Raw genomic sequence first — 245,244 nt, 5'->3', positions numbered from 1 at the left:
TCCTTTCTCTATGTCCCTCCTCTCTCTCTCTCCCTCCTTTCTCTATGTCCCCTCCTCTCTCTCTCTATGTCCCTCCTCTCTCTCTCTATGTCCCTCCTCTCTCTCTCTGTCCCTCCTCTCTCTCTCTATGTCTCTCCCTCCTCTCTCTCTCTATTCTCTCCCTCCTCTCTCTCACTCTGTCTCTCCCTCCTCTCTCTCTATGTCTCTCCCTCCTCTCTCTCTCTGTGGGCTCTATTCATAAAACCTTACCGCAAGTTTTCCGCTCAAAAAAGCGGATTTTCCCGTCCATTTAGCAAAGTGGGCATTCATAAAAGCTGTTCCCGCATGAAAATCTACAATCCCCCCAGCAGAGCGAGAAATTTCCGCCTTCTCCAGTGTTTTTCTAGATTTATCTAGAAAAATGTAACAAAATGGCCATTCATAAAGATTAGAGGAAGCGGTATGTGGACGGGAAATACCGCTTCCTCTGATTTTGCGGATTACATACAAGTGAATGGGACAGACCTCCCAGAGAGAGCAGTGCACAGAGGGACTCTGCCGGCTGAAGTGTTTCCGCATGCCTTCCGACAGCTTACCGCCAGCTTTCAGCGGGAGATCTCCGCACTTGCATCGCAGCTTTCAAGATTTTTTTGAATGACCACCCAGAAGTGTAAAATACCGCTGCGGTATTTTACCTCTAGGAGTATTTACGCCACAAGTTTTTTATGAATAGAGCCCTGTCTGTCTCTCCCTCCTCTCTCTCTATGTCTCTCCCTCCTCTCTCTCTCTCTATGTCCAAATCCAAATCCAAATCCAAAAAAGCTTTATTGGCAGGACCAAATACATTTAGCATTGCCAAAGCAAAATAGAACATTAATGTGGGGGGGGGGGGGGGGATTGTGGGAATAAGGGAAGGACATGGGTATACAGTCCATAGGAGGATGTACGGGATGGTATGGGGGGATGGGGTATATAGTCCATAGGGGAGGGGGGTATAGGCATACAGTCCATAGGGGAGGGGAGTATGGGGTTATACAGTCCATGTGTTATCATGTTCCTCTCAGTTGGTGGCAGGCCGTGACATATCGGGCAGCTATTTGCACAGTTTCTTCCTCTTCCCCCAGTATGATGTAGAGTTTCCTCTCCTCATCTGTGGAGGTGAAATCTGCAATGTGGGCGGAGAGTCTTTGGAAATGGGCGGTCCTCAACGGTGTATATTTGCTGCAGTGTAGCAGGAAGTGGGCCTCATCCTCCAGGACCCCCTGGTCACATTGCCTGCACAGTCTCTCCTCCCGGGGCTTCCATGTCTGTTTGTGTCGTCCTGTCTCTATCTCCAGGTTGTGGGCACTCAGACGGTACAGGCTCAAGGCCTGTCTATCTTTGTGGTGGTGTAGCCTCTCCAGATATGGGGCCATTGTGTACTCCCTCTGTAGTGATTGGTAGATAGTGAGTTTCTGGAGTTCTTTATGTCACTTCTCCATTCCTCTATGTATCGGTCCTTGCAGCTTTCTATCATTCCTTTTATTTGGGCTTTTGTCAGCCTGTGTTGGTGGTCTTGGCTGGGCTGGCTCTTGACGTTTTGTTTCAGAGAGCGTGGTATGGCCTCCCCACCCTGGGCTCAGTGAGGCTTTATGGTGGTAAGTGCTGGGGTTGCTGCTCTGTATATGCGCCCAATATGAGAGCGCCCTCTGCTGGATAGTCAGCCATAGTGGGAATCTGCCTAGCTCTGCCCGGCAAGCTGAGTTTGAAGTGCTGCGATGGACTTGGAGAAGATACTTGCAGAACTCTAGATGGAAGATTTCTGTTGGGCTGGAGTCCCATTTTGATTGGTCAGGGTAGGTGACCGGGCCCCATACCTCACTGCTATAGAGCAGGATTGGGGTGATGATGCTGTTGAATATCTTTACCCAGACTCTCACCGGTGGTTTTAGGTGGTAAAGTTGCCTTCTGATGGCATAAAACGTTCTGCAGGCTTTTTCCTTCAGGGCCTCTACTGCTGGTTTAAAGCTCCCAGTTTGGTTAATTTCCAGCCCCAGGTAGGTGTAACTGTTTGTGGTCTCCAGTGGGCAGCCATTTAATATAAATGAGGAGGTGGGCATTTTTAGATTTTTTCTCTGGAACACCATCACTTTTGTCTTCTTTGGGTTGATGGGCAGTGCCCATGTGGTGCAGAAACTCTCCAGTAATGCCAGGCTGTCCTGTAGGCCCCTTTCTGTTGGGGAGAGCAGCAGGAGATCATCTGCATACAGCAGGAACTTCACCTCGTGGTCATGCAAGAGGAGGCCTGGTGCTGGGGAGGATTCCAGGGCTACAGCCAGTTGGTTAATAAATATGTTAAAGAGCGTTGGGCTCAAACTGCAGCCCTGCCTGACTCCTCGACCCTGCTTGAAGAACGCGCTTCTCTTCCCGTCCACTTTCACACTGCATTGGTTCCCAGTATATGAACTCTTGATGACATCATAGATTCTACCTCCTATTCCGCTCTCTAGGAGTTTTAGGAAAAGGCCTGGGTGCCACACCGAGTCAAACGCCTTCTTAAAATCCACAAAGCAAGCGTGTATTTTGCCACGTGAGCTGTGGACATGAGTCTTGATAAGGCTGTGCAGTGTGTAGATGTGGTCGGTTGTGCGGTGGTTTGGCATGAACCCAGCTTGGCTTTTGCTGAGTACGTCCTGCTGTGTGAGGAAGGAGAGGATCCTTTTATTGATGATGCTGTTAAACAGTTTCCCCAGTGTACTGCTGACACAGATTCCTCTGTAGTTTGCTGGATCATATCTGTCCCCATTCTTGTAGATGGGTGTTATGAGGCCTTCACTCCAGGCCTGAGGAAAGGAGCCCGCACTCAGGATAAGGTTGAAAAGTCTTGCGAGTGCCTCATGTATGTCCGGGGGGCTGTATTTGATCATCTCTGGCAGGATGCCATCGGTACCGCTAGCCTTCTTACATTTTATCAGCTTTGTTCTTTCTCTTATTTCCTCCATCGTGATTGGTGTATCCAGGGGGTTTTGAAAGTCCTTGATTGTCTCCTCCATGTCCTTCAGCTTTGCGGCTATTTGTTTCTGTTCCGGGGTTTGGGCATTTTCTGGGATGACTTTGTAGAGGTCCCTGAAGTAGTGGAGCCAGATGTGGCCATTTTGGATGTGGAGAGGGCTTTTCTTGGGCTTTGTCCCAATGTGGTTCCAGGTCTCCCAGAATGAGTTGTCTTGGAGGGAGTCCTCCAGCTGTTGGAGTTTGTGGGAGATGTGGCTCTGTTTTTTCCGCCTGAGGGTGTCTTTGTATTGTCTCTGTAGGTGGTCATGGGCTTCCCTTATGTCCTGGTTGTTGGGGTCTCTGTGCTTTTGGTTAGAGGCTGCCCTTAGAGAATTACGTAGAGCCTTGCACTCACTGTCAAACCATTTTTGGGACTGTTTATTTGTGGATCTCTTAAAGTTGGTCTGCTTGAGGCCGGCGAGTACTGCCATGTTATATAAGATGTTGCTGAAGTCCTTCACTGCATGGTTGACACCTTGTTTGTTCAGTTCATATAGGTTGGTATGAAAGTTTGTCAGCAGTTCTTGGATTTTGGCAGTGTTGGTCATGTTGGTGAATTTGATGGCAGACTCTTTGGGCCATTTGAAGGATGGTGGCAGCTTGTAGAGACCGTTCTGGTGAGGTTGCTGTGTGGTTGGTTTATCGGTGGATTTCAGGTACAGCAGGATTTGGTTGTGGTCTGACAGGTGTGTTTCAGGGGTGACTATGAGGGCATTGATGTTTATGGGGTCTGTGTCTGTGACAGCATAATCTACCACACTGCTGCCTACATGTGAGTTCATAGTAAATCTCCCAAGAGAGTCACCCCTGGTTCGCCCATTCATTATGTATAGGCCGAGGCTCCGGCACAGGTTCAACAGGGATTTCCCACTTTTGTTTACTGTCTTGTCATAGCTGTTTCTTGCTGTCTGCATTGGTTCCTGGTAGTAGCTCTCTCCTCCAAGTATGTATGTGTTTCCCTCAGAGGTCAGATAGTCCTTCTCTGTGCCTGTTCTAGCGTTGAGGTCTCCATAGATGAGCACTCTGCCCTGAGACTGGAAGTGGCTGGCTTCTCTTTGTAGGACCTCATAGATGTCAGGTTTGTAGTAAGGGGACTCTGTTGGGGGGATGTATGCTGCACACAGGTACATGTCAGACTGAGAGGTGAGGATGGAGCTGTTTATTTTGATCCAGATGTGGCTGTCTCCTCGTTTGATTGCTTTGATGTGCTCTGTGAGCTCCTCCTTATACCAGATTAGTATGCCTCCTGAACGGCGGCCCTGTTTAATGTTCCTGTTTTTCTGGGCAGATATGGAGAATTCCCGGTACCCCATGGGTACGAAAGATTCATCCTCTGCCCGGGTCCATGTCTCCAGGAGGATTTGGATATCAATGTTTTCAAGTCTCTTTTTAAAGTCTGGATCATTTGTTTTGGATCCAAAAGCTGAGGCGTTCAGCCCTTGGATGTTCCAGCTACTGATGATAAGGGATGTCATTTTGAGTCGGTTTACCTTGTAATGAGCAGAAATTTTCATAGGACTCAGTATTTTCAGGGGGAGGGTGGACACTGTTGTGGGTGTCACCTCAATCTGCTTTGTATATTGATAAGCAAAGTTCTGATTTCCGCCATGATGCTACCCTCTGTCGCTTTGTGTTGCCATTGTGGGGCAGGCGGTTTCCTACATGTTTTCCATGCTTGTGGGCTCTCTCTCTGGTGTTGGGACATTGTGGTTTGCTGTCTGATTGTTGAGTTGGGGCTTTCTTGGAGTCTCTGGGGTCTACTTAGCACCATGTCCTTTAGTTCCTTTGCTAGGCGGCTGACTCCTTGTTTGTCAAGGTGCTTGTTGTTGTACAGATGGTCGGTTGTGATTGTGGTGTGCTGTGCCAGTTGTATGTCTGGTGAGGATCTGAGACTGGAGGCCAGCTCTGCATTGATCTGTGTAATTGTCTGGTGAGGAATGTCTCTTCTTGGGAGCAGGGAAGAGAGGATAATCTTTGTGCTGGGGAATTTCTGCTGTGCCCTTTTAACCAGTTGTGACAGTTTGTATGTGATGGTTTCTTGGTCTGTGGTGTTTTCTTGTATAATGTCATTGGTGCCGGTGTGCAGGATGAGATGTTTTGGGTCGGTGAAATAAGGCTCATTAATGACCTGTGTTACTTGTTCAATAGTTGAAGTGATGATTTTGATGGCATGCATCCCTGGAAAGAGTCTTCTTATGTCCAGGTATTTTCCATTAGAGTCTATAACCAGCACAATGTCAGGACTGCGATGTTTATAGGAGCGATTTGCTTGGTGTTTAGGCTTGGGCTGTGGGTTGTTGGATGAGGCTGTGTTGGCAGTATTTGGAGAGGGGGCTGGATGGCTGTGATTGTCACTAGTCTCTTGGGTGATTATTGTATCCTGTGTGATGTGCGGAGCACTGTCTTTGGTCGGCATAGGTTTTGTGGGGGCCTTTGTGCTTTTTGTTGTCTCCTCTAACTTTTGTGGCTGTTTTAATATTTTTAATTTCCTGATCTCCTCTTTAAGTTGTGAGCTTTCCTCCTGTAGTTTTTGTAGGGAAATGTTCATATCATGCAAGGCTGCAGTGTGCTCAGCTTTCATCCTGGCTATTTCTTCTCTCAGTTGATCATTTGCATTTTTCACACCTTGGCTGCTTTTCCTTTCTTCCCTGAAAAGGGTGAAGTCCCTTTCTAATTGGGACAGACTTTCTCTGAGAGTCTCCAGGGAGGGGTGTGAGAAGCCTGGTGTCTGGTCTCTGGAGAGGGGCTGTTGTTTTGGAGATTGGTCTTCAGCCTTCTCTCTAGGAGCAGTCCTTGCAGATGATTTACGACCATTGTTTGTGTTGACAGAGTTTGTCTGGTTTTCTTTAAAGTTAATTGCAAGTCTTTCAATATCAGGATAACTCTTTTCGAAAATATTTAAGTAACGTTCTGCCCCCTGGATCAAGACACTGCCATTGTGGTATACAGTTACTGTAAGTGTAGTAACCTCTGGGTCCTCCTTGTCTTTTATTCTGATTTGTCTCCCATTCGTGATGCCATTTTTTTTAATGCTTTTTTCAAATGTTTCACAGATGGCAGTATGCCAAGCTTGGGTGTCATGTGTAAAAAATATCAGGTTTGTTCTTACTCTAGGGTTAGAGGAATAGTCAGCAAACAGGGTCTCTGGCATGCTTTTAGTTAGCTTCAGTCTTTCTTCTTTCTTTGCATCATTGCTTTTATTGCCAGGAGAGTAAACAATCTCCCGAGTGCCAGACCTCCTGCTGCTAGATGTGCTGGGCTTATCTGCATCCTGGCTTGCCTTTTGATCTGCTGGCTCTAATATGGTTTCCATTGTGAATCCCTTGATAAACTTTTTCCTATTTCTATAAGTAATATTCAGCAGAAATGCCCTTACCTTGTTTTCTGCAGGTTTGGTCAGTTCTGGGGTTACTCTCTGCTGGTGTTAGGATCTGTTGGTTGGCTGGAGCTGGCTGCTGCTGCTTGTTGCTTTTCCTCTGAGTGACACAGCTTGTTTATCCTTTTATAGGTGGTTATCTTCTCCATTCAGAGCATTTGCTTTTTAATCTTTAGTCTTTTTATTCTTTAGACTTCCATAGGCTCCTCTGGTTTCCATGTTATGTCTTGGTCTTGGCTGTGTCTTGGTTGTGTCCTTTGTGTCCATTCAGTTGCCCATTACAAGGTAAAATTGGTAAAGTTTCAGGAGCTCATGTTCAGTGCTGCCATTGTCTCTGGCTGCTTGCTTCTCCCTCCTCTCTCTCTCTCTATGTCTCTCCCTCCTCTCTCTCTCTCTCTCTATGTCTCTCCCTCCTCTCTCTCTCTCTCTCTCTATGTCTCTCCCTCCTCTCTCCCTCTCTCTCTATGTCTCTCCCTCCTCTCTTCCTCTCTCTCTATGTCTCTCCCTCCTCTCTCTCTCTCTCTCTCTCTATGTCTCTCCCTCCTCTCTCTCTCTCTCTCTATGTCTCTCCCTCCTCTCTCTCTCTCTCTCTCTCTATGTCTCTCCCTCCTCTCTCTCTCTCTCTCTATGTCTCTCCCTCCTCTCTCTCTCTCTCTCTATGTCTCTCCCTCCTCTCTCTCTCTCTCTCTATGTCTCTCTATGTCTCTCCCTCCTCTCTCTCTCTCTCTCTATGTCTCTCCCTCCTCTCTCTCTCTCTCTCTATGTCTCTCCCTCCTCTCTCTCTCTCTATGTCTCTCCCTCCTCTCTCTCTCTCTCTCTCTCTCTATGTCTCTCCCTCCTCTCTCTCTCTCTCTCTATGTCTCTCCCTCCTCTCTCTCTCTGTCTCTCCCTCTCCATGTCTCTATGGTTTGTGTGTGTGTGTGTGTGATGAAGGGGGGGGGGGGGGCACCATAATCAGGCTTCGCTCAGGGCGCTGTGAAACCTAAGGCCGGCCCTGGTCTATTGCTATTTTCACATTTATGTGGTGCATCATTCCCCCATGCATATTACCATGTGGCTGAGTGCGCCGACAGGGTAAGGCCCATTTAACATCTGTGTTAAAAAACGGTCCGTTCCCAGATCGGAACGGATACTGTACAAAAGGAATGGATGCGAACTGATCCAATGTTAACCTATGGAACCGTTCACATGCGTATGTTTGAATGTATCCGTTCTGCACGATCCCCTGAACAAGCAAGTTTACTGCAGCATCTATTTTTCCGAACCGCTGAGCCCAGCGGACCGGAAACAGAACATGAAGCCCTGCATTGGGGGAATGAGAGAACAGAACATTTCTTCACACTAGTGAAGAAACGGACTGTTAAGAGCAAAATCCACTGGGTTGGGAGGGAGATGAGGGGACGCGAATGGGGCCATACTTGAGTGGGTGGGTGAGGGAGGGTGCAGCTGCAGGGCGGGTGGGTGAGGGAGGGTTAAAACTTCTCCGGGCGTCTTCTTCATTGCAGCCGGGCAGTAGAAAGGTTTCTTTCAGGCTTCTATCTTCTTCTGCCTTGTATTGCGTTGCACGTCGCATCACGTGACTACCACACTTCCTCCTTTAACCCGGAAGGAGGAAGCGTAGTCACATGGCGCGATGTGGGATACAAGACGGAAGAAGATGGAAGCCTGGAAGAAACCCTCCCTACCGCCCGGCTGCAATGAAGACGACCAAAGCCTGGGTAAATGTTATTTCCTCCCCCACTCGCCCAGCTACGGCACCCACCCTCGCCCGACCGGCTGCTGTGGCAACGGAGTAAAAATGGATCCGATCGGATCCATTTGCTAGTGTGAACCAAGCCTTACGAATCCGGTGAAGTGGAAACCTAATCCGTTTTACCAGATCCATTTGGCTGCAAATGGCAGTGTGAAATGGCCCTAATACGCATAGCACCCCCCCCCCCCCCCCTCCCTCAGTGACATACTCCATGCTGGACAGTGTGTCACAGGATTACTGCTGCTCTGCGCATGCATGCCACACTGCTACTGCAATTGATTTTGCTACTTCCGTCGCACTACATCGTGTTGCCATACTGTGTAAGTCTCCATAGACTTGCATTGCCCTTGCGACAGGCTGCGGTGGGGGAGAGTACCGCGACGCTACAAAATGCGGGGGAGGGGGAAAGTAGCCTCAAGGTGGCGTCTAACTATCGAGTTTCTAGCAAAAAAATCGTTCGAGCGATCAGATAATTCTGATCGGAAGTGAAATATCGGAATACATCATTTACTACACTATGAATATATGTAAGTAGAAAAAAACAATGTTTTGTAAAGGTGATTCGTTTTTGTACTACACCATCAACAAACCAATCTTTGCTTCTTATCTATGAAAACTGTCAAGAAAATCTAAATTTTGGTTTGCCGAAAATCCAACCAGAAGACTGTTTTTATAATCCTTCATAATCGATTGTGCTCATCTACGTAGATTATTTACAACCAATCCAATCGCATACAATCAGAATGATATGATCATTCAAATGATTTTTTCACAAGAAATTGGACCGTTAGTGGCCACCCAAGCTCAACACACACCATACAATCTTGGTTGTACAGCTTTACCAAATCTATGGCCTCAATTCACTAAGCAGTTTACAGATGGTTTTCAGTGTACTGATGGTTTGGTGTGATGTTTTAGACCTGTTTTTAGACCTGGTCTAACATTCAGTAATTACACAATTCACAAAGGCAAACAAGGAGTAACCACGCCCACTTTTTCTGACAGAGATTAGACCAGCTGATTTCTATCGGTAAAGTAATTCTGTGAGGTATTTTAGATGTGAGGATGGAACCTTTTGAATTAATTATACAGATTAATTCTATGCAGAGGAGAGCTCAGCAAAGGAGAAGGATGTCAGTCATAGCTACTTGTTTATGAATTGTATATTTTGACCATTTATCATCAGTAGACTAGTCTAAACTGCTTAGTGAATTGAGGCCAATAGATTGAAAATAACTTGAATGATTGATTGGATAAGCTCTTTACTACATGAAAGTGGTAAGATTGTATAGTGTGTATTGAGCCTAAGGCCTTGTTCACATTGCGTTCCGATAGCGTGTCCGTTTGCGTTGGCAGATCTTTTTAGGCATTTTTTTTCCTTTACTGGCGCTTGGGTGGGTGATGCATTTTTTTTGTTAAAAGCATTTTCTAAGTGCTTTTCCAGAGCGTTTTTTTATTCACTCCCTGACACAAGTCAGGAGGTGAACTCTTTGATCCAGAAAATAATAAATACGATGTATTTATTCTTTAAAATGCGAACACAATCGCTGCACAAAGCGATTTTGTGAACGTTTTGCGTTTTTTCTATACCTTCCATTCAGGCCAAATCGCCCTGAAAATGGTTTATGCATCGCTTACGTCAACTGACAGCGCACTGAACGCCCCAATCTGAATGACACCATAGGAAAGCATGGTGTGGCCACTTTTAGTACGCTTTTGAAAATTCGTCAGCGCCTAAAAGAGTCCAAAAGCGCCTCTAGTGTGAAAAAGCCCTAAAGCTTAAAGCAACCAGAAAGCGCGCTTATCCGGCAGCACAGCCAATCCCTGTCTGTATCAGGTAACCGAGACTGTACTAAATACAGGGCCGGAGCTACCATAGAGGCAAAGGGGGCAATTGCCCCAGGGCCCCAGAGCTTGTAGGGGTCCCCAGTGGCTACAAGAGGAAAAACATTTTTTCAAATCGACCTTATAGTTTTTGAGGAAATCGATTTTAACGTTTCAAAGGAAAAAAAAATACACATTTAAAAACCCGCTGACTTTAATGGTTAATAGCAAATCCACCTTAAATGCTAGAAACCCTACATTTGCAGGATATGTTAGGGAGATCATTGGGAATAAGAGGAAAAAACAATTTTTCAAAACGACCTTAGTTTTTGAGAAAATCGATTTTAAAGATTCGAAGGAAAAAAGTATACTTTTAAATGCGGTAAATGTCACTTTTAGTAGTAAACCTAACGGTAGTGTAATTTTACAGGCATCAAAAGAAAGAGCAATACATTTCCTGACGGGGTTTCCAGGGGGTCCATACGCAGCCGCAGCGCTTTGGTCAGGGATTGCGATACAGCCGCAATATGGCTGTATGAAGGCATTTTTTCCTATTTTCCCAATTTGTTTTTAATGTTTAGAGTGTGGGAATTTTTTTTTTAATTATGTGGGGTCCCCCTTCCTGAAACTTTTTAACCCCTTGTCCCCCATGCAGGCTGGGGTAGCCAGAATGTGGAGCTCCGACCGATTGGGGCTTCACACCCTGACTATACCAGCTGCAAAAAATGTCCCTTAATGCCGATTTTTGTTTCGTGGTATCTGTTGTGGGGGGGGGGGGGGATAGGTTTATTTTGCCCTGGGGCCCCAGTGTTGCTTAAACCGGCCCTGACTATATAATAAAAATGTAAATATATATAAAATATTTGTTTTTAACATGTTTATTTCTACACTTATGTTCAGTTTACTTGTTTATGCTGTGTAATGTAAAGCGCAAATGTTTTGCCAGGCACAAAGTTTCAGGCAGGGGTCACACTTACCGGCTTTCGTACGCGTTTTCTGCACAGAAAAACTGACTTCAACTGAGAACTCATGTTAATCAATAAGCAAGGTCACACTTTAATGCAGATTTCGCATGCAGAAAAAAAACTGACATCTTGCGCAATTTGTCAGTTTTCTCTATAAATTACATTAGCTGCTGTAAGTCAGGGGTCACACTTGTCTTTCAGTTTTCTGCAAAGTGTAGAAACTGAAAGACAAGTGTGACCCCTGCCTCAGCCATCACAAAACGAATCCATGTAGTGTGTGATGCTGGCTGCATGCCCGTGCTCTCTATTGCCCCAAGTGGTGTAATGATGAATTGCACAATTTTGGGCGGATTTGCTTCCTGTGCCGGAGTCTAGGGGGGAGTCAGGGTCACAGGGATGGAGTCTGCGGGACAAGTACAGAGCAGTGCTGTTGGTAAGCCTGGAAACCCATGACTGCGACCTACTTCAACATCACATCTGCAGTTCTCTGTTTCTCATAGATGTGTCTAACCTTTCTCTTCCACTACTTTGCATTGGTATAATCAGCTTCCACTTAGATAAATAATGATGCTTTTTTTATTTTGCTGCAGTCTGATGGCCCAGTTCCCTTATATTCATTCAGTAATTAGCCTATTTGATTATTTTATAGTCCTTGTTTTATATTTTCTTCTAAAAGGTGCAAGTGAATCCAGAGCAGATCAAGCAGAGATGCCCAATTTGGAACAATCACAGTACAGGCATGCCAAAGCAGCCTGTGTACTTTTTGTATAGAGGGCTACAGTCTGAGACATCTAAATAAGGACAAAAGCAGTAGGGTGAGAGTGACTGCAGCAGATTACTGCAGGGGAAGCCAATGAGGGCAGGGAACACCTGTACTCTCTCTAGGCTTTTACCTGAGACTATCACGGTTGTATTGTGAAAGACATGTATGCATGACTGTGTTACAGTGGCGTAGCTTAGGAGCTGTGGGCCCCGATGCAAGTTTTACAATGGGGCCCCCCCAAGCACTCTATACATAACAATTGATACGGCGCGCAATAACCTGCCAATGGCAACTACAGTGTCAGAGGTGCAAGAAGGGGATGGGGAACAGTTTGTTAATGATTTCCACAATTTAAAGAGGAACTGTAACGACAAAACGGCCCCTGGGGGGTACTCACCTCGGGTGGGGGAAGCCTCAGGATCCTAATGAGGCTTCCCACGCCGTCCTGCGTCCCTCGGGGGTCTCGCTGCAGCCCTCCGTACAGCGGTGACGCAATATTTACCTTCCTGGCTCCTGCGCAGGTGCTCTGATGCCTCTCGGCGCCGAAGTAGGCGGAAATACCCGATCGCCGTCGGGTCTGCTCTACTGCGCAGGCGCAAGTTTCCGGCGCCTGCGCAGTAGAGCGGACCCGACGGAGATCGGGTATTTCCGTCTATTTCCGTGCCGAAAGTCGCCACAGCGCCCCCGCTGGAGCCAGCAAAGGTAAATATTGAACTGACAGTCGGCACAGTCGCCGGCTGTTCGGAGGGCTGCGGCGAGACCCCCGTGGGACAGAGGATGGCGTGGGAAGCCTCATTAGGATCCCGAGGCTTCCCCCACCCGAGGTGAGTACCCCCCAGGGGATGTTTTTCATGTTACAGAGTCTCTTTAAAGTATATATAGAAGTGATTACTACGAGCACAGGACCATTAAAGAGCTAATACTGTAGTTGAGGGAGGACCCTTCAGGGCCCCTCTGGCCCAAGGGCCCTGATGCGGTTGCTACCTCTGCACCCCTTATTGCTATGCCCCTGACTGTGTACATGTATTTACTGACTCTGCACTGATAAGAACCAAACTTCATGTAAAATTGCTATGGTAACAGTTGTATGCTGTAATATGTTTTTGTGCTGCACACTGTGACTACAGTTACCTGTTGCCTGAAACGATCTTCTCTGGTCACTTTGGATGACAGTATATGCAGTTCAGATGTGCTTGCCTGTCCTCCAATCAGCATGTTCTGTCCTCCAATCAGCATGTTCTGTCCTCCAATCAGCATGTTCTGTCCTCAGGGGGGAGGGCCAGAGGGTAGGAACTACTGGATGAAAATGTAGTATAAGGGCCTGTACACACTGAAAAACGCAAGCAAAATCAGAAGCGTTTTTAAAATCGCAAGTGCGTGTAGTTATAAAAACGCATGCGCTTTTGCCTGCGTTTTTGATGCGTTTGCATTTTTCTTGTAATTGCTGATTGGCTAAAGAATCCTTTGTTTTTTTTCTAGTTTACATTTTAACAGGAATCAGGAAATTGCAGAGTCTTCTGGGATACTGACTTCTGAAAAACGCAGGCAAAAACGCAAGCGCATGCGTTTTTAAAGCACTGCGCTTACAGCGCAGCAGGCACTGCGATTTTTCTAAAAACGCATCGCACCAGTGTGTACAAGTCATCATGATTTTCATTCTTTTTCAAAAGACCTTGCGATTTTTAAAAACTCATGCGTTTTTAAAAATCGCAAGGTCTTTGCGTACAGGCCCTAATGCTTCTTTTCCACGCACTGTTGATAGGCAGTGAAATGCCTCTCAAACTCTCACAACTTCTCACTGCTGCCTGGTAACTGCTCACTGCTGCCTGATAACTGCTCATTGCAGACTGGTAACTGCTTGCTGAGCATACAGTTCAACAGCAGTGGCATAGCTAAGGCGCTATGGGCCCCGGTGCAAGTTTTACAGTGGGGCCCCCCAAGCACTCTATACATAACAATTGATACGGCACACCAAAACTTGCCAAGGACAACCACAGTATAAGGCTCCGTTCACACTGCACACGTTTCCAGCCGTGTTTTGGAAACGCGTGCAGGAGGCTGACACGCACGACATCAGACATTGCATAGAGTGCAATGTCTGATGTTCACACTGCATGCGTTCTGGACCTGTGCGGTCCGGGAACGCATGCTGCACACATTTTTTGTAAAAACGCGTGGCTGTCCCATTCACTTTTCAGTGATGGGATCAGCCACGCAACGCACACAAACGCGGATGGCGTGCGTTCGCATGCGTTGCGTTCCGTTCCGCATGCGTGGCCATCTGCGTTTGTGATGTGAACGGGGCCTTAGATGTGCAAGAAGGGGATAGGTAACAGTTTGTTAATGATTACTGCTATTTAGAGCATCTATAGATGTGATTATTACCAGCACAGGACCAATAAAGAGCTGTGGTTGAGGGAGAGCCCTTTGGGGCCCCTCTGGCCCAAGGGCCCCGATGCGGTCGCAACCTCTGCACCCCCTATTGCTACGCCACTGTTCAACAGTGCATATGAACTGTGTGCTCAGCAAGCACTTACCAGGAAGCAGTGAGCAGTTGTGAGAGTTTGGCCTGGTGCACACCAGAGGAGTTTTTCTGAGCGTTTTGAGTTTTTAAATCTGCTGCTAATGTTATCCTATGTGTCTGTGCACACTGGAGCAATGAGGTTTTGTAAAAAAACCCCATAGCATTACATTGGGAAGAGCTTTTAGAGGTTTCAAAAGCTCTTCCCAATGTAATGCTATGTTTTTTTTTTTTTTACAAAACCTCATTGCTCCAGTGTGCACAGACACATAGGATAACATTAGCAGCAGATTTAAAAACTCAAAACGCTCAGAAAAACTTCTCTGGTGTGCACCAGGCCATAGAGAGGCATTTTACTGCCTATCAACAGTCCGTGGAAAAGAGGCCTCAATCTAGCATGATTGATTGCTGATGAGGCAATAGCTGAAGACTGGGGACACCTGTGCAAGGACTGGGCTGTCACCTGAAACAATCATGAGCAGTTTTTCAGATTATGTTATCCACAATGGGCTCTAGTCTCAATGGCCTCAATTCACTAAACTTATCTCCTGTCTTCAATAACTCTTCTAGAGTTGTTACCATGGTGATAAGGCATGTAGTATTCAGGAAACATTTTACCTCAGGCAAGCCTAAAGTTAACTCTTCTGTCTTTAAATTAACTCTCCAATCCTTAAAATAACTCCAGAGTTAAAGACAGGCTGTTAATTAGCTGCATGTGAAAATAACTACAGAGGAGGTAAATTAACTACAGAGGAGGTAAATTAACTACAGAGGAGGTAAATTAACTACAGAAGGAATGAAGAGGTAAGATAACTCTCTCACGTGTGGAGGTAAGTTTTCTCTTGCCTTATTATCTCTAGCATGACCTTAGTGAATCGAGGCCAATGAGTTACCGCATGAGTTAAATTAGGTACTGATAAACACCAACCAAAATATCTCCATTTTCAAATTCCAATTTTTTTTTCCTCCCCAAATTACCTCATGCAGTAAAAGTGAGGTAAAAGTGTGGTAATTGCCTCCAAAATTTTTCTCAATTGAAAAGTTGGTGTTAATTAAAAGGAAGGTTCAGGAAGTGGGAAAAAAAATTAAAATCCATATCCACTTACCTGGATACTGTACACGCCCGTGGCAGGCAGGAGGTGGCCGACCCGACCTGGCCAGGCCGGCTGCCAGGTCGGGCTCTTCTGCGCTCCAACGACAGGCTCTTCTGCGTTTCACGCGGGCGCGCTGACATCATCGGATGTCCTCCGGGCTGTACTGCGCAGGCGCAGAACAGCCTGGAGGACGTCCGACGTCAGCGCGCCCCCGTGAGGCGCAGATTGGAGCGCAGAAGATCCCGACCTGGCAGCCGGGCCTGGCCAGATCGGGTCGGCCACCGGAGACGACCGGGAGCCTCCGGAGCGGCAGCGAGGGCACCTCCTGCCTGCCACGGGCTGGAGGAAGCCCCAGGTAAGTGGATATGGATTTTAATTTTTTTTACCCACTCCCTGATCCTTCCCTTTAAAGGGAAGGTTCAGGGAGGGTGGGCAAAAAATAAAAATCAAATTCCACTTACCTGGGGCTTCCTCCAGCCCGTGGCAGGCAGGAGGTGCCCTCGCCGCCGCTCCGCAGGCTCCCGGTGGTCTCCGGTGGCGCGCCCGACCTGGCCAGGCCGGCTGCCAGGTCGGGCTCTTCTGCGCTCCAGGGCCCGGAACTTCTGCGTCCCACGCCGGCGCTCTGACGTCATCGGACGTCCTCCGTGCTCTACTGCGCATGCGCAGTAGTTCTGCGCATGCGCAGTAGAGCCCGGAGGACGTCCGATGACGTCAGAGCGCCGGCGTGGGACGCAGAAGTTCCGGGCCTTGGAGCGCAGAAGAGCCCGACCTGGCAGCCGGCCTGGCCAGGTCGGGCGCGCCACCGGAGACCACCGGGAGCCTGCGGAGCGGCGGCGAGGGCACCTCCTGCCTGCCACGGGCTGGAGGAAGCCCCAGGTAAGTGGAATTTGATTTTTATTTTTTGCCCACCCTCCCTGAACCTTCCCTTTAAGGATTTTTTTATCACCTACAAATGGTAGGTGATAATTATCACTTCTCTGCTTTTGGCCTTCAGGATGGAGCCTTTTGAGCTTTGTTTGCTCGAGTTTGTCAATTTTACATAGAAGGCAGAAAAGACGAGTGTGTCTAATCTCAAGGCGTACTTTCAGACCTTGTACAGTGTTTTAGATGATTTATACATGCCGAGGAGGAAATTCCTCTCTGCTGTAAAAGATAAGCAACAGCATAATTACGTTTAAAGAAATTTTTCTTTGTTACAGCTGATACAATCCAGCAAAAAATCTCCAGTGTATGTACTTCCTGCTTTCATGAAAGCAGACATAGGGTTAACATGCTGTGTTTACACATTAGCTGCTCTGCTGAGGCAGCCAGCTGGCACAGCTGAGAGCTAAAATTACAGTTGTGATTATTCACAGATGAAAGGGAATTAGACAGGCTAAATTATATACATACAGGGTGCATTTCTATTTGTTTTCCTTTTGTCCTGTGCAAGAGTTGAGGTCCCACTTTAAGGCTGGTTTCACAGTGGGACGTTTAAGTCACAGTGCCCACGTTGCGTTACATAGTAACGCAGCACGTTTAAACAAAGTGCTGCATGCTGTACGTTATACTGGGCTAAGCCACATTAGACTGTTTGCACATGCTCAGTAATGCTGGAGGAGGAGGTCTCCCCTCCTCCTCTGTGGCCAGCTACATGGCTAATTAATATTCACTGCACTGCAGAGACTCGTGGTAGGACTGTAGTGTTGTCCGGATCATGAACGAATTGTTCATTTGATCCGGAGCTTTTTTGTGAGTCGAATCATCCGGATCATCAAAATGAAAGATTCGGTTCACAGTGGATGTCTGTCTGGAAGAACCAGGAACATACAGAATGTACAGTGCAGGGAAAGTCCTGTCCTGCTAATCATTTCATCCAGTCTGCTTCCCTAGTAAAATGATTCAAATGATTCGGTTCAAAGATCTGGATCTTTTCAATGATCCGATTCAAATGATCTGAATCCTTAAAAAGATCCGGACTTCCTATCACTAACCTGAAGCGGCTGCTTTGAGAGCTGCATAACGCAGCTCAATCTGACGTCCAACTTCAACACCACCATACGTTGCATTAGGGGCACGTTATGCGACCATAACGTCCCCTAAATTGCAACGTCTTGGTGTGTAAGTAGCCTAAATGTAACAGGCTTTCCTGGGTCGTCTCTGTGTAATGGGTGGCAAGTATATGGGCTGCCCTCCAGTGGTCAAAAGCTTTATTTCCGTACATATTACTGACAGTGCTTTCTCACCTGTTTTATCACCTGTTTATCACCTGGTTTATCACTTTTTTTTTTTTTTTTTGTTATACTTTTTTTTTGTTATTTTTAACATCAGAATTTTCACAAAATTTCAAACAAGTTTCAGTTTACAGCATTCAAAATACAAGTAATGGGCAAAGATGGTCTGATATTGAGCAAGTACTTATGAAATAAAGATCTTAAGATATTATCTAAAGTATTCGAAGTCACTTATTTTTAAGCATACAGAATAACATAAGAATATATTAGATGTAATAGAATCCAGTTTGGCAGTGCTCAAATTGTTGTAGATAACAGGTGAGTTTCTTTTAACCTGAGTCATATTAACTATCAACAAAGCCGAGTAATCTAACCCATCGTACTTGTTATAAAGGTTGAGTTGAAGTATTTAGTAATGTGAAATTACAGGTTTGCTTCATCGGCATAAACCTAAGCCAATAGAATTGGAGAACTATATTTGAATCAACAACAATATGGAGATAGATAAGGTTAGGTTAGATTGAGAGAAATAGAAAGAAAAAGTAGTCGAGAGAAGAAGTATGGTATAGAGCAGTATTCTTAGCTTCTATGATATGTGGTGTGTTAGTGGTTAGCCAATTTTTTGAAAGATGATGTTAGTTTAGATATAGGTATATAAAGGCCCAATGTTATATTGGGAGGTAGGAGAGATGTCTATATGGTGTCACAGTATCTTCTCGAGCCTACATCAATGGTAACAATTAAGGATCTATAGCTCATGGGGGCAGATAGTCAGGTGATGTGTAGGGCCATGAATCCCATATTTTATGGAAATTGTTTTCTTGGTCCCTTAGTGAAGCCGTGAGTTGTTCCATAGACCTGGTCCAGTTAACTTTTTAAGGATCACCTCAGAGATATCTGGTGGAGCTAGGTTTTTCCATGCTGAGGATATGGCTAGTCTAGTGGCTGTTAAGATGTGTGTAATTAGACAATTTAAATGTCTATTTATGTCTGGTAGTGGTTTACCTAGTACCATATGGAGGGGGTCAAGAGGAACCGTGACACCAGTGACGGAGGTAATGAGTTCTCGGACCTTGTTCCATAGGGGGGAAAGGAGAGGACATAACCAGAAAATATGTTCCAGTGTGCCCTTATCATTACAGCCTCTCCAACATAGATCTGGTGTCTGGATACATTTTTGACAGAACTTCTGGTGTAAGGTACCAGCGAAAAATAATTTTATAGATGTTCTCTCTGATTTGTACACACAATGACGAGTGTTTAGCATTTTCCCAGATTTCACACCAATCATCCATGGATATGGTTTTGGAGAGGGAGGTTGACCATTTAGACATGTAGGGGTGACTCGGAGCCCAGGAGCCCGATTTGGTGAGAAGGAGTATATAGATTTGTGAAATTAGGCCTTTCTGAGATCCTGCATGTAGGCACAATCGCTCAAATGGAGAGATGGAGAGAGTTGTGATAGGTTTACGTATGATTGAGTGTATAAAATGAGCAATTTGGTTATATCCCATAATTAGTTGGGGGGTTAAAGAAATTTTTTCTTCCAGTTGTGATCTGGTGAAAATTCTGCCTGTAAGAGGGTGGACCCAGTTGTGGCCAACTGGCCATGAAGGATTCAGAAAGGCCTGGTTTGAAGCCAGGGTTGCCCAATATTGGAAGGAGAGGAGAGGGAGAGGACCTCAACTTGGCCATGTCGACTGTAGTACGCCATATCTGCATAGTGAATTTAATTGTAGGGAGTATATGTTGTTGGGGAAGCTTTGGTGGAGGTTGGGACCATAGTAAGGATGCTAATGAGACTGGCAGGATACTATTTGGTTCCAAGAGGCCCCATTTTGCATAGACTCTTAGACTAGACCACTCAGGCAGCTGTCTTAGATGTGTAGCGTAGTAATAGTAGCGTATATGTGGAAGCCCGAGACCTCCTTGTTCTCTGGGTGAGAGTAGTACATGTTTATGCACTCTTGGTCTTTTATGGCTCCAGACAAATTTAGAGAATTCAGATTGTAAGGCCTTTAAAGAGACTCTGTAACAAATTTTTCAGCCTTAGTTCTTCTATCCTATAAGTTCCTATGCCTGTTCTAATGTGCTCTGGCTTACTGCAGCCTTTCCTAATTGCACTGTCTCTGTAATAAATCTTATCTCCTTTCCTCTGTCGTGTCTGTCGGGCTAAGGCTTGAATGTGTGGAATGTGCAGGGCTGCTTGTGATTGGATAGAAGCGATACACACCCTCTGCAGGCCCCCTGCACACTCTGTATGACTCACACACTCTGTTTATGTGAGCCTATCACAAGCTGGTTAGTTTGTTTGTAAACACTGCCTAAAACTGTTAATTACAAGCCAGGATTGAAGCAGAGAGTGGCAGAAACAGCACAGAGGGGCACAGGAGAAAATAAGGAATAGAATGGTATGCTTTTTAGTGTAAGAATATTAGAGTACAGATTCTCTTTAAGTTGAGAAGATGGAACTGAAATTGGGAGGGTTTCGAATAGATATAGTAGACGGGGTAAAACATTCATCTTTAATGCATAGATTCGGCCTAACCAGGAAATCTTGTAAGCTGTCCATTTGTGTAGGTCTTGAAGGATTTTCTGGATGAGGGATGGGAAGTTAAATTTGTATAGGGTATTGTAGTGGGGGGTGAGGTGGATTCCTAAGTATTTAATGGATTGATGCTGCCATTTATAGGGGTAGCTTGATTTTAAAGAGGAACTGTAAGGAAGAAATAAATATTCCTTAAAAAACAGTATAAGACAGTGATTTAAGTATATAGATAAGATATATAGATAAGAAGGATTGACTAATAAATCTCGTAACCCTGTCAGCAAGGTGCTGTAAAAATGCCATGGGCAGCCTGGGAGGATTCCTGTTTACTACTGGCAGGAGTAGCAAGTTTTTTTTTTTCTTCATCCCAGCAGTTGAAAACACGCCCACAGTGAAGGTTGTTACACCCTCCTTCCCCAACTTTTTTTTTTTCCTAACTGACATAATTTGCAGAAGCCCAGGAAGTATAATATGCACATGTGTAAACAGACGCAGACAGGAAGCTGGAGATGCTGATTAGTGTATTGTAATATAGCTGAATAGCAGAGGCGTTTCAAACCACTGGCATTACAGCATAAGGGCCACTAGCTGCGTTTTTGCCAGAAACGCAAAACGCATGCGTTTGCTGATTCTGAAGTGCAGCTTGTTTAAAATAAGAATCTTGGGTGGCCTTTTCCACTGCTGCATTCCGGTTTTTAAAAACGCAAACCCATGTCTGTGCGATTATGATGCGTTTTGTGTTTCAATGTAAAGTATAGGAATGCATGAAAAACGCATAGAAATGTGTTTTGCGTTATGTATTGATTTAACCACCAGTATCTATTTTCAAGACAACACTTGCCATTTGCCAATCAGAAAAACGGAGACTGCAAACGCATAAAAAACGCACAAAACGAACATCAAAATTGGGAAAACGCAAATGCATTTGCAGTTGCGTTTTGCAGTGGAAAAGGGCCCTGAAGCACAGAGCTGTCTACAAAGGCATTGTAAATTTTCTGGCAGTCCAGGAAAAAAAAGCTTCTTTTCCATGTCTTGAGAGACTGAAAACTAAAGCTAGCCATACATCAGGCAATGATGGGCAGATTCGACCAAGAGACAAATCTCTCTCTCTAATCGAATCTGATTAGAGAGAGATCTGTCAGCTGCTCATACACCACAGGCCGATTGCCGATCAATTTCAGCATGAAATCTCCTGGAAATCGGCAGAGCCCGCCGCTGTTCCTCTGTGTATAAATGTATGTACATGTATGTGTATTTATACATTACCTGTCCTGTATCTGTCTTCCACCGCTCCTCCCTATAAATGCCGGCCAGCGTACCGTCGCACACGCACGCCAGCGAGATATGTGCCGGCAGCAAGTATGGGAAGTGTAGCAGCGGATTCAGAAGAGGGCGGTCACTGGGACACAGGACAGGTAATGTGTAAATACACATACACACATAGCGCCAGGAGTTTCGTCACTCACCCCGATATCGCTTGCCTTTTACCGCCATGCACCCGACCAACCACGATAGCCAATTTGCAGCATTTCCGATTGACTCATGTGCCCAAATATCAGCCTGAAATTGGTTGCATTGTCAATCAGGCATGCACTTGGCGGCGTGATTTTAATCTGATTTGATTATAAGCTTTCTCCCCCCTGCACAATTGTGCTAATGACTGCATCTGCTCGTCCACTGATAAGAAATACAAAGATTTGTAGACAGTCCCTATTAAGTATTCTGTAGGGTCTTGAGTACAGCACCCTGCCTCCAGCCTTTTCACCCCAAATCCCCAAGAGCTTTGTACTGTAGTGATGCTGGAGCAGTCTGCAGAGCCAGCCATCAGAGTAGGACAGATTGGGCCCATTCACACTGGGGATCACAAAATGCTGGCAATTAGCGCTAGCGTTTTGCGGCTGTGATTTTTTTTTTTGCAGCAAACGCATATTTTTGACTACATTTTCATGATTTTTGAGCGATTGGGATTACACAAGCACTTTAATCTGCAGAAACCGCCTACGAATCGCCCCAGTGTGAAAGGGCCCTTAAGAGCACACTCATCTGACATCATCTGCAGCACTGTACAGAGTACATATTAATGTCGCTGACTGTCCTCAGAGGAGCTCACAATCTAATCCTACCATAGTCATAGTCTAATGTCCTACCATATTATTATTATTATGTATTTATATGGCACTGACATCTTCTGCAGCACATTACAGAGTACATAGTCATGCCACTGACTGTCCTCAGAGTAGCTCACAATCTAATCCTACCATAGTCATAGTCTAATGTCCTACCATATTATTATTATGTGTTTATATAGCACTGACACCTTCTGCAGCACATTACAGGGTGCATAGTCATGTCTCTGACTGTCCTCAGAGGAGCTCACAGTCTAATCCTACCATAGTCATAATGTAATGATCTACCATATTATTATGTAGTTATATAGCACTAACATCTTCTGCTGAACTTTACAGAGTACATAGTCATGTCACTGACTATCCTTAGAGGAGCTCACAGTCTAATCCTGTGTCAAAATAAACACATGACGTAGCTGCAAATGAATATTACATACTAACCTCACCGTCAGTTCCTCTCAGAAGCTCACCATTTTCTTCTTACAGTGATCCCTTCCAGTTCTGACAATATTTTGTCAGAACTGAAATATACCAGTTGCTGTCAGTTATATATCAGCAGTTGTCAGTTACAACTGAATGTGCAAGGTAATGTCCATGTTTCCCTATGGCTCAAGTGGTGTGATATTACAGTTTAACAGTGTGCTGACCAGGAAGCTGTTAAGGGGTAATGGCCGTTTTTAAAATGGAGGATGGAGAATTTAGTTGATCACAGTGGACAAACAGGACGCAGGAGAGGAGAAAGAGATTGAGGAGTATACAGGAGGTAAGTATGATTATTTTTACTTTTTATTTTCAGTTCAGGTTCTCTTTAAAGAAGTCATCAAGGGATATGAGGAAAATAAGTGCCACTTACCCGGGGCTTCGTCCAGGCTGACCAGGACGAAGGCTGACCAGGAGGCCAGCCTGTACTGCACCTGCGTGAGCGTCGCTATCACTGCCACATGGACCGGAGCATACTGCGCAGGCGTAGTAGTTCTGCGCCTCTGCAGTATGCTCCGGTCCACGTGGCGGTGATTGACAGCACCCCTCACGCAGGTGCAGTACCTCCTGGTCGGCCTGACGTCATCGCCGGGGACCGGAAAGCTTCACAAGCGAACGGCTCACCGCAGAGCTGCACCAAGGGACATGCTGGGAGCTTGTGGCTGGACGAAGCCCCGGGTAAGTAACACTTATTTTCTTTCAATTCCCTTGAGGACTCCTTTAAGGCATAAATAAGGGACAGCTGGAGAGGTCTGACTTCTAGCTCTGCACTTTTACTACTTTCTAAGCAAAGCACAGGAGACACAGCAGTGTAAAGCATGCTGGCAGCCTGTCACTGAGTCTGCACTGCTCTCTGCTTTGTTTCTGAACTCAAAGTAAAAAAAGTTCAGGCTAAGAAGTCAGACCTCTCTCCCCCTCCCCCAGATGCATCAGACAGGCAGCGTTTTCACACTGTATACATTTTATCAGATGCTGGAGATTACCTGTTGCCTGTCATGCCTGTGGGAGAGAAACAGTCAAGAGGACAGTGGTAGTGATGGGTCGTTCGCGAACGAGCCGGCTCTAAGAGCCGGCTCTTTGCTGCGAACGACAAGAGCCGGCTCTCAGTTTTGAAAGAGCCGATGCCTCAGCCGCCCCACACAGCTATGGTTTGCTGTGTAATAAAGGGCACTGAGGCATGCTGGGAGATGTAGTCCTCCTCGTGCAGCTTGTAGGAGTGTATGGGGCAGAGCAGAGCAGTAGCAGGAGGGATTGCCCGAGCGAGAGAAGCAGTCTGGAGTTGTCATGGAGATGGGGGCGGGGCTTTTACTCCGATTCAGAGTGGCGTCTAGTGATATTTAATGAAGAGCCGATTGAGAGCCGTAAGAGCCGGCTCTCTAATGGGAGCCGATTCAGAAGAGCCGATTCTCCAAGAAGAGCCGGAATTCCCATCACTAGACAGTGGATGAGTGAGCAGGCTGCTAGATACACACTGCTCACTCTCCTGAAAGCTGCTGGCACTGGAGGAGATTTGGGGGCGTGGCCGGCTCACTCTGCTGCCTGTCTCTTGCTGAAGGAGACTTTTTTTTTTTTCCAAACACCAGGAGAGAGCTTGTGACGTTTCTAAACGTCACTACCCAGAAGGCACTGAGAGTAGGCTAATTATTATACATCCGCGGAGGCAGCTAGTGTGGTGGGCTTACTGGTTAAAGCTACAGAAACTAAGTAAATTTATATTATTTTACTAGGAGATACTTGTTTTTCCCCTATAAAGTGGGCATGATGTACACACTGGTGCTGAGTACAATAGGAGGTTACAGTTCCTCTTTAAGGAAATAAGGTCAGTAGAAATTTTTATGGGTAGGGCTTCGGTTTTGTCTTGGTTTAATTTAAATCCCGATAGTGATTCGTATAGTTTTATAGTGTCATGTAGGACTGGGAGAGATGTGAGTGGATCCGTTATGGTTAGTAGGATGTCGTCCGCGAATAAGGATATTTTGAATTCGTGTTTGCCCTGTGTGACCCCTTTTATGTTGATATTTTGCCTAATGGCTGTGGCTAGTGGTTCTATGCTGAGTGCAAAGGGGAGAGGGGGCACCCTTGTCTTGTACCATTATGTATTTGGAACGCGGTGGTGGGGGCAAATGGGAGTTTGAGTGAAGCTGATGAAGCGGAATATAAAAATCTAATTAAGTTGATTTAGGGTCCTGTGAATCCTTGGTGGTCTAGGACTTTAAATAGGAATGGCCAGTGAAGTCGATCAAAGACCTTCTCTGCATCCAAACTTAGGAGCAGAGAAGGCCTTTCAGATCTACCCATTAGTGATATTAGGTCAATAGCTCTGCGGGTATTATCTCCTGCTTGGCGGCCTATTATGAAGCCCACTTGGTCGTTATTACTTGGTCTAACCAAGGTTTATCACCTTTTTTATCAAACATTTATCACACTTGGTACATTTTTAATGTGAATACTCACTATTTTCACTATTTTTAGTGAATTATCACTGGAGGTAATTTTTCACCCAAAAAAAGAGTTACCCCACATGGTTTTGTGAATAGAGCTCAATCTGCATGTAGCTTAGCTTTAGCATGGCATAGATCTCCATAGCAGAAGTGCCTTAGGCCTCTTTTCCACGGGCAGTTGAACTGTGTGCTCAGCAAGCAGTTACCAGGCAGCAGGCAGCAGTTACCAGGGAGCAGGCAGCAGTTACCAGGCAGCAGGCAGCAGTTACCAGGCAGCAGTTACCAGGCAGCAGTTACCAAGCAGCAGGCAGCAGGCAGCAGTTACCAGGCAGCAGGCAGCAGTTACCAGGCAGCAGGCAGCAGTTACCAGGCAGCAGGCAGCAGTTACCAGGCAGCAGGCAGCAGTTACCAGGCAGCAGGCAGCAGTTACCAGGCAGCAGGCAGCAGTTACCAGGCAGCAGGCAGCAGTTACCAGGCAGCAGGCAGCAGTTACCAGGCAGCAGGCAGCAGTTACCAGGCAGCAGGCAGCAGTTACCAGGCAGCAGGCAGCAGTTACCAGGCAGCAGGCAGCAGTTACCAGGCAGCAGGCAGCAGTTACCAGGCAGCAGGCAGCAGTTACCAGGCAGCAGGCAGCAGTTACCAGGCAGCAGGCAGCAGTTACCAGGCAGCAGTTACCAGGCAGCAGGCAGCAGTTACCAGGCAGCAGGCAGCAGTTACCAGGCAGCAGGCAGCAGTTACCAGGCAGCAGGCAGCAGTTACAGGACTTACGAGGCCAAGTCCATAAAAAAATAAAATAAAAAAAGTTAGCTACCTTGCTCAGCTTGTAAGGCACGGAGGACGCCGTCCGCGCCCTCCGTGCCGTTCCGCCTGGTCCCCGCCGCTGCACAGCCCCCCGAACGGTCCCCGACCGCGCGGCCCGGGTCGGGCTCCCCAGCCTGTACCAAGATGGCCGGCGGAGCTGGCCGCGGCTGCGCAGTCCGCATAGCCGCGAGTGCGGCTGTGCAGCTCTAAGGCCAACCCCCCGATCCACGCAACAGTAGCGTGACCTTAGAGCTGGCTGCGCAGCCGCGGCCAGCTCCGCCGGCCATCTTGGTACAGGCTGGGGAGCCCGACCCGGGCCGCGCGGTCGGGGACCTTTCGGGGGGCTGTGCAGCGGCGGGGACCAGGCGGAACGGCACGGAGGGCGCGGACGGCGTCCTCCGTGCCTAACAAGCTGAGCAAGGTAGCTAACTTTTTTCATTTTTTTTTATGGACTTGGCCTCGTAAGTCCTTTAACAGGCAGCAGCGAGCAGTTACCAGGCAGCAGTGGTGAGAGTTTGAGAGGCATTTTACTGCCTATCAACTGCTCGAGGGAAAAAAGGCCTTAAAGGATACCACAACTGAAAGGAAGATTGCGGCAGTGTGTGGGGAGAGTACAAGTAATTACCTTCAGTTCCTCCTGCCCCCCTCCGTGTGCCGCCGTTACTCTATATTTCTCCCGGTGTCTGCCGACTCTCTTAACCCCCCCACCCGGACATACTGCGCCCTGTGTGCGCAGTATGTCATCCCCTCTTCACTTCTGGCCGGCGCATAACGATCGGCTCAGAAGCATGCTGATTTTTCTGCCTCCCCTGGGCTGCGCGTGCGCTCCATTACACTAAGCGTCACATGATTAGCATGAGGGGATGACATACTGCGCGCACAGGGCGCAGTATGTCTGGGTGGAGGGTCAAGAGAGTTGGCAGACACTGGGAGAAATATTAGAGGAACGGCGGCACACGGAGGGGGGCAGGAGGAACTGAAGGTAATTACTTGTACTCCCCCCACACACTGCCGCTATCTTTGTTTCAGTTGTGGTATCCTTTAAAGTGAACCTGAACTGAAAATTAAAAGTCAGAATAAACATACACTTCTGGCATAGTCTACTCATCAATCTCTTTCTCCTCTCTTGTTTGTCCATTGATGGAATTCTCCATCCTCCATTTTGAAAATTGCCATTACCCCTTAACAGCTTCCTGGTCAGCACACTGTTAAACTGCAATATCGCCCACTGGAGCCATAGTAAAAACAGACATTGGGCCCTATTCACAATCATTTTCCGCATGCGGAAATGCACTTGCAGTAAATTCCTGACTGAAATTAAACCATCTTGACATTCACAAAATTGCACGCATGAACATTTACCGCATACGTAAAATTTTACGCATTAATTATCCGCATGCGTAAAAAATGTGGTAAAAGTCCGCAAAAGTCGGTAGTTCCCGCAAAAAAATCAAAATTCACAAAAAAAAGGGGCGCCTTATTTCTGACTTTAAAAAAAAAAAAAAAAAAAATTAGTTAGTGATCGCCTACTAGTACTTAGTAATATGTTTTGCTTCCCATTGACTTAAATGGAGTCTGGAGCCTTGAGGCAGGGAACACACTTGTCTTTCAGTTTTCTGCACGCGTTTTCCTGCATACTTTTTCTGCACACCAAGTGTGTTTCTATGCAGGAAAACGCACACATTTTTTTCACAGCAGCTGATGTAGTTGATAGAGAAAACTAACAAAATGTGCAGAATAAGGATGCAGAATGTCAGTTTTTTTTCTGCGCGTGAACAACATATTAAGTGTGTACTAGCCCATTGATTAACATGAGTTCTCAGTTTTTCTGTGCAGAAAACGCGCACGAAAACAGACAAGTGTGTTCCCTGCCGGAGTGCTGTGTTTGCTGGACTTTAATTTTTTTGGTACTCATCCGTTAGCCGGGCGCATCTGGCAGGTGGCGACAAAACTCCACCAGAGTTACATCTTTCCCTACTATCCATGTCGGCCTGGAGGGGAAATAGTAATTAGCGCCACCTGCCGGATGCGCCCGGCTAACGGATAAGTACCATTTTTTTTTATTTTTTTTTATGGGCAAGTTTTTTTTGTTGGGAAGCTTGTGGGAAACATGCTGAACATTTTTAGTGAATGTGGAAAAAATGCGGAAATTATCACTGGCGGTAATATAGCGGTAAAAAATCTCTTACCGCATGTGTGATTGTGAATAGAGCCCATTATCTTGCACATCAGTTGTCCTTTCAGCTATAACTGACAGCAACTGATATATTTCAGTTCTGACAAAATCTTGTCAGAACTGGAAGGAATCATTGTAAGAAGAAAATGATAAACTTCTGAGAGGAACTGATGGCGAGGTAAGTAATATTTATTTGCAGGTACATCGTGTATATTTTAAATAATTTTACTAGCTTCAGGTTCACTTGAAAGGACAACTGAAGTGAGAGGGATATGGAGGCTGCCATATTTATTACCTTCTACAGAGACTCTGTAATTAAAAAAAAAAAAAAAAAAAAAAAGTCCCCTGGGGAATACTTACCTCGGGAGGGGGAAGCCTCAGGGTCCCACCACTGCAGGCAATCCAGCAATAGCTCCCCTGAAGCATCCAGCAATCATTGCTCGACAAGCCGGACAAGGCTGGATACATTTACCTTCCTAGCTCCAGCTGGGGCGCTATTGTGGCTCTCAGCACGGAGATAAGCGGAAATAGCCGATCTCTGTCGGGTCCGCTCTACAACGCAGGCACAGGAGACTTGCGCCTGCGCAGTAGAGCGGACCGACTGCGATCGGCTATTTCCGCCTATCTCCGAGCGGAGAGCCGATACTGGAGCTGGGAAGGTAAAGATTTATATCCCCGCTGTTCGGAGGGGCGCAGCAAGACCACTGTGGGACACAGGAGGACGGCAGAAGCCTCGATAGGATCCGGAGGCTTCCCCCATGAGTACCCCCCAGGGGAACTTTTTTTAGTTACAGGTTTTCTTCAAGCAATACCAGTTGCCTGGCAACCTTGCTGATCCTCTAATACTTTTAGCCATAGCCCCTGAACAAGCATGCAGCAGATCAGGTGTTTCTGACATCACTGACAGATCTGACAGTATTAGCTGCATGCTGGTATTATTCAGTCACTACTGCAGCAAAATAGATCAGTGGAGCTGGCAGGCAACTGGTATTGTATAAAAGGAAATATAAATATGGCAGCCTCCATATTCTTTTCACTTCAGTTGCCCTTTAAGACTGAAGTAAAAGTGTCAGGTGGTCTTTCATTATGAGGCCCCTGCATTTATTAACCCTTCACTAAACCCTGCTCTTTTCTCATCAGTTCGGACGGATTTTGGGGCTTATTCTCCCCCTGGATCTACTCGGAAACGGCACATTCGCTTTGCAGCCCATCATGACATCATCCTGCTGCGTGAGGTCATCCACCACAATCCGTTCTGGGTGCGGGAGTTTGGCCAGGTGTGGGCAGCAGTGGCGGAGAGGATGACTTGTGCCCTGCAGGGAGAAGGCTTTGAGGTGGATGGCCGGCGGTGCAGAGAAAGGACATCACTTCTTCTGGACTACTACAAAAGGCAGAACTTTGCAATGTTGCGTAGGTGGGTCTCTCTCTGCTATACCTCTATCCTCTGCTTCCAGACTAGTGTTCTCTCCTGTCTTTGTATCGCCACTGCAATTTGTTCACCTTTTTTTTTTCTCCTTCCTGATTTGATTGTCTGCATAATTTAGGGCTCGTACACACGGCCAGCTGATGTCACTTGTCGGGGATCAGGAGCTGTTCCCTTTGGGCCACATCGCTGGGCGGCCTGCACACACGCGTGTCAGCTGTGTAGCTGACAACGTGCTGTGTTGCTATGTGGGGGTAGTGGGGGGGCGGGAGGACAACGAGCGGCGCAATCGTGATGTCACACAGTGGGCGGGGGAGTGGCGTGAACAATGGAATTGGCGTTGCTGGGGATGAGTAGATCCGTCTGGCGCATCGATCACAGGTTGGGCGTCGGAGGTCGTCGGGTTCCATACACACACCTGATTGTCAGCTCAGGCGTTCGTTATCACCCGCCTCAGCCGATTTCAATCAGGCGTATGTACAAGGCTTTACTTGTGTTTCTTTATGTCGGTACTGTATATACATGCAGTCCAGAAAGACACACAGTAATAGTCTGCTTTTTTTCTGCCATTACCGTCCACTAATTCACACTACTGGCAATACCCAAATATGGCTAAAGCAGATGTTTCCCCATAAAGCGCACAAGGGTGAGCCAGAACATTTTATTACCCGCTGTAAGTAACAATTCATGCACGGTTGCAAGGGAGCGCTTTGTAAGGGCACAGCCATGTCTGCACTATAGCTTTACCAGACACTTGCACATCTCCCGACTCGTGTTGAGGTTTTACTGAAATGAGGGAGTGGAAGGATTATGCGCTCCCTGCACTCTGAGGCTGGCCATAAACTGGTCGATGTGGTCAAAAGATAGATTCCTCCTAGACCATATTCTGATCAGAGAGGGACCTACCTGATCCAATCTCCCCACACATTGCACATAGATTTTTATAGCGGACCTGAACCTCTCTGCTCTAAAAGATATAAAACTGCATAATAACCTTTACAGAAAAACATTTATTTGTTGCATCTGATAGAAATCCTGCAATAAATCTGCAGCGTTTCTACTTCCTGCTTTCATAAAAGCAGACAGAGGGTTAACATCCTGTGTTTACAAATTAGCTGCTCTGATGAGGCAGCCAGCTGACACAGCTAAGAGATCAAGTTACACTGTGATTAGTCACAAATAGAGCAAAGAGGAAGTTCTTAATTCAGGCTGGCTTCCTCTTTTCCACGGACTGTTGAGCTGTGTGCTCAGCAAGCAGTTGCCAGGCAGCAGCAAACAGTTGCCAGGCAGCAGCAAGCAGTTGTGAGAGTTTGAGAGGCATTTCACTGCCTATCAACTGTCCGTGGAAAAAGAGGCCTGAAGCTTCCCCCACCTATTACCGCCTTTCAGACCACCTTGCCTTATGAATCCAACACATATGCTCCTCTAACCTTCTACCTCTCCCATCACCTCGGCCATCTTCGCTTTCTGTATGAGCTTTTTGTAAAGACTTTTTGTATTTGCCTCCTTTTTGCTGGGATCAGAGGCCTCCCTGCACAGACACAGTGAGCTGAGATTTAGCAATGTAAGGCCTCTTTTCCACGAACTGTTGAGCTGTGTGCTCAGCAAGCAGTTGCCAGGCAGCAGTGAGCAGTTACCAGGCAGTGACAAGCAGTTACCAGGCAGCAGTGAGCAGTTGTGAGAGTTTGAGAGGCATTTCACTGCCTAGAAACAGTTGGTGGAAAAGAGGCCTAACCCATACAGCATGTCATTATATAACTGACAGCCATAGCAAATGTGGTTTGTTATTCTACAAACACTGTTTTTATATCATGAAAAAGATACCAGACTAGACATCAAATAAAGCTGTCACCAGACATGGACATAAATGAAGTCCTCTGTGTGCTGCAGAATGCACCAGAAATGGCAAATGTTTATGCTGGGCTGAGAGTTTCCAGGACTGCCTTGTCTGTGGTGAGATAGACATTTAATAGACCCTGTTAGCACATGAACAGAAGTCCAGCGAACAATATTGTATGCATAGGAAGCAGTTGCCTGCTGGAGAGTATCCTGTGTGCTGACATACAATAATGTATGTCTCCAATAGGAGGCCCCCTGCTGTCTTCTGAACTCCTTTCTTAGGAATTAACTTGGGCAATCAAAACTTTTGTAATAACAAAATATTACCCTAACCATGTCCCTTATCAAAAAGCTTCTTCCTAGCTCTATTAACAACCCCCTTTTCCCCAAATGAATGCCTTCCTAGTGCCAAACCCTATCCTTCCTCCATAGTTTTCCCCTTCTTTGTACCTAACCCTAATTTTCCAGCCAGCATTAACATTTCTTTCATTACCTTCAGACCTAACACTTGCCAAACACAAACATAGGAGTCCAAATCCTAATGCCTGGTACACACCATGCAATTTCCCACCAGATAGATGGGTTGAATCGATTATTTCCGACAGGTCCGATATGATTTCTGATAATTTTCTGATTGATTTTCTCATCGCTCCGATACAAATTCGATCAGACAAGTGATCAGAAATCAGATCGGACCTGTCGGAGATAATTAATTCGACCCATCTATCTGATGGGAAATTGTGTGGTGTGTACCAGACATAAGAGTTGGATTTATTCAATATGCGTCATCCAGATTAAGGTGTATCTGAGATGGGCACTCGCTGTCCTCTTCTGCCTCTTAGTAGCTTCTGCAATTGGCCCCAGAAAGTCCTCCGGTCTGGATGCTCCCCCGCCCTGCTCCTGTCACAGGGAGCGTTCTGCGCCTGTGCAGTACTGCGGCACAAAATGCTCCCGAAGGTTGGGGGGCGTGGAGAACATGCGGCTGGACTGCGCCAGCGCCTGGAGGATTTTCTGGGGCCGGTTGCGTACTAACCAGGCAGCGGTAGAGGACAGCGAGGAAGCGATCAGCCTGGAGGGAGCAGGAAGAAGACCCAGGAATGTATATTCTTTTCTTATTGCCCATCTTGGACTTTAACCCCTTACTGTCACACCGCCTTGGTTGCTGGTATCAGGTAGTTTGTTGTCCAGCACTGATGCCCAAACAGGTGGCCTTGCAGTGACGTGCTTCAATTCGGCCCTGTGCAAAAATAGTTTTGAGTGTCATTTCCCAAACACAGGTAGTCCCTGACTTATGAACGGCCCACCGATATGAATTACCTGAAAATGCAAAATTCTGTGGGTACAAGTCAAGAACATATTTTTCTAAAAGATTTTGTGGGTTTTTTTTTTTTTTTTTTTTTAAGAAAATCAGTTGTAAAAATAAAAAAAAGTTTTGTTTTTTTTAAACTCTGTAAAATTATATTTTGCTGCAGTAGATTATACTATATAGCAAGTTCTCAGTCCTGTATACACATTTTAAAGTAAACCTGTGATCCAGCCCTGGGGCCCTCTGGAAGTTTGCGTGGATTACGTGAAATCAGATTCTGTTTCAAAATTGTAATTATGTATAGTCGTAATTGCAAAATTGTATGTGAAATAGCACATTAGGATCATCACTAGGACAGAAAGAGGCATAAAGGGGGGGACAGGGGGGCAAAGCTGGTACAGAGGGGCACTGTAGAGGCAGAGGTAGCACAGAGGGGACACGACACTCGGGAACAGGGACAGAGGTAACACAGTGGGGGAACAGCGGTGGCACAGTGGAGGACACTAAAGGCACAGACGGGAACAGAGGAGGACACTGAAGGAATGGGAACAGAAGTGACACACAGGGGACAGAGATGGGACAGTATTTTGACTTAACCTCCCTGGCGGTATGATTAATTCTGGATTTTAGGGTTTAAAAGCAGTACAATTTTTTTTTTTCACACGCTTTTAGACCCTAAAAGCAGAAAAAAAAAATTAATGCGGCTGGAGAGATCTACAGCAGCCCAGCACATTACTGACCCCCCTGGATCGAGTGCTGCAATTCTCTCTCTGTCCACCAGGTGGTGCTCTACCCATATAGTGAGATACCCGTCTGTCGTCATGACAACAGACAGAGAGCTCACCAGAGGAATTGAGAGCCTCTGAAGACTGGAAGAAAAATGGCTGGATCTCGGGGGAGGTCAGTTAAATCGCCGCCACGCTGTACTGTCTCTCAATACCTCCTGGCGGCTACCATAAGTCAAGCTCGGTGTTGCCACTCTGTGGATTTCTTGCCTAAGCCTGACTCTGGGGTTACCGCTAAGGAGGGCAAGAATGGATTCCTGTTAGGAAAGAACCTACAGTCCCTATCTCGTTCCTTAACCAGGGACTACCCGTAGTGTACTAAAGCCTAGTCATATTTGTAATCTTATTCCATATCTGGAAAAATCATAGCTGGCTGCAGACTGAAGTGTAAGGTTCATTTTAATAATTTTAAATGATAAATAGCCAAATGTAGCACTGATATGTAACATTCACCTTTTCAGTACCAGTTTAGGTGTCTTTTATATCATTGCAATTTTCAGAAACCGTTTAATTTGACAAGGCTACAAATGAGCACGTTGTTGACTGCAGGTTTTCTGCATTTTGCTTCACATTGCTGCTGTTCGTTTGTATTATCATGTCATGGCTCTGTCCATTCTGCTCATGTGATCTCATTCTACACCTCTTTCATTGCTGTTCAGCACAGTGCTTTGTCTGTTATATAATGTCCTGTCTGTCATGGAATCCTCTACACAGGGGTGGCACAGAGGCCATGTATATGGAAAAAGAGGAACTGCTGCAGAAAATTCTGGAACTGGAGTCTGAGAAGCGAGAAGTTGGTTCTGATCCACGCCAGCGGGAACCTCTTAGAGACACCCTTTCTGTACATATTATTGAGGAGGCGCTGGGCAGGACACACGAAGAAGCTCCAGCTCCACTTGGTCTGTACACCTTGCTATTTTTTCCATACAATAATCGTATTCACCATTATCAAAGTAAAGCTTGTACTTATGGATTGCCATATAACCTAGCAAAGTATGGGCAGATTGACCAAGACACAGATCTCTCTGTGATTGAATCTGAACGGAGAGAGATCTGTTGGTTGCCATATACTGCAGGCTTATTCCCGATCGATCTCTGCTTGAAATCTTTCAGGAATTGGCCTTGGGACGCCGCCTCCGACGCTGTCCTCCTAAATGTTATTGTGCTCCCCTAGCTGCCCATGCATTAAAATCTCACCTGTTCCAGATTTGACGTGTCACGCGTGCCATTGCTATAAGCGTCAGCCATGTGGGATGCCAACGCAGGAGCGGTTGGAAACCAAGGGCAGCTGGAACAGGTGAGATTTTAGTGAATGGGGGGCATATTTTACATTTGGGAGGACATTGGCCAGGGGTTCCACTGGGTTTGTTGTTCATCCCGATATCACACGCTATTACTGCTGCTTACCCGATTGACCATGTCTGCCCGAGATTTTCCAGCTTGCTCAATCGATACATTTGACTGATTTCGGCCATGCTTGTTGCGGCACCGATTTTCATCTGATTTTATAAAATTATCAAATTGGATGATTTATCGGGTCGAAAAAACACTAGATGTATGGCCACCAATAAGGTGCTTATACATCTATTGGTTTTCCTGTTTGACGCCTTGCAGATTTAAAGATCTGCAGGGATTTGATTTCTCCAAATTGCCAGATTGGAAAGTGTTTATCGGACAGGATGGAAGCTGTAAGTCAATTTGGGGCATGGCAGGAGCAGGGCTAGATTAAAGGCCCATAGCATTTGTATTGAACAGTGAAATGCAGTAGTTTGATCCACTTTCAATAAAATGTGCCGTGTGTGGTAGGAATTGATTCCTTCCTGAATCTATTTCTTTCAGAGAGGAATATATTGTTTTGCCATATCAGGTGGCAATCTACATCTTTTATTTTAATTTTATTTTACTAGAACATCTGTTTTCATCTTTTTGATACCTATTTCAGAGAATTTTTTATAAAACATTTTTTACGTGGCGTTCGCCCAGCTTCCAAAAACAATGGTATGGCTGGAATGAAATAAGAATGGCCATCTTTTGATTTTGCGACCAGATCAACCATCCATTGTGATACATTTATTGAATCGGATAAAATCAGTGCTGCAACAGGCATGCCCGGATCGTTGATTTCAGGATGAAATCGGTGAAATGTATCGATCAAGCATACTGGGAAATCTCGGGCCAACAAAGTCGATTGGGTGAGTGGCAATAACAGCATGCGATATTGCGACGACTTACAACTGAACCCCTGGCTGCGATCTATCCAAATGTTAATGTGCCGGGGAGGGGCATATTAATATTTGGGGAAAAGTGGCGAGGAGTATCTGTAGACGATAGAACACTGAGAGTCACATCCCTCAATTGGTACTAACACACTATCTAAAGGTGAGTACACACCTGTGACTGATGTCGCCTGTCGGGTATCGGGACATAATCCCTTGGGCAATATCGCTGGGCCAACAGACACAAAGTTAGCTGTAGAGCTGACGATTTGTTCTGTTCCTATGCAGAGAGCAGATGGAGCAGCACTTGGCAGCGCCAACACAAAGGAATTACCTGTTGATTGGCCAAGTTCTGTTCCCTGCATGCAGGGTGGGGTCAGGGCTACTTTTCATTCAATTAAAAGAACCGCACACCTGAAGCAGAGTGAGGCTGGTGCAAGGAACCCATAGCAGAGGTAATCCTACAAATGAAAAGAGGGGTCTGCACACAGACTTTTTTGTCCCAATGCACACATACACAACATCTACCTGTAATCGTCCAAGCTGACGATCATTTCGGGCCTATCCGATCACCTTTATCAAGGCATAAGCAGACAAAACATGTCCATGGCTCCCTCTGTTTTTTTTTTTTTTTTTTTTTTAAAGCTATCCATTGACAGATGTGTGTGCTGGTTTGGTTAGTGACTGAAATTAGCAGCAAAGGTCAGTATAATAGTAGCTTAAAGAGAACCCGAGGTGGGTTTGAAGAATATTATCTGCATACAGAGGCTGGATCTGCCTATACAGCCCAGCCTCTGTTGCTATCCCAAACCCCACTAAGGTCCCCCTGCACTCTGCAATCCCTCATAAATCACAGCCACGCTGCTGACAAACAGCTTGTCAGAGCTGGCTGTGTTTATCTCTATAGTGTCAGTCTGCTGCTCTCCCCGCCTCCTGCAGAACTCTGCTCCCCGCCTGCATCCCTTCCCTCCCTGCTGATTGGAGAGAAGGGACAGGGGCAGGGACCGGAGCTATGCAGGAGGCGGGGGAGCAGCTGAGACTGACACTACAGATGTAAACACAGCCTCAGAGCACGGCTGTGATTTATGAGGGATTGCAGAGTGCAGGGGGACCTTAGTGGGGTTTGGGATAGCAACAGAGGCTGGGTTGTATAGGCAGATCCAGCCTCTGTATGCAGATAACATTCTTTAACCACCCTGGCGTTCTGATTAAATCGCCAGGACGGCTGCGGGAGGGTTTTTTTTAAATAAAAAAAAAAACTATTCCATGCAGCCAACTAAAAGTTGGCTGCATGAAAGCCCACTAGAGGGCGCTCCGGAGGCGTTCTTCCGATCGCCTCCGGCGGCCAGAAGTAACACGGAAGGCCGCAATGAGCGGCCTTCCGTGTTTCGCTTACCTCGTCGCCATGGCGACGAGCGGAGTGACGTCATGGACGTCAGCCGCCTCCGATCCAGCCCTTAGCGCTGGCCGGAACTGTTTGTTCCGGCTACGCTGGGCTCGGGCGGCTGGGGGGACCCTCTTTCGCCGCTGCACGCGGCGGATCGCCGCGCTGCAGCGGCGATCAGGCAGCACACGCGGCTGGCAAAGTGCCGGCTGCGTGTGCTGCTTTTTATTTCATTAAAATCGGCCCAGCAGGGCCTGAGCGGCAGCCTCCGGCGGTGTTGGACGAGCTGAGCTCGTCCAGACCGCTCAGGTGGTTAAACACACCTCGGGCTCTCTTTAAAAGAAATAAAAAGATGGCAGCCTCCTTATACCTTTCAGAACAATTTCAGGGAACAAAGTGAAAAAAACATGATTCAGCCTATTGGAAAGTTACGGTGGTCTTACAGTTTGTAAATGAAACATTGTTTGGGCAGGTTTTGTTGTCTTATGACCTAAGCCTCGTTCAGACTATACGTGCTGCCGTGCTCATTTTATTAATTATTTATTTATTTATTTATTTATATAGCGCCATCTTCAGTAGCGCTGTACATAGCACAAACAAATAATGGGGAACAAATATACATAAGAAATACAAGACACTGTACAGTCATGACATTGAATAAATACAAATACATACATAGTTGATGTGTAGTTGGTACATGTGCATATGTTAAAAATACAGCAGTATGAGAAACACTAGGAGGAGGTCCCTGCCCTTGCGAGCTTACAATCTAGAGGGTATCATCTATAATAATCTCCTTGTGTCGCTGCGTCCAGCTGTCCCTGTTTTTTGCTTCTGCGCATGTGCGCAATACGAACAGCTGGTCGGGACCAGGGAGCGAGGCGGGCACGCGCATGTGAGATGGGTGCATGCGCACTGACTGGCGGCGGCAGTAGAAAAAAGACCTAGGGCCCGTTTTTGAACGGGCTTAGGTCTGCTAGTTTATCTATACAACTGTAATGTCCGTCACAATTGCCTATGCAGATATGAAAGTTCATGGGAATGCATGAAAACATGCAGCCCACAGTCTTGAACACAGAACTCCTATTCACTGTATTTTCATGAATCTTTTTTTTGGTGAGAGATCTGCACATGCAAACCATACTGACAGGTATACACAATATATACACTTCATTTCAATAGATTTTTTGCAGCACATTTGAAAGGGAAGATTACACAGAGAATTAGGTCTGTTAAACAAGAAGGCAAAAAGGGTGTGCTCTGTACACATTCCTAACACACCTTGTGCACTCCCTGTATATAAATCTATAGAAGAGAGCGTTCTCCAGTTCTGACACTGAGCTACGTGGCTCTGAGTTTTTAAAGGACCACTACCGCAAAAAAAAAATGTAAAAGTTGAAATACTAACATTTAAGATGCACATTTGTCCCCAGAGTAAAGTAACCTATAAATTACTTTTTACCTACGTTGCCGTCTCTTACAGTAAGCAGTGAAAGTCTGACAGATTTTGGATTAGACTATCTCCTCATGGGAGATTCTCAGTATTTCCTTTATTCTTTACAATAAACACTCTGGAAAGGACCTATAAAAAATATGCCAGCTGGTTTCCTAAATCACTGCACATTATTTTGGCAGTTGGATTGAGCAACTGCAATTCAAGAAGTGTTTTTGAAAACAAAAAAACCCTGAGAATCCCCCAGGAGCAGATGGACTAATACGAAATCTGTCAGACTTTTATGGATTACTATAAGCGACAGGAACATATGAGACAGGTAATGTATTTTACTCTAGGGCAAATGTACATCTTATACATATTCATACACATGTATTTTAAATTTTACTTTTTGTCGCCACAGTGAGGCCTGAAGTGAGAGAACAATGGAGGCTGCCATCTCCATTCTCCAATAAACAATGAAAGATTCCTGACTTCTATAATGACATTTTGCCTCTAATACTTTGTCACTAGCCCAGAATGAGCATGCAGATCCAGATACTTTGACTCTGGCCTGACTCCACTGGCTACATGCTTGTTGCAGGTATCACTTAAGAACAACCAAAGCCAAAAGCTCAGCAGGACAGCCATGCAACTGGCATTGTTTATAAGGGAACAAAGATGGCAGCCGCCATATCCTTCTCAGTTCTGGTTCCCTTTAAACAATACATAATACAAAAGTAGGTATAAGTTGGTTAATATCAATGGGTCTTTGCTACGTCTATGATGAAATTTAGCAAAGATTGTATTATGTTTCTTGAAAGCGATTGAGGAATTTAGACCAATTTCAAAGAATTACATATAAAAAAAACTCTTGCATATTCTTAAAGAGAATCCGAGGTGAGATTGATATGAAGGCTGCCATATTTATTTCCTTATAAACCATGCCAGTTGCCAATCCCAGACCTCTCCTTTCCTGATGGTGCAGGGAAGGAGAGGAGAGAAAACGGGGCAGAAGAGGGCAGAAGAGGACACCATAATTAGGGAGAACCTCTACAAAAGGCTTATGGACCATGGGCGCACCAGGTTTAGTATATATTTTTGTTCCCTGGTTTTTGCCCTCTAAACCTAGGTGCATCTTATATACTGGAGCGTCTTGTACACCGAAAAATACGATAATTCATTTTTAATAGATTTCCTGCTAAAATCAATCTGCTTTATGTGGCAATGATAGATGTTAATCAGAGAAGGCTCTATCTCGTCTGGAGAAAGTCTTCTAGTGTCTGCAAGCTTTAGACATTTACTAGGCATCGGCATAAACATTAGCATGCCGAAATACAAGAATGGTAAGAAGTAAAGCCTTGTACACATGCTAGACAGTTCTCAATAGAGGCAGCCAATGTGTACAGTGGCACCTGGCCCACCCTCCCCTCCCCAAGACATTGTTCTCCTACTCACCCAACCTACTTTGCCGTATGCCATGACGTTTGCTCTCCTCCACCCTGCATAGCAACAGAATGTGTTGCAAGCCTGCAGGCCAGCTATGTGTCTCTACAGCCTCATCCCCAAACTGTTGCCTGAGAGGATTCCAAAGATTGGTGATGCTTGTGAGAAGTCATGGATTAGGGAGTGAGAGGAGGTGACTAGGCTAGAGGGCAAGAGGGTCTCCTGGGAGGTGCAAAGGTTTCGGGTGGGATGGCCTCTGCAGATTAATGAGGAAATGTAAAGAGGTGGCAACTTATGTAGAGCTTTGTGTGATAGGGTGAAGAGTTTAAAGTGGATCCTTTGGGTAAAAGGGTGCCAATGAAGAGATTGGCAGAGATAGGGGCTGCTTCAGAGGAGAGGTGGATGAGGACGGCAGTAGGGCTCAGTAGGGACTGGAGAGGTGTCAGTCTAGTTTTTGTTAGTAGTGAAGATGGTATATGATTAGAGCATGTAAAAGCATTTTAGTAGCTTCCTGTGAAAGGAAGTGACAAATTCTAGAAATGTTTTTGTAAAATTACACGGATTAAGTACCGAACACACTGAGAGATTTATTTGATACTTGGCAGAACAGCCTTTGCTGGCAATGACAGCTTCAAGATGCCTCCTGTATGGAGTAATTAGTTACATGAGTCGCTGAGGTGTGATTTTGGCCCATGCTTCCACAAAAGCTTCCTTCAAATCTTGAGGCCCTGGCCTCCTGGGAGGCTCTTTGACAAACTCAGATCTTCAGTTCTTTCCACAGATTTTCTATTGAATTTAAAGAGGAGCTCTTAGGTATAAGATCTCAGAGAAAAAAAACACATTTATCAGTAGCTAAATATTGGCTGTACTTACATTACATATGCATTTCCCTGTCCACGTTTGGATTTCACAGAATTTTTATATAGTATTTGCAGAGAATGATGCTCCTGACAGCTCATGGCAGGTTCCATGTTTGTCTGTCTCCTATGAAGCCAATTGTGTCGTCATGTCCTCCCTGCTTCCTGATGATTCGACTCACAAAAAAGATCCTAATGGACAACACTACTGTGCAGTGAATATTAATTAGCCATGTGGCTAGGAACAATAGCGGACTCATGCAGTATACTCTGCCCTGTGATTTTTCAGTGCTGTGAGCTGGACTGCATTACAAGCTGCTGTAACATGAGCCTGTAACTTCTCACTAGCAACCGAGGGGAGGACCCAAGGTGGGGAGAAGCAGCCCCAGAATGCTTTGCAGTATGTTATGCGGCCTCTTGTCCTTTTAAGAGCTTGGAAATAACAGCCTTCAGGGCCGGGCCGAGGCATAGGCTGGAGAGGCTCCAGCCTCAGGGCGCAGTGTAAGAGGGGGCGCAGAATTCATACAACTGTCATTCCTAATTGTGTTTGAAGCAGAAAGAAATAAGAAAAGGGGATACATGGCAGTGACTGCAAGCCAGATAACTAGATATTGGGGAGGTTATTAGTGTTGGGGAGGTTGTGGGCCCTGTGGTGCCTCTTAGTCTAATAGCAATCAGTGTGCAACGGCTGGGGAGGCAGGGATGGAGGGGCGCACTTTGGTGTCTCAGCCTTGGGTGCTGGAGGACCTTGTCCCGGCTCTGACAGCCTTGCTGTTCAGCACACATCAAAAGTAAGAGGATTTTTAACTTCAGTATTGCCTTTTTGGCTTCCTTCTAAACTGTTTAACACAGGAGAATAGAGGTTTAAATTAGCTTTTGCAGCCTGACAGTTACTCTTTAATGCAAGTGATCGACAAGGCTATTCTAGCAGCTTTATTTTCTTTCTCTAATACCGATTGAGAGATTTATATTTATATTCTTATTGATGCGCTCAAAAACTAAAGTTTTTATGAAACTAACTCAGTCCTCTCCTTCTATCTAGTCGTTAGGGTAAGTGTAAAGCCCCATCTGCACGATACGATTCAATTACGATTGTATTTACGATCCGATTAAATCCGACATGTCCAATCGGGATTCGATTCAAATCGATTTGCCATTGTTTTGCAATGGCAAATCAAATTGAATCAAATCCCGATCGGACATGTCGGATTTAATCTGATTGGAAATAAAATCATAATCGAATCGCACAAAGAATCGTATCATGTACATTGAGCTTAATGATTGCAAACAGTGATGGTCACAAGACCTCTACAACACTTATCTTTTCCCCTGAGTCCACTGGAACTGCCCGGGGCCAGTGCTTCCATTGAGGCAAAGGGGGCAATTGCCCCAGGGCCTGACCACTCCAGGGGCCCCACACCACTGGACAACCAGGTGATCTGATTGTTACCGTGGCCCCTGGGCCCGCATTTTTGTAGCTGGGCCTGAGCTGCATTGTGACAACTCGCCTGTCCCGGCTGCAGCTTTGCTTCGATGCCTGTGTCCAGCCACGCTGCCTGGGTCTTCTGTATGCCTGGTGCATGTTCTTTACACATAACATGTGCTGGAAGAAGAAAACACAGGCAGCGCGGCTGGAGATGGAGATCAGAACGGAGCAGCCACTGAATCAGGTGAGTCGTTACAAGGCAGCTCAGGCCCAGCAACAAACATGCGTGGACAGGGGCCGCGGGAGCAGACAGCTGGGAGGTCTGGTGGTGAGGGGGGCACACTGGGGACAGACTGTGCTTGCTTGGGGGTAAGGGGGCCCTAAGTTACTTTTTCCCTAGGGCCACTATGTGGTTTACACCGGCCCTGAAGCTGCTGTGGGAGTGTACATGATTGAGCTACCTGCCTCTCATCCGCTTGGTTTTGGTCAGGAAAGTAGCGGGCAGGGGGTTTGTTTGGAGAGTAATCTGCAAATAATTTTGATCAAAATGAAGGTATTTAGGGGCATTTATATTTTTCCGACTTAGTGTTACCCTAATAAAAGCGTAGACTGGACAGTTGATTTTGCTAACCCTGTAAATTAATTTTATTTCAGTAAAGGATTCCAAACAAGAAGACAACCTGGGAGAGAGAGTGGTCAGGAAACAAGAATGTGAAGGCTGCTGCAGTGCTTATGCGCGAATCCTGCAGCACTTGGAGCGAAGAGCAGAGGCGGAACAGCGGCTTCGAGAAGAGGAACTGGCTCTGCGGCGGGAGGAACTACAGCTGCAGAGGGAGAGAGCAGCACTGGAACGAGAGCGGCAAGAGGCCGAGCGGAAGGAGAGGGAGAGGAGGTTTGAACTGGAGAGAGAGGAAAGAAAAGTCATATTAGAAATCCTAAGAGAAAAGATGATGAAATGACAGTTAAGCTGCAAGGACCATTACCACAAATGTACAAAAGGGAAAGTGACAGTGAGGCATAAAGCAGCTAGTGACAGAAAGCACAGGTGTGTGTGAGAGAACGCTGAGGTCACACAAAGTGAAGGCCGGAAACATTGCACTTAGTGAAAGAAAAGATGGTGCTGAAAGGGGAGAGTGGAGCATGAATAATGACTGAGACAAATGACAGACAGCCGCAGAGGCCACAGCACAGAAACGACACTGAACCCACTGGTGTGAGTGTAACTAAAAGCCCATACCCACTACGCAATTTGTGTAACGATTTTTCTGACGACTGGTGATTATTTGAGCGATGAGTGATCGTTTCCGCAATCTCACGACATGGGTACAGGTGCACGATTACGCAAACAACATTTGGCGACGTGAGGCGAATGTCCTTGACGACTCTTGCACAATACACCTTGAATGCTGGTACTCTCGTTTGCGCCTGTCGTGTATACCCGCCGGCTGGAAGATGGACCCAGGAATGCTCGTCGTCGTGGGTCATCGCTGGGAACGATCTTCCTGCCTTGTGAGGTGAGTATTCAGCCTAAGGGGGACACTCGGGTGCTACATGTTTATGTGAACATGTAAGGCTGCCTACAGAAATTGGGGGTTGTTACCAAATCCAACCCATTAAAGAGAATCTGTATTGTTAAAATCGCACAAAAGTAAACATACCAGTGTGTTAGGGGACATCTCCTATTACACTCTGTCACAATTTCGCCGCTCCCCGCCGCATTAAAAGTGGTTAAAAACTGTTTTAAAAAGTTTGTTTATAAACAAACAAAATGGCCACCAAAACAGGAAGTAGGTTGATGTACAGTATGTCCACACATAGAAAATACATCCATACACAATCAGGCTGTATACACCCTTCCTTTTGAATCTCAAGAGATCATTTGTGTGTCTCTTTCCCCCTGCAGCTATCTTCCACTGAAGTGTCAGGTTGTTTCTTACTGCAGAGTGCAGACAGCTCTGCCTGTATGTAATTCATCAGTATGTGAAAGCCCAGCCAGCTCAAAGGACGATTTATCCAGCTTGTAAAAGATAATAGAGCAGAGAGAAGCTGCCCTAATCTAAATAACACACAGGCAGTGTGCAGAGAGGGGCCTGGAGAGGGGAGATGCATCACAGAACCACAACACTGAAGAACTTGGCAGCCTTCCAGACACAGGCTGACAAGTCTGACAAGAGAGAGATAAGTTGATTTATTACAGAGATGGTGATAGTAAAACGTGCTGCAGTAAGCCAGAACACATTAGAATAGCTTTTGGAACTTGTAGGATGATAAAAAACAGGATGCAATTTTTGTTACGGAGTCTCTTTAAGGTACCCATACATGTTTAGATTGCTACATAATGTTGCAAACAGATCAATCCTTCTCTGATCTGAATCTCAGCAGAGGAGGCTTGAATCTCCCCATACTCCACACACAGATTTTCCATAGATTTTCAATTCGACACAGTGCACCATGATGGGACCTACCATCGATCCCCCGCTTCATCTGCTCAATTTTCCATCTGGTTGATCATAGTTTTGATTGATTTTTAGCACTAATTGATCAGAATTCAGATCTATTTGGCTCATTGCACTTTTTCTGGCAGAGTCGATCACAGTGATCAAATCTGCTGTAAAGAATGGATGTGTGTGGCCTGCCATAGTAAGTTGCAGTTGAGGACATCGGATTTGAGGAACTTGAGAATGGTGGTTGATAATCAACTGCATTCAATTCCAAGCAGCAGCTACAGAAAATAAGATTGCATGCATATAACAGATATAAATACACAAGATGCTAGTATTCTACCGCCAGGGGCATAACTACAAATCATGCAGCCCCCCAGCAGCAAAACCTTCATGAGGCCCCCTTAATGCTCACAACCCTTCCCTTGCCTCCCCTTAGTGTCCTGCACAACATGAGGGCCCATCATACTGGGCAAGAGGATCTTCACACCCATAACATACAGCCACAAAAACACCTGATCTGGAGTGTCAGAGGGAGGAAAGGTTAGTAGTTGAGTTCCCCCACTCCTCTGCCCTCTGCAGTTCAGGGGCTACTCCCCACTAGTTACCTGCCTGTCTACCGCCGGTCACATCCGGTATATGCGATACAGGTTAATGTACCAAATATCAAGGGCAAATTTTACAACAGGTACAAAAACGGCCTACTAAATTGCAGGAGGGAGGGGACAGCGGAGGCACGACGAGCAGCGCGTGCCGGGCATCACACAGTGGGTGGGGGAGAGGCGCGAACAATGGGATCAGTGGGAGGATCGGCGTCATTGGGGGGTGGGTAGATCTACCCGGTGGAATGTTTGCGGGTTGGGGGTCAGCTGAGGTGGTTTATTATTGGCTGAGACGGTCGTTAGTGGCTGCCTCAGCCTACTTAAGTCAGGCGTGTGTACCGGCCCGAAAGAAAGCTTGCCAAAGTCATTTGTTCTGGGCTGTCCTGGTGATAATCTAGCATGTGTACAGCTTCCCCACAACTTTTACTAATTTCTCATGAGCAAACACAGGCTTTTTTTTTTTTTTATAATCGATCCAGGGATCAGTCCATGATGATTGCTAAATGACAAATCAGTGCATTTTTTTCAGTGTATTAGTGTAGCCACACATCATATTTGTACAGTGCTTGATCCCTGAAATGTGTCAGGCCCCTTTCACACTGGGACGTTTTAATTTGCGGTGTGTTACGGTTTTCTACTACAGGATGACGTTACGGCACTGAAGGTCTATGGGGCCTTTCACACTGGATGTGATGCGCTGGAAGCATCGCTTTGCATCTGATGCTAGAGCATCCGTGCGTTGTTGGGTAACATGCGCAGCGATGTGAGGCGGACTGGAAGTCATGTAAGTCTATGGTGACACATGCGCAGGAATGTATTTTTTTTCAATGCACTTTGCGCAATTTGTATTTCTGCCACAGGAAGCGAGTGCTAGAGAGCCTCACTTACTGTTTGGCTTTTAGCCAGAAGGGGATTACCTTGTATTAATCGCATCACACCGCTACCACCGGTTTACAGTGTGAAACCGGCCGAACTTATCTTTTACAGTTTAATTTTCTATTTATCTCTGCCAACCTGATCTATGGTAACTGTAATATTTAACACCAGTAAACAGATCTTCATAGAAGTAAAGGATTACAGGACATATTTGATAATTTAATTTTAAATCTAGACACAAGCTCGGGTGATCAAGCCACTCTGTAAAATGTAATTATTGCAAACAATGTAGATAATGACCGTTAGTGTACAGTACTGAGTATGTAGGATATTCAAATTTTTATAATAAAAAACCTGATATGATCGAGCCTAAGATGAATTAAACTTTTTTTTTTTTTTTTCAAGAATTTGGACTGCTGTTTTCTTATTTTTGATTGATCCACTGTTTGATCTTCCAAAACTCTTTTCTATGGTGCTGCAGAGACCACTTGCTGATTACAGATGCAAATAGGTTGACAGAAATTCATGTTGACATGGCAATGAGAGATCACAACATCAGATGCTAAGCTTGGTACTCGCCACCCGACGGGTCCAGCGATGTCCCCTTGATAACGTTCGTTAAGCGACGCCTCTTCCTGCTTGCAATTTAACACGACGGGAGCGAACGGGAAGTAAGTGATCACGGTACTTTGCGTGTTATTGTCGGTTCTTAAAGATCCGATCCTCCGTGTCTGTCGCTTAACAATGCGCGATCGCCGGGGGGTGGGTGATTGCTACATCGTTTAACATGCCTATGTTGAATGATGTTGCCCTACGTCGGGTAGCATTGCCGCAAGAATCGCCAGATGAGTATCAGGCTTAAAGGGACTCCGAGGAGTGCCCGAATTTAAAAGAATACACTTACCTGGGGCTTCTTCCAGCTCACCTTAGGCGGCGAGGTCCCCCGGCGTCCTGGCTCCTCTCCTTCAGGCTCCGCCGGCCCCCGTTACCGGCGTCACCCAGGCCGGCTCTTCCTGGTTAAGAACTCAATGCGTCATCATGCCGGCTGGCGTGATGACGCATTGCGTCCTTAACCAGGAAGAGCTGGCCCGACACCGGGTGTTGCCGGGTGACGCCGGTAACGGGGGCTGGCGGAGCCTGAAGGAGAGGAGCCAGGAGGATGCCGCGGGACATCGCTGCCTACGATGAGCTGGAAGAAGCCCCATGTAAGTATATTCTTTTAAATTCGGGCACTCCTCGGAGTCCCTTTAAGACCAAGGGTTCAGCAGCAGCTAGAGATGACACTCAGAAGAGATGTCCTGTTCTGCAACAGCAATAAGTTTGCAATAATTGTGTCGACTAAAAGAAACGGACTTGGAGGGATGACCAAAATACCCAAAACTGATATTTCTGTTTAGTATGGCTGCTAGCCAGCCGAATGACAGTAACATGACTGTCTGTTTATACTTAAAGCCCAATCTACACGATACGATTCTTTGTGTGATTCAATTACAATTCTCTTTACGATCCGATTAAATCCGACATGTCCGAAAGGGATTTGATTCAATTTGATTTGCCATTGCAAAACATTGGCAAATTGAATCGAATCGAATCCCGATCGGACATGTCAGATTTAATCGGTTCGTAAATAGAATCGTAATCGAATCACACAAAGAATCGTATCGTGTAGATGGGGCTTAAGAATTCCAGCACTTTCTAGATAACACTGGACCATTCACATCACTCACTGTCTACCACCGAACCTCATAACTGAGTGTAATATTTTTATATTATAATGTTAAATGATGATTTCACAGTCCCCTAAGAATGCTGAGCAATGTAGAAATAAATAAGTCTGGAGAATCTACCTGTGAAAGAATGAAATGTTCATTATGAACAAGAGAGCACAGCTATGGAGAATGTCAAGAGTTCTTGTGATAAAGGGTTCTGAAATAAAGGGCCTGATGTACTAAAATATGGTAACGTTTCTGTGCACATGGAGTGCATAGCAATCACACTAGTGGCGTAGCAATAGGGGATGCAGAGGTTGTGACCGCACTGGGGCTTCTGGACCAGAGGGGCCTACTAAGAGCCCTCCTTCATTCATCTTATTAGCTTTTCATCGGCGATATGAGAGGTGTTCATTACCAGCATAGCACTAATGCAAAACTAATAAGATGGATGGAGGAGGGCCCCTAGTAGGCCCCTCTGATCCAGGGGCCCCGGTGAGGTTGCAACCTCTGTAACTCATATTGCTACGCCACAGTGTGTACCCAAGTACTTTTGTAGACTAGCAAATCTGTACTGTGCACATGCAAGTCCAGGCTTGTGCATGTGCGGTATGGATGGCCCGTCTTCAGAAGCACTCTGCGACAGGAGTGCTTTTGAAGCCTTCCAAGGGGTCCCAAACGCACAAAATTTCCACAGGAGACAGCTGTGGACCAAGGGCACTGGGAGTGGACTGGGAAGGCACTATGGCATAGGTGCCCAAAAAGTTGATTGCGATCTACCGGCCGCGTCCCATTACATTTTGCAGACGGCAGCTGTATAACGAGGCTGCTTGGCCTCGTCCCATCAAATTCTGCTGCTGGGCCGCTGGCCAATAGGAAGCAGGGGAGGAGAGAGGCGGCGGGGCTGAAGAGGGGCCAGCGACGGTTCTGCCATGATGCAACATCATGGCTGGGGGCGGCACCGGGCTCAACCCATGCATGCATGCACGCACGCATGCATGCATGCACGCACGCACGCACGCACCACTCAGTCACTAGCAGTCCATCGGAGTGCTCCAGCCCTGCAGCTGAAAGAGGGGAGACCAGGCACTGGAGCAGGAGGGAGGTAAGTGATTATTAAGCACCTATCCCTAGCTACCTATACTGAAGGGACCTATCTATACCCAGCTGCCAATACTGAAGAGAGACCTATCTATACCCAGCTACCTATAGTGAAAGGAACTTATTTATACCCTGCTACCTATACTGAAGGGACCTATCTATACCCAGCTACCTATACTGAAAGGAACTTATTTATACCCTGCTACCTATACTGAAAGGAACCTATCTATACCCAGCTACCTATACTGTAGAGACCTATCTATACCCAGCTACCCATACTAAAGCTACCTTTACCCAGCTACCGATACTGAAGGCACCTACACCCTGCTACCGATACTGAAGGCACCTATACCCAGCTAACTATACTGAAGGCACCTATACCCTGCTACCGATACTGAAGGCACCTATATCCTTCTACCGATACTGAAGGGACCTATACCCTGCTACCTATACTGAAGGGACATATACCTTGCTACCTATACTAAAGGTACCTATATCTAGCCAAGGCACCTATACGTATCTACCTATACTGGAGGCACCTATGCCTAGCCACCTATACTGGAGACACTTGTACCTGGGGCTGTTCATAACGGGGATTCTGCAACACTTGAAATGTTGGTAGATCTCCCGGGCTCTGAAAATTTTAAAGTAGCTTGCGAGCCGAAAAAGTGTGGGCACCCCTGCTCTATGGGATCCAAAGGATTCTTTCTCCATAGGTGAGTATCTTTTTTTTTTTTTTTTTTCAGCTTAGGTTCAGTTTTGCTTTAACGTTACTCTGAACTAGTGTTGGGCGAACAGTGTTCGCCACTGTTCGGGTTCTGCAGAACATCACCCTGTTCGGGTGATGTTCGGCCGAACACCTGATGGTGTTCGGCCAAACCGTTCGGCCATATGGCCGAACTAAGAGCGCATGGCCGAACGTTCGGCTAGCGCTGTGATTGGCCGAACGGGTCACGTGGTTCGGGTAAATAAATACCCGATCCACGTCATTTCTCCGCCATTTGTCTGTGGGTTTAGCTTTTGGGTAGGCAGGCAGGGTAGTTCTCTCTCCAGCCAGGCTAGCCAGGGTCCCCCCAGTCATTGTGTCGCTGCTGGGAACAGTAGTACACCGCTCACCCACACTATATAGAAAACAGTAGGGAAGCAGTTGGCACATGCAGTGTTTACAGCATAAAAAAGCTTTATTCCATTAGGCTTCATGCAAAGTGCTAGGCATACATGTCCATATAAAATTGATCCTACCCGATACTTAGATGGCTCCCACCTCACCCCACAGCCATCTAAGTATCGGGTAGGATCAATTTTATATGGACATGTATGCCTAGCACTTTGCATGAAGCCTAATGGAATAAAGCTTTTTTATGCTGTAAACACTGCATGTGCCAACTGCTTCCCTACTGTTTGCTACATTAAAAATTGCTGTCGTTTCTCAGTTTGAGCACGCAACTAACAGCAGTACCCGATATTAATTCCTCAGCACCTCATACTTATCTCTATGTATGCTTCCTGACTATCTGCAGTGCCGGTTTCTTTACTCTACTTGCTACACCACACTATATAGCATTGTGTTTACTGCCACTCTGTGTCTCTGCTGGGAACAGTAGTACACCGCTCACCCGCCACTGTATAGCATTGTGCTCTGTGTCGCTGCTGGGAATAGTAGTACACCGCTCACCCACCACTGTATAGCATTGTGTTTACTGCCACTCTGTGTCTCTGCTGGGAACAGTAGTACACCGCTCACCCACCACTGTATAGCATTGTGCTCTGTGTCGCTGCTGGGAATAGTAGTACACCGCTCACCCGCCACTGTATAGCATTGTGCTCTGTGTCGCTGCTGGGAATAGTAGTACACCGCTCACCCATCACTGTATAGCATTGTGTTTACTGCCACTCTGTGTCTCTGCTGGGAACAGTTGTACACCGCTCACCCACCACTGTATAGCATTGTGCTCTGTGTCGCTGCTGGGAACAGTAGTACACCGCTCACCCACCACTGTATAGCATTGTGCTCTGTGTCGCTGCTGGGAATAGTAGTACACCGCTCACCCACCACTGTATAGCATTGTGCTCTGTGTCGCTGCTGGGAACAGTAGTACACCGCTCACCCACTACTGTATAGCATTGTGCTCTGTGTCGCTGCTGGGAACAGTAGTACACCGCTCACCCACACTATATAGCATTGTGTTTACTGCCACTCTGTGTACACCGCTCACCCACCACTGTATAGCATTGTGTTTACTGCCACTCTGTGTCTCTGCTGGGAACAGTAGTACACCGCTCACCCGCCACTGTATAGCATTTCTGTACTGCCACTGTACTGCTGCCAGTCAGCGTGTACTTTAAGGATAAGTGAAATGAAGAAGAAATCCTGTGAAAGAGGGAGGGGCAAGGGGAGAGGCGTTTCCCCTGACGGTTCACGTACAGGCCACAGTGGAGCACCGAAGAAAACCCACTCAATACCGCCCATGTTGTCCAGGAAATCAACCCTCACAAATCCAAAAGAACAGGACCAGATAATTAATTGGATCGCCTGGAGAAGATGGTCAAGGACTACATGTCAGATGGCGTAGCTGTGTTGAACAATCCATCTGCACCCTTCAACTATTGGGTATCGAAGCTAGACACCTGGCACGAACTGGCAATGTACGCAATAGAAGTGCTGGCTTGCCCGGCAGCCAGCGTTATGTCGGAACGCTGTTTCAGTGCTGCCGGAGGCATCGTCACAGATTGGCGTATCCGCCTCTCCACAGAAAATGCAGACCGTCTGACTCAAATTAAAATGAATCAATCCTGGATTGGAAACGACTACGCAACACTCCCGGACCCCAACCAAGTAACATGAACAATGAACATCTGTGATGGGTTAGCGTTACCGGTCCCTTTTCCTGGAACCACTCATCTGTATTACATTTATGACTGCATGCCGACAAAAAGCAAATTGCTATCCGCACGCTTCTTGTCCTCATGCAAGGCCTGGGTTGTTGTGTCTCAAAGCGTGGCCTTCTCCTCCTGCGCCACCCTCCTCCTGTTCCATCACGTGTGCTGCTGCTGGGTTAGCGTTACCGGTCCCTTTTCCTGGAACCTCTCATCTGTGTTACATTGTTACATTTATGACTGCATGCCGACAAAAAGCAAATTGCTATCCGCACGCTTCTTGTCCGCATGCAAGGCCTGGGTTGTTGTGTCTCAAAGCGTGGCCTTCTCCTCCTGCGCCGTCCTCCTCCTGTTCCATCACGTGTGCTGCTGCTGGGTTAGCGTTACCGGTCCCTTTTCCTGGAACCTCTCATCTGTATTACATTTATGACTGCATGCCGACAAAAAGCAAATTGCTATCCGCACGCTTCTTGTCCTCATGCAAGGCCTGGGTTGTTGTGTCTCAAAGCGTGGCCTTCTCCTCCTGCGCCGCCCTCCTCCTGTTCCATCACGTGTGCTGCTGCTGGGTTAGCGTTACCGGTCCCTTTTCCTGGAACCTCTCATCTGTATTACATTTATGACTGCATGCCAACAAAAAGCAAATTGCTATCCGCACGCTTCTTGTCCTCATGCAAGGCCTGGGTTGTTGTGTTTCAAAGCGTGGCCTTCTCCTCCTGCGCCACCCTCCTCCTGTTCCATCACGTGTGCTGCTGCTGGGTTAGCGTTACCGGTCCCTTTTCCTGGAACCTCTCCTCTGTATTACTTTTATGACTGCATGCCGACAAAAAGCATGTTACCTGTGCAAAGAAAACAGACATTTCCCGCATTTAAAAGACGGTTTCCCTTTGAAACTTTAAAATCGATTTTCTCAAAAACTATAAGCTCTTTTTGCTAAAATTTTTCCCCTCTTGTACCCACTCCCAAGGTGCACATACCGTGTAAATTTGGGGTATGTAGCATGTAAGGAGGCTTTACAAAGCACGAAAGTTCGGGTCCCCATTGACTTCCATTATGTTCGGAGTTCGGCTCGAACACCCGAACATCGTGGCCATGTTCGGCCCGAACCCGAACATCTAGATGTTCGCCCAACACTACTCTGAACACAAAAAAAAATGCCACACTGAACTTACCTTGGGCTTTGGTTGCAGTAGTGTCTGAATCACACCAGAAACAAGCAAAGAAAAAGGAAATAAACATGGCAGTCTCCATATCCCTCTCACTACAGTTGTCCTTTAAAGGGATCCCCTGCTGGATCCCCTGTTAGCAGTCTCCAACCGATGGGTTGGAGAATGCTCATTTCCGCCACTGCTGGAGACTTTGGCAATCTTCAGGAGCCCAAGTGCACCCAAACACGGGCTGCTCCATACTGCACATGCGCGAGAATACATGCTCGTGCATGCGCAGTACAGAGCTGCACGTCTCTTTTTGCCGAAGATTGCCGAACCCTCCAGCAGCAGTGGAAGTCAGCAGTCTACTAACGGAGAATCCAGCGCTGGAACGCGGGGACCGTAGGAGGAACGAGAGGGCTCTATAGGGCCCAGAGCCTTCCCTTTCCTTAGCTGAGAATGTTTTTCTTTAAAGGAATACTGTAGGAGGGTAGGGGGAAAATGAGTTGAACATACCCAGAGCTTCTAATGGTCCCCCGCAGGTATCCTGTGCCTGCGCAGCCACCCACCCATGCTCTGGCCCCGCCACTGGTTCACTTCTGGAATTTCAGACTTTAAAATCTGAAAACCACTGCGCCTGCGTTGCCGTGTCCTCGCTCCTGCTGACGTCACCAGGAGCGTACTGCTCAGGCACAGACCATACTGGGCCTGCGCAGTACGCTCCTGGTGACATCAGGGAGAGCGAGGATACAACAACGCAGGCGTAGTGGTTTTCAGACTTTAAAGTCTGAAATTCCAAAAGTGAACCGGAGGCGGGGTCTGAGCATCGTGAGTGGTTGTGCGGGCACAGGATGTCTGCGGGGACCATTAGAAGCCCTGGGTAAGTTCAACTCATTTTCCCGCGACTTCCTACAGTGTTCCTTTAACTTTGCTTCAGACTAGCTTTAAAAAAGCAATGCAATAAAGGTTGCATGAAAATTATAAGCACTTGAAAATATTCAATCAATGAGAGACAGAGAAATGTGGGTTGACCCTCCAAAAGAAAAGCTGAAGTACATGTGCATACAAACATAATTGCTGGACAGAGCAGAACTGCAAACCATTGTTTTCTCCGCCCCTTCTGTAATTTAGTCAGCACAACAAACTTAGACAAGTCCTGATTGGCTGATGCCCCCTCCCCTCCTAAGTAAGTGCACCTGTGCAGAGATTCAAGCTGTTATTAAGCTAGAATCTTAGAATATTACTTCCTGTAGGCAAGAAACACGAATGATTGATCAGACAGATAATATGGCCGAACTGATATACAGAGTAAAATATCTCCCATTATCAGAATGTTTTTCCCTGTAGGTCACGTGGTCCTACTGTGACGTGTGGAACCCCCGTTTGCCAACCCGAGCAATGGCCGCCGGGGCTCACTGTGTCTCACGCGCATGCGTGGAAGCAGCTGAGTCACGCGCGTCACCCCCCTGACGTGCACGCGAGTTGCAGGGTAGAGTGAAGTTTGCAGGGCTCCAGACCTCCAGAATAACAAGGCAGCCCCGCGCTCAGGACTGTGGTATGTAGAGAGGTGCGTCTCCCGGCAGGCTGAGCTCCGTGTAGTCCTGTCTGTGCCCGGCTTCCCTTGTGCCTCCTGTGTGTGTGCGGAGACTGCTGTATCCTTTCTTCCCTGCATTCTCTCTCCTCCCCTCCTAGCTGTTGTCTTCTGATCCTCATTGCTGCTCTGGGCTCCAGACCTCTCTCTTATTACAGCTCCCTGCATCGTGTTTCCAGGTCATCAGCAGCCACTGCTCTATTTGTATTTGTGTGTCTCCTTCCCCTGGGGTGGTTTGTGATGGTGCAGCTGTTCATCTCTGGTTTCCCTTATATGTTATATACATCCAGTAATAGCCAGGTATATAGGGCTCTCAATCATACGTACATCCAACAAAATGCACGACTAACCACACAACATGTTGTTTACGCGACAAGTATGTACACACACGCCAACCGACTCAACAACCAAATCACTTTAAGGATACATCTGGGATTATTTAAAAAAATAAGATTTACTTACCTGGGGCTTCCGCCAGCCTCTGAAAGCCTATACGATCCCCTCTGCAGCTTCGCTCCAAGCCGGGATTCTTACGTAGCAGCTGCCCACATGACCAGCGGCAACTCTGGAGGGGGACCGGCTTAGAGTGGAGCTGCTGTGAGGGACACATAGGCTTTTAGAGGCCGGAGGAAGCCCCAGGTATGTAAATCTTATTTTTAAAATAGTCCCAGATGTATCCTTTAAGAACTATGCACGCAAGCTAAACGACAAACTGCACAACATGTCCGCATTCAAAAACAACAAAGTTGATCAAAAGACTTGTACGCATGTGGCCAACCTGCATGATAGTTGGGCAGATTGATCCACCAGGTTGGATCTGGCAAACAACCTGATATCAGTTGGTCGTCTTGTTGTTTGCCAGCTGTACGCACGCCCACCTATCTTCCAACAGACCAAGTTTAGAAGATAGTTGTGCAGGTTGTTTGGATGTATGGGCTTTAACATAGATCCACTCTTCTCAGTCGCTCAACACTCAGCCTACAGTGCCTGTCATAGTATTCTGCAATTTCAGATTCCCAGAGAATTCGAGCACTGAGAGAAAAACCTGTGTAAACAACTGTAGGACCTCAGGCTGCAAGCTGAATGGGGGTTTCTGGTGCCTCTGCTCTGGACGCAGTGGTCTCAGTGCAGAGTCCCTGTGGTGCTACACTAAACTTTTGGGAAATCTAACTTTTAGCCCAATCCTTATGCTTGGTACAGGCAATGCAACCTCCTGTCAGATCCACAGAATATCTGACAGGAAATTGCATTGTGTGCACATGTCTAAACTGCTCCCGATCGATAACTGGATTGATTTTCAGATCTGACCATTATCATTCGGAATGTTGGAAATAATCGGTTTGACCCGCTGATTTGAGAGGAAGTTTTATTATTTAGTGTTTATATAGCACCGACTTCTTCCGCAATGCTGTACAATGTAGATAGTCTTGTCACTTAGCTGTCCCTCAGAGGGGTTCACAGTCTCATCCCCACCACAGACTAGGGCCAATTTAGGGGGAAGCCACTTAACTAATCTGTATGTTTTGAGGATGTGGGAGGAAACCGGAGTGCCTGGAGAACATACCACAATGTGTCTTTCATTGCAAGACGAGTGCTATCCACTACACCATCGTATGTTTTTCACTGGATGTCAGTTATACTTATTCTTAGGGTTTTAGGTCAACAGTTCAATCATGTCAACCTTGATATTATTATTCTTATTCAGTATTTATATAGCATCAGCAGCGCTGTACAGAGTATACTGTCTTGTCACTTAAATATCCCTCAGAGGGGCTCACAATCTATTCCCTACCATAGTCATATGTATATATGATGTTGTTGATGTATTGTAGTCTATATCCAATTGTAGCGGAAAGCAAATTAATTGGCTTTCGAAGGAAACCAAAGTGCCCAGAGGAAACCCACACAGACACGGGGAAGAACATTTAAACTCCGCGCAGATAGTGACCTGGCTGGGATTTGAATCTGGGACCCAGCGCTGCAAGGCGAGAGCGCTAACTACTACACCACTGTGCTCATACTGATATGCTTTGCATAACCCTTTGTCCTGTTCATTTCCCCAACTGTAATTTCACCCTTGGCCTTCTGCCCCAACTGAGCTTAAATAACACTTGCCTTGAAGAATGCTAGAGCTAAAAACAATTCGATAAACTATTTACCATTTTTATCTTTTTCCTGCTCTCAGAAGCCATTTTCTGTCAGGAAAATGTTTTTTGGCTGTAATTCCTTATCAGTAAAGGTTACCCTCTGCAGTAAAGCCTCATCTACACGGGTAGATGAGGCTGCGATCCGGCAGCTCGATTAGCCGCCGGATCGCCTCTTCCGCGTCCCCTGGATTCGATTTCCCCGCTCGTCCCCGCCGGCGCCGCTTATCTTCCGCTCAATTCCCTGCCATTGTCCCCTCACGGGGAAGGAGCAGGGAATCGGCGGTGGGGAGATCCGTCCTGTCGGATCTTATCAATCAAGTCGCATTAGTGGCTCGATTGATAAGCCACATCGCCGCCGCATCTACGCGTGTAGATGCGGCTTTAGACCCAGATAGAAACTGTCACTTGCATACCTGATTTAACTTTCAGGCAGAGGAAGAAAAAAAAAAAAAGGAACACTGCATAGTTATTTGTGTTATTGGCACTGTACATGCACGTGTATCTCATCATGTCACTTTGTGTATTCTTTCACTTATTTATCATACACAGAGGCTGGCATGATCCATTAATATAAAAGATATTTCATTCAGCATTATAAATGAAATAGTTAACAAATAATGACAGCATTACAAATAACACCCAATGCTGAATTATATTACATAGATTTTACGACACTACGTGTAACAGTCATGCTTAAAGGAAACATCCAAGAAAAAAAAAAAGATCCACTTACCTGGGGCTTCCTCCAGGCCGTGGCAGCCGTCCTGTGCCCTCGCTGCAGCTCCAGAGGCTCCTGGTCTTCTCCGCTGCAGAACCCGACCTCGCCAGGTCGGGTTCCGGGTCGGCGTCTTGTGCACGCCACCGCGTGGGTCACGTGGTCCGGCCGACGTCATCAGGACGGTACTGCGCAGGTGCAGTAGTTCTGCGAGGGCACAGGACGGCTGCCACGGGCTGGACACTTACTTTAACTAATATCATAATTTCTAAGATATCAATAAGACAAATTGGCATTATATTTAAAAAACAAAGAAAAACTTTACTCTTGCAGTAGAAAAGAGAGGCATTTCATGAAAATAACACCACACGTATGACAGGTACACTAGCACGGCAAAGTAAGCCATAAGTGGACAATAACTTAGTGTCAATGCCAGCCTAAATTGCACACATTAATATCTTACTTAACCTATCTGCAAAGGTGGCCATTAACGATACAGTTTGCCAAACGATCGTTGACAAACGATTATTGATATGAACGATCGGAAACAATCACCAACAGAAGAAAATCTAACCAATCCAAACAGATTAATTAAATCGATCCAAACTTTGTATTGATCCTGTCAATCTGATTGCATTGGTTAGGAGATTTTCGTCCATTAGTGGTCTCAGTTGATTTCCAATCGTTCATACGAATAATCATTTGTATACAGTCGTTTGGCACATTGTATCGTTAGTGGCCACCTTAAGGCCCAGTAGCATTCCAAACTTCTTCTGTACTCTGTCCAATCAGAGAGGGGGAGAGAGAGAGGTGCACAAAACCAATATTAATCCCTTGCGGAGTACTTTTTCTGAATCAGTATGTCTTCGGTACAGATTCAGTGGAAGAGCAGAGGTGCCCGTCCAGTGAAGTCTTCATACAGTCTATATAATCAGTAAAGCTATGTACACACACCGGATTGAACTGGGTCGATAAAGACCAACTTGACTGAGAATCTAGAGTGACTCCAGCGTGTGTACAGTGGCTGTCAATGTCTTCCGAGATCCGGCATGCTGGATTTTTAGTGATGTCCAATTGACCCCCAAGCACATTGTTCCACTCACCCTGCCTGCAGTATGCTGCTCTGTCGTGTGCCGCTTATTGCCCCTCATAGCAACAGATGCATCGCTAGCCCAGAGTACTGTGTCCGCTCTGCACTGTAGCCTGGGGGGTCGAGTCCCGATCCCTGCCAGGCAACTTGCCTTGTGTGTACGAGGTTTAATACAGAGTGCACTGGCTCTCTGTCCATCTCAGCGAGTTGTATGTCTAAATTACATGTAATCTAGACTTGTTTTACTTGCTATTTTGAATAAAGTATGACAATCTCAGTAGATGTGTACCTCTGCTCTACACTTTGAACTGTAGTCTTCTCTACTCTGTTGTGGTAAAATAAACGACAGTAAAGACCACTTTCACTTACCGTTTGCAGCATGATCTTAGCACTCTCTACAATGGCAAACCCCATCACATCCCCAGAGTTTCCTTCCACTCTAATCCACATATCTTGAATAAAGATGTTTACAAACTGGCCACTCAGTGCGCTCCAAACCCGGCTACCAGCCATATCCTAGCTATACTGTATATTACAATACGTTTCCGGCCTGCTGCTATCTCCTAAGTGTCGTGCCTGAACGCTCATAGACTATGAAGGTTCTGTTTTTGTAGGTTTGCTTCATTTATGGACCGGAATATTGCACGCAGTCGCTCCACAGTCCTTTATCTTTTAGGCCCCGTTCACATCTGAGTGTTTTGCCGGCGATTTTAACAAAGCGCGCTAGCGCCATAATACCCTATGGGCTCGTTCTCAGTTGGACGATTTGCGTTAATCGCCAGCGATTAATGCAAATCACCAAACGCAAATTTGTGTCCTGCACCATTTTTAGATGATTTACAGGCAATCACGTTTTAGTGCTATAGAAGCGCTAATTGCAATTGATCGTGAAAAATTGCCAAGTATGAATGGCGTTTTTTTTTTGTTTAATCGCCAGAGCAAAACGCTAGCAAATGCCCTAGTGTTTTGCAAGTGTGAATGGGTCCTTAAAGTGAACCCGAGATGAAAATAAACTGAGATAAACAATTGGATCTGTTCTCCTACTTTTTTTTTTTTTTTTCTTTAGATATCTCAAGGTTTTATTCTATGTGTAAGCAGATTTAATGTTTTATACTCTCTGCTTAATTGCAGTGTCTGAAGAGAGTGAAAATACATGAACTATTGGCCTTTTTATCTTTTCTCTTGCAGTCAGGAGCCCAGTTATCTGCTTAGGAAAGGGTCATTTTGGGGTGTTTTTTTTTAATTTTTTTATTTTCATAGCTGTAATTTTCAGTGAGCCAACTGGGTCCCGACTGGAGAAAAACTGTCAGTTCCATAGCTGAATTTTAACTCTTCTAGAAAGGGAGAAAAGAAAAAAGTCTGTATGCATGCAACTGTATATACACATGTCATCTCGGGTACACTTAAAACCAGCAGCTCTTGAAGATGATCCAGTCCTCCAGATCACAACAGTAGACTTTTCAATGATCCCCCCCCCCCCCCCCCAAAAAAAAAGCATCATAGGGCAACAACTGTTTTCAAGGCCAGAATACAACTCCCACCATTGGTTGGCTAATGGAATCACATCAGTGTCACACACGCTCTCCACAAACAGAATGCTTGCCCTGTGCGACTGCTGCCCATGCCAACAGACAGACGTCTGCTTTTATTAAAGTGGAAAAAACTGGTCCACTGGCTACAGCGTGATCCTCCCAAGCACCACACTGGCCCTCAAGCTATGACAGCACTCACCCTCTTTGTACACAGTTTTTGTTACAGATCAGCAGTATGCGTGTAGGACTGATTTTCCCTTCGATCTCTGGCTCCCCAGACTCCTCTACTTAGCTTGTATCTCCTTCACTTCCTACCAACTGACAAGAATCCCATAACATAAAAATTGGTTAAATTAAAAAGGTGTAAAAATTTCTTACAAGGGTCCTATCTAAAATCCGCTTATTAGCTATTATTACTGCCTTCCTATTATTACTACTTCCTATATCTATATATTTCTGTTTCTTGGTATGTAACTCCACCCTTCCAAGTTCCAGTGATGTTTATCCGTGCCGATTTCTCCTCATTCAATAAAGTTCCTCTTTAACCACTTAAAGAGAATCTGTATTGTTAAAATCGCACAAAAGTAAACATACCAGTGTGTTAGGGGACATCTCCTATTACCCTCTGTCACAATTTCGCCGCTCCCCGCCGCATTAAAAGTAGTCAAAAACTGTTTTAAAAAGTTTGTTTATAAACAAACAAAATGGCCACCAAAACAGGAAGTAGGTTGATGTACAGTATGTCCACACATAGAAAATACATCCATACACAAGCAGGCTGTATACAGCCTTACTTCTGAATCTCAAGAGATCACTTGTGTGTGTTTACCTTCTGTCCCCAGCTTCTCTCATGCACTGAACATTACAGGCTTCCTGCAGACAGCTCTGCCTATGTCGTTAATTCCTCAGTATGTGACAGACCAGCTCCTTTCACAGCCTCCAGAGGAGGATTTTTATCCAGCTCTCTTCTATCACTGATAAGATAGCAGAGAAGCTGCTGGCTTGTGTAAATAAAACACACACTGGAGTGTGCATAGAGGAACAGTTCAACACTGAAGAACTTGGCAGCCTTCCAGACACAGGCCGACAAGTCTGACAGGGGAAAGATACATTGATTTATTACAGAGATGGTTATAGTAGAAATAGCTGCAGTAAGCCACAACACATTAGAATAGGTTTAGGAACGTGTAGGATGGTAGAAAAAACATTGTAATTTTTGTTACAGAGTCACTTTAAAGGGAAGGTTCAGGGAGGGGTTGAAAAAAATAAAAATACATATCCACTTACCTGGGGCTTCCTCCAGCCCGTGGCAGGCAGGAGGTGCCCTCGCTGCCGCTCCGCAGGCTCCCGGTGGCCGACCTGGCCAGGCTGGCTGCCAGGTCGGGCTCTTTTGCGTCCCACGCGGGCGCGCTGACTTCATCTGACGTCCTTCGGGCTGTACTGTGCAGTACAGCCCGGATGATGTCAGCGCGCCCCCGTGAGGCGCAGATTGGAGCGCAGAAGAGCCCGACCTGGCAGCCGGGCCTGGTCGGGTCGGCCACCGGAGATGACCGGAAGCCTCTGGAGTGGCGGCGAGGGCACCTCCTGCCTGCCACGGGCTGAAGGAAGCCCCAGGTAAGTGGAGATGTATTTTTATTTTTTTCAACCCCCTCCCTAAACCTTCCCTTTAAAGTGAACCTGAGGTGAGAGGGATATGGAGCCTGCCATAATTTCCTTTTAAACTATACCAGTTGCCTGGCAGCCTTGCTGATCTATTTGGCTGCAGTAGTGTCTGAATAACATCAGAAACAAGCATGCAGCTAATCTTGTCAGATCTGACAATGTCAGAAACACCTGATCTGCTGTATGCTTGTTCAGGGTGTATGGCTGAGAATATTAGAGGCAGAGGATCAGCAGGACTGAAAGGCAACTGGTGTTGTTTAAAAGGAAATAATTATGGCAGCTTCCACGATCACTCTCATTAGGACTGGGAGGTCTCAGGCCCCTTAAAGACTACCCGAGGTGGATCTTCAGGAAGCAGATGGGACAATAACAGAGCTCTGTGTCCCCCAACCGCCACGCTATTGTCTTAGCCCCCCCCCCCCCCCCCCCCCCCGAGGTTAACAGGCAGCTCTCTCCCTGGCCGCGCCTCCTGCCGCTCCCCCGCCTCCCTGCACGCTATGAGAGACACACAGTGCAGCCATTGCGGCCCGCGGGAGCAACGTTTTTTTTGCGGCTACCTGATCCGCTCAGCCCTGCAGATCAGGTAGCCTACTTTTTACTTTTTTTTTTTTCATTTTTTGAGCCTCTTTAATGACAAGTTTTTGTGGCTAACAATGGAGCTGTGATCACTATGATTGGCTCACAGTGATCACTGGGTCATGAGGCAATGACCAGCATATGAAGATCAACTGTCCATCAGACGGCTAGGCAAGCGGGATGCAGGGGTGCCAGAGCGACGGGACCGCACGGCATGAGTAATTCAATCTACTCCCTGGAAAACGGGAAGTAAACATGGCGTATATTTTAATTAACCTAATTAATAAAATTACATTTTTGATGATATTACGTTATAAATGATTTACTTAGTTTGCCCATTGTAAAATCTTTCCTCACCATGATTTACATCCTGAAATGTATCACAGGTGGCGACACTTTTACTGCTGGTAAACCGCACTGTGGAATTGGTGTGTTTACTCTGTGTTCCAAAACCCCTAAAACAGCAATGGCTAACCTTGGCACTCTAGCTGTGACAAAACTACAAATCCCATCATGCCTCTGCCTCTCTGAGTTATGCTTAGAGCTGTCAGAGTATTGCAATGCCTCATGGGACTTGTAGTTCCACCACAGCTGGAGTGCCAAGGTTAGCCATCACTGCCCTAGGACTAGTACCTGGTTTCCCAGAATGCTCTGGGAGGATAATTTTGCATAAACAACTTTGTCTGCAGCATCCCTGAGAAGGCAGGGCTACATACATATAGGAAGTATTTCTGATGCTGAAACGTAAAAGTGGGCATCCTCAATAATTTACTATGGCCTTCTACAGTATATGTCACCACTGTGCATCTGTAAACCTGTTGATTAGTATGTTAACTTTAATGTGTTAACATCTTATTAGTATGGTAGGTTATGTTGCTGACTACTTTTTTAAAAACAAAAAAAAACAACTTTTTGCCTGGCTGTATTGATTCTTTGCTGTTTAAAGAACAAGCGACACCCATGCTAACCTAGAAATAAAAACACATATATAAGTAGATAAATACTACCTCTACTTACATAACAGATGTATTGTGCTATCCACGTAATGATTCCTGTGAATATTACAAAGGAAAAGCAGAAAATCCTTGTCTAGGCAGTGGCCATCTTGCCAAGCTAATGCTGACATCATATCCTTCCTGACTCTTGTTTTCCCCCCTTCCTTCTCTTGCTCATTGTGTATTCATTAGCTGCCCTCCTCCCAGAGTCTTTTTTTTTTTTATTTACACATCCAATCACTGAGTCACCTCAGCCTTGCTTGTAAACACAAGTGATCAGCTAGGCAGGGAAATAAATGGAAGAGGAGGAATATATTATAGATACAAAGAACTCCCAGCATTCAAAAGAACTCCCAGCATTAAACTTTTTGGCACTAGGGCCAGTGCTCCTATAGTATGTAATAACTCCAAACCATAACAGCAGAAAAGTTTTGAATGCAGGATTAGCATCTTTATCACTTAATACACTCAGACCAGTTGCTGTTGAAATTTGATTTTTATGGTGACAATACCGCTTTAAAGATTCCGAATTCTGATTGATGGTGAATTAAACTTCAGGAATGAAATTTCAGCTGTGGCGAAATATTCCTTCTTTCACCTAAGGAATATTGCAAAAATTTAAGCACCTCATTCCTTCATAGGATCTTCCAACCCTAGTTCACGCCTTCATCACATCACAGCTGGACTACTTCAATGCCCTCTATGCAGGCCTTCCAGATAAAGACCTACACCGCCTACAGCTGTGAGAGAATGCTGCCACAAGGCTGTTAACAAACCAACCCCGCCATTGCCCCATAACACCAATACTTTGCTCACTACACTTGCTACCCATAAAATGGAGAACCCTTTTTAAAATTGGCATGCTAACATTCAAATGCCTACACAATTGCAACTACATCGCACCTCTCACAATCTCAGATCAACAGAATCTAATAACATAACCATCCCCACCCAGAGTCCAACCACAAAGCTTTGGAGCAAGAGCTTTCTGTCATGCTGCCCCTACCGTTTGGAATGCATTGCCAGACCTAATCAAGACAGCTCCAACCCTGGACAGGTTTAAATCAAAACTGAAAAGCCACCTGTGTAGTCTGGCATTTATGATCACATAACTTTTTTCCCCTGTACACATCACTATGTACTGATCTGAGACAAGTTTATGTGCTTTGGGTCCTACGGGAGAAAAGCACTTTACAAATGTTTTTTTTGTAGTTGAGTGATTGACTTAGAACAATTGTGCCAATTTCTATGTTTTATGATATTTTCTGTTGCAGATGTCTTGATCTATGTTTGAACAAAGCTGCTGCTTCTGCTTTACTCCAGTCTGCTAGTCTTTAAAGCAGGATTGTCACCATAAAAATCAAATTTCAACAGCAGCTGGTCTGAGTGTATTAAAGAGAACCCGAGGTGGGGTTCTGGGAATGAAATCCCCATACAGAGGCTGGGTCTGTCTATAGAGACCAGCCTCTGTTGCTATATAGATCGCTCCTAAGCCCCCCCCCCCCCCCTGCACTCTGTAATCCCCCCATAACTCACAGCCGCGCTGTGCGGCTGTATTTACCTCTCCTCTGTCAGTCTCTGCTGCTCCCCCGCCTCCTGCATTGCTCCGGTCCCGCCCGCGTCCCTTCCCTCCAATCAGCGGCGAGGGAAGGGACGTGGGCGGGGACCGGAGCGATGCAGGAGGCGGGGAGCGGCGAGACTGACAGAGGAGAGGTAAACACAGCGCGCTCTGACAAGCTACGTGTCAGCAGCACGACTGTGTTTTATGGGGGGGATTGCAGAGCGCAGGGGGGCTTAGGGGCGATCTATATCACAACAGAGGCTGTGCTCTATAGACAGACCCAGCCTCTGTATGGGGATTTTAATCTCAGAACCGCGCCTTGGGTTCTCTTTAAGTGATAAAGATGCTAATCCTGCATTCAAAACTTTCAAAACTCTTTCTGCTGTTAGGGTTTGGAGTTATCACATACCTTAGGAGCACTGGCCCTTTAATAGCCATTGCCGAACAGTTGCATGCTGGGGGTTCTTTTTATATATAATCCTCCTCTTCCCTTTATTTCCCTGCCTAGCTGAAACATGATCCTCTGCTCACTTGTGTTTACAAGCAAGGCTGAGGTGACTCAGCGATTTGGAGGAGAAAAGAAAAAAAAAGTTAAGGGAAGAAATGACATTAGTATTTAGCCTCAAACTGTGGGCAAAGACATGGTTCCCACCAGGAACAGAATTCTCTTAATTTACTATGTAAAATTCACTCAAACCAAACCTTGGACAGTACAATACATGTGTTATGTAAGTAGATCAAGTATTTATCTACTTATATATGTGATTTATGCCCCCCAGGCATAGTATGGCTAATCCTACTGCTTTAAAGTGAAAATCCATTTTTGTTGCTGTCTGCTGGTCAACAGTATGCAAGACAAGGATTATTGGCAAACATTACTTAAAAAGCTTGGAAATCTTGTAATTTTCGTTTCTTGTGCATCCAAAACAGAGCCATTAGTGTTCCATGTAGAGACTGCTAGATGGGAGTGCAGAGGTATCTTGTTACTCGTTCATTTAGTCCAGGTGTTGAAAATTAATCCTGTACTGTATCCTGAGATAAGTGTTTTCTAAGTACTGTTGGCGATTCCCAGGGCCTGAATACACTTGCCTGCTTCTGTCTACTTCTGAGCTGATTTCCGCAACTCGTAAGTCTGTAATATTAATGTGTTGCTGAAATCGGCACAGAACCTGCTGGAAGCACGCAGGTGTTTTCATTCCCTTAAAGGACAACCGAAGTGACAGTTATGAGCACACAGGGCGTCCGCACCCTTGCAAATAAAAGTTGAGTGTGTTAGGATCAGTACCAATATATGCCCACACCCAGAAAAGAAACCCTATATCAAGCACCACTCCATAATGAGTACAATATACAAAGAGATCTTTATTAAACAATGATCCACCAATTGGCTGTTTGCACAAAAGAGGGGGGAGAACCCCAACAATTAAAAGCGATTAAAACATCCCATAAAATGTCTCCATCTTAATATACCTGTCGTTATGTATAATACCGTGTCGGTCTCTCCTCTCCTTGATAAAGTGGGATTGCGCCCGCGTAACTAGTGGGGTTGCCAGAGGGGATCTTCCGTCTCTCCATCACGCCTGTCGTCTACCTCAATACTCCTGGCTAAGTATGCACTCATTCTTTTCATGCACTCTATTTGTTACTGTCACTCATAGCCTGTTACCACTATATGCTCTTTGCCTCCTTAGGAATAAATGGTTTGCACCTATTGGCACATATTCCACATCAGTGGAAATGTTAGATGAAGTGAATAGTTAATAATATGTTTCTTGACATGTTTTTATTTTGGTACTTTGCTTGTATCCTTGATATTTATTTTTGCACAATGGTTATTCATTACTAATGATATTCTTATGAGACACTAGTACTGTACCTATAGGTATATACTGAACCCGGGTTCATACAGACTGGGAGCTCTATATAGAGCTCTCAGTGCTGCTTAGCTATTTGGAATTGCATATGTGTATTATACATAACGACAGGTATATTAAGATGGAGACATTTTATGGGATGTTTTAATCACTTTTAATTTTGTTGGGGTTCTCCCCCCTCTTTTGTACAAACAACCAATTGGTGGATCATTGTTTAATAAAGATCTCTTTGTATATTGTACTCATCATGGAGTGGTGCTTGATATAGGGTTTCTTTTCTGGGTTTGGGCATGAAGTGAAAGTTATATGAAGGCTGCCATATGTATTTCCTTTTAAACAATACCAGTTGCCTGGCAGTCCTGCCAATCCTCTGCCTCCTTTACTTTTAGCCATACAACCTGAACAAGCATGCAGATCAGATGTTTCTTAAAGGGAACCTTAACGGAGGGAAATGGATGTTTCCTTTTAAACAATACCAGTTACTTTGGCTGCAGTAGTGGGTGAATCACACACCTGAAACAAGCATGCAGCTAATCCAGTCTGACTTCAGTCAGAGCGCCTGATCTGCATGCTTGTTCAGGGGCTGTGGCTGAAAGTATTATGCCGGGATTACACAGTACGTTTTTTGCATTCGATTCGGTGCGCGATGTATTAGCCATTCAATTTTCTGCTCGATTCTCTTATCTTCCACTCGTTTTTCTTATCTTTTTTTCCCATTGGCTTCTATAAGAAATCGAGCAGAAACGAATCGAGCGGAACATCGGACATGTCAGAATTTTATCATAAAAGGCATCTATCGGAACGATTCTTACAAAAAAACATACCATGTAATCCCAGTATTAGAGATACAGGATCAGCAGGAGAATCAGGCAACTGGTATTATTTTAAAAGGAAAAATACATGTCCTTCTCAGTTTAGGTTCCCTTTTAAAGAGAAGGTCCGAGGGAAAAAAACAATTTACTTACCTGGGGCTTCCTCCAGCCCCTGGCAGCCATCCTGTACCCTCACTGCAGCTCTGCTCCCAGCCAGTGTCCCCTCCATTGCAGATGCCAACCCCGCCATGTCGGCATCTGCTGTACCTGTGCGAGTACGGCTCGTGATTGTGCAGACGTGGGCTGGAGTGTTCTGCGCACTCCTGACCACGTGAGGGCGATCATGAGTGCCACTCGCGCAGGCGCAGTAGATGTCTGTTGGCATTTGTAACGGAGGGGACCCCGGGCCACTGGCTGGAAGCGGAGCTGTGGCGAGGGACATATCGGCTGCCAGGGGCTGAAGGAAGCCCCAGGTAAGTAGATCTTCTCGCATCTTTGTCCTTTTTTTTAAGGTGTTTGATTCAGACACTACTGCAGCCAAAGAGACCAGCAGGGCTGCCAGGCAACTGGCATGGTTTAAAAAGAAATATGGCAGTCTCCCTATATCTCTAGCTTTCGGTGCCTTTGAGCTTGATACACACAATGCCATTTTCGCATCAGGTATACTGATCGTTCAATGATTTTCAGCATGTCCAATCTGCTTCTGATCAAGAAAGTGATCGATTTTGAGATCAGTACTGCACAAAATTGATCACTTTCTTGATCAGATGCAGATAAGACCATGCTGGAAACTATCAAACAACCAAAAATGACATACCACGTATCCACCATCTACAGGATAGATGCTTGTAGTGCAGCAGACTCTACTTGCCTGAGCAAGTAGGTTTCGTCTACCCCCGAGCGTGGCCTGTGGATAGGCACATCCATGCACTTGTAAGGTCCATGCATACCTGATAGAACTAAGCTTTTATGCACAGAGGTTAAGGGCCCTTTTCCACTAGCGCGTTTGCGCTAGCTGAATCGCAAAACCGCAAACCGCTAGAGATTTTACAATCGCTACGGTTTGCTTTTTAACATAGGAATCGCGGTAGGTCATTTCCACTACCGCGATTCGTTTTTTACTTGATCGCGATCGCGCCACGGAGCGACTTTTGCCGCGATTTTGCTATGCAGTGCAAAATCGCGGCCGCAATCGTCGGGAAAACGGCGGAATTGCGATTCAGCAATCGCTAGCGTTCAGCGAGAACGCTAGCGACTGCTAGTGGAAAAGGGCCCTAAAAGCAGCTTCATTCTACCTTATTTGCACATGTCCAGTCATGATGTGCTCTTCCAAAGCTGGGAGTGCGGCCAGAAGATGAAGATACATTATGCTGGAACGATGAGTCTATGAGGATCCAGCGACCTCTGGACTATCTGGAGGCTTCTAAGGCCCAGTACACACCAAAACCACTAGCAGATCCTCAAAACACTAGTGGTTTTTGGAGCAGATTTCAGAGCGATTATAGACATGTTTAGGGAAGTTTTCTAAAATGCCTAGCGTTTTTTGGAGCGTTTTTGTGTAGCAGATTACAAATACTGTTACAGTATAAAAGTTGTTACTGAACAGCTTTTGTAACAAAAACGCCTGGAAAACCGCTCTGATCTAGCGTTTTCCACAGCGGTTTGCGGTTTTCCTATACTTTACATTGTTTCAGAAACGCTTCTGCAAACCGCAAACGTGCAGCAGGAGGCACGTTTGCGGTTAGCTAAAAACCTCAAACCGCTGGTGTTCCCCATCCCATTGAAATACATTAGCCAAGCGTTTTCACAGGCAGATGCGGTTGGCGGATCGCTCCTAAAACCGCTCGGGGTGCACTGGGCCTAACTACTAAGGTAAGTATCTCACTCCCCACAACCCCCTCCCCACCTCAGATTTGCATTAGCCTTCCCTTAAAGGAGTCATCAGGGGATATTTAGGAAAATGAGTGCTACTTACCGGGGGCTTCCTCCAGCTCCAAGATCCCAGGACGTCCCTCGCTCTGCCTTCAGCCGTTCGCCGCAGGTCCGTCCCGGTCCCGGCGATGACGTCAGAGCGACCTCCAGGTCTCTCTGTACTGCGCCTGCGCGAGCGGCGCTGTCAATCACCGCCACGTGGGCCGGAGCGGACTGCGCAGGCACAGTACAGAGCGACCTGGAGGTCGCTCTGACGTCATCGCCGGGGACCGGGACGGACCTGCGGCGAACGGCTGAAGGCAGAGTGCGGCGAGGGACGTCCTGGGAGCTTGGGGCTGGAGGAAGCCCCCAGTAAGTAGCACTAATTTTCTTAAATATTCCCTGATGGCTCCTTTAACTCTGCATAATAGTCTAGTGAGGATTATCTCTGCTGAGAATCTAGTGTGAGTACAGCCGCTGCTATGAGTTGCTGGAAGATCTGGAGTGCCAGATCAACTTGGCTGAGTGCTTTGTTCCCCTCCCTACTCTGTCCACTGGAAGCTGCACTGTTGTGCGCCACACCATATTACCTGCCTCTAATAGGAACAGAACACATGCCTCGGCTGTTCCTAGTGACCCGTCTGTACAGCTCTCGGTCCTGAATGGCCACCCAAGGAATAGTGTTGATCCCTACGGAGTACATGTGTCCGCACCTATACCTTGAAAAAGTTAAATTTGACCATAGCCTGCTCAAATCTGCAGCTTTCACCAGCCTTCCTATCATCCCCTTTCTCGCCCTTTTCATATGATGAGTCAGCTGTGGCAGAGACCAGACCGCTATTCTGTGTGTTCGTTGCTGTATTGATACAGCTCCAGAAAAGCCTAAATGGGCCTCCTCTTCAGTAGAGGGGATCCAGCTCTGGGACCCCCAACCATCTCCTTGTCAGGCTGCATATATGCGCAGTAGCGTCTCGGGCTCCAGCGGTAATAGCCAAGCGTGATCTGGTCTGCTCTCCTGCTCAGGTGCAAGCCGTATGAGCCTGTGCTAATTACTTCTCTTTTAGGCGATATCAGTGTATTCATTTGCTTGGATTCACCATAGTAAATATCCAGGAACAGAAATGACTGTACAGCTTTCAGTACAGCCAAGCTGAGTTCCAGCAGTCTATTGTATGTAATTATTTAAACTTTATAGTGCAGTTCTTGACAGACAGGTGCTGGAGACACCAACTATAGCTGATGAAAAAGCAGATCAGAAAATCTCTCCTCCCCTCTGTAGATTTATCTGTAGCAGAGGGATGGGCCTAAGCTGGTTTTATCTCACCTGACCCACCCTAGAAAGCACAGATAGGTGGAGTAATAGAGCCGCCCACAATATAAGACAATCCCAATATTCTGAATGTAAGGTCTTTTGGAATCGGACACGCCACGCGACCAGCATTTTGGGATCTGCTAAAAGGTAATTATTGGGCTCTATTTCTGAAGATGTGGGCTTTTTCATGTGTGTGGGTGGTAAGGGAGCTCATGTGCATAAAAACTATGCTCTTTAGTTAGTAATAGTTACATGCCTTACATGTCTTATGCTTTAGGCCCCATCCACACTGAGAATTGCATAACGCTAGCAAAATCACTAGTGTTTTGCAGAGCGATTTCCCTGTAATTTTTACAGGAAAGCAATTTTGGAGTGATTGCGTTTTGTGATTCTTTAACATTGAAATGCAATTGCTCCAAAATCGCTAAAAACATGCTACATGCACCACGTTTCAGCAAATTGCTGGCTATTATTAGTGTGGACACTACCTTTTTGATTTGCATTATCATAGTTCTTTTTCAAGTACTAGCGATTTACAGACGAGCTGAAATCGCTAGTAAAATGATCCAGACACCTGAACTGAGAGGGATATGGTGGCTGCCATATTTATTTCCTTTTAAACAATACTGGTTACCTGGCATCATGTTGATCTCTTTAGCTGCAGTAGTGTCTCAGGCTGGGTGCACACATAGCAGAGACACTAGCGTAGTGGGAAACGCTGCGTTTTATGCAGCAATGTTAGTCTATGGGACGCAGAAGAAGCTCACTGCATTTGTACAGTATGTGTTCCGTAAATGCTGGTAGTGTTGCATAATATGCAGGCTGGCTGCCATAACGCACATAATGAAAGTCTATGGTAACGCATATGCATTGCGTTTTTCATGCGGTTTTAATTTAAAAGTGAAGATCTGTGATGTGTTTCTGTTTCCTGTTGTCTTCCTAGTGATTTGCATAATATTTTTTAAAAAACGCATACAAATGCATATGCGTTTTCTATTAGCGAACTGCAAACGCATGTGCCCAAAATGCACCAAAAATGCGGTAAAAACGCAATAGAAAATCGCAAAGCACCATCCTAAAACGCTACTTTTTCACGCTGTCATATGTGAACCCAGCCTCAGTCACACCTGAAGCAAGCATGCAGCTTATCCAGTAAGACTAATTCTAGTCAGGTACATCTGATTGTATGCAAGTTCAGGATCTATGGCTAAAAGTATTAAGGTGCGTACACACATGCGACTATAGTCGTTTGAAACGATCGTTCCCCGATCATTTCAAACGACGATCGTTTGAAAAAAAGCTGCCAACGACCATGAAGTCTAACGACGGACGAGCTAGATCGTTCAAAACGAATGATCTAGCTTGGCGGATTTTTCCCAACGACGATCGTTTGCAAAAGTATTACATCATTGGAAACGATCGTTCGTACCAGACTGGACATGCGCATTTCGCTATTTCTCCATGGAACTTTTCATTTTTATGCGCAAGCACAATCGTTGCTTTGTGATGTAACGTTCGTTTTAACGATCAGATCGTTACACACGTTTTACAACTAACTTTACTTAGGTCGTTCTTTCTTCAATTAAAAGTTTGTTCGTTGTTCATAACGAACGATTGTTGTCGCATGTGTGTACGTAGCATAAGAGGTAGAGGATCAGCAGATCAGCCAGGCAACTGTTAGGACATGTTCACACTATGGCCTAGTGCACACCAGATCGGTTCGGCTGCGTTTTGCGATCCGCTTGCGGCTGCGGATACGCTTGGGTAATGTATTTCAATGGGCTGGTGCACACCAGTGCAGTAGGCGTTTTGCAGAAACTCATACTCCCGGGGTGATGCATTTTTTGGATTGTGAATGCGTTTCTGCCTCAATGTTAAATATAGGAAAAACGCAAACCGCTCTGAAAAACGCCTGTTCAGAGCGGTTTTGCTGGCGTTTTTGTTACAGAAGCTGTTCAGTAACAGCTCTACTGTAAAAATATATGAAATCTACTACACCAAAACCGCAAAACGCTAGCTGAAATGCTACAGAAAAAGAAGAAAAAGCGTTTCAAAATCTGCTAGCATTTTGCAGATCTGCTAGCGGTTTTTGGTGTGCACCAGGCCTACAAGAGCTTTTTAAGCACTAAAGATTTTAAAAGCTCTTGCTAATGCAATGCTATGGAAGATTTTTACAAAATCACATCGTGCCAGTGAGAACACACACACACTCATAGGATAACATTAGCAAGAGCTTTTAAAATCTTAAAAAAGCTCTTGTAGTGTGAACAAGCCCTTATTGTTTAAAAGGAAATAAATGTAGCGGTGTCCTTTAGGGCTGGTTCACACGGACAGCAGGCGGCATTGGGGCAGCCGGGAAGCAGCGTCATCCTGTGACGTCTAGTTTGGGGGCAGTGGTATGGTGATCGCCGGCTTCCCATCTCGACCAGCGTTTCTTGTCCCTGCAAGGGGACATGAAGCCGCGGTGGCTAGCCAACCCTGGACGTCGCATGCGGCTTGTAGAGGCGGGCAAAACGATGTGTTAAATTGGGATTGGAACGCCACGTTTGCGCAATCGCCGGTAACCGCGCAATGCTAAACACTCTCATTCACTTGAATGGGAGAGTTTAGCCGAAAGAGTCCCGAATGCTTGGTGGTAAACCAGCCCTACATTTTTTTTTTTTTTTCCCAGCCTAGATGACTTTTAACTGGTCTGTACTAAATTGAGTGTGCAGATGCTTTTTTTGCAAAGAAGTGCATTTCGTCAGTTTAGGAAGTTCTTACCTGGCTGCAAATATAAACTGTTTGTTTTTATTCCAAATTATAAAACAACTTGTGTATTGCTGTTACATTTGCAGCAGTGTTTTTAGTAAAAGTGTGGTTTCCCTTTAAAATTATACATAATCTTTTAATAATGACAGATCTTAGCACACTGAGGATTCATGAGGGCTCGTTTCCACTATCGCGAATCCGCATGCGTCCAACGGATTCGCACATCTAATGCAAGTGGATGGGCCTGTTTCCACTGTAGCGTTGTTGAGGTGCGTTTTTTTCAGCGGTGAAAGAACGCACAAAAGAGCCGCAGAATTCGCCTGCGAGTGGAATGCATGCGAATCGCCACTAATGTATTTAATAAGAAATTCGCATGCTGTTTTGGTATGCGAATTTTCATGCGAATTCGCATGAAATCAATGGAAAAGCACACTGGCATTGCCATGGTTAAATTCGCATACATCGTCATCCATGCAAATTTTCATGCGAATTTGCACGAAAATTTGCATGCACATGCATGCGAAATTCGCATCCGCATGCGAATTTTGCCGCAGCGATTTCGCAACGCAATAGTGGAAACGAGCCCTGAATGTACTTATTTAAACTTTGTCTGATTTGGTATTGAACTATACCAGCTTTGAACCATTTGTAAATGTGGCAATCCATGTGGATACAGTAACCCACGACCGACACCCCACAAGCGATCTGCCATGCAGATCAACTTGGCTGAGTGATGGCCTTGCTGGAACTTGTTTTGGATCTAAAGGTCAGATGGAATACCTTGGTGCATGCATTTTGGCACTTCCGTCCAATAAGTTATTGATTAAGGTTGGCTGAGGATCTTCCTGTGTGCACTAGGCCTTTTTATAAGCTTGTAATGCTATACACAGGTAGCATTCGTGTCAATGCAGAGAAGGAAGGGACATAGCACATAATGGGCCTGATTCACAAAGCGGTGATAACTCAGTTATCACGCCTAAAAGACTTTAGGCATGATAACCTTTGCACTAGCAAAGTTATCACAGCTTTGTGCTGTAACTCGCGCAAAGCCCCATAGGGCTTAATGGGCGCTGCGCGCACCTGCGAGATTGCGCGCGCAAAACTTTGCGCGAGTTACTTTAGATCACGCCTAAACGAAGTGCAACAGGCGTGCAAAGTGTTTGTACAGCTTTGTGAATCAGGCCCAATGTATTGGGTTCTAGCAGGTTGGGTGGGGAGGGGAACAGTGCACTGGTAGTCGCCGTCCAGCATGCTGAACATTAAAATGAGCTCGGGACACTTGTACACATGCTCAATTCTTAGGCGAGACTGCCTCAGATGGCCTCCTCAGCTGAATTTAGTATAGCGTCAACGTGTACGCAGACTTTAGCATGTGGCCCAGTAGGGATCGGCACTTGATCCCTCAGGTGAAATTGCAGAGCTGTGGTTGCTAAGCCTCCTGACTTATGTCGCCTGAGACGGCCAATAACGTCTGCTTCAGCCAATAATCAGACGTGTATACAGCAGCCCCCAACCCACAAGCAATCTGCTGAGCGGATCTGCTCACCCCTAACGACAGCTGATCCCATTGTTTGTGCCGGTCCCCCGCCTGCAGTGTGACGTCACGCACGTGCTGCTCCTCCCTCTGTCGTTTCCCCGCTTAGCAACCCAGCACATTGTTTGCTACACAGCTGGCACGCGTCTGTGCAACCCGGCCCAGCGATGTCACCCAAGGGAGTCAGGTCCTGATCCCCCAACAGGAGGGTGGCGTAAATCAAGAGGTATTACAGATACGTATCCTGCTCCTATACGGGGGAAGGTGGCACAATGGGCGCATTAAGCGGGGAGAGCAATTCTCTTGTCCATCACCAGCCGTGAGGGGTCAGGGTCTTCTGTACACACACTGGCTACTTGGAAGAAGTGGTCGTTATCGCCTCAGACAAATTTCATCCAGTGTGTGTACAGAGCTTTTGCTTTGCACAGTATCTACTGATAATCGTCTATGAGTCTATCATGTGCAAGATGAATGATATCTTGGCTTGCTATTGTTGGACATAAATGTGGTTAACTTTATTGACTCCTGATTTATAATCCGTTTAATCTACATGTTGTCTGCGCTCAGCATGCAGACATTAGATTGTAGCCATGTACACTGATTAGTGTACACTGATATTAGCTATCAATGGTCTGTCATGTATTATGGCAAACCTCTATTGAATGCAAGATGTCCTGAGGAATCTTGCAGCTTGCCATTGTTGGTAATGGGCACGCTGCCTCCAGACAGCTTCAGCTACATGCTGTTTGCTCTCTGTTTGTCTGTTTAGCAGCATACACACAATGAATAGTATCCATCTACCTTGTGATCAGCTGACAATGACCTCTGATGTTTAGAGCAATGTCTGTTTTATGCAAGATCATTTGTATAATCTCTTGAGCTGCCATTGGCAGGCTTTCTTTGTTTGTTCCTTTTTTTTATCGGTATGCTGATTTGATTAGGCTATTTTATCTACTTGTTTGTTTGCTCCTTTGTAATACTTTACTATCATCTTTTTTGTTACTTTTACAACTCTAAACAAATGCTAGGCCAGTGTAATTGCCTTGTTCTCAGTGACTGTAGTTTGCAAGAACTTGACAAATGCTGACTAGCTTATGCTAGGTATCTATCTGGCAGGTAAATCTTGGGCCCATTCACACTTGTGCGGTTGTATAGCGATTTCAGCATTGCTGAAAATCGCTAGCGTTTTGAAAAACGTTTGTACAATGAAAACTATATGGAAGTGTTCTCATCTAAGCGATTTGCTGAAACGCAAATGCGATTGCATGCCGCATTTTCTGAGCGATTAGCATTTCAATATTAAGTATAGGAACGCTGGTAAATCGCTCTGAAATCGCTGGCCTGTTCACAATCAACAGTTTTTCCCCATCAAACCTTACAGTGTAACCACAAAACTAGAAATCGCAAACCGCTAATAGCTGAAAAACACTTTTTATACAGTGAAAAATCTCTAGGGAACACCGCTGGAAAACGCCAGAAAATTGCTCAGCGTTTGCGTTTAGCGATTTCTAGTGTGAATGGGTCCTAACAGAAAAATGTATTGTGTGCACCTAGCATTACAGTAAACTTGAGGTGAGGAAGAACTAAAGTTATCTACACCAGCTTAAAGTGGACCTGAACTCTTGCACAGGACAGAAGGAAAACAGAGAAAAGCACTCTGTATGTATTTAGAGAGTTTAGCTTGTCTAATTTCTCAAACCTTTCCTCGTGGCTCCCAAACGGTGCATGTTTTGTAGGCAACCTCACCTATGCACAGGTGGAGCAATTAGTGCCTCAGCTAGGTGGATTCCATGTAGCTGAGACACTAAGGGCCCTTTTCCACCAGCGCGTTTGCGCTGGCTGAATCGCAAAAACGCAAACCGCTAGCGATTTTACAATCGATACGGTTTGCTTTTTAACATGGGAATCGCGGTAGGTCATTTCCACTACCGCGATTCGTTTTTGCCGGGAACGCGAACGCGCGGCGGAGCGATAATTGCCACGATTTTGCTATGCAGTGCATAGCAAAATCGCGGCCGCGAACGTCGGGGAATCGCCGGTAATTGCGATTCAGCAATCGCTAGCGTTCAGCGTGAACGCTAGCGATTGCTAGTGGAAAAGGGCCCTAATTACCCCACCTGTGCATAGGTGAGGTCGCCTGCAAAACATGCACCATTGGGGAGACATGAGGACAGGTGTGAGAAACACTGCTATAAGGTCCTCAAAACGTAGTGCCCTCTTATTGTGCCATCCTTCCCTAAGTGCTGCCCCATTTCCGTTCACTGTGTGTGTGGGTGTAGCAGCTGCTGATGGTAGTGTACTGGGCTTGCACGGTTGCTAATGGTTTTTACCAGTGCTCTGCAGAGTTGTACAGCAGCACGATCCACAGGGAAAGGGGGGCACGGAGTGAACAGCGCATGCATCCAGCTCTGACTGAAACCAGTCAGAGCGGTGATTGGTGGCTACAGTGAGGGCATGGAGGGCGGCTGGGCACAATAAGAGGCGCCAGGTATGCACAACCTTTTTACTTTTTCTTTCTCACTTTAGGTACACTTTAAAGGGGAACTGAAGTAAGAGGTATACGGAGGCTGCCATATTTATTTCCTTTTAATCAATACCAGTTGCCTGGCAGACCTGCTGGTCTATTTCTCTGCAGTAGTATCTGAATAACACCAGAAACAAGCATGCAGCTAGTCTTGTCAGATCTGACTTTAAGGCTTCTTTCCCACCAGGACATTGCGTTTTAGGGGACGTTATAGGTCGCAAAACGTGCCCCTAACGCAACGCCTGGTGGTGCTGGAGGAGGACGCTACCAAGAGCTGCGTTATTCAGCTCTTGGTGCTCCTTTTGTGTGCTGTGCAATGCGGAGACCACGTGATCCGCATCACGTGGTCCCGCCAGCCAATCGCCGCACAGAGCAGCCGCTCCAGGAAGTAAACACTGCACGTCACAGTGCAGTGAATATTAATTAGCCATGTGGCTGGCCGTGGAGGAGGAGGGGAGACCTCCTCCTCCAACATCACTGAGCATGTGCAAACAGCCTAACGCGGCTTAGCCGCGTATAGCGTACAGCATGCAGCACTTTCTTTTAACCTGCTGCGTTACAATGTAACGCAACGTGGACACCGTGAACAGCCCATTGATTTTTCATTGCTGTGCAGTGGGCTGCGTTACAGGCTGCACTAACGTGCGCCTGTAACGTCTCACTGTGAAAGCAGCCTTAAGTCTGAAGCACCTGATCTGCTGCCTGCTTGTTCAGGGGCTATGGCTAATGGTATTAGAGGCAGAGGATCAGCAGGGCTGCCAGGCAACTGGTATTGCTTAAAAGGAAATAAACATGGCAGCCTCCATATACCTCTCTCTTCAGTTCCCCTTTAAAATTACCCTCTAGAAAAAGGGATATGAAGATATGCCTATGTATTTCCTTGTAAACGTTACCAGGTTACTCATTTTCTGGCTGTCCTACGGATCTTTAGGCACCAGTCATGTCTGAATCAGTAGCCTGAAGCGAGCGTGGGTAAAGTTGTCAGACTTTAGACTAATGCCTAGTCCACACAATGCAATTTTCCATCAGATTGATGGTTGAATCTATTATTTCTGACGGGTCAGATCGATTTTCTGATCACTTCTATATACAAACGATTGGAAATCAGATCTTTAAAGGAAAGAGGTATATGGAGGCTGCCTCATTTATTTCTTTTAAACTATACCAGTTGCTTGGCAGCCCTGCTGATCATTTTGGCATCAGTAGTGTCTGAATCACCCACCTGAAACAAGAGTTGAGCTAATCTTGTCAGAAAGATCTAATCTTTTTATAAATTAAATTTTAATATTGTAGTCTTCATATCCCTCTCACTTCAGGTTCCCTTTAAGGTAGTAGAAGCTCAGGAGCTGGGCAACTAGCATTGTTTAAAAGGAAGCAAATGTGGCAGATCTAGTTCTTAGTAAATCTGTTGCCGGACCGCTTTCCATAGCAGACCAACAAATTGGAGTAACTGGACTCCTTCACACACATCTGTCTCCATTCTGTCCGTGTTTATCCTTTGTTTCCACAGTGTACAGGGGGGTGGGGCATCTTACACTTGAGGGGCACACTTAATCAAGATTTTCCAGCATGTCCGATCGATGCATGAATCATTGATTGGGTGGACATGTTGTGGCACCGATTTGCATCTGTTTTGCTAAAATTATCAAATCGGGTGGTTGATTGGCCCACAACATCGCTAGATGTATGGCCACCTATAGTGTGTGTGGGGGGGGGGGGGATACTTGTAGTGCTTTCGGTGCTAGGGTTTATTTGGGCTTTAATCCCACGCCTCCATGGGTTTTAAGCAGATTTCAGGAAATTTTTTCCTGTTGTTTTTATAACCTTAATCATGTGTTTGACAGTCTTTTCAAAGTCAGGTGGGAAAAAGTAAGACCCAGCTTGAAGCATCCTTATAGAAATGCCTGTCTGAAGCCTGACAAAGCATAATTGCAGTTAGTACTCTGATTGTGCTGCATGCTATGACACTGGGAAACAGAGCAACCGCCACTGATCGCAAAGCTAAGCTGAAGCACATGTGGAGATTGACTTTTTGAATGTAAAGATTGGGCAGTATGTTTCAAGGACCATCAAATGTTTGTGAAATGCTTTAGAATGACACCCCTGGGGGGGGGGGGGGGCGCGTGGCCAGCGGCCGAGCAAGATGGAAGCACATTGAGCTTGCTCCGCACCCTTCAGCCGCATTAGCCCACAGCATTGTCACCGCGGACAGCGAACAGCAGCCAAACCCTGCCGGTACTAACCCCCGTTAACCCAGGGACCCCGGTGAACATCCCCCGACAGCGGAATCCGAGCGCAACAGCTCTCCCCGGCCAGCTTCTCCGCACACAACAAGGCCTAAGATGGCGTCCGGGCAGAGTCAGCGTGGCAGCTCCCCTACGCAGAGGTCTGAAGACAGCTCTATCTCCTCAGGCACACCAGCTACCAGAAGCAGGCAACAACCAAAGACCACAGCTAAAGGTACTCAAAAAAACACCCATGACCAAGCGCTCTTAGAGCAGTTTGAAGCTATACTGCAGCGCAGGCTAGAGGAGGCTTCTACCCATATAACAACCCAGCTTAAGCTGGAGATCAGAGATCTCAGGGCCCGCATTAACCACTTAGAGAGCAGAATGGATAAAACTAATGTGGTCCTAGATGCGCATGAAAAGGACATTACGATAGTGCAAGCAGATGTCAGTTCTTCCCAGCTCAAGATGGAAGACTTTGAAAACAGAGCTAGGAGGGGGAACCTGAGAATCCGGGGTGTCCCAGAGACAGTTACTGACCTAAATTCCACCATCACTGCCATGTTTCAGGAACTTGACCACACCTTGCCTATTGATAGGCTAGAGTTCGACCGGATCCACAGAGCTCTCACCCCGATCAAACCGAACGGCCCCCCACGAGACATCATTGTGAAACTTACCTTTTATAACACAAAAGAGGCTTTGTTGCGGGCAGCTAGGGAGAAAGGAGATTTAAAATATCAAGGCTATGACTACCAACTTTTTACAGACTTAGCGCCTGCCACGGTTCAGCGTCGCCGTGCAATGAAGCGTTTTCTTCAGATTCTTAATTCCCATGGCGTGAGATACAAATGGGGGTTCCCTTTTAAACTGATCTTTACCTATAATGGCAAACAAGTAGCGGTCTCCACACCAGAGGAAGCTCAAAAGAAGTTCGAACTGCTCAAACTGAGTACCCTGCCAGGCTTTCCAGCTCGCAGTCAACATTCCGCAAGCTCTGCACCTGGATGGGAGACAGTCAAACCCCGACGCACCTCCTCAAGAAGAAATGGAAACTCACAATCTCCGTCACGCTTCTCTGACCCAGGCTGAATTTCCAATGAGCTCCTTCTCGCTGAAGCACATTCTTCCTCCATATTTAGATATGGAGCAGATGGAGCTCTGCTAGACACTCCATTCATAAGCCCTGACTTTTCCTGTTAAAGTTCTTTTACTTTAATCTACAGATTTATTATAGTATTATAGTTGCTCCATGTTTTTGCTGGGGCTAATCAGCAATAGAATTAAGAATTCAGGGGTTGCCTTAACATACTTACCAAGCACCTGATGGGCTATGAGCTCCAAATTGCTTATTCTACTCTGGGCCTAGATTTATATTATCTAACGTCACTTCACTTTACTGGATATATAAATCTAGCCCCTGACACTAAATGTTTTATAAGGTTGGCCTAAATACTGTGATGTCAACAGGTTTTTGGTTTATTAAGTTTGATCGTAACTTTGATTGGTTGTTACCGGCCCTCTGTGGTCTATTTTTGAGGGTTTGTTTGCTTTTTTTATTATTATTATTTTCTCTGAAATGTGTGACAATTATTGGTAATCAAAATGTTAAATGCAAACTATGCGGCTGAGGGGGACCATTTGTTCCCCCCCCCCCCCCCCCGCCATGATGATGGTGTTGCTCCTGGCTGTAACCAGGAGAATTTTTGGTCCCTCCCATGCTCATCGAATATGGGATGAACCAAGTTCCGAATGTGAATGGCCTCCCTCTGTTTGGCCTCCTTCCAGAGGGACGCATCCTCTCGTAATCTTCACAACTCTTCTTCTTTCTCTACTTTCACTCTTCCTCTCTTTTTTTCTCCCCTCAGTACCTCGAACTAACCCCTGGAGATTCCAAGTCATTTCCAAAATCCGAGTCGCAAATATCTTTGATCTTAAAACTTTCCAATGGCTACAGTATCTAACCATGATGGCTTAACCATCATTTCCCATAATGTACAAGGCTTTAATGTTGCACAAAAAAGATCTAAGGCATTCCGCTATTACAAATCCTGCAAAGCTGACATTGTCTGTTTACAGGAAACGAGATTCTCTGTGTCCTCTCGCCCCTCCTACTTGAGCGGCCATTACCCATTAACCTTTCACTCTGCGGCACGTGAGAAGGTGAGGGGGGTGACTATTGCTTTTCGCAGAGGCCTTGCCTTTAAATGCCTAAAGCAAATTTTAGACCCAACGGGCAGATACGTACTACTAGTGGGCTTATTACACGATACTAAGATTACACTGGTTTCCTATTATGCTCCCAACACCTTCCAGGAGAGGTTTTTATCGCACCTACTTCAGGTAATTAATTGTCACTGTGAAGGCACTCTGATATTATGCGGTGACACTAATGCAGTACTTAATGAAAGCTTAGATAGGTCCCGTCCACTAGCCCAGGCATCTACATCACCACCAGGGGCACCACAACCCTCATCCATCCAGACCTTATTTCGAACCCAGAGTCTATGCGATGCATGGCGAGAATTAAACCCTTCTACAAAAGATTATACATTCTATTCGAACCCACACGGCAGCTTTTGTCGTATTGACCACCTATTTCTCCATCAGCACCTTTTATCAAATGTATCCAGAGCTAAGATCCTAACGGTTCCATGGTCAGACCATAGCCCACTACTTGTTCATTTTACCTCTCTAATCCCAAGGAAATCAAGCTTCAAATGGAGACTGAACGATTCTCTTTTATCAGATACTCCCACCCTAGAACAAATACATGCATATATAACTGAATATATTGATATAAATGGAGATTCTGTTTCGTCCCCAATATCGATATGGGAAGCATTGAAGGTCACCATACGAGGGCGCATAATAGGCCTGGCCTCACATAAGAAAAAACAAAAACAAAAAGATATCACAGAATTAACCACTAAGCTTAAGCTGGCAGAAGCCAAGTGGAAAGCCAACCCCACAGCATCTCTCAAAAAAGCGAGGGACTTACTGCGCACACAACTTGATCTAAAATTAACAGACCAGGCAGAAAAACATTTACGTTGGCAAAAGAATAAATTCTATAGATGGGGCAATAAACCCCATACCCTATTAGCAAATAAGCTGAAAAACCGACTATATAAACCCCCCACCCTGGCGGTTAGGTCCCCACAGGGCAGGATCTCTTCAGATCCAGCCAAAATAGTCTCTAACTTGCATGATTTTCTAGTAAAGTTATACAGTAAACCCACGACAGTCAGTGGTCCTGATATAGATGATTTTCTAAGTACTATTCCTCTCCCGCAGATACCCCCTGACTTGGTGACATCGTTGAATAGAGACATTACCTTAGAGGAAGTGTTGCTAGCTATTAAGGCTCTCAAAATCTCTAAAACCCCAGGACCAGATGGGTTCTCTGGCCTATTTTATAAAAAATACGCACCCATTCTGTCCCCTCTTTTAGTGTCTCTATTTAATGCCTATAAAACAGGTAACACCCCTCATGGCAGCTCTCTTCAAGCAGATATTGCCATGCTCCCTAAGACAGAACTGGAACCTCTCGACCCATATCAGTTTAGACCAATATCTTCGCTGAATATAGATAATAAACTCTTAAGTAAAATTATGACCGCCAGGCTAAATCTCTTCCTGGCGGAAATAATACATAAAGATCAGGTGGGCTTTGTCCCAGGTAGACAGGCTTCGGATGCCACCTTAAGAGCAATCCAAATTATAGATCTACTTAACAAGAGGAAAATCCCGGGTCTGTGCCTATCCTTGGACATTTACAAGGCCTTTGACACAATCTCATGGGAATATTTATTCAAAGTGTTGGGCAAGTGGGGAATGGGGGACTCCTTTATTACATGGATAAAAACATTATATTCTAATCCAACAGCCAGTGTTCATTACGCTGGATTCTCTTCCCTTAGATTTAAGATCTATAGAGGCACCCGTCAGGGATGTCCCCTTTCTCCCATTTTATTCATTCTGGCCATGGAGCCATTGGCAATAGCTATTCAACAAGAAAGCAAGATACAGGGTGTAGAATTAGCAGGGGTGCACCACAAATTAAATTTATTCGCAGATGACCTGCTACTTTTTCTTTCACAACCTGAATCCTCTATCCCGGAGCTATTTAACCTACTAACTAAGTTCTCTCGGCTGTCAGGACTACAAATTAATACTAGTAAATCAAAAGCTCTTAATATAAACTTATCTCGAGAAACCTGTCAAAATATTCAAACTCAGTTCTCATTCTCCTGGACAGACCCCACACTAGAATATCTGGGCATTAAATTAACCTCTTCATATCAAACGCTTTTCCGCAATAATTATTCTCTAAATAAAGGGATCACGCAAACACTAACCCAGTGGGCTACATATAACCTCTCCTGGTTGGGTCGAATAAACTCCATCAAAATGACGCTTTTGCCCAAAATCTTGTACCAATTCAGGATGCTACCAGTCCGCATACCCCCTCACTTTCTCAGGATGCTTCAGAGTAAACTTTTAAAATTTATTTGGAAAGATACCCGCCCTAGGATCCCTAAATCTACAATGTACGCTCACAAAAGGAGTGGGGGCCTAGGAGTACCAAATGTAATACATTATTATCAAGCGGCACAACTGGTCCATTTAATAGACTTATATAAAGGCCCTAAAATGCCTGCATGGTCCCTGTTCGATATCCCAGCAGCCGCCCCTCAATCGGTCCAAACCCCCATATGGATATCAAAAGCTCTCCGTCCACAGGATCTGAGTGTAGTCCTGCAGCACTGCCTATACACATGGGACTCGATAAGATATTCCAAAAAATTACTCTCCCCCACTTTGCCTCTATTATCCTTTATCAACAACCCTTTGTTTAAACCTGGCTATGACAACTCATACAGCTTTAAATGGTGGAGAGATAGAGGCATTGAACAAATTAAGTTTCTCTTGGGTAACTCAGGCGTTCTAACATGGAATGAACTACAGGAAAAATATCAGATCCCACCATCTGAAAAATTTCGCTACTTACAAATTAAGCACTGGCTGTCTTCCCTAATACCCCTACAAACGCAATTTCCTGTGGTTCTAACACGATTTGAACGCTTTTGCTCCAACGAGCCCTTTGCCAAGGGTATAATCTCTGACCTCTATGCACTTTTAAACGACCCGCCTCTTTCTTTTCACCATAAATATAGGACCAGATGGGAGCTAGATTTGAAAAGCAGCAAATCGCAGGAAGAATGGGAAGAAACATGGGGAGTGATTCCTAGACTCTCCCTTAACCTGGCAGTGATTGAATCGGCCTACAAAGTCCTAATGAGATGGTACTGGGTTCCTGCCAGGTTAGCTCACCTACCTGGAGCAAATGCAGGATTATGTTTTCGCGGTTGTGACTCTAAAGGGGACATGCTCCATACCTTCAGGACATGCCCGATGCTCTCTAGATTTTGGAATAGAATCTATAGGCTGATTCACTCGCTGACAGGCAGAAGAGCTACAAGGGACCCTTGGTCAGCTCTACTCCACTTTAAAATCCCATCCCTCACAAAAACTCAAAACTCCCTTGTCCATTATATTTTTATTGCAGCAAACCAGACAATAGCTAAAGCTTGGAAAACACAATTTGTATCTTTTGAGGAGGTGAAACAGAGAGTTACAACCTTTATGGTACAAGAACAAATGGCGAGTATACTTGAGGTTAGGGAGGTAAGATTCCATAAAATATGGGATCCATGGATATCTTACATTGGTCCACAATGAGAAGTGACTCGGAATTTATAATCCACGTCTCCTGGGGAATTCCTCTCCTTCTTTCTCTCTTTTCCTTCCTTTTCTACAACTCCTTTCTCTTTTCATGCTCCTCTCTTTCTCTTCCTCCTCTTCCTTTTTCCCTTCCTTTCCTTTTATTGTACTGCTAATATAGTACTTTTCTCTGATGATGACCCCTATCAGGGTCGATATGTAATCATATCCAAGACTCTTTCAGGCCCCGGCCTATTGAATACACATGAGACGACTTATATACAATGATAGAGAAGCCTGTTAGAATACAAATACATTATCTTGGTGTGAAACGCCTCTGGCTCAGTATAACCAGGCTCTAATATACGCTTGTTTGTGGAAACCACATGTCTTCCATGTTCACTTTAATGCACATCGTGTTCAGTCTGTTAAAACTTGAAAATTTGAAAATTTTCAATAAAAATTTTGAAACAGAATGACACCCCTGGGGTCTACAGATATATATATGCACTTTACAATTCTGTCACCCAAAACAACCATCTGTGATTGTATTGGATGGCATCTTAAGGCCCATACACACGTCGGACTTTTGCAAACGACGGTTCGCTCAAACTCAGTCTTATCACCCGAACGACAGTCTGTACACACGCCCGATTTCGCGTGCGGACGACTGAAGGACGGGACGTTCAAACGACCCGTCGTTCGCAAAAGTCTGCCGTGTGCCTGGGTCTTTATGCTGGGAATACACGGCTCGATTCTGATCCGTTTAGATGGCAAGATAGATAATTCCCGACATGTCCGATCTCCCGCCCGATCGATTCCACATTGAGGAAAATGGAAAAAGATAAGAACAAGCGAAAGATAAGAGGATCGAGCAGGAGAATCGAGTGGCAAAATCGACCTGTGTATGCCCAGCATTAGGAACAATAATTGTACAGACTTGCAGGCTTCCTGGCAAGCAGCTTACTACCGTATGCTCTGTACAAAGGGATGGGGGGGGGGGGGAAGACGCAAGCCAGAGCTTGCATTTTTCCAGGACTTCCAGTGTGAAACAGGCACAGACATAAGATATGTTTTGTGGGGGGGGCAACATAATGACGACATGGATAGCACTCTTGCAGCCAGGCCTGTGGAGTCGGTACAAAGTTAATTTGACTCCTCCGTTTATGAAAACTCCAACTCCAGATACTCAGAAATTGATCTGACTCCATAGCCCTGTTTGCAGCAATAAAGCCCCAGGTTGAAATCTCTGCAAGAACACCAAGTGACTGGAGTTTACATGTCTCCTCATGTCTGGGTTTTTATTCATGTACTCTGGATTCCTACCATATCCCCAAAACTTAGCACTGAGCTGATTACCTCTCAAAAATTGAGCTTGGACTAAAGAACAGATCTAGCTTTCAAGATGTCCACGCGAAAACTGGTAACGCCTCTGAACAGTATGGTAAATGATCGGAACGTTAAGCCGAGTGTCTACATTCACCATAGACACATTGGCCTCAATTCACTAAGATTATGCTGGAGATGAGGCAAGAGAAAACTTACCTCCACACAGTAAGAGAGTTATCTTATCTCTTCATTCCTTCCGTTACCTCTTCTGTAGTTAATTTTCCTCCTCTGTAGTTTATTTCCCTCCTCTGTAGTTAACTACTTTGGCTTCCTGGACGTACTCGCTACGCCCAGGAGGCCATGTGCGCCGCCGCACGCCCCCGCGGCCGATCGCGCGTGTGCACGCCCACTCCCGCCCCGCGGTTCGCTAGCCAGGCAATCAGTGAATCGGGCTATGGTGCCCAATCACTGATTGCTCTCCCCCCGCGAAAAACCGTCAGCTTCGCGCGGAAGCTGAGGTTTTTCTGTTCCTATTTCCCCCGACGTCACTCTAAGCGTACGTCATTGTAAACAAACTCATGGCTGCCATCTAGTGGCCAAAAAGCTAACTGCATGAAAATGCAAAAAAAAAAATAAAAAAATAGACCAATATGTCCCCAAAAAATTGATTTGCATCCCACCCTCCCAAAAATACCCACATAAAATGTTTAATAATAAAGAAAAAAAAACATTACAATTAACCTCCCCGGCGTTCTATTGAGATCGCCAGGGAGGCTGCGGGAGGGTTTTTTTTTTCAATTAAAAAAAAACTATTTCATGCAGCCAACTGAAAGTTGGCTGCATGAAAGCCCACTAGAGGGCGCTCCGGAGGCGTTCTTCCGTCGCCTCCGGCGCCCAGAACAAACAAGGAAGGCCGCAATGAGCAGCCTTCCTTGTTTGGCTTTCCTCGTCGCCATGGCGACGAGCGGAGTGACGTCATGGACGTCAGCCGACGTCCTGACGTCAGCCACCTCCGATCCAGCCCTTAGCGCTGGCCGGAACTGATTGGTCCGGCTGCGCAGGGCTCGGGCGGCTGGGGGGACCCTCAGAGCGGCGGCGATCAGGCAGCACACGCGGCTGGCAAAGTGCCGGCTGCGTGTGCTGCTTTTTATTTGAAGCAAATCGGCCCAGCAGGGCCTGAGCGGCAGCCTCCGGCGGTGATGGACGAGCTGAGCTCGTCCATACCGCTCAGGAGGTTAAAAAAACAACACATAAATATTTACCTAAGGGTCTAAACTTTTTTAAATATCTATGTAAACATGAAATATTTATATATATTTTTTTAATTATAAGCTTGTAAATAGTGATGGATGCAAAACGGAAAAAATGCACTTTTATTTCCAAGTAAAATATTGTCGCCATACATTGTGGTAGGGACATAATTCAAACGGTGTAATAACCGGGAGAAATGGGCACATACAATATGTGTGTTTTAAATGTGGAGGCATGTATTATTTTAAAACTATAAAGGCTGAAAACTGAGAAATAATGCATTTTTTCAGTTTTTTTCTTATTCTTCCTGTTAAAATGCATTTACAGTAAAGTGGCTCTTAGCAAAATGTACCCCCCAAAGAAAGCCTAATTGGTGGCGGAAAAAACGAGACATAGATCAGTTCATTGTGATAAGTAGTGATAAAGTTATAGGCTAATGAATGGGAGGTGAACATTGCTCGGATGCATCAAAGTGAAAACGACTGAAGGCTGAAGTGGTTAAAATTACCTCCTCTGTAGTTATCTTTCACACGCAGTTAATGAACAGCCGGGGCCATATGCAATTCACTTTTTCACCTGAGTTTTCTCCTGGGTGATATTTTTAAATTTGTTAATAAAATGCATTTTAAGCCATTAGAAAGCAAGAAAATGCTCAAAATAATTTTTATAGTACTTTTTCATTTACTTTTTGGTACTTTTTTAGTTGAAAATGCTGGAAAGTCATTTTAAATCAAAGATGAAAAATTATCTCCTAGGAGAAAACTTGGGTGAAAAAGTGAATTGCATATTGGCCCCTGTCTTTAACTCTGGAGTTATTTTAAGGATTAAAGAGTTAACTTAAAGACAGAAGAGTTAACTTTAGGTTTGCCTGAGGTAAAATGTTTCCTGAATACTACATGCCTTATCACCATGGTAACAACTCTAAAAGAGTTATTAAAGACAGGAGATAAGCTTAGTGAATTGAGGCCATTGTGTTTTATTTTTTTTTTTAGAAAACAGTTTTTGTGGATTTTCACAAATTTACAATTAACATTAATCCCAATGGTCTCCCCATGAGTCACCCCACCCGCTAGCAGAATCCATATGACAATAATACATTTGTACCTGGAAACTGCGAGAAAATATCACCTAGAAGACTCAGGAGAAAAGGCTAACTGCATATGAGCCTGAGCGTCCCTGTAAACTAATCCCATAACTTCTGCTTGCCTGCTGAAAGCGGTAAAATGCAGCGTACATGATGGGTAAAGATTCCTGGGATGGTATTCGAACTGACCATTGAGAAAGCAGCTGTCGCTGTGTCATTCTCTCTTGCATTCAGCAGCTTGTGTGCTGGACCACTAGAAGAATGACACAATATTTCTGAACCAGTTTCCCACCCAGGCCCTGCCATAGCATCATCCTTCCTTTACTCCATTGTCTTTGTGTTTTGTGTGCTTTGGTGTGCCATGTTTTTGTTGATCAGGGAGTCGTCTTAGTGTATTTCAGGTGTCACCATCATGCCCAGACGGATGTTAATGCCTCACAAGTCTGTTTTCTCTCACTCCCGGCCCCCAAAGTGGCTGAATGGTCCCTGTATCATGAACTCAGCCAGAAGTGGTTACCGAGTGTTCTCTGCAAATTCCAGCGCTGCCTGTGTAGAGCTGGCCAAGAGGATTACAGAGTAAGTAGGAGCCTTTCATCTCTGCATGTCTGAGAGGAGTCTATGCAAGTTCTAATGGGTGTTGCATGAATTCAATGGAAAACTAAAAGCAGTATTGTGGTTATATGTACAGTGCAAAGTATTCAGTGTATCACATTTTGTTATGTTGCCGCCTTATTCCAAAGTGGATCAAAGGAGAGGGAAGGCTCTGGGTCCTGTAGAGCTTTCCTGCTCCTCTCACAGTCCCCGCATTCCATCAATGTCCCCCTCATTTGAACCCTCTGCCACAGGAGGCTTCATAAGTCTAACATGGGCAGCTCTGTACTGCACATGTGCGAGAGAGGGCGCAGTAGGGTGCGGCCCGTCTTTAGGAGCACTCGGGATCCCGAAGCCTTCTGCAGCGGCAGAGAGCAGTATTCAACCGGCCGAATACTGCTACCAGGGTTGACAGCGCTGGAACGCAGAGACCGTTAGAGGAGCAGGGCAGCCCTATAGGACCCAGAGCCTTCCCTCTCCTTGGGTAAGTATCTGTTTGTTTTTGTTTTTTTAAATTCCCATTAGCTTTATAGTGGACCTGAACGCCAGAGAAATCCACCCTGCATGTAGAGCGTTTAGCCTGTCTAATTCCCTCTCATCTGTGACTAATCACAAGTTGTAATTTTATCTCTCAGCTGTGTCAGCACAGGAATCTCTGCAGAGCTGCTAGCTTGTAAACACAGAATGTTAACCCTATGTCTGCTTCCATGATAGCAGGAAGTAGACACACTGCAGATTTATCATTATATTTGTATCAGCTGTAATAAAGAAATCCTTTTTTCTTTAAAGGTTATTCAGAATCAGAATCCTTTATTTCGGCAAATACAAAGGGCAGCTGTACCCGGGATTGGTTTGGCTCATACATATTATGCTGGTATTATGCATACTATTATGCTGTTGTTATGCATACTATTATGCTGTTGCTTATCTTTTAGAGCAGAGAGGAAGTTCTGAGTTCAGGTCCGCTTTTAAAAGACAGCTGAAGTGAGAGGGAAATGGAGGCTGCACTATATTTCCATTTAAGCAATACCAGTTACCTGGCTCTCCTGCTGATCCTCTGCCTCTAATACTTTTAGCCATAGCCCCTGAACAAGCATGCAGCAGATCTGGTGTTTTGACATTGTCAGATCTGACAAGATTAGCTGCATGCTTGTTTCCGATGTTATTCAGACACTACTGCAGCGAAAGAGACCAGCAGGGCTGCCAGGCAACTGGTATTGTTCAAAAGTAAATATGGCAGCCTCCATATACCTCTCACTTCAGTTATCCTTTAAAGGAAATGTTATGATCAGACTGTAAAAATCTCAATTGCTGTCTTGTTTGCACAGTTAAGCTTGAAACAGGGAGGTCAGAGAATAATGCCTGGATGGTCATAAGGTTTTTTTGTTTTTTTTTTGTTTTTTTAAGATATACTGAAATATTTTGCTCTTTTGTAGGCGATTGGACATAGAACTGGGAAAAGCAGTTGTCTACCAGGAAACCAATGGAGGTGAGATTTTTCTCTTCTTTATCTGTTCTGTGTCTTTTGCTGCTGTCTACCTTTTTACTAGCTGTGGCTTTGTCTCTGCAGAAACTAGAGTGGAGATCAAGGAATCTGTTCGTGGACAGGATATTTTCATCATACAGACAATCCCAAGGTGAGACATTCCTACTTCCATATGAAAGGGAATCTGAAGTGAAAATAAATGATATGATATATGCCTTGTATGTGTAGTACAGCTCAGAAATAGAACAGTAGCAGCGCAGATATGAGTCTCATATTGTTTCCAGTACTGAAAGTGTTAGAGACACTGAAGTGAAAAAAAATATGAGGAATTGGATGTGTAGTTGAGATAATTACTAGAACAGGCATGGGCAAACTTGGCCCTCCAGCCGTTAAGAAACTACAAGTCCCACAATGCTGCAATGCACAGCCACAGTCAGGACTCATAAAGGCAAATGCATTGTGGGACTTGTAGTTCCGTAACAGCTGGAGGGTCGAGTTGTACTAGAACATTGGTAGCAAAGAAAATATTCTCATATTTTTATTTTCAGTTTTACATAGTTTTTTTTTTTTTTTTTAATAACGTTGCATCATTCTCTAATATTTGCAATTTACACACTTCTCAGCATTTAAATAAATTTATAGAGCAGTCTAGTGAACTTTTGAGCCCTTCTCTGCAGAGAAAAAGAAAATAATATGACAGTTGAGATAACAAGCTTCAGAAGACAGAGCTCTCGACAACTTTAAAAGTCGTGGAGCTCAATGGCTGTTTTGCATAGATAACTAGAGTTTCTTAACTCTTCCTGTACTGGAAACAATATTAGACTTCTGTCTCTGCTCCTAATGTTTTATTTCTTAGCTGTACTACACATACAAATCATTATATCGTAATTTCTTTTTTTGCTTCGGTGTCTCTTTAAGGAACGTCAGTTGTCATCTATGTAAACGAGCTGCTCTGAGCTCTCCAACCTAACTTGGGTCGGAGACTGTCCTATTTTCTGAAGCACTTAAAAAGCAAAGAAAGCGTGAGACACAGCTTCAGATAAGGTTTTATTCAAGGGGAGTTTAAAGGGTCATTAGCTCTGCTCTGTTTGTTAGTGTGTGATTTGTAATAAAGTGTTATATATAAAAAAAAAACTATAGGAGACTTTGCTTTGTACTAATGTTCTATTCATTATCTGTAATACACATACAATTCATTATATCATGCGTGTGTTTTTTTTTTTTTTGTTTGTTTTGTTTTTGTTTTTTTTGCTTCAGTGTCGCTTTAAAGCTAAACTCCGCTCAAACAGAGGAGAATTCCATTCAACCTAATTATGTATTAACCTATTTGCAGCAGTACATTATATACATAATTGTTCTCTAGTCAGGTTATAATTCAGGGAGTCTTATTTTCTTTGCTCCACACTTTCCCTGGTTGCCATCTCCCTGACAGTGCTGGAATTTGGCCTCTTTAGCAGACAGAGCCCCAGAACTTTGGCAAAGAGCCAATCAGAATACCTTCATGAAAAGCCCTCTCTGGCTGTTGATCATGTGACTGGCATGTATGAATGCTGGCTTGTCACTGTGCGTCTATGCCTTTATGTGTGCTCTGTCAGCTGAAAGGGACAGTGTTAAAGGTAAAATTAAACGTGGTTCAGAAACTTAAAAACATGTTTATGTGAGTAGAGTCCCCTATTTACAAACAACTCAAGTTACAACGTTCCATACATACAAACCAATTTGTCTTCATGTACAAAATATACAGTACAGTGTGTTTTTGTTAAACAATGTTTTTGATGTTACAGCATTGTATAAAGTGTTGTAAGTGGTTTAACCTTTTGGGGACCGACGTAGTTTGAATCTACGTCCAGCAGGTGGTGCTGCCGCCCTGACTGGACGTAGATTCAATGTCCACGCTATCGAACTGTCCCGGCCCGATCGTGCGCACCGGAGAGGGTAGATTAAGCTGTCATATGACAGCTGACCTCTCCCCTCAGTGATCAGAAGCCATCGCGTATGGCTTCTGATCACTATGATCGCTGGCGGATCATAGTGGTCACTTACAGAACTGCGGCGGTAAGGGGAAAGGAAGAGGATCCACTCACCTTCCTGCCGGTCCCCCGACGATTGGCGTTCCCCCTCCGCTCTGCACGGCATCCCTGCTGTATTGACACTAAATGCCGGGTCCCGGCTTGATGACAACATCAAGCCGCGACCCGAAACTTAGCGTCAGCAGAGCGGGGAAGCAAGCGAGAGCGGAGGTGTCCACAGCTGCTCATCGCTGGAGCCTGGGAGGTGAGTAAAGGCATCTGCCAAAAGGGGGGACATCTGGAGGCAGGGGGACACACAGCCCAGCAAACCCCAGCAGGGATCTGGCTGCCTGACCCCCCCACCCCTCCCCCCATGTAAAATGATTGGTCCTTAAGGGGGGTATGCAGCTGGTCTCGAAGAGCTTTGAGAACAATCATTTATCCACCCTTTACTATGTAGAACACATGACTCAACTTACAAAGAAATTCAACTTACAAACAACCTTCCCCCGGAACTGAGCCTGCTTGTGAGTAGGGAAAACGTGATTGTATATACATTTTTCCAGACACTACATCTTTGACAAACCTTGCAAAGCTTTGGAGAATGTGCGCGCTACCTAACATACAGTTGCACATGTTGTCTTTAAAAATGCACATGAAAAGATGGGCCGGAGGGTACATTTCCACTAGAAACATCAAGGGGCAAGTGGAAATTTAGCCTTAGTGAAATATTACGCAAACAATACCTCTGTATAGTGCTTGCAAACAACGCTAGAAAAGTTTTTCTTTGTGCTATGTTATGAATAATAAATACAGCTAAAAAGAAGCTGTTAAAAGAAACACATGAAGGCTGAGTTAATTTTATTCTGCAGGTATATTCTGTCCCCTTTATAAGGTGATTAAACCTACACGACACTCAGCGTAAGCCTGGCTTCTTTACTATCAGCAGCTGCCAGTGATCGGGGATTAGCACAAGTGTTATTATCTCTAGCCTAGAGCATTCTTCATATGGTTTAGTCTTCAAGGTCATAATATTATCACAGCATGTGTGCCACTGTCATACTGTTACTGTTACACAATCCTGGTGCACTGAGTTTTGTCAAATATTATTAAAGCGGACCTGAACTCAGAACATCCTCTCTGCTCTAAAAGATAAGCAACAGCATAATAACCTTGAAAGAAAAAACATTTCTTTGTTACAGCTGATACAAATCCTGCAATAAATCTGCAGTGTATCCATTTCCTGCTTTCATGGAAGCAGACATAGGGTTAACATTCTGTGTTTACGAATTAGCTGCTTTGCCAAGGCAGCCAGGTGACACAGTTGAGAGATCAAATAACAACTTGTGGGCTGAGGGGGAATTAGACGGTCTAAACGCTCTAAATACATACAGGATGCAATTATCTCTGGTCTCCTTATGTCCCGGGCAACAGTTCAGGTCTACATTAAAATGCATGGATGAAAAATAGAACTACTGCAGCTGGCTTGTTGGCTGACACAGCTTTCACTCGCATCTTGTTGTTAACTTGCTATAACTAGCAGTTTCACTAGGCGAAACTCTAAATACATACAGGGTGCATTTCTCTCGGTTTTCCTTCTGTCCTGTGCTAGAGTTCAGGTCCACTTTGAAATGTAGGCAGAAGCTGTATATTGCAGATTATAAAGCAGTCTAGTTCTCCAGATTAATAATGTCATCCTGTATTTTCACAGGGATGTGAACACAGCAGTGATGGAGCTCCTGATCATGACGTACGCTCTGAGGACCTCCTGCGCCAAGAACATCATTGGAGTCATTCCATATTTTCCATACAGCAAGCAGAGCAAGATGCGCAAGAGGGGATCCATTGTCTGCAAGCTACTGGCTTCCATGTTATCCAATGCTGGTATGAAGCTGTCAGTCAAGTTTTATTTGTAATTGCAATACTGTGTATTTACTAGACTTTGTAGGCAAAAAAGAAATATCTCAGTGCTACTCGCATCTTCTCAAGATGTTCCTGTCTGGACTGAGATCCATGGGATGGAGTGGCTAACTGACTGTGTACTCGAGACCTATCCAGACGCATTACATCTTAGATTAGGTCAAATGTTACTTTATTCCATAGATAGTAAAATCCATACATAATAGCTCCAGATTCAAAGGACAGCACAATGCCCTGCAGGCTGCAAGCTTGTGCCATAGGCTGAGCAGGATCATCCACCAGGCAACCTAGGCAAATGCCTGGGGCCTAGTTAGTGTCAAGGGGCCCACCTGCCACCTTCCGCTGATCTTTCTCCACTTCAGCTTATCAAGAGGACCTCAAGTGGGTGCCAAATCTATCCCCTTGCCTTGGGCCCCATTACATCTTAATCCTTCTCTGGCCATAGGGGATTGTCAGGAGGTACGGAGGAGGGCGGAGATTGACCCTACTATTGGAACTTTCTCAAGACCATAGCACCAGTATTGAGCTACAGTCTTGAGAAAGCCCCAATAGAGGGGTGAAACGTTGACCTCCTCTGCATCTCCTGGCAATCCTCTATGACATAATCTTGCAGGCTGCAGGGCTGTCCTTTGGATCTGACCTTTTATGTATAGATTTTAATATCTATGGAATATTATATATATGTCTATGGAATAAAGTAACATTTTACCTGAATTGGGATGTGATGCGCCTGGATATCTCTTGGGTACACAGTATGTACCAGACTGCCCAATAGTTTAAATATAGGCCCTCTTTATGTCCGCTTAAGCCTGCCAAGGTGTAGATTTCAACTTCCGCCCTCTCACTGTTTCAGAGCTCCATGATCCAGTCAGGAGTTTTTCATTGGCTCCTGACCCTGTGAGCCAATCAGTCATCAGAGGGTGTTTATAAATACAGCTGGCCTAGGGCAGTGAACAGTATAAATCCAGGCCTGGAGTGAGCTGCAGTGGCTGGAGAGCGGCGAAATCGGCGGTAGTGGCTGTTCCTTACGGCGTGACTGCTGGTAAGCCCAGGTTTTGTACCAGTAGTCTCTGGTCCTTAAGGGGGCAGAAACTGCTAGTACTGAAGTGGTTAAAAAAGAAAAAAGTTTTAGATAATTACCTAGGTAGAGGGAAGCTTCTGGATAGTGCAGAGGTTTCCCATTTCCTCCTCGACCCCCACCATTGCCATGCACGGACCTTAAAGGATACCCGAAGTGGCATGTGACATGAGATAGACGTGTATGTACAGTGCCTAGCACACAAATAACTATGCTGTGTTCCTTTTTTTTCTTTCTCTGCCTGAAAGAGTTAAATATCAGGTATGTAAGTGGCGGACTCAGTCCTGACTCAGACAGGAAGTGACTACAGTGTGACCCTCACTGATGAGACATTCCCATTTTATCTCTTTCTTGCTCTCAGAAGCCATTATCTGCTAGAAAAGTGTTTTATAGTTGGAATTTATCAGTGAGGGTCACACTGTACTCCCTTCCTGTCTGAGTCAGGACTGAGTCAGCAACGTTCAGAACGGGATTTCCTGCAAGGCTTCCCCTGTCGCCATGGCGTCGTGGACGTCAGCGGGAGTCCCGATCCACCCCTCAGCGCTGCCTGGCACTGATTGGCCAGGCTGCACAGGGGGTGGGGGGCGATGCGGCGCGACGGGTAGCGGCGAATCGGCGGCGAGCGTCGGCGATCGAGTTATGCACACAGCTAGCAAAGTGCTAGCTGTGTGCAATAAAAAACAAATTGTGAACATCGGCCCAGCGGGGCCTGAACAATCCTCCTGCGCAGGTTACCCCGAGCTCAGCTCGGGATAACCGGCAAGGAGGTTAATATAGCCAGCAGGAGTGTGTTGGATATGTCCTCGTGCAACATTGGTTTTGAGGAAGGCATGGGAAGCCCCTAGAGGATCCAGAGCCTTTCCCTCTTCTTCTTAGGCAAGTATGCAACCTATACATTTTAAAAACTGAGTTTGCTATTGTATTTTTATAGCTATTGTATTCTTATTTGCTGTAACTGACTTTTTTTTGTCCATTTTCTTGTACATGCTAGGACTAACTCACATCATCACAATGGACTTGCATCAAAAAGAGATTCAGGGATTTTTTAATTTTCCTGTGGACAATCTCCGAGCTTCCCCTTTCCTGCTACAGTACATCCAGGAAGAGGTGAGTCTCCAAATGACTGAATGAATTAAAGCAGAACTGAAGTTATAACAAAGTGTTTCACTTACCTGAGGTTTCTGCAAGCCCCCAGCAGCCGTTCTGTCCCATGCCGGAACACCACGAGCCTATGTTCTCCCGCCGCCAGCTACTTTCGGTTTTGCTGCCGGACCACTGCGCCTGCGTGGCTCTGGCCACGCGTGTCCTTCATCGCGTTCCAGTCCACAACAGCGCTATTGCCGATGGGAATGCGTTAAAAGGTTACGCTAGGCAGAGCTGCACTGGCAACGACTTACAAGTTGAGGAACAGATCAACTGCGGGAGAACGGAGGCTCGTGGAGGACCGGCACGGGACAGGACAGCTGTTCGGGGCTTGCAGAAGCCCCGGATAAGTGAAACAGTTTGTTTTAAATCTAACTTCAGTTCTATTTTAAAGGCTGTTTCCCCTGTGCAAGTATGTTTCTTTTTAGTCCTGCAAGAGGTAGAAAGTATTTATCTGGTCAGCTACTCATCTGTACGCTTTTCCTCCTTTTCAGATTCAGGATTACAGAAATGCAGTGATAGTTGCTAAGTCTCCAGATGCAGCAAAGAGGTAATTTAAAGTGCAGATAGATAAAGGGAGAAGAAACTGTTTATCCTCTTTAGAGAGTCACAATTATAACTGAAGATGGGCTATAAGTGTGATGTCTGTGGTTCTGTACATATTGAGCAATGTTTAAAATGGCCTAACTCAAGAACTCTTTTGCAAATGAGCTAAGGGTGAGATCCTTTAACAAACATATTAGTTACACCTTTTATTTTTATTCACCGCCAAAACTTCAAATTCTCCTTTCTCCATTTAAAAGTCAAGCTGAGGCTTTTATTGCTCTACTTCAGTGGACGGCAGGGCCATCCCGACCAGGGAAATTTCAGGCAGATAATGATTTTATTGCACACATTGGCAGGGAGCAAACAAAAGCTTTCACCAGTGGGAGGGGGGTAGATCCACTGTGCTTTAAAGCATTTAGAGAGGTCACAGATGTTATTTGTACACCTTCCACCTGGATAAGTGATGGCTACGGGGGGGGGGGGGGGGGGGGCATCAGCTTTAAATGAATGTAAATACTAGAAGTAGAAAATAAGCAATATGGCAGTACTCTTGAAACAGAAATGGCAGAATATTCAGCTCTTGCCCCAATGGTAAAATTGCCTTTTAGTATTTCTGAAAAACACATTTGGAAGGTTCACACTGGGTGTTGGAGAGCTGCATTTACTGCTCCTCAAGTTGGGTTTGTTTGGACAGTCTCTGCTGCAAGGCACTCTATCCAAGGATCCATATTTTAAAATTGAGACCTATAATTTTACTTATGAACTCCTCTGACCAAGACTACAGCAACATTCTTCTCTCAGGCCATCCTGTTACTATACTCACCTTTACATTCCTTTCTTCAAGGCTGCTGCACCACTCCCTATCTCAGGCCCAGTCTGCTCACTAGAAGGAAAATTGATACTACTATGCTTTGCCTTTACATTTCTTTTATGACTCATGTCTTGTCTATATCTTTTGGTTCTGATTACCTTGTCAAATGCTTCCAAAAAAAGCCCTTTCTTTGCTCCTCCAGTGATGTAGTAAACCGTTCTCCTGAGTATGCTCACAGGAGAGATTCTTATACCTTCTCAATAGAATACCTTTCAGACCCCAGCAAGCCAAGATGTACTTGGAATAAACTCCTGTCTTGAGCTTGAAATTACTCTTGTTACTTTTTACTGCTTGTTCATTTGCTAAGTGATAAAAACATATTTTGTGGATAAGATGAAAAAAAAAATCAGGGCTATCATCTCCTCTCATACACACCTATACATTTTCCCTTTTGGCCGCATTCTTTCAGTAGACTTCTTGTCCTTGTCCTTCAAGACTTTTCCCCACCTTAAGCAGTACCTCAAACGTACCTGTTTATAGCTGCCTACCTATCTTCATCTGTGCTCTAACCATTCACTCTGTAACAACCAACTATCTACCGCTTCAACACTGGTTTCCTCTTTTACCTACGGTTTCCTGTCGTTCCTTCTCCTCTTAGATTGTAATCCTGCTGGTAATTGCAGTAGAACTTTAACCTTCAACTTTGTGAGTGTTTAAAGCAGCTACACTGCTTTTCATGCTCAAATAATATGCCCTTTCTTGTACAGTAGAATCTCGTTATAGTAAACTCTGATATAGTAAACCTGGATATAGTAAACTCTGTCCTCAGGTCCCAGCATATGCGTCTGTATAAATATACAACGTATGACCAATTCGGATGTGGTAACCTGCTTTTCTTGGTCTTTCTGAGTTTACTATAAAGGGATTCTTCTGTAGTTGTGTGTGTATATATAAAATAATGTCCCTCAAAAAAGCTCTTGCAAATGACTTTTTACAATGTATTAATGGCTTTAATTTTATAACCCAAGAGCGCAATCTTATGCAGAACGACTGCGTCTTGGACTTGCAGTGATCCATGGGGAAGCGCAGTGTGCAGAACATGACATGGCAGATGGACGCCACTCTCCACCCACTGTTAAGAACACAACGCTCCACCCAGGACTGGAGATTCCTTGTAAGTCTTCCCACTTATCTCTGATTACAATAATCACCTAAAGGCCCGTACACACGCCGTATTCAGGGCCGGAGCTACCATAGGAAAAAATGGGCAATCGCCCCAGAGACTGTAGGGGCCCACAAGGTGTCCCTCCCCCATCTTAATTGTTGCTCCCCAGGGACTCTGCAAAGTCTTTGGCAGAATAGCGTCTCATCTGTGCTGGCGGGTAGGTGAGACACTACAATGGCATAGACACTGCAGAGGTCCTAGGGAGCACAGTTCAGTTGGGAGGTGATTTGGGGAGGGTCAGCAGCCAGCTCAGGGGCCCAGGAGGGAAATTTGACTGCAACAAAGGGCCCCTAATAATGCTTTTTGGCCGGGTGGTCGCTGTTGGGGGGGGGGGGGGGGGGCCGGCCCAGGCTAATTTTGCCCTAGGGCCCAATTGTTACTTGAACTGGCCCTGGCCGTATTTTAGCAAACGATGGGTCCGTCAGACCCTCCTGCGGGGCGGTCATTCTGCCGACAGTAGGACGTGAGTACAGGCTGTCAGCAGACCAATAAGACTGTTGTTGACTGATCTGCTCCTACTGTCGGCAGAAGGACCGCCCTGCGGGAGGGTCTGACTGACCCATCGTTTGCAAAAATATGGCGTTTGTACGCGCCTTAACATGCTTTGTACTGCCATTGTATCATTTGTGGTGTGGGTGACTAGGAGAGAGTTCTACCTCAACACCTGGGTCTCAACCTGCTATTCTTGTCAGCTTAACTGAACTCCTTAGATTAAAAAAAAAAATGTTGAACAAACCTCCCCTTAAAGGAGCTTCATAAATGGTGTGTTGTGGTGGTGGGGCAGGGGGTCAGCTACTTGTTGCCTAGCCACCGCGTATCTGTGCTGTCCTCCATGCTGTGTATCCTTGGCACAGCTTATATTGTTTATAAGTGGTCACGGTGGTATTGCTGCAGTTCATGCTGGGAGTTGTAACCTATATGTAATTTACATCTCTTGGCCTAGGGACATTGTGGCTTGGTTTCTGCACTAGGAAGTCCAGCCAAACACCAGGACTAATCAAGGCTCAGTAGAGTTCAGTCAGTGCTGCAGAGGCGTGTTGTGAATTATACATCTATAAAACTTTCTGTATTTCTGCCTTTGTTCCACCTTCCTTACTAGTAGAATACACTTTTTCCACAAGTTGAAGTTCCATCTCCTCAGTGTTTTAAGTCCATTCCCGAGTGCAAGATTACTCGCTTTTTGTGTAAGCCTTTTTACGTGAGTTTTCACTTATGTCAATAGAGACAAAGAAAAGAGAAAAATGTGCATGCAAAAAAACGGAAACGCATGTGAATTCACATACACATGCAAATTAGTCTCCAGAAAATAACATGTGATTTTGCACGCTTATAGTGGAAACTGGCCCTTAACTGTACTAATCCAGTGAATTCTCTATAAAAATACAGTACAGGTCCTTCTAAAAAAAATAGCATATTGTGATAAAGTTCATTATTTTCTGTAATGTACTGATACACATTAGACTTTCATATATTTTAGATTCATTACACACAATTGAAGTAGTTCAAGCCTTTTATTGTTTTAATATTGATGATTTTGGCAGACAGCTCATGAAAACACAAAATTCCTATCTCAAAAAATTAGCATATCATGAAAAGGTTCTCTAAACGAGCTATTAACCTTATCTGAATCAACTAATTAACTCTAAACACCTGCAAAAGATTCCTGAGGCTTTTAAAAACTCCCAGCCTGGTTCATTACTCAAAACCACAATCATGGGAAAGACTGCCAACCTGACTGCTGTCCAGAAGGCCATCATTGACGCCCTCAAACAAGAGGGTAAGACACAGAAAGAAATTTCTGAACGAATAGGCTGTTCCCAGAGTGCTGTATCAATGCACCTCAGTAGGAAGTCTGTGGGAAGGAAAAAGTGTGGCAGAAAACGCTGCACAACTAGAAGAGGTGACCGGACCCTGAGGAAGATTGTGGAGAAGGACCGATTCCAGACCTTGGGGGACCTGCAGAAGCAGTGGACTGAGTCTGGAGTAGAAACATCCAGAGCCACAGTGTACAGGTGTGTGCAGGAAATGGGCTTCAGGTGCCACATTCCTCAGGTCAAGCCACTTTTGAACCAGAAACAGCGGCAGAAGCGACTAAACTTGGCTACAGAGAAGCAGCAGTGGACTGTTGCTCAGTGGTCCAAAGTACTTTTTCGGATCATCAATATTAAAACAAAAGGCTTAAACTACTTCAGTTGTGTGTAATGAATCTAAAATATATGAAAGTCTAATGTTTATCAATACATTACAGAAAATAATGAACTTTATCACAATATGCAAATTTTTTGAGAAGGACCTGTATATGCTAAGCTATGATGAAAAGCTGGGCCCAGCCTATCTGCTGTTGCAGCTAAGGAACCGACATATCTACAACGCATCCGTAATATATTCACGGCGCATCACTTTTTCCACATGTTATGTTACAGCCTTATTCCAAAATGGATTAAATTCATGTTTTTCCTCAGAATTCTACACACAACACCTCATAATGACAATGTGAAAAAAGTTTGCTTGAGGTTTTGGCAAATGTGTTAAAAATTACAGCATTGAGATGCCCGGTCCTAGAGGAATGGTCAGCAGTACCTGAGATGAGCTACCTCACAGTGGTATATAGGGGAGATAGCTTTGCATATTCTAGTCCCTAGTCCAATCCCACTGTATTTTGGGGAACCAGTAGGGAAGATAGTGAATGGTGCAGACCTGTGCGCTGCACATTACCAAAACGCACAAGCCAGAAGCTGCATGAGCAATGGAAGGGAAAAGAGAACCACAGTGGTGACAGGACTGGTTAGTTGAAAAGTAACAGTGGGATTGCTGAGGGGGATGAAGGTCCCCTTCATTTATTATAGTTATTATTACCTAGACCCTGTCTCCTTAAAGGAGAACTGTAGTGAGAGGGATATGGAGGCTGCCATATTGATTTCCTTTTAAGCAATACCAGTTGCCTGGCTATCCTGCTGATCCTCTGCCTCTAATACGTTTAGCCATAGCCCCTGAACAAGCATGCAGCAGATCAGGTGTTTCTGACATTATTGTCAGATCTGACAAGATTAGCTGCATGCTTGTTTCTGGTGTGATTCTGCAGGCAGATAGCTCAGCCGGGCTGCCAGGTAACTGGTATTGCTTAAAAGGAAATCAATATGGCAGCCTCCATATCCCTCTCACTACAGTTGTCCTTTAAATCTTTATTCTCAGCCTGGATTACAGTCTAGCATATACTGTATGACGTATATGTCTATGTGTATATATAAAGAGTTGTGACAGGAAACTGTCAGGTCCATAGTCCTGAAATCACACTGTGGGGGAGGGGTTTCACCACAATATTAGCCATACAGACCCACCTGATGATCCGTTTTGAGAAAAGGTAAAGATTTCTAATGGGAAAGGGGGTATTGGCTACTGATTGGGATGAAGTTCAATTTTTGGTTACGGTTTCTCTTTAAAGGATACCCGAAGTGACATGTGACATGATGAGATAGATATGTGTATGTACAGTGCCTAGCACACAAATAACTATGATGTGTTCCTTTTTTTCTTTCTCTGCCTGAAAGAGTTAAATATCAGATAGGTCAGTGGCTGACTCAGACTGGAAGTGACTACAGTGTGACCCTCACTGATAAGAAATTCCCCTTTTTATCTCTTTCTTGCTCTCAGAAGTCATTTTCTGCTAGGAAATTTGTTTTATAGTTGGAATTTCTTATCAGTGAGGGTCACACTGTAGTCACTTCTTGTCTGAGTCAGGACTGAGTCAGCCACTTACAGACCTGATATTTAACTCTTTCAGGCAGAGAAAGGGAAAAAAAGGAACACAGCCTAGTTATTTGTGTGCTAGGCACTGTACAAACACGTCTATCTCATCATGTCACTCGTCAGTTTGGGTATACTTTAAGTGTAATGGTGTCTGGGAAGTTGAATACATTAAGTGGATTCTGTTCTGGAGGTTTGGCAAGAGAACTAACAGGGTTCTGTTAACTAATGAGAGAAGACGAGTTTTGTTTGCTTGGCCTCTTTGGAAAGCTTTTTTTATAACAGCCGTGGTATGCATCCATACATTTCTGTATTAACCAGAGAATGTCAATGGCTAGATTAACCTTGAGTACTTCCTCCAGAGGGAGGGCTTGACCTGTGCCTACAGAGAGCCACTGCTTATATGCTTCCTATGCTTTTGATATTAGGCAAACGCCAGCCCCCGTATCCAGGCATTGAGCTGCCAAGTATGGAAAGTGTCGTGCTATTTGCTGTGTGCCTGCTAGGAGTGCATTGTGCGTGTCTTGCAGTGCTGCATCCTGTGCTCTGATCCAACCCACATAAATCTTTAGCCTATCGATGAGCTGCAGAGAACTCCTCCATAAGGGCAGCTCAGACAGTGCTGGCCAGTTTCTTACTATAGTCTTTGCTCTTCTGTCTTTCACTGCAGCACCTCTGAGCAGCCCTTGCTTTCTGAGGAGAAACAACCATTGCATTTTGTGCTTTCCTCACATGCATTCAGTGAAATGCATGCAGTCTTAGCAGAGTCTCTGGATTGATGCTGCCCTCCCTTTCTGTAGCGTCTGGCACACGTCAATGTGGTTATCAGTAAGCAATGCAGAGACTCTGCTCAGGATGAGTTTATGCCAGTAAACCAACCACACCGTTCCATTACACATGCATATACAGGAATGCTGTCACCTATTATATCTGTAGGTTCGTTACAGAAATGCTATTCTTTTATGTTATGAAAATATAACATTTGGATGATTCTTGTGAACTACGGTATTTAAAACAAAATTCCAACATTAAAAGAGAAAAAATCTCAGGACAGTTTTTGTTCAGCAACCAAATGATAGAATCTGTATAAATAAGATTTGCTGTAAATACTTACATTTCTGTCCAGTCTTTGCAGTCATGTTATACTACTTTGTCCCTCTCAGCACTAGAAGTGGAGCAGTTTGTCTCAGCTTATTGGCCAAGTCTTCTTTAAAGAGAACCCGAGGTGGGTTTGAAGAATGTGATCTGCATAGTGAGGCTGGATCTGCCTATACAGCCCAGCCTCTGTTGGTATCCCAAACCCCCCTAATGTCTCCCTGCACTCTGCAATCCCTCATAAATCACAGCCGTGCTGTCGACACACACTGTGTGTCTGTGTTTTTCTCTTTTTCTCTAAAGTGTCAGTCTGCTGCTCTCCACGCCTCTTGCAGAACTCCGGTCCCCACCTGCCTCCCTTCCCTCCCCGCTGATTAGAGGGAAGGGACGGGGGCAGGGACCGGAGCTCTGCAGGAGGTTTGGGCAGCCGAGACTGACACTACAGATGTAAATACAGCAACACAGCACGGCTGTGATTTATGTCTGATTGCAGAGTGCAGAAGGACATTAGGGGGGTTTGGAATACCAACAGAGGCTGGGCTGTATAGGCAGATCCAGCCTCTGTATTCAGATCACATTCTTCAAACACACCTCGGGTTCTCTTTAAAGGACAACTGAAGTGAGAATAATATGGAGGCTGCCATATTTATTTCCTTTTAAAGTGAACTGAGCAGAATATTTATTCCCCAAGGCATCCCAATAACGCATCAAAAATGCATTCTAACAAAGTGGCACGTTGCTAGAAGAAAAAATTGACCTTCTTTTACATTTACCGGTAAATGTTAAGAGCTTCTTATTACCCTATTTCCGAGGGCTGCCACCCCAGAAATAGCAGGCAGATAAGGACTGCGCTGTAATTGGCAGTAGCGATGAGCAAATTAAAGCTTTCATTAGTGTGTGTGTGTGTGTGTGTGTGTGTGTGTGTGTGTGGGGGGGGGGGGGGGGGGCAGCATGCTTCAAACAGTTTAGAGAAGTGACACTTATTTATCCAGGGGAAGGTGTGAATGTAATCAAGGGCAGATGGAAGGGGAGGGGGGATGGCAGCTTCTACAGCTATTAGAAACCAGGACAAACTGCAGAAAAAAAGCTGATTGGATCCCTTTAAGCAATACCAGTTGCCTGGCAGCCCTGCTGATCTATTTGGCTGCAGTAGTGTTTGAATAACACAAGAAATAAGCATGCAGAGCTAATTTTGTCAGATCTGACAATGTCAAAAACACCTGATCTGCTGCATGCTTGTTCAGGGGCTATGGCTAAAAGCATTAGAGGCAGAGAATCTGCAGGGTAGATAGGCAACTAGTATTAAAAGGAAATGATTATGGCAGCCTCCATATCCCTCTCACTTCAGTTGCCCTTTAAGTATACCTCTGAGCAACAGATTGAAGCCTTGTTCACACTTACAAGAACTGTCACCCACTGGGATCTGGGGTTCAGTCTCTCAGACAATAATTTGGAACCCAATGCCCTACCAAACCTTGCTTGCCTTTTGCTGCTATGCAGAGGGGAGGAGGGCTGATGGAGCTGGCGGAATGAGTAAGAGAACAATGGCCTCCGCCTACATTTGGCTGAGACAATCCAGCAGACTAATCCCTGATGCACAGAAGGGGATCGGCTACCGTGCATGCTTGATTCTTGGCAGGGGCAGCTCCGATCAATAAAGACCCATCTAGTGTGTTGTCAAGGCTTACAACCATACAGCAGACAGTATTTATGTATATGATGCATGATATAGATATTCTTGTCTGTGCAATCTAGCAAGGAGAGAGACCGTTCACATCTTTGATTCCTGCGTATCTGATTTGCAACGGTTCAGTGACAAATGGCTTTCAGCTTCCCGAGAACATTGATCAGGGTGAGGAAGGGGAGGGAGAGTAGTGGTGCGAATGAGGGAGGAGGAAAGCCTGCTGCTCCATGCAAGTTTTCACTCAAGGGCAGGGGGAATAAAAGCATAGAAGTGCAGCTTTCAGGTATAGCTGGATTGCCTTTATACACTTTGTTCTGGCTTCATATGCCATTTATATGTTGTTCATTATCCCCCCCACCACCACCACCACCACCACCACCAAAAATGATCATTAGGAATCCTATTGGACAGCAGTTCTGGAAGGAAAGCTGGGCAAACATTAGGCCAAGCAGTATATACTATTGTTTGGGTGTAGGGGATGGGGGGGGGGGGGGGGGGGGGAGAGGGAATGCATGAGCAGGACTTTGAGGTGTGGACTTCCTCTGGGGTTTCTGCTGGCACAGGGGTACCATGATCAATCCTAGCATCCATTACTGTGGGGAAGCCAACGATGCTAGAAGACACCTGCACGTACTGCAGAGGATGACATGGATGTGACTACAAAGAATCGGCTGAAATCAACCGATTTGCAGCAAATTTTATTCATGCCAGTTTTTTGGACAAAAATAAATATTCCATTATACCAAACACTTGACTGACTGACAAAACACAGTTCCAATATTAAGGTTTCTCTAGGGCATCCTATGTCTTTGGACATTTCATTTTTGGCATTGGATGCATTACTGAAAATAGAATTTGATGAGATTTTACACATGTATATTTCATAATAGACACAATTCTTACAGTTAGCGGTTGACAAGCTCCAAGCAAGCTGTCCATAAAACTGACCTGTAAAGAAGGGTAGATCGGATACCACACACTCACACATGAGGGACAAACCCCCTTCTTTTCTATTCTAGTTAAATAAACCGAGGGAGTCCTTTGACATAAGAAACCTCTTTACTTGCAGGCAGTGCTGAGCTTTCATGTTAAAAAGTCCATCAGGCTTTGCAAACAGAGTATCATGGATTCAACCTGCTAAAACATTTTTCTTAGAGACACGGTCACTGTGCCCCTATGGGGGTAGTTGCCTCTGTACTGTAGGGGAAAGCCAGAATGAGGTTGTCCTCTTCATCCTAGGTAATCCAGCGCTCTTGTTGGCGGGCAGCACAGATACATCAAGGGCTTCAGCGCGCTGTAATATTTACCTATCCGCGCTCCTGTGCAGCGACAGTGCAAGCTCGATAAGGTCCACTGTACTGCGCAGGCAACTTACGCCTGCTCAGTAGGGCAGACCCGATCAGGCTCAGCTATTTCTGCAAGAGCCCAGGGGGAAGCTTGTACTGCGCCTGTACAAGAGCGCGGATAGGTAAATACTGCTGCATGCTGTTTGGGGGCTGCCACCACTGGATCCCCGAGGCTGGAGAGGACGGGGGAAGCATCATTATGATCCAGAGGCTTCCCCTTCCCAAGGTCAGGACCTCCAGGGGCACTTTTTTCCTTACAGGATCTCCTTAATAAAGACTATTGAAAATAATATCAACCTGGCCATATGTGATCCAGTCCAATCATTCAATAAAACCATTCGATAAAATGATTGAATTGTTAGTGGAAGCTAGTGCACATCTTTTCATTGTCTCTTACTAAAATCATTCAGAACTGACGGAATAATGCAGTTGTGCCAACAGACCAGGTCAGCACTCCCTTATACAGCAGTAATTGTGTCACGTGTTATAAACACTAGCCAGTAATTCAAAGAAACCCTTCATAAGGGCCCATACACCTAACGATTTTCCCGCCGATATACAGCAGATTCGATCACTGTTATCGAATCAGCTGTGAGATAGTTGCGCAAACGCTGACAGAACGATCGATTTCCGTCCGAAATCAATAGTTCCCATTGATCCGTCTGTGCGGAAGATTTTGCTCGATCGCCAGCGGGTTGGGAGTGCGTCGATAGCGGCGTTCGAAAGCCCGACGACCGACTCTAGCGCCAATACATTACCTGCTCCGCCGGTGCCTTTTCCCGGCTCTCTCCGCTGTCTTTTTCTCCACTGGGCTCCGAGTCCGGCTGGCTTCACTGAATTTCCTGTCCCGGCAGGAAGTTTAAACAGTAGAGCACCCTCTACTGTTCCCCGGACAGGAAGTTCAGTGAAGCCGGCCGGACTCAGAGCCGAGCGCGGAGAAAAAGACAGCGGAGAGAGCAGGGACACGCGCTGGTGGAGCAGGTAATGTATAGGGGGGGGGGGGGGGGCGGCGTCAACGGCAGCTTCACAGATGGTGATCTGTTTCATGCTGAAATCGATTCAAAATCTGTTTGCAGTAAAGGCAGCCATACGATCCCTCTCTGATCAGATTCGATCAGAGAGGGATCCATCTGTTGGTCGATCTGATGGCAAATCGACCAGTGTATGGCTACCTATAGAAATGCAACCATGTAGTTTGTCTGACTGCTGTGATGCTTTGATAAAGGGGTGTCATTTGAGGCTGTGAAATACTGGCCAGTAAATGACACACACACTGCCATGTCAGCTCAAGAATCCCGGGGCAGAGCAGATAATTTGTAAACACATGATTTTAACGATATGTATGCTTCCGTGAAAGCAGGAAGTAGACACACTGCACTCTTTAAAGGTTATTATGCAGTTGCTTATCTATTAGAGCAGAGAGGAAGTTCTGAGTTCAAGTCCGTTTTAAAACTATTTTACTTTACCTACAAAAAATAAAATAAAAAAAAACAAATTAACATATTTTAAGAGTTCTGATTAAATTCTGGTGGTCCTGATCTTTATCAGCATGCTTGGATGAAAAATAACACTACTGCAACTGGTTTGATGGCTGACACAGCTTGCACTTGCATCTTGTTGATAACTTGCTGTAACTAGCTGTTTGTGCATGTATAGCGACTGGTTTGCATCATTGAAATAGCACAACAATTAACTTTAATATCCCTGTTATTCTCTCAAGTGATGATAGCCAAGGAGAAACCACCCATCAGCGTAGTGGGAGACGTGGGGGGAAGAATTGCCATCATAGTGGTAAGTATAGTCTCCATGAACTGGATTAAGTATTCTTACCATTGTATCCATGTTTTCCTAACCTTCCAATACCTGTTGTTTTTTTCACTGTCATCAGGATGACATCATTGATGAGGTAGAGAGTTTTGTGGCGGCAGCAGATATTCTGAAGGAGCGTGGAGCTTACAAGATTTACGTGATGGCTACTCATGGCATTTTATCTGCGGATGCGCCTAATCTGTTGGAGGATTCTAACATAGATGAGGTCAGTTATATTACAGTCCATGTGTAGCTGTACAATGTGAGATTTGACATGACTAACCACTACAGGGGGTGCAGAATTATTAGGCAAATTAGTATTTTGACTACATCATCCTCTTTATGCATGTTGTCTTACGCCAAGCTGTATAGGCTCGAAAGCCTACTACCAAATAATCATATTAGGTGATGTGCATCTCTGTAATGAGAAGGGGTGTGGTCTAATGACATCAACACCCTATATCAGGTGTGCACAATTATTAGGCAACTTCCTTTCCTTTGGCAAAATGGGTCAAAAGAAGGACTTGACAGGCTCAGAAAAGTCAAAAATAGTGAGATATCTTGCGGAGGGATACAGCACTCTTAAAATTGCAAAGCTTCTGAAGCGTGATCATCGAACAATCAAGCGTTTCATTCAAAATAGTCAACAGGGTCGCAAGAAGCGTGTGGAAAAACCAAGGCACAAAATAACTGCCCATGAACTAAGAAAAGTCAAGCGTGCAGCTGCCAAGATGCCACTTGCCACCAGTTTGGCCATATTTCAGAGCTGCAACATCACTGGAGTGCCCAAAAGCACAAGGTGTGCAATACTCAGAGACATGGCCAAGGTAAGAAAGGCTGAAAGACGACCACCACTGAACAAGACACACAAGCTGAAACGTCAAGACTGGGCCAAGAAATATCTCAAGACTGATTTTTCTAAGGTTTTATGGACTGATGAAATGAGAGTGAGTCTTGATGGGCCAGATGGATGGGCCCGTGGCTGGATTGGTAAAGGGCAGAGAGCTCCAGTCCGACTCAGATGCCAGCAAGGTGGAGGTGGAGTACTGGTTTGGGCTGGTATCATCAAAGTTGAGCTTGTGGGGCCTTTTCGGGTTGAGGATGGAGTCAAGCTCAACTCCCAGTCCTACTGCCAGTTTCTAGAAGACACCTTCTTCAAGCAGTGGTACAGGAAGAAGTCTGCATCCTTCAAGAAAATCATGATTTTCATGCAGGACAATGCTCCATCACACGCGCCCAAGTGCTCCACAGCGTGGCTGGCAAGAAAGGGTATAAAAGAAGAAAAACTAATGACATGGCCTCATTGTTCACCTGATCTGAACCCCATTGAGAACCTGTGGTCCATCATAAAATGTGAGATTTAAAAGGAGGGAAACCAGTACACCTCTCTGAACAGTGTCTGGGAGGCTGTGGTTGCTGCTGCACGCAATGTTGATGGTGAACAGATCAAAACACTGACCGAATCCATGGATGGCAGGCTTTTGAGTGTCCTTGCAAAGAAAGGTGGCTATATTGGTCACTGTTTTGTTTTTGAATGTCAGAAATGTATATTTGTGAATGTTGAGATGTTATATTGGTTTAACTGGTAAAAATAAATAAATTTAAATGGGTATATATTTGTTTTTTTGTTAAGTTGCCTAATAATTATGCACAGTAATAGTCACCTGCACACACAGATATCCCCCTAAAATAGCTAAAACTAAAAACAAACTAAAACTACTTTCAAAAATATTCAGCTTTGATATTGAGTTTTTTTTGGGTTCATTGAGAACATGGTGGTTGTTCAATAAAAAAATTATTCCTCAAAAATACAACTTGCCTAATAATTCTGCACCCCCTGTATTGTTCTGTGCCTCTAGCTCATCTACTGTTGTTCCTCTACTGTAGAACAACAGAGGCTCTAGCTGAGCATGGTGTCTGTACAGCGATTTCTCCTAAAGGTGGCCATACATCTATCTGCTTGGCAACCGATCGACCATCCGATTCAATAATTATTGAATCTGGTGAAAATCGGTGCCGCCAAGTGCATGCCCGATTGATGATATTGGGCCATCATTGTCAAAACGAGCGATATCGGGATGAATGCAACGAAACCCCCGATGCAGTCTCCCCTAATGTCCAATGTGCTCCCCCTGCAGTATACATTTTCTGTCCGTTTCCACCACTGGCTCCGTCCTCCATCCATACACACGCCCCATGTGGTTGCCGGCGTACATGTCGGTACCGTCAGGAGGCTGGTTCCGGATTGATTTCAGCATGAAGTTGATCGGGAATCAGCCTGCGGTGTATGGGCGGCCGACAGATCTCTCTCTAATCAGTTTCAATTATTGAGAGATATATCTCTTGGTCGAATATGCTCATCATCGCTAGCTGTATGGCTACCTCAAAGCTACCACTGGAAACTATTACCAGTGATTGTTCCAGGAGACAGTAAATTAAATGTTTGTATTGGCCTTTACTGATCCATCTGACTGAAAATATGCAAGTGCTGGAGTAGTTTTACAGGGTGGAAATATTTAACTGATGGCTACTGTTCCCCCTGACGACCCAGCAACCGTAGTATATGCATTTCATCTCTGTAGAAGCAAACAAATCTGTAGTTGTACCAAGCAGTTGTAACCATATGGCTGCCAGCTGAACGCTTGGTGCAAAGGAAGAACCACTAAGTTGCTGTTTCTTCTGTGTTAAGCTTTGACATAAACAAAATTAAAGTCTAATTAGATTTTTTTTTAAACCAAGAAAGCAGGGCCGGTGCTACCATAGGGGCGACCTGGGCAATAGCCCCAGAGCGCTGCCGGGTGCCCCCAGATCTCCCTCCGACTTGTGCTCCCTGCTAAGTCATAGTAGCATAGTAATTCACCTGTCACGGTGGGCGCGCTGCTCCATTAGACCATGCTCACACGGTTTCATCCTCGCCTTGCGGCATCTTCTCAGGGACCTAGTGGCTGGATAGTGTAATGGTTAAGGACTCTGCCTCTGACGTAGGAGACCTGGGTTCAAATCTTGGCTTTTCCTACTCAGTAAGCCAGAACCTATTCAGTAAGGAGTTCTATGGGCAAGAGGACAAAATAAAGTTGGTGGCAGCCCTGGTTGGGGGGGTAGGGGGAGGAGGTGAATTTGTTGCCGGGGGGGTCCTTTGGGTTTGGTTTGGTTGTAGCTAGAACCGGGCCTGCTTGGATCGTATATATTAGAATACATTATGCACTGAAGTCATAGGAAATAATGTATGTGGCTGGTATTTTGATGAAGAGGTTTTCTGTCCCATTAGATGCTTGTCCAGCTCGCTTACAGCTGACCTGTATATGTATTTTAAAATTAACGCTTACTTTTATCTGAAGTATTTGTGTCTGAAGGATACTGGACTGTAGAGACGGAAGTGCCAGGCTTTCAAACCATGGCACGCCAGGTTAGCCTGTGCGTGTGGCTGCTAGAGATGTCGCAAACATAGAATTTTTCATTCGTGAATGCGAGCTTCCGCATATGTTCGCAAACATGTGAATCGCTATAGACTTCAATGGACAGGCGAATTTTAAAACCTACAAAGACTATTTCTGGCCATAAAAGGGATGGAAAAGTTGTTTCAAGGGGTCCAACACCTGGACTGGCATGCCAGAGGGGAATCCCACCTAAAATTACATAGTTGAAACAAAGTCAGGTTTTTATCCCTAAAGGGCAGAAATCACATTAGGCACAGCGCTGGGTGTCAGTGGGCTGTGGAGTGTCTCACACAGAGAAATGCAATAGTACTATCAGAATACAGTGAAATAATAATGCACTGGAGTGGTTCTGTGCCTGCAACTTAGTGAGGCAACAACAATAGTAGTAGTGTGCACACAGCTCTGGATGTCAGTGGGCTGTGGAGTGTCACATACACAAAAAAAAATGAACACAGGAGACCGATGTACTAGCCATCAAAAGTGCTTTTTGGGATGCTTTCACAGCAAGTGAGGAACAAGAACACAGGCCTAGCTAATGCTTTCCCTACCTATCTGCAGCAAGTCTGACTCTGCTCTCACTAACAGTCAGCAGAGAATGAATCCAATATGTCCAACGCAACTGCTTTTTGATAGGTGGTGGGTGTTCCAGGAGGGGGTGCTAGCTGATTGGCTGCCATGTGTCTGCTGACTGTGAGGTAAGGGGTCAAACTTTGGCTTCATGATGATGTATAGGGGGTGGGTCGAACACACCATATGTGCGCAGTTTGCGGGGAACAGCGGAAGTTCACCGTATACTGTCCGCTGGCAAACTGTTCGGGCAATCTCTAGTGGCTGCCATTAGAAAGTGGTGAACACAGAAATGGGAACAGACCATGTACTGTATTCATACAGCTATGTGCACTTCTCTGAGCAGCACGAGCTGAAATGCCAACTGATAAAGCACTGGGGCCAGCTGATCTTTCCTCACAGGTGTGCCATTGATTATTCTTCTGTTTGCATTGTGAGGTAACTGATTTATTTTTATTTCACTGAATGAAAGTAAACTTTTACATAGCTTATGACAAATGACCATGAATCAATAATACATTAGCCCCAGCAGTGGTTCCTTAACCGTTACCTGGATGATGAATCATCTGCAGAGTACATGTACATATAGTAGTGGCTAGATAGTGTACTGGTTAAGGGAAACACAGGAGACACGAGGGCTTAGCACTTCCTGTTCAGTAAGCCAGCACCTACAGTATTCAGTAAGGAGACCTTGGACTTCTTAACACTACTACGGCCTACTGAGCACACCCTATTGGTATCTCTGGTGCTTTGAGTCCGCCAGGGGGAAATTGTAATGTAAGTGTTCTGTGTCTTGATTACATGTATATAGTAGATTTTTATGGCACCAGGCAATCATTCATTCAGTTACAGGTGAGTGTACTTATTATTCTGGTATCATTCACTTCCTGACCTATTGAGCTCCTAGGGCCTTAGTGTGATCCCAGGGGTCACTGAGACAGCAAGTGAGGCTTAAGGACATTTTAACGTTTGTTCAATCTGCAAAGTTAAAGTGGGATAGAACTCTGACATAAAGGTAGCCATGCATCTAGCAATGTATGGGCAGATTTGACCAAGAGACAAATCTCTCTTATTGAATCTGATCGCCGCTCTGTGTGCCTAATGAAGAATGTCCCCCCGGTGCGCAGTGTAAGTATGCATTACCTGTCTGCAGCCTGCGCTTGTCCCCTGCAGCTTCCGGGATATCTCCTCTGCATACACGAGTGCCCCCCATGGTTTCCTAGTAAGGGCATGCGTGTGTGATGTCATATGCATGCCCTTACTTGGAAATTACGTGAGGCGTGCATGTATGGAGAGGGGATTGCGCAGGCCACGGACAGGTAATGTATACTTTACACTGTGCACTTGGGGGACATTCTTCATCAGGGGGACAGCGCCGGTGGTTTAGTCGCGAAATTGCATGCCATTCCTGCTGCGCACCTGATCAAGCAAGTCGGCCCGACACCTTGCAGCATGCGTGATCAAGAATGCGACCAATTTTCGTCCCGAAATTGGTCACATCGTCGGTTGGGCATGCGCTTGGCGGCACTGATTTTCATCCAATTCGATATAATAATCAAAACGGATGGGCGAATATACTTGCCAAGTCGCCTGATGTATGGCTACCTTAACCCATTCTCGTTCCGTGGTTTTCACTTGAGCAATGTTCACCTCCCATTCATTAGCCTATAACTTTATCACTACTTATCACAATGAACTGATCTATATCTTGTTTTTTCTGCCACCAATTAGGCTTTCTTGGGGGGGGGGGGGGTACATTTTGCTATTAGCCACTTTACTGTAATTGCATTTTAACAGGAAGAATAAGAAAAAAAACTGAAAAAATTAATTATTAGTTTTCAGTCATTATAGATTTAAAATAATACATGCCTCCATAATTAAAACTCACATATTTTATTTGCCCATATGTCCCGGTTATTACGCCGTTAAAATTATGTCCCTATCACAATGTATGGCGACAATATTTTATTTGGAAATAAAGGTGCATTTTTTTCGTTTTGCATCTATTACTATTTACAAGTTTAAAATAAAAAAAAATATAGAAATATTTAATCTTTACATTGATATTTAAAAAGTTTAGACCCTTAGGTAAATATTTACTTGTTTTTTTTTTCATTGTAATGTTTTTTGTTTTTTTTATATTAAACATTTTATTTGGGTAGTTTTGGGAGGGTGGGATGTAAACAATAGGTTTATAATGTAAATGTGTGTTGATTTTTATTTATTTTTTTACTTTTAGTTGTAGTATTACTTTTTGGCCACAAGATGGCGGCCTTGAGTTTGTTTACATGACGTCACTCTAAGCGTAACATACGCTTAGAGAGACGAATGGGGGACGCTACAGCCGAAGCTTCTGAGAGAAGCTGTCGCTTTTTCAGCGGGGGAGAGGAATCATCGATCGGGCACCATAGCCCAATTCACTGATTACCTGGCTAACGATCTGCGGGCCGGGAGCGCGCATGGTTCCTGGACGTAGTTTCTACGTCCAGGAACTAAAATGGGTTAACAGTCAATAAAAAATGTTTTCCTACTTTTTATTACCCATACAGTTACCCTATTTGCTCTTGTGCACAAGTAATAGTGTCTCTTTACAAATTACAAGGTCCCAAAGTACAGTATATCTGAAAGCTGCCATTGCATTTTATTGCTTAGCTGCTGTATTTATATATTAAAATATATATTTATATATTAAAATCGTATCTAGTGATCACTTCTCAGCTGCACACATACTAGAAGCAGAGAGAGCTCAGTTTTAGCACTTTGATTATGTTTACTAAATGTATCCGTCAAAGGAATGAAAACAAAACGTCATCACCTCTTTCCGAAGCGACCAAAAGCTGCCCACTGTTCTTCAGTGAACAGCTCCTTGCTTCAAAGTGCTGTTTTTAAAGCGGACCTGAACTCTCTGCTCTAAAATATATGTAACAGCATAATAACCTTTAAAGAAAACAATTCTTTGTTACAGCTTATACAACTCCTGAAATAAATCTGCAGTGTTTCTACTTCCTGCTTTCATGGAAGCAGGCATATTGTTAACATCCTGTGCTTTCAAATGAGCTTATCTGCCATGGCAGTCATGTGACACAGGGGAGAGATCAAATTACAACTTGTGATTAGACACAAGTGAGGGGGAATTAGACAGGCTAAACTCTCTAAATACATACAGGGTGCATTTCCTTCTGTCCTGTGCAAGAGTTCTGGTCCACTTTAACTGTTTGAATGCTGTTTTGCTACAATGTTTTTGTTTTTTTATCTTTAGTAATCAAAAACACAACCCTGTAACTTGATTGTATATTGTCTTCTGTTTCTTTGAAGATTGTGGTAACCAACACCGTTCCTCACGAGGTGCAGAAGCTGCAGTGTGCAAAGATAAAGACTGTGGACATCAGCCTGATCCTGTCAGAGGCTATCCGCCGAATCCACAACGGAGAGTCCATGTCTTACCTGTTCCGCAACATTGCTATGGATGACTGAAGGAGCCTGTCTGTGTCCTCACAGGTGCTATGGACATGTGGCAATGTTAAGATGGTGGATCTGCATGTGCAGCATTGGCTAGAGGCAGCTTGGGGCATCCTGTGCCTAATTACATTCAATCTTGCTGCCATTAGACTGTGTGGGCTGAGGGTAGTACCAATTGAGATGTCAGACCTGCATTAGCAGGATTTTCTCTCCCAACCCTCCCAATCGCAAATCTTATTGATTCTGCATGACCATTCGATATCATCTACTACAGCAGAAAGGATTACCGACTCTCGATATACCATGTATATAAACAAATATCCAGTATGTGGCAACATTGTGATCATCCTACATGTACAAAGATGTCATTACATCTCATACATTGACATGCATCTATAACACCTATACATGAAACATACACTTAGGCCTAGTTCACAGTGGTCCATTGCATGATGCATGCGTTATGAGTGTGAACTGGAATGGAGACTGGACATAGACTATAAATCCGCTTCCAGACCTTGTTAATTGAAATCTATGCCCTGTTTGGGAGCTGTTATCCCTGCCAGGGCGTCGATTTCAATCATCTCTGCCGTGCACTCTGCTCACTCCCGCCGCTGTCGTGTTCAGCAGGACTGCAGTATAGCGAGCTCCTGACCTGTGAGCCAAATACAGCAATCGCTGCATTTAAAGGGGCACATACGGCTCTGGTCTTAAAGCGGTTAATGCGAAACCTGCATGCAGTGAGTTAGAATAACGCGATCATTTACAATGCAGTGCTGTGAACAGGGTCACAGGATTGTATATGTACTGAGTTATGTAAAACTATTCTGCAATTCAACCGAGCACTGTGAACTAGGCCTTAAACATGTATGGAAGCATGCCCTTAAGACAGATAGGCATATTTTTTACATGAGCGCACACAGGTGTGTCTGCTTCTTGCATATAAAATCATTAAAAACGTATGCAGTTCTTATCTTACTTGCGAATAACAGCATGTACTAACAACTGAAAAAAAAAATGATACGTGTATCATTAAGCGGCTGTTTTAGGGCTGTAAAGACTAGCAGTGTTAACTGGCTAAAAGTTCTGGGTGTAGAAAGTAGTAAAAACTGCTAGCTTATTCTACAGCAATCCTCCTGCACCCTTGTCTCTGATCCCTATCTCAATGCTTGGGGGGTCCTTGCTGCAAGGGCTAGGTGTGCAGAAGAGCTGACACTATGTTGTTACTATGTATTATATGTATGTATGTGTATATACTGGTATATATACTATGTATATATACACAACTACATAAATATGTATGTATATAATTTCACCCTTTTATGCTTTTGCGTGTGTATTTATATTTACAAATATACACACTTGTGTTTTAACCGACTGACGGTCATGCTTTGGGGTATTTGGTGTTTGGGGGCGGGGACAGGCTCTTGGCAAGGGTCCTACTCCCAATCACCACTCCTTCTCCTTCTTCCAGGCAAGAACCTTCAGTGCTATGCTAGTCAGAGTTGTTTCTTGAGCATATATTGTTTACATTATTTTGTACTTAACCTGAAGCCTTAAAGGGGACCTTTACCTTTTCAAATATATCATTTTTTTCTGCAGATTAGTGTTTTATGACCTTGTTTTATCTCTGCTGCCTCTTTTTCATTTAAACTTCTGGTCTTCTGTCAGACTTTCAGGCCTGCAGTGTCTCTGCTTCTTGATATTGTGCTTTTCTTCTGCCAGTTCAATGAACAAGTTAAATTGAAATTCAGGAAGAGCGTTAAATGCAGAATTGACGTACATATTGCACAAGCTGTCTTGTCTGCCAAACGGCCTGGAATGCTGCCCAGCCTGTTTAGTGACCGCTCTGGTAGACAGCACTACCTGTTTATTTAAAGCACAGGTGTCAAACACAAGTCCCCTGGGCCGAATGCGGCCCTCTTTGGTATTGTATGTGGCCCTTGAGAGCTTCCAATGTCCATCGTTGTAAGCAACACTGTCTTCCAGTCCAAAGGAGCATACCGGTGACTGTTTCATACCGGTGACTGATTAAAACATTGTCAGTTTGAGCCGAGCACCTTACACCCCACCATCTCCCTACATTGCAAAGGAGTGCAGCAGGACAGTGTAATCTTTACCTGCACCAGCGCTGCATATCTCTTCCGTTCTTCCTAGTAGCAGCAAGGTTAAGCATACCCCTCCCCCCTGGGTCGGTCGCTATAGTCACTGTGCTAAACACTATATATGTCGTACAGATACATCCCTATAGACCAAACGCTTTACAAGGACAATGAGACTCTACATAAACCGACCTCATGGCTCATTATTTGTGACGTATTCGTACCAAAACACCTCAGTGTCTATTCTCTATGGTAGCCTGAGAATTGCACCTAACTGGAAAGGTGCCCATAGATCTAGCGATGATGGGCAGATTGTCGCCCACTGGGCGGTGCCCATCTGTCTTTAGAATCCCGCTCCTGCATTTGCGCTATACACACCAGCGACACATGCTATATGGCAGCGGCAAATGGAAGAGCGCAGCGTAAGGTGTGAGTGCTTGATTTACCAGTTACTGGGGGGTGGGCATTGGGTTTGTACCCAAGTAGGGAGTCCCATGTTAATTTCTTTGGAGGGTGCCCTGTGGGTTATTGCTGCTTCCCAGCTTACACTGACAATGTTTCTATTAGAAACTGTCACTGGTGTGTTCCTTTGGACAGGAAGGCAGTGGGCTGCCTTTCTTTTGCTGCTTACAATGATGGACATTGGAAGCTCTTGAGGGCCACAAAAAATGGAAAGGAGGGTCACCTTTGGCCTGCAGGCCTTGCGTTTGTCACCTGTGATCAAATGTCTAATTGTGGCTGTATAGTCTCTAATCTTCTGCTCCTAGGAGTAATCTTTACTGCACCAAACTACTGGGGACCATTACAGGGAAGCCAGGGGCCTAATGATGGTACTGTGAGTACATTTACACTTCAACAAAGGCAGACAAACTAGTAAACTACTATAATGACAGGTTCTAAGTGCTCCACTCATCTCATTCCATCCTTCCTGGGTTTAGGACTATCCAGCAGTCATAGTGGAGCACATGCACATCCTTTTTGCATCCATAACGTGAGCCTGAAGGATTATTGCACTTTCAGAAGGCCTGCTTATAAGCTGTGATGATGAACCCATGTTCTGCACAGTAGCTACTTGTGGACGCCGTGCCGGCTAATGGGCTCTAAGTTCAACTGAATCAGCAGCCCATCTCTAAGTTGACAAGAACCGCTTCTACATTTGAGGCAAAGACAGTACATACTGCAGGGGAAAGTTTGCCTGTAGCTTACTGAAAGGGAATTTATTGGTGGCAGATGAAAGTTAACCTTTGTCAGGAGAGATGAGGGAGCTGAAGGACTTCATATAGAAGAGAACCCTGTCATCTACATCAAATGTCTATATTTTTCTAAACCGATATGGATATTCGGAATTCCATATCTGTAAGTCCTGATTGCAGTTTCAGTTGGAACCAGAACTTCATAATGTTGCATTAAAGTGATCGCTGCACCAAATATTTCAAAAGACGTCATTTTTAAAGTAAACCTGTCAACAGGTCATACAGTATGCGAGCACAAGTTCTCATTACCAGACAATGAAAATTTCTGCTGTTCAGAGACCATTATGCACTAACCTCTCATCTGGATTTTGCATTTTTTCACACTGGACTTTATCATATCTATAGGTTTGGTTAGATATTAGCCAATTATTTAGCACACTTTTAGTAGCATAAATACTTGTTTGGTTCTGATCGGATTTTCCATACATTTGCTGTTCTCAAATCAATACTTTTTTTTTTTCCCCACCTTGATTTTTTTGGTTATGATAAACTCTAAAAATAAACAGTTGCCTAGAGTGATAGCAATGAATGTACAGAATGCTAGTATGAACATTTTGACCTGTTTAGATTCATGGTTTGGTTGTATATGTGAGTTACGGTTGGCAATTTTGGGCTGTAAGAACTTTTACATTTTTGACCAATCAGAAATTGTCTTTGGGGTATGAAATGGAGAATATGGTTGTTACAGGAAATTTAGACACTTCTTCTTCACACCACTTAGAGTATTTGAGCTGAAAATCTCAGAGCCTGTCAATGACGGATGGGGAGGGGTCGCGGAGATAAATACATGCCTGTCCTGACCACTCCAGCCATCAGTGGCCATGTTTCTGAAGCTCTTAGGAAACCTCTGCCTGCTTGGCTGTGGCCCACTTGCCTGGCTGTGGCTTGGGGGTGGGCCTCGGCCACATGGGGATTGTGGCCAGAATCTTGGTGGCCAGTTTGAAAAAAAATTGCCAGGGCTCAACTTAGAGGGGAGACCTGCCTGAAGTGATGACACCTGGACAGACGAGTCCCAGCGAAAGTGGAACTCGACAAGAAAGTTAATCCCTTCAGTTCAGCGGTTTTAACATTAATTCATAATGCCAAACCATATTTTAACTTTCTTACATGTAAGCATGTAAATTAGCTATTCCACAGGCTCTCTTGAAGATGCTATGATATGGAAGTGTTCAACAAAGCTGAGAGATCAAATTACACTTGTAATTACTTTGTCACCACAATCCTTATTATAAGGTTGTTACACGTGTTGAGTGGCTCCTGATCTTGTGTTCCGCAATACACTCCCAATCCTCTGTCACGACATTCAACGACCATAAATAGGATAGTGGTAACAACAATATCGGTGTAGCTCTCCCCTGGGGACACTGGTGTGAGAGACCGGTGGGGTTGGAGTTTGCATGGTGCCATGCTCTTTTAGAGTATGGATTTACTGCGGAGTACCCTATCATTTGGTTCCTTGACTAATGAGTCTAACTTTTTAATCTGTTTTAGCCTACCTGGTACGATTTATATCAGAATAAAAGTTTGCACTTAGATCCTTCTATTTTTATTTAATTCATTACTCTCGCCCCCCGCCCCCTCATGAGATACCGTGGTCGGGAGAGCTACACCAATATTGTGGTCACCACTATCCTATCTATGGCCGTTGATGATCGTGATAGAGAATTGGGAGTGGATTGTCTTGGGAATGTGGGACAGAAGCCAGTGCTGGAATATACTGTATATGTTTATCTGGACACTGGAATTTATCTTATTTCCGGCTGTAGCTTATCAATAGTGTTTTTGACTTTGGCGCTGATTCATTGTCCATGTAGCTAATCTAGCCAGACTATAATCACAGCACCTGATTTTCTGGGTCTGCAGCTGAAAGTATTAGAGATACAGGATCAGCAGATCAACTGGGAAACTGCTTTTTTTTTTCTTTTTTTTTTTTTTTACTTTAGAAAGTGTGCCAGCCTTCACATCCCTCTCACTACAGTGTCCCTTTAAAGCAAGTCCAGGCCGTCAGACTCCTATAAAAAAAATTACCTTACCTGTGGAGTTAGCCAGGTCAGGTAGAGTCACTGCCCCTCCCCACTGCTCCTGTGTCATTTTATTGAAGAGGTTTTTTTTGTGTTTTCTGCCCCTAGATCAAGTATGTTGGAGCTCCACATGTACAGCAGCACCCCTCTCCTTCCATGTAGAGCGCCCTTTTCCATGTGTATCATACTTCAGCACCACTCTTTAATGAACAGCTCCCTTGGGCATCAACTTCCCTTTTTCATGTGGTGTTCTTCATTTGCACCATTCGGTTTCATATGTAGGAAACCCTACTTCCCATCCAGGTCCGCCCGCCCCCAGGCTGCAGCCGCCCAAGGCACGGGCCTGTGTGGCCTTTCCTGAAATCTGGCGCTGACCACACCCACTCCAAGGCATAGCAGAGTACATACCCTTATACTCTTATGTTTACTAATGTCTTCAGTGACAACAGTGTTGCTTCGATTTCTTCCCCCTCAAGTTTTAGATATAAGATATCCTTGCTTGACTACATGATTGTATGTTTACATAAAAACACTTTCAATACAAGCTTCAGCTTTATTCACCCATACCTATTATCCTGTTCTACAAACATTACAATTGTTTTTAACGTTTAGAATGTTATAGTTTAAACTGGGAGTATTCTAATTTTTTTTATTTTTTAAATTCAGAGTAAATATCTTATTTAATTACATTTGGTAGTTTGAGCTTTTCCTCTCAACCATTTTTGTTATTCTTTTGATGGTGTTTTGCCTATAAAATACATTTGCAATATCTGAATAGCAGTGCTTCACTCCATCGGTCAGTGTCCCAAGTTTCTGAGACTGTTGCGAAATGACTGCGATAATCCTGCCTAGTAATGTTAGTTACAAGTAGCTATGAGTAAATAGGTACTGGTAAGCAAAATTTAAATCGCATAGCGCTGCCCGCGGCAGAGGGTGGGTTAAAACTGATCCGAGATGAAGAACCAACTATAACAACTAACTTGTCTAGCTTATCTAAAGTTTAGATAGTTTGCACAGCAAATCTGGCTGCTTACAGCTTCAACTGTATAGGTAGTCCCCAACTTGCAAACGCCTGACTTGCGAACGACCCGCCGATACGAACGGCATGGATTCTGTGTTTCCATGGGAACAAGTCAAAAATTTTTTTCCAAATTGGGCTTGTTCATTCACAGAAAAAAATGGCTTTTAAACTTGTATAAGCAGTTACACAGGGCAGAGGTGACACAGAGGGGGACACTGGAGGCACAGGAGGGCACAGAGGAGGTACAGGGGACAGAGATGGAACAATGTTCCAACTTAAAGAGACTCAGTAACAAAAATTTTAGCAGTATTTCTCCTATCCTACAAGTTCCTAAGGCTGTTCCATTGTGCTCTGGCTTACTGCAGCACTTTCTACTTGCACGGGCTCTGTAATAAATCAACTTATCTTTCCCCTGTCGGATTTGTCGGCTGTGTCTGGAAGGCTGCCAACTCTTCAGTAATGTGAACAAGTTAACTCCTTCCAAGCCCCTCCAGTGCTCCTGTGATGATTATTCCTCACAGACAATGTCCCTGCTCTCACTGTCAGCTTGTCTGCTATCTGTGAGGCTGATAAACACAGACTGATAAACTGAACAAAGAATAGCTGGCTGAGGAGGAAGCTGCCTGTCATGCTTCATTGACACAGCTCTTTCAAAACTTGCACATAACCTCTGGAGACTGAATTCAATGTGTAACTCACTGAATTCTCTGTATACTCACTGTGTATTAACTGAGTTCACTGCTCTGCTGATGTACTTCCTGTTTTAGTGGCCATCTTTTCTGTTTACAAAACAGTTTATAAAACAGTTTTTTTACCCTCTTTATTGCAGCGGAGAGCAGCACAAATATTACAGAAGGGGCTAGGAGATGACCTCAAACAGGCAGGGATGTTTGTTTATACTTCATTTTGTGAATACAGATTCTCTTTAAGCTCATTCTTAACTGGAATTTGTTCTTACAGTCCTTATCTTGTTTGTTAACCGGGGACTACCTGTATATGATTGTTTCTTCCTGTGATACGAGAGCAGACATATTCTGCTTGCAGATCTGCTTGCCTGTGTGTAACGATCACATCTCCAGCCCTCAGCCTGTGAAAACTTCACTCCCCTCTCCTCCTTCCTCCCTTCTGCCTCTGAAATCTCTGGCTAGTAACAACTCCTTCTCCTCCTGCCCAGACTGAGCTCCCATAAGCCCTTGCTACATAGGTCTGAGTGCCAAGGCACTGGAGAAGCTGTGGCCGAGGCTTATTTAGTTTATAGGGAATTAGAGTATTAAAACAAACCAAGTATTTGGCTTTAGGAATGTCCTATAAACTATATGAAAGGAACACAATTATGCAATGAGTAAACATTTCTCGGATCCACTTTAACTTGCCTATGCTGCCACTTACAGCCAATGCGTTCCACTTGCGGCCTGTGTAACTCCCACTACTTTCTTATTCAAACCCGGAAGGAGAAAGTAGTGGCCTTACACGGACCGCGAGTGGAACGCGTTGGCTGTAGGCGGCGGCATAGGTAAGTTAACCCACCCTCTGCTGTGGGCAGCATTGTCTGATGTCCATTACAGGTAGCTACATACTCATGGCTAACATTACTAATCCTGCCATTGCGTTTTTCAGAGCAGTCTTTAGAGTATAGGGACAGATACACTTTCACTACATGACATATGAAAAGATTATTCTTGGAACGTTCTTGTACAGACACACTGCTTGGCAACCTTCTCTGTTGCCAGAGGGGAGGATGAGTGAGGTGCGCACTACTGTGCGGATTACAGAAAAGTGGTCTGACTTTAGTGATCCAGCATGTTGAATCGTAAACGTCTTCATTGGTGGGGTTAAGGGACACATGCTAGATTTCTGTATGGTCAATCATATAAATGGCCAATGAAAATCTAGTGTGTGTACTAGCATAACTTATTAATCTGAGATGTTAAAGGTGGGGTTTCAACTGTATCTTAAAAGTGATTACTGGAATTGACTGGATCTCTGAAGCATATTTCTATGATATGTATCTTATTCAGCTTGCAAATTTGATACTGTTCTATCTATAATAGCTACCCGAGCACACAGACACTTAAAGTGAACCAGAGACGAAGCACCCTCATGTATTTTACCATATATATCAGTGGGAACATTAGAGAAAACACCTACTCAGCTCTCTGTTTCATTCTGCACTGCACAGCTTGTTTCTTATCATCCCTGATAAAATCCTCGACTGAGCATTCAGTCTGCATTTGCTATCATGACTCCGCTATGATGATTCCTGAGCAGAGCAAGCAGAGGGCAGGCTTGGGCTTGAAAAGACACCAGAAAACACAGACTCCGCTATAAAGATTCCTGAGCAAAGCCTAACTGAATGCTTAGTCAGAGATTTTACCAGGGCTGATAGGAAGCAGGCTGTGCAGTGCAGAATGAAACCGAAAGCAGGGTAGGTATTTTCTCTAATGTTCCCACTGATCTATAGGGTAAAATACATGAGGGTGCTATGTCTCTGGTTCCCTTTAAGGTGGCCATACATCAGGCAAATTGGCGACCGATCAACCATCCCATCCGATTCGATTATAATCGAATCGGATGAAAATTGGTGCCACCATGAGCATGCCCAATCGACGATGTGACCAATTTTGTGCTGAAATTGATCACATGTATTGATCGAACGTGCTTCAAGGTTTAGGGCCGCCGTGCTCTATTGTGTGCGTGGCTGTAACAGTGTGCGTTATCGGGACGAACGCGACACACGTGCCCCATGTGGCTGCCGACGTAACGCTGGCCTGTGTGTGACATCATGGATTTTTGGGCAGGCAACAGATCGCTTTCCGATCAGAGAGAGATCGGTCTCTTGATCGATCTGCCCATGCATTGCCTGATGTATGGGCACCTTCATAGTCCAATGTCTTGTCACGCTATGTTTGATGGGTGTCTGTCACTACACAAAGTATAACAAATACTGTCACCCAAAGAATGTGCTATTTTCTTTTTTTGTGTGAAAGTTGTGTGGTGGAGGAAATGTGTAAAAACTGTGACTCAGAAATGTTGCTTTCACCCTCTGTGGCACTTCTTTTGTAGAAGTCAAGTATTGCCCAGAACAATGTTTCACCAGCTCTGGGCTCTCCACACCTCGGGAAACACTGCTTGGTAGAATTACTAGATAACAACATGCTGCACGGCAAGAACAAGTCCTCTCTTGACCAGTTTCCAGACCCAGTGGTGTTTCAGAACTTGAATTTGCACATTGTTCTGTGATATATGAATGACCGTTTACAAAAAGTGAAATTTACTACTTGCTCACAGATGAGTGGTCAGCGGTAACGTTCAGCTCAGAGGTTTGCTCCATGGCTGCACATTGCTGAACATATCTGTGTGAAGTTACCAAAAGCGTTTACTTTTCTTCTATACAGTAAGGCTGCATTTCATTTAGATTGTTCCGGAAGTTGAATCTGTTAATGCTGAACAACTTGTTGCAGTTTTAATAAATGCTTTTTTTTTTCTTTTCTCCCTCTGAACAAATGACAATGTGAAACTTATTTTATTAAAGTGTGTGACTCATTAAATGTGTGTTATGGCTTCATTTGTACAGGTCATAGTATGCATGGATGTATGGTATTTGCCTATCAAAATTACTCTCACCTCATGGCAGGCCTGAGGTGTTTTAAATTTACTATTTGAGTCTACTTGGGGAGGTGGTGGACTTGCCTCCCTAAGTAGACTAATAGTAAATTTTCAGTAGAAAAATTATTTCTCGGGCATACTCCCACTTCATCAGACTATAACAGGAGTAACTGGAAGGATTAAAAGCACAGGCTAAGAATGTTTACACTGATTAATGACAGAATTCATGTATTAATATATTAGAACAAAATGATCATTCAATAGTAAACACAAACATTCAATAAAAAAATATTTTTTTTTTTATCAACACAGCCCATAAGGAGGGCATAATTACAAAAAAGATACTTTTTTTTTTACATCAATCACCATCTCAAAACACCATTTTTTGTTTATTACATACCGAAAATATGTAAAAACATAGATAATATACCAGGTAGACAGATCATAGCACGTATTAATTTAGTCACGGCAATCTTTCCCGATTTTTTTTTTTTTTTTTTTTTTAGATCCACAATTGCAAAAGTATGTCCATCAATTAAATTCCTTTTTGAAGGTTTCCAAACACCTTATCAACCTCTTCAAAAATATTCCCTGGCGGTCAAAATATATATGGCTGTCCTGTGACATTACCGCTCTAAACACTAATATTTCCCACTCATTAGGTCGAGGCGTTACAATTTTATCCCTCTTCTAATGATGTGATGCCTAAAAACAAAATGTTTGGGTTCAATTTGACCAAATCATAATGTTTTTGCTTTTAAGAACATTTATCCAGCAGTGGCTGGATAGTGTAATGGTTAAGGATAAATGTTCTTAAAAGTAAAAACATTATGATTTGGTCCTCTGACACAGGAGACCAAGGTTCGAATCTCGACTCTGCCTGTTCAGTAAGCCAGCACCTATTTAGCAGGAGACCTTAGGTAAGTTTCCCTAAACACTGCTACTGCCTATAGAGCGCGTCCTAGTGGCTGCAGCTCTGGCGCTTTGAGTCCGCCAGGAGAAAAGCGCAATATGTGTTTGTTTTTTTGTCTTTATCATCAGACGTCTGAGACGGCGATGGGTAGCAGTTTTTCACCAAGCTACGCAAACTTGGCAATGGGTTACTTAGAATATATCACATCCTCTATCACTAAGACAATATTCCAGATTTCCTAGCATTTCATCTGCAATACGAGTTAAATTATTTACGCCATCTCATACCCCTGAAATGTTCAATATGTTGGCCGTGCTATAAAACTACAGAGTAGGGGCCCCCAACATAAGTGTAACATCCTGAAAGGCTACCCTCTGCACAATGTACCTCGGCATTTTAAGGCACATCACAACCAGGATCCCACAGTGTTTAATATCACCCTAATCAAAATTGTCCGCCGCTCACAAAGTGATGCTTTTGAGATTAAAAAACAAAAAAGTGTTCTGGATACAGACACTAAAATCTTTAAATGCAGAAGGAGTAAATGAAGACCTTGAAAAGAGTCTGAGACATGCATTGGAATGGTAAAATCTACTCTTTCTCTCAGGATGAATAGATGTCCATTTTTAAATTGATCATACGATTTACCATATTTTTCAAAATATAAGACACTGAGGGATATAAGACACACCTAGGTTTAGAGGGCAAAAAACGGGACAAAAAAAAAAAAAAAATATATATATATATATATATATATATATATATATATATATATATATATATATATATATATATATATATATATATATATATATATATATATATATATATATATATATATATATATATATATATATATATATATATATATATATATTTGTATGTATGTGTATATTCCAATGGTTGCAGCAAACAAGCTCTTTATTGAGCAACTTAACCAGTTAGGCCTTTCTGGACGAGCTTTCTCGTCCAGAAAGGCACTGCTGCTTTCAATGCGTGGTGCACGCGATTGGGCCCGCACCCGCCGCTAGCCCCCCGATCAGTGAATGGGAATATAATTCCCATTCACCGATCTAACTTCCCCGCAGAAATACCGACGCTTTCTCTCCAGAGAGCGTGGTATTTCTGCCCCCAGGAAACAACTCCTCTGAATTTTGGTTCCTGGATGCGAGATCGTTCGCATCCAGGACTTTTCTCACTGTGGCCATCTTGTGGCCAAATAGTAAACTGCACCCACATACATTTTTAATTAAAGAATTTGCTTATTTTACATGTAAAATAAGCAGTTTCCCTCCCACACCAAAAATTACCCACATACATTTTTTATTAAAAAAATAAATAAAAAAGATAAGATAAAAAAAACAAAAAACAACATAGTTACCTAAGGGTCTAAACTTTTTAAATATACATGTCAAGAGAGTATGTTATTATATTATATTAAAATTATAAGCTTATAAATAGTGATGGACGCAAATTGAAAAAATGCACCTTTATTTCTATATGAAATATCGGCACCATAAATTGTGATAGGGACATCGTTTAAATGGTGTAATTAACGGGACAGATGGGCAAATAAAATACATGGGTTTTAATTACGGTAGCGTATATTAATTTCAAACTATAATGGCCAAAAACTGAGAAATGATTTTTTTTTTCATTTCTTAATTTTCCTGTTAAAATGGATTTAGAAAAAAAATAATTCTTAGCAAAATGTAGTACCCAAAGAAAGCCTAATTAGTGGCGGAAAAAACAAGATATAGATCAATTCATTGTGATAAGTAGCAATAAAGTTATAGGCGAATGAATGGGGAGGTGAATGTTGCTCGGATGCATGAGATTTTCGGCACTGCGGCGCTGAACCGGTTAAACCACTTACCGACCGCCCACTACCTATGGGCGTCTGGCAAAGTGGCACCCCCAGAACTGCGTAACGCTGATCAGTGGCGGCACCTGGGGTGCTAATTAGCTGGGGATCGCAGGCAGGGATGCGCACGCATCCGCCGGCATTAGGCTCTAAACTGCCCCCTGGGGGCTCCTGATCACCCACACCCTCAGATCCTCCCCAGACCCCCCCCCCCCCCCCCCCGTGTACTGTATACATCTATTCTCCCCTGTAATCACCCACTGATCACCTGTCAATCACCCATCAATCGCCCCGTCACCACCTGTTACTGCCACCCATCAGATCAGATCCTAACCTGCCCCTTGCGGGCACCTGATCACCCACCCACACCCTCAGATCACCTCCCAAGTGCATTGTTTACATCTCTTCTCCCCTCTAATCACCCACTGATCACCCCCTGCCACCACCTGTCACTGCTACCCATCAGATCAGACCCTAATCTGCTCCTTGCGGGCACCCACACACCCGCCCACACCCTCAGATTGCCCTCAGACCCCCCCCCCCCCCTTATCACCTCCCCAGTGCATTATTTACATCTGTTCTCCCCTCTAATCACCCACTGATCACCCATCAATCATCCCTGTCACCACCTGTCATTGCTACCCATCAGATCAGACCGTCATCTGTCCCTTGCGGGCACCCAATCACCCGCCCATACCCTCAGACCGCCCCTAATCACCTTCCCAGTGCATTGATTGCATCTATTCCCCCCTCTAATCACACCCTGAGACACCCATCAATCACCTGTCACCCCCTAGCACACCTACCCATCAGATCTGGCCCTAATTTGTCCCCTGTGGGCTTCTGATCACCCAGCCAAACCTTCACCCGCCCCACCGCAGTGACAGAATTTTTTTTTCCTGATCACTGCAAAAAACACTGTACAATAACTGTGGCGCTGTAAAGATCAGTTTTGATTTTTTTTTTTTTAATCAAAACTCAGTGACCTCAACTTTCTACTTCACAAGTACTCCCTTTTGCTAGGTAGGTGCTCTTTTTCCTGGGTAGTCTCAGAGGAATACCCCCTAAATTTAGCAGTCCACCATGGCAAAAAAGGGGTATTCCGCTGAAGAGGCCGCCGAGATTCTGGCCCAGTGAGGTGCGTGCGATTGGGAAGCCTCATTTGACGAATCATCCGGGTCAGAATACGAACCGGTGAACAGCAGTGGCTCTCTGACCGATAGCAATGACGAGGTTGAGGTCCTGGCTAGAGCCAGGCGTACCACACCCCATGTCACTGGACCGCAGGTGGCGTAGGATCATACTCAAGGGCAGCAGAGTGGTGCTAGCGCTGATCCAAGTTTTCTTGGTGAGGCATGCACCAGCAGCGTAGCATCTCCTGGACCTAGCACCAGTATTACTGTAGACCCTGGTGAAGTGGCGAGCACCAGCATGGTAATAGAAACTGGTTCGGTGGCACGTGCATTAAGACCCGAGTCGCAGCCACCAGCAAAACGGGCCCATACTACCCATAGTTTCCCAGAGGTGCTGGCAAAATCCAATTGGCAATCCCCTGGTTCTGCCGTACCCGTACTGCCCCCTTTCACCGCCCAGATGGAGACAGATAATCTAAGATTGGCCCTAGACTTTTTTTTCATCTGTTCTGCACCGTGGATCTCTACGACTTAATTGTGGCTGAGACCAACCGTTACGCCACACAATATGCAACCGCCAATCTGAGAAGCTACCATGCCCAGCCTTTTCGGTGGAAACCACTCCAAGTTTCCAAACGTAACATTTTTTTGGGCCTTCTCCTTAAAATGGGTCTAGTCAAAAAGAATGTATTGTGGTCTTATTGGTCTACGCACCCAATACATCACATGACCATGTTCTCTGCTGCCATGTCCAGGTCACGATTTGAGAACTTCCTGCACTTCAGTGCCAATACAACCTGTCATCTAAGCGACCACACTGCTTATGACCGGTTCCACAAAATTCGGCCCCTCATAGACCACCTGTCATCAAAATTTGCAGATGCTTATACCCCTGAACAGTCATTTTGAGACATTTGGTTTCCAGACTACTCCTCACGTTTTTGGGCCCCTAAAATGCCAGGGCAGTATAGGAACCCCTCAAGGGACACCATTTTAGAAGACACCCCAAGGAATTCCGTTAGGTGTATGATGACTTCATAGAAGATTTTATTTTTTTGTCACAAGTTAGTGGAAAATTACACTTTGTGAAAAAAAAAACAATAAAAATCAATTTCCGGTAACTTGTGACAAAAAATAGGAGTATGGTGAGTTCATAGAAGATTTTATTTTTTGTGGGGAAACAACTTTTGAGGGCACCAAGATTGGAAAGAGGAAATGACAATACCCCCACATTTGTCACCACTTACTGTGTGGAGTATAATAGGGTTGTGAACATTGTTCAGAAGTACCTTCCAATCTTGGAAGCCAACGAAGGTTTGCGTCCAGTTTTAAGACGGGGTACGTTTTGCAAGTAGAAGGGTCCCTACTTTGGGCTGTACACTCTCCCCAAGTCTATTTCAATCTGGGTCTAGTGCTTCAACATGGCTCAGTCTGGTGGGCTCAGTCAGCTGTAAGGCCAACCCCCCGATCCACGCTACTGTTGCGTGGATCGGGGGGTTGGCCTTAAAGTTGCGCAGCCGCACTGGCGGCTATGCGGACTGCGCAGCCGCGGCCAGCTCCGCCGGCCATCTTGGTAAGGGCTGGGGAGCCCGACCCGGGCCGCGTGGTCGGGGACCGTTCGGGGGGCTGTGCAGCGGCGGGGACCAGGCGGAACGGCACGGAGGGCGCGGACGGCGTCCTCCGTGCCTTACAAGCTGAGCAAGGTAGCTAACTTTTTTTTATTTTTTTTGATGGACTTGGCCTCGTAAGTCCTTTAAGTGTGGGGTTACTACATGTAATTACTGTATGGTCCACAAATAAACTCGGTCTGCGGTGTCAGCCTTGAACGATCGCACATTCCCCATTAAGCAGTTTATTAGCTGCAATACCACTTATGTGGTTTATTTGATAACCTGTGAGGAATGTGCACTCTAGTACATTGGCTGCACCACAAGAGCGCTTAAGGCCAGGATTAGTGAACACAGGGGGCCCTCTTGGCTAAGCCATAATATATCGAACGTGGCAAAATATTTCAGGGAAGTCCACCATGGGAATATGTCCTCTTTCTCGTACCATGGGTTGGAGCGTGTACCCCCTTCCTTGAGAAGAGGGGATCAATATAAATGGTTACTCAGCTTGGAAGCTCAGTGGATCTTCAAGCTGGGCACCTGGATCCCACAGGGTTTAAACTCCTGGTTGGACCTAGCACTAATTACCCAGTAGTAATTCTGGTTCCTACGTGTTTTCCCTGTCTAATAGTATGAGAGGATCACTTCTCTATAGTACTGTCAGAGTTCTTTTCATGATGTGCTAGTAGTTGATCTTACTAGATACTTAACATTTGTTTTTTATGATGTGCACACACTAGGTTTTTCTTATTTATTTTAATGTTATTTTCCTATGCTTGTAGAGGAGGGATTTCTGTGATGTGGATATGGGTGGTGTAGAGGGAGTCTCCCTTGATTTCCCCGCCCTTCCTGTTTAGGGGGATATATATGTGGTGTTTTAGTGTCTCAATGTTAGCTATGATTAAGGGCGCGAGCCCGAAATATGTCAGCTTTGATGTAATGCTGGATACGTCCTGAATAAAAGTGGAAACAGTTTGGACAAGTGCAGAATTCAATTGTTTTCTTCTGCTTGAGTTTGGAGTTCCGTTTCAGGTTCCAGCACTGTCCTTGGGTGACCTGGGGTGAGCGGTATTTTACCGTATCTTTGAGCAGCAAAGAAGCACATGCAGCCATCATTGCGTTGCATAAAAATGGCTTCACAGGCAAGGATATTGTGGCTATGAAGATTGCACCTAAATCAACAATTTATAGGATCATCAAGAACTTCAAGGAAAGAAGTTCAATTTTTGTTAAGAAGGCTTCAGGGCATCCAAGATAGTCCAGCAAGCGCCAGGATCGTCTCCTAAAGAGGATTCAGCTGCGGGGTCGGAGTGCAACCAGTGCAGAGGTTGCTCAGGAATGGCAGCAGGCAGGTGTGAGCACATCTGCAAGCACAGTGAGGTGAAGACTTTTGGAAGATGGCCTGGTGTAAAGAAGGGCAGCAAAGAAGCCACTTCTCTCCCAAAAAACATCAGGGACATATTGATCTTCTGCAGAAAGTATGGTGAATGGACTGCTGAGGACTGGGGCAAAGTCATATTCTTTGATAAAGCCCCTTTCCGATTGTTTAGGACATCTGGAAAAAGGCTTGCCAGGAGAAGAAAAGGTGAGCACTACCATCAGTCCTGTGTCATGCCAACAGTAAAGCATCCTGATACCATTCATGTGTGGGGTTGCTTCTCATCCAAGGTAGTGGGCTTACTCACAATTTTGACAAAAAACACAGCCATGAATAAAGAATGGTACCAAAACACCCTCCAACAGCAACTTCTTCCAACAATCCAACAACAGTTTGGTGAAGAATAATGCATTTTCCAGCACGATGGAGCACCGTGTCATAAGGCAAAAGTGATACCTAAGTGGCTCAGGGACCAAAACGTTGACATTTTGGGTCCATGGCCTGGAAACTCCCCAGATCTTAATCCCATTGAGAACATGTGGTCATTCCTCAAGAGGCTGGTGGACAAACAAAAACCAACTAATTCTGAGAAACTCAAAGAAGTGATTATGAAAGAATGAGTTGCTCTCAGTCAGGATTTGGCCCAGAAGTTGATTGAGAGCATGCCCAGTCGAATTGAAGAGGTCCTGAAAAAGAAGGGCCAACACTGCAAATACTGACTGCATAAATCTCATGTAATTGTCAATAAAAGCCTTTGAAACGTATGAAGTGCTTGTAGTTATATTTCAGTACATCACATAAACAACTGAAACAAAGATCTAAAAGCCATTTAGCAGCAAACTTTGTGAAAACTAATATTTTTGACAGTCTCAAAACTTTTGTCCAGGACTGCATGTATATGTATATATACACATACACCATGGTCAGGGGTGTCTTGTAAATGCCCCCCCCCCCCCCCCCAATCATTGTCCCCCTGTGTCCTCCTTTGTTTCCTCTGTGTGTCTGCTTCTGTCCTCCTTTGCTCCTTCTGTGAGTCTCACTGTGTCCTCCTTTGCTCCTCCTGTGTTTCCTCCTTTGCCCTGTGTCTTCTTGTGTGTCCCACTGTGTCCTCAATTGCCCCCTTATGTCCCCCTGTGTCCTCCTCTGGTCCCCCTGTATCCAGCTTGTTCCCTTGTGTGGTCCTCCGGTCCCCCTGTGTGTTCCTTCCTGTCCCCTGTGTGGCCCCCTGTGTCTCCTTCTGTTTCCCTGTGTAGTCCTCATGTCCCCCTATGTTATCCTCCACAGTGGTGTATCTAGAGGGCTGCAGGCATGGCTCGTGCCATGGGTGCCACCGCACCATGGGCGACATGCCTGCCCCCATGCCACTACATCACTGCTCCGCTTTCTGCCGCCCCTCACCAATGCAGCAGCATCTCCACCGGCGTCATAGTAACAGAACTCAGATCAGCGCGACAAAGACAGAGGGCAATCAAGCTACCCGCACCCACTGTACTCCAAATGTGGAAGTGATGTCATTGGTCACTTCCTGCGTTGGAAGTTCGCTGGGCGCGGGTAGCGTGTGCACCCTCTCTGTCGTGCTGATCTGAGGTCTGTTACTATGACGCCGACAGATCAGCGGCTCAGGCAGCGGTCGGGGGCCTGCACCAGGATACAGCACAGGCATGGCAGTGATGAGGACAGGTCGCTGTTGATCTGAGGTCTGTAATGGCACCCAACCACAGCCTACACCCAGCCACCCTGCCCCAGCCTGCACCCTGCATTCTGCCCCAAGCAACCAACTTGAACCCAGCCAGCAATTGGTGGACAGCTATTGGCTACCTAATATCTAGGGGCACATCTTGATACCGAATACTGATATATATGGGCACATGGCTACTTTATTCTTTTATCTAGGACACATGGCTACTTAATTTATGTATACATGGCTGGCTTTGCTACTTAATTGTTTTATCTTGATGCATCTGCCTATTTAATTTGTTTTATTGTGAGGCACCTGGCTACTTAATCATTTTCTCTGGATGATTGTGACTGCTTAATCATTTTATCTGGAGGTGTGTGACTGCTTAATTATTTTATCTGGATGATTGTGACTTTTGAATTGAATTTTTTTGGGTGGCATGTAAACACTTAATGAATAATCTGATGGCACAAGTCTACTTGATTCTTTTATCTGGAGGCATGGAACGATTTGATTCTTTCATCTGGAAGCAGGTGACTACTTTATGATTTTATCTGGAAGACTATGCCCAGAGCTGGATCATCCACAAGGCAACTTAGGTGGTTGGCAAGGGCTGGAAAGACATTAGGGGCCTAGTTGACTCTAATCTCCCTTCAAATCATATTAAAAAAGCCAGGTGTCAATCAAAAGTGGGCCCATAGATGATACTTGCCTAGGCCCCATTTAACCTTAATCCCTCTTTCAGAATCAGAATCTTTATTCTCGCCAAGCACGACTGGGTCGTGCCCGGAATTGGGCTTGGCACGTACAGGGGACTGATACAGATACAAATACAGATACAGGATGGAACATGCAGTCAGAAGGAACCAAAAAACAAAAACGGATGCAGGGGAACACAATGAAGCATTATTTACAAATCAAAAATCAGAAATCAAAAATGTGACTTTATGACTTTGCATGTGACTTTAATTTTGAAGCACATGACAAATCAATTCTAATACCTAGGGGATCATAGCATCTGAATTTATGTATTCAGGGGCATTTTAAACCGGTATTTGGGCAACCCAGCCCGAGGCAAAACAGCATTTTAGGCAGTGTTGAATTGTAGTCTCAACTTGCGTAAGTGATCTTTCAACCAATAAACAGGGAGGGCGGGGGGAAAGTAGTGGGAGAAGGGGTGCAATTTTAGTGTCCTCTCCCCATTTTTGGGGAGCAAAAGTGTGTTTTATATTCCGAAAAATATGGTACTATCCTATGATTGGTTGCTCTTTTTATTTTTGTATCCCCTTTTTTTTCTTTTTTTTTCTATCCTATTTAACACATTCTGGCAATTTCTTGTTAAATTGTATCTTATTTTAAACTGTATTGTCATGTTTATTGCCCTTATGTTTGTTTAGGCCGGTTCACATTAGTGCTAAAAAATGGTCCGTTGTAACGGATCCAATGTTAACCTATGTATCTGTTCACATTCGTCTGTTATGCTGGGGATACACGGTACATTTCTGTACCGTGTATCGAGCAGCTGATGCCGGGAGCTGATAATATTCAGCAGGTCCGATGACCCCGCTCGATCCCCGCTGGCGGACAATGGCAGGGAATCGAGCGGCTGATAAGGAGCGCTGGCGGGGATTAGCAGGGATCGATCCGCGCGCGGGGACGCGCCGGCATCGAGCCGCGGGCTCGATACCGGCGCATTATTGCGCCGTGTATGCCCAGCATAAGAGTGGATCCGTTCAGCACGATCTGCTGAATGGACCAGGAGTTTGCTGCTGGACCGATTTTTCTAGACTGCTAAACCCAGCGGAATGGAAATGAATCCTGAAGCCCTGCATTGGGGGCAATGAGAAAACTGAACCTTTCTTCTTACTAGTGAAGAAACGGACTGCTCTAGACAGTAAAATCCACTTTGGTGGTGGGGTCTGGAGGGGGATGTGGGGAAACAGAACGGAAGCAGCTGAACACCAACAAAGTAAAAACGCATCCGATCGACCGGTAATCAGATACGTTTTCACGGATCCGTTTGCCACTTAATTGCCAGTGTGAACCGGCCCTAATTGCATGTTCTCTTTCATATTTCTGATCGCACAGGGGATTGAGGTGACTTCTTTTTATTAGATATCTAAAAATGACCACTAGATGGCAACCTTCCTTGCTAATGAGACCCTGGGTTCCTATGTCCCCATACGGGACATGGGCATTTTTTATGATTTTTAAATGGCCTTTACTGTATTTATTTTTCATTGTATTTATATTGTCTGTACACACATTTTATATATTGATCATAATGTTTCCCATTTTAGAATACAGCTATGTCTCCCCAGAGTCCCTAGTAAAGGCAGCCCTGACGCGTACGTACGAAAAGGGCGTCGGGAAAAAAGGGCGCGTGGTATAAACGATAAATGGAAATATCGTTTATAGAAATTATTGTGTAGAATTTCGTTTATAAATAGTGTTTTAAGAATTTATAAATCACTAAATAATGTGTATGAGATCGGCAATTCTTAAAACGTTAATCTTCCCTGTTTGTAAAGTGAAACTTATATTTTCGTTTATTAAAAACCCTCCCTGTACCTATCCCTAACCCCTAGACCCCCTGTTGGTGCCTAAACCTAAGACCCCCCTGTTGGTGCCTAAACCTAAGACCCCCCTGTTGGTGCCTAAACCTAAGACCCCCCTGTTGGTGCCTAAACCTAAGTCCCCCCTGTTGGTGCCTAAACCTAAGACCCCCCTGTTGGTGCCTAAACCTAAGACCCCCCTGTTGGTGCCTAAACCTAAGACCCCCCTGTTGGTGCCTAAACCTAAGACCCCCCTGTTGGTGCCTAAACCTAAAACCCCCTATGGATAATAATGTTTTACAGACATTAATAAATAAAAAATGTAAAGAAAAAAAATGTAAATTATTTTTTTGGGTGGATAATAATGTGTTAGAAATGTTTTAGAAATAGTGATTTATTATCTTCATAAACGTTATTCGTCACGGGCTCATTTTGTAAACTTAAATCATCACAAACATAGTTATAAATCCTTAAAAATCTCCGGGCGCCGTTATAAATCCTTAAAAATCTCCGGCGCCTTATTTTCCCCGTTCAGCGCCCATTAAACGATATTTATAATGGAAGTGAATTTTGTCCACTTGTCTCATGCGCCCAAATCTACTGCTTCCGCCCTGACCCCCTTGCTCGTGTGTCTCCTTCATTGCCATATACCCCCAGTATCCCCACTGTGTTTTGGCCAAGATTAGAACATAGGAATCTATTGCTGCAAGGCTAGAATGCGGCCTTCTGTCCCGTCGCTCTCTATCCCTCTCTTCTCTTGCTGTGTCTCCCCATTACCTCCTCCTCTCCGCCTTCCCTCCCAGGCCCATCTCCAATTCACTTTTAGTTCTTAGTTTTCTCCTAGGTGAAATTTTCAAACTTGTCAATAAAATGCCTTTTTAACCACCAGCAAGCAAACAAATGCTTGAAATAATTTTGATAGCACTTATCGGTACTTTTTTTTGCACACCATTGCAAAGTGCTAAAAGGTTATTAGAAATCGAAGATGAAAAAATATCTTCTAGGAGAAAACTCCAGTGAAAAACTGAAATTGCATATGGGCCCATGTCATAAAATATTTATATAGCATAATAATAGTCTAATTCCCTACCAAATCATGTATTTATATAGCACTGACATCTTCTGCAGCACTTACACAGTAAATAGTCATGTCACTGACTGTGATTTAGAAGAACTCTGAATGTAATCCCTTCCATAGATCGTCATAGTCTAATGTCCTACCATATTATTAGTATCATGTAGTTATATAGCACTGACATTGTGCTTCTTTTATGGGAAAACACTGCTTTTTTTTAGTTGGGGGGGCAGTCAGTTTGCCCGGGATGGAGCCCACAAATTTCGGAAGGCGGCCCTGACTGAATATGCCACTTAGCAGAAAGCCACGCACCACATCTGTACACTGACTGCTGATAAACTGTTGGCCAAAGCCCTCACAAAAGGTAGCTTCAGACAAAATGTATCTAGCATGTGTCAGTGAATACAGCTGGGATAAACAGCAGAAAGAACAATTAAAAAAAATAGAGAGAACTCATTTCACTCTTGAGGTAGCTGACTTGTCCTGAGTGTTTAAGGATCACAAAGTGAGGATTCTGAGCTACAGACAATCTTTGCTTAAATTAAATTTACATTTTAGATTTTTTTTCATCAGATAGGTTCTATTTATTGTACATGCACTTTATTAAATCACTCATGTCCTCATATTATAGCTGACATATCACTTTTGGATGCATAAAGTATTGAAATGCATAAGCGTCTGTAGTCGTACATTCAGCATAACACGTATTCGATGTTTTAGTTGTTTGTCCTTCTGACTGGAGTTCTGAAGATAAACGTCCGTCTTGTAAATTCCTTTATTGTGGAATTACCTGAACGGTCTCCTAGAGGACAATGGAAAGATATTTAGTCACGAAGCCATGAAGATCATTGTAAAAAAAAAGCTACAAACATTCAGCTATGACCATTGTATAAAAAGTGTTCAAAATGTTAATGTTATGTGAGGGTCTCGGCGTCCAGGGTCACTTCATGCCAACAAAAACTTTTTTCAATCATAGATGATGCTGTCACTAGGAATGTAATAGAGGACAACACAGCACAGTTTTTGAAGGTGGTGAGCCCCATTTGTCCCACTTTCTATGCGCTTCCTAAGGTGCACAAGAGGTTGGATAAACCTCCTGGTCGCCCAATTGTTTCTGGGCGGGGTTCATTGACCGAAAAAGTCAGTGTTTATGTAGACCGTTTTTTGCAGCCGCATGTACAGACATTGCCTTCGTACATCCGAGATACATCTCACCTTCTGCGTGTTTTAGAGGGATTACAATTACCTACGGAGACGCTATTGGTGACCTTGGACGTGGAGGCCCTCTATTCAAGTATTCCGCATGAACTCGGAATACGGGCTGTGGGCATATTTTTGAGTGAGCTGGGTATACAGTGCACTGCGCACAGTGAATTCCTATTAACCTTGCTGGAGTTTTTGTTGACTAACAATATTTTTATTTTTGAGGGCTCCCACTACCTCCAGGTACAGGGGGCAGCGATGGGGACGACTTGTGCCCCTTAGTATGCAAACCTGTACCTGGGGGAGTGGGAGCGTCGGCTTTTTGCCAGTGATGGTCTCTCGATGTACCTGTGCCACATTTTGGCGTGGCACAGGTACATTGATGACATCATCATGTTTTGGACGGGAGGTGAGATTTTATTAGAAAAATTTGCAAGGATGTTGAATGAAAATTCCAGCAACCTTAGGTTTACCATGGAGTACAGCCCCTCGGAGGTCTCCTTCCTTGATATCTCCATCCGAATAGATAAGGATGGCCAATTGGCAACACGTCTATATAGAAAAGACACTGCAACGAATTCACTCCTCAGGGCGGATAGTTTTCACCCCTCACATACTGTGAGAGGTATTCCCACTGGCCAATATCTGCGAGTGAGACGCAACTGTTCCGAAGATGCGTCTTTTAAAGAGGAGGCCGGTAATTTGAGGAGGAGATTCAGGGAGAGGGGGTACCCGAAAGGCACCCTGAAAAAAGCCTTTAGAAGAGCGGATACTAGTGTGCGGGCTTCTTTACTCGCCACTGGCCCCCGATTGAAAAACGATACTGGACAAACTGTGCGCTTTTGCACTAGATATTCGTCTCAACACTCCAAGATTGCCCACATAATTGAGAAACATTGGCACATTTTGGTCAATGATTCTAGATTGAATAAGATTGTCCCCACCAAGCCTCTATTTTCATTTAGACGGGCCCCTTCTCTGAGAGACAGGATAGTCAACAGCCACTTTTCTGACCCCTCTAGTGGTTTCAAACATTGCAAAGTGATGGGTACCTACACCTGTGGTGGTTGCACCATGTGCAGGTACATACAGGTGGGGAAATTTGTCAGGCTACCGGATGGTAGAAACTGGGAGTTGGCACATTATGTCAATTGCAACACCACTTTAGTGGTATATCTTCTTTTGTGCCCTTGTGGTGCATTTTACATAGGTAAAACTAAACGTGAGCTACGCTCGCGTATTTCTGATCATGTGACTAATATTAAAAGTAAAAGCCTTTCCAGTTTCACCCCTGTAGCCAGACACTTCAAAACCGCACATGGTGGCAATCCCACTATGATGTGGTTTGTGGGTCTTGATCGGATCCATGCCTCTATCAGAGGTGGGGACATGGACCGTCTATTATTACAAAAGGAGTCACGCTGGATTTTTGAACTGGGGGCCACAAAGCCCCCAGGTCTGAACGAGCATACCAGTTATGCTTCGTTTCTACCGCTTTGATGGATTTGCTGGGGTCCGTTGCTGACCCTGGGAACCTGTGTATTGCTTCGCCGACCTCGTGGATGAGGGGCCCCATGCCGTGCGTTGCCGGACACATATAAGCGATATTGCTTTATGGGTACTTTGCCATATTACGGGGTGTTTTCATAAACCCCCTTTACCAGGGATGCCTGGACACGCTACCTGTTATGATACAGGTCATGATCTATATGAAGTCCCTGGATGTTTGAACGTATAGTGATAAGATGTTTTCTATTGCCGGCATGATATACAACAATAATTTTTGTGGTTATCAGAGAGATAAACTAAATATTTTTGATACATTCTGTATTGATAGGTTTGATTGAGGATCTGTTTACCTGTTGTTGCCACTCTTTCTTCTCTCCCCGGCCTGGCGTGGGCTGTTGTGATGCTTGTCCTCGCCCGCCCCCCCCCCCCGGCGGCGGGTCCAGGCGGGGCTTGGCGGACTCACCGGGTTGGTTGCTTTGCGGCCTCCGCGTGGCATCTGCCTGCCCCGCCCCGCCGCCCAGCGGGTGTTCGGGTGGGTGGGCGGGGCTGTGCTGACGCACCGGGCAGGTGACGCTTGCGCCTGCCCGCGGTGTCGGCTGGTTCCACCCTCCTGCCCGGCATTGGCCACTGGTGGGGGTGGGCGGGGATGGCCTCCCTGCTCTCGGCGCGCTGGGGGGAATAAATAGGAGGCGACACAGGAAGCCATGTACCTTCAGAGGAAGCCGGAAGTCCGGCGAAACTGGTCAAGGGCGGGCGCATGTGCTGCGTCCTGGCCCCCCCGCACCAACGCACCTGTGGCTTGCCTGGCCTTTGGCTACACATCTAGGCACTGGGCCCGCCTGACAGCCTCACCCAGTACCCAGCCCACCAGCTCCAACTGGAGACCAGCCTACAGCAGGCATCAACCCACAGGAAACGTAAGCAGCCCGGAGGGCATCCTTTGTCTGATCTCGATGAGCAACTGCATTGCGTGCAAGGACTATCCATACTGCTGATGCAAAAGAGGGCTTTTTTGCTACACTGCTTATGCTATCACTAATCCTGATGAACTGCAATAAGGTTGTGCGATACTTATGCATCACCCTATGAGGGGAATTACAAAGTGGGCTGTGCCACACAACTGTCTGTATGGATGTTTTCTGATGGAGCACAAATCAGATTCTGCTGCACGGAAGGCTTGCTTGCTAAATGCTGCTTATGCTACTAATATAGAACCGTGGTGAGGCTGTTTGCTATGGATGCACTACCCTTTGGAACTGCATAGTGGGCTATGCCACACAACTGAATGTATGGATGCTTTCCACTGCTGTACAAATTTGAGGCTAATGTTGTTTGGACTGGCTGTACCTACTGGATGGTCCCTGCCTGCTATGTTGATCAAGAGGCTAACATGATCTTGGCTTAAGGCTTCTGCCAAAATCTGGAAATATGCAGCAACCCGTGCTATTTCGTGAAGATATTGCATACCATTGAACTGATTTGGTGCCTTTTCTATCCCATGACCAAGCATCATTAGGTGGAGTAAGGGACCCACTGGACTTTTGGAGTCCAGGTGTAGAAAGCGCTTGCAGCGATTATCTTGTGTAGTGGGGCAGGTGCACATGCTCCACTGTTATCATTGTTATTGGTATATAGGGCATTAGGGGCAGAGGTTGGGTCTGGGCAACTTAGGGCCAGTAGGGAGGGGTCCACCAGGTCGGGTTGGCATGTCGGGGGGTTCGGGAGGCACACATTTTTAATGGGATATTGTATGACATAATGATTAATAAAGTTTTTTGTACATATTTTCTTAAATAGATTGCAGAGCTTTTTTGTTCAGTTGGATCATACCCGCTTATATATATTTCACACTGTTTGGTTAATATTTAACAGGGCTGTGGATTTTGTACAAAAATCATCCGACTCCTCAGTTTATGAAGCCACGACTCCAACTCCGGGTGCCCAAAATCGCCCCGACTCCGACTTCACAGCCCTGCCAAGATCATTCCTCCCTTTCTCTCCAGGGGCTTGACTGACTAAAACAAATAGCATGCCTTATCCAAGTTAACATGCCTTATTAGAGATAACACGCCTTATCAAAGTTAACATGCCTTATCAGAGTAGCATAGCGAGCGCTACGAACTTATGAACAATATGATCTTATGAACAATGACAAGAGCTCCACTCGCCCTGCCCTGAGTCCCTGCGGGTTCGTAGCGCTCTCAATGCTACTCTGATAAGGCATGTTATCTCTGATAAGGCGTGTTAAAGGAAACCAGAAGTGAGAGGAATATGGAGGCTGCCATATTTATTTCCTTTTAAACAATACCAGTTGCTTGGCAGCCCTGCTGATCCTATGTCTCTAATACTTTTAGCCATAGACCCTGAACAAGCATGCAGCAGTTCAGGTATTTTGACTCAGCTGACTATGCTTGTTCCAGGGTTTTGACTCAAACACTTTATTATACCAGAAGATCAACAGGACTGCCAGGCAACTGGCATTGTTTACAAGGAAATAAATATGGCAGCCTCCATGTCACTCTTACCTCGGGTTCCCTTTAACTCGGATAAGGCATGCTATTTGTCTTTTGTGAATCAAGCCCCATGTGTCCCCTTGCAGAGCCGGCGCAGTGGTGCGTTTTTGTAAATCTCTCACCTGTTCACGCTATGCGTCCATGCTTCTCGGCAGCCGGCTCTTCTCTACTTCCTGTTACCTTGCATGAAGCGCAGGGAAACAGGAAGTAGAGAGGAGCCGGCTTCCGAAAAGCACAGACGCAGGTGAGAAATTTACAAAAATGCACTTATCTAATACTTTAGATTCCAAAAGATGCCAGAACAAGAAGCATGGAAGAGCCAAATGTGTGGATTTAAAGGTATCATCAAAAGGCTTTCAGTACACTTTTAATATACTGCCTCTCTCTTTTTTTACAGCTCTTTGTTTTTTTTCTACACGTAGCAATTGTTTTAGTATATGCTCATATCAAAGAAATCTGTTTCTGTTGTTCAAATTTGTGTGAGGTATCAGGCACTGATAAATTGTAAAGCTGGCCATCCACTGGCCCGATTTGCCGCCGTTTCGACAGCAGATTCGATCACTTGGATCGAATCTGCTGCCAATTGTTCGCGCTACACGCCGAATTTCGATCCATTTCGTCCGATCCCGTTGATCGCTCCGTGCGGAAAATTACCGTCGATCGCTCGCGGATAGGGAGCGCGTCGCTAGTGGCGTTCGAGTGCCAGACGACCGACGCAATAGAGCGGCAATACATTACCTGCTCCGCCGGCGCGACTCCAGTCCCCTGGTCACCGCTGCTCCGTCTCCGCTCTGGTCTCCGGCATGCTCCAGTTCCTCCTGCCCGGCAGGAAGTTTAAACAGTAGAGGGCGCTCTACTGTTTAAACTTCCTACCGGGCAGGAAGAAGTAAAGCATGCCGGACCTGGAGACCAGAGCGGAGATGGAGCAGCGGTGACCTGGGGACTGGAGTCGCGCCGGCGGAGCAGGTAATGTATGCGGGCGGGGGGGTTGAGCGGCGGCAGCGCCACTACCACCACAACAGATTGTGAACGCTTTCAGGCTGAAATCGGTTCACAATCTGTTTGCAGTAAAGGTAGCCATACGATCCCTCTCTGATCAGATTCGATCAGAGAGGGATCTATCTGTTCAGGCGCGGAGCTAGGGGGGGTCGGGGTAGGTCAAGTGCCCCCGGGCGCCGGGTCCCTAAGAGTGCCCAGCTGAGCTGATTTTTTTTTTCTCTGCGGAGGGGAGCAGCGCAGAGAAGAGAAGAGGGAGAGCTATGTGGACGGTGGAGAAGGGGGCCATCTCCCCCCCTTCTCTCACCTTAGGGCTTTACCTCCCTCCCTCGCTGTCCCCTCCGTTATTGTCCGGGTGTCTGGCGCAGCGGGCGGGACTTACCTCCATCTCGCTCCAGCGCCGGCCGGAAGTTCGGGTCCCGCAGCCGCTGCTCTGGTCTGAACTAGACCAGAGTAGCGGCAGATCCATCCGCGCTGCGACGAGACAGAGGTAAGTTCCGCCCGCCACTGCCAGCACCTGGACATTAATGGAGGGGACAGCGAGGGAGGGAGAGCAGCCCTCCCTCTTCTCTGCGCTGCTCCCCTCCTGCTGGGGAGCTAGGGAGGGGGACACCTGGCTACCTACTCTGGGCATATATACCCCTGGCTACATATACTGGGCATATATACCCCTGGCTACATATACTGGGCATATATACCCCCTGGCTACATATACTGGGCATATATACCCCCTGGCTACATATACTGGGCATATATACCCCCTGGCTACATATACTGGGCATATATACCCCCTGGCTACATGGACTGGGCATATATACCCCCTGGCTACATGGACTGGGCATATATACCCCTGGCTACATATACTGGGCATATATACCCCCTGGCTACATATACTGGGCATATATACCCCCTGGCTACATATACTGGGCATATATACCCCCTGGCTACATATACTGGGCATATATACCCCCTGGCTACATATACTGGGCATATATACCCCCTGGCTACATATACTGGGCATATATACCCCCTGGCTACATGGACTGGGCATATATCCCCCTGGCTACATATACTGGGCATATATACCCCTGGCTACATATACTGGGCATATATACCCCTGGCTACATATACTGGGTATATATACCCCCTGACTACATATACTGGGCATATATACCCCTGGCTACATATACTGGGCATATATACCCCCTGGCTACATATACTGGGCATATATACCCCCTGGCTACATATACTGGGCATATATACCCCCTGGCTACATATACTGGGCATATATACCCCTGGCTACATATACTGGGCATATATACCCCTGGCTTCAGATACTGGGCATATATACCCCTGGCTACATATACTGGGCATATATACCCCTGGCTACATATACTGGGCATATATACCCCCTGGCTACATATACTGGGCATATATACCCCCTGGCTACATATACTGGGCATATATACCCCTGGCTACATATACTGGGCATATATACCCCTGTCTACATATACTGGGCATATATACCCCCTGACTACATATACTGGGCATATATACCCCTGGCTACATATACTGGGCATATATACCCCTGGCTACATATACTGGGCATATATACCCCCTGGCTACATATACTGGGCATATATACCCCCTGGCTACATATACTGGGCATATATACCACTGCCTACATATACTGGGCATATATACCCCCTGACTACATATACTGGGCATATATACCCCTGGCTACATATACTGGGCACATATACGCCTGACTATATATACTGGGCACATATTATTCTCCTGGCTACATATACTGGGCATATATACCCCTGGCTACATATACTGGGCACATATACCTCTGGCTACATATACTGGGCACATATACCTCTGGCTACATATACTGGGCACACATACCCCTGCCTACATATACTGGGCACATATACCCCTGGATACCTGTTCTGTGGACATCTCTACCCCTGGCTACCTGTTCTGGGGACATCTATACCGCTGGCCACCTATTCTGGGGACATCTATACTGCTGGCCACCTATTCTGGGGACAACTATAGACCTGGGGCTACCTATTTTTGGGGAACCACATCAGATTGAGTGTATTTTGGAGAACTGCTGCCAGGTGAGAGGTGTCTACCATATTAAGGGGGCATTCTACCTATTTATGTGACATGCTGTCTATTTATGTGACTCATGACTGCTGAATTTGTCTTGTTGGGGGCCTCATGGTTACTGAATTTGTCTTGTTGGGGGCCTCATGATTTGTTGGGGGCCTCAAGATTGCTGAATTTGTCTTGTTGGGGGCCTCATGATTGCTGAATTTGTCTTGTTGGGGGCCTCATGATTGCTAAATTTGTCTTGTTGGGGGCCTCATGATTGCTGAGTTGGTTATGTTGGGGGCCTCATGATTGCTGAATTTGTCTTGATGGGGGGGGGGGGGGGGCTCATGATTGCTGAATTTGTCTTGGAACATGCTGGAAGGTACATACTGAGGGAGGGTGGGTGAGCGTGAGCCTGCTAACCTCCATATACATTTGGCTGCACCCATAACCACGCCCACATTTATTATGTGACCACGCCCCTTCTTGGTGCGGCGCGCTGCGCGCGCCGCAACCTTGACTTTGGGGGCGCATTAATAGTCTTTCTCCCCGGGCGCTGAAAACCCTAGCTACGCCTCTGTATCTGTTGGTCGAATCTGATGGCAAATCGACCAGTGTATGGCTACCTTTAGTGTATTGAAAGCTGGGATTCCTCACAAAATCTACTTTTAGCAGTTTAGAACAAAGCAGGTACTGTAATTTGAGCCATGCATGGCCTCTGGTGATTTGGGATCCGCCATAGACTGCTGATCACATCAAGAATGGATAGGTAGTGTTAAGGTGCCCACACACTCGTCAGATTAGCAGCAGATAGATAAGAAATGCATCTGATGATCTATCTGATGTGTTTTTAGAACATTTTTTACCAGGATAGAATTCCAATAGATTTCAGTTTGGCATTTTTTTCCCATCAGATTTCCATTAGGGCCAATGCAAAATGATAAGCAATCTCATCAGATCGACCTAGATTTTCCACCCTGCCAGTTCAATGGAAATCGATCGAAATCGGCCGTCGATCGGTCGATTGGCCAACCGATTTGCGATCGATCGATTTTGATCGATCAGTCGGCCAGAAAATCGGCTGAGTGTATGGGCCCCTTTAGGCATAGGGTTTACAGTAGGGACTAGATAAGAAAGTAGTTAAGGGCAGAATTATTATAGGAGCAGGTAAAAGCCTTAGTTGAATATGGACAGTATTGCTGATATTCTACTAGAGAGGCTCCATTAGACGCCCAAATTACCTGGTGCCTTTTTCCGACATACGCCTTTACAGAGCCCTTCCCCAGCTCACCTACCTAACCGGACCCTTATCTCATTGCACACACAACATCATTGACAACACAACATCATTGTTTTAGAGCCAAGTTGGCAACATTGTGCAGTTTGGTGTTACTGCCCTCACTATGGTCCTAATCTTATGTAAATACTATTCCTCTCCATGATTTAGCCATAATGGTCTCCCACCAAAGTGGCAGTGTCATTCTATTACATTAATTCAGGCACAGTCACGCATACCTCTGGCCTAAAAAATTAGTCTGCAATCAAGAAATCAATAGGCTCTGTCACATCACTGGAGCAGAGGCAACTGTTTTACTTATGCCTCCAGACCCCTGTTACAACTGATTTTAGCTTCCATCATCCTGACCTGGCCCACTAACCACCACAATACTTATAGGATAGGATGATGCAGTCCTCTCATTCATCCAGCAATCAAGAGGGAAGCCCATCACAACAACACACATTCCGTCCTTACATGACAGATTGCCTGCAGAAAATGGGAAGGTAATGGAGGAAGAGAGAGAGCTCTATTTTCTCCTCTCAGCAGCATCAGCATTGTTGTGGAACTGGTCATAATGTGAGGGATTCGCTGTTATTCTGGGTAGTAGCACTAGTACCAGCCCGATCCAGCACTGGCAGCCCAGCGCAAATTAACAACAATTCCAGTGGCCTGCCTGCACAGACGCACTTGCAGTTTTCAGCTCAGGCTGCGGTGGAAATAGCTGAGCCCGATCAGGCCACTCTTCTGCGCAGATGACTCATGCCTGCGTAGTAGAGCAGACCCGATCGGGCTGGGCTGTTCTCCCACAGCCCGAGGTAAAACCGCTAGTGTGTGGCGTCAAGCGGAATTTCAGGGATCCCACAGCTGGATTGCCTCAGGTGAGGAGGATGGGAGAAGCTTCTTTAGAATCCATAGGTTTTCCCCTCCCGAGTTAAAGATACTCTCTGGGGCAGCCCTTCTCAACCTTTTTACCTTGGAGGAACGCTGTAAATAACTTTTGGATCTCAAGGAACCCCTGCAAACAATTTTTTAGTCTCGAGGAACCCATACATTTATTTTTCCGGAGGCATGGTCTTTAAATAGGTTAGGATGCTAATTTCACTATCTCCTATTATACTGCCACTCATTATACTGTCTCCTGACCCCCCAATTTAGTGCTTCTTGTTACAGTACCACCTATTATAGTGTGCTCTATTATACTTACCCCACGATGGGGTAAAATGCCAAGGAACCCCTGCAGAGTCCTCAAGGAACCCTGGGGTTCCAGGGAACCCTGGTTGAGAAAGCCTGCTCTGGGGGATACTTACCTTGGGAGGGAGAAGCCTCAGAGTCCCAATGAGGCTTACCTATCCTCTGAAGCTTGGAGGAATCCAGCGCTGGCTCCCCGAAAGTTCCTCAACAAGGCTTGCAGACAATATTTACCTACCGCGATCCAGCGTAGGCACACTAGTGGCTTTTCGTTCGGGCTAAGGCAGAAATAGCCGAGCCAGATTGATCCGCTCTACTTCGCAGGTGCAAAGGACTCACGTCTGCGCAGTAGAGCGGATACGATCAGGCTCGGCTATTTTCCCCTTACCCGAATGAAGAGCCGCTAGTGCACCTGCACAGGATTGCGGTAGGTAAATATTTACCTCGCTGCTGTATGGGGGGTCACAGCACTGGATTGCCGGGACACCGGAGGATGGGGGAAGTCTCAGTAGGATTCAGATTCTTCCTTCTCGCGAGGTATGTATCCCCCAGAGGGTTTTTTTTTTTAGTTACAGGTTTTCTTTAAGTACCCACTAGCGCCACTTTTTTCCTTCAGGTTCACTTTCAAGTAACACTGGTTGCATCTGCTTTGCACATTGCAAAGCAATTCAAAATGAGATGAACACTACACAGCACCTTCTCCTCCACCCCCCCCCCCCCCTAACATGGATTAAGATATACAGGAGCCCTAGCCAAGGTCAGCTGAAGTGGAGAGAGGTCAGAAAAAGTGGCTGATGGGCACCTTGACACCCACTAGGCCACAGGCACTAGGTTTCCTCTTGCAGCATCATTTGTATATAACAATATTTACAGCACATCATAGGATCATGTTTGGCCCAGTGATTTTATGAAAAGTAGGGGCAACTTAATACATATTTCAGCTGTCATGTGGATGAGTACAGAGAAGGAGTGAAAAACATCTTTACATTTCTAAGGTGTAACCACTTTATACAGTGTACATCCCCACTGCCACCCATCTTCTGCCCAAAACAAAGCCGTGTTCCCCAACATAACATAATTATTCCTAATCCATAATCTCATAAACCATCATTTGGAAATTACTAACCTCTCCCTACTACCTTTAGCTAATACTATGTAATATGTATTACCAAACCTCCTCAAATATTAGTTACTATTCCCCTTTGTTGTCACACTTACATTAAACTGCCCGCTGCACTGCCCAACTTTAACCAAAAGCATTTACTCAGTTCTGTTTTCCAAATAGGCCTAACATTTTCCCATTGCCTCTAGTACTTCTTGGGATTTAGCAATTAATGTAATTATGTAGACTGGTGAAATCCCTTTTGGGTGAACAACATATTCCATTCACAATCACATTCAAGTATGAAAATGAATTTCATTTTTCTCTTGATGTATTTTAGAAAGCCAGAGCTTTCTGTCATGCTGCCCCTACCCTTTGGGATGCCCTACCACACCCAGTAAAGACAGCCCCATCCCTGGAGTTCAATTCCAGAATGAAAAGCCACCTGTTTAGCCTGGCGTTTCTGCACTTGTAGAATTCTTCCTCTGTACTAAATTTTACCAATCAACCAATTACTGGTCTGAGCCATGCTTATGCGCTTTAGGTCCTACAGTAGAAAAGGGCTTTACAAATGCGGTTTGTTGTTGTTGTTAATAAGGAAACTCTTACCCCTGTCACTACGACTTGACCATCCGAGATTACGTTTGGAATTCTGGTACATAGATTTAAGCCTGCAGGTAGAAAAATTATTTGAAAATTAATAGAAGAAAATTATCATTAGTATTTATGCAAAATAATTGCAAAAAAATTATGAACACTCCGTTCTTGTTTACTAGTGTTGCTCACAACTTTTCGCCATTTTAGCGTTGAAAATGCTATTTTCTTTTTTTGAAAATATTATTGCGAAAATATATTGTATTACTGGTAGTCCCCGACTTACAAATCACCCGCCGATACGAACGACATGGATTCTGTGGGAACAAGTAAAAAAAACCCAACTCTTTCAAATTGGACTTGTAGTTTTTGAGAACATTGATTTTTTTTTTTTTTTAAATTAAAAGAAAAAAAATGACTTTTAAACTTGTATAAGCAGGTACAGGGGGCAGAGGTAACACAGAGGGGGACAATGAAGAAACGGGGGGGGGGGGGGCACAGGGGAACAGGGCCGGGCCATGGCATAGGCTGGAGAGGCTCCAGCCTCAGGGTGCAGTGTAGGAGGGGGCGCACAATTTATCCAGCTGTCATTCCTAATTGTGTTTGAAGCAAAAAGAAATGAGAAAAGGGGATACATCGCAGTGACTGCAAGCCAGATAACTAGATATTAAGATGTTGGGGAGGTTGTGGGCCCTGTGGCACCTCTTAGTCTAATAGCAATCAGTGTGTGACGGCTCGGGTGGCAGGGATGAAGGGGCGCACTTTGGTGCCTCAGCCTTGGGTGCTGGAGGACCTTGTCCCAGCTCTGCAGGGGACAGAGATGCCACTGTGTTCCGACTTAAAGGAATACTGTAGGGGGGTCGGGGGAAAATGAGTTGAACTCACCCGGGATTCTAATGGTCCCCCGCAGACATCCTGTGCCCGCGCAGCCACTCCCCAATGCTCCGGCCCCGCCTCCGGTTCACTTCTGGAATTTCAGACTTTAAAGTCTGAAAACCACTGCGCCTGCATTGCCGTGTCCTCGCTCCTGCTGACGTCACCAGGAGCGTACTGCGCAGGCACAGACCATACTGGAAATGGAAATGGATATTGCGGAAACCGCAAATGTTCGTTCATAAATAGATCCACCGCGGATATGTACAGGTGTACACGATGTCTGTGAATGTTGCTTTCTAAATGAAAAACGGCTGGAAAACTTGACAAAACAACAGAAAACTGTGAAAAACAGCAAAAGTATTGCAGAGCGATTTTCTATGGCATTTTCATTCAAAAGTCAAACATTTCATTATTTTTGCGAAAATCTATGCAAAAAGAATATCTTCACTCATCACGGTTTACTTACTGTTTATGGAAGGGATAATGTAACTATCACAAAGTTTCTTTATATATTGCTGCAGATAGGAGTCCTGAAATGTGATAAATGGAAACATTGTATACATGAAAGCTCCATGCCCGCTATGCAATGCCGCAATCAGCATTTCCGCAATAACTAAACGCAGGGAAAAATATACAGGCAGCCTTCTACTTACAAATGACTGAAGGTCCAATTTTCCATTCATACAAACAAAATAAAGAAACATTGATAATAAAATTATAATGATAATATACTGTTGGGTCCCTTAGCTTTGCTGGCCTTCCCTCCATCTTGCACCTATGCCCCCTGTTCATCGCTGTTCTGTCCACCCTTTGTGGCCTCTACCCACGTGTTTGCCCGTAGTAATGTGCAGGAGCCTTGGCTGGGAGCATCCTGGTCATGCATGGTGACAAATGTTTCGGATTCACGCATACCCAGAATGCTGAGAAAATGTTGCTTTACATTTGTCACTGACTTGTGATTAACTTTAAGGAGCACAATATTATTTTAATAATTTTTATTTTCTTCTGGCTAATCCAGTCAGACTTCAGTCAGAAACATCTGATCTGCATGCTTCTTCAGGGTCTATGGCTAAAAGTAGTAGAGGTAGATGATCAGCAGGAGAGTCAGGCTATTTGCATGGTTTAAAATAACTATGTTGACAACCGCACCTCACTATTGAGGGGGGATGCACCTGGCATGGAGTGCTTCTATTTTGGCATCACACATCTATCGAGATGGTCTGGAACTGACTGTACGTGTTATTTCATGTGCCTCTGAGGAAGCGGTTGTTTACTGCAAAAAACGTTAGGCCATTATTTGGGACTCTGCATGTGAAGTTGCATGTTATTCCTCCATATGTATGGACTTAACAAATTAGTGTTGGCTCCATTCAATAACCCAATTCTCAACATTTTGTGCATGCATTTGATTAAGAGGTGAGAGGAACGGGTAGCCCCAAGGACAATGAGCAGGATCTGGCCACTCAGGAGGAGGTAATTTAGCCCACCATCCGCTTCATTTAGTATTTTTTCCCCTATTCAAGGGCACTTTAAAGTCCCAACCAGAATATTTGCTTACTAGACCCTGTGTTGCTGAGCTCTGGTCCTCACCCTGTATCTACTCTTAGTTCTTGTGCTTGCCCTGCTTTCTTGTTTGCTTAGTTTTCCCTGATATGTGTATCCGACCTTCCTGAACTTGTATTAACCACTTGAGGACCACAGTGGTAACCCCCCCTAAAGACCAGGCTGCTGTTTTCATAATTGGCCAGTGCAGCTTTAAGGCCACTGCAGCTTTAAGGCCACAACACAGCACACGAGTGATCCCCCCCCCTTTTCTCCCCACCAACAGAGCTCACTGTTGGTGGCGTCTGATCGCCCCCCTTGTGTTTTAAAAAAAAAAAATTACTTTTTTTTTTTTACAAATTTTGTGTGTTGGTTTTTTTCAGAACTTACCTTCCTCCCCCCAGCCGGCCAATCACGAGATCGGCTGTCATAGGCTTCTGCCTATGAGAGCCGATCGCTCTCTTGTCCCCAGTACAGCGCTGCTGCTGATCGCAGCGCTGTACTATGTAAACAGACGGCGTGCCGTCTAACAGTCTCCCGAGCGCCCCCCGAGAAGAAGATGCGCGTGCACCCTGCGCACGATCTCCTTCAGTAGCTGACGCCGTCAGGCGGTCCTGGGGCTGCCGCCGCAGCCACGCCCGTGGGCGTGGGGCGGTCTTCAGGTAGTTAAGTTTGAAAGAAGGGTGGTATACGGATGTGAAAACTTTAAAACATAATGTGTAAACTAGAGGTAACCACTTCCCTCTCCAGAAGAAGCAGACACCCATTCAACTGGAAAAAATATGTATTCAAAAAATTGATAACACGTTTCATAGGTAATAACCTGCTTCCTCAGATCAATACAAAAAATGCCTTAGCAGCATAAGGACTCTAATAGATGCACCTACACATCTATTCCTTATGCTGCTAAGGCATTTTTTGTAATCTAAGGCTATGGCATTTTTTTGTAGTCTATAGAGGCACCTACACTATATTCGAGAAATGCATATTTTTTCAGTTGAAGTGATGTCTGTATCTTCTAGAGAGGTAAGTAATTAACTCTCAATTACATGTTATGATTTAAAGTTTTAACACTCATATATTTTGGGTGCTTCCACCCGCCTTTCTATCAGTCAGACTTCCTGCGGAGGTAATAGCTTTACAATTTTTTGGAAAGTGTATTGAACTACAAGAGAGTAACCATCCAGTATCCAGCAGGACCTGGAGCATCAAGCGGGTCAGTGAATTCCCCTCAGGCTTACACTTTGCAGGAACTGCAACCCACTTTTGTGAGTATATATTTATATATACTTTCTTCCCCTTATACCTAATGGTACTGCACCATTGTGCTCCTGGTCACTCTCTGCTTCTCGTTTAGGTGCTCTTGGTGCCACTAAACCCCTTCTATTATATTAAAGGGACTCCGAGCTCTAAAAATAATCGAAATTGGTACTTACCTGGGGCTTTCTCCAGCCCACCATAGGTCGGGAGGTCCCACAGCGGCCTCCTGGCTCCTCTCCCAGTCTCTCCGCACAATTGGCTCCCGGCGAGTGTCGGGCCCTCTCTTCCTGGAAAATTACGTTAGTCGTCATCACGCCGGCCGCCACGCGTCATCATGGTGGCCGGCGTGACTGTACTGCGCATGTGCGGTTGTGCAGAGAGACTGGGAGAGGAGCCAGGACGCCGCCGATTATTTTCAGAGGTCAGGGTCCCTTTAAGTTTGGTTTGTGTGTGTGTGTGAGTGTAATTTTTAGTTGGTTACTATACTATATGGTGTCACTAGGTTATGCTTTATTGCAGTGTTTGCTGGCTATTGTATCCATCACATTAGCTGTGTTTTTACATGTAAATAAGTGCACTGTCCATAGTTATCACTATTTTCATTGTATATTGGTGTCTGTTTTTCACTTTTCAGTATTTGCTGCAAATGGTTGTCTATTATTGGCACCAGAAAAATGTGGAAGGAACAGAGGTTTTATGAGTCCAAGGCAGTGGCATTTGGGCCCAAGTGTAAAATGTACTTTGCCCCCCCAAGCACTCTATATATAACAATTGATACGGCGCACCAAAACCTGGCAAAGACGACCACGGTATCAGAGGTGCAAGAAGGGGATGGGGAACAGCTTGTTAATAATTACTACAATTCAAAGCATCTATAGAAGTGATCATTACAAGCACAGGACCAATAGTGAGCTAATACTGTGGTTTAGGGAGGGCCATGGGCACGGTGCGGTTGCAACCCCTGCATCCCCTTTTGCTACGCCACTGGTCCAAGGCATGCAGAGGTGACACTTTCTTTTTTCACCATTGTCATATACTTGCCAGGATTTCTGTATTATCTACTTACATCTAATTCCCCAGATGTTCCCATATTGGCGTTCCTGGAATATATTTCCAGCTGTCTAAACAAAATAATAAAGTATGTAAATAAAATACTATGTTCACAAAGCATGACCATTTTTTCTACATAGTGTGCTCACATGCAGCAATGTTCAATGTAGTGATTCAGTTATTAAACAGAAAGACATAAAACTACACCGCTCCAAATTATTATGCAAATTACATTATCTCATTTACCTAAGACCTAGGTCCTGACATCACACTGTGGGAGGGGTTTCACCACAATATCAGCCTTACAGACATGTAAAAACATGTGTTAGGGCTTATTTTCACGGGATGCCTTATATTTCTATTTCTATTTCTATCAGGAAGTGTCTCTCAGCAGAACATTTCCTTTTCCTTTTTGAACATGTGCGTTTCCTGGATTTGAAGGTATGCTACTGTACTGATCAGGCATCTGCCCTGTCATCCCTGCACACAGCTGATAACCTTGCTGTGTGCTGGGATGACAGGACTGGTGCCCAATCGGCCCTGCACCACTGTGTCTCCAGTTGCTGGCCACCTTTTCCTCCTCTTGAACTTCCACAAGGGCTTATTTTCGGGGTAGGGCTTATATTTGAAGCATGTTCAAAATCCCAGCAAGGGCTTATTTTCAGGGTAGGTCTTATTTTCAGGAAAAGAGGGTAGTTATGTATTTTTGTATTTTAATGTGACTGATAAGTGGCTTCAAGGACCACCGAGGACCAACAGAGAAGCACAGGTGTTTGACTCATTTTGCTTTTCCTGACTCCCCTTTGGGACTAGTAAGCAGTGGTTCATGTTTTCTAGGAACCGCCGGCGATTCCAAGAGTGCTTCGCTGCTGAAGGTGAATGGCCAAGATCCCACAGGAGAGACTGCCATTTCCCGAAATTGCAATCACTCTGCGTGCAGCATTTTCGGAAGGGATTTCGGAAGGGAAAGTAGGGCCTACAATCGCTCTGCTTTTACAGTAAACCTGTAGTGAAAAAGGTGCATCTGGGGGATACCTACCTCGGGATCCTAATAAGGCTTCCCCCGTTCTCCACAGCCAGCTCGTTCAAGCTCTAGCTGCCCCGCAGCAACACACACAATAATATTGACATGTGGCAGTGTGCAACTGCTGACTTACTGGCCTCACCGCCATTTTCCTAAGGGCCCCTTCACAGTAGGGTGATTGGGGGAGTTTACTGCTGATCGCTGAAACAGGTGATCGCTAGCGCTTTTAAAGGTGCTAGTGAAATAATAAGTATATGGCAGTGATCTCACTGCCCTGATCGCCAGCGATTTGCAATTCGTAGTAAATGCAAACGCGGGGCATGGAGTGCTTTTTCGGGATTTTAGAGCGATTGCTATTGCAATGTTTAAAAAAGTGAATTGGGATTGCTCAAAAAAACCAAAATTGTACAATGAAAAAAAATTTAAAAATCACCACCGCAAAACGCTGGCGATTTTGCTAGTGTTTTGCGATCCCTTTTGTGAGTGGGCCCTTAACGTAAAAACACAGAATCCAGGTTTCTCACCTCGAGCTAGGACATTTTGAATATTCAAATATGTAATAGAGAGCTGCTAGAGTGGGTGTGGCAAATAAAACCTCAAAGTTAATTAACCCATGCACACCCACATGCAAATTCTCATGTAAATTCTTTCACACAAATCATGCAGAAACCAAGGCTATCCCTATCTCAGAAGTCCCCCAGTTTTAGCATGTGTCCTAACCCTGGCCCTGAAAAGGTGGCCATACATTAGCCGATCAACCAACCAATCGACCATCCAATTAGAGTATTATAATCGAATTGGATGAAAATTGGTGCTGCCAAGTGCATGCCTGACCGACAAAGCAAGCAATTTTCGGCCGCACGGTCGATCGCGCATGCTGCAAGATTTTGGGCCAAAGTTGGTTGGTCGGGTGCGTGGCGGTGTGGCAGTCGATTTGCGAACGAGCGACGAGACGCCGAAACCCCCGCCGCTGCCGCCGCAATGTATAAATGTATGAAGTGTGTGCATTTGTTCATTACCTGTCCGGTGTCAGCCTCCATGCGGTTTCCGGCCATCTCAGCGGGTTCTGCATACACACCAGCGCATGGCGTCTGACATCAGACGCTATGCGCCACTAGCATGTATGTGGCTGTTCCCCGGCGAGATGGATGAACACCATGCGGAAGCTGCTACAGGACTGGTTATGTATAAATGCACACACTACACACATTTGTACATTTTGGGGGCAGCAGCAGGGCAGACACTGCGGGCTCAGCTGATTCCCTGATGATTTCATGCTGAAATCAGACGGGAATCGGCCTGTAGTCTATGGGCAGAATCAACCAAGAGACAAATTTATCTCTAATCAGATTCATTTAGAGATACATTTGTCTCTTGGTCAAATCTGCCCACAATCTTCTGATGTATGGCCACCTTAACGCTCACAGTACAAACATGCAAGCCTTTCAGTGTGTCAAACCTATTTAAGGATTGATTAGGAGTACATATCTTAACATCCTCTCTGGGACAGATAGTGCATCAAACTAGTCCCCCAAGGAAGCTACCAAAATACATCCATATGTACCATGGACACAACAGCACAAGCTGCCTGTATGCTAACAATGGTCACTGAAAAAACAGCAGGAAATCAGCAAGAGCACTGGATAAAATCATAGCCACAAGGATCAAAAACAAGAAAAAACACAGAATCCAGGCTCCCCCTAAATTTGTAATGGGGAGGTGCTTCAGGGGGTGTGTCAAATAAAACAGAAAATTCAATTAACCCACTGCACACTAACATGCAAGGTCATGTGAGTGTGCAGTAAACCCACTGCACACTGTCATGCACGTGCATGTGAGTGTGTAGTGGGTTAATTGACTTTGCTATTTTCCATACTGTAGTGGATCAGATGTCTCTCGTCCCTCCAAGCACCAGTGTGTAATCTGATAGCTTTGATAATAGTAGGTTCCCTTAGTTCTTCAACCTGTGACAGATAGGTATTTTTAAGTTATTTACAATAAAAAAAATATCTATCTATCTATCTATCTATCTATCTATCTATCCCCTCAGTGCCTTTGTGACATGACAAAATCCCAACTTGTCTGTGCAGTTTATAGTATTCCCTTATAGTCCCATTTTATAGTATTCCTTTATAGTCCCATCTTATAGTATTCCCTTAGTGTAGCGTGAGCAAATTTAGGTGGTATATTGCTTGCTACTGCATGCGTTAAATTCTACACTAATATTTGATAATTGATAATTTAGGAGGAAAACTTTCATGAAAATAAATAGCAAGATTTGGTTTGCATGCCTTACTTAGACTTGCAAAAACTTAGGGCCCATTCACACTTGAGCGCTTTGCCACAATTTTGGCAAAACGCTCAAACGCTAGCGTTTTTGAAAGAGCTAGTGTAAGTAAACCCTATGGACCTGTTCCTACTTGGGCAATTTGCGCTAATCCCCGCAAATCGCCCAAAGTGCAAAACGCGTTGCCTGCACCATTTTGCCCGGCGATCGCATGTCAGTGCTATAGAATCGCTAAACGTGATCGTGGAGAAATCGCTGCACTGTCCAGTGATTTTTCCATGTGAAATCGCGGAAAGACCACTCCCGCAAAGCGTCGGCAAAAATTGCCAGTGTGTTGCGCTTTCAAGTGTGAATGGGCCCTTACTTATGACTTTTATTGAATCAACCCCTGTATCATTACATTTACTCGCTGGTATTAGCTTGTTTTTGTTTGTACATGTATTTGAAATACTTACTCAACTCCTGTCACAAGGAAGCAAATTCTATTATTCTGTATTTTAATTTTCATCGTAAAATAAATTGCCTGTAAAAGAACAAATTGAAAATACTTATTTGATTACTTTTAGTGCAAATACGTATTTGATATTTGCTTTTAGTGCTGCCAGAAAAATACTTAGTATGGATATTCGTTGTTCACTTTTTTTTTAAATCAAATATTATATTTGTTACTTAAAATACATTACATACAGTGCCTGAGATGTATTAAAAGGAAAAATTCATACATATCCCAGGTTTGCTCCAGCCCCTTCAGCCTGATCGTTCCCATGCCGCCATCCTCCACCTCCTGGATCCTTTCCCAATCCTTCTGTTAACTGTGGCCAGTTGGGGCAAGTCAGCACAGTGCAGCTGCACGTGCTCCCCTCACACTCCCGCATATGGGAGCGGTCTGCGCACGTGGCCGGGCCGTGTATGTGTAGTAATCCCTGACTCTTGAAATTACGGGAAGCCATTGCGGAGGATCCAGGAGGTGGTGATGGCCGACAGGGACCGATCAGGCCGGAGGGGGCTGGAGGAAGCCTTAGGTATGTATGAATTCTTCCTTATAATTAATCGCAGGTTTACCTTAATGCACAGCTCAGGGTATAATATTTTTCATACATTTGTTACCCAGCTGCAGAGCTTTTACTTGTCTTCTTCATTAGATGATGATAAGTAAATCACATTAATATATCACTGCACTGTAGACTGTCACTTCTACAGGATGCAATCTACTTAGAGAGATTCCTTCTGTGCCTTCCTCTTGGCTGTCTGGTTCAAATCAAGCAATAGCAGCCCCACCAACATAGCTGCTTCTGGTCATGTGATCAGAATTTCAAGACAGGATTTTCATCAAAAGCCTTATTTTATACGAAAAAAGTCAGTTGAGCAATCTGGTCATAATGCCATTAATTGGTATTGTTTAGATCTGTGTCTAGTAATGGGATTTAAAGTGGGTTGAAAAAGGGCAAATTGAAAACTATTGCACCTGTTGATACATGGAAGAGTAGTTAGTGTAACATGGTTCTCCCCCAACTTTGTTTTATAAATAGATAAATGTATACATAACTGGTCACCCCTGTGTCCCGTGCAGTGCATGCAGGGGCGTAGCAATAGTCATAGCAGCCATAGCAGCTGCTATCGGGCCCTGGAGCAGAGGGGGCCCAGGCAGGGGCATAGCAATAGCCATAGCAGCTGGTATTGGGCACTGGAGCAGAGGGGGGCCAGGCAGGGGCATAGCAATAGCCATAGCAGCTGGTATTGGGCACTGGAGCAGAGGGGGCCCAGGCAGGGGCATAGCAATAGCCATAGCAGCTGGTATTGGGCACTGGAGCAGAGGGGGGGCCAGGCAGGGGCATAGCAATAGCCATAGCAGCTGGTATTGGGCACTGGAACAGAGGATACCCAGAAGGTACTTGCTGTATTCGCTTTTAAGTTTCTTGTGTTCCTCCACCCTCTTAAGCCGCATCTACACGAGTAGATGCGGCCGCGATGCTCCTTATCAATCGAGCCGCTGATGCGGCTCGATTGATAAGATCCGACAGGACGGATCTCCGCACCGCCGATTCCCAGCTCGATCCCCGCGAGGGGACAATGGCAGGGAATCGTGCGGGAGATAAGCGGCGCCGGCGGGCACGAGCGGGGAATCGAATGCGGCGCGCGAGCGGGGACGCGGCGGGCATGCGGAAGAGGTGATCCGGCGGCTAATTGAGCCGCCGGATCACTGCAATGTCCCATGGTGTAGATGGGGCTTTAGTGCCCATGATCTATTTGCAGTGTAGATTGCACGAGAATGTAAATTGCCAGTTAACTCATATCCATAGGGTAGGGGCCGGTGGCATAGCTAAAGAATGCCTACATCTGAGGGCCTAATGAAAGTTTTGCTATGGGGCCCCATAATCTCTAGCTACGCCACTGAGTGCATGTATACAGAGATACAGGAAATATCTGCTTATAGCTCACTCCTTGCCGCCCCTCCCTCATAGAGACGCATTGCCGACTGTGGCAATGGCTGAAATTTCATTCGGAAATGGTCCTAAACTGTGCAGCTTTCCACCGCCCTGATACCGCTGATGTCACAGTGACTGTAAGCATTATCGGGCTAATGAACAGCCACGCAGTTGAGGTCTATTTCAGAATGACGTGTTAGCTGTTGCCATGACAGTGAACTATAAGTGAGCTATAAACAGAAGATAGCTTCCTGTATCTCTGCACCTTCCGTTATAAATGTGCTGCACAGGGACACAGGTGGATTACAAGCAATGTATAAATGTATCTATTTATAAAATGAAAAGTTAAGGGAGAACTATGTTACACTAAGGCTAAGTTTCCATTGCTACGATTTGAGGCTGATTCTCTGCCCATGAATTTGGATGGATTTTAGCAGCCTATAGAAGTCTATGTAAGGCATCCGCGGGACCCCCCACGGGAAGGTAAGATCGTTACATGGACAATAGCTACCAAAACTGTATTTTCAAAAGTAAGCTTTTTAACCTATTGGGGACCGCCGTAGGTTGAATCAACGTCCGGCAGGTGGTGGTACCGTTCTGACCGGACGTTGATTCAACGTCCGCGCAAAAGAACCGCTCCCGACGCGATTGTGCGCACCCAAGAGGGGAGATTAAGCTGTCATATGACAGCTGGCATCTCCCCTCAGTGATCAGCAGCCATCGTGTATGGCTGCTGATCACGTGATCACTACGATTGCCGTCGGATCGTAGTGATCACTTTGACAGTGGCGGCGGCGGCAGGGGGAAAAGAAGAGGATCCACTCACCTCCCTGCTGTTCCAGCAACGATCGGCGCCCCCCTCCGCTCTGGCCGGCATCTCTGCTCCGTCTGACGTCAGCGCCGCGACCCGACTTGAGCGTCATTTGGAGCGGAGATGCCGGCTGGAGAAGAGGTGGCTTCTGCATCTCAATGCTGGAGCCTGGAAGGTGAGTGATGGCTTCCAGCTACAGGGGGGGATACCTGCCTCAATGGGGGACACACAGCCCAGCACACCACAGACGGGATCTGGCCGCCCAACCCCCCCAAACGCGCGCACCCCCCTCCACCGCAAAATGCCCTGGTCCTTAAGGGGGGTTAGGCGGCCGGTCCCAAAGTGGTTAATGGTTGTATTTCTGCATGAATTGTATATTTATACATTCTTCTGTGGTTATGCTGAACCCCACATTTTCTCTGATGCTAGTATTAGGACTTACAAACTGAGAGTTGAAGGCTGCTTTGTCGGAGGTGGCCGCATGTCCTTGCAGATCTGCAGTAATCACCAATATACTAGATTCAATATTTAGGTACGGGGGGTCCATGGTTATGTTTATGACAGTATTATCGGGTTCATGTACCTAAAAAGACAAAGGCATAAGGCTTGTAAAGTGACACTAGATTGGGTATTCACTGAAATTGGGAATGAAAATGTAATTTTAAGTATAGCAATGGCAAATTGCAAACCATACATCATGCATTAACGCATTCAGTTCTTCAGGGGGCATCTTAATGTCCTTCTCCGCCTGCATAGTAGATAAATAAAAACACAAGAAGTTAGAACACCACAGGAAAGTTCTTTTACACTATGAAAAGATGTATATGTTACGGCCAGAACTCGAAGTCTGGCCACTTCGGGTTCTGGCCAGTCAAAACTAGAAGTGGCCACCTCGCTGCAACCAATGTGCAAAATGAATCCTGCCAGCTCCGTTTCTGTCCCCCAGCTCTGGCTCCTCCCCCTCCTATTGGCTTCTGGCAGCCGGGGTGGTGGGCCACAAGCAATGTGGCGGGGAAGCAGAGCGGGGGATGCTGCAGACATTGTTTCTGCCAGCACCCGCTCTGCCGGAATGGATGGCGCGATTCCCTGCTTCCCTGCGAAGAACGACTCTGGCTGCATAGCATGTCCCCCTCCAGCTGACAGAAGCCGCCCAGTTGGAGGGGAGGCAGGAGGAGGAGCCAGAGCCGGGAGGGAGAGGAACGGAGCCGCCGGGATTCAATTAATTTCACACATTGGCCGCAGCGAGACGGCCAGAACCGGAAGTGGACAGATTTCGGGTTCTGACTGTATTTTAGATATATAACAAATTCATGTTTCCACACTGCTCTTAACGAGAGAACTCTATCAACTTTAATTGGATTAGGTGTGCACTTGGAATAACATTTTTAATTTACACCTATTAAAAAGGTTCAGATGAACAAGTTTTTAAACACTTTCTCTAGGCAACCAGTTAATTCACCTATTTGAAGATAACAGGGATACATCCATTTGCAGTTCAGCTTCAAGCTCAGTAGTGTTATAATACAGTGGCTAGGAGAAGCTGTTTATCACAGGAGGTGTGAAAGATAAGTCTGCACTTTTTATATACATGCAGTGGACCTAAAGGCAATCAGACCTTTCATCCATCTGCCATATGATGACAAAGGTGCTGATTGCAAACTCTGGGGGTAATGGTGACAGTTTGTGATTCTTGCAATCCTTAGCAATCATTGCAGTTCCATCCAAGAGGCAGAAAATGAATCACTTAGGGCCCATTCTCACTTAAAAGCACAAAACGCTAGTGCTCATCGCTAGCTTTTTGCACGGGTGATTTTACTGTTATTTTCTGTATATATTAATTATTTATATTGCATTAATAATAAACGACTAAAAAGTCATTTATTTGTTTAGCAACCCCTGCTATTCAGCCACACAAACTGAACCCTAGCTTCTGAAGAGTTGCTACTACTGTTGATAGCTAGATAAAATAGAGTGTGTTTAACCGTTTTATTTGCAGGTATTAGTCGCAGTGTAGTTAGGACTCCTACCCTTCTGTAGGAGTGGTGGCAGTTATATCCTGAAATAGTGTGTAGTTTGTATTATGGTAGCTCACAAGCTCCCTTCTAGCCCGTCTGCTGCCAAAATTCCAGCAGTTTCTGCGCACCGATTGCGACCACAGATTGCATGGTCTGTGTGCTGGAACCAATTGGAAGGCATTGTGTGGTCCGGCCACTAGGGGACGTGTGACAATCGCCATCAGCGCTTTTTAAGCACTGTATCGCGATCGCTCCAGAATTGTGGAAAAATGCTGCAACGTGTTTTGCAATTTCCGCTGATCGCGAATCACCTGCGATCAGCGGCAATCGCGGCAGTGAGATCACTGCCATTAAGTTTGTATTGCACAAACACATGCTAATCGCCTAAGTGAGAACGGGCCCAAAAGGATCACCAACCCCTTTAGTCATGCGCATGAACGTTATAAAAGTGTGACAGAATTGTGTTATATAGTTACATAGTTTGGTTAAAAAAAAATCTGTACATCAAGTCCTACCAGAAAAAAAAATAAAAAAATAATAAATTAAGAATTAAAAAAAAAAATGTTATGTGTCATAGTGCAGTAAGGAGGAGCGCTGATCACTGAATATGACACATACTTTCCTCACCTTTGTGGGCAATACAGTTTTAATAAATCTAGCATCACTTGATGGATCCAGAGTTCCATGAGTATATTGGGCCACTTCCAAAAGATTGTGATCTTGCCACGTTAACGCCGTTACGGTGCAAGTTTATTTTTAAGTTGCAGAAGCGAAGCAAGTAACTGTAGACCACTACAGGACTCAGTTTAGAGAACGCTTGGTGATGCTACAGCAGTTCTGCCTCTTTGCTTTCAGACAAATTAACCTCTGTCTGGCGCGGCTCGGTGACTAGCTTGGTGATGCTACAGCAGTTCTGCCTCTTTGCTTTCAGACAAATTAACCTCTGTCTGGCGCGGCTCGGTGACTAGCTGCACAGACGCAAAAATGCAACGGGAGTGCACCACGGCCATGCACACGTGGAGAACCACATCTGCCCGCGACTGAGGTATATACTGGGATACACAGTGGAGGAAAAGAGGGGCACAGGAGAACAGCAATAGAGCCCATGGTCGGCAATGGGCTGGCAGAAGCCCCAGGTAAGTATAAAAAGCTGCTTATTACAGCATCTCTGGTACACTTTGAAGGATACCGAAGTGACATGTCACATGATGAGATATACATGGGTATGTACAGTGCCTAGCACACAAATAACTATGCTACGTTCCTTTTTTTTCTTTCTCTGCCTGAAAGACTTAAATATCAGGTATGTAAGTAGCTGACTCAGTCCTGACAGGAAGTGTGACCCTCACTGATAAGAAATTCCAACTATAAAACATTTTCCTAGCAGAAAATGGCTTCTCAGAGCAGGAAAGAGATAAAAAGGTCAATAGTTCATAGATTTTAGCTCTGGCATACTTCAATGAATGTGTCATTGAGCAAAAACAATAAAACAGTTAAAACTTAAAAAGTAGATTTAAACATAAGATAAAACTATGGAATATCTTAAAAAGTCATTTTTAGGAGAAGGAAGATGGATACAATCGTTTATTTCATTCGTTTATTTTCACCTCGGGTGTCCTTTAAGCACAATTACTAGCAATCCATGATTGCTAGAGGCTTTGACTCTTTTTGCTGGACTTTTATAAAACTGATGTTGCTTTGGAGGTCTGTGACATGCCCCTGAACTCTGTAGTGTTTAAGGGAAACCTAAACCGAATTGGAAAAAGAGAGTTTCACTTATCCAGAGCTTCTACCAGCCCCCTGCAGCCACCCTGTGCCTGCGTCGTCACTCAAAGATCCTCCGGTCCTCTGCATGATGCTCCCGGCAGCAGGAGCGTGATCGAGGATGCGCATGGCCAGAACTGTGCAGGGGCTGGTGACTGGCTCTGTTGCAAAAAATTTAAACAGCCACTGCGGGGGACCGGAGGAGTGATGGCACAGGCACAGGGCAGCTGCAGGGGCCTGGTAGAAGGCCCAGGTAAGTGTAACTCTTTTTCCCGTTCGGTTTAGGGTCACTTTGAAGAGAGCCTGATCTGGGCTCATAAAAAAAATAAAAATAGGCTACGTGATCTGGGGGGTGGAGTGGATCAGGTAGCCACAAAAACCACCACTCCCTGCCACTCCTGTGGGCCGCATGGGGCGTTCCTACAGGGTTTCCAGAGCTGCTATTGGGTAGCTCTCTCTCCCCGCCTCCTTGCACACAAAATGAGAGACAGTCTCTCATTCCAGCGTTGTGACCCAGAGGTCACAAACAGGCCCGTTTTTAGGGCCGTGCGGCCCATGCCGCCGCCCTGGGCGCTGTTGTGAGGGGGGCGCTGTAAAGGAGGGGGGAGCCGGAGCCGCGGGGAGGGCAGCCCGACCTCTCCCTCCCTCTCCCCGGGCCGCCCTCCGTGCTCCCCCCTCAGACGCAAAGTAATTACGCAGCAGGAAGCTCTGTGCATAACTACTCACCTTTCTGCATTCCACTCGCCGCTGATCTCCTCTCGTCATAGACGCTGAAACACACGCTGCTTCCTGTTTAGCCAGAAGCAGCGTGTGTATCAGCGTCTATGACGAGAGGAGATCAGCGGCGAGTGGAACGCAGGAAGGTGAGTAGTTATGCACAGAGCTTCCTGCTGCGTAATTACTTTGCGTCTGAGGGGGGAGCATGGAGGGCGGCCTGGGGAGAGGGAGGGAGAGGTCGGGCTGCCCTCCCCGCGGCTCCAGCTCCCCCCTCCATTATGGGGGGTGGACCTACCTAACCTATACTGGGGGAAGCTGCCTATCTAACCTATACTGGGGGGCACCTACCTAATCTAACCTATACTGGGGGGCACCTACCTAATCTAACCTATACTGGGGGGCACCTACCTATCTAACCTATACTGGGGGGCACCTACCTATCTAACCTATACTGGGGGACACCTACCTATCTAACTTATACTTGGGGGCAGCTACCTAATCTAACCTATACTGGGGGACACCTACCTAATCTAACCTATACTGGAGGGCACCTACCTATCTAACCTATACTGGGGGGCACCTACCTATCTAACTTATACTGGGGGGCAGCTTCCTAATCTAACCAATACTGGGGGGCACCTACCTAATCTAACCTATACTGGGGGGCACCTACCTAATCTAACCTATACTGGGGGCACCTACCTATCTAACCTATACTGGAGGGCAGCTACCTATCTAACCTTTACTGGGGGGCAGCTACCTAATCTAACCTATACTGGGGGGCACTTACCTAATCTAACCTATAATGGGGGGCACCTACCTAATCTAGCCTATACTGGGGGGCAGCTACCTATCTAACCTATATGGGGGAAGCTACCTAATCTAACCTATACTGGGGGGCACCTACCTATCTAACCTATACTGGGGGCACCTACCTATCTAACCTATACTGTAGGGCACCTACCTATCAAACCTATACTGGGGGCACTTACTTATCTAACCTGTATTGGGGGCACCTACCTACCTACCTAGCTAGCCTATACAGGTGGCAACTATACTGGCTACCTATATTGCAGGCACCTACCTAAATAACCTATACTGGGGGCACCTACCTATCTAACCTATGCTGGGGGTAACTATTCTGGCTACCTATATTAGAGGCACCCACCTAGCTAACCTGTACTGGGGCACCTACCTATCTAACTTATACCGGGGGCGCCTGCCTATCTAACCTATACTGGGGGCAACTATACTGGCTACCTATACTGGAGGCACCTACCTGGCTAACCTATACCGGGGGCAACTATACTGGCTCACCTATGCCTGGCTACCTATACTGGGGGCCTATAGCTGGCTACCTATACTGGATTACCTATTCTTGGCTATCTATACTGGGGGGACCTATACTGAGTGCAACTAGACCTGGCTAACCTATACTGCGGGCGCCCATACCTTGCTCGGGGGGGGGGGGGCGCAATTTTTACACCCTATCCCTGGGTGCATTTTAGCCTAGAAACTGCATTGGTCACAAAACTGAAAGTAGGCCGGGGGCGCGGCCAGGGAGAGAGAGCTACATTTTGACCAAGGAATCCCTCTCCCTTGTGTTTACCTCCAAGATGGGGACACATATTGTTGCCAAACTCGGGGGGCTATAGGGCCGTGGAGGAGGGGGGGCATAGAGCGGCGGTGGGGGGACACAGAGGCATGTCAAGAGGCAGAGAACACTCCTCTGTGTCCCATCTGCCCCCCCCCCCCCCCAAGAACCACTTCAGGTTCTCTTTAATGAAACCTAAATGGACTCAGCTAGCACCTCTTGTAACAAACTTAGATATAAGAAGCCTTGAGATTCCTGATCAGGGAACATGAAAGCACTTTGGAGAGCACGTTTTGAAAAGTTTTTATTACTTACCAACATCTTGTTAAGTTGCTTCGCATGGTTCTCACTATTTATCATGATGATGAAATAACCTAGAAGCAAGCTTATTCCGCTGCCTGACATATACTCGTGTTTCTGAACAGAATCTTCTACCCGATTACCACTGAGGAGCTTAAATAACAAGGCACGTTAGTAACACAATATTGTATGCACAGTATCTGCATTATTTGTATGTTAAAACCAAACATATTTGTTGTTAGTAAGGCAAACCATTTTAAAGCGGGCTCTGACATAACATTCAATAAAACTGTGTCTTCCTACTTTGTACTACCCATACAGTTATCATATTTCCTTTTGTGCACAAGTAATATTGTCTGTTTGCAAATTACAAATTCTCAAAGTACAGTTTATCTGCTCTGAAAGCTGCCATTGCATTTTATTGCATAGCTGCTGTATTTACATATTAAAATCTATCCAGAGATCACTTCAGCTCACTTCAGTTTTTCAGCTCAGTACAGCTCTGTTTCGGCAGTTTGCTAATGCTTATCAAATGTATCTGACAAAGGAATGTAAACAAAAGATTTACGGCTAGAAGCTGCCCATGGAATCAAGGAGCTTTACACTAAATATCAAAAAGTACTGTGTTTAACTGTTTGAGTGCTGTTTCTACTACATTTTTTTGTGGTAGATTTTATGCTTTTATGCTTTTAAAGAAGAAATGCTGAGTTTCATTACACTTTAAATCGACCCTGAGCGCTGAATAAAACAAAATTTGGACTTATCTGGGGCTTCCCCCAGCCCCCTGTAGCCCGCGAGGTCCTCCGGCATCCTCTTCTCCCCTCTACTGGTTGTGCTTGCGGCTCTATTAAATGGCGACTCTCTGGTGAAGTCGTGCATGCGTGCCCCTGCCTCATGCATGTTGTGTCATTGCGCCGGTCGCCGCAACCCTTCTACGCATGTGCGGTTCAGTCTTTAAAGACTTTTATTTTTATCTCTCTTGCTTTGCACCACTGGGTCCCGAATCCCAACGTCTGCGTAGGTTTCCTTTGGGCACTCCGGTTTCCTCTCACATCCCAAAAACATACAGATACATTACTTGGCTTGCCACTAAATTGGCCATAGACTATGATATGTACACTGCACAATACATACGTAGACATATGACTATTGTAGGGATTAGATTGCAAATGCAAACTATGCACTAAACCTTGATCACGTGGATGCAGCAAGCTACAAGTAGACTTACATTTTTTCTACAACAAAAGATATTGGCAGCGCTTCCAAATGCAGGCTGCATTCGAGTTGACCAGCTGCACAGAAGTGCAGAGCCCAAAACACATACAGGTTACACAACTTGCATTCAAAACAGATGCTGCAAATGGAGGACAATAGCTTCGATAACAGTTTGCAGCCCTTGTCATTCCAATAATCTGTGGCATTCCTGAACTCTGGAACTGGAACTCAGTGCCCCATTGCTTTCCAGGACTCTGCTGCATAATTTTTACACCCTCGCCCTGGGTGCAATTTAGCCTAGACACTGCCCTGGTGATGGCATTCCAGAACTCTGCAATATTCTGGAACTCTGTGCCTAGTAGCATTCCAGAGCTGGGCTGCTTGTGGCATTCCAGAATTCTGCTGCTCATGGCATTCCAGAACTCTGTTGCTCACAGCATTCCAGAACTCTGCAATATTCTGGAACTCTGTGCCCAGTAGCATTCCAGAACTCTGCTGGTCATGGCATTCCAGAACTCTGCTGGTCATGGCATTCCAGAACTCTGCTGCTCATGGCATTCCAGAACTCTGCTGCTCATGGCATTCCAGAACTCTGCTGCTCACAGCATTCCAGAACTCTTCAATATTCTTGAACTTTGTGCCCAGTAGCAGTCCAGAACTGGGCTGCTTGTGGCATTCCAGAACTCTGCTGCTCATGGCATTCCAGAATTCTGCTGCTCATGGCATTCCAGAAGTTTGTTGCTTGTGGAATTCCTGAATTCTGAAATGTTCTGGAACGCTGTTGTAACGATTGTGGAATATCTCCATGGTCAGCGCACAAGATGTGCACTGACACTGCGGAAATCCTCCACAAACGCCTGAATAACAGAACCCAGCTGTGGTGCAATGCACCTGTAGAGGGGAATTCCCGCCAGCAGATGGAGCTGTGGAGTGCAGAGGAATAAACCCTCTGCACTGCCACAGATGCCAGATAGGAATTGTACGAGGGGAAGCAATATAGGGCAAGATAGCCCCTAGTGAAAGAGAGTGAGCACAGAGACAGAATGAATGTATGTCCACCAATCTAGTCGCCACCTGGCGACTGTGAACACACAACAGTGAAGACCAAGTGGGAAAGCAATAGCAAGAAATGGCGATTGCTAACAGCGACACAAGACTGAGTAAAGACAGAGCATAGACGTAGTAAGAAAGACACAGCAAACAATAATGATCAGAACACCAAAGAAAATAACAAACGCACTATCTAAACGCAGTCGCCGCACGAGAAGCGCAACAGCGACAAAACACGTTAATGGCGCGGTCTCCGCACGAGAAGCGCAACAGAGACAAAACACGCCAACCCTAACTAACACATGAACCTAGAAACACAAACAAACAAATAACAGAAACGGTTGCTAATCGGTTGCATTACTTCAGGCAACAGCAAGTGTTTGCTTTGGACAAACAGACAACAGGAACAAGTCAGATAGGATCCACTGCTCTTCCGCAAGAGCGAGTGTGATCCGTACACAGGAACAGGGCTGAAAGAATCCACTGCTCTTCCGCAAGAGCGAGTGCGATCCGCACAACAAGACAGACAGAAGGAGTAACCAGCAGCCACCGCAGCTGAGGTTAAACTCTAAGACTGAATACAGAGAGATCCACCGCCTCTAACGCTAGGGTGAGTGCGATCCAAACAGACAGAGCGATTTTCTGTCAGCCGCCGCTGGCAACAGAACAATCGCAACAGAAAGACAGAACGATTCACTACCGCCAACCGCTGGCGACAGTGCAATCGCAAGGACAAGACAAGACAGAATAGGCAGTACAAATATAACACAAACCTGACTGCACTAAATAGGAATGCAAGGAGCACTCCCAAAGGGTAACTACTCTAAGCTAGCAATAATAGCCTACAATGAGCAGAGGGCTGAGACTCCAGGTAAGTAAGCAGGAACAAACCTTCATGACCAGCAGGGAATTCTGGGAGGAAATGGTATTTATACTGCAAGCCATCAAAGGAAGCAGCTAAGCAATTTGCATGGCAAGTGGATGCAAATTCCTCACCAGAACAGCAGCTCTGAAACTCACAGAGTGAAGACAGGTCTCTTTTCCAAAGACCTGCAGCACTCAGACCTAAAAAATGGTCAAAAAGCTGTCTGCCTGTGCAGACAGCAGAGCAGATCATTACAGTAACCCCCCCCCCCCTCCAGGTACGGCTTCTAGACGTCCCTCAAAACTGATATTTCGAACAAAAAAGTCTGACTGAACACTCATGAAGGCAGGGGCAGCCTGACAAGGCCCAATTCCAGAGTCAATCCTCCCGAAACTGAACTCGTCCGAAGCAGAAGCCACCGAAACATGCCCATCAGTACTACAAGCCTCAGCGTAACACCTATCAGAACTGTTAATTCCAGAGAAGAACCCATCGACACTCTCCGAGCAATACCCACCACCTTCCAGGGACCGTCCAAAAATACCAAACCTGCCACAATACCTATTCGAACTGTCCCTTTCAACAGAGAAGCCACTGTTGATCCCATCCAGGGTACCAATAAACATTTCTCCCAGAATCTCCCAGAACACTTTGAAGCTCCGCAGAGATCCCAAGAGGCCAGAACACTCACCAGGCTCACATGGAGAACTATCAAGAACCCCCATGGAACCTATGACAATTCCGGATTGAGGATTAACAGGACAACCATCAAGATCAGGGCTTTCAGGGACCACTTCTGGGCATGCAGGCAGGCAGGCAATATCAACATGTCTCCACCGAGGAAGCATCTGAGCATGCTGGTAACCGAGACACACTTGGGCATTCTGGCTCACAGAGCGCATTGGGGTACACTAGCACAAGAGAAACCTCAGGACACGTCGAGGAACTGCCAACCTCAGAGTCTGTCACAACAAGACCAAAACCAGGACCGGGCAGAGAATCATCACGAGTAGTGGTCACAAGTACTGGTCTTTCAAAAGAAGACTTGGACTCAGACTTAAAAGTCTCTGTGACTGTAATTGAATCCAACCAGAACTCATCATTGACTACGCATGACTGAAGCTCCACAAGAGCTGCAAAAGTAGTCAGTATAACAGCAATGCCTACTGAAGTGGGCAATACCTCAGATGGCCCTGCAGGGCAGGAGGCATCTCCTAAAAGTTCTGCACCCTTTGGGAGGAACTCGGAGACCTCCAGAACATCAAACAAAACTTCAGGAGCATCATTTCCCAAGTTTTCTGACAAAGCAATCAAGGATTCTGAACTATCCATGTTACAGGGCCGAACATCAAATACCTTCTGCGGACAGGGCAGATGTCCCAGGGATGGTTTTACCATACGCTGGGACTGAATTTCATCTTCAAGAACAGGATGCACAGGAATATCTAGTGAAACCAACACTGACTCCCTGAGTCTAGTTTCACTGCAGGCAGAATCCTTTATAGCAGTCAAACCAGACTGCAATTCTGAAATGGCAGAAAAACAGATGCGACTAGTAGTAATACCTAGACGAGCCTCTGGGCTCCCTGCAGGAGATTTTATGCAAGGAAACATTGACTCATCCAGAGTACAGGGTGGAAAGTCAGTACTTTCTTCAGAGCAAGAAAGGGACTCACAAATGTCAATGCGAGTGGACATCATAGTTTCATTCATGGTACAGGGTAGGCTCACAGAAACATTCTCTGGACAGAGAAAAGATCCCTCAGTATCAGATTCGCAAAACCAAAGCGCTGTCTCACCCTTAGACTCGGCTAACAATGTCGAATCCAATGAGTCAGAACGCAAAATTTGTGAATCCAAAATCGCTTTAGGATGTGAAACTGACTCTTTCAAAGCGCCAGCCTCTGCAATCTGTGGACCAGACTGCAAAGTGTTCAGGACAGAGACACTGGAACAACTGTCATCTGGCAACGTGCCTTTACAGGTGTGAATAGAGCGAGACATAGATTTATTTGCAGAAGTAGTGACAACAACATGAGAAACTTTATTAGTCATATTAATATTACTCTTGAGGCTGCATAGTTTAGGAATTTTCCCCATAGCAGGATCATAGATGGAAGATCTTAAAAAATTACTGGGAGAAAAAGATCTGTTTTTAAATGACAAGGGATCCCACATATCTTTGACAAAACTGACACATTCATATGGATCATAATCTACAGGAACGCCTGGCAAACAGGCATTAGATCGCACAGATTCAAGCTCCACACAAGCAGGGAAGAATCTCTCAGAATTCACACAGGTGTCAACAACAGTAGTACACCCATTCATTTCAGATCGCACAGTGTCTAAACTCACTTGCTTTACCCCAGAAAGGCAGGAACAATCATCCGATAACGGTGTCTCTTTATTGGAGTCAATTGGTTGGTGTGTGTGCAATTCATCCAAAATCATCTGCCACATGCAAATCACCGGATCCACAAAACATTCGTCACACTCATCAGATCCAATCAAAGTGTACACAGAATTAGCATTAAGAATCTCTTCGCTTTCTGCGATGTAAAAATCGCAGGATGCCTTCCAATCAATCTCGAACTCCACAATCAAAGCCCCAATCTCCCACGGAGCAAATGGAGGCTCAAACAACCCTGTATCAAGGTAACTCTCATACGGGTTGGGATCAGGAACATGCATAGATTTTCTTACTCCTTTAATATAGTGAATAATTCTGCCTATCGTAGGATCCACATATGCTTTTGCTTGAGGTAATAAAACCTGACTGAGAAGTCTCCCTGGATTTATCACATTCAAATGTGTTCCACATTTCAGACTCTACAGAAATAACTTCTTCATTTGTAGTTGCTTTAGATACAGGGACATTAAACTGATTGTCACACTAAATGGTTTTGCATGGAAGGGATCGAACAGCTGACTGATTAGCAGGTACACACTCATCAAGAACAGATGGCAAACAAGGCAGTTTAAACCAATGGGAAAAAATCAATGTAAGAAACTGATAAGGATTATCATTCCAGGAATGATTTTTCAAAACCTCATAAGCCCACGAAAACCGATCCCCCTGCAATAGAACACAAGCCAATTGGAGAGCCCATGTGGATGGATCAGTAATTTGAAAGGTAGGATTCAGAAAGAATCTTACACATTCAGACAGGAAGTCCTCTTTGGTTTCAGAGTCTAGTTTTTTAAACCTCTTAAAGGTATAAGAACCATAATTGACAAAATCGTACAAATCGAAAATTCCCTCTACACTGGGAATTTCGGTTTGGCTGGTCATACTGTAACAATTGTGGAATATCTCCGTGGTCAGCGCACAAGATGTGCACTGACACTGCGGAAATCCTCCACAAACGCCTGAATAACAGAACCCAGCTGTGGTGCAATGCACCTGTAGAGGGGAATTCCCGCCAGCAGATGGAGCTGTGGAGTGCAGAGGAATAAACCCTCTGCACTGCCACAGATGCGAGCTAGGAATTGTACGAGGGGAAGCAATATAGGGCAAGATAGCCCCTAGTGAAAGAGAGTGAGCACAGAGACAGAATGTATGTATGTCCACCAATCTAGTCGCCACCTGGCGATGGTGAACACACAACAATGAAGACCAAGTGGGAAAGCAATCGCAAGAAATGGCGATTGCTAACAGCGACACAAGACTGAGTAAAGACAAAGCATAGACGTAGTAAGAAAGACACTGCAAACAATAATGATCAGAACGCCAAAGAAAATAACAAACGCACTATCTAAACGCGGTCGCCGCACGAGAAGCGCAACAGCGACAGAACACGTTAATGGCGCGGTCTCCGCACGAGAAGCGCAACAGAGACAAAACACGCCAACCCTAACTAACACATGAACCTAGAAACACAAACAAACAAATAACAGAAATGCTTGCTAATCGGTTGCCTTACCTCAGGCAACAGCAAGCGTTTGCTCCGGACAAACAGACAACAGGAACAAGTCAGATAGGATCCACTGCTCTTCCGCAAGAGAGAGTGCGATCCATACACAGGAACAGGACTGAAAGAATGCACTGCTCTTCCGCAAGAGCGAGTGCGATCCGCACAACAAGACAGACAGAAGGAGTAACCAGCAGCAACCGCAGCTGAGGTTAAACTCCAAGACTGAATACAGAGAGATCCACCGCCTCTAACGCTAGGGCGAGTGCAATCCAAACAGACAGAGCGATTTTCTGTCAGCCGCCGCTGGCAACAAAACAATCGCAATGGAAAGACAGAACGATTCACTACCGCCAACCGCTGGCGACAGTGCAATCGCAAGGACAAGACAAGACAGAATAGGCAATACAAATATAACACAAACCTGACTGCACTAAATAGGAATGCAAGGAGCACTCCCAAAGGGTAACTACTCTAAGCTAGCAATAATAGCCTACAATGAGCAGAGGGCTGAGACTCCAGGTAAGTCAGCAGGAACAAACCTTCATGACCAGCAGGGAATTCTGGGAGGAAATGGTATTTATACTGCAAGCCATCAAAGGAAGCAGCTAAGCAATTTGCATGACAAGTGGATGCAAATTCCTCACCAGAGCAGCGGCTCTGAAACTCTCAGAGTGAAGACAGGTCTCTTTTCCAGAGACCTGCAGCACTCAGACCTAAAAAATGGTCAAAAAGCTGTCTGCCTGTGCAGACAGCAGAGCAGATCATTACAGCTGTGCCCTGTGGCATTCCAGAACTCTGTGTCCCAAGGCATTCCCGAACTCTACAGCATTCTAGAATTTTTTGGTCTGCAGGCATTATGGAACTCTGCACATTCTGTAACTCTGTAAAACATGTCATTCTGAAACTTTGTGGGCTTTTAGCATTCGAGAACTGTATGTTATTTCAGAATCTCTTTGCCCATGGTCTGTGGCAGTCCAGAATGTAACTTAAATACATAGAAGGAGGCATTCCACATGCTAGAACATGTGTTCCATTTATTAGCAATGTCTGGACCCTACATCATGTTTCGGGGTGTTGCTCTTCAGCTTAATGGATCATAGTGATCACATTGAAATTGGCTCCTGACCGGCTCATTAAGCTTTGTGTCAGAACCCGCTCCGCTGGCCTTGATTCACTGGACAGTTTGTTGCTTTCCTATGTAGGTTGCATAGTTCAGTCCAGGTAAAAGAGGCCTTTTTGTCAGTTTGCAGGATTCGGGAGGCTTGCTGCTGTACTGACTGATTTGCATCCACTTATCTTGCAATCTGCTTGTCTGCTTCCTTTAAAGTTTTCAGTATAAATGTCACTTCCTCCCAGAATTCCTGGCTCGTCATAGTTTCTGTTCTGAGACTAATCCTAGAGCCTCAGCCTCTTGGTATCTTGTTGTTAAAATATTCTAGCGTAGTTAATTCTTGGGGAGTGCATTTTGCACTCCTACTAGTGCAGTCAGGTTTGTGTATTATTTGTACTGCCTAGTCTTGTCTTGTCCTGTCCTTGCGATTTCACTATCTCCAGCGGTGGCTGATAGTGAATCATTCTGTCCTGTTCGTTGATCGCATTCGCCCTAGCTCTAGAGGTGGTGGATAGTGTTGGGCGAACATCTGGATGTTCGGGTTTGGTGTGGTTCGGCCGAACATGCCCCTGATGTTCGGCATGTTCGAGCCGAACCCCGAACCCAACCCGAACATGTCCCTTTGGGGCCCCTATAGGGTCCCAGCATAGAAGGAGAGCATGCCCCGAGCGCGGGGGGGGGGGGGGGGTCGGAAATGCCCCCCACCCCTCCCCGCTAAGCTCTCCCTTCTGCCGGTACCCTATAATTAAATTTAAGTGCCCAAAAGTACCTGAGGAGGAGGAGGGCAGAAAGAGGGAAGCCAGAGTTCTTGGGCACTAGTACCATCTGGTGCTTCCGCCCTCTCTTGACGCACTTCCTGTTTACATTTGAAGTCGCGTCAAGAGGGCGCAGAAGTACCGCGATGACGCGAACGAGGGTACGCGTCATCTACATGATGACACGTACCCTCGTACGCGTCATCGCGGTACTTCTGCGCACTCTTGACGCGACTTCAAATGTAAACAGGAAGTTACATAGTTACATAGTTACATAGTTATTTTGGTTGAAAAAAGACATACGTCCATCGAGTTCAACCAGTATAAAGTACAACACCAGCCTGCTCCCTCACATATCCCTGTTGATCCAGAGGAAGGCGAAAAAACCCTTACAAGGCATGGTCCAATTAGCCCCTAAAGGGAAAAATTCCTTCCCGACTCCAGATGGCAATCAGATAAAATCCCTGGATCAACATCATTAGGCATTACCTAGTAATTGTAGCCATGGATGTCTTTCAACGCAAGGAAAGCATCTAAGCCACCTTTAAATGCAGGTATAGAGTTTGTCATAACGACTTCCTGTGGCAATGCATTCCACATCTTAATCACTCTTACTGTAAAGAACCCTTTCCTAAATAAATGGCTAAAACGTTTTTCCTCCATGCGCAGATCATGTCCTCTAGTCCTTTGAGAAGGCCTAGGGACAAAAAGCTCATCCGCCAAGGTATTATATTGCCCTCTGATGTATTTATACATGTTAATTAGATCCCCTCTAAGGCGTCTTTTCTCTAGACTAAATAAACCCAGTTTATCTAACCTTTCTTGATAAGTGAGACCTTCCATCCCACGCATCAATTTTGTTGCTCGTCTCTGCACCTGCTCTAAAACTGCAATATCTTTTTTGTAATGTGGTGCCCAGAACTGAATTCCATATTCCAGATGTGGCCTTACTAGAGAGTTAAACAGGGGCAATATTATGCTAGCATCTCGAGTTTTTATTTCCCTTTTAATGCATCCCAAAATTTTGTTAGCTTTAGCTGCAGCTGCTTGGCATTGAGTACGATTATTTAACTTGTTGTCAATGAGTACTCCTAAGTCCTTCTCCAAGTTTGATGTCCCCAACTGTATCCCATTTATTTTGTATGGTGCTAGACCATTAGTACGTCCAAAATGCATGACCTTACATTTGTCAACATTGAATTTCATCTGCCATGTATGTGCCCATATAGCCATCCTATCCAGATCCTGTTGCAATATGACACTATCTTCCTGAGAGTTAATGATTCTGCACAATTTTGTATCATCTGCAAAAATAGCAACATTGCTCACTACTGCATCTACTAGGTCATTAATAAATAAATTGAAGAGCACTGGACCCAGAACAGACCCCTGTGGGACCCCACTGCTAACAGTCTCCCATTTTGAGTATGATCCATTGACCACAACTCTTTGTTTTCTGTCCATTAGCCAGTTCCCTATCCATGAACACAGACTCTTCCCCAGTCCTTGCATCCTCAACTTTTGCACCAGACTTTTGTGGGGAACAGTGTCGAAGGCCTTTGCAAAGTCCAAGTATATCACATCTACAGCATTCCCAATATCCATATTAGCATTCACTACCTCATAAAAGCTGAGCATGTTAGTCAAACAGGACCTGTCTTTAGTAAACCCATGTTGATGCTGAGAAATAAGATTATTTTCTACTATGAAGTCATGTATAGTATCTCTTAGTAACCCCTCAAATAGTTTGCATACAACTGATGTTAAACTTACAGGTCTATAATTTCCTGGATCAGATTTTTTGCCCTTCTTAAATAATGGGAAAACGTGGGCTGTACGCCAATCCACTGGGACTCTGCTAGTTGCAAGAGAGTCACAAAAGATAAGATAAAGGGGTTTATCTATAACTGAACTTAATTCCCTTAGGACCCGAGGATGCATGCCATCCGGGCCAGGTGCCTTGTCTATTTTTAATTTATTTAGTCTTGCCTTCACTTCTTCCTGCGTTAAGTATTTAATATTACAGTTAGAAGATTGAGACTCTTCCGCCTCTGTAGTTTGCAACAGTGCTGTTTCTTTTGTGAAGACAGAAGCAAAGAAAGCATTTAATAACTCTGCCTTACCTTGGTCATCCACCATTGAGTTCCCATCCTCATCCTTTAGGAGTCCTATACAGTCAACCTTTCTTTTTTTAGAGTTAATGTACTTGTAAAACTTTTTTGGGTTAGATTTGATATCCTTAGCGATTTGTTTTTCAGCTTCAATCTTTGCCTGCCTAATTTCTTTTTTACAATTTTTATTGCACTCCTTATAATTGCTTAGTGCAGCCTCGGTCCCCTCCTGTTTTAAGACCTTATAGGCATTCTTTTTCCTCTTCATTTTATCTTTAACCTTTCTATTCATCCATAGAGGCCTTTTTTTATTCCTAGACATTTTGTTTCCATATGGGATATACATACTACAGTATTGATTGAGTATAAGTTTAAAAGCTTGCCATTTCCCTTCAGTGTCTTCCCCTTGTAGTGCATTATCCCAGTTCACCAAACTTAGTGCCTGCCTAATTTGAGTGAACTTTGCTTTTCTAAAGTTCATAGTTTTAGTGGTCCCGCTGCCCCTTGGCCTATCAGTCACCAGCTCAAACGTTATCATGTTGTGATCACTATTTCCCAAATGTTCTTGAACCTGCACATTTGATACATTATCTGGTCTATTAGAAATGATCAGATCCAGTAACGCATTCCCCCTAGTTGGTTCAGTTACCATTTGAGTCAAGTAATTGTCCTGTAGTGCTGCCAGAAATCTGCTGCTTTTACCAGAATGGGTAGCCTCAATACTCCAGTCAATGTCTGGAAAGTTGAAGTCGCCCATAATTATGACCTCATTTTTACCTGCAGCTTTTTCAATCTGCTGTAGTGCGTCAAGAGAGGGCGGAAGTACCAGATGGTACTAGCGCCCAAGAACTCCGGCTTCCCTCTTCCTGCCCTCCTCCTCCTCAGGTACTTTTGGGCACTTAAATTTAATTATAGGGTACCGGCAGAAGGGAGAGCTTAGCGGGGAGGGGTGGGGGGCATTTCCGACCCCCCCCCCACGCTCGGGGCATGCTCTCCGTTTATGCTGGGACCCTATAGGGGGCTATGTTCGGCTGGACACGGCTGTGTTCGGCCAAACAAAGAAGGCCTGTTCGGGTTCGGGCAGCGTGCCCGAGCACCCTCCCGAACACCATGAGGTGTTCGGGGGTGCCGAACCGAACCCGAACAGGCCAAAATCCGGGCGAACCCGAACAGTGGCGAACACTGTTCGCCCATCACTAGTGGTGGATCTCTCTTGTCTGTATCTTGGAGTATAACCTTGGCAGCGGTTGCTACTGGTTACTCCTTCAGTCTGTTTTGTCTGGAACGAACGCTTGCTGTTGTCTGGTGTTAGGCAACCGATTAGCAAGCGTTCTTGCTATCTGTTTGTCTTTGTTTTCCGTGTTCATTTGTTAGTCCAGTTGGTACGCTTGTCACTGTTGCGCTTAAAGGGATACTGTAGGGGGGGTCGGGGGAAAATGAGTTGAAGTTACCCGGGGCTTCTAATGGTCCCCCACAGACACCCTGTGTTGGCGCATCCACTCACCGATGCTCCGGCCCCGCCTCCAGTTCACTTCTGGAATTTCTGACTTTAAAGTCAGAAAACCACTGCGCCTGCGTTGCCGTGTCCTCTCTCCCGCCAATGTCACCAGGAGTGTATAGCAGAAGCCCAGTATGGTCTGTGTCTGTGCAGTATGCTCCTGGTGCCATCAGCGGGATCGAGGACACGGCAATGCAGGCGGAGTGGTTTTCTGACTTTAAAGTCAGAAATTCCAGAAGTGAACCGGAGGCGGGGCCGGAGCATCGTTGAGTGGCTGCGCCAACACAGGATGTCTGCGGGGGACCATTAGAAGCCCCGGGTAAGTTCAGCTCATTTTCCCCCGACCCCCCTACAGTATCCCTTTAACGTGCGGTGACCCTACAATTAACGCGCTTGTCACTGTTGGGTATAACATGCGGTGACCGTGTTTAGTTAGTTCATTTGTTATTTTCCTTGGCATTCAGATTGTAGTTATTTGCTGTGTCTTCCTTTACTTTATTCATGCTCTGTCTTTGCTCAGTCTTGTGTTGCTGATAGCAATCGCCTCTCTTGCGATTGGCTTTCTCACTCTAGTCTGTTCTGTTGTGATATGTCTACCGTCGCCGGGTGGCGACTAGATTGGTAGACATTCATATAGTCTGTCTCTGTTCTTGCTCTCTTTTCAGTTGCTACCTTGTTTATATTGCCCAGTGTTGCTTTATCGTGCAATTTCCATCTGGCATCTGTGGATGTACAAAGGACTTGTTCCTCTGTACTCCACAGCTCCACCTGCTGGTTGGAATTCCCCTCTACAAATATATACTGGGTACTCTGCTTCTGTGATTGTGGGGATTTCCATCTGCTTCAGCACACGTGGTGTGCACTGACTGTGGAAATCGCCCCCAGATCATTACACTCTGCCTTCATAGCAATGGCAGAGCGAGTGGGCTGCAGCAACAGGAGAGCAGCACGATCGGCGGTAGTGGTGCTGTAATTGAAATATACGCTCTGGCAGGGATAGATTTCAATTACCAATATCGGTAGGTGGTTAGGGATGCTCATTTTTATGTGGTTTCTTCAGGACATACTTACATTCAGTAGTACTGCCAGGCAATAGGTATCTGGTTGAAGGACAGACTGTACAATCAGTCTTTGATTACCCGATGGATCGATCATCAAGGAATCTTCACAAATAAAAATAACCGATTACATAAGAAAAGTGTAGCTGTACTTCTAAAATGAAAATTACATGCACAGATATTCAGGGCTGTCACAGAAATATATAATACACACCGTACATTACAAGAAAATTAGCAAGACTACTAGCAAAATAGAAAAAGTGGCAGATCACGATGAGAGTTAAGGAGAAGAAGTCTAAAGACATTAAGCACATTAAACAGAAACTATTTTAAACTATTTAAAAAAGAAACTATTTTCCTCTCACATACTGTATTTACCCGAGTTGGGGTGGCTATTTTGGGCGCCAAGATATCATTGTAGACCATCCTCATTGTATGACTCCAGCACATTTGGGCAGAGATGGGCAAGAGGCCCTAGTCCATAACCTTGTGTCAATGATACTTTGGGAGATTGAGGGTATTGGTACTTTTGATGAGGGGACAGAGCTGCATTACTTGCCTTTGCCAGGTTGCATGGTACACAAAGGGGTTGATAAGGCTTGTGCACAGTCATAGGCATAGTCAGGACCAGATTTACCTCACAGGAGCCTATAGGCACAGATGTCCTCGCACCCTAGACTCTACCTTCCAAGGACCTACAAATCCCTGCTGCGTCGCAAGTGTGTTGGCAGGCCCAGCTATCACTTCTCCCTTACTTCCCTTGCCCGTCATAGGTAGTGACAGGTTCCCCTTAGTATTAGGTAGGCAGAGCTATCCTCAGTATTAAGTAGCTAGAGGAGCTCCCAACTGAAGGGAGATCTCATCAGTGGAATGCAGAGAGCGGGGTGAGTAACCTCTCTTTGATTCTCTGCTCAGGACTCAGCATAGGGAAGGAGGGAGAGAGGCACTAGGATAGGGAAATGAGCCACCTTTCCATCATTAGGCGCCTATAGGCACATGCCTACAATGTCTTATGGTAAATCCGGCCCTTGGCATAGTACGGCAACACTTCCACACATTTTCACCATACATGATGTGAGTGGCCTGCCCACCAAGCTATTTGGCAATGATCAGGGAATGCGTGTGCATGTGCTCTTTCCCTATCCGTTTCACTGGAGCTAAGTACAGTTTTCGGTGCTTGCGGCAACATAAAGCCATAGGATCACAAACTGCAATCCCTTGGCCCTAATTCAGGTCCATTAGGTCTGTCTTTAGTGAAGCAAAGTTTCATAACAAAGCAACCAAAGATGTTTTACTGATTTGTCAGCCATAGCATGATAGAAAGTACAATCTAAATAACTGCTATGGTTACTATACATTAGATGTCATCACTACAGCATGTACTGATGGGGGATAGTTGGAAATTTGGAAAACTGGAAAATTGGAAATCAGAAACTGGATTTCCGCTAAAATCTGATTTATCTCAGCACAGTAATCGTAGGCCAATCACAGCCCTCAGAAGCATTCAACCAATCAGAAAATGCTGAATTTTAAAAATGGAAATCAGATTGCTGCAACAATTACAGACTAAGCAAAAGACTCGGATACTACCGAGTATTTTTAAGTCTTCTGATCGGCTTAAAATTTCAGGTTTTTCGATTTCCATGGTAAATCCCCACATTCTCTAATTGGTCCAATATTACCGAGTATTTCCAAGTTTCCATTTTCCGATTTACAGCAAAAATTCTGAAAATCGAAAAATAGGTAGTATTGGACCAGTCAGAGAATGCAAACATTTTCGGCCAATTAGAACACTGATAAGACCTATAATTACCATGGCAATCTGATTTCCATTTTGAAAATTCTGCATTCTTTGATTGGTTGAATGCTTCTGAGTTTGGACGTATTTAGCCAATTAACTGTTCACAAGTATATTGTAATGTAAAGTATTCGTTTTTAACGGAGTTCGTAATATTTCGTGGATGTCCACAAAATTTACAGACATCCGCAAAATATTAAGAATTTTGGCAAAAAAACAATACATTTTCGGAAATAGCATTACCGTCGGTATACCGGTGTAACGGAAATCGGCATTCACAGAACTTGGAATTTCTGCGGAATTCGAAATTGGCATTTCCGACCATCCCTAGTACTGTTTTATTTAATAAGAGATGAGCTACCAGGGATCGCTTTTACATTCTGGATGTGACTGTTGGTATTAACAGCTTTGAACTTTTTTGTCACTTACCCTTCCACATTTCATTCAGAATCTGAATTGCTTTGCGAGCAATATCACATGTCTTTATGGGGAAAAAAGAAAACAATGGAATAAATACACTGTAGTATAAATACACATCTTAAAGGACCTCTTAAAATCTTAAAATTTAAAATACATGTAAACATACACAAATAAGAAGTATGTTTCTTCCACAGTAAAATGAGACATAAATTACTTTTCTCCTATGTTGCTGTCACTTACAGTAAGTGGTCGAAATTTGACATTACCGACAGATTTGGGACTAGCCCATCTTCTCTTGGGGGTTTTTCAGGGTTTTCTTTATTTTTAAATGCACTTAGTGAATGGCAGTTGCTCCGTCTAACTGCCAAAAAAGTGTGCAGCGAGCAGGGAGGCTGGCCAGCATCTTTGTATAAATCTTTTTCAGGGAATATCTTTATAAAGAATAAAGACCATGCTGAGAATCCCCCATGAAGAGATGGACTAGTCCAAAACCTGTCGGTAATGTCAGATTTCTACTACCTACTGTAAGTGACAGCAACATAGGAGAAAAGTAATGTAAGGCTCATTTCACTCTGGAAGAAATGTACTTCCTATTTGTATGTGTTTTATTTTTAAATGCACTTAGTGAATGGCAGTTGCTCCATCTAACTGCCAAAAAAGTGTGCAGCGAGCAGGGAGGCTGGCCAGCATCTTTGTATAAATCTTTTTCAGGGAATATCTTTATAAAGAATAAAGACAATGCTGAGAATCCCCCATGAAGAGATGGACTAGTCCAAAACCTGTCGGTAATGTCAGATTTCTACTACCTACTGTAAGTGACAGCAACATAGGAGAAAAGTAATGTATGGCTCATTTCACTCTGGAAGAAATGTACTTCTTATTTGTATGTGTTTTACATTTTAAGATTTTTGTGACAGAGGTCCTTTAAGATGTGTACCTCTTATAACAGCTGCAGAAATGTCTAATGACAAATGTGCAAATTGCATCTCCTTGCCAGAATATGCAGGGCCTAAACTAACTATACCTGCTATGCCTTGCTGGACTTAGCCCACGCAAAATACTGTAGTTTGCATCTCAACAGGGACGCTGAGTGTAGGCCTCCTATGCCCCCAAGAAGAGGGAGCACAGGAGGCATAATTTTGCAATTTTGCATGTTACACAAAATTAGGAACGTGGCAGTCATAAAGGATTTTTTTTAGATAAACTGCAAAAAAAACATTTTTTATTTATTTTATCAAAAAGGTCTTTTTGAAAACTTTTTTTACTTATCCCCCCCCCCCCCCCCCTCTCCCCAAAAATTCAAATTTCGCACTTTAGCAAAATTATGAGTAATCATGGAATTACGGAGAATAATTATGGCAAAATTAATTAGGAACTTGACAAAAAATTCACATTATGATTTTGCATCATAATTGCAAATTTCAGTGCAAACATTTATGCCAAATTTGTGCTCGACACTAGTGATAAAAGATTACAAAATAGATACTTACCTCAGACAAGGGAAGCCTCCAGAGGTTTCCCAGATCCTCCTGGTGCTCGCAGTTCCAGCGCTGGGTTCCTCTAAACTTATCCAAAAAGAGCATGTTGGATATACAGTACTCTTGTGGCCACTCTTCCATTTAAGTATGAATTTCTGAGTACTGGGCATGTGCAAGTGTGGTCTGCACATGCCCATTAGAAGCATGGCTTTTTCCTGTGTGCACAAGCTGGCTGGGCATGTTTGGACCGTACTTGTGCATGCCCAGTACAAATGTTGTACTTGAATGGGACCATGGTCACGAAGAAGAACACGTTCCTGTGTAGCAGCCATTAGCTCAAGGAGGATCTGCGAAGCCCGTAGACTGTCCAAACCATCTTACTATTTAAGTATCAATTGATTTATTTTTTTCCTCACAGGCTTGCTTAAATGAATTACCAAAAGGTCTAATCAATAAAAAGATCTTATCTAGGTAAGGAGACATGTTTGATGCATCGGGGCTCATTTACTAAGGCTAGAGGACCTAAGTGATCCAGAAAACCTGAACCAGACATTTTAACATTGTCTGCTATTACTGTATTTTTCCCTCCGGACTATAAGACGCACCTAGGTTTAGGGGTCAAAAACCTGGGGAAAAATATATACTAACCCTTGTCCGTCTATGGTCCGGGGTGTCTTGTAGATGTTATCCCCCCAATTATTGTATCCTCCTTTCCCTCTTTGGTGTCTCCCTCCTGTCCATCTTTGTATCCTCCTTATGTCCCCCTTTGTGTCCTTCTGATGTCCCCCTTTGTGGCATCCTAATGTTCCCTTTGTGGTCTCCTAATGCTCCCCTTTGTTTCCTCCTAATGTCCTCCTTTGTGGCCTCCTAATGTCCCGCTTGGTAGCCTCCTAATGTCCTCCTCCGTGTCCCATGTCCTCCTGCACTGTCCCCTTGTATAAATGTTATTGGTGGCAGCCGCTATCAATCACCTGATCCTGGGAGCCTGCAGAGTTCAGCTGCTGTCCCTCTGCATGTCCTTGGTGTTGTCCTCCATGTCCCCAGTGTCTGACTCCTGCTCCACTTTCCCTTTGTGAATCCAAGTATTGGCAGCCGTAGCCATCACTCACCTGATCCTTGGAGCCCTCGCGATCAGCCACTTGTCTCTCTCATTCCTTCCCCTCGTGCCAGTCGCTCCTGTAATGAAGGAAGTGCCGGCACTGGGGGAAGGTGTGAGAGAGACAATCGGCTGATCGCGTGGGCTCCAAGGATCAGGTGAGTGATGCCCGCGACTGTAGCCGCTACTTGCATTCACAGAGAGATTTTTGCTTAGAAAAGTGCTTTTCGAAAGTTTTTTTTGCCCCAGTAATGAATAACTACAATGTATTTATTCATTCGAAACGCTCGGGAAATCGCTTTTCAAATCACTTTTTCAAGCACTTAGCAATTTCCCTATTCTTTCTATTGAATCACAAACACTCTGAAAATGGTGCAGGAGCCGCGTTTGCGATTGGATAGAAAGCTCATCGCTTATATGAGAACACTCACATAAGCTAACATTGCACTATGGGTTGAGAAGAATGGAGGCGCCCAATTTGAAAATTTATATAAATTATATCAGAGCTTGTATCAAATGACACGTGCTCTTAATGATTAAAACCATTGACTCGTAATAAAATAGAATATGTTTTCATTTATTGCATGCGAACAGCACTGTGACAACGCGTTTCTCGGCGTGAAGCCGCTTCCTCAGGTCAAATAGGTGCCTTAAAATAAAACAAAGAGTGGCACTCAGAACATTCAAATTCTGTCAGATAAAATTAAAAACAAACCATCAACATTCAATAAATTGCATGTATATGTGCAATTCTGTCTATGTTTTTACACATACCCATGTTATATACTATTGGTTCTAATAAATACTATGTCAGATCTGTAAAAAAACATATAAAACATTTAACAGCCAAAAAACAAAAATATATAAAATTATATAAAACATATATATTTTTTTACAGAATATAGTTTTAGCAACTTTGAGAGTACATAAATAAATAGTCCTTACTAACTTTTTATATAAAATGCATACATAGATATATATATATTACCGGGTTTAAATAGAAATAATGTAATAAAATGGACAAGGATAATAATAAATGATAATAAAGGTTAGTATAGACATGCCATAGATTGCGGTATGGTCTCTATATAATTAAACTCCAGGTCCTTAAGAAAGAGCGTGGTGGTGTGAGAGCTAAAACCAGATATGCAGCTGCCTACAGCAATGAGACCAGTTAGCGTATGGAAAAGGGAAGGAGAGTCTTACCGGTGTTTGGCGCGAGCTGTGTATAGGAGCGCCTATGAGCCGCTGCTCTGCCCGTATTGATTTTAAACAAGTATGCCAGGCATGGGAGGGCGGAGTGCGGGTGACGGAGAGTCTGTGTGACGTAAACCTGAATGGGAGGGACCTCGCTGGAGGCCTATGAGAGCCAATAGAGGCCGTAGAAGGAAGGGGCGGCGGACGTATAGGGCTGGTGTTGTGAATGGGAATGGCGGAAGTGGACAGGCGCTGTAGCTTCAGGTCTGACGGAAGAAGGCTGTCGGCCATCTTACCCTGGCCAGCACCCGGCTGGAGTAATGTGGAAGGGGAGGGGAAGGGAGGGACGGAAGGTCGCCATCTTGGGAAGGGAAAAGCAGAGCCTTGGATGGCAGAGGCCATCTTGAGGAAGGCAGGAGGGTATATGCGGAAGACGTGTGCGGAGGGCGTCAGCCATCTTACAGAGGGCACAAGGGATGGTGGCACGGCGGCCATCTTACAGGGGGCAAGGGAAAGGTAGAGCGGCGGCCATATAGGGGTTGGTGGAGGCCAAGGCCATGTGAGGGTGGGTTGAGGGGATGAAAACAGGGCAAAATTGAAGAATAGTGGTGGCCCCAATTGCACTAGCACTTTTAAGACGATTTACATGTAAATTGCAGTGCACTTTTTCCATTAGCGCGCTTCAATTTTTTGCTAATCGCAATCATAGTGCTACACGATGATTGTTGCGATCGTGTTTTGCTCCTGAAATCGCAATTGAGTGGAATGGAAAAAGAAGCTCTTGCAAGCGCATTTTAAATTGCCAGAACTTGTCAGAACTGGAAGGAATCACTGTAAGAAGAAAATGATGAGCTTGTAAGAGGAACTGACGACTAGGTAAGTAAGTAATATTCATTTGCAGGTACATCATGTGTTTATTTTAAATAATTTTACTTGATTCAGGTTCACGTTAAACTGCTTATCCTCGAGAGAAGGGCACTCCACTACCCGTTTCCTTAACTTATGGACATGCATAAAAAACTGAAGGAATATTCACTCACGTTTACTTTCAGAGTTCCTGTCTGTATTCCCAGTTTGGCTTCAATTTCGTCACCCCTTTATCAGAACAGAAAAAATTGTGATTAAACAGTTTAACGATTCTTGCTTCAGAGATCAGTGGAAGATTTTAATCAATTGATTTTGAGAGCTGTGGTGTAGGGAACACCAGAGCAGCCTGAAGCCAGGGGGGGGGGGGGGGGGTGTTGGGGGGTAGGGGGGGTCTGGTGCGATAGGATGGCAACAATAAGAGGGTCTACAGTGGGCCTCATGGAGACCCACAGCGGGCTCTCTGCGGTGCTGTATAGAGGTAGTCAGATGTGAAACCCTCCTCTCCCTCTTGCAGAATAACATAAGAGTGAAGTAACTCACCTTTCTATGCTTCACTGGAGGAAAATGGATGTTGCATCTGGCTACCTATATGGGGGGGGGGGGGGGGTTGCATGTCTGGCTATCTACACTGGGGGGCTACTTCTAGCTACCTATATTGTGGTGTTCTTCTGGCTACTTATACTAAGGGGGCTACCTATATTGGGGAGGCCACCACTGGTTACCAGTTCGGGGGGTAACTTATATGGGGAGGGGAGTTGGTACTTGTAGAGAAAAGAACACAAGGACACCAGGAGCACCTAACCAGGAGCACTGGAGTCCCTAGTCAAATGGGCATTTACGGAAGGATTATCAAAAAGTCAGAAAAAGAAACCATACTCCACCACAGCGCACTTCTACCATTGTGTGTGGGAACACACATTTTTGCACACATGGGGGATCCCACACTGGTGAGAAGCGCTATGCATGTACAGATTGAATACTGTTTATATTTGGCATAAAATGCAGCTACAATGATCATGCCAAATACCAGTTAAAACTTTCAAAAATTGCGGCTACAAAGATCTCACTTTATACCGTTGTTAACGTTAGGCACCATTATTGGAGTTAAAGTTAGGCACCATGGCGGAGTTAAGGTAGAGGGTTAAGTTTAGGTGAGGGTGGGGTGGGGGTAGTTTAAGGCTGGGCACAACCTAAGGGGGAAAGTTAAGGTTAGGCACCACCAAAGTTAAGGGTTAGGCCCAAATTCCGAGTTGATAGAGGATTATGCAATTTTTGCATGCACAATTATTCACCTGAAAAATGGACCAATCAAATTTCACCTTGGTGGGATGTGATTGGTCCATATTCAAGCTGCTTGAATTTGCATACAACATTTGCTTAAACTATTCTATACATAATACTTACTGATTGCTGACAGCTTGTTTCAATGTCACTTCACAATCTTGTATTTTGATGTCCAGTTTATCACCTTTGGCTTGGAAGCTGAGTTTCACAACCATGTCCAGATACAAGAGGACAGCCTTGGACAGCCATTTATGTGATTTCCAATGTGAACTTAAATGCAAAAATATATATCTATATCTATATCTATATCTATATCATTTCCAGAATACAGTGGAATACAATTTATTGACAGTGGAAATTCAGCTATTGGATTGAGTGGGGAAGGTTTGGACTCTTTGGCTCTATAAATTCCTATTATGGAACTGGAGGAAATGTGAAATGGAACTAGAGGAAGGGTATAAGGATACAGATTCCAATAAAAAATACAGCACCAGCTAAGGTTCCTCTTTCATATTATCATCATTATTAATAAAGGGACCCTCAGATATCCTGCCCCTTCCAGGTAAATAGGTATAGAGAGTCAAATCTGACCCTATACTTATTTAAAGGATACCCAAAGTGACATGTGATAGACATGTGTATGTACAGTGCCTAGCACACAAATAACTATGCTGTGTTCCTTTTTTTCTTTCTCTGCCTGAAAGAGTTAAATATCAGGTATGTAAGGGGCTGACTCAGTCCTGACTCAGACAGGAAGTGACTACAGTGTGACCCTCACTGATAAGAAATTCCTCTTTTTACCTATTTCTTGCTCTCAGAAGCCATTTTCTGCTAGGAAAGTGTTTTATAGTTGGAATTTCTTATCAGTGAGGGTTTCACTGTAGCCACTTCCTGTCTGAGTCAGGACTGAGTCAGCCACTTACATACCTGTTATTTAACTCTTTCAGGCAGAGAAAGAAAAAAGGAACACAGCATAGTTATTTGTGTGCTAAGCACTGTACATACACATGACTGTCTCATCATGTCACATGTCACTTTGGGTATCCTTTAATGTATAATAGTAAAAACAAGACACTAATAAAACTTTATTATGGGAAAAAAATATTCTTTATTCTTCTGTTTTTCATCTATCTCTTTGTTTCTTTGACTTCTTTCTTCCCCTTTAATTCATCTGTCACTTATTTCTTCTTCTTTAATTCATCTGTCACTTCCTTCTTCTCCTTTAATTCATCTGTCACTTCCTTCTTCTCCTTTAATTCATCTGTCACTTCTTTCTTCACCTTCAAATCTTAATTGAAGGGTCCTCTGGTCGCCGGTCTCACCTGCCGTTTGTTGGCTCCCTCTGTTCGTCGCTGCCTGTAGGACCTTTACCGCTGCCCCTGCCGCCGTCTTCTTTTAACTGGGAGCCCCAGCAGAAGCATCTTTGAATGTCCTGCTGGGGCTCCCCATTTGTCCACTAGGTGGCCCAATGAGAATTAGACCCAAAGATGCTTCTGCTGGGGCTCCCTGTTAGAACAAGATGGAGGCAGCAGCGGTGAAGGTCCCAGCGCGTCCCGCGGGCAGCGACGGATGGCGGTAAGTGTTGCGGCGGACATCTAGTGCTCTGCGGCATAAATGACTTGCTCCCATTTGCTTCCCATCACTCACCTCAAATGAGCAGCGCTCGGGCGAATACCTAGTATTCGCCTGATTTATGCTCTATGGTGCTACAACATCGCTCAGGTGAAACCGGCAGCTGCATTTGCCGGTAAATCCTGAGCGATGTGAGGTGATAAGAAGCTCAAGCTTTTTGGGGCCATATGCAATTAACTTTTTTCTCCTAGGTGATATTTTTACAACTTTTTAATAAAATACCTTTAAAGCCACTTTTTGGCCTTTTGGTAGTTGTTTAATTGCAGAATGCTAAAAAGTTATTAAAGGGAAGGTTCAGGGAGGGTGGAGAAAAAATAAAAATCAATTTCCACTTACCTGGGGCTTCCTCCAGCCCGTGGCAGGCAGGAGGTGCCCTCGCCGCCGCTCCGCAGGCTCCCGGTGGTCTCCGGTGGCCGACCCGACCTGGCCAGGCCGGCTGCCAGGTCGGGCTCTTCTGCGCTCCAAGTCCTTGTACTTCTGCGTCCCACGCCGGCGCTCTGACGTCATCGGACGTCCGCCGGGCTGTACTGCGCATGCGCAGTAGTTCTGCGCATGCGCAGTACAGCCCGGCGGACGTCCGATGACGTCAGAGCGCCGGCGTGGGACGCAGAAGTACAAGGACTTGGAGCGCAGAAGAGCCCGACCTGGCAGCCGGCCTGGCCAGGTCGGGTCGGCCACCGGAGACCACCGGGAGCCTGCGGAGCGGCGGCGAGGGCACCTCCTGCCTGCCACGGGCTGGAGGAAGCCCCAGGTAAGTGGAAATTGATTTTTATTTTTTCCCCACCCTCCCTGAACCTTCCCTTTACAAAGAGGAGATGAAAAAATTGTCCAGGGGCCCGTATGCAATTCACTTTTTCTCCTGAGTTTTCTCCAAGTACCAAAAAGTAGGTGAAAAAGTTCTATCAAAATTATTTTCTTGCTTTTATTTTATTGACAAGTTTTTAACCCTTTAGCAGCCAATTTAGTAAGAGGCTTGCAAGTGCTCCAGACAAATTTATTTTAGCACATTTTTTATTTCTTATTTGTTACATTTCCTTGCTATTAATAGTACTGCTGTAATGTGTATTATGGCCACTTGCCACTAGGTGGTAGAGTGAAACAATAACAGAGGACTTCATCTTTCAATTTCTATATCCTCTGCTAGCAAAGAGACATCAAAGCATTACAAGAATTTACAGCACAATGAGTTCTGCCAGCTGAGGTCAAAAGCAGTGCACTATTTCAAATGAGTTAATTCATTTGAAGCTGCAAATGGGTTACATATCACCTAGGAGAAAACTCAGGAGAAAAAGTTAGCTGCATATGAGCCAAGCAATTCACTTTTTCTCCCAAGTTTTCTGCTAGGAGATCGGTTTTCACTATTTTAAAAATAATTTTCAGCACTCTGCAGTTACAAAAAAAGTAGTTATCCGCGCTGAAGATTGTCACACGCCCCCTAGTGGCTGGACCGCTCAATGCCTTCCAATGTATTTCAGCCCACAGACCATCCAACCTCATGGATGTAATCGATGTTCTGAAACCACTGGAACTGGGCAGCAGACAGGCTAGGAGGGAGTGTGTGAGTGACACAAACACTTTACTACACAATATTTCAGGTACAAGGCTGCCACCACCTCTGTAGAAGGACAGAGGAACCTGCTCTGACTATTCTAAACCTGCAAATAAAATTGTTAAAAACACGCTGGTCTGGCTCAAACAATACAATACTTCAGGTAGCGAATCTTCAGAACGGCTAGGATTCTTTAGGTGGTGCGTTAAGCAGGTAAGTAGCCAAAAATGACCTTAAAGGGAGCTACAGTGAAAATAACGTAATGAAAAAAAGTGCTTAATTTTTACAATAATTATGCATAAATGATTTACTCAGTGTTTGCCCATTGTAAAATCTTTCCTCTCCTTGATTTACAGTCTGACATTTATCACATGGTGACATTTTTGCTGCTGGCAGGTCAGTAGAAGTAGCTGCTGCTTGCTTTTTTGGCAGTTGGAAACAGCTGTTATTTCCCACAATGCAACAAGACTCCCACGGTGTGATGTCAGCACATATCAGCCATACAGAGGAAAGGGGGTATCAGCTACTGACTGGGATTAAGTTAAATTCTTAGTTACGGTTTCTCTTTAAAGAGAATCTGTATTGTTAAAATCGCACAAAAGTAAACATACCAGTGCGTTAGAGGACATCTCCTATTACCCTCTGTCACAATTTCGCTGCTCCTCGCCGCATTAAAAGTGGTTAAAAACAGTTTTAAAAAGTTTGTTTATAAACAAACAAAATGGCCACCAAAACAGGAAGTAGGTTGATGTACAGTATGTCCACACATAGAAAATACATCCATACACAAGCAGGCTGTATACAGCCTTCCTTTTGAATCTCAAGAGATCATTTGTGTGTTTCTTTCCCTCTGTTCTCATGCACTGAAGTTTCAGGCTGCTTGTTTCTTCCTGCAAACAGCTTTGCCTTTGTCTGTAATTCCTCAGTATGTGAAAGCCCAGCCAGCTCAGGGGACGATTTATCCAGCTTGTAAAATATAAGAGAGAAGAGAGAAGCTGCTCTAATCCTAAATAACACACAGGCAGTGTGCATAGAGGGGCCTGGAAGGGGGAGTTCATAGCAGAACCACAACACTGAAGAACTTGGCAGCCTTCCAGACACAGGCCGACAAGTCTGACAGGGGAAAGATACATTGATTTATTACAGAGACAGTGATAGTATAAAGTGCCGCAGTAAGCCAGAACACATTAGAATTGCTTTTTGAACTTGTAGGATGATAAAAAACAGGATGCAATTTTTGTTACGGAGTCTCTTTAAAGAGAATCTGTATTGTTAAAATCGCACAAAAGTAAACATACCAGTGCGTTAGGGGACATCTCCTATTACCCTCTGTCACAATTTCGCCGCTCCTCGCCGCATTAAAAGTGGTTTAAAACAGTTTTTAAAAGTTTGTTTATAAACAAACAAAATGGCCACCAAAACAGGAAGTAGGTTGATGTACTGTATGTCCACACATAGAAAATACAACCATACACAAGCAGGCTGTATACAGCCTTCCTTTTGAATCTCAAGAGATCATTTGTGTGTTTCTTTCTCCCTGCAGTTCTCATGCACTGAAGTTTCAGGCTGCTCTTTTTTCTCCTGCAAACAGCTTTGCCCTTGTCTGTAATTCTTCAGTATGTGAAAGCCCAGCCAGCTCAGAGGACGATTTATCCAGCTTGTAAAAGATAAGAGAGAAGAGAGAAGCTGCTCTAATCCTAAATAATAAACAGGCAGTGTGCAGAGGGGGTAACAGTAAATTCGGGCGCCTGAGGCTAGTGGACAAATCGGGCGCCGCCATTCACTCCTATAATAAATATCGCTTAATGGGCGCCCGATAGGAAAAAAGGGCGCCGGAGAAAACTAACGTTTTAAAAGCGGCGCCCGGAGACTTAATGTTTTATTACTGTTTCTCATGATTACACATTATTTAATGATTTATACATTTTTAAATATTCTTTTTAAACGAAAAACAGTACAATATTTTTTTCCAAACATTATTTTTAAACGAAAAACAGTACTTTTTTTTTTAACATTATTTTTAAACGAAAAAACCAACAGGGGGGTCTTAGGTTTAGGCACCAACAGGGGGGTCTTAGGTTTAGGCACCAACAGGGGGGTCTTAGGTTTAGGCACCAACAGGGGGTCTTAGGTTTAGGCACCAAAAGGGGGGTCTTAGGTTTAGGCACCAACAGGGGGGTCTTAGGTTTAGGCACCAACAGGGGGTCTTAGGTTTAGGCACCAACAGGGGGGTCTTAGGTTTAGGCACCAACAGGGGGGTCTTAGGTTTAGGCACTAACAGGGGGGTCTTAGGTTTAGGCACCAACAGGGGGGTCTTAGGTTTAGGCACTAACAGGGGGGTCTAGGGGTTAGGGGTAGGTACAGGGAGGGTTACTTAGGCACCAACAGGGGGGGTCTTAGGTTTAGGCATCAACAGGGGGGTCTAGGGGTTAGGGGTAGGTACAGGGAGGGTTACTTAGTAATTTTTTTTTAAACGTTATTATACGTTTCACTATTTAAACGAAAGATTAACGTTTTTACAATTGCCGATTTAATGCACATTATTTAATGATTTATAACTTTTAAAAACATTAATTTTAAACGAAATACAGTACAATACATTTTTAAACGTTATCCATGCTTATCGTTAAAAACCCGGCGCCCTTTTTTCCCAGCGCCCCTTTTTAACGTACGCGTGCAGAGGGGCCTGGAAGGGGGAATTCATAGCAGAACCACAACACTGAAGAACTTGGCAGCCTTCCAGACACAGGCTGACAAGTCTGACAAGGGAAAGATACATTGATTTATTACAGAGACTGTGATAGCAGAAAGTGCTGCAGTAAGCCAGAACACATTAGAATAGCTTTTGGAACTTGTAGGATGATAAAAAACAGGATGCAATTTTTGTTACGGAGTCTCTTTAAGTCTTTTATTGTAAATGCAGTATAAATAATTAATATATGCTGAAAATTATTAAAAGTAACAATTATGGATCCAGTTTGAATCTGGGCACCAATAGACTGCAATGCAATCACCATGCTTTATTTCATCCTCAAACACATACAGACAATGGCAATGACAACGGCAAAAATGGCACATTAATACCAGACATGAATAGTGTAGGACATCCTGTTACTGAGAAGTGGGATAACAGGGCAGTGGCTTACCGCAGCCCCAGACAAGAGGGATGGAAATGACCGCCTCGTTACTAGTAATCAGACGGTATACTTTTCATACCTATCATCATAAGTAGGGTAGCTGTTAACCACTTGCCGACTGCGTCACGCCAAAGGGAGTGGCCGCGGCGGCAGCCCCAGGACCGCCTAACATAAATCGGCGTAAAGTCCTGGGGCAGTGGCTTTCAGGGGATAGCGCGCACAGATGTGCGTGCATCCCCGCTTGGATGACGGCGCTCCGCCTTCAGTCTCCCAGCGGCGATTGCCACTCAGAGACTGTTAGCCAGTCTATTTGCTAGGTACAGTGCTGCGATCTACACTCACTCAAGGATTGTTAGGAACACCTGTTCAATTTCTCATTAATGCAATTATCTAATCAACCAATCACATGGCAGTTGCTTCAATGCATTTAGGGGTGTGGTCCTGGACAAGACAATCTCCTGAACTCCAAACTAAATGTCAAAATGTGAAAGACAGGTGATTTAAGCAATTTTGAGCGTGGCATGGTTGTTGGTGCCAGATGGGCTGGTTTGAGTATTTCACAATCTGCTCAGTTACTGGGATTTTCACGCACAACCATTTCTAGGGTTTACAAAGAATGGTGTGAAAACTAGGGAAAAACCTCCAGTATGCGACAGTCCTGTGGGCGAAAATGCCTTGTTGATGCTAAAGGTCAGAGGAGAATGGGCCAACTGATTCAAGTTGATAAAAGAGAAACATTGACTGCAATAACCACTTGCTACAACCAAGGTATGCCGCAAAGCATTTGCGAAGCCACAACAAGCACAACCTTGAGGCGGATGGGCTACAACAGCAGAAGACCCCACCCGGTACCACTCATCAGAATTTGGCGTGAACAGAATGAGTAGCCATTGGTAGCCATTGTGCCCTCTATGGAATTCTGATGACAGTTTAATAATGGGCTTTAGTAATATAGTTGGTAATGGGAGGTGGGGAATTTTGTAGATATTTGTTCTGTGGGTTATTAGCACTGGTGGTTAGAGTAATATCCATTAGGTGGTGCTATTCGCAGCCTTAGTTGGCTTATTATAGATGTTTGGTGGTTTATCCACTGGGTGGCGCAATGACAACTATGCGGAAATCCGGAAAAAATTGAAACACTGAATTAAATGTGTATGGTTAATACATGTATGTATATTATGCACATGGGGTGGGTTACGATGCATTATGAGTTACATTAATGTGATTGGCTGGCAGCTGGGACTGACCGGCGGCTATAAGTAACGTCGCGCCGTCAGCTCCGTAGCCCCTGATGAGTTGCTTAGCAATGAAACGCGTTGGGCGGAGCTATGGAGCGACGTGCTGAGCGTGTGACGTCACCGGACGCGGAACGTTGGTACACGCTGTTCTTTTGAGTGATTTCGGCGGAGCTTGTTAGCGGTGAGGCTACTATACTCTTTGGGGGTACAGGTATATTTTGTGACACAAGTCAGACTGCGCAAATCCTGCTAGACCCTAAGGCCTACCGAGTATATTGCTGGGGACATAGATAATAGACTTTTTGCGCGAGTTCACCAGCACAAGTTTTTTGTCAGACCCAGCTTAAGGCTTACCAAGCTTACCGTTGTTTTTACTGTACACATTTGTAATTTTGTGCTAGATGCACATATTTTATTGTCATATATGACATTTTACCAATAAACAGAGGATATTTTTAAGCTATGTTAACGTTTTTGCTTCCTTTTTGGTGCTAATACTGATACCGGGCTGCACTGGAGCTGATGACATCTAGCCTACACACTAAAGACGGAAATTGGATCGAGAGGCTGTGAGGTGGCCAATACCTCAGATGCTGTGACGGGCCCACATAGGCCGCTATATCCGGTGAGTGGGGACCTGAAGGGGGGAGTGAACCCTAGCAATTACAGCTTCAGATGAACTTTATGTGTGGCTACACAGTTGACTAGCAATTTTAGCTTCTGATGAACTCTAAGTGTGGCCATATAAGTGGTGGACTTATGTACTGAGTAGTGCAATTTTATGGAGATTTGCATTTTTGTATGTAGCGCTTTTAACCTTTTTTGTTTATATGATTGAATAGCTTGCACACAGCTGGGTAGCGCTCTACTTGTGAATTAATTAATTTTATTGATGCCAATTGATGGTAACTAGTGGCTGAGCGCTTATCTATTTGTTTAGGTAAACAGAGATGAGAACATGGATCCATCATGCCTTGTTACCACTGTGCAGGCTGGTGGTGGTGGTGTAATGGTGTGGGGGATGTTTTCTTGGCACACTTTAGGCCCCTTAGTCCCAATTGGGCATAGTTTAAATGCCACAGGTTACCTGAGCATTGTTTCTGACCATGTCCATCCCTTCATGACCACTATGTACCCATCCTCTGATGGCCACTTCCATAGGATAATGCACCATGTCACAAAGCTCAAATCATTTCAAATTGGTTTCTTGAACATGAAAATGAGTTCACTGTACTAAAATGGCCCCCACAGTGACCACATCTCAACCCAATCGAGCATCTTTGGGATGTGATGGAACGGGAGCTTCGTGCCCTGGATGTGCATCCCACAAATTCCATCAACTGCAAGATGCTATCCTATCAATATGGGCCAACATTTCTAAAGAATGCTTTCAGCACTTTATTGAATCAATGCCACGTAGAATTAAGGCAGTTCTGAAGGCAGAAGGGGGTCAAACACTGTATTAGTATGGTGAGTGTATGGCAGCCATGTACTGGGGATAGCCATGTCACACGGAGAGCGATTGGCTCTCATAGGCTGAAGCCTGTGACAGCCGATTGCCGCTATTGGCTGGCTGGGGGAGAGAGGGAGTTTTAAAAAAAATGAAATAAATAAGAAAATGTATTTAAAAAATACTAACATAAATATTTATAAAAAATTAATTAAACATCCTGGCAGGGATCAGACTCCCCCAACAGAAAGCTCTGTTGGTGGGGAGAAAAAGAGGGGGGGGGGGGGGGGGGCGGAGAAGAAAGAAATAACTTGTGTGCTGAGTTGTGTGGCCCTCAGTGAGGCCTTAAAGTTTCAGTGGCCTATTTGTTGAAAAATTGACTGTTCTTTAGGGGGGTTTAACACTGCGGTCCTCAAGTGGTTAAAAAGGACAAAATCATACAATACAATGATTTTAAATATGGCCAGAGTGGTTCCGCCAAATCTGCCCCATGCTGAGCTGAAAGCTTGCTTCTGGCCCCAAATTGGGCTTTTCATTCTAGCATTCACACCTAGCTGCTAGTGGCCTGCTAAAGGAAGATTCTTTTGTTCCCGGTAATTAAAGAAAAACATTGTTATCCCCAGAAGAGCAGTTGTATCCAGCTGGAACAGACCAGACCCCAGGTTTTGCCTTCTGCTGTTCCTAGACATGCAATCTGCATTGTACCTTGAATCGCAATCAGAAAACCAATTGATTCTGTACTTACATTAAGGCACTCATCCAGTTTTGCGCAGTTTTTTTGGGGCCACTTGCAGTTTGGCTGAAGAAAAAAATAAACAGGTCATTTATAAGCTCAGTGAGGCTGGAACCTGGCAGTTTAATTAACACTTAGTTGTGGGTAACACAGTGGCAAAGTGATTAACAGTAGACCGTCTGCATGGAGGCTGTATGCTTTCCCCATGTTTATATGGGTTTCCTTTATGCGCTACAGTTTCTGTCACATTCAGTGAACATGCTGTGATTTTTAAAGCATGCCTTACCTGATTTAAAACGTTGCAAACCACATATAATGGTGTGTATTATTATCTACTGACACCTCTGTTCCCACCTGGGTCCCCCCATTCGAGTGCCTCTTCTCCTGATGTTTGAAGGGAAGCAGTGTATAGAACATCTGGACTGGACATGCATGGCTTTCTTCCGCACATGCATATCAAATGGATGTGCACCTTTTTATCTTTGGCCATGATCAGTACAGAGATTGTGCATGCCCAGTTCAGATGCACTCGCTCCTGTGCACTGTTTATGTGCAGCTCATGAGCTTGCACATGCCCAGTTCGTAGAAGTTTGTGCAGAGATCCAGGCAACTGGCTTCCCATCAGAGGATCTACTTGTGGGGAATAACATCAAAAGGGAAGGGGGGGACCCATTTGGAAATGTAAGAATAAAAAAACAGCGCGTGTGGTTGCAACATTTTAGATCCATTCACGTGCGCTTTAACTGTTTCCGGACTGCACTGACATTGAAATCTATGCCCGGTTTGGCACCTGTTATCTCTGCCAGGGCAAAGATTTCAATCATCCCCACCCATGCTCTCGCCGCTACACCCGATTGGCTCACATAGATCACTTTTATTAAAAAAAAGTTACATGCCAGTACATTTTTACTTCTCAGCTTCAAGTCGTGCACTTGATACAAATAAGCAGCCAGTAGAAGTGGAATACTTGATTTACATAATTTATTTTCTCTGCCACTCTGACAGAGCACAACAGAACAGTCCACAGGTGTTCTTTAAAGTGTAAACAGTAAATATTAGAACTCCTACGCATATAAAAATGTTAAAATATCTCTTTAATAAAAGAAAGCATAGAAATTAAACCAATAAATTGATGGATACATAATCATATGACTCTATTATCCAAAAAGTCACACATACCTCACAGCACCTTTGTGCAACATTATATACAAGACACATACAAGAGGTATTTTAACATTTTTATCTATGGCAGTTTTATATGCTGAGGCCCAGGAGTTCTAATATTTACTGTTTATCTTTATCGGTGGGGGAGGAGCAACCCCATAGTCTCCCTTGCAGCCAAACGAATATAAAGAAAGAGCACTACAACTCAAGTTCTTTTGTTCTTTAACCACTTAAGCCCGAAGGGTTAAAATTTTTTTACATCCGAGCAACTTTCACCCCCCATTCATTTGCCAATAACTTTATCACTACTCATCACAATTAATTGATCTATATCTTGTTTTTTCCGCCACCAATTAGGCTTTCTGTGGGTGGTATATTTTGCTAAGAGCCACTTTACTGCAAATGCATTTTAACAGGAAGAATAAGAAAAAAATGGAAAAAATTCATTATTTCTCAGTTTTCAGCCATTATAGTTTTAAAATAATACATGCCTCCATAATTAAAACTCACGTATTGTATTTGCCCATATGCCCCGGGTATTTCACCGTTAAAATTATGTCCCTATTACAATGTATGGCGACAATATTTTATTTGGAAATAAAGGTGCATTTTTTCCGTTTTGCGTCCATCACTGTTTAGAAGCCCATAATTTATTAAATCATATTGATATACTCCTTTGACATGAATATTTAAAAAGTTCAGACCCTTAGGTAACTATTTATGTTTTTTTGTTTTTTTTTATTATTGTAATTTTTTTTTTTTTTATTCAAACTTGTATGTGGGTATTTTTTGGTGTGGGAGGTAAACAGGGTTTTTTTTTAATATATTTATAGGTTTATTCTTAAAACTTTTTTTTTAAGGTGTAATTTGCTATTTGGCCACAAGATGGCCAGAATCAAAAAGTCCTGGGAGCGATCGATCTCGCTCCCAGGCAGAAGAAAGGAGACCAGAGCTCAGAAAAGCCGCAGCGTCTGAAGAGACGCTGACGGCTTTTCTCCGGGGGGTCTGATCAGCGAAAGGGATTTATAATCCCTTTCACTGATCGGTGGGCTAGCGGCCAGCAGCGGGGGCGCGCACGGGGGGGCCCGCGGGCGCGCGCGCGACCCGCGGGAGTGCGCGCAGCCCAACTGGACGAGAAATCTCGTCCAGTTGGGCTTAAGTGGTTAAATTGCAACTGTCTTCATTATAGTCATTTAAAAAAAAATGAAAACTTTTCCTTTCAGGGCATCTACAGTACATACACTGCAAAGCTTTCAACAAATATTACTCAGATCTTTCCTACTATTTATCTAATAGTGCTAATAGTTGGCTAATAGCCTCTACACCCTAGAGGCTTGCCGGGGAGGGGAGGGAGGAGGCGGGGTCCGTGCATTCATAATGCAACAGGAAATGTGCGCACTCCAGCCCCTGATGAGTCACAACTCATGTGACGAAACGCGTAGGGCGGAGCTGGGGGGGGCGCACGCTGTTCAACCACCGGAAGAGACGCGGCCTGGGCATGTGAGAGGTGATCAGCACCGGTGGAGATGTGGTATTGTGATATGCAACTGTGTAAGTGTATTTTATGTACGCAGTTTTAACTTGGGGGCCATTGGGAGCCTTATTAAAGTGATTTTATGCAAAGAAGAGTGTTTTGGTGTTTTTAGGTCATATACAGCACAGACTTATTGATATGCAAAAGTGAAAGAAGCTGTGTGATGAGCGGGGGCATAAAGTGTGATCTCCCCTGTCCTTTGGTGATAGTTACTTTTCCCTCACGCAGTGTGTGTAAGCACAAGGGTGTACTGATGAGCAATACTCACCATGAGAAGGTCCGTTCTGTTGTGTTTCTATTTTTTTTTTTAAAGATTCTTTATTTCAACATATAAAGGACAAATTACAACATATAACAGAGATTTGTTTGGCTTATTTCAACCCGCGCAAATACATAGGCTCAACAGTAAGCATCATCATAGTGGTATCAGATACAACATAGCTGCCTACCCCTATATTGTGCTAAAGTTTATGAACCATCTAGTTCTAGAGAAGATCTTTGAAATTTGGTGTCCCGGCGCCCCTAAGGGATCATACAACCGGGCACCTGCTATAATCACAGTGGACGGTTCCCTTATATTTTCCCTTGAGAGCTTTGAGGCAGGGCATATACTGCTACATTCTATTCTTAGTACAGAAATAAGAAAAAGAAAAACAAGAAGAAGAGGGAAGAAGAGAGGACAAGAGAGAAAAGAGTGAGAAGAAAGGAGATGAGGAGGTTTCGGTGGACCGGGGGAAGGCACAGACACTGTGCCGGGGGACATCCATGACACCTGAAGGAAGAGTCAGGGGAGTGACAGTAGAAGGAGCTAGCTTGACATGAGGGTAGTAAATTGAGGAGACTCCTTAAATTCAAACCACCAGAACCACGTTTTCCAGAATTGTTCTGACTTGTCATATATAGTGGCTGTCAGGTCTTCCATCTGACTAATTCTGTCCACCTCTTTCAGCCAGTCCCGTATAACAGGAGGGTCTTGTGACTTCCAACGTCTGGCGATCAACGCTTTAGCGGCGTTTACTAGATGTCTAGTGAGGGATTTCTTATACTTTTTAATAGCCCATGAATTGTGATGGAGAAGAAAAAATTCTGGGGAGTCTGGTGGTAAGCAGGGCCGGATTTCTACTTTTTACCGCCCAAGGCCCACTGTCACCAGCCGCCCCCCCCCCCCCCCAACTAATCTGACCAACAGCATCTCAACCAACCCCACCCCTCAACTTTCACACACTTGTCCCCCAAACATATAGCCTTAAAGTGAACCATACCATAGTAGATCCTCCTGGGGCCCACTGTTCCATTGCTGGGTCCCTCTGAGCATATTCAGACCCCACCACTGCTGCTTGGCGCCCTCTTCTTCCTCGAGGCTGCACTTCCCTTTGTCTATAAGCCTAATTGTACTGGTCATGCCCTAGTATGGTCTGCACATTCCCAGTAGCACAAAGCTACTTGTGCATGGCCTTTTCCTCTTTGCACAAGCTGCTTTGTGCTACTGGGAATGTACTTGCAAATACCCAGTACAGTTGTGCGTGTACACACAGGGAAGGAAGAGGGTCTTGGGCAGCAGTATGACGGCCTCCCCTTAGTATAGGCAACCAAATTACCCCCCTCCCACCCCTGCATTATGGGATGGGAGGACCAGAACTGGAGGCCACAGTGTGGGTTAAAAGACCAGGATGGAATGGGGGCATACTTGGGAAGGGTGATGTGCATGCGCAGTTAGAGTGCCAAACTTACAGAGCTGTCAGTTGGAGAATGAAGGGGGCCCAGAGAATGCTGTGGGACCTCACGAACTACGGGGAGCTGGAAGAAGCCCCAGGTAAGTAAAAGTGTATAGGTTTAAAATGACCCTGAGATGAATAATATGTATAAAATGTATACATACTCGGGGCTTCCTCCAGCCCCATCCATTCGGATCACTCCCACGCCACCGATCTCCGCCTCCTCATTCTCCTGTTAGCAGCCCTGACAGCTTGGCGAATTGGGGTGCACTGTGCGCACCCTGCCACGCTTCTGTGGCCAGAGGCACTCTGAGCCTGCGCAGTACTACTGTGAGACAGGGGGGGGCACATGGAGCCACACAGTGCATGTGCCGACTGGCCAATCGCCCGGGCTGCTAACGGGAGTACAAGAAGGTAGGTGAAAATGGCATGGGAGTGATCATTGAGGAGGGGGCTGGAGGAAGCCCCAGGTATGTATAAATCTTTTATTAGTATTTGTCTTAGGATCACTTAAAGCACAGCTCAGGTGTGATTAAAAGAAAAAAAAAACTGACACACAATTCCAGAATATGTGATCTAAGCAAAAACAAAACAGGACTTACACATACTTGGGGCTTCTTCCAGTGGCACAGGGAAGGGTACTGCTTCTGGCCCCTCAGTTCCTTTAGACTCCTCTCCATCTACACTTAAAAGGTCACATCCAGGCTAAAATAAAAATCAAATTCCACTTACCTGGGGCTTCCTCCAGCCCCTGGCAGCTGTCCTGTGCCCTCGCCGCAGCTCCGGTGGCTCCCGGTCTCCACCGCTGCAAAAGCCAACCTCGCCAGATCGCTTCTTTTGCGCACCAATGGCATGGGTCACGTGGTCTAGCTGACATCAACATTTATGTACTGCGCAGGCGCAGTAGTTCTGCACCTGCGCAGTACATACCTGATGACGTCACCTAGACCACGTGACCCATGCCATCGGAGCGCAAAAGAAGCGATCTGGCGAGGTTGGCTTTTGCAGCGGTGGAGACCGGGAGCCACCGGAGCTGCGGTGAGGGCACAGGACAGCTGCCAGGGGCTGGAGGAAGCCCCAGGTAAGTGGATTTTGATTTTAGCTTGGACCTCGCCTTTAAAAAGCTGTGACTGGTGCATGCAATCTCCTAAATTATGTTTCCAAGCGACAAGACGGCTGTGGCCCAGAGAATTCTGCTCATGCGTAGTCATAAATCTAAATCGCATATGCACAGAACATTACTGGTTGTGGCTGTCGTGCACAGATGCTGAAGAGCTTGATTCACAGGTGCTGTGCACACAGGTCATTTCATGTGCCTTAGCTGTGTCACAGCTTTTTAGGAGGGTTGACAGTAATATGACAGAGAGGAGTCCTAAGGAACTAAGTGGCAAGAACAAGAACACTATGGGAGCTGCAAGAAATCTCAGAAATGTGAACATCTTCATCAACTCACACTGTCCCGGGTCCCTCCCTCCACTGAAATACAACGTGCTCTCTCATTTCCTTACAGCTGGATGTGAGACTTTGTGCAGCGGCAGTCATACATTCCTTCAGTTCAGCCATGTGGAAAAGAGGCTGAGGAGTAGAGCCTCTTGTCACTTTCGTATCTGATGAACATGAACACAAAACTCCTGCGTGCTTCTGGTGGCCAGGGCACAAGAGGAAGGATGAGGAAGGGGGAGGAAGCAGGGGCGGGGCAGCCTTAGAATGACAGCGGGCATGGCTTCAGTGATACAGCTGCTGCTCCAGGCTGTCACGCTCAGAGTCAGTTTAGTAAAGATGCCCGACCCGCTCTGTACCCTGTCCATAGCCGCTGCTGCTGCACACACAGAGACATGCTCCTGTGTGTAGAGCTAAGCAGGGGGCGGCTGCAGAGTGCAGACAAACACGCACTATATTATTATAAGGAATGGTGTCGGCAGCTCTAAGAACACTCGTTGGTAGGTTGACTGCCTGTTTGTAAACCCGCCCCTTCCTTGGCTCCGCCCTAGGAACGGGCCTATTAGGCCTTCCCACAAATCCGGCCCTGGTGGTAAGAAATCCGTCAGAGCATGTATCTGTATGCGTACATCCTGCCAGAAATTGGCGAGACGTGAGCAGGACCAGAAAATGTGCAACAGGGTGCCTGGGTCTAGTCCACATCTCCAACAAGTTGGGGAGGTGGAGGGGTACATCGTGTGGAGTCTCGATGGTGTGAGATACCAGCGTGTAAAGATTTAATATCCCGCTTCCTGACTACTTGATGATATCGAAGATTTGTGGGCGAAAAGTAAAATCTTTTCCCATTGCTTTGTTGAAAAGGAAATGTTAAGGTCAGCTTCCAAATTTCAGTTTCAGATCCGCGGACGGCTCATCTGCATCATTAAGTAGTGAGTACATAAGAGAGATAGTTCCTCTAATCGGCCCTGAGCCCCTGCAGGTTTGCTCAAATAGAGTGAGGGGTCTTCCCAGCTCAGCCCTGGAACCCTGTTGCAGTAGGAAATGTTTAAACTGGGTCCAACTCCAATGGTCCAGTGTTTGGGAACTCAGTGCGATCTTTAATTTTGGCAGAGGAACCCATTCCCCTTCATGGATAAGGTGGTAAGCGCATATTGGGTGGACATTGCGCCAGGAAGGATAGCTCCGGGGATGAAGGCCCAGAGGAAATGTTGGGTTATTGAGGATAGGCAGAAGCGGCGACGGCCAAGGGGAGACCAATCTACCAGATCTATATTTAGCTAAGACCTTAAGAGTATGGGTAACTAGCGCAGCTGCAGGGTCAAGTGTCCGCCTCGACTGGGTTTGCCACGGAATCTGGCTAAGACTATCTCCTAAGCAGGAAGCAAGAGGGTAGTCGGCACATGCAAGCAGGATAGCATAAAAACAGCTTTATTCTTGAGGCTTCATGCAGTATAGCATAACATCAACGTTCATGTAAAAAATAGTAGTCCTACCCGTTACTTAGAGTGGCTGTGGGGTGAGGTGGGAGCAATGGGGGCCCCCATTGCTCCCACCTCACCCCACAGCCACTCTAAGTAACGGGTAGGACTACTATTTTTTACATGAACGTTGATGTTATGCTATACTGCATGAAGCCTCAAGAATAAAGCTGTTTTTATGCTATCCTGCTTGCATGTGCCGACTACCCTCTTGCTTCCTGCTTATCATATCCTGTCTCTTTTCAAGTCTGAGCACGCATATGACAGCATTACCTGTTACTAATCCTCTGGCAGCACATCACTGGTTATATATATGCCTTGCAGCAGCTGCAGTGCCGGTTCTATTGTGTCTACTTTCTGCTAAGACTATCTCCTGCTAGCTCCTCCTCCACCCCCACCCATCTTTTCTGGTTGGCGTGTCTATGCCAATCAATGATTTTTATTAGAACTGCAGAGGCATAATATAGTGTGGGGTTTGGGATTGCCATGCCCCCCATTTCTTTAGGTGCGGTTTGCAGCGCATATCTCAGTCTAGATTTTCGATCTCTCCATATAAATTTAGAGAATTCCCGTGTTAGTTGTTTAAAATATAATGCCGGGATGTGTATAGGAAGAGTCTGAAATAGGTATAATAAACGAGGCATGATTGTCATTTTGATTATGCACGCCCTCCCGAACCAGGAGAAATGAGGTTTATCCCATTTTTGTAGTTCTGATTTAATTCGATTTAGGGCGGGGATAAAGTTGGCAGTTATCAAATCTTTCGGATGAGGGGTGATATATGTGCCCAGATATTTAAGAGCTGTAGATGGCCATTTAAATGGGAAATTGGTTCGTAGGGTGTCCTTTAATGTGTTCGGGAGCAGAACCCCCATTGCTTCGCTTTTATCGTAGTTAATTGAAAGATTAGAGAGTCGACCATATTCTTGAAATTCACATAACAAATTTGGTAAGGAGATATGCGGATTTGTGAGAAAAAAAGCATATCATCCGCATATGCTGCGACTTTATGGGAGGATTTCTTAAGGGATACTCCTTGAATGTCTGGATTGGCTCTAACTGTGCATAAGAAGGGTTCGAGAGAGAGTGCAAAAATCAGCGGGGAAAGGGGGCAACCCTGCCTCGTTCCATTGCATATGTCAAAACTTTCGGATAACACTCCATTTGCTTTTGCTTTTGCATTAGGTAAAGAATAAAGAGCCATTATGCGTCTGCACATTTTAGTGGATAGGCCTATGTGCTTCAGAGTACCCTCTATAAAGTCCCAGTCCACCCTATCAAAAGCTTTTTCAGCGTCAGTGGAAAGGAGTAGGATAGGGGTGGGTTGGGACCTTGCCCAATGCACTATGTTCAAGGTGCGAATGGTATTGTCTCGGGCTTCTTGGCCCGGCACAAAGCCCACCTGGTCTGGGTGAATTAAGTTAGGGAGAATATGGGACAATCTATTTGCGAGCATCTTTGAGTAAATCTTCAGATCCACATTGAGCAACGAGATTGGGCGGTAGCTCTGGCATAATGAGGGATCTTTCCCCTCCTTGGGTAAAACTGAGACATGCGCTGCAAGCATTGTGGCGGGGAAGTCTAAATTTCCCTCCTGTCTGTCCGAGATGGCATTAAAAGCTTTCAGCATGTATGGGGTTAAAGTTATTTTAAACTTCTTATAATATTCGGAAGTGTATCCGTCAGGACCCGGTGCCTTCCCTGTATGGAGTTGAGATAGTGCTAACAACATTTCATCTTCCGTGAATGGTTCCTCTAAAGCTTCAATATCCTCTGCAGAGAGTGTGGGCATGCCTGATTTTGTCAGGTATTCAGATATTTTAGTACGTTTAACCTCCGATGAGGGCGAGCCAGAAGCAGAGGGAAGGTTATACAAACTGGCATAATAGTTTCTAAAAGCACGTGAAATATCATCATACTTATGCACTAATTGTGAATTTTTGTCCTTGATACCAGATATATAATTAGAGACTTGTTGGACTTTCAGAGCTCTCGCCAACATTGAGCCACATTTGTTACCAAATTCATAAAAAGAGCGGCGAAACCTGGAAGCGGCATATTTAACTTTATGAAATAATAATCTCCGAAGAGATTCTCTCTTGCTTGTCAATTCTGACAAAACTGTTGGAGAGTTACTCTGCTTGTGTTTCGTTTCTAGCTCAGCAATAGAAGAAAGAATATCCTTGATTTCTTTCTCACGTTCCCTCTTTCTTCTGGCCCCCTCCCTGATCAATAGGCCCCTGACATAACACTTGTGTGTTTCCCACAAGATTAATGGGGAAGTGTCCTCCTGGGCATTAATATGGAAGAATTCCTCCATTTCTGCCTTGAGCTTTCCAACTATTTGTTTGTCCTCTAGCAGGGAGCTGTTCAACCTCCAAGAAGCAGGAGCACGTCTGCACTCTCCTAGTGATACCTCCACTGTGACGGGCGCGTGATCAGAAAGAGTCATGCTGCCTATCCCAGGGGCGGCCGACACAGAGAGGAGATTATGTGAGAGGAAGATGTAATCAATCCTCGAGTATGTGTTATGAGGGTGAGAGAAAAATGTATAATCTTTTACGGAGGGATTGTGCATTCGCCAGACATCTACCAATTGCATGGAATGTAAGAGGGCGTGGCACTTTCGTAATAGCCTTTGAGATACCGGGCACCTCCCCGAAGAGGAGTCTACCGTTGGATTCAAGGTGAGGTTTAGATCTCCGCCCAGGAGGACACTACCTTCTGCAAACATGTGTAAGCGCGATAGAAATGATTGAAGGAAGGGAACCTGATTTGTGTTTGGGGCATAATAAGAGCCTATAGTAATTTTTTTATTATGTAGTGTGCCTTTAATTAGGTTGAATCGACCTTGTGGGTCCCCAAATTCCTCGATTAAAGTAAAGAGGGTGTCTTTAGAAAGCAGTATCGCCGTTCCCTTCACCTTAGACTCCTGGACAGGACTACAGTATAAAGTTCTGTAATATTTATTGTAAAGTTTAGGTACTTTTGGGAGTTTGAAATGGGTCTCTTGTAGACATACAATGTTGGCATGTTCTTTACGACATAATTTGAGGACAGCTGACCTTTTTTCTGGGACATTCAGTCCCCTGACATTTAAGGACAGTAGTTTAAGTGACCGCTTGAATGTTGGTCACTAATAGATGCTCCCCGGGGCCCGCACCCCCCCCCCCCCCTAACCCACCTTCAAACCAACAGATCGTTAGAGAAAAGAGGGAGAGACAGAACAGGAGAGAGAGATAGAGAAATGGAAAATGCAGAAAAGTGCGTTCAGAGCACATGAGGAGCAAAAAAGATGATGTTAGAAAGTTGCTCACCCATACTGCTCGCCAGAAGACAACATCCTGACATTGGATAGCTTTGCCTAGGGGCCACTTGGGCACCATTTTGTGATTGGCAAATCCTACTGGGGTAGGGGAACTCGATGAAAGAACTACCATCACGAGCCCCAGCCCCGGCCATGTACACATAACTATTAACATCTTAATATGTTAACCTTTCATCCCTTTCAGAGCAAACAAAAGAACATGAAAATTACCTCAGTCATAGCAATGTATAGTGAAGTGTGTTACTGGGTCAGAGATAATTAAATAACAAGAAAAGCATACTGTGAATGTCCCTTCTCCCTATCGACCCCCCCTTAGCCCCCTGAGATGTGATGTTTTATTTTTATGGTAGAGCCATATGGAGGGCCCCCCCTCATATCCCGGCAGACCCGATTTGTTTATCTCATATAAGAGTGGTCCGCTCCCAGATTTTACACCAAAGTGTAGGTTGTGCTTCCGCTTTGGCCCCTGATTCCACCGCCCTCCCCCCCCCCCCCACAACCCAGGTCGGATCCCCCTCCCCCAAGAGTCAACCCTGGAGCTGGTAATGAAATGGCGCACATGGAGACACAACACAGATCACGCACTCTGTAATATAATGTTTCTGTGAGGCGGGTGAAGGAGAGCCAGGGCGCCCCCGCACCTCCAGAAAAAAGAAATGTGGCAGAAGGCATCTATAGTTGCTGCCTCCCCGAAGGTGCAGGGACACCCAGGCCCGCCCCAGCACCCCGCGTGCGCCCCGATCCGCGCCACACCAAGACATCTCCCGACCAAATCCCAACATTTTTATCTTAAGGGCACTCCGGTTCACATGGCATAAAGCTCACAAACAGAATATCCCGCCATCCCCAGGTTGCAGTAAAGACATCAGACTGTCCCAGTGTCCCCGTAGCCGAGGTAGATATGAAAAGTGCTCGAGGATAGTGTCCCGTTCCGCGGGAGGTGAGGCGCCGGAACCCATCCTTACATCAGAAAAGGGGGGGCCGAGGGGAGCAGGCCGGCGAGCCCCCTCCCCTCCACCCCCCATGCTAGGGCCCATTGGCACCCCACCAAAGCCGCTCACCCGGTCCACCCAGGTAGTAATCCTTAGGGAGTAACAGGCTCCTCCACTGCTCACTGAGGAGGTCTTCTAAGCCCATGATGACACGACTTCTTGTCCCGCTTAAAAGTGGGTGACTGTTAACTTTAAAGCTTCTGTCGTGGCTACTTCAGTTTAGGAAAGGAGATACCCAGCAAGTTGCACGTGGCAGTCCAGTGGGGGCACAGGGATCCGCTGTCAGGGTTCAAATATATGTGGCAGTTATAATAAAATAGAACCGCGCATCGCGATTGTGTGGGCATCGGGGGGGGGCATAGTACATGGGGCAGTATGTGGGCAGGTGGGCAACCGGGTAAAGGGACAACAGTACTTACGAACCGACCCACTCATTCGCGTTGTTTGCGTGGTTTCTGCGGCCCTGCGAAGTTCATGGTATCCGGATTCCATTCGGGGACCGCCACTGTGGGAATGTCCATAACACGGAAGAACTCAGGGAGATCCTTAGGGTGGCGAATAGAGAAGGACTGGGTTCCTTTCTTTACGATTAGTTGGAAGGGGAATCCCCACTTGTATGTGACTTCTTCCGAGACGAAGGACTGTAATAGAGGCTTCAGCGCTCGCCGTTGAGCCAGCGTATAGGGCGCCAGGTCTTGAAAGAGGGATACCACTGCTCCATCCCACTCTAGGTTGCCCTTCTTCCTCGCTGCCACCATTATCTGCTCCTTCTCCTGATAGTTATGCAGCCTGCAGATGATGTCGCGGGGCTGTTCCTCTCTTCCCGGAGCTGCCCGGAGAGCCCTATGAGCTCTATCAAACTTTAGCTTTTGATCCGCCGGTCTATTTATAAGGCCATTAAAAAGGGTTCGCAGCGTGGGTATGATATTGTCCGTGGTGACATGCTCAAGGGACACCCCTTACACGTACATTGTTCCTGCGCCCCCTGTTCTGCATGTCCTCCATTTGAGTGCGCATGGAGCGGGATGCAGTAGATTGCCTCTCAGAGTCCTCACGCAGCTTGGCCACCTCCGCTCTGAGTGATGCCACATCATTCTCCACCGCTGTGACCCGATCCACCAGGCCGTTTATATCTGCGTGGATGGCGGCGATTTCCGATCTCGTGGAGGAGACTATCCTTTCCGTCTGTTCCTCCATGTCTTGCTTGGTGGGGAGCCCCTTCAGGAATCTCCAGATGTCCTCCAGGTTAGTGAGGGCAGATGGGCCCGACTTCAGGGAGCTCGAGGTGACCGAAGGAAGAGGTGCCGGATCCGCCATGTTGGGAGAGGCCGGAGTCTCACTCAGGGCCTGAAAATACCTGGTTAGAGGTCTCTGTGCGGGGGTATTAGGGCACTGCTGGGCCGAGTCACTCTTCTTGGATCTTTTCATGCCACTTTAGATCGAGAAGGAAGGGATTCAAGGCTCGTTTGAGTTAGAAAAGTGTGCACATGGCCGGGAGCTGAATGAGAGCACGTCCTCACCCTTCTATCGCAGGCTCCGCCCCCCGTGTTTCTATTTTTAAAGGTTTTTCAATCTGGATTGATTGCGTATGGACTACTGGCACGACTATTTTCTGTTTGGCAAGCACCACATTTTAGACTGCATGGCTGTGTGTTTTTGTTCTCTAATTCCCTGTGTAGGAGAATTAATCTCTCTCTCCAGCGTCGCGACCCAGAGGTCACAAAAGTGAAAGTGGCCCAGTGCGGCCCACAGGAGCGACGGGGAGCGGTGGTTTTTGAGGCTACTTGATCTGATCAGCCCCCCCCCCCCCCCGGATTAAGTCACCTTCTTCTTCTTTTTTATTTTATGAGCCCACCTCGGGCTCCTTGTAGCCCTGGACTTCTATTTCCCCAGTATTTCCATGCAAAAAGTGGTTCAATTAATTTCCAATAATTTTTCACCAATTTTTTTTTTTGCAATCAATTTTTTTTTATATTGAATTCAATTCAGGTTATTGTATTGAATTCAATAAAAAGAAAAAGTGTTTGCTGCGAGATGTTGATGATGCTGTGTGACCCTGGTACCATCAACGCCGATTGACGGGAGACATGTGATCGCCGAGGGAGAAGCAAAATCCGCCAAGGGACATGGAAGAAGACACTTGGGAAGCTATCAGAGGTACGCGACGAGGGATCAGCACGTCAATGGTTAGTATAAGACCCAGATGTATAGCCAGATGTATTAGCCAGGTGTAGTTAGCCAGATGTATTAGCCAGATGTGCAGCCAGGTATAGTTAGCCAGATGTATTAGCCAGGAATAGGTAGCCAGATGTTTTGCTAGGTATATAATTAGCCAGATGTTTTGCTAGGTATATAGTGAGCCAGATGTTTGCCAGGTGTATAGTGAGCCAGATGTTTGCCAGGTGTATAGTGAGCCAGATGTTTGCCAGGTGTATAGGAGACAGATGTTTGCCAGGTGTATAGGAAACAGATGTGCAGCCAGGTCTAGGGCGTCAGATGTATAGGGAGCCAGGCTTGCGGGTGCCTCTTCCCCCCCCCCATTGCCCCCGATCCCCATACTCCCCCCTGACTGTGGCCGGGTGTCCCTTCTGTGGGGGGGGGGCGGGGGGATGTCCCCCTTCTGTTCAGACTGGTCGGGGACTCCTGTGTGTGTAGGGGGGAGATTCCCCTTCAATGCGGGCTGGTGGTGGCCTGCGGGGATATTCCTTCTGTGGGGGGTGGGTGTCCCCTTCTATGGGGGCTGTGGGTGGCCTCTCCCTCCTCTTCCCTCCATCCCTCCCGATCCCCTGTGCCACCCTTCCCGATTCCCCCCCCCCCCAGTCAGAGGCCCTGATCTACTCACCTGAGGGCTTTCTCCTGCGGCGGAAGCGGCGCACTTCCTCCTCCATCGCGAAATCTTGTGTTCTCTGTAATTACAGTTACGAGGCTTGGTGACGTCACCGAGCCTCGTAACTGTAACGACGGAGACCGGGACTTCGCCGATGGAGGAGGAGGGTGTCCATCGCGGCCAGCGCAGGAGACAGCCTGGGGTGAGTAGATCAGGGCTTCTGACTGGGGGGGGGAAGGGATAGGGGGGGGTACAGGGGATCGGGATGGAGGGAGGAATGGGGGAAGAGGAGGGAGAGGCCACTCACAGGCCCCATAGAAGGGAGAGTCCCCGACCGGCCACGACCAGCCCCCATAGAAGGGGACACCCAACCCCCCCGCACAGAAGGAGAATCCCCGCAGGCCACCACCAGCCCGCACAGAAGGGGAATCTCCCCACTACACACACAGGAGTCCCCGACCAGCCTGAACAGAAGGGGGACATCCCCCCCCCCCCCCACACACACAGAAGGGCCACCCGCCCACCCGCCTGCAGAGAAAGGGGAATCCCGCACGCAGCCAGCACATTCTCTGCCCCGCTGGCTGCACAGGGATTCCCCAGGGTGCCTGGATGCTAGTTCTGCACGCTGGGGGTAGCACAGATCGTTACCCACAGCGTGTAGACAGGCATCCAGCCATCCAGGGGAATCCCTCTGATCAGTAAACAGTGCAGCGGGCGGTGCAGAGAAACAGGAAATCTCCCTGGCGGCATGGACGAGCTCAGCTTGTCGTTACCGCTTTTTGCATGTTTTTCCTGGACGAACTCAGCTCGTCCATACCGCCAGGGTGGTTAAGAGAAAAAAAAATGAAAACTGTTTACACTTTCAGGCCCTTTTTCTTTAAGACAAGAGTTTGCTTAGAATGTATAATGATACAATTAATCTTTTGGAGCAGAGAGTAAATTTGACTTTGATTCAAGGGCATAGCAATAGCCATAGCAGCTGCTATGGGGCCCTGGAGAAGAGGGGACCCAAGTGGTACTTGATGTATTCACCAATTCACCATGGACTATGTGCATCACATGAGAATGTAAGTTACCCAACAAACTCATATCCGTAGGGTGGAGGCAGGTGACATTTCTCAAGAATGCCTACATTTTCTTATGGGCCCATGCAAGTTTTGCTATGGGGCCCCGTAATGTCTAGCTATGCCACGGCTTTGATTCCACTTGAAAAAAAAGGAAAAAAATATCACTATATTTCTCTAATTTCAGACTTCGGTTAAGATATGTTTATTAGAAAAGATCTGGGATATTTTCCCGAGGATATGAAAATGGAACTGGAATAATAGCTAGAAAAACTGAGACATAACAAAAACAGGAAAACAAATATGATAACCGATTTACATACGTGTTATCTCCGTAAGTTTCTAAAAGTTCAATTTCTACTTCAACAATGTCCTTGGGCAACATTATGCTTTTTACATTGGGAAACTGCATTCCGCTGCTTGCCAACCTAAAACATAAAATAAAAACAACATTACAACTTGGGTCTTTTACACAGATAGTGAAATCTGATTCACTCTATTACATTATCACTTTGCATTGTTGCCTTTAAGTAATACTGATGGTTACTGTTGCAGACCCTCATGCTTACAGTGGCTGGATAGTGTACTAATTAAGAGCTCTGCCTCTCACACAGGAGTCCAGGGTTTGAATCTCGGCTCTTCCTGTTAGTAAGCCAGCACCTCCCTAACACTGCTACTGCCTATAGAGCGTGCCTGTGATGAATTCACCTTCCATACACACCCGCTATCTTCCCCGACTTCTGGTTGGTGGCAGTTGTCTTCCGCTAGCAACACGATCGCTGGGTTACGGCATGTGCATGGTTGCCAAGGGGGGTGGGCGCATCGCTCTACACTTTCCCAGTACGCACTCAGGTGGCAATTGTAGTAGTGTCAGCTGACATCTCTAGTCAGCTGACACGTAGGTAGGCTTAGCTGTGTTGGTGTCAGATTAGTCACCTGACACTCAGGCAGGGTTATTGCTGATTGGTTGCTGTGTGAGTGGCCAGCCACTGATTGGGTGAGTGATCATATTTAAACTCTGCTGTTGCACTGTCACATTGCCTGTGATAGCGTCTGCTTTGGCTGATTGCTGGGTGCTCTGTTGTGCTCTTTATGGATTGTTACTTTGGATTGACCCCTGCCTGTTTCTTGGATTCTCCTGATTGCTGCCTGGACTGACTATTGCTTGTTTATTGACCAACCTGATTGCTGCCTGGACCGATCTTGGAAACCGTTTGACCTGGATTTTACCTAGCCCTCTTGTACTGCATTACCTCTGATTTCCTGTGTATGACCTTGGACTGTCTCTGGACTGCTACTGTTTGGCTCTGGTGGTGAGTTATTTATCTGCTCTACAATCAGCTCATATATCTTGCACCCTTAAAGGCCTGGGTGTAACCGTAGTCAGGCAGGTGTTATTTCCTCACCTCCTGTTCAAGCGGGGCCGTGCCACATAAGGTGAAGACGTTGGAGATAGATTGGGGCATAGGAGCTGAACTGCAGGTGAATAGCTTGTCTGGATACACACCATATATGTTTTTTCCGCTCTATTCTCTGCTCAATCGTTGTTCCACTCGATTCTCTTATCTTCCGCGCGTTCTTTTTTTCCTTATTTTCCATTCACTTTTATGAGAAATTGAACGGTAAAACGATCGAGAGTAATATCGGACATGACGGAATTTATCAATCGAACGCATCTATCAAGTGGAAAAACGAAACGTGAGTACCCATCATTACAGTGCTTAAGTGGCTGCAGCTCTGGTGCTTTGAGTCCACCAGGAGAAAAGCACAATATAAATGTTTTGTGTCTTGTTTCTGCAGGAACTTCCTGTATGAAAAATTATAATTTTACCAGAAATGATCATGGGGTTACCAGCTTCCTTTCGTTTATAAGCATTGGGTCTTGTGTTCAGTTTTTTTTTTACTTTTTCCCCCGCAGACATCAGCTATGTATCGCTGACGTCAACTGCATTCTGGGCTATACGTTTACAGCTTTTGCATCATAGTCCGTGTTTTTTTTTTTTTATCGCCTACTGTATATATGTGTATATATATATATATATATATATATATATATATATATATATATATATATGTCCTTTCCGTCCCCCTTTTTACACCCCCCTCCAACCTCTCCTGCCTCCGCCTTTCCCTTAACCACTTGAGGACCAGAGTCTTTTCGCCCCTTAAGGACCAGAGCCTTTTTCTCCATTCAGACCACTGCAGTTGTCACGGTTTATTGCTCGGTCATACAACCTACCACCTAAATGAATTTTACCTCCTTTTCTTGTCACTAATACAGCTTTCTTTTGGTGCTATTTCATTGCTACTGCGAGTTTTAGTTTTATTATATTCATCAAAAAAGACATGAATTTTGTCAAAAAAATGATATTTTTTACTTTCCGTGCTGACATTTTTCAAATAAAGTAAAATTTCTGTATACATTTTTGTCCAAATTTATTGTGCTACATGTCTTTGATAAAAAAAACCCCATTCAGTGTATATTTATTGGTTTGGGTAAAAGTTATAGCGTTTACAAACTATGGTGCCAAAAGTGAATTTTCCCATTTTGAAGCATCTCTGACTTTTCTGACCACCTGTCATGAGGGGCTAAAATTCCAGGATAGTATAAATACCCCCCAAATGACCCCATTTTGGAAAGAAGACATCCCAAAGTATTCACTGAGAGGCATGGTGAGTTCATAGAAGATTTTATTTTTTGTCACAAGTTAGCGGAAAATGACACTTTGAGACAAAAAAAAAAAAAGTTTCCATTTCTTCTAACTTGCGACAAAAAAAAAATGAAATCTGCCACGGACTCATTATGCTCCTCTCTGAATACCTTGAAGTGTCTACTTTCCAAAATGGGGTCATTTGTGGGGTGTGTTTACTGTCCTGACTCCTGGCATTTTAGGGGGTGTCTAATTGTAAGCACCCCTGTAAAGCCTAAAGGTGCTCATTGGACTTTGGGCCCCTTAGCGCAGTTAGGCTGCAAAAAAGTGCCACACATGTGGTATTGCCATACTCAGGAGAAGTAGTATAATGTGTTTTGGGGTGTATTTTTACACATACCCATGCTGGGTGGGAGAAATATCTCTGTAAATGACAATTTTTTGATTTTTTTTTACACACAATTGTCCATTTACAGAGATATTTCTCCCACTCAGCATGGGTATGTATAAAAATACACCCCAAAACACATTATACTACTTTTCCTGAGTACGGCGATACCACATGTGTGGCACTTTTTTGCAACCTAGGTGCGCTAAGGGGCTTAATGTCCTATTCACAGGTAATTTTGAGGCATTTGGATTCTAGACTACTCCTCACGGTTTAGGGCCCCTAAAATTCCAGGGCAGTATAGGAACCCCACAAGTGACCCCATTTTAGAAAGAAGACACCCCAAGGTATTCCGTTAGGAGTATGGTGAGTTCATAGAAGATTTTTTTTTTGTCACAAGTTAGCGGAAATTGACACTTTGTGAAAAAAATAAACAATACAAATCAATTTCCGCTAACTTGTGACAAAAAATAAAATCTTCTATGAACTCACCATACTCCTAAAAGAATACCTTGGGTTGTCTTCTTTCTAAAATGGGGTCACTTGTGGGGTTCCTATACTGCCCTGGCATTTTAGGGGCCCTAAACTGTGAGGAGTAGTCTTGAACCCAAATGTCGCAAAATGACCTGTGAAATTCTAAAGGTACTCATTGGACTTTGGGCCCCTTAGCGCACCTAAGGTGCAAAAAAGTGCCACACATGTGGTATTCCCGTACTCAGGAGAAGTAGTATAATGTGTTTTGTGGTGTATTTTTACACATACCCATGCTGGGTGGGAGAAATATCTCTGTAAATGGCATATTTTTTATTTATTTTTTTACACACAATTGTCCATTTACAGAGAGATTTCTCCCACCCAGCAATCTGATGGTGTGGGAGGGTGATCAGATGCCCGTAAGAGGCAGGTTAGGGTCTGATCTGATAAGTGGCAGGGTCTGGGGAGGGGTGTCTGAGGTCGTTCTGAGGGTGTGGGTGGGTGATTGGGTGCCCGCAAGGGGCAGATAGGGGTCTAATCTGATGGGTAGCAGTGACAGGGGGTGATTGATGGGTGATTGATGGGTAATTAGTGGGTGTTTAGAGGAGAGAACAGATGTAAACAATGCACTTGGGAGGTGATCTGACGGCGGGTCTGCAGACGATCTGATGGTGTGGGTGGGTGATCAGATTGCCCGCAAGGGGCAGGTTAGGGGCTGATTGATGGGTGGCAGTGACAGGGAGTGATTGATGGGTGGCAGTGACAGGGGGTGATTGATGGGTGATTGATAGGTGATTGACAGGTGATTGACAGGTGATCAGTGGGTTATTACAGGTAAGAACAGATGTAAATAATGCACTGGCGAATTAATAGGGGGGGGTCTGAGGGCAATCTGGGCGGATGGTTGGGTGCCCGCAAGGGGCAGATTAGGGTCTAATCTGATGGGTAACAGTGACAGGTGGTGATAGGGTGTGATTGATGGATGATTGATGGGAATTAGTGGGTGTTTAGAGGAGAGAACAGATGTAAACAATGCACTTGGGAGGTGATCTGACGTTGGGTCTGTGGGCGATCTGATGGTGTGGGTGGGTGATGAGATTGCCCGCAAGGGGCAGGTTAGGGGCTGATTGATGGGTGGCAGTGACAGGGGGTGATTGACAGGTCATTGACAGGTGATCAGTGGGTTATTACAGGGAAGAACAGATGTAAATAATGCACTGGCGAATAGCGTTGACAGATAGTGGCAGGTAGTGATTGATGGGTGATTAGGGGGGTGATTGGGTGCAAACAGTGGTCTAGGGGATGGGCAGGGGGGGGGTCTGAGGGGTGCTGTGGGCGATCAGAGGGAAGGGGGGGAGATCAGTGTGCTTGGGTGCAGACTAGGGTGGCTGCAGCCTGCCCTGGTGGTCCCTCGGACACTGGGACCACCAGGGCAGGAGGCAGCCTGTATAATAGGCCTTGTATACATTACAAAGCCTATTATACGCTTTGTCAGCGGCGATCGGGCAGCTAGTAACCTGCCGGCGCTTCCGAACGGCCGGCGGGTTACAGCGCGAGGGGGGCCGAGCCTGTCGCCAGCGGCTGATCGTGTCACGAATGACGCGATCGCTGCACAGCCACCCCTGATTCCGCCGCCGATGGGCGTATTGCGGCCGTTTGGGCCCAGCCCTTGCCGCCACCCATCGGCTGGGGGCGGTTCCCAAGTGGTTAAACGAGTATAGACCTACTAATCCCTCATAAATACAGTAGATATCTTCAATCTATACCCCATATCTTTTCACACACTCGTCCTCATCTCTCATAATCGCCCCTATTTCCTCTTCTCCTCACCATACTTTTGGTAGTATAAAGCTTTTCTGCCAAGTATATTAAAGTAAGGTTCATCCTATCTATTTAACTTTTTTTCTGCAGTCTCCTAACATCGTTTTGAGGTTCTAACCGTACAGGTCATCATTATTGCAACAAAGGTTTTGTAACGATTGTGGGATATCTCCGTGTTCAGCGCACAAAGATGTGCGCTGACACTGCGGAGGTCCTCCACAAGCGTGTCAAGATACTAGAACCCAGCTTTTGGTGTAAGCACCAGTAGAGGGAAATTCCCGTCGGCAGATGGCGCTGGGGAGCGCAGAGGAACCAATCCTCTGCACCTCCACAAATGCCAGACAGGAATTGTACGAAGCGCAGAACGCAATCGCAAGAGAAGCGATTGCGAATGAGAACGAGCAAAGGGACAGGCTGTATGCGTGTGCGCCAATCCAGTCGCCACCCCGCGACCGCGCACACACAACAGCAGGTGCGAAACAGAAACGCAACCGTCAAGAACGGCGATTGCCAGAAGCGACACAAGGCAGATCAGAACAGAATACGAGGATAGCAAAGGCACAGCAAATCATACAATGAGAAGATACGGAAAATAATAAACGCTAGCTAACCGCGAACACCGCACTCAATCGCAACAGTGCACGCGGTTATGCACGGTCTCCACGTGATAAGCACAATAGAGACAAGCACGCCTAACTAACCATCAACAGACAAACACGAAACAAAGAACGTGAACGCTTGCTTAACGGTTACCTCACCGAGCCTACAGCAAGCGCCCGTATCAGACAAGACAGACAGATGAGAAACAGGAACTAGGCAGAAAGGATCCACCGCTCTTCCACCAGAGCAAGTGTGATCCAAGCAGGAACACAGATCAGAAAGATCCACAGCCGCTAACGCTAGCGGCTAGTGCGATCTAAACAAGACAGATCAGATGAGGTAGCCGGTAGCAACCGCTGCTCCAGCTTACACTCCAGGAACTCAGATCAGAAGGATCCACAGCCGCTACCGCTAGAGGCTAGTGCGATCCAAACAAGACAGAGCGATTCGCTATCAACCGCCGCTGGTGACAGCGCAATCGCGACAGACAAGACAAGACAGAATAGGCAGTACAAATTATACACAAACTGACTGCACTAACTAGGAATGCAAGGAGCACTCCCCAAGAATTAACTATACTAAGATAGCAGTGGCTGACACTCCAGGTGAGTCCAGCAGGAACAAACCTCTATGAGCAGCGAAGCATTGTGGGACACACATAGTACTTATAGTACACGCCTCCAATGAATGTGGCCAGGCAATTTGCATGACAACGTATGCAAATTCCTCAGCAAGCACAAGCTGCAAAACTGACAGAAGGTCAAGAAGGTGAAGTGTTCTTTCCAGAGTCCTGCAGCATGCAGACCTGAATAATGATCAAAAGGCTGCCTGCCTGCACAGGCAGCTGAGCGGATCGTTACAGGTTTATTCCCAGATATCTAATTGATTTGTGGTTCCAACTGATGTTGCAATGTGCGGTAATTTGTTCTTTAGAGTCTCTAGCATCCTAGATCTAAAATTGTTGTTTTTCCTGTATTATTTTTAAGATTTGAGCATGAGCTAAATCTCTCTATCACATCTAGACTTTTTTGACAGAATTGTAAGGGCTGGTCAATGTTATGGTGGCCATACATGGTACAATTTTTTCATACAATCTTACCATTTCACCCGTGGGGGGGGGGGGGGGGCTGCTCAGTGACATTTTGGGGGGCTGGAGGGATCGCAGCATGAGGGGAGAGCTTGGCCACACATCGGCGGGGAGGGGGGACGGTCCCTCCCTCACCTCGGGCTCTCCCCTCGGCGGTCCCCTACGCCGAGGCGAGAGCCCGAGGTGAGGGAGGGACCGTCCCCCCTCCCCGCCAATGTGTGGCCAAGCTCTCCCCTCATGCTGCGATCCCTCCAGCCCCCCAAAATGTCACTGAGCAGCCCCCCCCCCCACGGGTGAAATGGTAAGATTGTATGAAACAATTGTACCATGTATGGCCACCATAACATTGACCAGCCCTTACAATTCTGTCAAAAAAGTCTAGATGTGATAGAGAGATTTAGCTCATGCTCAAATTTTAAAAATAATACAGGAAAAACAACAATTTTAGATCTAGGATGCTAGAGACTCTAAAGAACAAATTACCGCACATTGCAACATCAGTTGGAACCACAAATCAATTAGATATCTGGGAATAAACCTTTGTTGCAATAATGATGACCTGTACGGTTAGAACCTCAAAACGCAGGGGTCTCCAACCACCGGGCCTGGCCTCTCGCCCCTCAACCCCCCCCCCCCCCCCTGCGCGGCCGCCGCTCCTGTTACCTTAACACAGGACTTCTTGCCTGGAGTGACTGAAAGGCTAGAAACAGAAAATGTATCTTAAAGAAGAACTCTGTATTATAGTCTCCTGAATAAACCATGTTCTCTAAAGTAAATAGGGGATTCTATATTGCAAGAATCCGATCCATAATATCTTTTCTTACACCTGCTAGTATTATTTAGGAGTCAAGCCCATTGTCATAGAGTAACATTTTGTAGTCAAGACAATACTTTTTTGTAAAACAGCCAGTACTCTCCCCTCGGCGGTCCCCTACGCAGGGGTCCCCAACCACCGGCCCGCGGCCATGCCTGGCCTCTCGATCCTCCCCCCCCCTGTTACCTTATGAGCGGGCCGCTTCCTTCCTCATATTCCCCCAGGCACCGCTCTCCTCTTATCCGCATCTGGTGTTACAGCATCGCGTATTGCGGCTGCTGTAAGGAGGGAAGGAAGCGGGGCTGGGTTCCCATGGTAACGGCGATACATATCGCCACTACAGGAAGCCGCTGTCATGCTTCCTTCTCTTCCTTACAGCAGCCACAATACGCGATGCTGTAATACCGGATGCTAATAAGAGGAGATCGGCGCCTGGGGGAATATGAGGAAGGAAGCAGCCGGCCGCTCATAAGGTAACACGAGCGACGGCCGTGGAGGGGGGGCACTACCTACCTACCTACCTACCTACCTACCCACTCGCACTTGGGCACTATACTAGCTATACTAGGCACTTTACTAGCTTTACTGGCTATACTGGGCACTATACTAGCTATACTTGCCACTTTACTAGCTATACTGGGCACTATACTAGCTATACTGGGCACTATACTAGCTATACTGGGCACTTTACTAGCTATACTGGGCACTATACTAGCTATACAGGGCACTATACTAGCTATACTGGGCACTTTACTAGCTATACTGGGCACTTTACTAACTATACTGGGCTCTATACTAGCTATACTGGGCACTATACTAGCTATACTGGGCACTTTACTAGCTATACTGGGGTAACTATACTAGCCATACTGGGGCAACTAAACTCCCTATACTGGGGCAACCCCAGCCCCCCCTCCCCCCCGTAACCCGCTGTGCATGACACTGTCCACTACGTCGCGCATCTGGTGTCTCAATCTTGGGTGCTGGAGGACCTTGTCTCAGCTCCAACCACATGTAGCGTGTAATCATGCTACATGTGGTAGGAGTTGCTGGTCACTAGGCTGAGCGGAGAGGTGGAAGCACAGCACTGGACACTGCGCTACATTCTGCATTTACACACTGGGCTGGGGAGAACAGGAAGAGGGTGTGCAATGAACTGCGGGTTTTTTTTTTGTATCTCGGAGATTCCGTGTTTCCAATTATTTTTTTTTCTTAAAGAAGAACTCTGTATTATAGTCTCCTGAATAAACCATGTTCTCTAAAGTAAATAGGGGATTCTATATTGCAAGAATCCGATCCATAAGATCTTTTCTTACACCTGATAGTATTATTTAGGAGTCAAGCCCATTGTCATGGAGTAACATTTTGTAAACAAGACAATACTTTAATAATACAGCCAGTACTCACTCTCTTAATTTTGGGTTGCCTCTTCTCTTTCCACGACCCCATCCAGTTTCACTGTAGTCATAGATTCTTATTACTCCCATGGATTTTTTAATATCAGACTCTTCAATTTTATCAAGCGAGTAAGAGACGGCTGTTAAAATAGTTTTGGAAATTAGATAGGAAACAGTAAAGATACCCTTACATCTAGTGATTCTGGTGGCCGATCTCTTGCTGATCCAATCTGATCACACGGCTGTCCTCAGTACAATGCTGCCGTAGATTGCTGTGCTGTACAGAGTAAATAGACGGTGGTTTCGCCGTCTTACAGTCTTCTAGTGGCCGCTGGGAGACTGATGAAGGAGCAGAGATGTACGCATGATCTGCAAAACCCCGCCCCAGGACTTCACGTCAATTGGCATGGAGTGGTCCTGGGGCTGCCGCCGCGTTCACGCCAATTGGCTCTTTTTGGGCTCTGACGAAGCATGGGGACCTGCAAAACGGCTGTTAGGCCGTCTTGTTCACTTTGTCTGATGTAATTTGCTGTACCTTTTGGATTAAACTAACACTGAAGCATTAGGCCCTGTTCATACTGTCAGCGTTTACAAAACGCATACAAATTCAAAGAAATGCAAGCTGAAAAACGCATGCGTTTTTCTTGTGGTCAAATGCGTTTTCTATTGCCTTTTGCACACACACGTCACACAGGAAACAGAAAAGAATTATGGGAAATGCAGAGGGAAACGTACGCTAAAAACGCAATAGTACGCGTTTTTGATATGCATCTATAGACTTTCATTGTGTCCGTTTCTGTGCGTGACGCACAGAACTGCGTGCAGCAATGCGGATGAGAAACGTATGCGACTCATACGCATACATGTGAACGAGGCTATTAGAAAACATTAGTAGCCGTTTCTATGCGCAAAGTCTGCCCGTATGCGTTCTGTAAAAATAGCTAGGAACGCACATAGTCTGAACGGGGCCTTAGAACTGGTGCCCAACCTGCTTTTCTTCCTGTAATTGGATGATTGATTCTTCATTGGCGGTGAGCAGCACCGTTCAGACTTCAGAATCCAAAGTGCAACTTTATCCAGTGTGCATATGAGTGCCAGTCATAACTGTTTACTGCTATCCTTACAATTAGGTTTAAAGAAATGTGCCTGGATCATTGACCATTTCTTTGTCTTCTGGGCCAAGAAAAGGGCAAGAGGCAGGCATTACAAAGAGTATCTGGACATCTCATGTGATGAATTTCAGTGATTTTGAAAAGGTTTCAGGGATTTATCTTAGGGGGATTTGTTGCCAAAGGTGGAGCTCATATTGGCCTCCTGGACATTACCGAATATATACATTATCCACTTAAAGAGACACTGAAGCGAAAAAAAAATTATGATATTAAGATTTGTATGTGTAGTACAGCTAAGAAATAAAACATTAAGATCAGATACATCAGTCTAATTGTTTCCAGTACCGGAAGAGATAAGAAACTTCAGTTGTTAGCCATTAAGCTCTACCACTTTCAAAGTGGTGGAGAGGGCTGTCTTCTGACTTTTATTATCTCAACTGTAAGTAAACAAATGTATTTTCCTCTGCCAGAGGAGAGGTCATTAGTTCACAGACTGCTCTGAAAGAATCATTTTAAATGCTGAGTGTTGTGTAATCTGCGCATATTATAGAATGATGCAATGTTAGAAAAAAACACTATATACCTGAAAATAAAAGTATGAGAATATTTTCTTTGCTGCTAATCTTCTAGTAATTATTCATAGTACACAACCAATTCATTATATCATATTTTTTTTTTCGCTTCAGTGTCTCTTTAAGGGGGAAATGATTTGGGGAATTAACCGATATTTTATTAATAAAGTGTAAAAATGATAGTAAAATATCGGTATTGAATACCGATACTTTACTATAGCCAAAACTAAGCCTATTCTCTCACTAAACCCTCTCACTATTGATGCCTAACCTCACCGCCCCACCCAGACACACACTTAACCTTAACTGTCCTCTCCCCCCATGCCTAACCTTAACCCTCCGGCTGGATAAAATAACCTGGCAAAAACTGTAATTTTACAGGCGCCACCATAGGGGCCCATTGTAAGTATCGGGCACAGTGGGTGTCCAAATTTCCTCTCCTGACGATAATTACTATAGGCCCCTGTGGTGGCACCCAAACATCCACCGCTAGCGTGCACCCAAATTTCCTGCTTGCTCCAGTAATATCACCCACCTTTCAAAGGTGTTGCCAATTCATCCCTTTAATTACTGATACATATGAATTATACAGGTCTTGTGTCTAGCCAGATGCAGTTTAAACACTGATTATGTTTCAGTATCCCCAGAACTTGCATAATTTAAAGGACCACTATTGCGAAAATGTTAAAATTTAAAATACATGTAAACATATTCAAATAAGAAGTACATTTCTTCCAGAGTAAAATGAGCAATAAATGACTTTTCTCCTAAGTTGCTGTCACTTACAGTAGGTAGTAGAAATCTGACAGAATCTACAGGTTTTGGGCTAGTCCATCTTCTCATGGGGGGAGGGGGTTCTCATAGTTTTCTTTATTTTCAAAAGCACTTAGCAAATGGCAGTTGCTCCTTCCAACTGCCAAAAAAGTGTGAAGCCAGCAGGGAGGCTTGCCAGCATGTTTGTATAAATGCTTGGGAGTGTCTTTATAAAAAATAAAAGCAATGCTGAGAATCCCCCATGAAGAGGTGGACTAGCCCAAAACCTGTTGGTTCTGTCAGATTTGTACTACCTACTGTAAGTGACAATAACATAGGAGAAAAGTAATTTATGGCTCATTTACTTATTATGTATATGTGTGTACATGTATTTTAAATTTTACATTTTTTCACGATAGTGGTTCAGTGACTGCTAAATATCAGGTAACCAGTGTTACCATTTTGGTGTTTGCTAAATTATGCAATGCTGCTGCATCAGTACTGATAAGCATGGTTTGTATGCCAGTCCTCCAAAAAAAACTAAAAAACATATAATGGACATTATATTCACATGGCACGTACCTTTATCAAAAACATCTCCACAGACTTGTATTTTCACCATGGGCTCACCGGTCACCCGAGCAAGAAAAGTATACAGGAATCCAACCACAACAATTTTAAGCATCTTCAGAATATGTTAGCTGAAATAATAAATGAAGGTGTAAAAAATGTCAAATGTAAACTGTACTGAAGAATGCAGCTAAATGTAAATTAGACCAGTTGATAGAAATGCAACGCAATCTTTTAAACAAAAGCCCTCCTGAAAGATTTTTACAGAATCTGTAAAGTTGGATTGTATCTGTTCCTTGTTAGTTGCTTATCGTTCCAGGACAAAGTTTCTATGTCGTAATTCGTGCTGCTGTGGGTTTTAGGACGTAGAATCTATGTCCCCCATGAAAAAATTGCTTCGTGTGCACGGTCCTGTGCTAGAGTCAATGATTGCTGCTAGCAAATAACAACAATCATTCAATAAAGTTAGGCAAAAAAAATTTAAACGTAAAAAAAAATAAATTAAAAGTGACATGGTTTCAATAAAATAAAAAGTGTTTTTTGTTTTTTTTTAAATCCCAGTTAAGTTTTAACCCCAGCTTAGCCTATTAAAGCGGAATATAACACTGCATTTCAACTTTGCTCTAAAACATTATTTACAGTATATTATATGCAACCAGCATTTCTTTTTTTACTAGACCAGCATTGGAAGGGTTACACAGGGCTTTAAAGTTCCTTTAGATTTCTGCAGACGCATCTGAAGCTGAAATAGATACATTTTGTTTACATAATGTATCTAAGTGTTTATTGTGACTCATCTCTCTCACTGAGAAGGAGCTTGGACGACAGCCAAAGAGTGTGTAACTGTTTATCAATAGATACATGTAACTAAATAGAATGTATCTATCTGAACTTCTGCATATCTCTCCAGGACCTTTAAACCTCTGTGTTTATTCCAATGCTGGTCTAGTAAAAAAAAAAATGCTTTTTGCATATAATATGCTGTAAATAATATTTTAGAGCAAAATTGAAATGCAGGGTTATATTCCGCTTTAAGCCATGGTTAACCCCTGCAATACCGATACACATTTTTAAACTCTTAATGACTGCCGCCTGTTGCATTTGGATACAATCGCTAGGGAGAACATTTGGGGCCCCAATGCTCTACAGATGTAGCGCTCTACCATTGCCTAGCGATGCATATGTACAGCACTAGGGCCCCCGAACTGTCGCCCTAGAGAATGCATCCTATTACCACAGACACGCAGGCTGGGGATAACAGTCCACCACATGCTCAGCTAGTAATAAAATATGGCATATGGGGTATTATTCTAACCATTAAGGGCGTTTTATAACTGTGGGATGTATCATGGGTAAAATTAGGAAGGGTGAAAAATGAAAAAAAAATGTATTTTCTGCATTTACGCCTAATTTTTCCCCATAAAACGACTATAAAATAAAATAGTTTTGGGAAGAGAATGTTACCCAAGTAAAGCCCAGATTGTACTGAAAAAAAACAAGATATGTATCACTAAGATGGCATAAGTAATTAAAAAAGTTACTGCTGTATCAAAGCAACACAGCTAAAGTATCAAAAATGTCAGAACCTTTAAAGAGTAAAAACTGTAGAACACAAACCATAGAAAGAAGAAAGAAGGGGAAGAATCAGCTGTCTCAACTTGTTAAAGGAAAACAATAGCTGCTGACCAAAAATATTTTAACCTGCTGAATCTTTTTTTTCCTGAACAGTCAGTTCACAATATTTATGAACTCATGAGTTCTATATCTACTAGTGGGAATATTATTATCAAATGTTATTTTACAGTCAAGTGCTATACTTTAGAAACTCTGTAGTGACCGCAAAAGCAGTGAACCATCGGTGACCCTAATTAAAGAGGGAAGTCACTTACAAGACACTTGAAGTGAGAGGGATATATGGAGGCTGCCATATTTTGTTTTCTTCTAAGCAATACCAGTGGCCTGTCATCCTGCTTATCTGTCAGACAGCAGTAGTGTCTGAATCACCCACCTTAAACAAGCAAATAGCAAATCCAGTCAAAGCCAAACATCTGATCTGCATGCTTATTCAGGGTCTATGGCTAAAAGTATTAGCTAAAAAGGGTAAGCTAGACAGCCAGGCAATTTGAATTGTGTAAAAGGAAATAAAAATGGCCACATCCTCTCACTTCAGGTGTCCTTTAAGAGATGTGAGATCCTTTTCCTCATCCTCTTTTGCATTGGGGTGGTATCACTTTTTGTATACTAGCTCCTAACCAACTATCCTAATGGTCGAAAGAAGCTGATATATTATAAGATAAATTTACCACCTCCAAAAACTAAAGAGACAGTAAGTGTACTTTGATGAAATGTTTTTGAATGAGACTGTAATTCCCAGAATCCAGCAGACGATAACTACAGGGAGCAGATCCTGTGATTACAGGGGGGGCCAGGACTGTGAGAGACCCCATTACTTGCTCTATCTCCAATACTGGGGTCTCATTCTCCAGATTAATTGTTGTGGCCTCGCTAGATCTAGGTGGAGGACCATGATGGCCAAACATGTTAAAAGACCCCTGGCAGATGAGTCTGTGGGCTCTGGGAGTCACCAAGGCCATGTGTATACTTTTTTTTGCCCATAAGCCAACCTTCTTTTTGCTCCCCTTCCATGTGCAGCAGCTGCCCTTTCATTCCATGCACAGCCTCCTTTTCTATGTATACTATCTATGTACAGCAACCCCTCTCTCGTTTTCAGCTCCTGTAGGCAGCAGCTTTCCTTTTTTTGCAGCCTCCTTTTCCATATAGAGCAACCTCTTTTCCATATCAAGCCACCCCCTTGGGCAGCAGCCACCCCAAGACCTGGGCCATTTTGGCCCTTTCACAAATGCCAAAAATCAGCAGCAGAGACATCATCTAAAACTTGACTTACAATATTAGTTGAGAATCTAAAATGATCGTAAGAAGCGGTGGATGAAACAGAATTTTGCATGGGGCTAAATAGATTAGGAAATTTAATGAATAAGTCATCAGTTAATTAATCATTACTTCCTTAATCTGATTAGACCAATACGAAGCTCATGTTCATTTGATGGCCCATACTCACGGGCTACAATTGTCGCCGCAATACGCGGCGCGCGCGTGTTGCGGTGACAGGTCGCCCGTGAGTATGAGGCGTTACACGGGCGTGCACCCCGAACCGTCGCTCGTCGCTGCTGTTGCCAGGCGATTTGGGCGGTCAATCGCTCGGCGACAGTTGCCGCCGCAACTCCGCCGCAACTGTCGCTAGTCTGCGTGGGTATGCGGACTAGCGACAGCAACAACTAGGGAATACCTTGAACTTCCGGCGGGGGGAGAAACAACAGCGACAGCTTCCGCCACATTAGTTGCCAGGTCCCTCCGCCGTGTGTATGCGGAGGGACCTGGCGACGAGCTGTCGCCGGCCTGTCGCGCACACGCTCCCGTGTGCTAGCGACAGGCCAGAAATGTTGCCTGCGAGTATGGGCCAGTAGTTCCAACAGACTGACTACAGGAAAGGTGAACTGCAAGCTCACCTCCACACCATGCTGTAGTACTGCTTTGAAATGGATGAATAATCAAGTAAACACGTATATACAGCTGTATTACTGATATGTTCCTCACCTGGGATGATGGGCAGTGCTGGGTTTGCTTCTGAGCTTTACCTTCAGCTAGCGAAAGTAACAAAGGAATTTAGGCAGTATATATACCCTCCTGTGTACCCGAGATGAAAAGTAATGCTTAGTCGAGCAAGAGTAACATCCATAAAGATCATATTTGAGTACACTGATGCAGTTCCGGGAACAAAGATAAGTAAATGTCATGTTTATTTTTTTGGAGGTTGCACATGACTATGTTAAAGTTTGCTACAAACTCATAAGAGAAACCAACCATTTTCCTCTGCTATCACTTTGTGACTACACTAGATATTATATAAGTGTATACATATATATAATAATAATAATTCCAGTATTTGTATAGCGCTTTACTGCTGTTGGACTCAATGCGCTTGGGAGACAGCTACTAGAGTGCACTCAGCAGTGTAAGGGAGTCTCACCCAAGAACTCCTTACTGAGTAGGTGCTGGCTTACTGAATAAGAAATGAAGAGATTCAAACCCAGGTCTCCTAGGGGCAAAGCTCCTAATCATTACACTATCCAGCCACCGCTATAAGGCACTGTAGTCCCCACTGGGGTTAGGAGCAAGACCAAACATGATCGAAAGACCCAAGTGGGTGATGGGCAAATCCCCACATACCTGACTGAGGCCAGTTTCACACTTCCAACCTGTGGTTATGTTAGCTTTCACAAATCACTGCGCTTTAACACCCTGCAATAAATAATCAAAGATTGCACATAGTGCCCAGTACTGCCATAAACAGTTCACTATAGACACCCCGTGCCGCACTCCAGGGGGTAGTGTCACCACCTTATAGGGAATATGTCTCAGTCTCCCCCTTTGTTGGTGCACTTACCAAAAGCGCGTCTTGGGTCACTGCATATAACATCCACAACTCTGGCCAGCCAAGAAGTAGAGTACGTGTTGTCTCAGCAACTCACTTTATTAAAATTCAGGAGCCCCTGAATGAGTTACGTATTGTAACGAAACGCGTAGGGCGGAGTCGGAGGCGCGCTGACGTCATACCAGGAAGCAGGAGAGACCGGGATGTGTTGCTCGATAGTGTCCGCGGCTGGAGCTGATACGCCTGATCTGTAAGCCTGTGTGCAAGAATTGATTTTAATAAAGTGAGTTGCTGAGACAACACATACTCTACTTCTTGGCTGGCCAGAGTTGTGGATGTTATATGCAGTGACCCAAGACGCGTTTTTGGTGAGCGCACCCACAAAGGGGGAGACTGAGACATATTCCCTATAAGGTGGTGACACTACCCCATGGAGTGCGGCACGGGGTGTCTATAGTGAACTGTTTATGGCAGTACTGGGCACTATGTGCAGTCTGTGATTATTTATTGCAGGGTGTTAAAGCGCAGTGATTTGTGAAAGCTAACAATTGTCAAAGGTGAAGTGACCTGTTTCATTGCTGCGATCCCCTGGTGTGGTGGTTTGCTGGTTCAGTGGAGCGCAGTATATTTTCCTCATACTTGGCAACCTGTGGTTATGGTGCGATGCGATTGAAAGTTTGCATTGCACCGCAACAGTAAAAATAGCCTTCGGGGATTTTGGTAATCTCCTTTCTAGCTGAAAGCCACAAAGGAAGTGAGCCTCTCTAGCACTCACTTCCTGTGGCGGAAATACGAATTGCGAGGAAGTGTATTGAAAAACTACACTTCCACGCATGCTTGCCACAATGCGAAAACATTTTTCAAAAAAATCTGCTTCGCCATAGACTTACATGAGTTCCAGTCCGTCGTACTTCACCGCGAAAGCCGCATTGCAACGCACTGGACAGGTAGAAAAGGCCTCATAAACTTTCATTGGTGTAGCGTTGGCCTGCGGTAAAATACGTCAACACAACGCGCCAGTGTGAAAAGGGCCTTAGGCTTGGTTCTAGCAACCCTCTGAGTATATGTATCATTACATATGTGTTTGTTTCTTCCTTTTTGAGGTTATCTGCAAATTGTCACGACACTGAACTTTGATATTATTGCTATCATTTATAAGTCAGATTACATATAATGGCCTGGTCAATCATATATGACTGCGTTTGTGTCAAAGTTACCATCTGAATAAATAACCCTACGTGGCTATGCACATTAGGGATGAGCGGTTGGATTTTGTGGGATTCCAACTTTCAGAATTTGGAGTTGAAAGTGTAAATCCATAAATCAGAATCAGAATCAGAATCAATTTATTTTCGCCAAGTAAGTTTGCACCTACAAGGAATTTGTCTTGGCAGTTGCTTAACAAACACAAACAAAAAACAATACAAGGACAGACAGTGTGAATATTACAAGTTAAGGACATTATAAGTATAGTGGCAGTAAGCAATGTGAGAATTGTTCATGTTTAGTTCTGTGCTGATTACTTTCAGTCCTAGCAGCTCTAACGTGGTTCAGCATTAAGTATGGCTACCGCTTGAGGAAAAAAACTGTTCCTGTGTCTGGAGGTTTTGGTAGCGATTGACCGGAATCTTACTCCTGAAGGCATGCGCTGGAAGATGGAGTGAGCTGGGTGAGAGGGGTCAGAGGCAATTTTGGTCGCTCTCTTTCTGCACCTGCTAGTGTAAAGATCCTGCAGGGAAGGTAAGCTGCAGCCAATTATCCTTTCCGCTGATCGGATGATGCGCTGCAGCCTCCCCTTTTCTAATGCTGAGCAGGAGCTGAACCATACAGTCATGGATGATGTTATGGTGGATTCGATAATTGCAGTGTAGAACTGCACCATTAGCTTTTGAGGTAGGCCAAACTTTTTCAGCTGCCGCAGATGGTACATTCTCTGTTGTGCTTTCTTGACAATAGTGGCAGTGTTGTTGTCCCATTTTAAGTCGTTTGAGATCGTGGACCCAAGAAACTTGAATGACACTACTTGGGTTATTGTGGATCCATTTATGGTTAAGGGGAGGTGCTGGGGGGGGAAGATCTCCTAAAGTCTATTATCATCTCCATGGTTTTGAGAGCATTTAGTTCTAAGTTGTTGCTGCTGCACCAGGAGGAAAGCTGTCCCACCACATGCCTGTATGCAGACTCATCCCCGTTTTGAATGAGACCAACAACTGTTGTGTCGTCTGCAAACTTCAGAACCTTAACAGATGGATCTGTGGAGATGCAGTCATTGGTGTAAAGTGAGTACAGCAGTGGGGAAAGCACACAGCCCTGGGGTGCACCAGTACTGACTGTCAGAGAGCTTGATGTGAGTTTACCAAGTCTAACACGCTGTCTTCTGTCGGTTAAGAAGTCGGTTATCCATTTGCAGAGGGATTCAGGTATGTGTAGCTGGGAGAGCTTGCTGTGCAGCAGTGATGGAATTATGGTATTAAATGCAGAGCTGAAATCTATAAATAAAATCCTGGTGTAGGTTCCTGGGTTATCTAAATGCTGTAGAGTATTTGTGTATTCTTATTATTATTACTAAATGTTATTTATAAAGTGATGCTATACAGTATTAAGCAGCATTGTACAATAAAGAGGGTAGACATCATTAAACAATGTTACACAGGGACATTATAGCGTTCAACAATGGTACACAGAGTAGTGTTGCAACAACATAGCCCCCAACTGTTCTTCTTTTGGAGGGACAGTCCCTCTTTGGGAACCCTGTCCCTCTGTCCCCCTCCTTTGTCCCTCTTTCAGGACTGATGTACAGATCTGTGTAAACATGTGTTTTTCAATTAAAATGTGTTTTTTTTGTTGACTATAAACTTTATTCCAATCCTTTAACCACTTAAGGACCATAGTCTTTTCGCCCTTTAAGGACCAGAGCCTTTTTCTCCATTCAGACCACTGCAGCTTTCACGGTTTATTGCTCGCTCATACAACCTACCACCTAAATGAATTTTGGCTCCTTTTCTTATCACTAATAAAGCTTTCTTTTGGTGCTATTTGATTGCTCCTGCGATTTTTACTTTTTATTATATTCATCAAAAAAGACATGAATTTTGACAAAAAAATGATTTTTTTAACTTTCTGTGCTGACATTTTTCAAATAAAGTAAAATTTCTGTATACATGCAGCACGAAAAATGTGGACAAACATGTTTTTGATAAAAAAAACCCATTCAGTGTATATTTATTGGATTGGGTAAAAGTTATAGCGTTTACAAACTATGGTGCCAAAAGTGAATTTTCCCATTTTCCAGCATCTCTGACTTTTCCGCCCACCTGTCATGTTTCATGAGGTGCTAAAATTCCAGGATAGTATAAATACCCCCCAAATTACCCCATTTTGGAAAGAAGACATCCCAAAGTATTCACTGAGAGGCATGGTGAGTTCATAGAAGATTGTATTTTTTGTCATAAGTTAGCGGAAAATGACACTTTGAGACAAAAAAAAATAAAAAATAAAAAATTCTGACAAACAAAAAACAAAAAACTTGTGACAAAAAAAAATGAAATCTGCCACGGACTCACCATAGCCCTCTCTGAATACCTTGAAGTGTCTACTTTCCAAAATGGGGTCATTTGTGGGGTGTATTTACTGTCCTGGCATTTTGGGGGGTGCTAAATTGTAAGCACCCCTGTAAAGCCTAAAGGTGCTCATTGGACGTTGGGCCCCTTAGTGCACCTAGGCTGCAAAAAGGGGTCACACATGTGGTATTGCCGTACTCAGGAGAAGTAGTATAATGTGTTTTGGGGTGTATTTTTACACATACCCATGCTGGGTGGGAGAAATATCTCTGTAAATGACAATCTTTTGATTTTTTTTACACACAATTGTCCATTTACAGAGATCTTTCTCCCACTCAGCATGGGTATGTGTACAAATACACCCCAAAACACATCATACTACTTCTCCTGAGTACGGCAATACCACATGTGTGGCACTTTTTTGCACCCTGTAAATGGACAATTGTGTGTAAAAAAAGCAAAAGATTGTCATTTACAGAGATATTTCTCCCACCCAGCATGTGTATGTGTAAAAATACACCCCAAAACAGTATAGGAACCCCACAAATGACCCCATTTTAGAAAGAAGACACCCCAAGGTATTCCGTTAGGGTTCCTATACTGTCCTGGCATTTTAGGGGCCCTAAACCGTGAGGAGTAGTCTTGAAATGAAATTTCTCAAAATGACCTGTGAAATCCTAAAGGTACTCATTGGACGTTGGGCCCCTTAGCGCAGTTAGGGTGCAAAAAAGTGCCACACATGTGGTATCGCCGTACTCAGGAGAAGTAGTATAATGTGTTTTGGGGTGTATTTTTACATATACCCATGCTGGGTGGGAGAAATATCTCTGTAAATGACAATCTTTTGATTTTTTTTACACACAATTGTCCATTTACAGAGATATTTCTCCCACCCAGCATGGGTATGTGTAAAAATACACCCCAAAACACATTAAACTACTTCTCCTGAGTACGGTGGTACCACATGTGTGGCACTTTTGTGCACCCTAACTGCGCTAAGGGGAGAAGTTCAATGAGCACCTTCAGGCTTTACAGGGATGCTTACAATTTAGCACCCCCCCCCCCCCCCCACTTGCCAGGACAGTTAACAAACCCCACAAATGACCCAATTTTGGAAAGAATACACGCTAAGGTATTCCATGAGGGCCATGGTGAGTTCATAGAAAATTTTATTTTTTGTCACAAGTTAGCGGAAAATGACATTTTGTGGAAAAAAAAAACACAATTTCTGCTAACTTGTGACAAAAAATAAAATATTCTATGAACTCACCATGCACCTAACGGAATACTTTGGGGTGTCCTCTTTCCAAAATGGCATCATTCGTGGGGTCTGTCCTGGCATTTTAGGGTCTCTGCAATCATTACATGTATGGCCAGTATTAGGAGTTTCTGCTATACGCCTTATATTGGGCATATGGGTAATGCACTCTGGGCTGAAAGGAAAAATGAACGTCAAGCAATCAATCAATCAATGTGGATGAAAAAATATCTGCCAAAAAAATTTAAAAAAAATTAAGAGGGGAAGGCGTCTGCCAGGACATAGGAGCTGCCGCCCCAAAAATCCAAACCCACCAGCTCGTATGCCCTGGCAAACCTGATTTATCCATTCACACCGATCGATGTGGATGAACAAATCATTGCCAGAGTTCTTTTTTGATACAAAGTGTTTGCCAAAGCATATGAAACCCCAACACCACTCCTCGGCCCATATGGCTCGGCAAACGTATCTTTTTGACTGCGGAGGAGAAATCTCGTCCTGCAGCGCTACATGCACCGACTTGTGTGTAAGCTGACAGACGCGCAATGTTCTGTCAGGATGCACCATCAGTGCTGCAGCTGTTTGGTCGGTCTGGATAGAAAAAAGAGAGAAGAAAAAAGACAAAACAATACAAAAAGGAGGGGAAGGCGTCTGCCAGGACATAGGAGCTGCCACCCCAAAAATCCAAACCCACCAGCTCGTATGCCCTGGCAAACCTGATTTATCCATTCACACCGATCGATGTGAATGAACAAATCATTGCCAGAGTTCTTTTTTGATACAAAGTGTTTGCCAAAGCATATGAAACCCCAACACCACTCCTCGGCCCATATGCCTCGGCAAACGTATCTTTTTGACTGCCGAGGAGAAATCTCGTCCTGCAGCACTGCATGCACCGACTTGTGTGTAAGCTGACAGACGCGCAATGTTCTGTCAGGATGCACCATCAGTGCTGCAGCTGGTTAGTCGTTCGCTCGGTCCACCTGGAAGGTTATTGGATGGAAAAAGAGAAAAAAAAATACAAAAAAACCCAAAAAACAAGCAAGCAGCAAAGCAATTACTTCATTAACATTAATAAACTTTGAACTTTTTTAATAAAAAACTTAACATTGCAAACCAAACATTAACTTCTTTGCTTACCTGTTTTTTTTTTTTTTTTTTTGTTTTTTTTTAACTTACCTCCCGAGAACAAACCTCTCCTCCCCCATGGAACAATGTGCGAAGTGCAAATCGCACAGAGTTGTGGCGAAGTACATTACGCAATTTGTCCCAAGTGAAAGGAGAGGTTTCTGGCAGCCCTGTGTATTAGGGTCTCTAGAAACCCGATGTTTGGTTTCACACTACATATTGACATATCCGGTGGGTCGAGCCCGCCGCACCGTATCGTCCAAAACAGACCTTCAGGCAATACCACAAGAGTAGCATTCGGCCTAGTAATGAACTGCGTCGCCATAGACCAACATGACTTCCGGGCCGATCGATATTGCCACAGAAGCCACGCAGTAATGTAGGCATGCACTAGCGTTAAGTCAAGCACTTTCGGCGTAGGGGGGGACCGCAAAGTGTGACTTTTGCTAGGCATTTTGCCCTAACGCATCGCAGCAGTGTGAAATAGCACTGAGAGACCCTTGTGTGCCTACCGCTGTGTGTGGAGTTCCCTACTCTCTAATAGTGTACCTGCTCGTGGTACCTCTCAAAACACTCCCCTAGGCATAGGCCAGGCTGGTCAGGACAGGTGGGACAATAAACAGTGGTGTCACGCCTTATTCCAGCCCTGCTGCAGACACGACAGCGTTTTCTTCGGATTCGTTGACCTGGGGTACTCGGAATTGGATAGGCGTAATGCCTTCCATGCAGCCGGCTAGTTGCATCTTGGGGTTGGGCCACGGCACCTCCTGGATACAGGAGTTCCATCACGATCTGTTTATTAAATTGAATAAACGATCCAGTTCTCCCAGCCTTACTGTAGAGAACAAAGCTGTTGTAAATTGCCAATTGAATGAGGTAAAAAGACACTTTTTTATACCAGCGTCTTGTTTTTCGGGCAACTAAATAGGGCGCTAACCTCTGGTCATTGAAATCCACCCCTCCCATGTTAGTATTATACTCATGGACGACAAGGGGTTTTTCAATGACCTGAGTTCGCCGTTGAATTTCAACTGTCGTGTCTGCGTGAATGGTGGACAGGAAGTAAACCTCCCTCTTGTCCTTCCATTTCACCGCGAGCAGGTCGTCAGCACACAAGGCGGCCCTCTGCCCCCGTTCAAGTCTGGTGGTAATGAGCCGTTGGGGGAAGCCCCGGCGACTAGGCCGCACGGTGCCACAGCATCGGATTTTTTCGATTTTTAAGTGCTGAAAGAGGGCCACACTTGTGTAATAATTGTCCACAAAAAGATGGTACCCTTTCTGGAACAAGGGTGACACCAAGTCCCACACAACCTTTCCACTGCTCCCCAGGTAGTCAGGGCATCCGACCGGCTCCAATTTTGAGTCTTTTCCCTCATAGACCCTAAAATAAGATGTATAGCCTGTTGCCCTTTCACAGAGCTTATAAAGTTTCACCCCATACCGGGCGCGCTTGCTTGGGATGTACTGTTTGATGCGAAGGCGCCCGGTAAAGCGTATGAGGGACTCGTCTACGCATATGTCCTGGTCAGGGGTATAAGCATCTGCAAATCTGGATGACAGGTGGTCTATGAGGGGTCGAATTTTGTGGAGCCGGTCAAAAGCAGAGTGGTCACTTCGATGACAGGTTTCGTTGTTATTGAAGTGCAGGAAGTGCAGGATGTTCTCAAATTGTGTCCTGGACATGGCAGCAGAGTACAGGGGAACATGATATGCTGGGTCTGTAGACCAATAAGACCGCAACACATTCTTCATGTTCATTTCGGAAACTTGGACTGGTTTCCACCGAAAAGGCTGGGCAAGGAACTTTTCCGGATTGGCGGTTATATATTGTGTGGCCTTACGGTTGGTCTCTGCCACAATTAAGTCTAAGAGATCCTGGGTGAAGAACAGATAGAAAAAGTCTAGGGCCGATCCTAGATTATCTGTCTCCACCTGGACTCCAGACTGGGCGGTGAAAGGGGGAAGTACGGGTGCGGCGGAATCAGGGGATTGCCAATTTGGGTTTGCCAGCACCTCTGGTAAACTAGGGGTAGTACGGGCCCGTCTTCTTGGTGGCTGCGACTGGGATCTTACTGCACGTGCCACCGAAACCAGTTTCAACTTCCATGCTGGTGCTCGCCACTTCACCAGGGTCTACGGAAGTACTGGTGCTAGGTCCAGGAGATGTTGTGCTGCTGGTGCCTGCCCCACCATGAAATCTCAGACCAGCACGAACACCACTCTGCTGCCCTTGAGGCCGATCCTGCGCCACCTGCGGTCCAACAACATGGGGTGTGGTACGCCTGGCTTTAGCCGGGACCGGGACCTCAACCTCGTCATCACTATCGGTCAGTGAGCCACTGCTCAATTCAGGTTCAAACTCTGACCCGGAAGATTCGTCGAATGAGGCGTCCCAATCGTCCTCATCCGACTGGGCCATGTACCTGAGAACCTCATCATCGGAATACCCCTTTCTTGCCATGGTGGTCTGCTAAATTTAGGGGGTATTCCTCTGAGACTACCCAGAAAAAAAGAGCACCTACCTAGCAAAAGGGAGTATTTGAGAGGTAGAAAGCTGTGGTCACTGAGTTTTGATAAAAAAATAAATCAAAACTGAGGTTTACAGTGCCACAGCTATTGTATAGTGATTTTTGCAGTGATCAGAAAAAAAATTCTGTCACTGCGGTGGGGCGGGCTGAACGCAAGTGCAGGCGAACGATCAGGCCTGATCGGGCAAACACTGTGTTTTTTTGTGGATCCTAGTGACCCTAATAGATCTGACTGCGATCAGTAATGATCACTTACAGATACTATATAGTACCAATGTTGATTAGTGACAGTGATGACGCTAATTAGTGACTGTGGTGCAGTGGGCTGAGCACTAACTGACACAAAGGGGCCTAGCTAACTGGCCTAACTGCTAACACTAGTGATACTAAAAAAGTGATAGTTTTCACTGATCACTGTTTTTAGATCACTAGGATAGTGACAGGGGGGTGGTGGTGAGTGGGGAATCAGAGGCAATCAGAAACAATCACAGGACAATCAAAGGCAATCGCAGGCCAATCACAGGGCACTCAATTCATGGGACAATCAAAGCCAATCACGGGACAATCAAAGCCAATCACAGGCCAATCAAACCAATCACGGCACAATCAAAGCCAATCACGGGACAATCAAAGTCAATCACAGGGCAATCACAGGGCAATCAAAGCCGATCACGGGACAATCAAAGCCGATCACGGGACAATCAAAACCAATCACAGGCCAATCAAAGCCAATCACAGGCCAATCAAAGCCAATCACAGGCCAATCACGGGACAATCAAAGCCAATCACGGGACAATCAAGTGATGACGCTAATTAGTGATGACGCTAATTAGTGACTGTGGTGCAGTGGGCTGAGCACTAACTGACACAAAGGGGCCTAGCTAACTGGCCTAACTGCTAACACTAGTGATACTAAAAAAGTGATAGTTTTCACTGATCACTGTTTTTAGATCACTAGGATAGTGACAGGGGGGTGGTGGTGAGTGGGAAATCAGAGGCAATCAGAAACAATCACAGGACAATCAAAGGCAATCGCAGGACAATCACAGGGCACTCAATTCACGGGACAATCAAAGCCAATCACGGGACAATCAAAGCCAATCACAGGCCAATCAAACCAATCACGGCACAATCAAAGCCAATCACGGGACAATCAAAGCCAATCACAGGGCAATCACAGGGCAATCAAAGCCGATCACGGGACAATCAAAGCCGATCACGGGACAATCAAAACCAATCACAGGCCAATCAAAGCCAATCACAGGCCCATCAAAGCCAATCACAGGCCAATCACGGGACAATCAAAGCCAATCACGGGACAATCAAATACAATTACAGCACAATGAAATTGAATGTCAGCACAATCAAATACAATTACAGCACAATCAAATACAATGCACTGGGAAGGTGATTGGGGGGGAGGGGGGGGGGGGTCTGAGGGCGATCAGAGGGTGTGGGGGGTTGACTAGGTGCCCGCACGGGGCAGGCTGGGTCCTGATCTGGTGGGTAGCAGACACAGGGGGTGACGATAGGAGATCAGTGAGGAATTACAGGGGAGAATTGATGTAAACAATGCACTGGGGAGGTTATCAGCAGGGGGGGGGGGTCTGAGGGCAATCTGAGGGTCTGGGTGGGTGATCAGGTGCCCCCAAGGGACAGTTTAGGGTCTGCTCTGATGGGTGGTGGTGACAAGGGTTGATAGGCAGGTGATAGACAGGTGATCAGTGGGTAAGGAAGCTGTATACAAACGTATACAGTATACAGGGGGGTGGTCTGGGGGGTGGTCTGGGGGGGATCTGAGGGTAGGGGGGTGATCAGGGGACCCTAGGGGGCAGTTAGGGACCTAACCTAGGGGATAGCGTCGCTAGATAGTGACAGGGAGTGATTGATGGGGTTTTATGGGGGTGATTGGGTGCTAACAGTGGTGTGCTGGGGTGGTCAGGGGGGGTTCTGAGGGCTGGGGTGGGTGATCGGGTGGTCTGTGTGGGGCAAAGTGTGCTGTTTCTACTTATCCGATAGGGCTGCCGTCCTCTCTGATGGTCGCACGACGAGTGACCATCAGCGGAGGAGGCAGCCAGTATAATACACTTTGTTACAATAACAAAGTGTATTATACACTCTGATTGGCCGGATCGCGCAAGTTTGAAACCCGCCGGCGCTGCTGATTGGCCGGCGGGTTTCCGAGTAGGGTGGGCGGAGCCTATTGCCGGCGGCGATCGCGTCATTGATGACGCGATCGCCGCATGACGCGATCGCCGCACAGCCACTGCTGATGCCGCCCCCGCCGATGGGCGTATTGCGGTCGTTTGGGCCCGGACTTTGCCGCCGCCCATCGGCTGGGGGCGGTCCTCAAGTGGTTAAATTGAAATATTTATTATTTTCAAATGTTAATATGAAGGAATAGATATAGATTATAAAACATATTTTTCTTTTGAAATCTTTATGTAGAGCCTGCTTCTCAGCCTGCTTCTTCAGGTACATTCAAGTGCCTTTAAAATATGGTCACAAGCATGGACGCCAGAAATTCTATATTTTAAAGGAACTTGTATTGACCTGAAGAAGCGGGCTGAAACCTGTGAAACGCGTTGTCCTTTTAATCGTGCTGAATAAATATTTTTTTTTTTTTACATTTATCCTGTGGCTTGGGTTCTTCCATTCGGAGTGGTAAAGACACCTCCCTCCACCTATTTTGGGTGCCTCCACTCCCCCAGTACTATACATTACATCTCCTTTGGAGGTGTTCACCTTCCTGGTGTGGTGTTATCTACATCCAAGAAGGATCACCCAGGAGTGCGACCATTCAGTTCCTGTAGGACCTGGAATACCGAGCGCCGAGCGGGGATGGTTATTTCCCTGTTGACGATATACGGTGGTTGCAGGGACTGCAACCCACCTTTGTGAGTATAAATACTCTTGTACTACAATCTAATATCTAATACAGCACAATACTGCACCATTTGGCTCCTGGTCTCTCCTTGTGATACAGGTGACCATAGTATCCCCACAGTGACCACCTTTTCTACTAGATCTGTAGAGTGTTGGAGGAGCGGAGAGAGTGGCTTGATCTCTTGATGAGTATCTCTTGATGAGATGGTGGATGGATCTGTATGCCAGGCAGAATAGTTGTAATTTAATCCTGAGGAAAGCAGGGAGCCAGTGAACAAATTTTCTAATTTTCACTTAGAATTTTTGCATTTATGTCCCTGGAGACCTTTTAGATTGTAAACCTCTGGCAGGGTCCTCCCTTCCCTAATGTAGTCTACATGATCGTGTGCTCCTTTGCCTCATACTTGTATTACTGGGCCTACCTAACCAGCCCAAAATCGCATGATCATGTATCTTGTACCCGGTTTGCCTTGTATAACTTTTTCTATGTTGTACAACCTTGTTACATCTGTGATCCTTGTATCATTGTATATATTGATTGTTCAGCTCTGCGTAATATCTTGGCACTTTATAAATACAATAAATAATACTAATAATAAATAGTGAAAAATGTTTGCTGAGCATACTGTACTTGAGGAACATGACTTCTAAGAACATTCTAGAATTCTAGAAAACTCTGAGCACAATTGTAATCTATTGTGAACATATGCAAGAAAAT

General features: G+C 45.2%; 4 protein-coding genes across 8 annotated transcripts in view; 2 read left to right on the top strand and 2 right to left on the bottom strand.

The window, feature by feature from the left end:
• SPHK1 (sphingosine kinase 1) overlaps positions 1–12,896 on the bottom strand; it is a 92,188-nt gene extending 79,292 nt beyond the window's left edge. The window contains exon 1 of one of the 2 annotated variants that reach the window (XM_068264167.1): positions 12,822–12,896. The gene's annotated coding sequence lies outside the window, so the exon portion shown is untranslated. The remainder of the gene's footprint in view (positions 1–12,821) is intronic. The other variant, XM_068264170.1, reaches the window with a different exon arrangement.
• Positions 12,897–22,911: 10,015 nt separating this feature from the next.
• LOC137542340 (arginine and glutamate-rich protein 1-like) lies at positions 22,912–45,405 on the top strand. The gene is made up of 4 exons (XM_068264172.1): positions 22,912–22,955; positions 29,231–29,504; positions 34,158–34,342; positions 42,859–45,405. Exons 2-4 carry the CDS (start codon positions 29,392–29,394, stop codon positions 43,161–43,163), a joined length of 603 nt encoding a protein of 200 aa, XP_068120273.1. The 5' UTR covers positions 22,912–22,955; positions 29,231–29,391; the 3' UTR covers positions 43,164–45,405.
• A 9,016-nt stretch (positions 45,406–54,421) lies between these two features.
• On the top strand, positions 54,422–127,056 carry PRPSAP1 (phosphoribosyl pyrophosphate synthetase associated protein 1). Of its 4 annotated transcripts, none has more exons than XM_068263239.1 (11): positions 54,422–54,522; positions 89,563–89,737; positions 91,189–91,241; positions 91,323–91,389; positions 94,959–95,131; positions 97,237–97,352; positions 97,883–97,938; positions 99,774–99,919; positions 109,560–109,630; positions 109,728–109,874; positions 116,968–127,056. In XM_068263239.1, exons 2-11 carry the CDS (start codon positions 89,574–89,576, stop codon positions 117,124–117,126), a joined length of 1,152 nt encoding a protein of 383 aa, XP_068119340.1. In that variant the 5' UTR covers positions 54,422–54,522; positions 89,563–89,573; the 3' UTR covers positions 117,127–127,056. The 4 variants fall into 4 exon arrangements, with proteins under 4 accessions (XP_068119340.1, XP_068119338.1, XP_068119339.1 ...); XM_068263237.1 differs by having other exon boundaries at positions 89,553–89,737; XM_068263238.1 differs by having other exon boundaries at positions 54,426–54,510; positions 89,553–89,737.
• Positions 127,057–139,899: 12,843 nt separating this feature from the next.
• Positions 139,900–228,828, bottom strand: LOC137541001 (uncharacterized). The gene is made up of 16 exons (XM_068262154.1): positions 228,726–228,828; positions 225,717–225,846; positions 216,798–216,902; positions 200,945–200,998; positions 191,314–191,463; positions 190,083–190,137; positions 185,281–185,332; positions 183,067–183,158; positions 169,489–169,626; positions 163,778–163,831; positions 163,526–163,666; positions 160,302–160,369; positions 156,552–156,606; positions 153,150–153,213; positions 151,823–151,884; positions 139,900–140,119 (listed from the first exon to the last, which is right to left on the bottom strand). The coding sequence occupies exons 1-16, from the start codon at positions 228,826–228,828 to the stop codon at positions 140,093–140,095; spliced, it is 1,350 nt and encodes a 449-aa protein (XP_068118255.1). The 3' UTR covers positions 139,900–140,092.
• Between the last annotated feature and the right edge of the window lie 16,416 nt (positions 228,829–245,244).

This window comes from Hyperolius riggenbachi, chromosome 12 (assembly GCF_040937935.1).
Source record: "Hyperolius riggenbachi isolate aHypRig1 chromosome 12, aHypRig1.pri, whole genome shotgun sequence".
Taxonomy (NCBI): domain Eukaryota; kingdom Metazoa; phylum Chordata; class Amphibia; order Anura; family Hyperoliidae; genus Hyperolius; species Hyperolius riggenbachi.
The sequence above is the reverse complement of the archived record's forward strand: the minus strand, read 5'-3'. Positions and strand labels throughout refer to the sequence as shown.

Coding starts and splice junctions, on each gene's coding strand:
- LOC137542340 (XM_068264172.1), top strand. CDS start 29,392: ATGACTTGTGCCCTGCAGGGAGAAGGCTTTGAGGTGGATGGCCGGCGG. Junction 29,505..34,157: donor AACTTTGCAATGTTGCGTAG/GTGGGTCTCTCT, acceptor TCCTCTACACAG/GGGTGGCACAGAGGCCATGT. Junction 34,343..42,858: donor AGAAGCTCCAGCTCCACTTG/GTCTGTACACCT, acceptor ATTTTATTTCAG/TAAAGGATTCCAAACAAGAA.
- PRPSAP1 (XM_068263239.1), top strand. CDS start 89,574: ATGCCCAGACGGATGTTAATGCCTCACAAGTCTGTTTTCTCTCACTCC. Junction 91,242..91,322: donor CTACCAGGAAACCAATGGAG/GTGAGATTTTTC, acceptor TTGTCTCTGCAG/AAACTAGAGTGGAGATCAAG. Junction 91,390..94,958: donor ATCATACAGACAATCCCAAG/GTGAGACATTCC, acceptor GTATTTTCACAG/GGATGTGAACACAGCAGTGA.
- LOC137541001 (XM_068262154.1), bottom strand. CDS start 228,828: ATGCTTAAAATTGTTGTGGTTGGATTCCTGTATACTTTTCTTGCTCGG. Junction 200,999..216,797: donor GAAACTTACGGAGATAACAC/GTATGTAAATCG, acceptor TTTTTTCTTCAG/CCAAACTGCAAGTGGCCCCA. Junction 151,885..153,149: donor CATTATCCCTTCCATAAACA/GTAAGTAAACCG, acceptor TTCTACCTGCAG/GCTTAAATCTATGTACCAGA.